The 288,358-nt window shown below is 41.9% G+C and overlaps 1 protein-coding gene across 1 annotated transcript; it reads left to right on the forward strand.

Moving 5' to 3' along the window:
- Positions 1 to 84,412: 84,412 nt before the first annotated feature.
- Positions 84,413 to 242,191, forward strand: LOC126088317 (V-set and transmembrane domain-containing protein 2B-like; the record flags this gene model as incomplete). The annotated part of the gene is made up of 7 exons (XM_049906447.1): positions 84,413 to 84,422; positions 100,344 to 100,454; positions 129,401 to 129,681; positions 163,659 to 163,872; positions 171,510 to 171,672; positions 220,692 to 220,828; positions 242,112 to 242,191. Coding segments are annotated over exons 1-7 (996 nt in total), but the record flags the coding sequence as incomplete, so codon positions are not given.
- Between the last annotated feature and the right edge of the window lie 46,167 nt (positions 242,192 to 288,358).

Below are 288,358 nucleotides of genomic sequence, written 5' to 3' on the forward strand. Positions count from 1 at the left end.
ACGGCCAGAGGTGGTTGTTCTGGGTACTGATTTCTCAGGATCTATGCACCCAAATTGCGTGAAAATGTAATCAGATGTCACTTGTAGTATAATATATGTGTCCAATGATTACTCGTTCATCATGTGCATTTCATCTTGGTGTAGCAATTTTAATGGCCAGTAGTATAGATCACGGGTTCACCTAGGTGCAATGGCGAACTGTCACATATAAATTAGGATTTCATAGAGCGGAGTAAATGCGATTTGGAAGTTAAATTGTCCAATAATTCCAAGAAGCGACTTATATGCATACCCAGTCAGTAGCGTAGCAAAAATGGTTCAAATGGCTCTGAGCACTATGGAACTTAACATCTTAAATAATTAGTCCCCTAGAACTTATAACTACTTAAACCTAACCAACCTAAGGACATCACACACATCCATGACCGAGGCAGGATTCGAACCTGCGACCGTTACAGTCCCGCGGTTCCGGACTACAGCGCCTAGAACCGCACGGCCACCGCAGTAGCGTAGCAGTCACTCAATAATAACAGTTCTTGATAAGTAAAATATTAATTTTTAAAACGCACCTTAATTTCATACATGTATTGAGTAATCATAATTTCATTTCAATTTAAATTCAAAGATGTAAGGTCTCTTATGTGCCTAAGATTGCGCAAGCCAATTAAGAAGAAATTCTTCATAGTTGAACACGTATACCTTAATGTACCATTAAAGGCAGTGTCGCTACTTCTAAGTCTTACTGCACTTAACTATATACAAATACTAAGAAGCGTCTGTACTGCACCGAGAGGCGTTTGCGTTAGTATGTCGACTCATGCACATTTGGTTACATCTTTCACATTCAAGTGTTCACGGGTGCATTAATGCGGCCCCACACGTAACTGCTTACTTGACAAGCATACTCGGGCTAGCATACTTGCCTTAGCACGCTTGAGAGTGTGTAATATAAATATGCACAAACATCATAACTATACTAGCAGCATGATGCATGTCAGAATTTCGGTTATGCATGCTTGTGCAAGCATTCAAGAATGTATATGCTCGAACTAGTGTGACAAGAATAGGCTTGTGCAAGTATTTGTCAGTGATATCGTTTGATTTAATTTCTATTTGGTCCTTTTACATTACGAATATTGTACTGTACTGCAGGTCAAGTGAAAGAAGATAGTAATACATGGAGAAAGAGAGAAGAAAAATTATCGGCACTACGAGATACTTTCCATAACGAGTAGTTAATAAGGGAATGACTACTCCAGGTATGAAGTTTAATTTTTTTTTTCGTAACGCAAGTAATAAGATTGCCAAAGCCAGCGCATCATTGTCAGAGATCGACATTTTGTGGTAAACAAACTAATGTTTCTACGACCACGTGTAGAAGTCATGGATTTGTGCATGATTGCGCAAGCGTGCTTATCAAGCATGTAGTCACGTGTGTAGCTGCCTTTAGACAAGAGCACGAAATGCACTACTGAGCACCGACAGATCGCACCTCATTACAGCATTATTTGGATTTGTTATGAGTTCAGACATGAAATGCACACTGTACGTGACCAAGCGTCTTTGCGTTGGAGTAAGATTTCCTCTGCATTCTTGTCAAATTGAACGTGTCGCAAAGAGTTCTCGAGTTGTTCCGGAATCATTGCCCAAAACATTATGCTTCCAGCACAGGGAGCTATCTTGAACTAGTTCTCTTTCCGTGACTGTTGGTGGTGCCACTTCAGTGACGGCAGTCCCGTTTCAGCTGCGAGTTGTGCACCAAGCATTGGCCGCCTCTAGGAATCCGTGACAGAAAGGCGTCTACATTGGTCTCGAGCTCCACGAACAGTCAAGATAAAATGGCGTTCGATTGAATCTTGTAGCCGGGTAAGATCTTTGGTGGTACCTAAATTGAGCACATCTTTTAATACACTCCTGGAAATTGAAATAAGAACACCGTGAATTCATTGTCCCAGGAAGGGGAAACTTTATTGACACATTCCTGGGGTCAGATACATCACATGATCACACTGACAGAACCACAGGCACATAGACACAGGCAACAGAGCATGCACAATGTCGGCACTAGTACAGTGTATATCCACCTTTCGCAGCAATGCAGGCTGCTATTCTCCCATGGAGACGATCGTAGAGATGCTGGATGTAGTCCTGTGGAACGGCTTGCCATGCCATTTCCACCTGGCGCCTCAGTTGGACCAGCGTTCGTGCTGGACGTGCAGACCGCGTGAGACGACGCTTCATCCAGTCCCAAACATGCTCAATGGTGGACAGATCCGGAGATCTTGCTGGCCAGGGTAGTTGACTTACACCTTCTAGAGCACGTTGGGTGGCACGGGATACATGCGGACGTGCATTGTCCTGTTGGAACAGCAAGTTCCCTTGCCGGTCTAGGAATGGTAGAACGATGGGTTCGATGACGGTTTGGATGTACCGTGCACTATTCAGTGTCCCCTCGACGATCACCAGTGATGTACGGCCAGTGTAGGAGATCGCTCCCCACACCATGATGCCGGGTGTTGGCCCTGTGTGCCTCGGTCGTATGCAGTCCTGATTGTGGCGCTCACCTGCACGGCGCCAAACACGCATACGACCATCATTGGCACCAAGGCAGAAGCGACTCTCATCGCTGAAGACGACACGTCTCCATTCGTCCCTCCATTCACGCCTGTCGCGACACCACTGGAGGCTGGCTGCACGATGTTGGGGCGTGAGCGGAAGACGGCTTAACGGTGTGCGGGACCGTAGCCCAGCTTCATGGAGACGGTAGCGAATGGTTCTCGCCGATACCCCAGGAGCAACAGTGTCCCTAATTTGCTGGGAAGTGGCGGTGCGGTCCCCTACGGCACTGCGTAGGATCCTACGGTCTTGGCGTGCATCCGTGCGTCGCTGCGGTCCGGTCCCAGGTCGACGGGCACGTGCACCTTCCGCCGACCACTGGCGACAACATCGATGTACTGTGGAGACCTCACGCCCCACGTGTTGAGCAATTCGGCGGTACGTCCACCCGGCCTCCCGCATGCCCACTATACGCCCTCGCTCAAAGTCCGTCAACTGCACATACGGTTCACGTCCACGCTGTCGCGGCATGCTACCAGTGTTAAAGACTGCGATGGAGCTCCGTATGCCACGGCAAACTGGCTGACACTGACGGCGGCGGTGCACAAATGCTGCGCAGCTAGCGCCATTCGACGGCCAACACCGCGGTTCCTGGTGTGTCCGCTGTGCCGTGCGTGTGATCATTGCTTGTACAGCCCTCTCGCAGTGTCCGGAGCAAGTATGGTGGGTCTGACACACCGGTGTCAATGTGTTCTTTTTTCCATTTCCAGGAGTGTATGAGTCTCTGGCATTACACATGCGCGTCCTACGCTCACAGAAGCTGTAGTGTCACTTGTCGAGTTGTGATGCGCCAGTCTGCACGAATAATGGCATGTGTGCTATTCAAAATGTCAGGAGCAATGGCCGTGGCAGGACGTTGCTAACATGGCTGATCATGGAGCTCATCTTTTGCACTTATGATGCTTTAAATGCCTTTACCCATCGTCCAGTGCCACTCCTATCAACTGCACCACTATCATGCGTTGCACACAAATATTTATTGATTTTCATCACGGTTTGTTTTTCTGATGCTATGAATTCACTTACAGTACTTTGGATGTAAGGAATGGTTTCGTGGACGCCGTTTTCATGGTCCACTAGCGCTCTGCTGGATGTTGGAATAGTTCTTCAGAACAAACATCAGAGGTAAAGCTTATAAAAGGAAGTTTTCCTAGAAATATTAATTCCCACAAAAAACTGCACGAACATCGTGATATGTTATCGTCTGATAGGCATGAAACTCTACCTGAAATACAACAAGAAAATCAAGTGACAGGAATATTGCTAAAAATGTAAGAATCTTCCAATACACCGACGAAAAAATTAAACAACAAAAATTGCTCTGTCGATAGGAACAGGGCCTAATTTACAAAAGTATAGTAGTTCCAATGTAGCTTTAATTGCTCTGAAATATGGAATGTTAATAAAGCTGCAAAAACAAACTTCGGACAGCAGGAATGAAATTTTTGTGATCTGATACTAAAATAGACAAGTGTCTTACTATAAGGCACGTCCCTTTAGAGGTCAGAAACAAAATTTCGTGATTTTTGTGAATGAACAAGCAACAAACACCGATAGTTGATGGTTGGAGAGACAGAACTGCAGTTACAGGTGATCTGCCAAAACCAGATTTAGATGTTGACATCGGATACATCGTGTATACAGGCTGTGCTAGCACTCTCAGCATCAGTTAAGGCTTGAAGATGGTGCATTGGAGCACTGAAACTGGTGACTATACAGTAAATGAAAAGAACGGCCGTAGGGGTTCCATGTCCTCACATAGTTGAGCTTAGGTTCAACTTTGTCTCAACTCAATGCATGGCTCTCTTTTCCTAACCAGTGTTAAAAATCGTTCAGTCACCACCAGTACTTTCCAAGCTATTACCTATGCTGTTTTACTTTAAAAATATCAAATGGTTCAAATGGCTCTAAGCACTATGGGACTTAACATTTGAGGTCATCAGTCCCCTAGACTTAGAACCGCCTAAACCTAACTGACCTAAGGACATCACACACATCCACACTTGAGGCAGGATTCGAACCTGCGACCGCAGCAGCAGCTCGGTTCACACATGAAATTATTCATCTTGTGATTTAATGGCTATTTTTGGTCCTTTTTAATTTATTGTAACCAACCACGAGTCTCCTGTCTCTTTCAGTAACCAATCCAGCATGCAACATGCATCTGTTGTAATGACAGCTGTAGCACGTAGAGCTATACCATACATTGCAATGCAACACAGCACAGTTGTAACATAGTACATAAATTTGTACTTGAAGTAGAAGAAACATCAAAATAATGAGATGATATTAGCAAAAGGGTCTTTAGAGTCTTCATCTTTAACATCAGTTGTCTCTTCATTTTCTACAAAGAAAGTAAATTCATTTGCCTGCATTGGTAACTCTTCCTTCCAATTCTGCTTGACTTCAGAAATTATTCTTAATTCGTCTTCTTAGCCTCTTCAGTTTTTCTTCTGTTCTCCGGTAGATCTGGTAGCCCAGTTTGATTCCGTCCAGCACATCCAGCTTTTTCTCCTTGTCCTTTAATAAACACCGGTCCTTTGATAAGGATATTCATAACCTTTGAACAACGGCAGAAGATGTGCACTACATGTTTACAGTCAGTACTACCGGGACATGGACCCTCAGGTTCAGATCATAGCTTAATCTCACACTTGCAATTGAGTATGTCAAGGAGCTTGTCCAACGTTCGCTATGAAAGCCTGTTTCACTTCCAGATTTACTCAACAAAGTGATATGTTGTTGGCCTTTTCGGAGTTTTCTTCTATCTTCTTCAGGACTCTCGAATTTAAAACTGGCACCACAAAACAACTGTTTGCTAGCCCCAATTTTCAAGCAGGTTTGGGGTGGAAGCTCATGTCTTACATCACACAGAGTTCAGCGGGTAGCGTTTCTCAACCAGTTCGAATTAAGCTACTCATGTGAATGGCACTTACCAGTCTCATCTTCCTTTAACCAGCCATGGTTCCTAAATTTCAGACTTTGCAAGTCGAAAAAACTGTATGGCTGGGAAAAGAAAAATAAGAAAATTTTACCATGTGTATGATATTAATAAAAATACAGTATGCTGCAAATGAGTATTGAGAGTTACAAAACTTTTGCAAGCGGCTTAAAATGTTTACATCTTTTATAGTATGTTCTTATTCTTACACCTAAACTTCCAGATTTCAGACACTCAGATTGGTACCAAATGTTGTGTGTCGATAGAGTATCAACCTCTAACATGTGAGAGGTTGGTTCTGATCTATATTTCTATCACAGTTGCACAAGGACGCTATGTGAGTGTTTCAGGAATTTGGTGTTGAACCTGCTCCCTTCAAGGCAGGAAGATACCATCTCAGGCATGCAGAGTTCAGAAGAGAGCAGCAGTACGTACAGTGATGTAATCAGACAGTGATCTCAATGTTTGTTACACTACACTCCCTGCAAGGGAAACGCTATCGCTAACAGAAATTAGTGTACAGTATGAGGCGTAACTACATGTTAGCAAAAAATGAAAATCTTAGATTTTCGAAATTCAGATTTATATTTTCTCTAAGTATGACTTCATAATATCATAATTATAATACGCGGAGAATGACAAAATATTGATAGTGGGTGTTCACAACTGTGCAGCAAAATTCCTAACTATTCTAAGGTGCTTTAGTAGTAAGATGGTTGATGACCATGTCTGGGGGTCGATAAAATACAAACAGATTAAATACAGTAGCGGCCAGAGATATCAATTACGCTAAAATACACACTGCAAATCCCCAAAACTGAATACGGTTCGGTAAAGAGCAATCAGAAAGAAGTACACAATTAAAACAATTCATAACTTAATAGTATGAAAAAATCTACATTGGCTGATCAATTTCTTATATGGGATATCTCGTGTTTCTGCTTCAATTAAGCCCGACAATCGTGAATATGTTTATCTTAAGATCATGGCCGAAAGCACGAAAAAATAGGAGAGACGGAGACAACTACAGTTCTGAGTGTCAACTGAATATCACTTGCTGGCATAGCACGAGCCCGTGTGTTTACCTTTCGTTGACGGCGGCGGTGGCAGCTGTCGGCTCGAGCTGTGAACTTGACAATCTGTTCTAAATCTCTCTCCACTGTTAAACCTCAGTCTGATAAATTTCCTATGTCTACGGTGAAGCCGAGACTCCTAGTTGTTTCCAAGCTAAGTTAATTCGTATGGTACACGCTATTTGACTTGAATAGCAAATACGTTGTTGCCCTTAAATCGCTCGCAAGCGTTATCTGTCAGTGCTCGATGCAATTCTCTCTATTAGGAGAATTTGCAGTTTAACTTCTTAGCAGTTAAGACTAGTCTTTGAACGAGTGTTCTCTTACATTTACCTATATTGAAGCTGGTGGCCACGCATTTTCTTTCCGGCCAATCAGAGTGTTTGTACTTGTTATAACTCCCGTCACTAAAGTTTTTGTAGCCTATCACAGGCGTCGTTTCTTTCGTAGGGCAGAGTTTAACTTCTGCAACCTAATACTGAGATAAAGAGATTTTTCTGTCATGTGAGTTTTAACACAGGTGGCTACAGTTAGTCACTAATGTTTTGAGTTGGGTTTCTCCAGACGTTAATCTGCCATCTCCGTCCTGTAAAAAGGCTTTCCTAAGGGCCATCATAAAAAGCAGAGACCAGGGCAGCTTTTGCCACCGAAAGTCCGTGCAATGACTCAGGCATCTAATAGTGTCTTCAATGAATTACAAGTTCGTCGCGCCCTCCAACGGTAATGCTGAAATTCAATATGGTGTTGGCCCAGCCTTAGCCTTGATGACAGCTTCCACTCTCGCAGGCATACGTTCAATTAGGTGGTATAAAGTTTCTTGGGGAATTGCATCCCACTTTTACGGAGTGTTGCACTGAGGCGAGGTATCGATAACGGTCGGCCTTCCAAGACATCCCGAAGGTGTCCTATAGGGATCAGGATAGGACTCCATGCAGGCCAGTCCATTAACAGGGATGTTATTGTCGTGTAGCAACTCCGCCATAGGCCATGAATTATGAACAGGTGCTCGATCGTGTTGAAAGATGCAATCGATATAGACTTTTATTTACACTTCCAACAATGTATTGTTGAAAGTGTAAATAAAGGTCAATATACGTTCAAGGAAAAAAAAAGGCTCAAAACCCACCGACGGCAATTTTTTTAACAGCTTACACGTAAAATTGTTGTATGGGAGAATATTTTCCCGACTTGTAAAAGGACGCTTCGGAATTTGTAGCAATATTCTTTTGGCAGTCTCCTTTCGATTCGTTATTTGAAAGTAACTAACCTATAGAGTACATTTGTATATGTAGGTGAGGTGTTATCTACACAAACATACGCTATATGTTTGCTTCTTTCAGCTAACGAAACGAAAGCGCACTGCCAAACGAACATTGCTACAAACTCCGAAACGTCCATATCACAAAAATTATCTCCCAGACCACACTTCCAGGCGTAAGTGACAAAAAAGTCCCCATCAAGGGGGTATTGAACTCTGGGCTTTCAGAATGACGAACTGACGCTCTACCGACTTACCTACAGAGATGTGCGAAGTCATATTTCACAAATAGGCTTTTCCTACACTCCACAGTTCTGGTGTTACTTTTGATTACCATTTACACATATTCCACTGGGTGACAGCACACAGCATGAGCTAAATCTGTATTTTGTTGATTATCTACTCACAACGATGTTGTTACGATCTGAGTATCCGACATCTGGAGATTTGGGTGTTTGAAAAGAAGTGAAGACAGAAATATTGATAAGAAGGCCCTTCTTGAAAGAAAATTGTTTGCTACGAATTTAGCATGAAACATCAAAACATCATGAAATTGTAGTAGCTGTTTACCAAGCAAAACAGTGTAGTTACTATTTCTTGTAAATATAACTGTGGGATTGCTAACCAAAACAAATCATTAAGACCACCTCATTTTTTAAAAAACGAAGTCAAAATATTTGGCATACCCTAACGACACGACTGTAAGAAGTACAAATGATGGAGGAAACCTGCCTACAGTAATAACAACATACCGACCTGTAGGCAGCCCTACAATTGACAGGATCGTCCACAAAAGCGGAGCGTCCTGGAAGCCTAGTAATGGACGTGATAGCGATCGATAGTATTTTACGACCACATCCCATCATTTTATCACATCCTGGTCAGAATGAACATTGTTGCTCCTTTGTCCACACTATAGAATAACCATTTGCCTCCAGCTTAATAATGCTAACTTAACCACTCACAAAACGTTCCCCTGGTTCTGTAATGATTCAAATTTCGGAACTGTAAGTTGTGATGCTTTATTTGATAGGGATATTTGATGATTAGGCTTTTACATTAGTGTTCGGAGGCCAGTAAATTTCTTACATGATAAGTCATATATACTAGAACAAGTACCACACTCATGAAACCCTTGTTAAAAAATGACCCAAAGGGTAAAAAAAAAGCTATGGTGCTTCTTCATAATGCACTTCTCCTGATGTACAAGGAGAAAACCACTGTAGTTAACATTTGGTGATGCAGATAAGTGCATCTCAGCCTCAGATGCGGCAGTTGCCACAAGCCACAGATGGCCGATCGCTCTATATTGAAAGGAAAAAGCAAATGGATCAGAAATTTCCCGGTAAGACCCTAGCAATAAGCTATGGAAGCTGGCTTATTTCGTTCCTGGGCTTCATTTCACTACCACCATGTATTACAGCCTTAAGGGAAAACGGGAACCTCAGTATAGCATTAAATAAAACTGCTAAAAAAACTGCTCTACAACAGTGTACGGTGCAGATGTAATAGCATTGAAAAACATTTTAAATGTCTGCTGCTATAAAATTCCATAGAAATGTTCTATACTTAATAATTTTAATATAAAGCTTCATTGCTAGAGTTTTCCTCGGGAGAGAAATAAAATAAGTAGCAAATTCTGGTATAAACTCCAAAGTTTTTCTGTGTGCCTCGAGACTTAATTTCCATAATCTGCAGCTGAGACTCCTTGATGAATTGTATTATGCAGATATTCAAGCCTTTCTGCCTTTGTTCCAACGGAGTTCGTGTGAAAGATTTAATATTCTCCAAAAATTGCATTTGCTGCCCTCTCTTCACTGCAAAGTGAAGACAGTTGACGGTTAACGAAACTTGCAGATTATCCTATATAAGGTGTATTATAGATGGTATTAGATTAGTTAGGACAACCAATAACTCAAGTTCGGATATAGAAATATGTAGCCTCAAGTAATGAACAATGACACATAAAAACACAGATGAGATATTTCATCATGAGTCAGCCTCATGTAATAATACATATTCCTCACATTAACTGTGTAAAAAGTGTAAGTGTCCACTTAAAATTTTTCGCAGTAATGTAAGATGTTATTACGGTAATGCGATTGAGGAAGTGCTCCGGAAAGGCGAGATTATGTTTATGATTCAGTTCCACAGCAATCCTTTGAGACTGGTCAAATGACTCCGTTTGCTTCCATCGTCTTAACATGGGAACGGTGTCTGGTTCCCTGTCAATTTCGCATTCCCGCAATTGCACAGAGCCGTCAGAGCAAGGAAGAGCAATCGTAGCTTGTTTATTTACCCGTATAAAACTCAGTTTGTACCTGATTTTCGTCTGTGTGTAGATGAACGTATGCATGAGGATTTTTTGGAATTGCCTTCGAATGGTCAGAATTTGTAAGATCGAAGAGTTGCATTGTCATCTAACTGTATGGCAGGAAGTCGTAGAAATCAGAGAGTTTATTGAGCAATGATAATACCGTATTAAGGATGGTAAGGCGTGGTATTTTTGGTATTTCCTTATTTTTGCCATCCCAGTGATACCCCTCAAGTAGGGTTAGCATTGCTTTAAGGAAAACACCTGCGGAGTGGAGCTACATATTTCGTGTAATACACTTTATTATTTAACAAAAATATTGTCATTACTATTTAAGAACTTATTAAAAGTGTCATAATTCCCACAGTCAAAACTTGAACAGCCTCAGTCCATTAAAAACCATTTTAATAATAGTACAATTAAGAGCAGGGCATGAAATCGGAAGTACATTGTTCCAAGAAACAAGAAAAGGTCACACCATCTGGGCTTGGCTGCAAGCAGATTTAACATACAAATTTATAAACCAAATGATTTAAAATGATGTCCCTTAAATGAACGGACAATTGGAAAGCTTAAGTAACCGTTACATAACTGGATAACATTGATACAATTACAGGAAGGATCACAAGTCACGCCACTGACTGTAGCTTTTCTAGACTAATTAGTAATATATAACTCTTAATAAAGAAATCCCTTAAGCAATAAAATACACAGTCCCTCAAACAGGCAAACTGGGAAGATACAAAATTTAAATACAAATCCCAACCTGTACATTCAAACCAAAAATTAAAAACGACCTTTAATAAATATACAATTGCCAAAAATTTACTTTAAGCTGAGAGCTACAGCAGACGGCTGTCACAGCCAACAAGGAATGAACAGCCAAATTTCACAACACGTGGAGTTAGCTACTGATTCTCGACCAAGGTAAGATTCGACAGTTTATATTGATAATCACAGGTCTTAACCTTAAAGCGCTGAGAAGTAGTAATAAGAGTGCAAGATTTCAACGAAGAGCTACAGAGGTCTAATAAGAAGGAACCTAGGTTTTGGCAAACACGCATTAACCTTCTGAGCTCATTTAATTCACCAAATAGAGCAAACTGCTGGTTCCCGCATAAACGGCGACACGCCTCCGTGGCACGCAAATAATCAACAAGAGCCACCATGATGCGACTCATAAGTGCGGCCGACTGCCGGTCAAGCCTGACGCCATGCGACGTCGGAAGTGACGCCGCGGCAAAAAGTAAACACGCCTTTGCACCGGGCCCAGGGAACAGGAACACGATATTTGCTGCCAAAACTACGCTGCAGACACACATCAAAAGGGAATAGTAATCTGTGAAACTAAGGCTTCACATAAGAAACTAAGGCTTCACATAAGAATGTCCAAGGAGTACGAAAAGTGAACTAATACCACAAGTGGCTACTGATACGTGTTAAATCTAACACTCCTTAAAATTCAGAACCGAAAATATCAGTGACTGTTGACGCAATAACTCAAGCATACACGTGTATCAAGATGGCTTTGCCTCCCATACAGATCATGTTACAATTGATAACAGTTAACACCCTTACACTTGTACGACGCAAGACCTAAAACACATACTGCAATTACTAACAGTGACAATAATGCTCTCAATCATTCGTAAGGGTTTTAATACAAAAGATCGATTTCCATATAACACAAACATGGCCTTACCATATGACGTACTCAAAAATAAGAAAACAACACTTAACTCCACTCAGGCGTGCAGGCGTGAAGAGCCGTGACTTGCAGGATTTCAGCCAGGGTATTATTTTCCCCGTTCCACGCAGATGATCATCGAGGTACTGTGAAATGTAAGAAGCTTGCAGAGTAAGCCGGGAAATTACCGACCAGGTTGCACGCGATGTCCGTAGCTCTTTGGGCAGTCCGCCGCTAATAATCCTTCAGCGAGCCAGCAAGGTGTGTCACCCCCCCCCCCCCCCCCCCCGACCGATTTAGCCGCTCGCGGCATTTCGAAACCTGTGCAAGACAGCCGGAGTCTCCCAAAAGCAACAACTTGCCTGCCACGTGCCCTACAACCAACATCCACTCCAGGGCCCGCCAAACCAACACATTCACGCACTTCGACCAGAGACCGTAGCTCAAGACACACCATCAAATCGATATCTGCAATCTAAGTAGTTAGCGGCGCCAGTGGAGTTCCATGTTGCCAAGATTACAAAAAACGGTTCAAATACCTCTAAGCACTATGGGAGTGAACATCTGAGGTCATCAGTCCCCTAGACTTGGAACTACTTAAACCTAAGTAACCTAAAGCCACCACACACATCCATGCCCGAGGCACGATTTGAACCTGCCAAGATTACAGCCGCCGCGGCTAACCCTGATCATGCATTGTCGATTCCCTGAACTCCAGTTATGAATTTGAGAATCGTAATTTTTGTATACATTTGACGAGATATTTTTACAGATTGTTGCGCCATTTAAAAATGTATTCAGAAGTTGTTTGCTACAGTACAGCTATGTCGTTCAGAGTAAAATACCACAACGAGACAGAAATCCAAGTCAGTCTCCTATTATTCCATTTTCTACAGCTAGTGTAGACTGGAGTTCTGTCTGTCGCATTTCCCTCAATACGTTGGACAAAATAAATATTGTAATGTTCAGAGTCAGATGAGCACCTTGTCAGAATCAGACTAAATTTGGTCTTATGCCCATTATGACACCCCAGTACAATGAAAGAGACAAATCATCTTGTTCAAAGTGTAGATCTCAGAGCGGTCAATTAAATGACTACCTACATGCATGGTGGATTTCACGTGATTTCCACATTTTAATTTTATTTCAAATAGTCCACTTTTCGACCACAATTAACTTCTCGATTCTATTATCATTCAATCAGGTTAACGGGCATTATTGCCTATACTAATGGGAAAACTCTCTCTGTAGCAGATTTAGATATTTTTGTTTCAGTGTGGGTGTTTATTGTGGAGCTAATATAGCAAGCGCATGTTCCTGGTACTGTGGCATTCTCTCTGACCTCTGGACCACAATAAATAACAAAGCAGTTACTGCAAATTCTCAGGAAGAAATATGTGAGTTGATCGAATTATGCAGCCTCCTTATCGTACGCTCCCGAAATTAAAAATCTCAGGATGTCTTAATTTATATGTTTACAATTACCTCTTCAATTTATATTAGGAGGGTCCATGATCGGAACTGTTCATGAACAGTATGATTTTAAAGTACCAATGCTCAAGAAAAGTAAGTGCTATCACGCTCAAAAGTAGGTCCTCTAAACTACTTGCGGTACAGACGTTTGACTATTCGTAATGGTCACCACAAGAGGCCTCTAGTGAACACTGCTCTTTATGGCAGTCGTTACGCAAGTAAATTAATACCACGATACTGCATATATTATGAAATACACTACTACAGAAGAGACAGTCCATAATGCTTCTAAACTCAACAGTGTTATCATGAATAACGTTTAGAAAGAATTACCACATTCACTAGGATCTGAGACAAGTAAAATCTGTAATTCTGTCACATAAATCATTCAGCAGTCATTAGTCAAAACTAAACACTTTTTATAATAAGAAATTTTGAATGAACACACCAACTCCTAAATTTATATGACAATTCACAGAATTTTTAATGTCTAAAGTATTCTCCAACCACACACTATTCATTCATGTGTTGAGTGGTTTTACATAAACCGATTAATGAAATAAAAATAAAAAATAACGCCATTAACAGTGTCAAGCTTTCTATGGAATCCTAGATATCGGAACTGAATCACTAGTAAATTCACTGTTCTCATGATGGCATGTTGTTCTAAGTGCAGCAGCATGCGGCAATTTCTTTTGCCATATTTTGAAAAAGAATCTTTGAAGCCTGTAACCTAAAACCTTGACTAAAATATATCAGAAAATGTAATTAAATAATATACTTATCAAAATTTTCTTATGACAAAATTTATTTGTAATGTAAGAATTTGCAAAACTGAATCTTTCGAAAGCAGTTGGAAATGATTCAAGTGGTCCTGAACATTTCTGGTGACTAGAGAGCAACCTCACATCTGTATTAGTAAGCTTCAATAGAATCAGTCTCATTTGTTGCCGTGATGGCTGCAATGACAATAAAATAGATGAGAGCAATATAACTAACCTATAAAGAGAAAGAACTGCAAAATCAACTTAATCAAAAGTCAGCAGGCAATATATATACTATTTAAGTTTGATATGTGAGGTTAGGTGTCATATGCAGGTAGGCCTGAGGGCTCCAGTCATACTATGAGAACATGTGTATTCACATGGAAACTATATCTCTTCTGATGTTAATAGGTTTTTGAAGGCTTATTACCTTGTAATCGAGTTAGCTGACCACCACGCTTTACACCAGATAATATTTACCCTTCATTTTCCCCAGTTGCTAACTTGGGGAGCGTGGGCCAGTACCAAGACCACATATTCTCTCTGCCTCATTCAATATGGATTTCTTTCTATAGTGGACGAACTGTGCACGAAACACTGATGGACAATGTAGAAGCGCTGGTTACCGCTTGGTTGAAGCTGCAGCCATTATTTGTAAACACCTAATTGTTCTGAGAGCGTCAGATAATCATTAGCAGGAAGCTGCCTGCTGAATATTGTTGTACACAGGAGGCATTTTCTACAGAATCTCTAAAACGGTATCCATCACATTACAGTTGGAACACCTTATATGCATTCTGTATCATATAGGCGAAATACCCTCAGACTTTTACAAGTATGTAACAATTCTGGTACCAAAGAAGATAGGTTCTGACAGAACAATTTTATCGTCAGGTACTTACACTAACGTTTCTTCGACATCAACTGCCATACGATGGATAGAGTGCAAAGAAAACCAAGTAAACAAAATTTTAGACTCTGTAGTGGAGAACAAGATGATTAATGCAGAATCAGATACCATCATCTGTCATTAACTAACACAAGGAAAAAAACTTTTTTTTATGTAATGGTATCTTCTCTTGTGTAATGGTAAAAGTGTAGCTTTTAAACCTTATGCATAAGGCTGAGAAATTACGCTTCCCCTGTTTTTACGGTACATATCATGCCATCACGTGTAAGTCAGCGAGTGTAAAATAATAAAAAATTATCCTATTTTACGTACGAAATTCTCTTGTGCGCCTTGCAATAACTGTCAGGAACTTTATTTGCAAATCAACAACTATTACTTGCCTTTTACTTTTAAGCGTTTTACGAAAATATTCATAAATACAATATACTAATCATTATTTGGTGTATTAGCTGTACAAGTAACATAAATTAAAAAACTGTCTCCGCAATAGGACTCGAATCGAAGACCATATGATTATCGTATTTGACTCTTCCCACTGCGCTAACCGTTGGCTGGAATCGGCGCCAACATAAATGGCTCATGTCTCGGCCCACCCCCTACAAAAATGCTATCATTTTTCTCTTTGCTTTGCCATCTGGGTCTCTCCTTCTGTCACCTTAATTTCTGGACAAGCCCTTTATATACCAAAAATTATGACGAAATTGCCGATAATGCGTAGACTCTGTTATCTTGCATTTCCACAGCTAAATGTCTGTGATAGGAACTGTTGAACACCATGTACACTATACTTAATTTTACATTCTGAAATCTTGAAATCACTAGGTATTTGACTAAATTGCACACTTTATACATTTCTGCTCCCTCTACTACTTTTGGAAATTTGTGGTAAGATCCTATGGGATAAAACTGCTGAAGTCATCGGTCTCACAAACCTCTTAATCTAACTTAAACTAACTTACGCTAAGGACAACACACACACACACACCCATGCCCGAGGATGGTGTCGAACCTACCACTATTCCCTGAATATGGGACTATATATGCAGGAACCCTGTACCGCTCATGCGGAGAGGTTTGGAATGCAACCCAGGATACGGAGCAAATACTGCTGATGAGAAACTTTATACCGCTACACCTCCTCCCAGGCAGTAAAAATTTATCCACCACAAGGATTCGAACTGGCTTACCTCCAAGACGGGCGCCACCACACGGGCGTGAGTTAGCGATTTATCATAATGGATACAGTAAGGGTACCACATGCAGCAGATTGTGGGTTTCTAATCTCGTCAGAGGCATTAAGAGATTTTGAAGAAATTACTGCAGAATAAATTGAGCGTTAACATCCAGACTTTTTATCAATAAATAATATTCTTCTAACAATCAGTAAGTAAATGTCTGTTTTATTAATGTTCACATTTTACAAACTGCAGAGGCGGATCCCTGATTGGAAATGGAGGAAAAAAGTCCCATGAACATGGCTCTAGAAGGTGATAGTGTGCGTGCAGTAACAACAAATCGTCCCGAAATACAGTGCAGAGCTGCATCGCCAACACGTCACAGCAGATGTTCATAGTGGCCTCCATGGGACGCTATGCACGCGGTTGTCCTGCAAGGATACGCATAATCGTACTTCGGCTTACACCATGTTGGTGGGAAACTTGTCTCGAGCTTGTACTAGGGGTAATCTCAGTATCCTGAAGAACCTGGTCATCCAGATCTGGTGTATGCACAGTCTGCCGCCTCCGTGCACGTTCGTGAATCTGAAAGGACTCCTGATTACACAAACGCCCAAGAAGTGCTTGGAATCCTGTGTGAAGCGGTTGGTGTCTGTGAAGGTGCTTGTTTTGGTATAGCCGTGCTGCCTCTCACCGTTTCCATCTGCTTGGGCATACACGAATACAATCTCGGCTTGGCCCTGACATGAATTCTGCTGCTTACAGTACGCTGAGTCAATAACATAGCCTTCAACACAAATGGAACTAGGATTCATTAGTGGCATTCACCATATCAACGATCCATTTCCCGACACAAGTTCATTGGACCCTTTTCTCCTCCAGTTCCAGCCAGGAATCCGTCCCTGCGGTCTGTCAGTTTGACACATTTTTAACGTTCACTATCACGTCTTGCTTTTTCTATAAGCATTATAGTATTAGTATTCCTGTGGTTACAAGGTTTAGCCACTGTTTGTTAGAGGATAGAAAGACTAATCTGAAGCAGCCAAATTGAAGATAACTATTTTTCTACACAATATTTCGGCCGTCCACCCGACCAGCACCTTCAGATGATCGTCCTACGTACATTGGTAAAATGAGCTCATGCTATTTCAGATGCAGATAGTTTGATACAAGAACTAGATCATCTAAAATCTGTGGTAAAGCAGAATTGTTGTACTGACAATCAGATCCATCGTGCTCTACAGATTGGACCTTCGCGGGAACCGGCGGAAGATACAAACAAATCGTTGGAATTCCTACCTTTTGCGGGGAGTATATCTTCAAAAATAGGATGAATACTAAAGAAATTTGATATTAAAAGTGTATTCCGTCCGCCAGCTAAGACCAGAGCTCTGCTGGGCTCAATGAAGGATGGTTTGGTCTTGAGAAATCCCGGGGTCTACAAGATCCGCTGCCATTGAGGGAAAGCCTATATTTTAGAAACGATTCGTACGGCCCAGGATTGTTGCGTGGAGCATCATCGCCACAAGCGTTTATTTCAGACAGCAAAGTCTGCAGTGCCGGAACACTGTCTTACGGAAGGACATAAACTGTTGTACGCTGAGACAAGTGGTTGCCCCTGCGTCGCTGCATTGGGTCTGTGTAGTGAAAGAAACGGTTGAAATTCGGCTATCTGACAATTTTATAAACAGAGATAAGTGGTAACCTTTAAGGAAGAGTCGGAAACCTGTTCCGTTTGACATTAGGAAGCAACGGTCCTTGTTTCGGTCATCGAAAGCTGTCAATAGTGTTTGATATCGATTTATCGCAAGCTTTCACCATCTGCGCGCTGATGTGCCTTGCATTAGACGGCAGTTACGTTCGCGCATACACGGTGGACCCACGGTCGGTGTATAAAGGAGCTTGTTTTATTTCAGTTCCGGGGACTTAGTGGTATATAGATATGTTCTAGGCTAAAGTAGGTCGTGATGGTACACACAGTCCATCACAAACCATGTCATTCGCAGCCGTACAGGAACAGGGAAGTAACTGCATGGTGGCTGTCGGAGACCTAGGCACATATGCAGCATTTTGCTACACGAAAGCGCTGTCAGACCGCGCTGGCTGGAGATCCAACATGAATATAAGTTTAATTATTTATTGATAAAACATTTTCAAATTATCTTCAATAAATGGTTCAAATGGCTCTGAGCACTATGGGACTTAACTTCTGAGGTTATCAGTCCCCTAGAACTTAGAACTACTTAAATCTAACTAATCTAAAGACATCACACACATCCATGCCCGAGGTAGGATTCGAAACTGCGACCGTAGCGGTCGCGCGATTCCCGACTGTAGCGCTAGAACCACTCGGCCACTCCGGCCGGCACAAAATATCTTAAGAGATCTGTCTTAAATTTGTGGTTTCTACTTCGAATCTGAAATATTTGTTGTGTAGGGTGAACAAACAAATTTATGGTTTTCTATGAAATTAGTGCATTGGTGATGTGCACGAATTTCCATGTAGAAAGGTGAAATTTAGCTCTCCCTTGGAAAAGTGGGATTACTGTTAAAGTACGTTCAATTTACTATAGGTTTTATACTCAGCTTGTAAAGTAGTTTAAGATGAGTTAATCATCCATTATTTAGCTACTTTCTAATCCCAGAACTTGTACAATCGGTCAGTTATGATAAAAACTGCTACTCTCCTTGCGGATCTTACGCAGGTGTCACGTATACACTCCTGGAAATTGAAATAAGAACACCGTGAATTCATTGTCCCAGGAAGGGGAAACTTTATTGACACATTCCTGGGGTCAGATACATCACATGATCACACTGACAGAACCACAGGCACATAGACACAGGAAACAGAGCATGCACAATGTCGGCACTAGTACAGTGTATATACACCTTTCGCAGCAATGCAGGCTGCTATTCTCCCATGGAGACGATCGTAGAGATGCTGGATGTAGTCCTGTGGAACGGCTTGCCATGCCATTTCCACCTGGCGCCTCAGTTGGACCAGCGTTCGTGCTGGACGTGCAGACCGCGTGAGACGACGCTTCATCCAGTCCCAAACATGCTCAATGGGGGACAGATCCGGAGATCTTGCTGGCCAGGGTAGTTGACTTACACCTTCTAGAGCACGTTGGGTGGCACGGGATACATGCGGACGTGCATTGTCCTGTTGGAACAGCAAGTTCCCTTGCCTGTCTAGGAATGGTAGAACGATGGGTTCGATGACGGTTTGGATGTACCGTGCACTATTCAGTGTCCCCTCGACGATCACCAGTGGTGTACGGCCAGTGTAGGAGATCGCTCCCCACACCATGATGCCGGGTGTTGGCCCTGTGTGCCTCGGTCGTATGCAGTCCTGATTGTGGCGCTCACCTGCACGGCGCCAAACACGCATACGACCATCATTGGCACCAAGGCAGAAGCGACTCTCATCGCTGAAGACGACACGTTTCCATTCGTCCCTCCATTCACGCCTGTCGCGACACCACTGGAGGCGGGCTGCACGATGTTGGGGCGTGAGCGGTAGACGGCCTAACGGTGTGCGGTACCGTAGCCCAGCTTCATGGAGACGGTTGCGAATGGTTCTCGCCGATACCCCAGGAGCAACAGTGTCCCTAATTTGCTGGGAAGTGGCGGTGCGGTCCCCTACGGCACTGCGTAGGATCCTACGGTCTTGGCGTGCATCCGTGCGTCGCTGCGGTCCGGTCCCAGGTCGACGGGCACGTGCACCTTCCGCCGACCACTGGCGACAACATCGATGTACTGTGGACACCACACGCTCCACGTGTTGAGCAATTCGGCGGTACGTCCACCCGGCCTCCCGCATGCCCACTATACGCCCTCGCTCAAAGTCCGTCAACTGCACATACGGTTCACGTCCACGCTGTCGCGGCATGCTACCAGTGTTAAAGACTGCGATGGAGCTCCGTATGCCACGGCAAACTGGCTGACACTGACGGCGGCGGTGCACAAATGCTGCGCAGCTATCGCCATTCGACGGCCAACACCGCGGTTCCTGGTGTGTCCGCTGTGCCGTGCGTGTGATCATTGCTTGTACAGCCCTCTCGCAGTGTCCGGAGCAAGTAAGGTGGGTCTGACACAACGGTGTCAATGTGTTCTTTTTTCCATTTCCAGGAGTGTATATATATATATATATATATATATATATATATATATATATATATATATGTGTGTGTGTGTGTGTGTGTGTGTGTGTGTGTGTCTGTGTGTGTGTGTGAGTGTGTGTGTGTGGTAGGAGGGTGGGTAGGGACGGAGTTTTGACATGAGATGGAGGCAATGGGATGAGGATTCCTTTCGGGCTATTGGAATGGGCTCGCGACTCAACGGTGAGCCTTCGCCAATGACGCTCTGCAGACGACAGCGTGCGGCTTCGTTTCAGTGACCCGAGCTGGCGGTCACTCGCGGAGGGAAATTAACTTTGGGGCAGTCGGCGGGCCGTGGAGGGGCGAGGTGAGCCGAGGGGACCCTCTTCCAAGCGGAACGCGGCGCTTTCATTGCCAGCACGAATGCCCGGCCCCCTTACTGCTTCACTCGCGCGCCGGACTTTTTTCAATTAGTGGTAACTGGAGAGGAAATTTGTTAATTAAGCGACTGTCTGAGTGGCTAGTGGGAGAAAGTTGCGCAGCTAATACTCACGGCATGGCAAAGCCGCCTAAGACACGCAGGAAAGTCTCCGCGTCGGAGGCTTCAGTCCTCTGCCAAAGACCGAGCGGGGTGGCGCAGTGGTTAGACACTGGACTCGCATTCGGGAGGACGATGGTTCAATCCCGCGTCCGGCCATCCTGATTTAGGTTTTCCGTGATTTCCCTAAATCACTCCAGGCAAATGCCGGGATGGTTCCTCTGAAAGGGCACGGCCGACTTCCTTCCCAATCCTTCCCTAATCCGATGAGACCGATGACCACGCTGTCTGGTCTCCTTCCCCAAACCAACCAACCAACCTCTGCCAAAGACGACTCTTTCTAAACTCATTTTCCGTGTAGGATCAGCTACTTTTCAATGTATTCTTGCAGATACGATTTCAAATATCTTTCGGTAGGTAGGATTTGTAGCGTTGCTCTTGGGGGACGAAAATAAAAAGAATTTTCACTTTTTTTTAATGTCGAAAAAGTAAATATTTTGGTGGGCCACATGGCAACAGAATCAGGGATTGATTACACTATTATAATAACATACGTTTAGCATTAAATACCTGAAAAGAGCAGCATGTTGATATATATTTGAGATCGTTCGGAAGAAACATTATCATTTCTGTGCATTTTTATAGTCGCGATGTAGCCATACCCGCATCAACACTAAGGGACCAGAAGATTTATAGACTTTAAAATAAATGCAACACTACACAAAAAATTGGTTCAGAAATAATAGGAAAACGATAATGTTCCTTCTGTCTCATGCTGCGTTCGGCCCATCAGCGTGATCGTAATTTCTGATGATGAAGTAACACAAAATAATTATCTTTCAGGTAAATAAGGAGATGGAATCATCAAGGTTAATTTACGAAAATAAGCACACTTATCTTTAACACACGTTTTTTTAATGCTACGTACCTTTTTAAATTAAATTACAATAGATGACCATAGTGGTTAAATACTTTATACATAACAGTCAAAATGTCCTCTTGATGCTGTCTGTTCGTAATCAGTTACCAGAAACTACACGCTTTCTGATTGAAAAAAAAAAAACATTTAGCATTTTCACTCAATATTTTCACATAGAATATAAAATACAGTTGCGGAACGCAGCAAGTCCGCGTCCGCCTCTACAAACAGTAAAAGGTGAGGCGCCAAAAGACTCATTTGTCTTGAAACAACAGAATTCTTTTTTACACCATTAATCGATACATGTACATAGAGATTTACTGGCACCGCGCAAGAACGGCAAAGATAAAGAATAATAGATTCTGTCGCTGCTATGCGATGGTTCATTTCTTTTACTTTACAATTGTTCGATAACTTTAGGCCATCAGGCGTTTACTATTGAGCGTATATTAATGTTTGTGAGGCGAAAATTACTAATATTACAGATTGCAGAATTACTGTAAACCTTTGCCTCACAGTAATGATAATATTATTTGAGAACCACAACGCCCCCAACAATGGCGTCTATATTGGAGCCTTATTCCTTAACATCGATACAGTTTCACAATGTATTTTAATGAAGAAAATACGAGCTTATCAGGTAGCGATCCGCAGTTGTCACTACATTAAGGACTTCCTATCACATTTCTTAACGTCATTCTCAGAGGGATGAAATCGTCAGATGGGAAGTTATTTTCGGGAGTGCTCCAAGGAAGTGCTACTGGGCCATTACTGTTTACAACATTCCAAGTTCCACTTTTTCACAAAACCCGTTTTCAGCGATATTGTGTTCTCTGCACTCTGTCGGATGTTCCTAAACTTGACCCAGGTGTCAAATTTCTGGCAAAAGTGTTTCAAGCATGCTTTAGTCGATGACACAGGGTCCATGTGCCAATCAGTACTTCTCTTCGGAGTTCCAAGTACTATTCGTCAAAGTCTCTGGGCTGGGATGGTTTCAGGAGATAACACACAAGTTCTTGGTGAGTAAGCATAGCTTATTTAACCGCGAAAGACGTTTCACAGTTACAGAGAAACGTTAAACGTATCAAACGCCATTTTTTCGTAAGATGTACACAAGAATATTTATTCAGATAAAACTGCGAACCCGTTACATGTAATTCAAATGCAGACAACTGTCTTCTTTGCTTTCAAAGATGCTGGTGCAACATTGTTGTCGACGAAGCTGTACAAAATCTCGAAATGCAGTACGATATCAGTGCCTCATATCCATATCAAACAACTACTGAAAATTCTTACTCTGAAACGAAAGTATGTAAATATGCCAGTGTATTGAAAATAGGGAAGAAATTGGTTGATGGATGCTATGCTATAGTGCAACGTAAATACCAGCCATGTTTATAAGTAGCAAAATTGAAAAACACTGTTGATGATGCTGTCATTTCCTCCTCAACACCATAGGCAGTATTACCGCACACTTTCCAACGTCTTATCGCAAGAATGTTGTGTAGGAAACAGAGCTCAATACTGCGAAAAAAGTTTATTTTATTTTTTAGCTCTCATGTACCAAATTTAAAAGAAACGAGAAATATTTTCTACTGACAACAGTACTACTATTTAAAACAGTAATGCTGTATTTCTATGCGTGTATTGTCGCAAATAATACTCGATGCCACTACATTTATGATATTTCCAACAAAAAGTTTTATATTATGACATAAAACCAGTCTTTTTCCTTGAATAACACTTAGAAGATTATTAATAAATTATTTATTCTCTAATTTGTCTCGTTACTTTTGCAGTAATGAAATAGACAGCAGCAGTACATGGTATCAGTCTACCTCCTCATCTTTGGGATACAAATAATATACATACAGGTTGGTTAAAATTGAACTGACACTGTTGTGGGATTCATACAGTGCAGGGCACTGAAAATCATAGGTATGGCCATTAATCCGTGTGTTTTCGGATTATTCGTATGCTGGAAGAAATAATAGTTCCACTTTCTGTCACCAGCCGAAATCATAACGCTGTAAGCAGTCTAAATGTGGTGTGGGTGCAGGAACAGGAGAGGAATATCAGTCACATGAGATCTGTGGCTCTGGCACGTTAATTAGGATACGGTCACGTCTTACAGTGTGCGTTCGATCTCGTCTTCCAACACAGCAACATGCTCCATCCGTAAGACGGCATGTTCGACAATTGCTTGCAGCATATTCGGTGTCATCAGAGCGATATATCGTCCCAGGCAATCTTGCAACTATCAGCCCAACTAGAAGTCACATGGATTTAGGTTGGATGATTTGGAAGACCACACATCTCTCAATTGCCAAGAGATGATGCAGTCGTTAGGAAATGTTTCTCGAAGGAAACCTTTTACCTTACAAGGAACGTGTGGTGCCGCCCCACCTTGCATGAATGTGGTGATCTGTGCACAATTACGTTCTCGCTAAGATGGGATCCCGTGTTGTGCAAGGAGGTCCTTGTATTGTGTAGATGTCACTGTCAACATAACAGGCCAATGAAGTGTCATCTGCTCGAAGACCAATGGACCAAGAATGAAGGAGCTTGAGAAATCACACCACACGGTCACACAAGCTGCGTGCAATGTATGTTCCTCCACGACATGTGGCGAAGTATAACCCCTTGAGCGACAGTTCTGTACATTCACGGCATCGTGCAGAGTAATACGTGCCTCGTTCGTCCAAAGAATATTCCCCAGCCACACGTTATCAATTTCCACGAGTGCCAAAAAACGAAGGGTTAAGTCATGGCCTTGTAACCAATTTTGGGGCTTAATGTGGCACATGTTCCGAATTTTGTAGCGATAGCAATGTGAAATGCGCTGAAAATTCTTTTGAAGTGTTTAACAGGGGAGAGAAAATTCTGTGAAATTGCTTGAAGACTTGCTGCAGAATCTGAGACATATGCTGTACGGTCGGCCACAACTACAGCAACATCATCAACAATTGCTGCCATTGGGAATGAAGCGCCTCCCTCTCCCTGTTATATCTCCTACTTCACTTATTTCTTCTGATAACTTGAACATATTCTTTAGTCCACTTATTGACAAGCGGTTCTTTGAAACAGTTTCTTTCGGCAAAATTCCTTCATTGTACCACTGCAACTGCTGCCGTCCTGATAAACAGCTTTACCAGCAGCCATTGCGATTCGTACGGAAAACTTCCTCCTCCTTAACGCTCGACACCAGCAGTCAATTCACAAAAGACATCAACACGCATCTCCATGTGACAAACAACATATTGCCGTCAAAACAGAAAACATTCCACATTCTGGTAGCTTACAGTGCCTTATTTTGCCCTTGTAGCTGAAATTGGAACTATTATTTTTTTAAGCATACTCCAACATTGTACCAATTAATGGACGTACCTAAGATGTTTTCAGAGTGAGGTGTTCACTCTGCAGTGAAGCTCCTGGCAGATTAAAACTGTGTGACGGACAGAGACTCGCACTTGGGACCTTTACCTTTCCCGGACAAGTGCTCTACCACTGAGCTACCCAAGCACGACTCACGACTCACCATCACATCCTCAATTCTGCCAGTACAGCGTCTCCTACCTTCCAAACTTCACAGATGCCCTTCAGCGAAATTTGCAGAACTAGCACTCCTGGAAGAAAGGATATTGCAGAGACATGGTTTAGACACAGCCTGGGGGATGTTTCCAGAATGAGATTTTCACTCTGCAGCGGAGTGTGCTCTGATACGAAACTACCTGGCAGATTAAAACTGTGTGCCGGAGAGAGACTCGTAACTGCCGTGCTTGCGTAGCTTAGTAGTAGAGCACTTACCCGGAAAAGGCAAAGGTCCCGAGTTCGAGTCTCGGTCCGGCACACTGTTTTAATCGGCCAGTAAGTTTCATAACTACTACATTTCTGCATCGTGTGATGTATCCAGCCCTCACTATAACACTCGGAAAACTGTCAGTTAAATTGTAAGCACCTGTACACACAGAGGATGTCGCTTCTCGTGACAAATGTGTTATCTGATGCTTAGAAACTATTCTACTTCCACTCTACGAATGTTCTGGTGCATAATGTCAGAAGTTCCGTGAGATTGTTCGCATTCGATGCTCGTGTCCAGTAAAGTCTCACTGCCTGAACACGATAGTGAACTGCAATAATATCCACATGTGGTCTACTATCGGCGTAGACAATTAGAGGTGATACTGAACATAAATTATGAATGTCCTAGCGTAATTAATCGAGGACACTCATTTCTTTTCGAGTACACTGTTGGTGATAACAATAGTAAAACATATAGTCCGGCCGTTTCGGTCGAGCGGTTCTAGGCGCTTCAGTCCGGAACTGGGCTACCGCTACGGTCGCAGGTTCGAATCCTGCGTCGGCCATGGATGTGTGTGATGTCCTTAGGTTAATTAGATTTAAGTGGTTCTAAGTTCTAGGGGACTTATGACCTTAGATATTAAGTCCCATAGTACTCAGAGCCATTTCAACAATTTGAAAACATATAGGAACAATCACCTGAACAGACATAAAATGAGTGGCGAAATAAGACTTTTTGCAGGAAAAGCAGATGTCCAACCATGAATCATTGGAGACACCCTTAGTGAAAACTTTTACGAAAGCCTCGGCATACGAGACATTTTGTGCCGTTACTTGATGTCACACGTCCGTGACAGTATGAAGCGTTGCTAGCGTGAACAACGCTACAACAGCGCCATCCGGAACCAAACGGCGGACTGGTCTCTGCTATAGACAGAGAGTAGAACATGAACCAGCAGAAGGCAGAGCAGGTCTAGCAGCAACCATTGACAGATTACTTGAGTAGCTATTGGCTGGCGAATGCCGGCCGCGGTGGTCTAGCGGTTCTGGCGCTGCAGTCCGGAACCGCGAGACTGCTACGGTCGCAGGTTCGAATCCTGCCTCGGGCATGGGTGTGTGTGATGTCCTTAGGTTAGTTAGGTTTAAGTAGTTCTAAGTTCTAGGGGACTTATGACCTAAGATGTTGACTCCCATAGTGCTTAGAGCCATTTGAACCATTTTTTTGGCTGGCGAATGGCGGCGAACAAGAACGCGTTGTTTGAAGGAAACAAGTACTGCACGTCCAAGGTGGTCTTAGCAAAATGGTCTGTTCTGTGTCGCGATAAACACTAGAGTGTGAATGTGGGATGAAAGTTGCGCTGCTTATGTCTATGTATCTACTCTGCATGCAGCTATCTCCTAGCACCGGCACACCTTCCACGTCCGGCTGTGGCAAAGACGGTGTCGTATTTAAAAGAAATAGGCTGCAGAACACTTTAGTGAATATGTGTAATTGGTCTGAGTGAGTTTTATTATATTAATTTTGCACTGCTGTTAAGTGGTTTCGGGACTGATTGAGAGCATAAGGATTTAGCTGGATGGCAGATTTACGAGGCAGTGGTCAATGAATAACACCGATCATAAATTGTGTGGATAAAAAAATCCTGGGGCAAGATCGCTAAAACTGCTTCATGTATAAATACACTCCTGGAAATGGAAAAAAGAACACATTGACACCGGTGTGTCAGACCCACCATACTTGCTCCGGACACTGCGAGAGGGCTGTACAAGCAATGATCACACTCACGGCACAGCGGACAAACCAGGAACCGCGGTGTTGGCCGTCGAATGGCGCTAGCTGCGCAGCATTTGTGCATCGCCGCCGTCAGTGTTAGCCAGTTTGCCGTGGCATATGGAGCTCCACCGCAGTCTTTAACACTGGTAGCATGCCGCGACAGCGTGGACGTGAACCGTATGTGCAGTTGACGGACTTTGAGCGAGGGCGTATAGTGGGCATGCGGGAGGCCGGGTGGACGTACCGCCGAATTGCTCAACACGTGGAGCGTGTGGTGTCCACAGTACATCGATGTTGTCGCCAGTGGTCGGCGGAAGGTGCACGTGCCCGTCGACCTGGGACCGGACCGCAGCGACGCACGGATGCACGCCAAGACCGTAGGATCCTACGCAGTGCCGTATGGGACCGCACCGCCACTTCCCAGCAAATTAGAGACACTGTTGCTCCTGGGATATCGCCGAGGACCATTCGCAACCGTCTCCATGAAGCTGGGCTACGGTCCCGCACACCGTTAGGCCGTCTTCCGCTCACGCCCCAACATCGTGCAGCCCGCCTCCAGTGGTGTCGCGACAGGCGTGAATGGAGGGACGAATGGAGACGTGTCGTCTTCAGCTATGAGAGTCGCTTCTGCCTTGGTGCCAATGATGGTCGTATGCGTGTTTGGCGCCGTGCAGGTGAGCGCCACAATCAGGACTGCATACGACCGAGGCACACAGGGCCAACACCCGGCATCATGGTGTGGGGAGCGATCTCCTACACTGGCCGTACACCAATGGTGATCGTCGAGGGGACACTGAATAGTGCACGGTACATCCAAACCGTCATCGAACCCATCGTTCTACCATTCCTAGACCGGCAAGGGAACTTGCTGTTCCAACAGGACAATGCACGTCCGCATGTATCCCGTGCCACCCAACGTGCTCTAGAAGGTGTAAGTCAACTACCCTGGCCAGCAAGATCTCCGGATCTGTCCCCCATTGAGCATGTTTGGGACTGGATGAAGCGTCGTCTCACGCGGTCTGCACGTCCAGCACGAACGCTGGTCCAACTGAGGCGCCAGGTTGAAATGGCATGGCAAGCCGTTCCACAGGACTACATCCAGCATCTCTACGATCGTCTCCATGGGAGAATAGCAGCCTGCATTGCTGCGAAAGGTGGATATACACTGTACTAGTGCCGACATTGTGCATGCTCTGTTGCCTGTGTCTATGTGCCTGTGGTTCTGTCAGTGTGATCATGTGATGTATCTGACCCCAGGAATGTGTCAATAAAGTTTCCCCTTCCTGGGACAATGAATTCACGGTGTTCTTATTTCAATTTCCAGGAGTGTAATTTCAGCTCATGGACGAACCATCTGCAGATCTAAAACACAGAAAAATACATAACAGAAATGAACAATAGTGTAATGCATTTGTATGTAAACCTCCACTCTATGATACACAGCAAGAAAAAGTTTATTACTTCTACCCTTGTGTACCAGCCACCAGGCATTACACGGTATCATAATCTATTCAGCTGAATCGGTCTTATTGTCATGTACAAACTGAAAAATGTTATATTGAACGTGACAATTAAAGACATACAACGTGCATCTATTAAGTGGTATATAGATATGTTCTTGGCTAAAGTAGGTCGTGATGGTACACACAGTCCATCACCAACCATGTCATTCGCAGTCCTACAGGGACAGGGAAGTAACTGCATGGTGGCTGTCAGAGACCTAGGCACATATGCAGCATTATTGCTACACGAAAGCGCTGTCAGACCGCGCTAATAGCCAAAGATGTTTTATGCAGCTGTGACTCTACATTAATATACAGAATGGCAACGAAACGAACTTTCTACTAGAGTTACCTTGTTTAAATTGTAACGAGATATGTTCCATTTCTACAACCTGTATTAACCACATACTGAACACAGGCTATCGTTAAGTAGTAACAAACAAGGAAATATTAAAAAGAAGGAAATAAAATGGTCGCACCTGAAAGCAGTCTAATATTTACGATACAAGGAAGTACATACAGTCAGTGATCAAAACCATAATACAGAATAATAAGCGTTTAATACTGTAACTCGAAGTTTTAATTACACCACTAAGTGGATAGGTAACCCCAGTGGTATAGTTGAACCATTATATTTGAAATATTTACGAGGAATGACATACATAAATATAATCATAGTTTCTTATACCTAGATATTTGGTATGGAGTGTGTCATCAAACAACACCATATAAAAGACATGTCAAAGTAGACGTAACTGATGAACTCCTTCACTCATGTTTATGAAGTCAATCAAACTTCAACCGTCATCCAAAGGACACAAAGATCTGCACAACCCAATCGAAGCCCAAGGTCCAAGTGTTAAATACACAATACTTACGCACCGAGTCAAATTTCTCAGGTGCGGTATCTGCTATAAAAGAAGCTAAAAACCGAAGTTCTCAATTGCGTTGTTTGATATAAAAGAAGCGAAAAACCGAAATCACATAACGTTTGCAAGCTAGGTGTAGGAGGCAAGCACAATCACCATTATATGCGGTTGTAATTACGAGATCAGACACTACAGGAAAGTGGCACATCGGATCTGTTTGACGTTATATGCAAACGTAAACAGCCTTAAGCTTATGTATGTACCGCTTCATCGAGTTTGTAAAACTACAGGTTTAATGAAAACATGTTCAAAGCCAAGCAGCGAAGATGTAAGGTGTAGAGACGAGATAAAGACGAAATGTAGCTAAAGGTCCACGTGCTGGGTACGCAATAATACAGTCAGTGGAATAGATCACAGGCAATAGATGCATATGTTGAGATTCAGTATAAATTATACCCATAAAAGTGTAAAAACTAGCAGCCATACAACAAAAGTAACAGGAAAATCAAATGGTATTACAAAGTCCATGTCTATAAAATAACGAATAGATACACGAGAATACATACAATGAAGCACTCACTGGTAAGTGCTTCATATAAGAGAAGCAATTATTGAGACTAGATATCAATTATATTAAATGAATATCAAATAATAAAACAAAGAGCATACAAAGTATGAATGACCGGAATATCAACCGCTATCAGAATGTCCATGTGTAGCCATGAATGAGCTTGTAGCCATAAGCCGAAATCGAAAGTGAAAAAAAAATTGAACATGGATTAATATGAACTCAGAGACCAACGTAATCAAAAGTAGCCTCAGACCTACATATTACACGATGAAAAACAAACTTTCGACCATGAATTAAAATAGACAAAGAGTTGAAAGTTCTAGAAAGTTGTGACCTAAAGTCTAGGTACCATATAAAAGAATTTATGATGCTATCCGTACATGTTGTTTCGCGATAAATATTGGGAAGGTGCTTTTGAATTTTTTTTAAATTATAGCTCAGTCCAAATATATAATAGTGTTGGCATGTTCAATTTGTAAGGTGCATTGGTTTTTAAGGTGACAGTTATTGAGTGAGTCACTGAACTACTGTAAATTTCCTTCACTGCCTTGAATACACATGTCATCGACATATCTCTTCCAATAAACCTTTTTTTAATTGTATTTATTTAATTTTTGTTCCAAGGTCTTGCGTTCCGAAAAGATTTTCTGGGATATTAACAACAATATCGGTATGCGTTTGCACTGGTCTATTGCTCATTTCCAGATCTTCTTTCTGATGATGTACATTACTGAAATAATTGCTCGACAATGAGAGTTCAAGTAGCTCAATTCAGTCAATGACTTCACCTAAACCAAGGTTTCATATTTTATTAAATTGTCTTGGATGATATGAAGCGTTCACAAATAGATACGTTAGTGTTTAAGTTTGTTGTGTCAAATGGAAGTGGTAATGAGTTATCAGGCTGTGCAGGTTATTAGCTAACTCAACGCCGTTCTTAACATCAATTACACTTTGAAATACAAAAGCTTCCTTCAGAAATTTATTTGGTTCATAGCTTTGCGATGTCATGTTGTTCACAACCAGACAAATAGCTTTGTGAATTTGTTGAGAAATGACATAGGTATGTGCATTTATCACTTGGTCTAAATTTTGGATCCTAGTGTTCTCCTTTTCTCTTTCTCCTCTAATAGTACTTCTTGCAATGTATAATTGATGCTTTCTGTTCTGAGTTTATTCACGGGTCGTACATAGGTCACATCCTTGTCATTTAATTATCTCTGCTGGTTGTCATGGCAATCATTTCTTCTCTGTCAATAATCTGTAACCCCATTATTATTGTAGCCAGTGTAACCATTCCTTCATTGGCTATCCGAATTATTCCATGTCCCATAGTTCTGCCAATAAGCTGAACTGTCTGCTGTCATTAGGATATGAACGAATATTTTTTTCTTTAACGGTGTAGCCGCTGTGGTCTGGTAAATTATGTCCCTGACCAGATGACTGAGTTGACTGGCGATCAACATGATGCAAAACATCATTTTCCTGCAGAATACCCTTAAATTCGTCTATGACATTAGTACAATGTCGAATCGGAATGTGTTAGTAATACTTGGAAAACGAAAATAAAATCTACGTATCTCCTATTAACTGTATGGTAAATCCAAGAATTGTGTCTCTCTCATTATCTCTTTGAAGAATTGTACCAGACTTCACAGTCTTCATCGGTCAGCGGTCACTCTTAACTTTGACTTCCTTCTGTTTAAATCGTTAGTCGGACAAAAACTCCTCCATGAACTCGTGATATGCCTTGCATTTCAGTGCTATCAGCCACATCTTCACAGTGACTCTCTCCCTCTCTCTCTCTCTCTCTCTCTCTCTCTCTCTCTCTATCTCTCTCTGTTTCTCTCTCTGATAAACTGCAAATGTATCTGAGTTTGGGCATCAGTGTATTTGTCAGTGGATTTAAATCATCAAACTATTTAATACAGATCTTGGGGTGCATCATTTTCCCCTTCGTGTTGAGCACATGTTGCTTACACTCCAACATTGAATGCTTGTAATCAAATGGTCCAAGCACAAATCCCTCTAACCTTCCCCAAAAACTGTGCTCTGCTCTTCACCCCGTGTGACTCTGATCCAGTTGATGTTTCTGCACTTTCTCCTCCTCTGTCTTGGATGTCGTAAGTGGCATATAATTATTGCTACCATCTGTACTATTGCTTGCATGAATTGCATCCATCTCTCATTTGTTACATCATGCCTTCCAATTTATCACTCTCAATCTGTATGTCTTCTAGTACAGTGTTTGTGCTTCCTTTACAGAAATAATCTGGGGCCTTTCACAGATGCACCTCAGTATTCTCTTCAATATTGCCTATTCAGTCACCTACTGTGCCTTACCACACCCACTCGTCATATTCTCTTGCTACTACTCCTTTGAATACGTGGTCTATGGGTAGCGTCTTTGATTCCTAATCAAAACGTCTTCGGTCCCGGGTTCGATCCCCGCCACTGCCTAAATTTTGATAAATAATCAGCATTGGCTGCCAAAGACTTCCGGCATAACAAGTCAGCCTCATTCTGCCAACTGCCTTGTCAAAGAGGGCGGAGGAGCGGATAGGGGTTCAGGGCACTCTCTTGTACTAGGGGTGGGAAATTGCCCCTAAAGGCGGAAGAATGAGCAATGATCAACAACATGATGATGCAGAAGGCAATGGAGACCACTGCATTAAAGACACATAACGTGTATCCACAGGTCATGTGGCCTGTAATTGAAGAAGTGTCATGATGATCTCTCCATTGGCAAAAGATTCCGGAATAGTCCCCCATTCGGATCTCCGGGACAGGACTGCCAAGGGGGAGGTTACCATGAGAAAAAGATTGAATAATATACGAAAGGTTAACGTTCTACGAGTCGGAGCGTGGAATGTCAGAAGTTTGAACGTGGTAGGGAAACTGGAAAATCTGAAAAGGGAAATGCAAAGTCTCAATCTAGATACAATAGGGGTCAGTGAAGTGAAGTGGGAGGAAGACAAGGATTTCTGGTCAGATGAGTATCGGGTAATTTCAACAGCAGCAGAAAATGCTATAACAGGTGTAGGATTCGTTATGAATAGGAAGGTAGGGCAGAGGGTGTGTTACTGTGAACAGTTCAGTGACCGGGTTGTTCTAATCAGAATCGACAGCAGACCAACACCGATAACGATAGGTCAGGTACACATACCGACGTCGCAAGCTGAAGATGAACAGATAGAGAAAGTGTATGAGGATATTGAAAGGGTAATGCAGTATGTAAAGGGGGACGAAAATGTAATAGTCATGGGCGACTGGAATCCAGTTGTAGGGGAAGGAGTAGAAGAAAAGGTTACAGGAGAATATGGGCTAGGGACAAGGAATGAAAGAGGAGAAAGACTAATTGAGTTCTGTAACAAGTTTCAGCTAGTAATAGCGAATACCCTGTTCAAGAATCACAAGAGGAGGAGGTATACCTGGAAAAGGCCGGGAGATATGGGAAGATTTCAATTAGGTTACATCATGGTCAGACAGAGATTCTGAAATCAGATACTGGATTGTATGGTGTACCCAGTAGCAGATATAGACTCAGATCACAATATAGGAGTGATGAAGAGTAGGCTGAAGTTCAAGACATTAGTCAGGAAGAATCAATACGCAATGAAGTGGGATACTGAAGTACTAAGGAATGACGAGATACGTTTGAAGTTCTCTAACGCTATAGATACAGCAATAAGGAATAGCGCAGTAGGCAGTACAGTTGAAGAGGAATGGACATCTCTATGTACTGTTGAACTTGGTGGCTCATTGTGTAAGTAAGGAGTAATGAATAGTGGTTAGGGACTCTGACTTGTGAAAAAGGATGTTGGAAACCGAGAATCGTACTTTAAGAGTTATGAAATGTGTGTAAATGCGTGAATGTATCACAATGCAGGCGAAAATTTTTTGCACACTGTTATATTCATAGGATTTTGTTTCTACGCATTTGTAACGTAAATTTTCGACCTGTGAAATTTTCATATGAGACTGTCACTGTAGCAGAAACTGGTGTCGTAAATATTTCCATAAGAAAGTTAAGTGACCACCTGCACGTAATGCGTCGTGGGCACCCAGCTGTGTCAGACGCCTGGAGAACAAGCAATTAGGGTGTGCCTTTTCAGAGGCACAGGTAGAAAAAAAAGGGAGGCCATTTTCCTCGCTATTGACATTCCTTTGTAGAAAGCACCGCAAATACGACACACTCATTACTTGGAAAGATACTTACATCTGCACACCTGATTATGACAAGCTTCTTTCTCGAGAATTGAGAGAATTTTTACTGCCTTATGAAATGCCATATGGCTAATGAATGATGTTTCATGCCGTCCTTTGTGCATATTTGCTCATTTTCTTTAATATCTAGTTTCTAGCTTCACTGCAGCATTGGTTAAAATAAAATTTTATGAATGTACTAATATAGATATTTTATGCCTACAGATCCAGTAAACAATAACTTAAAAAAAAAAAAAACGAAGGAGCACAAAAAGACATTTCCCTTCACAGGACTCGCATACATAATTTTCTTTTCAACTACTTGGTAATATTTACGTAGAATAAGTTGTGGTGCACCACTTTAATTACATAGACATTAAGATGTGAATGTACATTTCCCTTGTCTGCATTATTGTCTTTAGTGTAATGTTTTTTTCTGCTTGAGCTATGTCATGTTACATATAAGTTATTTCACTCACTGCTGCTGTTTGCCAGGCATAGTCCTACTAAATTTCACTTTGTATTCCTCTGTTAAGCTAGTTTCACTACTGATTTATTTTTCTTGTTGCTGCACATTGGCTCATATTACTTGTAATGTTGCATTGCTTGGTAATTTAGATTTACTGTAGCTTGCTTTGCAATTTTCCATTTTTTTTGTCATTGCTGTTTGCGTTAATTGTTTTGTGCTGCTGCATTGCCTCGTCCCTTAGTTTAGCATCTGAGCTCAGTAGATTTAAGTTAGCTTGAGAGGGGTAGACTATATAAGAAACTGACTATGGAGAATAGGTACAGAATGCATTGCGAAGTTATATGAAAAAGATTTGGGCCAAAATGAGTATTTTACAATGAGAAATAATTATTTTGAAAGATATATGAATAGAATACAGGAAGGAGGTATAGATAGGACTTTTTTGGAATAATGATGAATGAAAGGAGATCTCCAAGAAGCAAAGAAAGTTTTGTTTGCAAAATACTGCAATAAAACAAAACCTGTTCTTTCCTTGTGTTATCCCACTATGTGTTTATGTACCCTCGTTTATTTGTCTTTTTCCTGTCTTTATGTGTTTAACTGATATGAGTTATGTTGTGGAATTTTCCTAATAACATGTTCTTTTCTTTGTAAAGATGTTTAGACATTATTTATTCTGTTCTGTTTTAATGCTCATGTGTGAAGTTGTTGTTTCCAAAGCTATTCTGATCTTTCATGTATTTACTTATGTCATATTTCCTGTAACACTGATGGATAAGTTTATTTCTATTCTTTTGTAAAGCCTGTGTTACTACAAATGTTATCTGTACTGTTATGTTCTTTAATGATGTATTTTGTACCTTTCTAATTGTATTCACATGTTATAAAATCGTAATTGACACCGGTTCATCATATTAGTAACTTGTAAGTTACATTTCACTGCACATGTTTCTGTTGGTCATAGTATATGGACAATATGTGAGAAGTAGGGACTGTTAGTGTTTGCACGAGTGTTAATAATTCAGCAAGGGGCTGGATAACAGCATTGCTGGTTCTATGGACAATTCCAAAAACTTTGTGAGTGCACAAGTGGTGGTTATGAACTTGCTCTATTATCCGCAAGACTCTTCGATGGTGATTGTGCACCTGCACAGTCGCAACAGATGGCTGCTGGCCATCTCTACAAGGACTAAAATGGGTCTACACCTTTGCTGACCCACCAATACCATTATTTCTACAAGGACTGCAGTGGGTCTGCACCTCTGGTGGCCCACAAATACCATAATCTCTACCAGGACTACAGTGGGTCTACTCTGTGATGACCTACCTACCAATATTTTTCAAAACTTCGACTGACTCTGCTGTGGGTTTTCTCTGTTGTGGCCCATTACCTGTCTGCATGTCAAGAGTCAGCACTGTCTTTCCGATGGAAGGACAACACTACTTCTTCAAGACTGCTTGGAAATCCACTACTTCTGTGTGCAATTTCTTTTGCTAATGAGACTTTGTGAAAAAAAACTAATTATTATTATGATGAATGATCAGGACTATCTTTATGAACTGTGAGAAAATTTTAGCTTTTGACCAACATTTTATCAATAAGTGTGTGCATTCGATTTCTTTGTTGTTGTAATTATGATTATCAAAAATTTTAACAAATATGTATTGCCCAGTTCCCAAAACAATTTGTAAAATTTTTTGTGGGGAGCATGGGGGCTATGTAAGTAGGCTGTTTTGGTTCTTATATTGGTAACGCCGCCGCCACGTAGCGCTCTCTGTATGAAAATCACTGGCTGTGCTTTGTGCAGTCTGTGGCTAGTTTGCATTATTGTCTGCCATTGTAGCGTTGGGCAGCTGGACGTGAACAGCGCGTAGCGTTGCGCAGTTGGAGGTAAGCCGCCAGCAGTGGTGCATGTGGGAAACGAGATGGCGGATTTTTGAGTACAGAATGGATGTCATGAACTGCTATATATATTATGACTATTAAGGTAAATACATTGTTTGTTCTCTATTAAAATCTTTCATTTGGTAACTATGCCTACTAGTAGTTAGTGCCTTCCGTAGTTTGAATGTTTTATTTAGCTGGCAGTAGTGGCGCTCGCCGTATTGCAGTAGTTCGAGTAAACAAGATTTTTGTGAGGTAAGCGATTTGTGAAACGCATAGGTTAATGTTAGTCAGGGCCATTCTTTTGTAGGGATTTCTGAAAGTCAGATTGCGTCCCTTTGAACAATTATACAAGACTGTGTTTAAACTGACACAAAATATTTTTTAGCGCAACGCAATCTGACTTTCAGAAATCCCTACAAAGGAATGGCCCTGACTAACATTAACCTGTACCTTTCACAAATCACTTACCTCACAAAAATCTTCATTACTCGAACTACTGCAATACAGCGAGCGCCACTACTGCCAGCTAAATGAAAGATTCAAACTACTGAAGGCACTAACTACTGATAGGCATAGTTAGCAAATTAAAGATTTTAATAGAGAACAAACAATGTATTTACCTTAATAATCATAATATATATGCCATCCAGTCTTACAAATTTCAAGTCTCCGCCATTTCTCTCCCCACATCCACCACTGCTGGCGGCTCACCTCCAACTGCGCAACGCTACGCGCTGTTGACATCCAGCTGCCCAACACTACAATGGCAGACAACAATGCAAACTAGTCACAGTTACATATAAGGCAACACTTGTAAGTGTTGCGATATCGCAAGTAAACCGTCAACACACCTGCTTTATGTGAAAAAGTGTGAGATTTAAAGGAAATGATTCAAAAGTGTTCGAAACCTTGTTACGGTAACGCACGGATTTATTTAATCAAACTGGTACGTTACCGGCAATACCAGTTACACAGCACAGGATGCCAACAGGGAATAATCTTTAAGTGTGTATGAAAGCATAAAGTATGTCACAATGAATGCAACCAAAAATTGAAGAATTAATCGACCAACAGGTAGTGGACGGTGTTATTAAATGTAGTGGAAATTAGGAAATTTGTGGTAAGGACTTATGGGACCAAACTGCTGAGAACATCGGTCCGTAAGCTTACGCGCTACTTAATCTACCTTAAACTAACTTACGCTAAAGACAACACACACACCTATGCCTGAGGGAGGACTCGAGCCTCTGACGGGGGGAGCCCCGCGGGCCGTGACAAGGTGCCTAGACCGCGCGGCTGCGCCGTGCGGTAAATATAGTGACAGGTTGCAGGGAGCACTTGTGATACAGCTTCGCAAGAATTCACCAAAAGGCAATAGAAAATACAGCTTTTCCTGTGACTACCAGTAACTTAATGCGCAAACCATCTCCGATGCATATCGCATACTGAACCTATCTGAGGCTCTGGACAACTTGGATCATGTAAATATTTCTCCAGCATGGATTTAAGGAGCGGGGTGTCATCAACTGGAGGTAGCTCTGGAAGATCGGCTGAAGACAGCTACTACAGCCCCCTGGTGCCATTTTTAGTACAATTGAATGCCATTCCATCTCAAGAATGCACCAGCCACTTTTCAGAGGCTATTACATAGGGAATCGATAGAGGTAAATTATCTTGGACACTTGGTTAGTCAGGAAAGTGTGACAAAAAAAACGTATGTAATACCAGTCAACTGTTCGGAACTGTTCACCATCACAGATAGCTAAGCAACCGCAATTTATCCGGGTCTCTGTATTTATTATTGTTAATTTACAAAGCGCTTCGTTGAAAATGCCAAACTTTTTAACCATTTGTTACATAAAGGAGCATTGCTCCATTGGTCTACTGCGTGCAAGCAGTGTTCGATACCTTCAAACATGCTGACATCAGATCCAATTTTTACATTTACAGACTCTGAAAATGAATTCATTTTGTCTTATGACGCAGTCAGTTACGTCCTTATTCATAGTATATATAGTACAGAACATCCGCCTGCAAATACAATGCGACAGCTGAAGAAATGGTTGGCAGTTATATACAGTAGTTCCTACTTCCACTTTTAATTATAATGCTAAAAGTTTACGGTAGTGACAGATCATACCACTATAAAGTGGGTACTATGACTGAAGGACCCTTGCAGCAGAGATAGGATGAGCCCTATATTTGGCGATTTGATTATGTAATAGTGCACTAGTCAAGGAAAAGGCATGCCAAGGCAGATTGTTTGAATTGGGAAATTATATTACTACAAGCGCTCAGAAGGAACATCGCTAATTGGCATAAAGCTCAGGCAGCCGACGCTGACAGATATTCAAGTCACAATCAACCATTGTCACACATGGTCACTTACTGTGCAGAATGACAAAAAGCAAGCTATGATTGGTGGTACCTACAGCATTCCCGGACAAAGTTTTGAAACAAGCACATGACCATCTGTTGGCAGGCCATGTCGGGCAGAAAACAACTGATACACGGATTAGTGGAGGACCAGAAAACGAGATGTCGAACAATACATCAGGAACTGCACACTGCGTGCACAACAGGTTGATTTTAGCCATTGACTGATTCCATTACGAAGTCTGCTGGGAGTGTTTCAATCATTTCAAACCATTGGATTGGATACTTTATGCCCATTTAATAGGGCACCAACAGGAAATATGTACACATTGACTTTAATAGAACATGCGTCACGTCTTACGCAGTGATATCAATCCGTGACCAACAAGTGTATACAGATGCCCAACAAATTGCGAAGATTTGGTTGCTGACATATGGCATTCCAGGCCCTCTAATGGAAGGTAAGGACATTAATTTTATTTTGGCTTTGACGAAGCAATTTTGTTGACTACTCTGCATTTCCTAGCTGTAGGCTAGCCCCTCTCAAGCTCAAGCCAATGGGAGACCAGAGTGAGTTCAGTGCCCGATTTGGAAGATGTTGAGCTATTATATCAGTAGTAATCACGACAACTGTGATGTATACCTGAATTACGTGAACTCTGTACGCAGCTGCAAAATACGCATGATTTCTGGTCTGTCACTGTACAAGTTAATATGTGAAAGAAAAACGCCTTCGCCTTTCTGTGTGATCAGACTGAAACTTAGAACTGAGCTGAATCGGTGTAAAAATTTGAGAAAATGTTGCGAGAAAAGTGGCGACAAATAGGAAGCACAAATACGAAAACTTTAGACGGTCAGGAGAAGAAAGAGCAATGTGTGGGGAATTTTATGCAGTGGGTACTGGTAGCAAATCCGTACACACCCGAGGGAAAGACATTAATTCTTGACTTGATACGAGAGATTTTACCATGCGGTAGAATTGACAACCTGACAGTGATAAGACAGAGATGCTGGTAAACACTATTATTATTCGCATAGGACACATTAAGACATTGAAGTGAGTTATGGATGTCTTGCTGTAAGTACCACCACAATCTGTAGTGCGGAATACGCAGTCTGGGAAAGTGAACAAAGAACCGTCTTGTCAATGGAGTACATCCAACGTGCCATACGCACTTTGCGCACATCAACAGAATTGAGATTACTGATTCATTGCAGTTTACTGTATTTATTTTTATGCATGTTATTAGTGAGTATTGACATTTATTTGTTCTATTCATCTTCTGTTTTCAGCTGTTTGTATATTTTTAAATCTTTGTTCATAACTTATGTTAAGGGATAGACTCAATATTACTTTTGTATGTGATGGTTATATAGTTCTGTCGGAGTGCCTTCATCTTTCGAGTCATGGAGGGGGGGAGTTTCAAAGGTTGCTTTCTCTCAGCTGGCGTAATGGAGTGGGGCTACCGGAGGAATGTAATTCTGATGATCCTGCGCGTGACCAGAATCACAGTGGCAACTGTGTCAAGAGACGCAGCCTCTAGAGTTTGGAGTACTATTCTCCAGGCAATCGAATTTCCTACTGACAGACCATCGGCGGGTAATTAGATTGACTTTCAGTACATGGGAAGTTAGGAAGGGAGGGCGTTGATTGCAGGACGAGTTTGTGGAGTAGCATTAAGAGGCACAGAACGGAGCAGTATAAACCAACGTACAAGTGTGATACCAAGGTATGCAATTTTTATGTGGAAATCTAAGGAAACAGCTGACGAGAATGATGGACTTGGTATGAAGACGTGTAGTACGTACGAAGAGGGATTTCCTAGATGCTGGTGGGAAGCTACTGAAAACAACGTTTGAAACAACCAACAACGAGACAACTGGAATTTGAATGTAGCGGGTATAAATTTTAGTGGATGCTATCAAGTCCACGGAAGAATGGCGTTCCACACAATTGTCAAAATTGCAGCAGAATTTGCTGAATAATACCAGGATATTGCGAGAATTAACTGGTTCAAATGGCTCTGAGCACTATGGGACTTAACATCTTAGGTCATCAGTCCCCTAGAACTTAGAACTACTTAAACCTAACTAACCTAAGGACATCACACACATCCATGCCCGAGGCAGGATTCGAACCTGCGACCGTAGCGGCCGCGCGGTCCCAGACTGTAGCGCCTTTATCCGCTTGGCCACCACGGCCGGCGAGAGAATTAACTACCGAACCAACAAAAAGCACGCGACACACTGCACAAGTTTAAACAGTGAATTAGAAAAAGTGCATAATCGACTGATCGCACTGGGTGTACACTGACCTTTGTGGCCGAGCGGTTCTAGGCGCTTCAGTCCGGAACCGCGCTGCTGCTATGGTCGCAGATTCGAATCCTGCCTCGGGCATGGATGTGTGTGATGTCCTTAGGTGTCAGTTAGATTTAAGTAGTTCTAAGTCTAGAGGACTGATGACCTCATGTGTTAAGTCCCATAGAGCTTAAAGCCATTTGGACCATTTGAGCACTGGGTGTACGCATGGCTGTGGCTACGTCGATGCGAGTGTTACCAGAGAGTATTAATCAGACCGGCACGAGAGTTACTACTTTACAATAGGCAGATATCCACGCCATCCACGAAGAACTAAGTTCTACAGTATTGCTACCACAGCAGTTCGTAACCCGACTACACAAAACATATACTAGAGCCAACCGATGGAAATTTGGCGCTGTTCATCCACGTGTCCACTGTTGAAATGAGTGCCGACAAAGTCAGGTTACATGTGTTTATTCGATTTGTAATAACGAACGTGAATGTGAGGTATCAGTGCTTTACAATACCCCAACAGAGTACGGTGGGAAACTGCTCGAAATGGAGCAAAGAGAGAGGTATGATGTGACGTCGTTGCAAGACCTAAGGTGATGTTAGTGCTAAAATATGAAGATCTGCCCGAGTTGGTGATACACACGTCGAAGGGAAGTGCTAACGCTACATCCTAATTTGCAGAGAATAGGGACCGTCTGGGTTTACTCAGATTTTTCACCGGAAGTAATAATTTTAATTTTTTATGAACACAGGAAGTCGAAGGGAATGACAAGACCAGAATTGTCGAACAGCGGGATTCTAAAATAATTATACGGACAGTGACATACTTGGCACGACATTTAACCTACCAGCTATGGTTAGTCGTACAGCGGCATTCAGATGGACAGAACGTATGTTGTACTGGTCTGAGAAAACGATAGAGGCGGAAACTTCATACACCTTCCTAAGTTATATCCCAAATCCGGACATCCTATGCACACTCTGTAAACTGTCAGCAACACAGGTAGGGAGAATTAAAGCAGAGCAAATGCTCTGGCATGTACAGGAACACACAGATTGGCAACATCACGGCATCACAACCATAAACGTGACATCTTTCGGTGCTGTAGAAGTTCGAATAGTGATTTGTGTAATCTATTTCTGTTTGAATCGAAAGTCAGTACATCACCAAAATTTACCTGTGCACCAAACAAGCGTTTATTCGTTTCAAAATAAAGCTAATGAATATTAAAAAAAAACGATGTGTAAGCTATTAGATGAACTAATAATTACATGGTGAATTTGTATTATCAAGTAAGAAATAGCATCATTAAAGGCAAGGTGATTTACTCTACGTGTTGCGCATGGAATATAACGGTTTAGAAGAAAGGGTTTTGCAAGGGTCCATGTGATTCTGTTCTATGAGAATGGAAGGTAATTAGACAGAACAGTGTAGAAATGTGTATAGTGAGAGTGTTACAGAAATACTCCACGCTAAAAATCTTAAGGTCAATTTTTTGAAGGGGATGGGTATGTGTAGATGTGGTATCCTAGAATGGTATACTAGGCGAACATTAAATATTTTTTAAAGTTCTTCACTGGCGACGCCTAACTCAAAGCCACCTGAATCAATGATCAGCAAATTGCCAGCTATGGGGAAATGCTGAGCAGGTCGAAGTGAACATGGAAGCGATTGCGACGTACAAGTCATGAACTAAGCTCAATGGCATAATAGCAATTGAAAGATCTTGTCATACTGATGACACATCAGTGTGTCATCAGAAGGCCCAGATACAAAGCAACAGTAAGTATTCAGTCTCGGGTGCATCAGAAAAAGAGTCTCTGGAAGACGAAGTTAAGAAATTGGAAGCCACTAGGGCGACCAGATCAAATGGGACAACCAGTACACATGATGTTGTTGCTACCCCAACGCCGCAGAGCACATGGGATTCAACATCGTAAATGCTACGCCTTTCATAATCATTGATCTCAGTTGCAGCTGTTCTGTGAAGGCGGGATATGTGTTAGTCAACCCTCTGACATCTAGTCGTCTATGATCATACATGTGGTCGCTAGTCTCACTGTAGAGAATATGCCCCTGTACCCTGCAGTCCCAAATTCCAGGTCACCATTGATGAGATGCGGAGACCGCCATCAAATTGCTGGCCTACCAAAAACTTAACCTGCAGGATTAAGCTGTTCGCCATCCACCGTTGTCGATATGAGTCACCGTTGCTGCTCACCAAATTCCTTCAGCCACCACGATGACGACGATCTCTGAATCCTAACTGGAGGCTATAGGTCGAACTCTGCGAGTCTCGTGTGCGCACGTTATCAGTCTCAACGAGCGCATTTCGGAGACGAGCTCTCACAGCTACTGACCTTCGTTGTCCACGTGAGCCGCCCTGGTTGGTACATCTGTGGTGGAGGGGAGGGGTTGGTGCATCGACAAGCTATGATCTAACAGCTGTCATACAAGCTATCCACTACGCTGCAAGTTGACGCGTGACTTTTACTGCTGACCGGTTCTGGAAACCACAGGCCAAACTGAGCTGCCAGAGCCCTGAGAAGACAATTCTGTATTTCTGGACAGAAACATGTCACTGTGAATAATATTCGCTTGACCGTTTCGAGTGTCAACAAATCCTCGTCAGGGTATCCTCCTCGCCACAATCCTGACGTCAGTAGACATATTGCGCTGGACACCTGTAGTAGAGAGAAAGTATTCTAGAATGCGATGTAGTGATATTAATTCGTTTGGGTAGTGATATCAATGAGTTCGGGTATTGTGATGATGAACAGTGGAATTGTAACATGTAGTTTAACGATCAATATGGAAAGCTACAAAACGATATTTATTTTCATAATTTAATAACTTTACTGTGTTACATAAATAGGACTTCACAACAGAGTACAGAAATCTGAACGGCCTTGTAGACATCCCTCAAGAGTGACCAGAATGTTAGATTACGACCAGTGTGATCAGATCAGTGTTCTAGTTACTAGTAGAAATGTGTTATTTACGATTGCGAGACTGATATGAGTGCTTCTCTCCTATCAGTAATATAGATAGTAGACAAGTATAGGTTTTGGTGAAAAATAGACTGCAATTATCTGGAAGAATTTACGTAGCTGCTGGTGAATATTTCGGGGGATAAGGCCGTGGTCCACGAAACTCCTCTGTTCCTAACGTTTCGTCCAGAACTCCTCCATTGAGTAGCGCCGTTGACCACGATCTCATACTCCGAAAGGTATGCTAGCACGCACCAATGTCATACGGTTCTCAGAGCCTTTATTCTATCAATAATTTGTAGAAGATTAGCGACAAGTCACTTTCACGAATAGTTGGACCACATTGATTAATATATTTTCTATGTGTCTTTTATTGAAGATCCTAAAAATACTTCAGTTCTATTCTTTTATTTCTTCTTTGGCAAATTTCATAATAACATTTTTGCTTATCTTACTCAACGCAATGCACATTTTATTTATAATAGTGCATTTGATGAGAACTGTACTTCAGATGTTTCTTTTATTTTTGACTTTGACCATTCCTACTAATTGCTACCATTTTATATCATTTTCCTACAAGTGGTATTGTCTGAAATGTTTTTCTGCCAGTTTGGTAATAATCGTGGTGCATAAAACAATAATATTTTCAATTCCACAACCCTATGAAACTCCAGTTTCTTTGGACTAGGTGTGTAAATGCTATTGTGTTTTCCCCAGATTGGTATAATTTTAGATTTCCATTCCTTAGATGTATCACTTTTTCATTGCGTGTTTACTGCAATAGAAAGTTAAATTTTAATGAGATTGTATTATGTTGATGTCTTCTGGTTTTTACTTTTAAGAATTATACACAATGCGGTGTTTTTATGTGTCCTTTTCCAATCTATTAGGATTTTCCTTTGATTGATGAATGTGTTCTTGATACAAGGGTATGTGATTTCTTATTGCTTAGAATTATTCCAGAGGATATTTCCGCGACATATAAGTGACATGTAGATATGTGATGGTACATGTAAATACAAGCTAACGGTTACTCCAATTTTCCCAAGGGGTTCGGCTCAACAGATTCGTCCTAAAGTTCAGGGACAGTTTAATCTGTCGCCGACAAGAGACTGCATATCTATTCAATGGATACAGCGGCGGGTTCTCGGAGGAGTAATTATTCTTTCCGGATTCCAATCAGGAGAGTAATTTTACGTGCTTTAATTGCAGTGCAGTAGCCCGTTGCAGTAGTGGATAATGGGGCTGAGCTTCAAGGAGATTGCTCCTACGGTGTTCCAAACTGTACGGGGGCTTGGACACTTTGTCGAAAGCCTGCGGAATGAGGTAAACGCCAGCGTAACGCTTCAATCGGAAACACCCTCTCTGCATTTTATGGACCTTCACGTGTATAATTTGAACAGGAGTGTTTGTTGTTATCTATAGGAGTCTGACACAGTGATAGTTCCATTAGACTAAGATTGACCAAGAAGCCCAATGTTTAGCAAACTTTGAATCTAAACTCATGAATTCGTGGAGTAGGTCAGCTCGCCCTGCTGGATGTAGGAAGGGTGTAAATGGACGATGTTGTTTATCTTCTTTTACACAAATCTTACAACATTTCCAGGTTATTTACCATGCTCTGGCAGAATATCCTGATCTTTCTCCTTTCAAGTCTTTGTGGATGATGTCGTGGCTTAGTACTAGCGTACATGACAAACCAGTGGAGACATTCTATTACTTCGATCCGCTTTTTGCTGGCCGTAGCAGTTGTTGACGAAATTACATGAATCATATAATTCTGGAGACATTAGAATGGTTTTTACATGACAACCAACCCGTCTCCCGGTCACACACGGCTAACAGCTTCATGTTCGCTTCTGTTTTAATGGTTTCGCAGATGTAAAGCAGTTGGTTTTTCCTCAACACCAGACAGTCATTGCATAAACTGAAGATATTCTAGTTTAGAAATTAAAATCTGACAGAGCACAACGGAATCAGCTATAATGAAGCACAAAACGGGACAGATATTCGGTGTCTAAGAGCCATATCGATATTCCTGACGTTAATGGACGTGAATCGGTGCGGCGGGGATGGAGAATGACACACCCCAGTCTACTGCCTGTCTCATGAGTCATCCAAGGGATGAGGAAGAAAAGTTTGAACAAAAATTCTCACTTCTCATGGTAGGCGGTTAGGGTGATTGGCCTGCCCACCATCTCCTGTAAAAACGTCAGACCATCGAAGAAACATCAAAGTAACCACAAGAGAGCTTTGGACAGATGAAGATTGAACCATACGTTCCCAAGCCTATGAAAATTATGGTTCATATATAGAGACAGACAGTTAACGAAAGTACGAGCGTATGAAAAGGTTCTCAGATAAGTGAGCAGTTCGAAAGCAGTCTAATTAATACAGCCCATAAAATTGTTATGGACGGCGAGTGCTCATCAAAGTCATGGGTGTTGGCAGCAGACTAAAGGGAAAGTGTGATAGGACCATACCTGTTCTCTATACACATAAATGATCTGACAGAAGTATGCTGAAAACTATGAAAAAGAAATAGGAACAATATAGTTCTTATCGTACACCTATATAATACCAAGAATCAACCAGACGCTCGAAGCAACTAAAACAGCAGGAGCACTAGTGAGGGGCTAACTAAGAAATGTGGTTAAACAACAAATCAACAAACAGTATTGTAAATACACTGAAGAAACATGTATTACACATAGCGTACAGAAACAATCACTCTCCAGTCAGATTTACAAACCCAAATATCAAAATTAGACGAATACAAAGTAGCTGGTTTATGCAAATTAAAAAATAACGTTTGCAGATCAGTGTATCTGTTGATGGTAGCAGTTATTTCGAAAGTTTATATACAGAAAACGTAAGATACTGGAAGAATGGAAATAACCATGCTTCCTTTGCTTAACACCCAATAAAACTAGACATGAACCATGTAACGTGGAAAAGGGTACGAATATCATTGGAATGAACGTCTACAACAGGAAACTCCAAATAAAAGACGAAATCTTGGAAGTGCAAAGAACCCTTGCAATAAAGAAGGAGGTAATAAATGGCCAAATCAAGACAAGTAACGACTCACTGAACGTGTTATCCACTGAAACAATAACAAACTGAGATGTAGAACACAACCAGAATAAATAATACTCGTTCAATCTCAGCACTACACATAGCTCAGGAAACTTCTATTTGCTGTTCCCTCCAGTCCAAATTCCCCATATTCTCCGAGCAGTCACTCCATACAGAAAAACGTACGCACTCCCATAAAAAATAAACCCTATATACAAGTAAACACATACAACCAACACACAGTATAATTTAAATATTGAAATAAAATGTGATAGAAAATTCCAAAATGGCACATCCTGTTGTAGGCAGGACCAGTAACTACGGTGTCAGGACGATACATATGGCATAGTAACACTATGTAAGTGTTAGTTGAACCAAATACATTTTCAACCTTAAGAAACTTGCACTCCAAAAAGTCGTTTTTTACTTAACAGTAAGGAAATAACGAAAGTGTAATAGAGGAACAGGCCTCGAAACATTATGTAAGTGATTATTATATACATAAAACACAGATTTATTACATTCCACAGATGAAGGACCGCAAATAAAAAGAAACGAAACGCATTTGGCACAATATCGACAGCATTTTATTTACTAGCATAGATGGAGCACATTTCCAATAATAATAATGTAGAAGAAATTCAGGAAAGACGGGAAACATAAAAAGTTACTATCTCAAACTTTTAGTTTCCATAAATTGCGAATTTGTTGGTCCCTTATCGCTTACAAACTGCTACTATATCTCACTAACGCCTGAAGTTTGAAACAATAGAAGAATATCACAGAATGCATGTTTCATAATATATTCATCAGTAGTAATGCAAACGGTGTATTCGATTAAGTAGCTGACCACGTTTTAAATCTACTATGTGCCAGAGAGTCTTCGTAGTTCTAGTATCAGGGGTTGAACAAAAATATAGAAACAGCAAAAACACAACACTTTACCATGTGTAATAGGCTGTAGGATACCCTTTATTAATGAAAACAACTTTCAGTCATCCTGTAATGATAAATAGAGGTTCTGTATGGTTTTCAAGGGAATCGTATACCACTCTCCCTGCGAAACAGTGGCAAGATCTGGTAACGACGATGGAGGTGGATAGCGATCACATATTCTTCTCTCAATAACATTGGGATGTAATGACTGTTGTGGCCAGGGGAGATGCAGCAATTGATTCTCGTACTCACAAATCCCGTGCTTGAAGATCTCAGATGGGTGAAAAGGGGTTTTATCGTTCTGGAACTCAGCACCACTGTTAAGGAGTAAACACTGTTCTATGGAATGGACCGGACCAGCCAAAATGGTTACATAATGTTACCTTGCAGTTTAACCATGTGGTCCATGAAATACCACGATACTGCTGCTCAAATCATCACCGAACCCCGGACATGCTTCACACGTGGAACGTAAACTCAACCAGAGGTTGGTGGGAACGAAGACTCATCCGACCAAATAACTTTCATCCGTTGCTCCATCTCGCGCTGCAGTCCCTGCCTTTGGACATCCTTTCGTGTTGTTTTGGTGCTGATAAATTTCACTAGTGCGGCATTCAGCTCTGCAGTGACTTTTGGAGCTGTCGTCCTCATATTTTTTGTCATAGTCACCTCCACAGACCATCAGTCACATCGCTCAACACACACTTTCGCCTGGGTTGTGACTTACCGGATGACATATTTTGCCTTACCTGTATGCGTTATAAATCTCCGGCACGGCGCCTCTTTAACCACAGTACACTTCGACTCTCTTGGTTCGGAGGCACGCACGAAAAGAGCACAAACAATTTGCCCACTTTGGAATTCGCTTAGTATCCTGCATACTTGAAAGAATCGAGGAGGACGCTGCACAGGACATGTTCGTGGTTGAATACAACGACGCTACTTGCAGATTTCACTAGCGTCTGCATGTAATATCCGTATTTCTGTTCAATCCCTGTATGTTTAATAGCCAGACTAAGAAATCGTGCACAACATTCTTCGATTTATCTGCTTTTCAAGTTGTACCGTAGCATCATATATCGAAATTGAACATTTCACAGCATATAGTTTACATTGCTCTCATGTGGATTTCTTTGCGTGCTGTATTGGTAAATTCGAAATAAATAAGTGTGTATTTTTACAAGATAGGATCTTCATAACACTTTCTCACTGTAAACACCCAACGAAAAATGTACTCAAATATCCCCATCAGACTAGCGAGATATATGTCTCCTCCAATTTATATTTACAAATATTTATCTGTATCTTTAACTGTAGCGAAAATCGTGGTATTTATTTCACTAATTTTTGAGACTTTCGTTTCCTGTACTGGAAAACGAGCAAAATGTATTCTGCCCTCTCAGTCGATGTTCAGGAAATGAGTTACAGTCAGGACGCGCGCAATGCGGCAGCCAAGTTCCTTGTAGTGATCTGTCACAAGAGCATGAATTATTCAGCAGCTTCCGCGCGCCTTCGGATTATGCAACACATTAGACACATCGGCTGTTCCTCTCATTCCTCGCTCCTCTTCCGCAGCCAGGGCCGTTGCCAGAAACTTCCGCTATTTGCAGAATCTAGCGCATTTATCGACACAGATGAGAGCAATTTCCTTAGAAATAACCCTCGAATTCCGTATCAGATCTAATGTTGAAGTACCTTCACAATCCAGAACTCTGTCTCAGCACCATTGTTTACTATAACCTCTGCCAAGAACACCAAATTCTGTACCTCTAGCGTTTAGAAATCGACAGGTATGTCATCCGGCCCTCTCCTAAACTAACCTTGCTAAATCAGTGAACAACCATGCTGACGCTGCACCGATGCGACAACACGGCACAAGAAAAATCATAATAAGAAGACCTTGTTGGTTTTTCTTTATAGTGATAATAAACAGAATGGATATATATTTCAGATTTCTGTTGTACTTCTTTTCTCTTCAAAATGTCGTGATGACACTAAGGAAACAAAGATTTACATCGCTCAGAGGTAACATTTTAGTTGCCGCGTGGGATTAGTCGAGCGGTCTAAAGCGCTGCAGTCATGGACTGTGCGGCTGGTCCCGGCGGAGTTCCGAATTAAATGAGGGCTGTACATGCGAGTAAATCAAAACTTAATGAGACTGGAAATTCGCAGTAGCAGAAATTCGTAGACCGGCACTCAAATGTTCGTCTGTGGGACGAGAATAGCATTTATTAATCTGCAATTGAGAAGTGAATAAATCTGCTCTCACAGGTAAGAGCTGCCAAAAATTAGTATTATTCGCTGAGAAAATCTATTCAATCCTTCAAAAGTATATGGCAAACTGCAATTAAATTTAACAACCCACTGATGGCATAAGAAAGAGATTTTTAGAGTGTCGTTAGACTGAAGGTCAATCACATTCTTTTGTAAATTATTCGGTACGTCCTTAATATCACGTGGAAAAGATCTGTAATATTACACAGTTTACTAAAAACCTTTCCGAAGTCACCAAATCTCTTTTTGAACTGATTTTGTGACTGCGTTACAGAGCATTTCATTTTATCATTTTTCCAATACTCATTTATCCCTACTTCCTCAGCAGATTTTTTTACAATCTTAGAAATAGTTCAGCTTTTCCTCGTCAGTGTGTTTTACGAAGAGGTCGTTTTTTCATTTGGATTGCCTTGAAATCTATGTATGTATAAAAATCTATCAAAAATCCTATCTCTATTGGCTATTGAGGATTTATAAGTTCCAGAATTCATTTGGCTTTTTATATAATTTATGTGCTGGTTTCTTTTCTGAGATCACAAAATCTTTTCGGTACTACACCGCCAATTACCTATCTCACTTCATAGTAACGCAAGATATTCGTAATACGTTTCCATATCTCACAGGTACTGTGGAAATTGACATTGTATCCTGAAGTTTACCATTGATACCACAATGTCCATAGCTCATTTCCATGCAAAAAATTTCCAGTGTTACGCTTCTTGTGCGATAATGCACTGGAATAATGCACTTGCCTCTGTCAGTTTGGTTTTAATTCTGCCCTCCTGACCGTTTTTTTGCCCACATATATTTCTGCCTCCGTCATGTGTAATATTTACCCATTTTAGTCTTATTAAGTGAATTGATACACTTGTTCTAAGCGGCGAACTAAATCTTCAAGGGCAGTCATTACTCCCAAGCTGTCTAATTGTAAAAGCACCTCAAAAGCATTGAAGTCGTAACCAGTTCCGCGAAGAGACATCAGTAGCTGCACTGTATCCAAGAAGTCATCACTGTCATTGACAGCTAAAGGGAACCGTTCGAATAATCGCGTCTTTTCCTGAAGTTGCTCTCATAAATTGTTGGACAAGTCTTCAGTATGCTGGGAGTACTTTCTGGCATACAGACAAACACACTAAATTTTTTTGTTGGACGGGCCTGCTCAGCCATAAGGAAAGCATATTATTTTACTACTTCGCTGCCAGTAAATAGTCGGCTAGGCTTCGCAAGCATTTCGGATACCGTTAAACTCGCACGTGCTGTCGACTCGTTACTCTGACCTTGAACTTAAAAACAATTTGTTGATTAATTGTTGATGATCGGAGTGCATTAATTTTATTTCTCCGTGAATTAGCCACAACAAATTCAAATTTTACTTTGTGCTCGCTCTTGTGATGGTGTTTAAGCTGAATATGCTTTCGAACAGGAAAGAATTGTGACGTGTTAATGAAAGAGGTTTCCCTTTGAAATCAATAAAAATTTAGATATCTATCCACACATAGTTAAAAACTGTATCTTATACCAGTAAATTCCTTTTTTAAGCCATCAGTGAAAGTTACTAATCCCACAACACTGAGTGAACGCTGCAACAGCGGTAGTATTATTGAGTTGCACACTAAGGTGTGAAATTAAAAAAAAAAACTCTCAGACTTACGAAATTCAAAACAAAATATATATTAATCTGGTACAGAGCCGTGGACGCCAATAACATGTTTCGCTCCATCGGCCGGCAATAGGGCAACTGTGGTCGCGGTCTGCGTTTCGGACGCTCGTTATTCTTACGAGTATGTAAATTTTGGTGTCAAATTAAAATAATTCAGAGTGACAAGAAATTTATTTGTAAAACAACTGCGAGCCGTAAGATGAGGGCACGTAGGCCGCTTTCGGCTACGGGTCTTGACTTGTCGACTGCCGGCCTACATCAATAGCGCACACTATGTTACCGAATGGTAAACACAAATACCTATTATCAGAAGCTCAGAAACATGCACAAGAAATGAACGGAATAGGCAACCGAAAACATGGGAAGGATTCTAGACGACCTGCATAAAGATCCACATACAGCTCAACAGAAAAAAATGGATATGTTTTATAGAATATACCGCTCTCGTTTACCAAAAAATTATAGACACGTTAGCTGAAGGGAAAATGAACATTATGACTATTAAAACAAAAAGGAGACTCAACCTTCTGCAAAAGAAAAAGTTCTGCTAAAAGGAAATGAAGAAAATTTCTAGTGGTACTGCATGTGGACATTATCATCAAAATAAAATACCGTAGCAGCTGATGGCTCGTGTCCTTTAGCACTAACGGCTCTGTGGGTCGACTACACCCTCACCAGTGGAGATATTACTGGTCTGAAGATGGTATATGTATGACTGAAACCGATTACCGTACCATAAAAAGAACAGCATTTGCAATATGGACTGTGTGTTTTTGTTAAAATTCAGGAATTTATTCAAATATTTTTATTAATCATCGTAGAGGATGCATGAACGCTGCTGTATATAGTGACAAAAATAAATAAAACAGCCTACGCAGCTGTTATGGTGTTACAAGTTTTATTACCGAGCGAGGTGGTGCAGTGGTTAGCAAGGAAACTGGACTCGCATTCGGGAGGATGACGGTTCAAACCCGCGTCCGGCCATCCTGATTTAGGTTTTCCGTGATTTCCCTAAGTCGCTCCAGGCAAATGCCGGGATGGTACCTTGGAAAGGGCAGGACCGACTTCCTTCGTCATCCTTCCGTAATCCGATGAGACCGATGACCTGGCTGTTTGGTCTCCTCCCCCCAATCAGCTCAACCCAGCAAGTTTTATTACGTAATCGAATTCGACGGTTATACGTTTATTTCCCACTTAACACTAGTTGCCAGCCAAAATTCCAGTAGCCACAACCAACCTGTACGTAGGGGATATATCGACTTAAGTCTGAGCTGGGAGGTTAACACGTTCCTATTGATTATTAGTGTCCAAAGATGCATCTGGGAATGAGTCCCGAAATCGATAATGCAATAAAAGTCGTAACAACGTAACTGGTGCCTTAGGCTAATTGAGTTTTTGTTATTAATGAAAGGGTATTTTTTAGTATCATTTCAGGTTTTATATAGTTCAGGAACACAAAAGCTAGTTGGGTTATTTCTTGTGAGTAGCGGAGTAAAGAGTCACTGCAGTCTGTATATAAATTGAGCAAATAATTAAGTTCTTTTATAGCCTTAATTTTCCATTGTTTAATATTCTTTTATACTTCTTTAATGTGCGTGTGCAACATTGGTAGAGTGTGCAGGCAAGAGATAATCAATGTTTCTTGTTTGTAAACAAAGGAACTGCAAGTGGGCATTGATTAAATCAATGGGGAAATTAGAAAATCTGTGCCAGACTGGGCTTCTAAACCGGGTCTCCCGCTTACTATGCGGATGCGCTGGCCATTGCACCATCCGAACACAGTGGTCAGCGTAACTACATCGACTATCCTAGCTACTTATCCACACACTACTACTGTAGGTCCCTTGCCCGTTATCCTCATTACTCGTGGCATTTCGCCGATTCCCGTAAGAGTTCGAGCCTGTTGTGCATTAACACTGAAGAGATCAATGGACACCCTCACCTACATTTTGTGTATTGTGTTTGTAATGAACGTTATGTTTTTTGAAAAGCTGCTTATTTTTCTTGATCATAATTATCAAAAGCAAACTTAAAAAAACTCTGGAGTAGCGTTGTGTCAAGACTATGCGATCATTGAAGGGCACCAAATACACACAACTAAGGCGAGGTCCAATAATAGCAGTTCCACTGCAACTTTTGTGGCGGCTCAAGAAGATTTGCATTTGTTGAAACGGCGCTATGCCATTAAACGAAAATCGTACAGGAAGTTCTTTAACGTATGAAACATCTCTTACACTAAGCCTCGTTCGTCAAGATTATATAAAGCATGATGATTGCGATAATAAGCGCTCATATTCACTTCCAGGGGAACACCACACTCGTTTCTCATCAACTACAAAATCTCATCTGTATCCTGATCGATTCTAATATTTATCAGCAGCTTCTTAATGTCTTTCCACCTTCTGTATCCTTCATTTAGGTCATTAACATCACCTTCACCACTGACTGAACTGCACTAATTTCTACTTTTTCAGGTTATCATGATAATTAATGGGAAATAATATTCTCTTTTCGTTGTATACATGGTGTTCAGAAATTCCCGGTACAAAGTTCTAGCAGTTGTAGAGCAGAGTGGGTACATAACATTTTGAAGAGGAATCCATGTCCATAAACGTACCGTACCCTTTACATTCCACGAAAGTTTCAATTCGGATGTGTAACACGTCCACGTCTCCTGAGGAGATGAGGAATGTCTCAGAGTTGCTTCACCTGTGTGCAGTAGGGTAGACAGGTTGGCGTGTACTGCGTCAGACAGTCACCTAATGTCACTCGACGTCTACCCTGCCACGATAACTATTCAACGCCTGTACTTCTCCTATACCGTAAGCACGGCTCTGTACACGTTTTCGGATTTCACAAACATGCTTACATGATAAGTGGATGTTTCATAGCGTTCCTTTCGAATTGTTACCTAACAATTGTTCTGTGTCACACCTAATTCAATTCCTCAAGCAGAAGTGGATTACTTAAACGTCTAAATTGAAACCGTCGCTGAACAGAAACGATACGTTTCTGAACATGTGTTTCTGCTCAAAACATTATACGCTCACTCCCTTCTAAAAGTCCTCGGGGCTTCTAAGGGGACTCTCCAAACGTCCTCTTTATTCAGTTATGAAGTTGTATGGCTGACGTGCAAGGACCCTTCTTGTCATTTAGTTGCACATACACTCAGTTTTCATTAAAAATGGTAATGCTTTGTGGTCTATGCACACAGTTATGTGACTTCCAAACAAGTAGAACCTGAACTTATTCAAACACCATGCGATGGCCAATGAAGCAGTTCTTTGCTTACGAATGCAACTGTGCAGTGCTCAGCTCTAGCGTTGACCTTGTGCACTTGAAACTGTTTTCGCTACCATCTGAGCCTAGATAAAATGTTGTGTGAAATTCGGTGGTGCAGAATTGGTACTGATAACAAGCCGAACAAATATCTTCACAAAATGTCTGCTGTCCCTCTCCCGAAGTCCGTACCGCATCTTTCCTCAGCATTTTCGATACACGTGTAACGAAAGCCAGTGTACGGCGACAAAGCAACAGTGGTATCCAGCGAATCCCAAGCAATCGTTCAGCTGCCGTGTATACGTCAGTTCAGGGAAGTTCTCAATTGTCTTCAGCTTCTGTGGGTTGGGTTCCAATATTTTCCTGCGTAATTACATGTATGAGAAGTCTTATTTGCCTGTTGTCAATGTCCGACTTTACACTTACGGAGAGTTGCCTATACTAAACCGGGTCATGATTTGTACCACTTTTATAAAATTCGTACCTCTAGTACTAACCAATATTTAGTGAGGTCAGCATGAATTGCGTGCTGTAAGTTCTGTTTGTTGAGGAACAGATCATCTGAGGACAGCATTAATTTGTTGTAGCTTTTACGTAACTTACTGTCGGCGTGGCAAAGAGAGTTAGTGCTATAAAACAATATTTCTTTGATGGGTGAATATGCATGAAATAATCTAAGTTTTCAGACAGTTCTTTACGGTTCGTTAATAGGAAGTTGAAAAGAAGAAAGTGGTGACGTTGCTTACAATGTTCCACTATATGTTTCCGATATTGTACCGCTACAATCTGAGAAAGCTTCACGTATGACGAGCGATAAAAATGTGTCTAGTGCCAAATACTGTTTAGAAATGATATGATGAATTTTCTGATGTATTCTTTATACTAAATGATTAATTAAATAACTAATTTTTATTTTGTTATGGCAGTAGAATGCGTTATGGAAGAGGAGCACAGATGAATTGCATTTAGCTGTAACAGAGCATCTAAAAGGAAACTGTGGATTAAATAATGGCACACTCACATAAAATTCAAGTAAGACATCAATTAAGAAATAGGCTGAAAATCAAAACGAAGATTCATACGGATAAAAATGTTTTTGCTCAGGGTAAAGTGGTTCACAAGAAAGTTGAAGACGAAGTGGAGGATCATATTCGTATATTTGAAGACATGATATTCGGTATAAGCACGTTATTCGGTATAAGCACTTCGGACGTAAGGAAACTTGAGTTCTTGCATTCTACAGTGCAGAAGGTCACGGACTGTTCCATGATTTCAATGTAGAAGAAGCCATGGCCAGCCAGAAAGTGAGCTGGATGTGGCCATCTGAGAAGTATTGCCGAATCCGAGGTAAGTGATGAAAGCTCATAGACAGGGATCCTGTGTACTGCGGAACAAGTCATGCCTTAAAATTATCAAAATGTGCAGGGTTAGGGAAAGGGGGGAAGAAGTTACGTTCCAGTGTCTGCAAATACTGATGTAAGAACTAAATCAGGAAAATTTTCCTGAAACTTAGAGTAGTGCATGTCTTTAATTTAAGGGAGATGGTACAGTTCGTGAACAACACTGATACAACTTAAGAAATCAGAATCCTAAATTGTACTATTTTAAGATGTTTAGAAAATTTAACGTACCTAGTTAGTTTTACTTAGATTTTCCAGTCCATAGAGCAGATAGCAAAAATCACATCGTATAGTTGAAGATGACATCGTTTAAATAATTTGTTAACTTAATTTTGTAAGTTACTGTTTGAGCTATAATAAACAAAATCTAAAACGTGGTAAAGTTTAGATAAGATTCTCCAAACTCAAGCTCTCTTAAGACCCCTGAGGACGTATTCCGGAATGAAGAGATGTTCTCCCTCGATAACCAGTTAAAATATCATCCACGTACGAAGTAATGGACTTACTTAGTTCTGGCCGTTACATCTGACTGAGTACTGTCATCAAAGTGGCAGATGATACTTCTAAAACGAATGAGGTCCTCTTACACGTTATTCCATTTTCGAGACACGTGGCGTATTTCCAGGTTTGTGGGTGCAATAAAAGTTGTCAATAACTGTTGATAAGCTTTACACTGATCACATATTTGACACAAACCTTTGTAATAGTTCTTCCACGTTTCCGGTTGAACTGCTTAAGGAAGAATCAACCTGTTGATTGCCCTCACGTTCACTACTATCGTGATATATCTGACTTCGTTATAGTATGCGTGAGATCATAGTACTATCTGATCGCTGGATGATTCGAATATCCAATATTCTATGAACGGAAAGCGTCTTGAATGGTTTAAAGAGTGAGCTGTCATACGAAATGGCTTATGAGGTTTCCATTTTATTTCGCAAGCAGACCCTCCAGTTATTCCGTGTTGGAACTAAAATACACCTGGGTGGCACCGCGATACATCTCTCAACTCTTCCCATTGATGTTCGACGAGTTCTGTTAACATATTTAATTTCGCTTGAATATTTGTACTAGCGTCATTTACGTCATCCCGCGACTTCACTTTCTTATCACCCCCTCCAACCTGCGGAATCCCATCTCCCGATTTTTTCTTTTATGCTAATAAATCGCAGATTCACCCCCGCAAAAACAGGTCTGCTCATAATAATGTACCAAAATTCGAAATTTCAAGAGAACTCGTTCTGTGATTGGCTTACGTCGATTACCTACTGTGGTTTCATTTTTCAGTCCATTTATCGGAAATACAGGCATTTTTACGCGTTTATTGAGTTGTTTAAATAACTTCTGTGTTGTTGCGCTCGCGTCCGAGCCAGAATTCCATAAAATGTCAACATCAGCTCCGCATACTTAGGCTATAAGAATCGGTTTGTACTTCGCTCATCTTCCCTTAATAAGTCTGCCATAAGTTTTCTTCGATGTCGGTATGCATGGCTTGTGTTACTGTAACATACACCATGTCCGTATATTCGATTTCGCGACCGAAACTAAATTTAGTCTTCCTGCGAGTCTTGATGTGGAACCACATCATCAATTCCCCTCTGTTGAAGCGAACTGTCGCAAGCCTCGCGATCGTCGCTCCTCTGGAATACACGACAATATCTCTGCCGTCGTATAGTTGTCTGTGACCGTGGTTTTGTGACCCTCTAACGATCATTCGGTCGATTCGATGCTCGGAAGTTCCATTCATTACAATATTTCTTGCGCGATGCATCATTGTCTCTATATCTCAGGTTGGGATGATTGATGGCATGCCACGTTTTCTCGTTTCCAGCACCGTCGGCTGGTGGTAGCGTCTTCGATTCACAATCAAAACGTCTTCGATCCCGGGTTAGAAACCCGCCACCCCTTAAATGGCTCCGAGCACTATGGGGCTTAACATCTGATGCCATCAGTCCCCTAGAATTTAGAACTACTTAAACCTAACTAACGTACGGACATCACACACATCCATGCCCGAGGCAGGATTCGAACCTGCGACCGTAGCGGTCGCGCGGTTCCGGATGAAACTCCTAGAACCGCTCGACCACGGCATCCGGCTGCCACCGCTTAAATTTTGATTAATAATCAGCATTGGCAGCCGAAGACTTCCGACATAAAAAGTCACCCAAATTCTGCCAACGGCCTGGTCAAAAAGGGCGGAGGGGCGGACAGAAGTTCAGGGTAACGTCTTGCCCTTTGGAAAGGAAACTACCCGTAACGGGGTAAGAATCAGCAATGAGGATGCAGAAGGCAATGGAAACCCCTGCGTTAAAGACACGTAATATTTATCCACAGGACATGGGGCCTGTAATTGAAAATGATTATAGCCCCCATTCGGATCTCCGGAAGGGAACTGCCAAGAGGGAAGTGACCATGAGAAAAAACATGAATAATCAACGACAGGATAACGTTCTACGAGCCGAGGCGTGGAATGTCAGAAGCTTGAATGTGGTAGGGAAGCTAGAAAATCTGAAAAGGCAAATGCAAAGGCTCAGTTTAGATACAGTAGGGGTTAGTGAAGTTAAATGGAAAGAAGACAAGGATTTCTGGTCAGATGAGTATAGAGTGACATAGACAGCAGCAGAGAATGATATAACAGGAGTAGGATTCGTTATGAATAGGAAGGTAGGGCAGAGAGTGTGTTACTCTTAACAGTTCAGGATTATTGTTACCAAAAGCGACATCAAACCAACACCGACAACGATAATACAGATATACATGCCGACGTCACAAGCTGCAGACAAAGATATAGAGAAAGTGTATAAGGATATTGAAATTGTGATGCAATACGTAAATGGAGATGAAAATCTAATAGTCATGGGAGATTGGATTGCAGTTATTGGGGAAGGAGTAGGGGAAAAGGTAACAGGAGAATATGGGTTTGGGACTGAAAGACTAACTCAGTTCTGTAATAAATTTCAAGAGGAAGAGGTAAACTTGAAAAAGGTCGGGTGATACGGCAAAATTTCAGTTAGATTACATCATGGTCATGCAGAGATTCCAAAATCAGATTCTGGATTGTAAGGCGTATCCAGGAACAGATATGGACTCAGATCACAATGTAGTAGTTATGAAGAGTAGGCTGAAGGTTAAGAGATTCGTCAGGACGAATAAATACGCAAAAAGTGGGATACAGAAGTACTAAAGAATGACGAGATACCCTTGAAGTTCTCTAAGGGTGTAGATACAGCAATAAAGAATAGTCCAGCAGGCAGTACAGTTTAAGAGGAATGGGCATCTCTAGAAAGGGCAACCACAGAAGCTGGAAAGGAAAACATAGGTACAAAGAAGATAACTCTAAAGAAACGATGGGTAACAGAAGAAATACTTCAGCTGATCGATGAAAGAAGGAAGTACAAAAATGTTCAGATAAATTCAGGAATACAAAAATACAAGTCGCTGAGGAATGAAATAAACAGGAAATTCAAGGGAGCTAAGATGAAATGGCTGCATGAGAAATGTGTAGAAATACAAAAAGAAATGATAGTGGGAAGAGAGACTCAGTAAATAGGAAGGTCAAAACAAACTTCGGTGAAATTAAAGGCAGGAGTGGTAACATTAAGAATTCAACAGGAATTCCATTGTTAAATGCAGACGACAGAGCAGATAGGTGGAAAGAGTACATTTGAGATCTCTACGAGGGGAAGATTTGAATTATGTGCTGGAAGAGGAAACAGGAGACGATTTACAGTAGATAGATGATCCAATATTAGAATCAGAATTTAAAAGACCTTTGCAAGACTGAAGATCAAATAAGGTAGAAGGGATCGATAACATTCTATCAAAATTTCTAAAATTAGTAGGGGAATGGCAACAAAACGGCTATTCACGTTGGTCTGTAGAATTTACGAGTCTGGCAATATACCATCTGACATTCGTAAAGATATCATCCACACAATTCCGAAGACTTCAAGAGCAGACAAGTGCGAGAACTATCGCATAATCAGCTTAACAACTAATGCTTCCAAGTTGCTGACAAGAATAATATAAAGAAGAATGGAAGAGAAAACTGAGGATGTGTTAGATGACGAGCAGTTTGGCTTTAGGAAAGGCAAGGGCACCAGAGGGGCAATTGTGATGTTTCTGTTGATAATGGAAGTAAGACTTTAAAAAAATCAAGAGACGTTCATAGGATTTGTCGAACTTGAAAAAGCACTCGACAATGTAAAATGGTGCAAGATATTCGAAGTTCTGAGAAAAGTAGGGGGTAAGTTATAGGGAGAGACGAAAAGTATACGATATGTACTAGAACCAAGGAGTGCACGACTAACAACCAAGTGCTCGGATTAAAAAGGGTATAAGACAGGGATTTAGTCTTTCGCCCCTACTGTTCATTCTGTGCATCGAAGAAGCTATGATGGAAATAATAGAAAGGTTCAGGAGTTGAATGAAAATTCAAGGTCAAAGGGTATCAATGATACGATTCGCTGAAGACATTGCTATCCTGAGTGAAAATGAAGGATTACATGATCTGCTGAACGGAATGAACCGTCTAGTACGTACAGAATATGGATTGAGAGAAAACCGAAAAAAGACGAAAGGAATGAGAAGTAGCAGCGAGAAACGTAACATCACGATTGATGGTCACGATGTCGTTGAGGTTAAGGAGTTCTGCTACCTAGGCAGCAAAATAACCCAAGATGGACGGAGTAAGGAGGACATTAAAAGCAGACTAGCACTGGTACACAGGGCATTCCTGGTCAGGAGAAGTCTACTAGCATCAAACATAGGCCTTAATATCAGGAAGAAATTTCTGGGAATATACGTTTGGAGCAGAGCATTGTATAGTAGTGAAACATGGAATGTTAGAAAGCCGGAAGGGAATCAAAGCATTTGAGATGTGGTGCTACAGACGAATGTTTAAAATTAGGTGGACAGATAAGGTATGGAATGAGGCGGTTCTGCGCTGAATCGGGGAGCAAAGAAATATGTGGAAAACACTGAAAACGAGAAGGGACAGTGTGTTAGGACACCTCTTAAGACATCAGGGACTGACTTCCATGCTACTAGAGGGGGCAGTAGAGGGCAAAAACTGCAGCGGAGGACAGAGGTTAGAATACATCCAACAGGTGAGGACGTAGGATGCAAATGCTACTCTTAATTGAAGAGCTGGGCACAGTAGGGGCGGGACGCATCAAACCAATTGGAAGACTGATGACTCAAAAAAAGGACCTTCGGTTCGATCTACCGTCAACGATATATCGTCAACACCTTTGTAAATTACGATAGATAATCTCCCTCTTGCAAATTACACATGCGGAGTTGAGAAACTGATTGGAAATGAACGCACTTCTTACGCTGCAGTGGCAGTTCAAATGGTTCAAATGGCTCTGAGCACTATGGGACTTAACATCTATGGTCATCAGTCCCCTAGAACTTAGAACTACTTAAACCTAACTAACCTAAGGACATCACACAACACCCAGCCATCACGAGGCAGAGAAAATCCCTGACCCCGCCGGGAATCGAACCCGGGAACCCGGGCGCGGGAAGCGAGAACGCTACCGCACGACCATGAGATGCGGGCGCAGTGGCAGTGTAGAGACTTTTATTGTTCCTAGAAAAACGGTTTCAAAAGCCTCTTACTGCCATCATCTGATCTTAAGGGACTGCCATATTACATGTAATTTAACGTATACCATAAAATGCAATTTTATAACAAGTTACATAAGTTTCGTTGATGGCAGCATATCACTACTGAACCCGGTTATCTTGGAACAATAAAAGTGAATATAAGGTGATCACGGAGTAAGAAATGGGTTCATTTCTTATCCCTCTGACATTCAGTGGTAATCGTTGTCTAAAAACCTCTGTAAGTTTTATATATTTGACAGTTTTATCTTAATATACGTTACGGACGGACCAAATACCTCTGCGAAAGAATTGTGGTGTCCGTTTCATCATTTTGACATTAATGCCCACTGTTGTTCAACAGTTCAAAATTTATTGAAGAAGGCCGTGTGAAATTCACAGAAAGAAAAGCGTGTTTGATGTTTTCCACTTAGGTGGCCAGATTTGTACATTGTCTATGTACACCAACTACCGATTTAATGATTGTCTCATTGTTCTGTAAACAGTCCTCCTTTGCTAGCGCGATCCCAGAGCTGTCTAGTTTCCATCCACCCGATCGAGAGTGACTTTATTAGGTACACATTGTTCATAATCACCACTTTCTAACTCTTCAGCCAGTGGTTTGAGCTTGAATTGTTCAGCCTTAACTTCGTTCCGTAACTCAACGAGCTTTCCCGTGAACATAGCAATGAGTTCTTTTCGCGAACATTCTAGTGCTTCTTGCAGTTCGTGATCACTGGTTTTGACCTGGCCTCCCACAGGAATTGGTAATTTGGGGATTAACATCATTATTTTTCTACCTACCATCTACCTACTATCTAGGGTTGCCCACTTTAACTGAAGCCAATTCATAAATATATTATTATTATTATTATTATTCACAACATATTAGAGAACACATACATTATGACAGCTACAACAGGAGGCATGCATTTATTTTACACGATATTTACTGTTATTAAAGTGAATCCAGCAATTTCTGTGCGCCTATTGTACCTTTGCTAGTTATATTTATTTTCTAACATCACAATTTTAACAAATTCTTTCCCGTTGAAAAATGTAGCTTCTTCAGCACAGTTCTTACAGTAGTTAAAATTCACAAATAGTTCAGCCTTCAGCATTTCCATTTTGACTTTGTTTCTTTTTTTGCTCCAGATATTTAGCATCACACTGAAAATCCGCTCTACAGACGCATTGGACTTTGGCACTGGTAGCACACGTTGAACAACTTTCAACAAATTATGTGCTTTGATCTCTTAAAAATGTCGCCCATTTGCTTGAAATATTTGATAAGACCTTAATAAATGGCAAGACGTCATTCAATGCACATATTTCAGAAAACGGTACGTCACCAATTATGTTTACTTTTAAATAATTTTAAAGATTCATTGTGTTCTCCATTTTAAGGGTATCTTCAAGATATGAGTGAGGGCTAAGCTTGAAAATTGAATCTTTACTGTAGTCAAACCATGTTTCTAGATATTCCCGAAACCAGAATCCTATGTAGACGAGCTGAGCTTCTTTGTAAAATTTTGGTTGTTCATATTGCGGAAATTTATACAGCTCTTGTGATATCTTGAATCCGAAGTGATTACTTTTTGTCTATTAATAACTTCTGTACGCAACTTCAGAAACACAGAACATATTTCAGTTATCTGTATACAATCATTTTCCATAGATTTTACGGTTGTATTAAATAAATGCATAACATTGTGGACAAAATAAATGAAATCTCTGGAAGCGTTATTTCATCGTCCACTACAGTTTTGTTTTCATGGGCTACGAATGTCCAAATAAGTTGGCAGTACTGTCTTCACACTGGATTAGAAAACAGGACCAACAATGGCCAGTTCTGGAACAACTTATCTACAGCAGAAGAAAAGTAGAAAAGAGTATAGGAACATTCCGGGATCCTTTATTACCCTCTTGAAAGAAGATCTGCTTATGTAGAGATTAGAAACGGATTGAGCAGTCTATAAGATGCTGCCTATGGAAGGAAAAGTTCAAGAAAGAAACTATACTGGTCTTGAAGATGAATTCTTGCAGGAAAAGGAAGGGAGGAGTAATGGCACAGGTGAATTTTAATAAGTATGCGTCTTGTACAAGCGTTCATCTTTTAATAAAATACATGTTACCGTATATTCTGTTTTCTAAGTTCAAGGGAAATTTTTTTTATTTTAAATATTAACCAGTCTCATACTTTTGCAGAAAGCAGCTTGAGGTAATTGTGAAGTCTGTGGTTTATGTGCTCTGAGGTGGACTGAGGAACTGCGACAGTGCAAAAAATACACTCCTGGAAATTGAAATAAGAACACCGTGAATTCATTGTCCCAGGAAGGGGAAACTTTATTGACACATTCCTGGGGTCAGATACATCACATGATCACACTGACAGAACCACAGGCACATAGACACAGGCAACAGAGCATGCACAATGTCGGCACTAGCACAGTGTATATCCACCTTTCGCAGCAATGCAGGCTGCTATTCTCCCATGGAGACGATCGTAGAGATGCTGGCTGTAGTCCTGTGGAACGGCTTGCCATGCCATTTCCACCTGGCGCCTCAGTTGGACCAGCGTTCGTGCTGGACGTGCAGACCGCGTGAGACGACGCTTCATCCAGTCCCAAACATGCTCAATGGGGGACAGATCCGGAGATCTTGCTGGCCAGGGTAGTTGACTTACACCTTCTAGAGCACGTTGGGTGGCACGGGATACATGCGGACGTGCATTGTCCTGTTGGAACAGCAAGTTCCCTTGCCGGTCTAGGAATGGTAGAACGATGGGTTCGATGACGGTTTGGATGTACCGTGCACTATTCAGTGTCCCCTCGACGATCACCAGTGGTGTACGGCCAGTGTAGGAGATCGCTCCCCACACCATGATGCCGGGTGTTGGCCCTGTGTGCCTCGGTCTTATGCAGTCCTGATTGTGGCGCTCATCTGCACGGCGCCAAACACGCATACGACCATCATTGGCACCAAGGCAGAAGCGACTCTCATCGCTGAAGACGACACGTCTCCATTCGTCCCTCCATTCACGCCTGTCGCGACACCACTGGAGGCGGGCTGCACGATGTTGGGGCGTGAGCGGAAGACGGCCTAACGGTGTGCGGGACCGTAGCCCAGCTTCATGGAGACAGTTGCGAATGGTCCTCGCCGATACCCCAGGAGCAACAGTGTCCCTAATTTGCTGGGAAGTGGCGGTGCGGTCCCCTACGGCACTGCATAGGATCCTACGGTCTTGGGGTGCATCCGTGCGTCGCTGCGGTCCGGTCCCAGGTCGACGGGCACGTGCACCTTCCGCCGACCACTGGCGACAACATCGATGTACTGTGGAGACCTCATGCCCCACGTGTTGAGCAATTCGGCGGTACGTCCACCCGGCCTCCCGCATGCCCACCATACGCCCTCGCTCAAAGTCCGTCAACTGCATATATGGTTCACGTCCACGCTGTCGCAGCATGCTACCAGTGTTAAAGACTGCGATGGAGCTCCGTATGCCACGGCAAACTGGCTGACACTGACGGCGGCGATGCACAAATGCTGCGCAGCTAGCGCCATTCGACGGCCAACACCGCGGTTCCTGGTGTGTCCGCTGTGCCGTGCGTGTGATCATTGCTTGTACAGCCCTCTCGCAGTGTCCGGAGCAAGTATGGTGGGTCTGACTCACCGGTGTCAATGTGTTCTTTTTTCCATTTCCAGGAGTGTACAAACTCTTTATTGCGCTGCAATACGTTAGTTGTACAGGAACTCGTTGGATATGCTTGCGGACAGATACAACCAATAAATCTGTGTACGTCCTGGTCGCCACACTGTCAATCATTGTAGTAAACACCTGTACCTTTACGAAGGATACAGGCGCCTCCACTTGTAGACTGGGTCTCGCAGGCTGTTCTCCACTACGAACTGTAGCTACGAACAGCAACGGTGGAACCAAGTACTAGAACTATCGTTCAGCAATGTCGAAGATGAACCGTCCATTCTGCCTGTGTACGCCCCAATCTCAGCGCTAAAGTCCATCTCTTTGAAGGAGGTTCGGTAAGTGATGCTTTTGGAAGCCCTTATGGTTGGCGACCAACTTCAAAACGCCGCCTGTTGCGTGAGAAGGAAAGTGTCTCAGCGCGCCTGTTCCATTTACGTCCGCTGGTGAGGACATAACAATCTGAATATTTCTGTACAGTAATATCATGGGAAATATAGTTAGGTTTACTATCTCTTTCATGTACCGCTAATAAAAGAAAATGTAAGTTTGAAATTCGAAAGAATAGAAAGTGAATTAATAATATTTTTCAAAAAAATGAATGCGCAGAATCGTCGTACAGTGTCGTTCAGATGTACCTAAAAAATTTGAAACCCGAAATTTGAGGCCAGAGTACCAAATGTTCTCTTTCAAAAATACTGTTAAAATCGTATACAAAGTAAAAACTGAAAAACCAGTGATGTTCTTGTCCTCAAACCATGAGTATTGCTACATCTTTACGTGATAGACATGGTATTTGGAATTCTGTAGAAATTGGCAAAGCAGAAGAAAATTCACGTTTCAGGGTTGAGGTTCCCGTTCACAACAAGGTGAAAGAAAACATTGTCTATTGTAAATTGTAAAATTTATCGTTTATTACTATTATTATTATTTTTTGCTGCTAATTCCCATTTTTCACTGTGAAGTCATTAATAAGCATATCATAGTATGACTATGCACCATGTCGAAGATGGTGAGACACGCAAGACGGTGTATAAGTCCACATGTGAAACCAGTAGCGGCATGTTCTGTATCGAATGCGGACAGACAGATTGTAAAATATGTGGAAGAACCACGCACATGAGGGTTTAAAGAAGCAGTTAACATTGATACTAACGAATGCAGTTGAATAGCACTGCATTTACGTTGTACAATCTGGCTGTACTTTCGTCTACGCCACATCGTGTCCTACTCAATGGAACGAATCTCAATATCCACTCAAGTGATGAGAGACAACCACAAAAAACATTTATCTAGATTGGTGAGTGTACATTTGAATGCCACTCGTCCTCAAAATGTCAGCTGTCTTAAGCTGCAATCCACATTGCTATATCTATTTCGCAATTTCCCGCTGAATTAAAGCTGTTCCAATCCGTTTTAACAATATATTTCTGATGTGGTAATATGCTTTAAGTGTTTCACCTCCGTAGCTAAGTGGTCAAAGCTTTCGACTGCCATGCGGAGGAAATGGGTTCAATTCCCGTCACTGGCATGGACTTCGTCCTTGCTGAGAGTACTGGAAGGGAGTGAACTCAGCCTTGAGAAGCTCACTGAGGAGCTGTTTGAATTGGAAGTAGCGGCTCCAGGGCGTGAGAAATATACAGTTGGAAGGAGAACAGTGTGATGACCACTTGGCTTGTCATACTGCATGTGAATGATACCACTGCAGAGCATTCTACAGTAACTGGTAGTTGCTGAATGGTTTTAAATTGTAAGGCATTTCCAGGGGCACATGTGGACTCTGTCCACAATTTATTCGTTATGAACTGTAGATTAAAACTGAAGAAACTGGAAAAAAGTGGGAATTTAAGGAGATGGGATCTGGATAAACTGACTAATCCAGGGGCTGCACAGAGTTTCATGGAGAGCATAAGAGAAAAATTGACAGAAAAGGGGGAAAGAAATACAGTAGAAGAAACTTGGGTAGCTCTGAGGGATGACGTAGTGAGGCAGCAGAGGATCAAGTAGGTAAAAAGACGAGGGCTAGTAGAAATCCTTGGGTAACAGAAGAAATATTGAATTTAATTGATGAAAGGAGAATATATGAAAACGCCGGAAATGAAGCTGGAAAAAAGGAATACAAATGTCTCAAAAGTGAGATTGACAGGAAGTGCAAAATGGCTAAGCGAGGATGGCTAGAGGACAAATGCAAGGATGTACAGGCTTAACTCACTAGGTGTTAGAAAGATACTGCCTACAGGAAAATTAAAGAGACATTTGGAGAAAAGAGAACCACTTGTATGAACATGAACATGAACATGAATGGAAACCCAGTTCTAAGCAAAGAAGGGAAAGCAGAAATGTGGAAGGAGTATATAGAGGGTCTATAAAAGGGCAATGTACTTGTGGATAATATTATGTATATGGAAGAGGATGTAGATGCAGATGAAATGGGAGATACGATACTGCGTGAAGGGTTTGACGGAGCACTGAAAGAGATCAGTCGAAACAAGGCCCTGAGAGTAGACAACATTCCATTGGAACCACTGACGGCCTTGGAAGAGCCATTCCTGACAAAACTCTACCATCTGGTGAGCAAGATGTATGAGACAGGTGAAATTCCCTCATACTTCGAGAAGAATATAATAATCCCAATCCGAAAGAAAGCAGGTGTTGACAGATGTGAAAATTACCGAAATATCAGTTTAATAAGTCACAGCTGCAAAATACAAACGCGAATTCTTTACAGACGAATGGGAAAACTGGTAGAAGCCAACTCGGGGAAGATCAGTTTGGATTCCACAGAAATGTTGGAACACTCGAGGCAATACTGACCCTACGACTTATCTTAAAATATAGATTAAGGAAAGGCAAACCTACGTTTCTAGCATTTGTAGACTTAGAGAAAGCTTTTGACAATGGTGACTGGAATACTATCTTTCAAATTCTAATGGTTGCAGGGGTAAAATACAGGGAGCGAAAAGATATTTACAATTTGTACAGAAACCAGATGGCAGTTATAAGAGTCGAGGGATATGAAAGGGAAGCAGTGGTTGGGAAGGGAGTGAGACAGGGTTGTAGCCTATCCCCGACGTTATTCAATCTGTATATTGAGCAAGCAGTAAAGGAAACAACAGAAAAATTCGGCATGGGAATTAAAATCCATGGAGAAGAAATAAAAAGATTGAGGTTCGCCGATGACATTGTAATTCTGTCAGAGACAGCAAAGGACTTGGAAGAGCAGTTGAACGGAATGGACAGTGTCTTGAAAGGAGGGTATAAGATGAACATCAACAAAAGCAAACCAAGGATAATGGAATGTAGTCGAATTAAGTCGGGTGAAGTTGAAGGAATTAGATTAGGAAATAAGACACTTAAAGTAGCAAAGGAGTTTTGCTATTTGGGGAGCAAAATAAATGATGATAGTCAAAGTAGAGAGGATATAAAATGTAGATTGGAAATGGCAAGGAAAGCGTTTCTGAAGAAGAGGAATTTGTTAATATCGAGATTTTAAGTGTCAGGAAGTCGTTTTTGAAAGTATTTGTATGGAGTGTAGACATGTATGGAAGTCAAACATGGACGAAAAATAGTTTGGACAAGAAGAGAATAGAACCTTTCGAAATGTGGTGCTACAGAAGAATGCTGAAGAATAGATGGGTAGATCGCATAACTCATGAGGAGGTAGTGAATAGAATGGGGGGGGGGAAGAGGAATTTGTGGCACAAGTGGACAAGAAGAAGGGACCGGTTGGTAGGACATGTTCTGGGGCATCAAGGGTTCACAATTTTAGCATTTGAGGGCAGCGTGTAGGGTAAAAATCGTAGAGGGAGACCAAGAGATGAATTCACTAAGCAGATTCAGAAGGATGTAGATTGCAGTAAGTACTGGGAGATGAAGAAGCTTGCACAGGATAGAGTCGCTTGGAGAGCTGCATCAAACCAGTCTCAGTACTGAAGGCCACAACAACAACAGTATTCAAAAAAGACAAGAGCTGTTAACCACAACTCAGGCACTTGATAGCTATCATTCATGTGAACATCACTGCATCATGCAAACATCACTGTATCATGCAATTATCACTGTATCATGCAAACATTACTGCATAATGTAAACATTACTTTATCAAGTAAACATTATTTTCTGGTTTCGTCTAGAATTTTCTAAGCCTTTTCGGAAACAATTGTCTGGAACAGCTAGTCGACAAACGTCATCCATTGTTAGTAAAATGTGAAGACAGGAAGATCACCAGGAAATATATTTTTTTAAAGAAATTATGATCCGTTGAAGCTAAAAACATTTTCATTACTTTTCTGCTGCCGTCCACTTTATACAGTGAAGTAATTTTCAAGTACTTAACATGGCATGTTGAATGGAAATACTATGTGCTTCATAATGATTTCACTTCCAAAACTGGCCAATAGCAGGAAGTAAACAGAAAGTTTCAGAGTCTACAACGGACAAGCTATGGATCCTTGCACAAACTAGATTGTCATTTAGCATACATGTGAATACATAGCAAATCGAGCACTACAAAGTGCTTGATTTTTGTCAGATTTATGGCAGTTTTTCACTGTTTCGTAAACAACTATGCCTTGGTCTTCTCCTGAAGGTATTGGGATTACAAGGACAACCAGATCTTGCAACTTCTATTGAGAAGTTGCCGTTATTATGTCTGTCAACTTCCTGAACAACTGAGAACGTTGAAGTACCTTTCCATCGCAATGCAAGACAAATTAAGCCAGTTTCTAGTGCAATGACCTTGCCATTTCCTGTGGCAGCTTCTATTGGATAGATCTTTACCGAACATTCTCTCATGTGTTTTAGTTTTCCATTCACACCAATGAAAGCGGCTAAGTTTCGTTTCTGGTTTGGAAACATTAGAGAATTCTTATCCTCTTCTTTGCTTCATACCTACCAAAGCATCAGAATAGCTGTATCAGTAAGATGGATTAACATCTGCTTAAAAAGGTCTCTTTCTTTCGCATTATTCTTGTATGCAGTTGTATGGAACCTTTTTCATTAATTATACCGTCATCACAGAGCTTAAAAAATCATCAGTGGCATGGTTTTTTCTTTTAATACAATTTCCTGTTTTTCAGCAGAAAACGGATATGTTTTGAATCACCAATGTTTTCATTTAATGGAAGTATTGTGACTTTTATATCCCAGACATAAAACGTGGTACTCTGTCGGATTTTGGCTCCAATGATTCTATATTAAATCTAGCCAACAAGAGAATGGTAAATATGTTACTAAATATCAGTGGTCAACTAGCAGAGTGAGGTGATGCCATTTTACTGCTTCAGGAACACCTATCACAGAAGTTTCATCCCATCAGCAGTCAAATTCTTTTGAAACAAGAATTCAAAAGGCGAATGTGTTAGATAACTTAGCCATTGTTTTAAACGGAACACATAAACATATAAAAAACAGACATTATATAAGTAATTTAGCAGATTATAATGGGAGTGTAAGGTAATGTAATAATATTCAAATAACATAACGTAATGTATTTCTCATTTCGACATTTTTTGCTTTCTTATATTGCCTTAACATTGGAAAATTAACTGCTACTAAAGAAATGATCATATTATTTTAATAAAATATATGAAGACTCAAATTGATACATATTACTACACTCTACAACTGATGTAAAATCAGAACTGAGGTTTCAGCTGAGAATATTTCATGGCTTTTTGATCTTTGGAGGTCAGCTACGTTTGTTTGAGCTAAAATTTATTTTTTTGTTTCTGTACCTCATTCACTAAAACCAGAACTCTTATAGGATTAATATGTTGTCTGTCCATCTGTTAAAAATCTCCTTTTAACAGCGATGGGTGGATGTGTCAAGTTGAAATTTATACTTAGGTCTAAGGTTCCTTGGCTGTGTAAAGAAATGGCAATTTATCTCACATAGTTTGATACTTGCAAACTCACTAATCAGAACGTATAGTGTACTTCCAGTTGGTCTAGAATTATGAAATTTGTAAAGAAGCAGTTATTCACCGCAGAAGTAATGCAAATGTCAGGAAGTTGTTAATTTTTAATTAAAAACTTGAAAATAAGATTTTATTGAAAGATTTGAAATGCCTGGAACCGATATCTTGCAAGTATCAACGTTGATAACAGCCAAAAACGATGAGACTAGTTTCCCAGAGTAGACGAATTGTTTATAGACATAATTAATTCTGCACTGGTCCCTCAGTGCGCGAGTTCTACTGGTAGCTCCCCACATTTTTTTGGACTTATTACTGGGATGGTAGCTGAACGTTTAAATGACTGAGGAATATGAACCATTGTGATGCTTTTCACAAATAATTCTCGCAAGTAAACAAATGAAATGTATGTAGGTATTTGCATATTTTAGTAACATATCTAAATAATAGTTAATAATAAAACGAATATTTGAAGAAATGGTAGGAAGTATTAGATTCAGTTGAGTTAGTGCAGCTGAATGAAAGAGATGTGTACAACTTTGATGTTGTGGAAGTAGCTGCGCCTTTATACGTATGTACTGGGTGATCAGAAAGGCAGGACAAATTTGAAAACTGAAAAAATCACGGAATGATGTAGATAGAGAGGTACAAATTGACACACATGCTTGGAATGACATGGGGTTTGTTAGAACCAAAAAAAAATACAAAAGATCAAAAAATGTCCCACAGATGGCGCTTCATCTGATCGGAATAGCAGTAATTAGCAGAACAAAGTAAGACAAAGCAAAGGTGATGTTCTTTACAGGAGATGCTCAATACGTCCACCATCATTCCTCAACAATAGCTGTAGTCGAGAAATAATGTTGAAACAGCACTGTAAAGCAAGTACGGAGTTATGGTTAGGCATTGGCGTCGGAGTTTGTCTTTCAGCATCCCTAGAAATGTCGGTCGATCATGATACACTAGCGACTTCCGGTAACCCCAAAGCCAATAATCTTACGGACTGAGGTCTGGGGACCTGGGAGGCCAAGCATGACAAAAGTGGCGGCTGAGCATACGATCATCACCAAACGACGCGCGCAAGAGGTCTTTCACGCGTCTAGCAATATGGGGTGGAGTGCCATCCTGCATAAACATCGTACGTTCCAGCAGGTGTTTATCAACCTTGCTGGGGATGATGTGATTCTGTAACATATCGGCGTACCTCTCACCTGTCACGGGAGCTGTTACAAAATCAGAATCACGTATTTTCTCGACTTAAAAAGGCCTGATAACGGTAGATGTGGTAAATCCAACCCATAACGTGACTTTCTCGTCGTCCAATGGAGCTTCCACGACAGTTCTAGGATTTTCGGTAGCCCAGATTCTGCAGTTGTGGGCGTTGACCGACCCTCGGAGCGTGAAATGAGCTTCGTCGGTCCACAACACGTTACTCAAACAATCGTCTTCTTCCGCCATTTTTAGAAACGCCTACACCGCAAATACCCTCCGCTTCACTAAATAGCCAGGTAACAGTTCATGATGCCGATAGATTTTGTACGGATAGCATCGGAGGGTACGCCTAAGTGCCAACCAAACAGTACTGTATGGAATGCCGGTGCGACGTGCGACTGCACGAGCGCTGACTTCCCCTGCATAGACGAACCCGCTACAGTCTCCATTTCTTCCTGAACTGTCTCAGCAGGATTACGCCTTGTGCTCGGTCGGCCACTACGGTGTCTATCGTCCAAACAACTCGTAGCTTCGAACTTCGAAATAATTCTTGCCACAGCTGCATTTGTCAACGGACCTTTACCCGTTCGAATTCCCTTCGTATGGCGATAGGATCGTAACGCTGAACTAGCACCTTCCCCATTCTGATAATACAGCTTCACTAAAAGCACCTTTTGAGGTAACGTCAACATTGTGCGACTGCTGGCGCATATGATTCTCTCCCTCATTACGATTCCTTTTATATACGATTGTCATGCGCAGTCACTGACGTTTTGCTGTCCAGTGCCATCTGTCGAACATTTTGTGAACTTTGTTTTTATTTTTTGGCTCTAATAAAACCCCATCTCATTCCAAGCATGTGTGTCAATTTTTACCTCTCTATCTACATTATTCCGTGGTTTATTAACTTTTCAAATTTATACTGACGTTTTGATCACCCGGTACATCATCACAAATCTTGTATCTCTACTTGCAGAGTATAGTCAGGGTTTTTGATAAGAAATGAAGGATACACGTTCTACTCTGTTGGAGAGAAGAAAGGATACCTTCGATGTAGGGGCCGTAGTCTGGAAAGAGAAACGAACGAAGCCCCAACAAGAAGGAAAAGGTGGAAACACTCGCTCAAAAAGGCCATAAAATGGCACGTGAAATGACCCGCACCGCTCAGAATGTCTGCCGGAATCCGGTCTGTTTTCCGGCGCTGCGTCACAGGGGAAGTTGATTGAAACTGCTTGAAGGTGCCTTTACCGGGAGTTACCTCGCTTTCCGGCTGATGAGGCACTTACAGGGCATGCGCAGCGGCCTCCTGGGAAATACTCGAGGGGCCGGCCCGCCACGCCCTGTCCACGGCCAATCCCGCCTCGGCGCCTGCAGGTCCTGCCGACGCTGCCCGCTACACAGCCCGCTGCCCTGCTCACGACGCGCTCTCTAGAGGCGCCCAGTGGAGTGGGTAGCACAGCACAAACTCTGCCGATGCCATAACCACAGCCGTTATTATTTTGAACTGCGGTAATTTTCACGTGCGCTCCTTAAACATTTATGTAAATGCTCTTTCTTTATCGTCCCTGTCCGCTAAAACTCGTGCTGCCTGCGAAAAACTTAGCAAATATATCGTCGTCATATTCATTTTATAACATCAAAAGCCTTTTCCTTGCTGCGTTATGACATACATTTCTGTTACAGTATAGTCTCCTATTTTATATTAAAGGCATTTTCACGGTCCCCTTTCTGTAATAAAAAAGTTTAACACATACAGGGTTCCCAGGAGGAATCGTCAATATTCATAGATATGACACCGACGATTATCCGAAACAAAAATATCCTACAAACATTTGCTATAAAATGATTACCTGAAGAGCTATGATCGTTTATCTAATAGAAGAGATTTGTTTCACAGTATCTAACATGGATAAGTGATCCGAGCTCTTATGCATGTATTTTAGATCTCACATTTACTAGGTTTTTCTGTTTCGAATGATAATTCCTGTCGTATCCCTGAATACTGACCAGTACTCCTAGGAGATCCTGTAGATTCGAAACGGTTCACACCATCATTTACACACGAATAAAATATCTCTCACAGTTACTTGCCTGACAGTCCAAAATCTGCGTTTCCTCACATATGACCTTTAACTTAAGAGAGGAAACACAGATTATGGCCTTACAGATAAGTAGTGGTAAGTAACACTGATGTGTCGGCAGAAGTGCCAACACTGTTTTGTTTGAGGAGACCGATTTGCACGCTAAGCTCACGCAGGCTGGCGTGAGGTGTGAAACAGGATACGTAATGAATGCTATAAAGAAAAGTACGTAGCTTCTGGAATACTTAACTTTAATCCACATTTGTAGAACATCGCTCTTGATGATACATTTAGAATCTCAATATCTATACTGGTATTGGCGCCTTGCTAGGTCGTAGCAAATGTAGCTGAAGGCTATGCTAACTATCGTCTCGGCAAATGAGAGCGTAATTCTCAGTGAACCATGGCTAGTAACGTCGGCTGTACAACTGGGCTGAGTGCTAGTCAGTGTCTCTAGACCTGCCGTGTGGTGGCACTCGGTCTGCAATTACTGACAGTGGCGACACGCGGGTCCGTCGTATACTAGCGGACCGCGGCCGATTTAAAAGCTACCACCTAGCAAGTGTGGTGTCTGGCGGTGACACCACAAACATTTTTACATGTGTCAGTTAATGTGTGAAGGTTCCAATCAATGAGTTAAAAGATGCGGTATTTCGGAAAAAAGATACATTAAAGATGCCTTCATCAGAAAATATGGAAATAGTCTGGAATGTAAACAGATATTATGCTGCAACAAAAAAAGGATACTGAAATCACAAAAACTGTATTTACATACTTGATCCACAAAATGGGCACACCACCAGTCTTGGCAGTTCATCCTTAGTTTAATTGTTCAGAGAATTATCGTAAGGTGTTTTGAATCCAAATTCATGACTACTGGTCGAGCATATCGTCCACGACGAAACGAAACATGACAAACTTGATTATAGAGTTAATTTTTTGTATTTGTGTACACATTTTTTACGTTGATGTTGACACCAAAAATCAATTTCCATTTCGTTAAAATTATAGTATTTAGTCGTGATCCAGCAATTGTTTCTCCACAGATAATGTCGAGAATCGAGCTCGATCCTCGAAAGTAAGAATTTTAGACACTAATGACAAAATCACAGAGCAGGATACTTATTGCAGTGTTTGTTTGGAGGTAAATTAGTTGTAACAACATGATTGGCATCGCAAATAATCCAAAGAAGTCAAGATTATCTTATAACTGCATGACATACTGGACGTAGTGAACCAGTTGTTCGCAGTTGTGTTTGGCTCTCCAGTCTCTGTAAACTCATACCTGAGATTCACGCTGAAGATCGAATTTACTCGGTATACACATAAACGAATAACTTTCACCTCCACTAGTATTTCATATTTCTTCTCCGTGATATCGGCCTGGAATTTAATTAACAAGAGTTCTCATCCCCCGATTCTTAATAAGGATGTCACGTGGTTTCCCGTGCCTCCAAAGCAAATGTCGGAGCACAAAATCCTGTCCCAAATACCATAAGCTCACCCGTTTTTGACTGGAAAGTTCGTGACACTACCGTGAGTCATATCTCAAAATGGCTGCTCTACTTAGAGAATGAAGAGCGCAAAAAGAAAAGCATCGTGTTGAGTCTGCGTATATGAATTATGACCATTAAGGAAGACGAAAGTGGTTCCGTAATCCGACCTGGGTCATCTTGTTAGCGTCACGCAACTGCAGCTCCTACTGGCGGCGGAAATTTCAACTGTGGATCAGAATGCCTATAGATAGTTCAACATCGGAAGTTTCTAATTTTTAATAAGGGACACGTGGTTTCTATTGCCTCTTAACGTGAAATTACCGTTTATTGTGTTACTCCAGTTAACGTTGTGTCTGTAGAAATATCTTTACAGCCTTGTATCAGTAAACATACCCATAATTCTGTGAACCACTGCACAACTATTACTGCCGGACAAAGTGAATCCTAAACCTAATGCAAGTTCAAGGACGAAGAATGAAGTAGGCTTTTCTGTTAACCGCAGAAAGTACCGCGAATGAAAGGAAAATGTTTTGTCTCTAGACGAGGCGCACCGCGAATACCGTCGATATTTGCACTGTTGCGCAGATGTTGTCAGTGCAATGCAAATAGTAAGTCAAAGAGATGAGAGGGATTGTGCAGGAAATCAAAGAAAATGCAATTCCGTAACATGGCGCCGGAGACAGCGTGACTCTTACGTCAAAATAGAAATATAACCCAGAAGAGCTTTCGGAAGTTTGTCGGCGCGTTACTGCTATACTCTGTGAAAATATTTCATTCGCGTTTAGGATAAATAAAAAAAAATAGTTTCCTTTACAAACTTAAAAATGGGAATAGTCTTTTCTTCCTCGCAAAAAAGTAAAAAAAAAATTGCTGCCCTTTTGCCCTTTGGTTTTTAACATATTAGAGTTATTGATGGGTATTAAAACTGTTTTATTTTTCACCTTATTATGCAAAAATCTGGTAAAAGTTCCGTTACCACTGGGATGTACGTAACCGATGTCATAAATAAATCAGTTTTAATAGTAGAACCTTAAAACGAGAAAGCCGTACCAACATCTGCGAATTTTAGTTACTAAAACCACAACAAAACAGATTTAGCGTAATTCAAGATTTCACTGAAAAGCTACAGTTTCGATCTAAATTTCAGAACACAAGGAATTGTGTTTTGAACTATCCGAGTGACAGAAATTAGCTAAAGGGCTGTTAATTTTCATTATGCTATTTTCCCAGTAGCCTCAGGCAATACAGTGATTCATGGAGACTATTGTAGTTTGAAACAAGCACGGTATCAGTAATTTACATCAGTGGTAAAAGTCAAAGTCCCTTTTTCCTGTCGTACTGAAGGTATTTCACAGGATCCGTAAGGAGATTTATACTGAAGTCATTTTACCGAACCGTGTGTCAGACTGTATTAGAATATTGCAGCCCTGCTTTCAAACTTCATTTCGTTCAACGATATGATCACTTTGTGATGGCTCTCAGCACTATGGGACTCAACTGCTGAGGTTATTAGTCCCCTAGAACTTAGAACTAGGTAAACCTAACTAACCTAAGGACATCACAAACATCCATGCCCGAGGCAGGATTCGAACCTGCGACCGTAGCGGTCTTGCGGTTCCAGACTGCAGCGCCTTTAACCGCACGGCCACTTCGGCCGGCCACATTGTGATCATCTATCTCTTGGTCTCTAACATTCCCCCCCCCCCCCTTTTCGATTTCTCGTCTTGTCTCAGAAAGAAGGGCATACGTTTTGTTTGTAACAGGCAACCTTATTTCACAACACTACCTAATGCAATACAAGTAGTTTATGATTCCATCAGAAAACGGCCACGATTCCGTTTCTTTTCCTTTTCTGTCAACGTCTAGTGTGTCGTATCGTTAGTCTGCATCATACTGACGGGGACCCTAGCGCAATTTCGTAGATTAGAGGGAAGATGTTCTCATCGAGAAAAAAGCGAAGTATGACGCGGTAGTGAGCACGATGGCGTGAAATCGAAATTCTCTTGATAAATGAACTGTCTCCACTAACTGTGCCACTGTTCTTTTCCTCATCAAGGAGGAAATGAGAAATGTTCGCACAACGCGCTTCTTGTTGCGATAGAACCATCTATTGTATGATGTCTGCAGCTAAACTAATATTACCGAAAGCCTGGGGCTGCGTTGAAGCATGTATGTTTGTGAGCACATTTCTAAAGTACATTGCCATTTTAAGATCATCTGAGGCAATAAGGTGTAACATTCAAGACGAAATATGTCAGTTGTTGATTCTTTGTACATACTCGTGGAAGGACATGTAGTAACTCTTTGAAAAACTGCTCTATGAGACTGAACGTCGACCATCTCTGCGGGGAGCAGAATAAGTAAATGCGGCCGTTGCGCCGTGTAGGAATAATAACTGATTCTTTTAAGCAATGCCAGAGTTCGATGAATAACTTTCAATCGCTATTAGAAATGCACGCAGCATTAAACGATGTTTTTCCCCACTCATAAATTCCTCATCAAATCATTAGAGCGGCCCTATGCCAGGTTACTAGTGTCACTTTGCAGCGCCACGTATATATATATATATATATATATATATATATATATATATATATATATATATATAATTTGTATATAACCTACTAATATATAGGCTTTTGGACGAATAGAAGCCATTAACGCAGGTATACACTGAGTACCTGATCTATATGTTCATTCGAACACAACGGGTCGTGGTGAAAGTAAATCTTTGTTTGTTTTACCATCTAAGGCAAGACCTAATTCCCTAGCTTGCCTGTTTCTGTATTTAATAGTTCTAAATTTTGACAGTCCTAATATTTTACAGTAAAGTTTATCACTCTTCAAATTATTTGATCACTATACGGTCTCCAAGACTGTAATAATTCCTATTTCAAAGAAGTCATGAGCAGATCTGGAAGCCTATTACCAAACCATAAGTCATAGTTACAAATTTCTGACACAAACCATTTACAGAAGAGGAAGAATAGAGGATAAGTAATAGAAACCAGTCTCAGAGAACATCAGTTTATGGCCCAGAGAAATGTAAGAACACACCAGATAGTACTGACCGTAACTCAGAAGGTAGGATAAGGAAAACCGACTGAATTGTAGATTAAGAGAAAGCTTCTGATAATGTTGATTCGAACTAACTCTTTGAAATTCTAAGAGTAGCATATACAAAATGCAGGGAACGACTAGTCATCTAGAGACTGTGCAGAAACTAGACTGTAATGAGAAGAAACAGAGGACAGCAGAGTGAAGCAACTGTTGTTGAGGGAGTAAGACAGTATACGAGCGTCTGCCCTGTGTTATTTTTACTGTACATTGAACAAGAAGTACAGTAAACCAAAGAGAAATTGGGAAAGGGGACTATATTTGAAGAAGAAGACATTGAAAACTGAGGTTTGTCGGCGACATTGTAATTCTGTCAGAGATAGCTGAATACAGTGGATTATTTATTGGAAAGAGGTGGTAAGATAAACAATTAAAGTAAGGCAATGGTAATACAGTCAGTTAAATAGAGCGATGCTGACAGAATTACATTAGGAGACGAAGACAGTAAAAAAGTAAGATTTTGCTGTTTGAGCAGCAAAATATCTGACGATGGTCTATGTCTAGAAGATATAAAACGGTGACGAGTAACAGAAGGGAAAGCATTTCTAAAGAAGTTCAGTTTGTAAAATTTTGGGTATAAATTTAAATGTTTCTAATTATTTTCTGAAGATATCAGCATGCAGCGCAGACTTCTGCAGAAACAAAACTATGTTGATTTGAAGAGAAATATTTCTAGTGTTGAATCAAGGAAAATGATAAAGATCAGTTGGGCAGATCGTATAACTAATAAGGACGTACTGAATCGAATTGCGGAAAAGTTATATTTATTGCACTACAAGAAAGGATCAGTTAATAAGACACATCATGAGGCATAAAGTAGTAGTCTGTTTGATGATGGAAAAGAGTGTGGGGTGGTGAAGTTGCAGACAGAGCATGTTTTTAATTCAGTTACAACGATCAGGCTTGTGTAGAGAGCTGCATCAAACGACTCTTCAAAATCAAGACCAAAACTACAACAACTAGAATGGAATCAGCCTACTGGATCATAACGTTATAGACTCGCAAGTCACTGAAAATTTATCATGCTAGTTTAGAACCGATTACACAACGGACTCTATCTACGTTCACTATTCTAATCTGACAGATGAGTTTTTGCTAGTAGCGCAACTCTGATATACATTACGTAATCGAGACACATAACTCATTCTCAGAGAGCTCATGACGATAAATTAAAGAATAACTGTTTACGCTTTGCTGTCGACAAGTTGACATTGCTCCCGTGCACAGAAGGCACTATTGACCCAGAAAACGCTGGAAAACGGTTCTTAAGAGAATGAGTCCTGTGTACAGACAGCATAATCGAAAACAGTAATATTGAAAGTAAATGATTAATTTATTACTGATCTGTGTACAGTTCAGGTTATAAGAAACAAACGTCGTCAACAAGCGGGATTATTATTAATCCATCTTATTTAGAGATACTATTTCCCAATTAGTTACAATTAAGACCTTGGTGAACACAACCCATAATTGCACTCTATTAGTAAATAAGAGCCTAGAAAGTAATTAAAATTTTCTTACTGCCGTACTAGAAATAAAAATATTAATTCTCTTTCATCCTCATGTTATGAGGCAATACGTTTTAACAATGGAGAAGATAGTGACTGGCATGTGAAATGTGTAATGATAGTGACACACCAAAATCACAATAGTAATCTGTTGTAGTTGGTACATATTTTATTAGAATCAAAAGAATTATAAAACCACAATCACAATAATACAGGAGACTGCCTTACAAGGGCAGATCACTTGGACAAATAACAAATAAATTTCTTTAGCTGGAACAAGACCCATGAAACTTGAAATTTGAATATGACTAGGTAAATATACTCAGGTAAAGTTTTACTTAATAAGAACAAATGTCCATACAATTCCCATCAGAACTCTCATTACTTCCAATCAGCTGAGGAACAGATGAAGGGTAAGAACAGAGATCTTTTAAGGTTTGGCTAGTCAACTTTCCTAAACAAAAATATACACAAATGACTAAAAAAATTAAGGAGGTGCTTTAATTTTGACCAAACCAATCTTCAAATTAACTTACTCAGTTGATTAGCCAACAATATTCTTAGGATGATTCAGTTGGAACATGACCATCCGACAATACTCCTAAAATGAGGTCGCTACAATATTGCGTGTGAATTAGTGATAGATGCGAGCAGACCAAGGATTGAAATCAATACGAGAGATCCACGAGACAGAAAATGACATAGAAATGTACTCAACTTTGCACTGCAATCGAACTTCAGATGCTATAATTCTCCACCGGAAAGATGGACAAACGCAACAGTGACAACATAACCCAAGATGTAAAGGAGGTGCAGGGCCTTAAATATCTCCCTGCCCTCGTTGTGCTCTGGTCCCAGTATGCTCGCATCCACCGCTGCCAATTATCTGTAACACAACACACATCAACGGCAGACAATATTCTGAGACATAAACTACACAATCTTATCTGGAGAACAGGTGATCAACACAACTGAATAGAAACAAATTAGCCTCCGTGAGTTACTTGGCCAGAGACAGCCCTTAAACTTTGATTAATAAGTTCGCTAAAATGCATGCCCTAAAGTTAAGATGACAATTATCTCGGCGCACATTTACACGCCAAACTACCAAATGAACTACAATGTTGAATAGATGACGTATCTCGGCGTATCTTGAAGCACCAGAGCCGGACTTACTCACTACCCGTTGCACTTCTAGGTACGTCTTTAACCACGCTTCACGTCGGTTGGTTTGGGCGTAGCCACACTTCCTCAACTGGCGTCAAGATAGTTAGTCATGGCACCGAGGTAAGTGATAAACAACTAAAACAATTCCAAAAGATTTTTAGTACACTGGCATATTCAATTAAGCCATGCACTACCCACGGAAGCAACTAGGTGACTCAAATTCAATCGGCCGGGGCAGGTTATATCAGACTCGAAGGAGCTTGTCCTTCCGGCCTATAGAAAAACCAAATCACCATGGGCGGTGGATCTGCACTCACGACTCAACACGCCGTAGCCGCTGGCCTCGCTCCTTCGTTGTCCTACTCGTCCTCTTGCCGTCCTGCCTACGTAAAGAGTCCCACGTGACTGTCGCTCACCGCCGATCCCGACACACCTCTCCAGCAGAGCGGACGCGCTGCCGTTAAATCCGCGCCGCCAAAAGATCACCCGAAGACAAACATCGAAGTCGACTCAAAGATCAAAATGAGGATGGAAACTGGAGCCAGAAACGCACCAGCTCAGCATGTTACAGACGTATTCGCATTCATTTCTGTATTTTATGAACGAAAACACACAGTCTTCCTGTGCAATATAGAGCTAGGAAGATCTTTGTGTGAGAGAATCGAAATAAATATCGCAAATTAATTTGCCTATATCTGACAATAAAATCTATTTTAAAAGGGGTTCATCTCTAAATAGTTTCTGAGGTAGAGGATACGATAGAATTAGAAGGAAAACGTGTAACTTAGACACAACGAATGAATTGAAAGACTAGTTGTCTGTAGCTTCCCCTATTTAAAGTTGTAACATGAGGGGTGCAGTCATCCTTTCACTCACCGGTGTTGACCTCCTTGTACTTAACTACAGTTCAGTTTTGTCTTTGTCTCTGCATGACAAACGCTACTCTCTAATTAATAAGGCTTATAATTTCTATCCCTGAAATCAATACGTAAGAAGTCGGAACTGAAGAGAAACTTACCTATTCTAAAAAAAGAAATGCATTTGCGAGCTATATGTACTATACTACGAACGTAACGTCTTGTGGTTAGTGGTTAGCGTTGCCTTTATATAACAGGGTCCCAGATTCTATTTACCACTGTGCCTGAGTTTTTTCCTCACGAGGAACCTGTGTCTGTGTTGCCCTAACTATTCAGCTCATCTTCAATGTAGCGCTTATCGTGACGCGCATATCGTGACGGGCATATCGCCGACATGGCAACTATTAGATATGTACGCAGCATTAAACGATGTTTTTTACAAGTATAAATTCCTCAAAAACTTATCTGTAACACCGATATCGGAGTCATCCAAACATTAGAGCGACCCTATGCAATGTTACTAATGTCACCTTGCAGCGCCACATATTTGTCGTCTTCTGATGTCACATTTTGGGTATGCTGGTAAGCATGGAAGCAGGTAGGTGGTAGCGTGTTACTTAGTGAGTATATGAGCAGGTACCTGCAAAAGCAGGTAAGTGCAAGTGGATAATAGGATGGTTGCGTAACTGTGTAGGTAAGCAGGTAATTGGGTAAGTGAATAAGTGATCAAATAGGTAAACGATAAATGGTTAAATAGTAAATTAGCTAGTTGTGACAATATCTTGCATCTTGCCAGGAACCTTTACTCTGCCATTGTTCAAATTGCTACTGTGCCATACTCATTACCTGTTTGGTTGGTTGGTTTGGGGAAGGAGACCAGACAGCGTTGTCATCGGTCTCATCGGATTGGGGAAGGATTGGGAAGGAAGTCGGCCGTGCCCTTGCAGAGGAACCATCCCGGCATTTGCCTGGAGTGATTTAGGGAAATCACGGAAAACCTAAATCAGGATGGCCGGACGCGGGATTGAACCGTCGTCCTCCCGAATGCGAGTCCAGTGTCTAACCACTGCGCCACCCCGCTCGGTCATTTCCTGTTTCTCGTTACCTGTTAGCCATTACGTTACCTGTCTCCTGTTATCAACTGTCTGTTATCTGTGCCCATTACCTGTTAACTATTAATTACAAGTGATAAATTTATCTTTACCTCTTAACTACTATCTGTTGCCCATTACCAGTCAATCGATTACAATCGACAATGGCCGCAAGTAGCTGATGTCCCAATAACTGACACCCTACACAAAGTGCAAAGTACCCAAGACAACTCTTATGAACGAAATTTATGGTAGTTTCCAATACACAAAAGCATAATTAACATTATCAGCAAAAGATAACATACGTTTTGCTCTGCAGATAAAGTTAATGGTGTAATGTACTACCATTTTATGAGAAACGTTTTGCTCTGCATGATAAAGTTAATGGTGTAATGCACTACCATTTTATGGGAAAACTGTGAGAATACGTCGTGAAGAATTGCAGCAACCACTGGTAATTGATGATCGCAAGGTATTTTCATTTGGATTAGAGCAACAAATCTATTAATTATTGCGAAATGGGTTATGCAAACGTCGTGAAATCTACCAGCGTAGTAGTAATGTACGGTTCCTGCAGTACAGGCTCCCGCAGGTTTCAATGGTGTAGCTGAGAATACGCCTAGAAGCGGCGCATTGGCATGTTTAATGTACTGTACGCCAATAAAAATAGCTGACACTGGAAGCTATTTTATTCAAACCCCAGCAGCTCTACCAAGACGTGGGTGCTGCCCTAAATGAGAAGACCAAATGGAGCCACCAGCAGCAGTCATGAGTTCAGGTCTCCATCGTGATACCAGCTTCCTCCACCAAGTCCACCTTCTGGACTTACTGCTATGGCGCTCCAGGCCATCCCAGGCTCACTCCATGAGCAAATTGCATTTCTGCCCAGGGTTAAGTGGTCATATCGCATGCACAAAAGCTGTCTTCTGCTATAGGGATGATTGTGCCATTATGCAGTACACCAGCAGACACATGGATCCAGTCGTCCATTGCAGGACTGATGGCGCACAAGTATCCCTGACTGCCTTAATGTGCCACCGACATGAGGTGTTTGTGTTATGACACACACAGTAGCGTTGCAAGCACCGAACTGAGCATAGGAATCGCCTAAGCTGACTGCACATATGTAATTTGATAGTAATTTTCAGACTGTGAATTGTGGCGTTATTCTGCTGGGTGTATTTTGTGTAAATATGAGACAGAAGTGGCGGAGTAAGAGATGGAAGGCGTTTGCAGCCAGAGGCTCTACTTTTGTTGATGGAGAAGGTAGCACAGCTGTCGTCAGGAAACACATAGTTATAGGAGCAAATTACAGTTAAGGAAGAGCAAATAGTATAGCTCCAAGTGGCAGACCATGTGATAGATCAAAATGGCGCTAGCCTAACCAATCCCTTTTCTTGAATATGTGGTATCGTTTGTTGAGGATCTGACGACGTTTGCGGATATAGATGGTTGGCCCGATAGTCAGTTATTATAGGTGGCAGAACTACGGCTAGGATAAGACGTGGAAAGCTTTTTAAGGCGTATAGAGGTGCTGAGGAATATGGTGATGATCGAGCGACTGAGGCGTGGGTTTCTGCAACAGTATACGAAACAGAACAGTGAAAGATTCTTTCAGGAGTCATTGAGAAATGTTACGAAGAGGCATATGGAAGCCTTGGAGGATTTGGCCTATAGGATAAGAAAGGTAAATGTGCATACGTATGATATGGGGGATGATGAAGCAAATTAAAAAATGGGTACAGGCAACTGAGCAAAGAGCGCTCGACACATTCTTAAAAGGCCTAACACCATTTTATATGTCACAAAGGGTCTACACAAGTGTTCCAAGGGATTTCATTCCGCTTCCGTTAGCTATGGTACATGTCAATATTGTAACAGGTGCACATGACGGAAGTGGAGTGTTTGCAGAGGCAGTGCCTCCAGCCTCAGTGCATAGAGCTGATATGTGTCGGCAACGGAATTTTGGTAATGTTAATTGGAACATTTTTACTTAACGCCTGCTTGGTTTAACCTTTAAAGCTAAAGGGAGTGGAAGGGCTGACCTAATAAGGTAAACATTTCAATTCCAATGTGTTTATTAAGTACCATAAAAAAATCTGACATGAAAATTGACAGACGCCACTCAGGCAAGATTATTTGCAAAGCACTCACAAGATAAAGTCATAGGCACGTTAATAAACAGTTAGCCAACGGTCTCCCATAAACATTGATAAACGCCACTCGGGCAAAATATTTAAGAAACTCTCTCATTGCATAAAATCATTAATAAACTAATAAACCATTGACAACAATCTGATATAAAACCTGATAGGAGTCATTAAGAACGAATTTGACCATAACTTCAATAAAACAACTCTAGTTAAGACACGTTACTTAAGACCCTTTCAATTCAATATTTTAACATTACATGTAAAATAGCAGTTTACACACCGCCTCAATTTTAATACGAGTCCTTAGAACATATTTATTAAAACGTAATTAGGGGAATATTGCAAATTACTAGGCTAGAGAACCTTGCAGAGCGAACCCCAAAATTATTCAAATGGCCGTTGGCTTTTAAGATAGGCTTTTAGGCCATAGAAAGTTACAACTATGTATAATAATTAATGTGTAATAACAGAAGTAAGGTCCAAGATTTTAAGGCCGAAGTATAGCTACGAATGGTGGGACGACTGAACCAAGACGTGGCTCCGTTTACAACTCCACGTCGAGTAGGCAACCGAAATGTGAACCCAGCAAATGCTACCGAGGGGGAACACACGATCTCAGGCGAAGTACACCGCCCGTAAGCCAAACTTGTAATCTAAAGGGAAGCTCTCCGCTTCGGTTGCTCGTTGCCTCAGCTCACTGAAACACAGCTCACACCCGACAACTGGTGGCCAAAATACTTTTCTTAACATTAACATTCAACATTGACCAGTAAATTAACACTATAAAAGCAAGGCTCTGCAAAAACTAATTCCACTCGCAAGTCCTTTGCTTAAGTGAAACAGTGTCTTATAACAAACGCTTAAGTGAAAGACATACATATTGGCCACCTTAAGTGGGCCTGCAAAGCTCATGACGCTAACCGCTAGAAACAAAAACTCAGATAGCCCGCAGAGGACATACTGACATGGATTAACCGATATCGTAAGCAAATTAAATGCCTACTAACAATAGGTAATGAACTAAAATTTTCCAAATACATCAATATTATTCGAAGCAGAGCACACGCTTAGTAAGAGGCATCAAATGAAATCAAACACACACAACATCAGAGGTCCCGCAACGTCTTACTGTACCACGAGCGACCACAATCACAGTTAACTAAGCGCTCTTAGCAATTAGAGTACTTAACTGGGGTCCGCCGCTCGTAGTCTCGCGGTAGCGTTCACGCTTCCCGAGCACGGGGTCCCGGGTTCGATTCCCGGTGGGGTCAGGGATTTTCACCTGCCTCGAGATGACTGGGTGTTTGTGTTGTCCTCATCATTTCATCATCATCCAGGTAATTGGCGAAATTGGACTGAGCAAAGGTTGGGAAATTGTACGGGCGCTGATAACCACGCAGTTGAGCGCCCCACAAACCAAACATCATCATCATCATCACTTAACTGGGAGTCTTGTGCTGGGGCGGTTTGCGAAGATGTCAGACCACCACTTCGCAAGACCTTAACAGCGTGTCCCTCCAAGGAAGCGAGCACATCCACAGCTCACGAGGTTGCTGCAGAGTGAACAGTGCCGGTCAACTCCTGCCGCCTCCAGTGTAACCACGTGATAACCGCCGACTGGCCCCAGGGACGCCGTCTTCGCTTCTGCCAGCCAGCCAATCGCCGACTCGCACACCGCCACCTTTCGTTCTCAAAGCGTTCTTCCCCTTAATCGCGATCGACACTCGCTTATATTCCGAGCCGGCCGAAGCCCCAAGACAAACCTCTTTACTAGGAAATCGATCGTACTCATGTCAGAGGTACTACCGGCGCCGGTCCCACCACGGCTCAGTAATAACAGCACACAGGGTAGAAATTAGGACCCGATAAAAGCAAGAGGGAAACCGAAGTCTGCTGGAAAGTGCTCCTGTTAGACTCAAATACAGTGAGTAGTTATGCAGAGGCGGAATGTGCAGTAATAAGTGTTGAAGGGGGCAAAAAGTAAAAGTTTCTCTTGGTCATAGAGCACATTTTTCAGTAGTCAGTAAAGAGGTAGCGGGTCTGAGGTGATGGAACCAACCAGGCTACAGATTGTGTGGAGTGAGAGATAATGATAGAAGACCATAGTAGTCAGTGGAGATAGGTTTTCAGCTGGAGGCAGTCCAGTTCAACCAGTATCTCATGTAAGCGAAGACAAGAGCACGATGCTGTTGTTGGACATTTTGTTTAAGTATGATGTCAAAATTGACATTCGGTGGAGTGTGGTGGATGTTAGTTGGAAAACATTCCAGATAGTGGAAGCTACTACAGAACACAAATAAAGCATAAATTATGTTGTTAGTTAAAATTAAAATAACCGTCGGAAAATCTCTCAAGAAGATGCAAATGGGTAAGTAAAATTAGATGAATAATGAGACAATGAGTGTTCAACGTTTCGACTGGTTTATTACTCCACACTATTAGTTGCAAAGTGCAAATGTGACAGAGAAAAATATATCTGTATAAATGTGAATAGAATCGTATCATTAAAAATATTAATTAATTTATCTTGCTCACAAACTAAAATGACCAATTCGTTGGCGAAATGCAGATTACAATAAGACAACTAAATGTGCAAAACTTGTATAGTCCTACATCTAATCTCTTTTGCTATTGATGAAAAAATGTTAGTTTCTCCTTAATCATTCTAAATTTATAGAACTGACATTGGAGCGAGGGGAAGAAGAATGTGAATGAAACTGAAAACACGCATGCGAAGAGTAGGCCCTACTATCGCAAGCTTCCGAGATTTACGAGTAATACAAGTGACATTTTGTGGTGAGAGATATATGCGAAGATCTAGAGAAAACAAAGCACCTGACCACGAGGACAATATCTGGAAACATAAGGTTGAAGGGAGCAATACTTGTGTGACATCTGATCAGAGCGAGTAGGAAGAGTATGGGAGACAACGGGGAGGACAAAAGGAAAGACGGTGACCTCAGGTAGGACAGATAGGAATTGGGGACAGTGGGGGAAGGATAGGAAAATTCAAGAAAAAAGTACAGATCACAAGCATACCATCGACAGAGAACGATACAGGGAAACAGCAAAGAACCACTACTGGAGCAGAAAAGAAAAAAATATACTAAAGGTTTCTGACGAAGAGTGAGAGAGAAGAAAAGAAAGGAAGAAGAGGTTACTGGAAAAGAAAAAGAAAATACAGCACATGAATAGGCCACCTAGGGTCCTACAAAGGGCGTAATGTAAGAAGGAACAAGGAAAGTAGGAGGGGAAAAGGAGAGAGCTTGCAAATCATTCGTGAGTTCGATGTTGGAATACTGCTCATGTGAGTGCAACGTACTTCGCAGTAGCTGTGCGGTCAGCGCTGGAATGTGAACGACTCTGGGTTCGATTTCCGGCCGGGTCGGTCGTTATCTCCACTCACGGACTGAGTACTGTGTCGTCCTTACTTTCGTATCATCATACTTGACGCTACTATTGAAATGGAAGCCGCGCTGAGTAGCCGTGCGATCTGAGGCGTCTTGTTATGGATTGAGCGGCTCCTGTCGTCGGAGGTTCGAGCCCTCCCTCGGGCATGAGTGTGTGTTGTCCTTAGAGTAAGTTAGTTTAAGTTAGATTAAGTAGTGCGTTAACCTTGGGACCGATGACCTTAGCAGTTTTGTCCCATTGTACTTACCATTAATTTCCAATTTCCACTGAAATGGATCAATGGCCACGGTCCGAAAGCGAGTGAATTTTTTTAAAAAAGTGCGTACAGCCCATACTAGATATGACTAACAGGGGATATTAATCGTAAGCAAGTAAGACCGGCATGAGTGGTCATCCATTGGTTTAATTCACAGGAAAATGTGCCGCAAACATTTAAAACTCGAACCGGCAAAAGCTTGAAGAGTCATACCACTTATCCCCGCGGGAGCCTTCTTACAAACTTTCAATAACCAGTTTCAAGTCAAAACTCAAAGGTTTCTTAGCCGCCCCCACCCTTTCCAACTATTTTTCACTCCTTTAAGGACGGGGAATACGAAGACAAGGTTCGACTAACTGCAGCACGCTCAACATTCAAGGAATCGTTCCTCCTTCTCTCCATACAAAGTTGGAGCGGCAATAAACAATAACATGTGGTACCGTGATAAGCATTACATACCATATACATTACAGTGGTTTACTGAGTATGACTGTAGACATAAATGCAGCAGGCATTTTACCTTTTTACTGATGAGCAACTAGCGTATTAATGCCGCCGATCTACGTAACTTCATGAATTATACACGGTGTTCCAGGAAGAATGGCGTACGTTGAGAGATACGACTTGAAGGATCTTGTTTAACACAGAGTCTAGTAAACATGATCTGTACAACACATAGCCTAAAAAGTACTAGCGCTTGTACATCTAAGCTACTGTGAAACACATCTCTTCTGTTGAAGATGTGCTCATAGATCTTAACATACGAATTTTAGGGATCATGACAGGTTCATTTGTTGTTTTGTTTATCATTCAGCTCTTGCCAAAATATGGACAGCAAAGAGTTTGCAGTAGAATAGATTTGTTTCACTGTATTGAAGAAGAAAAAGTGATCATAGCTCTTAAGGCATGCATTTCAGGGCTAACGTTTGCTGCACTTTTTTTGCTTCGAATGATTGTTCCCGTTACATCTCGGAATATTAACCTTTCCTCCTGGACACCCTGGACACCCTGTATATACAGCGCTCAAACCATGCAATGACAAGGGACAGTACCAAGTGTTAAGAAACAACCTTGATGAAAGTTGGTGGATATGTAGACGGATAGAAATAATGGATCATGTGTTTTTTCGCTTTGTTCACTTTTACTTTTACTTTTAGTGCTTAAAATACGCCCTGAAAACTAGTTTGGCGATTGGGTGCATACTATTATTTTCAAACCCATGAAACACAAAAAAATAAAAGTCGAAATATGGTTGACGTATTTGAATAACTCTGTAACCTGATTTTGTAGTATTTTGAAATTATGCGAAATAGCCAACCACAACTGATTAATTTTGAAAAACGAAAAGTTTGCTTAGTATAAAAATTAAAGACGCTTTCAGGCCACATTCATCCATCGCTAATAAAGCTGATTTCTAAGCCACCATTTTTCTGTAAACCTATACACATTATGCTGTCAAAGTATTTTCAACATCGTATTCTATTTTCTATCATCAGTCCTCTGTCTGGATTGATCCGCCACTAATTCTTCTCCTGTTCCAACCTCTTCATTTCGGAGTAGCACTTGCAACCTACGTCCTCATTTATTTGCTGCCTGTGTACCAATTTCTGTCCTCGTCTACAGCTTTTGCCCTCGACAGCTTCATCTAGTACCATGGAAGTAATTCCCTCATGTCTTAACGCTGTCCTAGCTTCCTATCTCTTTTTCTGTTCAGTATTCTCCATATATTTCTTCACTCTCCGATTAGACACGGAACCTCCTCTTTCCTTACCTGATCAATCCACCTCATTTTTAACATTCTTCTATAGCACCACATCTCGAAAGATTCTGCTCTCCTCTTTTCCAGTTTTCCCACATCTCATGTTTCCCCACCATACAGTGTTGTGCTCCAAACGTACATCCTCAGAAATTTCTTCCACAGTTGAGACCTATGTTTGATACTAGCAGACGTTTCTTAGCCAGGGATGGCCTTCCTGCCAGCGCTAGTTTGCTATTTATGTCGTCCTTGCTCTGTCCGTCACTGGTTACATTGCTGATTAGGTAGCAGAATTCCTTAATTTCATTTGCTCCCTGACCATCAATGCTGTCCGCAGCTCGTGGTCGTGCGGTAGCGTTCTCGCTTCCCACGCCCGGGTTCCCGGGTTCGATTCCCGGCGGGGTCAGGGATTTTCTCTGCCTCGTGATGACTGGGTGTTGTGTGCTGTCCTTAGGTTAGTTAGGTTTAAGTAGTTCTAAGTTCTAGGGGACTGATGACCATAGATGTTAAGTCCCATAGTGCTCAGAGCCATTTGAACCACTGACCATCAATCCTTCTCAGTTCGGCTTCCTCTTCTTGCTTTCGTCTTTCTTCGATTCACTCTCAGTCCATAGTTTTTACTCATTAGACTGTTTATTCCACTCAGCAGAACCTGTAATTCTTGTTCACTATCACTCAGGGTAGCAATGTCATCAACGAATCTTATCATTGATACCCTTTGAACTTAATTCTACTCTTCAACTGTTGTTACATTTTCCATCATTGCTTCTTCGATGTATAGATTTACCAGGAGTGGCGAAAGACTACAACCCTGCCTTACATTATTTTTAATGCGAGCTCTTCGTTGTTGATCTACCAATCTTATTATTTCCTGTTGGATCTTGTTAAATATTACCCGTCTCTCCCTATAGTTTACCCTTATTTTCTTCATAATTTCGAAAATCTAGGAGTATCCTACATTATCAAACGCTTTTCCAATTCGACAAGTCTAATGGACGTGTCTTAATTTTTCTTTAGTCTCGCTTCCGTTATCAACCGCAACGTCTAACTGCTGCAGACCCTACATTTCCTAAAGCCAAACTGTTCGTCATGTAACACACCCTCAGTTTTATTTTCCGTTCTTCTGAATATTGTTCTCGTCAGCATCTTGGATGCATGACCTGACTGCGCGATAGATCTCGCACTTTTCAGCTCTTGCAGTCTTCGTCATTGCGTGGATGATATTTTTCCGAAAGTCTGACGGTATATTGCTACTCTCATACATTGTACCACGTAAATAGTCGTTTTTATTGCCTTTTACCCCCATGATTTTAGAAATTCAGAAGGAATGTTCTCCATCTGTTTTGCCCTATTTGATTTTAAGTCTTCCAAACTTCTTTTAAATTCTGATTCTACAACTGGATCGCCTATCTTTCTATATCATCTCTTATTTCTTCTTCTAACACATCAAACAAATGTTCTCCCTCACATAGGCATTCAGTATACTCTTTCCACTTGTTCGCTTGGTCCTCTGTATTTAACAGTGGAATTTCCATTTCGCTCTTAACGTTACCAACCTTGATTTTAATTTCACCGAAGGTTTGTTTGACTTTTCTTGATGCTGGGTCAGTCTTTCCCACAATCATTTGTTTTTGCCGATTTCTTCATATGTTTTTTGCAGACATTTCGTCTCAGCTTTCCTGCACTTCTTATTTATTCTTTTCCTCAGCAGCTTGTATTTCTGTATTATTGAATTTCCCTGAACATTTTAGTATTTTCATCGATCGACTGAAGCATTTCTTCTGTTACCCACAGTTTATTAGCAGTTACCGTATTTGTACCTATGTTTTTCTTTCCAACTTCTGTGATTACCATGTTCTAATGTGTCAATTCCTCTTCGAATGAACTGCCCACTGACCTATTTATTACTTAATTTATTAAACTGATCAATTAATTACGCTCTCCGCGTCTTGGAAAATCCCCCAGCTTCTCCTCGCATACATACCCCTCACCACTCAAGAAAACGCTAGCAGGAAAAGCACTCTCTTAGGAGAGTTGTTGGTATGGAAGTTGGAGGTATTACCCTGTCAGGCAGCTACATGTCACTCTCCCCTCTGAGAAACGCCCACTTACCGACCACTTAGAGAACCTCAAGCGTATCTTTTCATTCCTTAGTATTTCCGTAACCTGCTTCTTTGCTTATTGATCCTTCCTGACCAACCTCTTAAATTTAGCCTATTTTCATCACTCATAAATTGTGATCTGGGTCTATATCCTCTCCTAGATACGTCTTACTTTCCAGTACGTGATTTCGGAATACCTGTCTGGCCATGATGTAATCTAACTGAAATCTTCCCGTATCACTCGGCCGTCTCCAAGTATACTTTTGTAACTTTTGAGCAAAGTATTCGAAATTACTGGCTGAAATTTATTGAAGCACTCAAATGGTCTTTCTTCCCTCTCGTACCTATCACCAAGCCAAATTCTCCCCTAACCCTTACTTCTGCTCCCCTTGCGACCTCATTCTATTCCACCATGCCTGTTAAATTTTTAGCTCGTTTTGCGTACTGAATTACCCGGTCAATACCTTGATATAAATTCTCTATTTCTTCATCTTCAGCGTGCGACGTCGGCATGAATACCTGGACTATCATTGTCGATGTTAGTTTTCTGTGAATTCTGATGGGAACAAACCTATTACTGAACTATTCACAGTAACTCACTCGCTGCACTATCTTTCGGTTCATAACGAATCCTACTCCTGATATACATTATCTCCTGCCGTTGATATTAGTCTGTAATTATCTGACCAGAAATTCTCGTCATCTTTTCATTTCATATCACTGATCCCCACTTTATTTAGATTGAGACTTTTCATTTCCTGTTTCAGATTTTCTAGCTTCCCTACAAAGTTGAAACTTCTGGCATCCTACGTCCCGGCTCTTAGAACATTATCCTTCAATTGGTTATTCAATCTTTTTTCATGTGGTCAACTCCCCACTGGCAGTCGCCTCGCAGAGATTCCTATGGTGGACTTTTCCGGAATCTTTTACCAATGGAGAGATCATCACAACACTTTTGCGGTTACATGCGAAATATCCTGTGGATACGCATTATATGTCTTTAACTCAGCATCCTCATGCCGTTGATCATAGCTGATTCTTCGTTCTTCAGGGGCAGTTTCCCACAACTGTGGCTAGAGTACCGAGAACTTCCGTCCACTCTTCCGCCTTCTTTGACAAGGCCGTTGCCAGAATGAGGGTAACTTCTTATGCCAGAAGTCTCCGGCTGCCAATGGTTATGATTTGTATCCAAAATTAAGTGGTGGCGGTTTTCGTACCCAGGGCCGAGGGCATTTTGGTTACCAATAAAAGAGGCTCCTTCTAGAACACAAAGGCAACCTATTTTGGTTCAACATACCTAATTAAAACATCTAATCGTTCATTGTTACTATAATTATTTTTTGTTAATTATTTTAGTTTTACATTTTAAATTGCTGTTTTACGTTTGAAATTATAGATTTTTAATCGTCTTTTATTTCACCAGTCAACATACACGTAATTTGTTAACTGAAATGTGTAAGTAACTCATTGTTAAGATACAAAATCATTACAACAATGGTAATCTGTATGGAAATGCTTAAAACCTAATTTCATTTACACCACTTCTGTCTCTAAGCTGGTCGTAGGCTGCGTTCCAAAAATGAACAACATAGAGACAGAAGTCATGACACTTTCTGCAGGAAGTGACCATCATTTTGTAGGAGAATGCTCAAGCACGTACAGTGCAATCTATTACGGATTTGTTTGACTGATGGGGCTGCTAAGTGCTACCTATTGCACTCCCCTGACTTAAGCCCTCGTAAGTTCAACTCGATATCTAAAGGAAATACTTCACGGAATTCGCTTCAGAACGCTTCAGAACTGCTACAAATTCGTCGGGCAATAGACCGCGCCGCTAGAACTGTCAACACAACTGGCACAGCTAAAACTTTGAACACGTATCTAGGGGTAACCGTGGTCTAGGAGTAGCGTCTTTGATACTTAATCAAAACGTCTTCGGTCCCGGATTCGATCCCCGCCACTGCCTAAATTTTGATAAATAATCAGCATTGGCGGCCGGCATAAGAAGTCAGCCTCATTCTGCCAACGGCCTTGTCAAAGAGGGCGGAGGAGCGGATAGGGATTCATGGCACTCTCTTGTCCTAGGGGTGGGAAATTGCCCCTGAAGGCGGAAGAATCAGCAATGATCAACGAGATGAGGATGCAGAAGGCAATGGAAACCACTGCATTAAAGACACGTAACGTGTATCCACAGGACATGTGGCCTGTAATTGAATAAGTGTCATGATGATCTCTCCATTGGCAAAAGATTCCGGAATAGTCCCCCATTCGGATCTCCGGGAGGGGACTGCCAAGGGGGAGGTTACCATTAGAAAAAGATTGAATAATCTACGAAAGGATAACGTTCTGTGAGTCGGGGCCTGGAATGTCAGAAGCTTGAACGTGGTAGGGAATCTGAAAAGGGAAATGCAAAGGCTCAATCTAGATATAGTAGGGGTCAGTGAAGTGAAGTGGGAGGAAGACAAGGATTTCTGGTCAGATGAGTATCGGCTAATTTCAACAGCAGCAGAAAATGCTATCACAGGTGTAGGATTCGTTATGAATAGGAAGGTAGGGCAGAGGGTGTGTTACTGTGAACAGTTCAGTGACCGGGTTGTTCTAATCAGAATCGACAGCAGACCAACACCGACAACGATAGGTCAGGTACACATACCGACGTCGCAAGCTGAAGATGAACAGATAGAGAAAGTGTATGAGGATATTGAAAGGGTAATGCAGTATGTAAAGGGGGACGAAAATCTTATAGTCATGGGCGACTGGAATGCAGTTGTAGGGGAAGGAGTAGAAGAAAAGGTTACAGGAGAATATGGGCTTGGGACAAGGAATGAAAGAGGAGAAAGACTAATTGAGTTCTGTAACAAGTTTCAGCTAGTAATAGCGAATACCCTGTTCAAGAATCACAAGAGGAGGAGGTATACTTGGAAAAGGCCGGGAAATACGGGAAGATTTCAATTACATTACATCATGGTCAGACAGAGATTCCGAAATCAGATACTGTATTGTAAGGCGTACCCAGGAGCAGATATAGACTCAGATCACAAAATAGTAGTGATGAAGAGTAGGCTGAAGTTCAAGACATTAGTCAGGAAGAATCAATACGCAAAGAAGTGGGATACGGAAGTACTAAGGAATGACGAGATACGTTTGAAGTTCTCTAACGCTATAGATACAGCAATAAGGAATATCGCAGTAGGCAGTACAGTTGAACAGGAATGGACATCTCTAAAAAGGGCCATCACAAAAGTTGGGAAGGAAAACATAAGTACAAAGAAGGTAGCTGCGAAGAAACCATGGGTAACAGAAGAAATACTTCAGTTGATTGATGAAAGGAGGAAGTACAAACATGTTCCGGCAAAATCAGGAATACAGAAATACAAGTCGCTGAGGAATGAAATAAATAGGAAGTGCAGGGAAGCTAAGACGAAATGGCTGCAGGAAAAATGTGAAGACATCGAAAAAGATATGATTGTCGGAAAGACAGACTCAGCATACAGGAAAGTCAAAACAACCTTTGCTGGCATTAAAAGCAACGGTGGTAACATTAAGAGTGCAACGGGAATTCCACTGTTAAATACAGAGGAGAGAGCAGATAGGTGGAAAGAATACATTGAAAGCCTCTATGAGGGTGAAGATTTGTCTGATGTGATAGAAGAAGAAACAGGAGTCGATTTAGAAGAGATAGGGGATCCAGTATTAGAATCGGAATTTGAAAGAGCTTTGGAGGACTTACGGTCAAATAAGGCAGAAAGGATAGATAACATTCCATCAGAATTTCTAAAATCATTGGGGGAAGTGGCAACAAAACGACTATTCACGTTGGTGTGTAGTATATATGAGTCTGGCGATGTACCATCTGACTTTCGGAAAAGCATCATCCACACAATTCCGAAGACGGCAAGAGCCGACAAGTGCGAGAATTATCGCACAATCAGCGCAACAGCTCATGCATCGAAGCTGCTTACAAGAATAATATACAGAAGAATGGAAAAGAAAATTGAGAATGCGCTAGGTGACGATCAGTTTGGCTTTAGGAAAAGTAAAGGGATGAGAGAGGCAATTATGACGTTACGGCTAATAATGGATGCAAGGCTAAAGAAAAATCAAGACACTTTCATACGATTCGTCGACCTGGAAAAAGCGTTCGGCAATATAAAATGGCGCAAGCTGTTCGAGATTCTGAAAAAAGTAGGGGTAAGCTATAGGGAGAGACGGGTCATATACAATATGTACAACAACCAAGAGGGAATAATAAGAGTGGACGATCAAGAACCAAGTGCTCGTATTAAGAAGGGTGTAAGACAAGGCTGTAGCCTTTCGCCCCTACTCTTCAATCTGTACATCGAGGAAGCAATGATGGAAATAAAAGAAAGGTTCTGGAGTGGAATTAAAATACAAGGTGAAAGGATATCAATGATATGATTCGCTGATGACATTGCTATCCTGTGTGAATGTGAAGAAGAATTAAATGATCTGCTGAACGGAATGAGCACACAGTATGGTTTGAGAGTAAATCGGAGAAAGACGAAGGTAATGAGAAGTAGTAGAAATGAGAACAGCGAGAAACTTAACATCAGGATTGATGGTCAAGAAGTCAATGAAGTTAAGGAATTCTGCTACCTAGGCAGTAAAATAACCAATGATGGATGGAGCAAGGAGGACATCAAAAGCAGACTCGCTATGGCAAAAAAGGCATTTCTGGCCAAGAGAAGTCTACTAATATCATATACCGGTCTTAATTTGAGGAAGAAATTTCTGAGGATATACGTCTGGAGTACAGCATTGTATGGTAGTGAAACATGGACTGTGGGAAAACCGGAACAGAAGAGAATCGAAGCATTTGAGATGTGGTGCTATAGACGAATGTTGAAAATTAGGTTGACTGATAAGGTAAGGAATGAGGAGGTTATACGCAGAATCGGAGAGGAAAGGAATATGTGGAAAACACTGATAAGGAAAGGGACAGGATGATAGGACATCTGCTAAGACATAAGGGAATGACTTCCATGGTACTAGAGGGAGCTGCAGAGGGCGAAAACTGTAGAGGAAGACAGAGATTGGAATACGTCAAGCAAATAATTGAGGACGTAGGTTGCAAGTGCTACTCTGAGATGAAGAGGTTAGCACAGGAAAGGAATTCGTGGCGGGCCGCATCAAACCAGTCAGTAGACTGATGACCAAAAAAAAATCTATCTTTTATGAGCTCTAAATAAATTGTTGCTACTATTAAAGTTACAACCCTCGTATATATCGTGGTGTCTAACCTATTTCTTCAAAACTTAGTATGGAAAATTACCATTCGGGGTGTGTTTTACCTCTTAAAAGTGAAACTAAGTAAGTGGAGTAGCGCAGTGGGTAGCACACTGGACTCTCATAAGGGGGGACGACGGTTCAAACCCACGTCAGACCAGCCTGACGGTTTTCCGTGATTTCCCTAAATCGCTTAAGGCAAATTTCAGGATGTTTCCTTCGAAAGGGCACGGCCAATTTCTTCTCTATCCTTCCCTAATACGAGCTTGTGACCTATCTGTAACGACTTTAGTATCGATCTGAAGTTAGACATTAATCTCTTCCTCTTGTTAAAACCTAAACTGGGCGAACACGAGAAAGTACATGTTTCATTACTTTGACCACCTACATGCTACGTTTCATCAAGATCCTCTGCTGACACTCTGGGATGTCCGCTTGTAAGTGCAGCTGCAGGGGAAAGCAGAGGCCTGTCAGTGACGGTTCGCGTTGTCTTGTGTTGACAGAGAATGGGACGCCCACCACTGGGACGCAGCCCTCGACGCGCATCGCCGTGGACGCGGCCGAGCAGCGCCAACCCACGTGGACGTCGCCAGCAGTTACTGCAACGACGCCAGGTTCGTATAAAACCACGATTTCACTCGCCGGTCCGTTAATAACCGTCACTGTATATTCAAGCATTTTTAAAAAGATGTACTACTGCGAAGTATCTACACTGCGCAACAAAAAAAGTGAAGCATCAGAAGATAGTAATATATGTCAAAATAACTGTACGTATGCCAAAGCATCAGCGGGTATGTTAATAGTGTGACAATTCCCTGTGGCAGGTAGGTCGACTGCCAGAGTGCTTTAGTTCTGTTCGGGTTTAGCGTTGTCTTGGTCATCTATATCTATATCATACACCGCAAGCAACCTATTGGTGTGTGGCGGAGGGTACTTTTTGTACCGTTAATTAATCCCTCCTACCCTGCTTCATTCGCGTACAGGACGTAGGAAGAATGATTGTTGGTAAGCCCCTTCATTGACTAATTTCTCGAATTTTCTGCTCATGGTGATTACGTGAGACGTACGTAGGCTAAGTAATACGTTGCCCGACTCTTGCCGGAAAGTGCTCGCTCGAAAATTTAGTAGCAAATTTCTCCGGGCTGCACAACGCCTCTCATGTAACGTCTACCAATGGGTTTCTTCAGAATCTCCGTAACGCTCTCGTGCCGGCTGAACCACCGCGTGACGAAACGTGCTGCTCTTCATTGGATCTCTTATATCAGACCTATCTGGTAGGGAGCCAAAGGATATGAATAATGTTCAAGAATGGGTCGAACAAGCGCCTTATAAACTGCTTCCTTCATTTATGAGTTACATTTCCTTAAGATTCTTCCTCCAAATCTCAGTCTGGCATCACCTTTACCCACTATTTGCTTTATGTGGTCATTCCACTTAAGATCGCGCCAGATAGTCACTCCAAAATATCTTACGACAGATACTCCTTCCATCGGTTTATCGTCAATAGTGTTGTTACACATCAGTGGATTTCTTTTCCTATGTATGCGCAGTGTATTAAATTAATTTACGTTCAGGGTAAACTGCCAGAGCCTGCACCATTCACCAATTCTCTGCAGGTCATCCGCATCGGCTGCGAACAACTTTATAGAACATCCGACGGTTTCTACTAGATCATTTATATACAGGGTGATCCACTGATCGTGACCGGGCCAAATATTTCACGAAATAAGCGTCAAACGAAAAAACTGCAAAGAACGAAACTTGTCTATCTTGAAGGAGGAAACCAGATGGCGCTATGGTTGGCTCGCTAGATGGCGCTGCCATAGGTCAAACGGATATCATCTTCGTTTTTTTAAATACGAACCCACATTTTTATTACATATTCGTGTAGTACGTAAAGAAATATGAATGTTTTAGTTGGACCATGTTTTTCGTTTTTTGATAGATTGCACTGTAATAGCCACAGACACATGGCCCACAACTTTAGACGAACAGCTGGTAACAGGTAGCTATTTTAAATTAAAATTCAGAACGTAGGTACGTTTGAACATTTTATTTCGATTGTTCCAATGTGATTCATGTACCTTTGTGAACTTATCATTTATGAGAACGCATGCTGTTGCAGCGTGATTATCTGTAAGTACCACATTAATGCAGTAAATGTTCGAAATGATGTCCGTCAACCTCATTCCATTTCGGAATACGTGTAACGACATTCCTCTCAACAGCGAGTAGTTCGCCTTCCGTAATGTTCGCACATGCACTGCCATGCGCAGACGCATGTTGTCAGGCGTTGTCGGTGGATCACTGTAGCAAATATCCTTCAACTTTCCCCACAGAAAGAAATCCGGGGACGTCAGATCCGGTGAACGTGTGGGCCATGGTATGGTGCTTCGACGACCAATCCACCTGTCATGCAATATGCTATTCAATACCGCTTCAACCGCTCCCGAGCTATGTGGTGGACATCCATCATGTTGGAAGTACATCGCCATTCTGTCATGCAGTGAAACATCTTGTAGAACATTACGTAGGACATCAGCGTACATTGCGCCATTTAGATTGCCAGCGATAAAATGGGGGCCAATTATCCTTCCTCCCATAATGCCGCACTATACATTAACTCGCCAAGGTCGCTGATGTTCGACTTGTCGCAACCATCGTGGATTTTCCGTTGACCAGTAGTGTATATTATGCCGTTTTACGTTGCCGCTGGTGGTGAATGACACTTCGTCGCTGAATAGAACGTGTGCAAAAAATCAATCATCGTCCCGTAATTTCTCCTGTGGCCATTGACAGAATTGTACACGACGTTCAAAGTCGTCGCCATGCAATTCCTGGTGCATAGAAATATGATACGGTTGCAGTCGATGTTAATGTAGCATTCTCAATATTGACGTTTTTTTAGATTCCCGATTCTCGGGCAATTTGTCTGTTACTGATGAGCGGATTAGCCACAACAGTAGTTAAAACACATACTTGGGCATCATCATTTGTTGCAGGTCGTGGTTGACGTTTCGCATAGAGCTGAACACTTCCTGTTTCCTTAAATAATGGAACTATCCGGCGAACGGTCCAGACACTTGGATGATGTCGTCCAGGATACCAAGCAGCATACATAGCACACCCCCGTTGGGCATTTTGATCACAATAGCCATATATCAACACGATATTGACCTTTTCCGCAATTGGTAAACTGTCCATTTTAACACTGGTAATGTATCACGAAGCAAATAACGTCTGCACTGTCGGAATGTTACGCGATACCATGTACTTATACGTTTGTGACTATTACAGCGCCATCAATCACAAAGCGAAAAAAGTGGTCCAACTGAAACATTGATATTTCTTTACGTACTACACGAATATGTAATAAAAAATGGAGGTTCCTATTTTAAAAAAAGCATATGATAAGCGTTTGACCTATGACAACGCCATCTTTCGGGCCAACCAGAGCGCCATCTGGTTTCACCCTTCAAGCTAGACGAGTTTTGTTCTTTGTACTTTTTTCGTTTGACACTTAATTAGTGAGGTATTTGGCCAGGCCACTATCATTGGACCATCCTGTATATTGTAAACAATAACAGTCCTATCACGCTTTCTTTGGGTTGTTGTTGCTGTTGTTGTTGTCCTCAGTCCTGAGACTGGTTTGATGCAGCTCTCCACGCCACTATCCTGTGCAAGCCTCTTCATCTCCCATTACTTACTGCAACCTACATTCTTCTGAATCTGCTTAGTGTATTCATCTCTTGGTCTCCCTCTACGATTTTTAGCCTACACGCTGCCCTCCAATGCTAAATTTGTGATCCCTTGATGTCTCAGAACATGTCCTACCAACCGGTCCCTTCTTCTTGTCCAGTTGTGCCACAAACTCCTCTTCTCCCCAATTCTATTCAATACCTCCTCATTAGGTTCAAAAATGGTTCAAATGGGTCTGAGCACTATGGGACTTAACATCTATGGTCATCAGTCCCCTAGAACTTAGAACTACTTAAACCTAACTAACCTAAGGACAGCACACAACACCCAGCCATCACGAGGCAGAGAAAATCCCTAACCCCACCGGGAATCGAACCCGGGAACCCGGGCGTGGGAAGCGAGAACGCTACCGCACGACCACGAGATGCGGGCCTTCCTCATTAGTTATGTGATCAACCCATCTAATCTTCAGCATTCTTCTGTAGCACCACATTTCGAAAGCTTCTATTCTCTTCTTGTCCAAACTATTTATCGTCCACGTTTCACTTCCATACATGGCTACACTCCATACAAATACTTTCAGAAACGACTTCCTGGCACTTAAATCTATACTCGATGTTAACAAATTTCTCTTCATCAGAAACGCTTTCCTTGCCATTGCCAGTCTACATTTTATATCCTCCTTATTTCGACCATAATCAGTTATTTTGCTCCCCAAGTAGCAAAACTCCTTTACTACTATAAGTGTCTCATTTCTTAAACCAGTTTCCTCAGCATCACCCGACTTAATTCGACTACATTCCACTATCCTCGTTTTGCTTTTCTTGATGTTCATCTTATATCCTCCTTTCAAGACAAGGTCCATTCCGTTCAACTGCTCTTCCAAGTCCCTTGCAGTATCTGACAGAATTACAATGTCATCGGCGAACCTCAACGTTTTTATTTCTTCTCCATGGACTTTAATACCTACTCCGAATTTTTCTTTTGTTTCCTTCAGTGCTTGCTCAATATATAGATTGAATAACATCGGGGACAGGCTACAACCCTGTCTCACTCCCTTCCCAACCGCTGCTCCCTTTCTTGCCACTCGACTCTTATAACTGCCATTTGGTTTCTGTACAAATTGTAAATAGCCTTTCGCTCCCTGTATTTTACCCCTGCCACCTTTAGAATTTGAAAGAGCGTATTTCAGTCAAGATTGTCTAAAGCTTTCTCTAAGTCTACAAATGCTAGAAATGTAGGTTTGCCTTTCCTTAATCTATTTTCTAAGGTAAGTCGTAGGGTCAGTATTGCCACGAGTGTTCCAGCATTTCTGCGGAATCCAACTGATCTTCCCCGAGGTCGGCTTCTACCAGTTTTTCCATTCGTCTGTAAAGAATTCGCGTTAGTATTTTGCAGCTGTGATTTATTAAACTGATAGTTCGGTAATTTTCAAATTTGTCAATACCTGCTTTCTTTGGGATTGGAATTATTATATTTATCTTGAAGTATTTCGCCTGTCTCATACATCTTGCTCACCAGATGGTAGAGTTTTGTCAGGACTGGCTCTCCCAAGGAAGTCCGTAGTTCCAATGGAATGTTGTCTACTCCCGGGGCCTTGTATCGACACAGGTCTTTCAGTGCTCTGTCAAACTCTTCACGCAGTATCGTATCTCCCATTTCATCTTCATCTCCATCCTCTTCCATTTCCATAATATTGTCCTCAAGTACATCGCCCTTGTATAGACCCTCTTATACTCCTTCCACCTTTCTGCTTTCCCTTCTTTGCTTAGAACTGGGTTTACATCTCAGCTCGTGATATTCATACAAGTGGCTCTCCTTTCTCCAAAGGTCTCTTTAATTTTCCTCTAGACAGTATCTATCTTACCCCTAGTGAGATAAGCCTCTACATCCTTACATGTGTCCTCTAGCCATCCCTGCTTAGCCATTTTGCACTTCCTGTCGATCTCATTTTTGAGATGTTTGTATTCCCTTTTGCCTGCTTCATTTAATGCGTTTTTATATTTTCTCCTTTCATCAATAAAATTGAATTTTTGTTCTGTTACCCAAGGATTTCTACCAGCCCTCGTCTTTTTACCTACTTGATCCTCTGCTGACTTCACTACTTCATCCCTCAGAGCTACCCATTCTTCTTCTACTGTATTTATTTCCACCATTGCTGTCAATTGTTCCCTTATGCTCTCCCTGAAACTCTGTACATCCTCTGCTTTAGTCAGTTTATCCAGGTCCCATCTCCTTAAATTCCCACCTTTTAGCAGTTTCTTCAGTTTTAATCTACAGTTCATAACCAATAAAGTGTGGTCAGAGTCCACATCTGCCCCTGGAAATGCCTTACAATTTAAAACCTGGTTCCTAAATCTCTGTCTTACCATTATATAATCTATCTGATACCTTCTAGTATCTGCAGGATTCTTCCATGTATACAACCTTCTTTTATGATTTTTGAATCAAGTGTTAGTTATGATTAAGTTATGCTCTGTGCAAAATTCTACCAGGTGGCTTCCTCTTTCATTTCTCTCCCCCAATCCATATTCACCCACTATGTTTCCTTCTCTTCCTTTTCCTACTCTAGAATTCCAGTCACCCATGACATATTAAATTTTCGTCTCCCTTCCTACCTCAATAATCTCTTTTATCTCATCATACATTTCATCAATTTCTTCATTATCAGCAGAGCCAGTTGGAATATAAACTACTACTTTAGTAGGCATGGGCTTCGTATCTATCTTGGCCACAATAATGCGTTCACTATGCTGTTGGTAGTAGCTTACCCGCACTCCTATTTTTTTATTCATTATTAAACCTACTCCTGCATTACCCCTATTTGATTTTGTATTTATAACCTTGTATTCACCTGACCAAAAGTCTTGTTCCTCCTGCCAATGAACTTCAATAATTCCCACTATATCTAACTTCAACCTATCCATTTCCCTTTTTAAATTTTTTAACCTATCTGGCCGATTAAGGTTTCAGACATTCCACGCTCCGATCCGTAGAACGCCAGTTTTCTTTCTCCTGATAACGACGTCCTCTTGAGTAGTCCCCGCCCGGAGATCCGAATGGGGGCTATTTTACCTCCGGAATATTTTACCCAAGAGGACGCCATCATCATTTAACCATACAGTAAAGCTGCATGCCATCGGGAAAAATTACGGCTGTCGTTTCCCCTTGCTTTCAGCCGTTCGCAGTACCAGCACAGCAAGGCCGTTTTGGTTAGTGTTGCAAGGCCCGATCAGTCAATCATTCAGACTGTTGCCCCTGCAACTATTAAAATGGCTGCTGCCCCTCTTCAGGAACCACACATTTGTCTGGCCTCTCAACAGATAAACCTCACTTGTGGTTGCACCTACGGTACGGTCATCTGTATCGCTGAGTTACGAAAGCCTTCCCACCAACGGCTAGGTCCATGGTTCATGGGGCTAGCAAGGTCCATGGTTCTTGAGGTATTCTGGATATTACCTTTACATCTGTCGAATTTTTTCCGCTAAGAGTGACATGTTGAGTTCAGTCTCCATGCGAGTCTTGAATCCAATCGCAAATCTGCTGTGATTCTTGATAAGCTCGTATTTTTTCACAAAACCCCTTTGTTGTACGGTGTCAAATGCCTTCCTAAAGTTAAGGAACACGGCATCAACCTAAGAGCCATTGTCTACGGCACTGTGGATCTACTGGAGGAATAGAGCGAACTGTTTGCAGAATCCATGTTATTTTTTAGAGGATATTTTCGTTCTCCAAGAACGTCCAAATTCATGAGCATAAAACATGTGTCATAATTCTACAACAGGTAGATGTCAACGATATAGATCTAGCTCTTCTTGAAACCGGGAATGACCTGCGCTTTCTTTCAGACGCTAAGTACCTTTCGTTGCTCAAGAGATCTACAATAAATTACTGCTAGAAGGGGAGCAAGTTCCTTGGCAAAATCTTTGGAGAATTTTATGGGTATCTCATCTGGTCGTGACTTCTTTCCACCACTAGCGATTGTAGTTGTTTTTCTATTTCGCGATAGGCTGTCTCAGTATGTGCCTTTACGACGTTCGTACGATAATAGAAAGGAGGGACCGGGTTTCGATGTTCCGCATTGTAGCAATTTCGGAAGACTGAATTCAGTATTTCGGTTTTCTCTCTGTTATCCTCCGTTTCGGTGCCAGTATCGTCACCAAGCGAGTGAATTGATGATTTAGACCTATTTACTGATTTTACATAGACCAAAACCTCTTAGGTGTTTTACTCAAATTGGCTGACAAAGTTTTACTTTAAAATGCATTGAATGCTTCTCTCATTTCTCTCTTTACGCTCATTTTCGCTTCGTTCAGCTTTTGTATGTCAGCTACATTTTTACTTTTCTTAATCTTCGACGAAATTTTCTTTGTTTACATAGCCGTTTTCTAACACGGTTATTAAACCGCGGTGAGTCTTCCCATCCTTTGAACGTTTTCCGCTTATTTTCCACAGCATAGCCTGCATCCCACGTAGGATGCTAGTTGCCTTAAAAATCATTCATCCGCCGAAAGGAGCCGAGGATGGTCTCAGAACCTAAGCGGCAGTCGTCAGTCGTGCCGACATGTGCCACTACATGCAGCCGGTCGCAACTAGCGCGCTCATTAGCCGTCGGCAGAGCCTCCTCCACTTCACGGACGAAACTCGCGGTAAACATACCCAGGGCACACTGTCATTTCTTTGCGCCTTGCCTGCTATTTCCTTGGCGGTTTCCATTACCCGCCTACCACTGGAGCTCCAAATGAAAAGCATACCTACAATCTGTAATTGGCCGGACTGGGCCGGAAAATCGGCCGCTGGTCTAACAGGAGAGGTATTCGCTGCTGGCTCGGAGTTATCTATCACCAACGCTGGGTAGCACCTCGTCTCTGTTGCTAAGATGTAGGGAGCCAACCACTCTACCTGCTCCCTTTCTCGACTTCCGCCCAGTGACACGCAAACCCATCACTGTCTGCCACCCACTCTCGAGGGAGGACGAACCGGTCAGATGTTGCGTATCAGAAGATGCTGCGACACCCTGGTCGCCAGGGGATTTAAACAGCACCAAAGATGTCGCAGGTTTTGTCCCCAGCACTGAAGGTCGCCGAAACTTTATCATTAGCCAGCAGCATGTCGACGGTAGCCAATGCTACTTCCAGCTGTTTACGGACAGCATAAATTCTTCTTGTATCCACTCACAACAAGCACAGTCCCTAGCCACATCGTAGTGTGTACAAATAGACATAAGATCCCAAATGACGCTACTGAGTTTGGAATGTACGCAAAATGAAACTCGGTGAATGAAGAAACACAAAAAAGTGTTCTGCAGATATCTCACTATGCTCTGAGACGGCAAGCTGTTAAACGGAAATAAATTTCTCTAGTGAAGTGGTTGTATCTATAGTTACTGTTTCCTAGGAACTCTGCTTATCTGAAAGCTACTGCACGAAATATGTATGCAGATTAGAACGCACTGACCTAAACTGTATGCTGTGTACAAGCACGAGATTTAAGCTTAGCGGCGTGACGTGGCGATCTGACGGTGGAAACATTACCCTAGGAATCTGCCTTACACAAGGACATGCACCAAGATTTACGCAAAAACAGAAGCTTACAGTAGTTGGCCAACCACTAGTCCACACAATAAAATACAACGTTGTAGTTAACTTTTTTGCAGAAGCACTTGAGGAAAAAAAAACTAAATTACTATTTATCACATAATTGCTGATCTGCTACTGCTGCTGGTGCGTCTGCTTGGCTCGGCGTCTGCCGGTTGGACATATAAGAGGCATGAACAACGTCAGATGTTGAGTGATCACATGGAGCAAAGAGGGAATCCACTTATTCGTATGAAATAGTATTATCAGAAACTGACAGAATTTGACACAGGCTTCGCTATAGATTTCCAGTTGACTGTCTGGCCGAATCTTGCAGTATCTAGAAGTCTGGGGCACTGGTGTATTGCAGTGACCAGGTCTTTGACTGCATGTGACTGCGACGGCACGCAGTTACCAAGCATACTGTAACGTCTTCACATATGCATCTACCACCCGAGAATAAATAATGGACACGCTGTGACGTTTTGTGTCATGTCGCACCATTGGTCGGAGACTGGCAGCACCTGGACTAGGAAATTACCGTCGCCTGTGTAAGACGCCATTGACGCCGTAACAGAAACGGCTGTGTTTGGAGTGCCGCTGTGGCCGGGAAGTAAAGCCTGCTGATTAATGACATCGTATTGTGTTAAGCAATGAACCGCGACTTGACGCTACTCAGGATGATCGTCAGCGAATGTTACGCCGATATGTGGAGAGGTACCCTACTTTTAATGTCTTAGAGTGTTACATATGTTTAATATTAGCATGAGGAGCCATCAGTTATGACTTCAGCTCAATTTTGGTAATTATTCGGGTAACACTGACGGCGTAACAGTACAACGACACCTTGCGCCGTCTTGTGTTACTTATGAGACAGTATCATGACGCCGTTTACCAACACGATAAGTAGTGAGGTAGCGTTCTCGCTACCCGCGCATGGGTTCCCGGGTTCGATTCCCGGTGGGGTCAGGGATTTTCTCTGCCTCGTGATGACTGGGTGTTGTGTGATGTCCTTAGGTTAGTTAGGTTTAAGTAGTTCTAAGTTCTAGGGGACTGATGACCATAGATGTTAAGTCCCATAGTGCTCAGAGCCATTTGAACCAACCAACACGATAATCCTCGTCCACATATGGCACATGTCTATGAACTGCATACGTAATGCTGAGGTACTCCCATGCCAGAAAGATCCCCAGAACATCGTAGAACATGTGTGGGAGCAGCTCTGATGTCAACCCTGTCCGATTGTCACTGTCCAGGATTTCAAAGACCACTTGCCACAGTTGTGCGTCAGTATGGATACATGACAGAGAAGGCGAAACATCATACTGAAATGTGGATTCACCTTGCCCATTTCTTTACGAATCTGACTGTTTTGTAATCACTGATGTAACATCGTATATACTCTCTTGATGTTTCATTTTGTTCCATCCTCCCCTATTGGTTGCTTCACTTTTTTGTGTGACGTGGATTTCATTCCTTAGTTTATATTGTCATTTCTTCATAACGACGCTACACGATGTTGCCTGCTCGATCAGTATCCTTTATAAACGGTTCGCGAAGGCGCAACGATAAACTCACTTGGGTCACATACCGGAACAATGACGGTCTTATGCCTGTTCGTCATCACTAATTTAGGTTGTTCGGGTTTCCGTAACAGATTAGCGGGAATGCCATTAAGGTTACCTTATCTGATGAGAACACGTTGGTCTTTAGTCTTCCCTCCTTCCTGTCAATGTTTTTTTTTTTTTTGGGAAAGGGGGGGGGGGTATTCTGATCTAAACACGGCGGGCAGAAATTTAGTCATCAGAAGAGACATCACGGTAATATCAACCAACACCACATCTAGCCTTGGTGTACTGGCGAGGAAAACTTCACATGTTTCTTTATGTCTGTCCACCATATTTATCGCAAGTCAATCATTCATAATTGGATGCCGTAGTGCTAAGAAATTACTGGGTTCTTGATGACTACTTTTCAGCCACTGTTGCAAATAGCTCCCATGTTTTCTGTGTGGTTAAGATTTAACATGCCATTCGAGGTTCGACATGGTGCCTGAGTGTTCGTCAAGCTAGGAACCTAATTTCGTAGTCCTTTCAGCACAGCAGCTGTCATCTTGGGAGACGAGGACACCCAGTGGCCACTTTCTGAGTGGTTTCATGCATTCCGTGTTGTCTTTCTCTGCGGTTCTTACTCTCAACATCTCGCTCTAGCACCATGGTCAACATTCTTCTACAGCACCACATTCAAAGGCTTCGAATCCCTTCTTTTTCGGTTTTCCCACAGACCATGGCTCACTACCATGCAATGCTGTGCGCCAAAGGTATATTCTGAAAAATGTCTTCCTCAGATTAAGACCTATGTTTCATTAAGGCAGACTTCTCATGGCGAGGAATGACATTTCGACAGTGATAGTCTCCTTTTTAAATGCTCCTTGCTGCGTCCGTTATAGGTTATTTTGCTGCCTGGGTAGGAGTATGCTTTAACTTCGCCTACTTCGTGATCCCCAAATCTGCGGGCCGGCCGGTGTGGCCGAGCGGTTCTAGGCGCGTCAGTCTGGAACCGCGCGACCGCTACGGTCGCAGGTTCGTCCTGCCTCGGGCATGGATGTGTGTGATGTCCTTAGGTTAGTTAGGTTTAAATACTTCTAAGTTCTAGGTGACTGATGACCTCAGAAGTAAAGTCGCATAGTGCTCAGAGCCATTTTGAACCCAAATCTGCTGCCAAGCCTCTCGCTTTCCTCATTTCCGCTGCTCCTCATTACTTTCGTCGATCTTCGATTTACTCCAAACCTACATTGTGTAATCATTACACTGTTCATTTGATACAATAAATCGTGTAATTCTTCTTCACTTTCACTGAGGATAGTAAAGTCATCAGCAAATTTTATCATTGATATCTTTCACCTTGAATTTTAATCCCATTCTTGCATCTCTCTTTTTCCTTCGCACGTTGCTTCTTCGACAAATAAATTGGCCAGTATGGTCGAAAGACTACATCCCTGCTGTACACTCTTTTTAATCAGAGCCTTGTTGTCGGTTTTACGCTCTCATTGTTCCCTTTTAGTTCATCTACATGTTTTATATTACCCGTGAGGATGATGATGTTTGGTTTGTGGGGCGCTCAACTCCATGTTACCCTTGCTTCCCTGCTTCTTACCCCTACTTTACTCAGAATCCCAAACATCTTGCACTGCTTGACATTTCCGAACACTTCTCCTAGCTCGACAAATATAAACAACGTGTCTCGATTCTCTTCAGTGTTGCTTCCATTACCAACCGCAATTTCAGAACTACCTCTCTAGTGCCTTCACCTTTCCTAAACTCTAAATGATCATCGTCCAACAAAACGTGAATTTCCTTTTCCATTCTTCTGTGTATTATTCTTATCAGCAAATTTGGATGCATAAGATGATACGCTGACTATGCTTTAAATCTCGCAGTTGTCGGCTCTTGCAACCTTCAGAATTGTGTGGATGATGTTTCTGCGAAAGTCGTATGGAATGGGGCCATGCACACACATTATCCACGCTGATGATACGCTGACTATGCGTTAAATCTCGCAGTTGTCGGCTCTTGCAACCTTCGGAATTGTGTGGGTGATGTTTTTCCGAAAGTAGTATGGTATATGGCCAGACTCACACATTCTCCACACGAACGTGAATAGTCGTTTTGATGCCATTTCCCCCAATGATTTTACAAATTCCGATGGAATATCGTCTATCCCTTCTGCATTATCTGATCTTAAGTCTTCCAAAGTACTCTTGAATGCTGGATCTCATCAGACAACTTCTTCTCACAGACGCCTCTGTCTCCCCTACATTTAACAGTTGATTATCATTGCACTCTTAATGTTTCCTCCCTTGCTTTTCATATCACCGAAGGTTGTTTGACATTTCTATACGCTTACCCCGTACTTACGACAGTTATTTCCTTGTTGACTTTTCATTCTTCATGGAGTCATTTTGCCTCAACATTTCTGCATTTCCTATTTATTTTCTTCGTAACTAACTTCTGTTTCTGTATTCCTGAATTCCCATGAACATTTTTGTACTCCCTTCTTGCGTCGATTTCATCTGTTATACGTAGCTTCTTTGCAGTTGCCTTTGTTGTATATCCGGTTTTCCTTACTACTTCTGTTATTGCCCATTTTAGAGATACACCAGATGAATTCACATTTGCCAATAATGACTACCAGTAGCTGTAGAAAAGAATGACGACAGTGAAAAATTGTGCCGGTCCGGGACTCGAACCCGGATTTCTGTACGGGAATACACATAATGGATGTGGGAGTACAGATCGTAGACGCATGGGCGAAGTCATATGATGGTTTTGATCTGACCGTCAGTCGTGCACGGATAGCGAAATGGCAAGGCGATAAGAGGAAAATCTGGGTTCGAGTCCCAGTCCGGCACAAATTTTCATTGTCATTCCATTCTACAGCTGATGGTAGTCATTATTCGTAACGGCTGTGGTCACCGAGTGCATCGTCATCAGTATAAGACAGGCATTGCAATATCGCATTATAGAAATTTCCATTCCTCTTCATCTGAACTACCTACTGACACATAAATTATTGCAGTACGGCATCAGATATCTTCAAGCATGTCTCTTCAGTTATTAGTACTTCTGTGCTACTTATTTGCTTATTGGTTACTACTGACCAATATCTGAAACTCCATCCTACTCTTCATCACTACTACATTGTGACCTGAGTCCTATATTTGCTCCGGGTTACGCCTTACAATTCAATAAATGAATTCAGCATCTCTGCCTGACCATGATGTTATCTAACTGGAATCTTCCCTTCCCTTCCCTTCCCTTGTATACTTCTTCTTCTTGTGATTCTTGAACAGTGTACTCGCTACTAATACCTAATATTTATGGCAGAACTTAGTTTCTCTCTTCTTTTCTTCCTACTACCACACCCACATTCTCGTGTAACCCTTTGTTTCACTTTCTCCCCTACAACCGCATTCCAGTCCCCCGACGTCGGCACGTATACCTGAACTACTGTTGTCTGTTTGCTGTTGATTTTGATGAGAAAAGCCCTATCGCTGAACTGTTCACAGAAACTCACTCTCTGCTCTACCTTCCTTTACGAAACAAATCCTACTCCCGTTATACCAATTTCTACTACTGTTGATATTACCCGATAATCGTCTCTCCAGAAATCCTTGTCTTCTTTCCACTTCACTTCACTGATCCCAAGGGAAGGAGTCACGGAGAAAGAGACAGCCACTGAGCACTATCGGGAAAAATAGGAGGAATATTGAAGAAACACCTAGTAGGAACTGTCTTTTGCCCACCAAATAAAAGGCGAGCATTATTGGGAAATGTCAAAGACGATCTCGATTTGCGGAAGGCCGGCGTACACCAGATTCCGTGCCAGTGTGGGAAGACTTATATTGGACAGGCAGTGCGCACCATCGAAGATAGTTGCCGAGAACATCAGAAACACACTTGACTTGGGTACCCCAACAAGACGGCGGTCGTAGAACACTGTTTGTCCCAAAATCAAGAAATGGACTATCAACATACCAGGGTTCTGGCGCAGACATCTAAATACTGGGACAGCGTCGTTAAAGAGCCTATCGAAATTCTTACCAGGGACGGATTCATCAACGGAGATCAAGGCTACAACCTCAGCAGGGCATGGGAATCAGCATTGAGTCTAATTAGAAACACGCTCAGCAAAAGAAACGAACGGGTGACTAGGGCGGACGAGGCAATTACACCAACGCCACCACGGACGCCGACACCAGCGTCTCACTGTTCGCTGACGAGCGGGCGCTGACCGCGGAGAGAACGCCTCGCAAGGGGAAGGGATTTAAGACGACTGCCCGCTCTTAGAAGCTCAATTCGTCACTGCACCTGACGATGGCGATGTGTCTGATCGCCGAAATATTGTTCCCTCTGAACACTACGGACCGGCAGTACGCCCGTGGACTGTTCGAGCAAGAAATACACAGAGAGAAACCGGAGAATCACAACGATATCCTTGTTCAGGTTCGTGACAGCCTGAAACATAGGTCGAAGACGTGCTGCAGGAAACAACCCGAAAACACCAGAGAACCAACTTCGGCCTAAATTGTACTGTCAAACACCTCATTAGGCTTTTGGTGTACTCGTAACTCCATGCGAACAGGCTTCGGAAGGTCCAGCGGTACCGACCCACCGTCTTGTCATCGTCAGGCGAGAGGCTTAACTGGATGCGGATATGGAGGGTCGCGTTTTCAGCACAACGCTTTTCCGGCCGTTGTCGGTTTTCGTGATCAGAGCTGCTACTTCACAGTCAAGTAGCTCTTCAATTGATCTCAACAGGGCAGAGGGAATCCCACTTGCCAACAGCAGTCTGCAGGCCGAGACGGTCACCTATCCACGTGCTTGACAAGCCCGACAGCGCTTAACTTCGGGGATTTGACGGGAACCGGTGTTACTACTGAGGCAAGCTCAATGGTGCTTTGATGCTTTCGAAGCCTTTCAGAAATCGAAAAGAGGCAAAACTGCAGTCTGTTGGTCTTGACATTATGGCTCTTGTCAAGTACTTCCACGTTTCAGTGTTGTACCCACCGAAGACATGCAGTTTTACTAGTTATTTTGGGCAATGATATATTATGCGGCAGTGACTCCAAATGTCCTCTACATGTGATTCCCATTACAGTGCTCGCATGAAAACTGACCCAGCAGTTTCTGTCGCGTTTGAAACTGACTGTCACTGTGAGGCCGTAAACTTTGTTTCCAGTCCCTGTCCGTTAGGGTCAACTTTGGACTACTGCTTTTGATCCTTGTTAAGTGGTTCACCAGTGGTGTACTGTTTCCAGTACAGACGCTTGAAAGTCAGCATTGACACGCCAACATATTGAGAAACTTCTTTTAGAATGTGGTCAGTGGCCCGTTCTGACACGATAGCTCTTTCCGACATTCTGTTAAGTCTCCATGTCGACCTCTGTTATTTGCTGATGCTATGCAATCAACTCACTCATACGTACCACATCGCTGCCAAAGGATCATAGTGTAATCGTAAAGTACCAGTTTTCCCCTATCTATAGCAGTTCAAAGTTACCTGTATGTTCTTTTCTACGGGATAATTAATATTTGGGGACTAGTGTTCCTTCAGATTATGCCTTCCCAAACTAACTTTTACCTCCAAGTTGCTTCCAGCACCGATTTTAAGAATAGCTAAGAGCTTAAGTTTTTGTTGTAGTAACTTGGCTACCTCTGTAATAAGGTCTAACGGTAGGCTCAATTCCTCAGTCACTGCTCCTTGTGTCTCTACCTTTTGTAGGTTATTCGTCTATTCTGTGAAAACATTTAGCACGCACATTACCAGTTTCGCTGTATTTCAGTATTTAATATGAGTAAAATGCCTTCGTTGATCTAGATACTTTTTCCTAGCTCTGACAGTTGCTAACGTTTCGCCTGCATAAAATATGTGCTTAATCTTGATTTCCACGTACATGATTCTCATTCAGATGGTTCCAAATTAATCGTACCGTCTCCTGTCGAATAGTTTCAACAGAAATGATCGAGTCTTCCGTCAAACTGTGATTGCTTAGTTACATCACTGATTTTAGCCATGTCCATCCCATTCTTTTCATACTGCTGGACATGTATGTGCCATCGACGTACTCCTAAAATCAGACGTTTATTAACTGTTTGACAGAGGCTGTTCTTTAAATGTCACAGATGTGTGTGGAAAACAAAAAATAAGTGATGCTCGAAGCGCGTATGATGTGGCGGTGTAGAAAGACGTCGAACAATATATGGACCAATTAGAAATGAGAATGCTTTCCGCACAATCGTCTAGGAGTAAATTATGTGGTACGTAAGGGACCATCTGACAGTGCAAACTATAAGGGAAAACCGAGATTACAATATGTCCAACATATGGACGTTAGGAGCAAGTGCTACTCTAAGATGAAGTGATTGGCTTCGAAGAGGAATCATTTGTTTAACTGTCTCAACCATCGGTTTTCAGTTTCCAATAATCTTACAATTTAGTCATTTGACCGTATTTCAGCTGAGGTACATTGTTCAGATGGAGTAGTTTATTAAAATCTGTAAAAATAATATCAGTGTACACCGTTGGGTACCAACAGATAATCCAAATTGAAAAATAATTGTAGCTTTGATAGTTTTGCTTGAAATGGTCTATTTGTAACAGGATACTTCTGAAAATAGAACCGACGTTGGATAGGTAAATCACATCTTTTTATATCCGGTTACACGTGCTTGCAATAAAGATGTTCGTACATTGCAAAGAGATGCAAACGAAAATATGCTTCCAGGAATCTTAGCCATTTATTTACAGCGAGCCAGCAACAATATTGACACATTCAATTGTCTTCCTTACTTCGATAAAACGTACGTTGGCGATAGTTTATCCGTGTCCACTGTCAACATGTCGCTGATCAAATGGAAACGCTATTACTTCAAAATTACACTCCAAGGCAAGTATATGAACCAGTCTGTGATTATTTTTTGACAGTCGAGTGATGATATCCGCTTTTATCTCAGGTTAGTTATGTAGACACACTCACCGGGTAGTTTTGTTAATACGGGGAGCGAATCAGCCTATATGACTTTCTCAATTTTCGTTATTCCCCAGCAAAGTTCGCCCTCTTTATTCACATCTGTGTATGGGAACCTACCTCCGTACGCTATTTATAAAATGTTATTTGAATCTGTCGGCATAATGAAGTATCAGATTATTTTACCTTGCCGTAATTTACCTATTAAACAAACTTTACACTGCCTAATAAGACACTGCGTCTCCCTCACCTTCTAATAACCTCTTCGAAACTTTCGGGGATTGATCAGCAAGGTAGCAGAGGCAAATACATAGAATGTAAGGCTATTTAAAACTTTTGCAGAATTGAGATGGCAGTTATAGGAGTCGAGGGCCATGAAAGGGAAGCAGTGGTTGAGAAGTCAGTGAGACAGGGTTGCAACCTATCCCCGATGTTATTCAGTCTGTACACTGAACAAGCAGTAAAGGAAAAAAAGAAAATATAGGAGTAGCAATTAAAACTCTAGGAGGAGAAATAAAAACTGAGGTTTCTCGACGACGCTGTAATTCTGTCAGAGACAACAAAGAACTTGGAAGAGAAGTTTAACGGAATGAACAGTGTCTTGAAAGTAGGGTACAAAGTGAATATCAAAAATGGTTCAAATGGCTCTGAGCACTATGGGACTCAACATCTTAGGTCGTAAGTCCCCTAGAACTTAGAACTACTTAAACCTAACTAACCTAAGGACATCACACACACCCAAGCCCGAGGCAGGATTCGAACCTGCGACCGTAGCAGTCCCGCGTTTCCGGACTGTAGCGCCAGAACCGCTAGACCACCGCGGCCGGCAAAATGAATATCAACTGAAGCAAAATAAATATAATGGAATGTAGTCAAATTAACTCAAATGATTCTGAGGGAACTAGGATAGGAAATGAGACACTTCAAGTTGTAAATGAGTGTTGTTATTTTGGTAGCAAAATAACTGACGATGACTGAAGTATGGAGGATGTCAACTGTAGACTGGCAACGGCGAGGAAAGCGTTTCTGAAGAAGATATACATGCTAACATCGAAAATAGATTTAGGTTATAGGCAATATTTTCTGAAGGTACTTGTATGGAGTGTAGCCGTCCACGGAAGTGAAATATGGGCGCTAAATTGTTTATGCAGTTTTATGCAACAGTGAAATAGAAGGCTTTGAAATATGGTGCTACAGAAGAATGCTGAAGTCTAGATGGGTAGATTGCATAACTAACGAGGAGAAACTGAATGGAACTATGGGTGGGTGGGTGGGGAGTGTTGAAGGAAAGAAATTTATGATACAAACTGACTAGAAGAAACGATTGACAGTACATATTCGAAGCCCTCAAGGGAGGTACTGGGGATTAAATGTTGTAGAGGGAGACGAAGGGGTGAATACAGTTAGCAGATTCATAAGGACGTAAGTTGCAGTAGTTATTCAGAGATGAAAATTATAACTTAAGACAGCGCAGCATGAAGAACTGCAGCATACAGGTCATAGGACTGAAGGCCACAGGAATAACCACATCAACAACATAGACCTCATTCGATTCCGACGATGTTGTGCACTGTACAGTCACATTAATGGGACCTTGTCAAAAGCGTGAATAACAACCTTTTTCAGCGCGGACCGCTGCTAGACGTGTAGGAAGAGAGTGAATGATATTCTGGAAAGTACCGACAGGGATGTGGAGCCATGCCGACACCAGTGCGATGGACAGCTGCGCTGGTTGGCCTGGTTGAGGATCCATAGCGCGGACAGTCCGATCGAGATGGTCCCAAAGATTCTCGACTGGGTTTAAATCTGGGAGGTTTTTTGACCATGGGAGTACGGTAAACTCACACTGGTGCTCTTCGAATCACGCATGTATGCTGCGAGCTGTGTGCAACGTTGCATTGTTCTGCAGGTAGACGTCACCATGCCGAGGAAAAACGAACTGCATTTCGGGGTAGACAGGGTCCCCGAGAGTGTCTGCATAATTTTGTTGATCCATTGTGCCCAAAAGAATGACGAGATTATCCAGGGAATTCCTTGAAAACATTTCGCACACCATTATGCTCCCTTCTCCAGCCAGGTTTCCTTTCAGTCCGACTGATCATAAAGCGGGGTTCATCTGAAAAGACCACCTGTCGCTACGATATGGACGTCGAGTTGCGGTATTTCCGTGCAAATTCCAGACTTCGTCGCCGATGAGCAGCACTCAGGAGGGGGTGAATGAACAGACCCCTGCTGCGTAGACATACAAGCTGCAGCGTTCGATGAACAGTCGTTGAGGAGGCACTGCTGGTAAATCCTTGGTCTATCTGGGCAGCCAGTTATTTGCTCAACGGTTTCACGTCTATTCGCCAGTACACAACTCCGCAGCCGTAGTTCACCTCTGCCATCTACGGTCAGTGGTGCACCCAGTTGCCTGGACGCGGGTTTTTCATAGCGTCATGACGCCATGCACGGTACACTGTAACTACGGTGGCACGCGAACCGTTTACGAACATAGCCGTTACCGAAATGCTTCCACCCTAGGCCTGAAAGTCATTGCACTTCAGATAAATCGCTACGTTTTCGCAATACCTCAACGGCTGCGCTGTTTTCCACTTCCCAGACGGAGTTTCTACACCCTTCACTGGTACTGCTGCCACCTGTAGTCTGAACGGTTATTGCACGTTCGTATCGAACATAGGAGGTGGTCACATTAATTCGACTGCACCGTGTATGACAGACCACTAGTTGGCAATAAAGACATTACGAGGCACGTGCAGAATTTTACGACTGTTGGTTTGTGGTCCTTTAATAATTGGCGACATGGAATAACGCTTCATGATTTACTATGTCGCACATGCTCTCTAATGAAAAATTCGCAATATCGAGCTACGGCTACAATAATTTAATTCTTCTAAAAATAATTAATGTAGCCGTATTTGTGTTCCATAACGTGAAATGAGTTAATTAAAGTGAGAAATATTTGTCGTTCTGGACTATGGTAGGAGTGTAACGAGGCAGTTAAAAAGATAAATGAGTTGTTTACTCTTAACTGAATAATGTAGTTCTCTAATTTAGAGTACACATATTTATTCGTTCCATCATTTTTCGAAATACGAACGTGTTTGCGGGATTCTAGAATTTTGGTTAAATAGTGTGATGACGTCATTACGAAAAATAGTAAAAATTGGGTTGGTAAATGACAAGTATAGACTCAACGTTTCATTCTGTTTGTTTTAAGTACCACCTCAAACAATGCAATGAAATATATTTAAGGTTGATTAATTACTCATTCAACTTCTATGTTCTCTATAGAAATTTTTTTTGGAGAGAATGCTTAGATACTTGGTGAAGTATTTCCTATCTGGCAAACTATGTAATTAATGTTTACTGTACAACAGTTTGGCCTCACAGTTTATCTCTTAGTCTGGTGCATTCCACTACACAAGCTAAGAGCGTGAAAGAATTGACTACAGTACTGGACTCTCCTTATGGTGGGACGAAAGTAAACTGTTCGTCGTACCATCAAGATTCTAATGTCCTCTTCTTTCTTTGTGGAATTACGGCGACTACTAATTTCCAGTCCATATCTTCTTCAAAACAGGCTTCTTTTCCGTCGATAGGGACGCTGTTTTCTGGTAGATGTAGAACTCCAATACTTTTCTTTAGCACTATAAAATGTTCTAAACATTCTCTGCAGTATCCTTTCAAGATTACATGAGTAAATCTGGCAAAGGGATTATTACTTCAGTAGTTAGATGGACTGAAATAATCATAAACTATACTGCTCGGCGTATAAATATGGTTTGTAAATATTCTCTGTTAGTTCGGTATAACGATTCCACACGCATGTACATAAAACCTGTTGCCTGAAATGAAACATTAAAAGGAAATAAATCTGCCTGTATAATAACAGGAAATACAACGGTAGATGTGAGAGGCCGTTGCTCTGAGATATACTCAACTGCTGAATGAATCAATGTTAACAAGATCTGTTCTGCTACTCCTCAGTCGTGTTGTTGCTATGTAAAGCAAATATATTCTGCTCGATTAATGTTGTTAAATATTTCGTTACATGCGACAAACTTCAGGTATCACAGGCATTCCTCAGAGGATGCATCCGAAAAGGAGCAATTACAGAGCTACTTGTTGTACTTCCAAGCAACGTCAAAAAAAGGCTCACACCATATAATAAGTATATTAACTGATAAGTAGCTCGTCATATCTCCATAAAACATATGTGATTGTAGTGATAGTCTAATATTGCAGAATGAATTGTATTTATGTTTATAGCTGTTAAAGCAAAAGTAGCTGTCAGTCAAACGTCAGCAACCAAGGTGAGAACTGCTATTAAGTACAGATGACGGCTACACAACATTGTTATGGGGGCTTAACAATACCTTCAAGAGCACATATAGCCAGTGGTGTACTAAAAAAATGGCCCTTAAACACTATGCACTAAGCTAGCTGTTTCGTTTACTTTCTATCACTCTCGTAGTATCATCATCAGTATTCTGAAATGCATATATGGTCCTTCTACGGATAATGTAGTCTGATTGCTGCACCTCTTCCACAAATGTGTTCCTTTTGTGCGGATTGCTGTTGCAAGAACAGATTGAAGTCTTGCACCGTTTTCTTGAAATTTTCCTGTTTGATTTTTCGCTCATTGATCAAACTGTTGTTGTGTGAGCGTAATACATTCTGGCGGGTTGTGAATGTACATGCAGATTTTTGCGAATACACTGTGTGCTCATCATATTTGTCGTAACTGTTAATATTGTTACCGAGTTGTAACCTTAATCAAATAATGCTTCCCAGGGTCAGTTCTATTGACCAGGGTACGGCTTACCACCAGAAAACTGAAATTTCTTGCGGTCCACACAAAACAGTAAGAAAAGGAATCTTTTCATTACTATGTATTTCTTCTTCCTGTTAGAACGTCAGCAAGTTTAGCAACAATCAAAACATCTTATCTGCTCGCTGCAGTTGGCCAACTCGCTCCTCTATCCACAATCTATCAGGCACAGATAACTCCGTGTAGCCACGGCGTTACTAGCGCGTCTGCAATGTGTTCTAAACTGTCTATTCAATGTGGCAGCTGTGATTTATTAATGACCCCGCCTGCTTATTCACGGTGGAACGTATTCGTTCATACGGTACCAGCAGAAACGTTTTGCTGAGTACAGAGCCTTTACACTGTGCAAGCTGTGACACGATTCCCGTGTGTAAATCTTGGCACGTTTACACCTCCAACTGAGCTGAGTGTTCTTGACTGCGGTGCTGTACCCATGAATTACGCAAACGTGATGCACTGCAGGAAGGTAAAGGCGGCACATGCTAGCTTAAATTGTGTGTCATTGCTTGTGGTTATCAACAATGAATAGAAGACAGAAATCTACTCAATTGATGGATATTTTTTCTATGAACTAGAAAAGAAACATTATCAAAATCCATTTCTTGTCATCAAACGCTACGTTTCAAAACGATTGGGTGTAACCTGGTATGAAATGTCTGTCACTGCTACAAATGTTTCATTACGTATTTCTGACGAAGAGGTAACTTTCAACTTAAATAAGGAGCTTCTTCGACGCATTCGTGTTCATTTTATGTCCTCTTTACCCGTTTGACAGATTTCAGTGTGCTACATGGACTTTGTGGGATCTGAATAAATGTTCCTCGGATTCCTTGCCACATTAGATCCGTTTGTAAAGTGAATTTCCCACAGCTACCTCTGCCATCAATGTTGTACTAGTAGGCCGCATGATATTTTCTGCTGTGAGCGAAATTAGCCTCTTAAACAAACATGCGACTGTCTTTGATAAAATGAAAATCTTGTCCCACGCATCTACCTACTGTCGTTCTATCATCAAAGAAGTAATTGAAAACATGTCCAACATCATCAAGATCAGAATCAGCGGTTACATGATAGTGGTGTGTGGAAAAGGGAGAACCGTGTTGAAACGCAACAGAGAGGTATGCTAAGTTATCCACAGTCTAACGGAACCCAAATCGATGCTAATGTTCCTCCATCACAGACGTCGTCGTAATTTCTGGTAGCGGATGAGAGTTCAATGACGTCAAGACATATGCATGACATAATTCGACCAACTACATACAAATGTACCATATGATCTTCTAGTACGAAACGTGACTCCTGACCGTGATGACAAAGCAAAACTCGTTGAAGGATGCCTGAGAACTGGAACAGAAAAAATAATTACATTTATTTATAAGAATCGATCAAAAAAATTCCGCTTGAGGGTTTTGCTGAAGCTTAGATACAACCCAGTGCCACCCAGTAATGGCCCTTTCAGAACTGCAACGCCATTAATGCTGCATTCGAGAAAATTCAAATTTTCATAAAAGAAGATACATGCTTGGGTATACAAATGACTAGCGTTTCAGCTCTAGCACACAAAGTAAGTCTGGGAAACGGCATTCTCTATGGGAAGAACAGGTAGCGAATCCCTCTGTGTTTCGTGAGTGTAGCTTCTCCACAAGAGGATTGTGTTATGCATCGTGCAAGAAAAAGAAATATCTACCAGCAAGAGTCAGAATTCGACACCAAAGAAATGTAGCGTATCGCAATGGCAGTTTGTCGCTCCGCGATATTAGTGCACGCATTGGTCAGGATCCCGTAATTGTCGTATGACTAAGCAATCGAAGGTTCAGGAGACCAAAACAACACAGTGAAGGATCTGAATGACCCCCGTGATTAGCGCTCTAGATGACAGACATACTGTTCACTCAGAAACGCAGTGTCGTACAACCACGGATACGTACCTAGAGTCAGGAAATGTGCTTGTCTGCAGTAGGACAAGTATGCAAACGGACTGTGAGACAATGTCTGGAGAACCACGGAGTGTCAGCGTTTACACCATATGCTGGAGGGCCTCATGACGTTTCTCAACAAGACACCATAAGACCCATGCTATCCTGAACGACATCGGTAGGGAGAGTTATAGACTAATGCCCTCGCAAGCATGTTCTCTAGATCTCTGACGCATTGCAAAGATCCGCTTATGGGGTGTGACGGACTGACTCGCCACCACACTCAATCAGTACGGCTGAGATACTGTGTAATTGAGCTGAAGAGCATGGTATCAAGTATAAATACGTGTCATCCAAGTTCTGTTCGATTCTATGCCCTGCTGCCACCGTCCCGCACTGTCGTTTAGTGAAAGAAAATACCAGCTTGTCGAGTATCGGACCGGATTTGCGGATCGATTGAAGGCTACTTTGCAGACAAGACTCAACACGTCGCGCTTAACGGAACCAAATCGACAGATGCAAAAATACACTCCTGGAAATAGAAATAAGAACACCGTGAATTCATTGTCCCAAGAAGGGGAAACTTTATTGACACATTCCTGGGGTCAGATACATCACATGATCACACTGACAGAACCACAGGCACATAGACACAGGCAACAGAGCATGCACAATGTCGGCACTAGTACAGTGTATATCCACCTTTCGCAGCAATGCAGGCTGCTATTCTCCCATGGAGACGATCGTAGAGATGCTGGATGTAGTCCTGTGGAACGGCTTGCCATGCCATTTCCACCTGGCGCCTCAGTTGGACCAGCGTTCGTGCTGGACGTGCAGACCGCGTGAGACGACGCTTCATCCAGTCCCAAACATGCTCAATGGGGGACAGATCCGGAGATCTTGCTGGCCAGGGTAGTTGACTTACACCTTCTAGAGCACGTTGGGTGGCACGGGATACATGCGGACGTGCATTGTCCTGTTGGAACAGCAAGTTCCCTTGCCGGTCTAGGAATGGTAGAACGATGGGTTCGATGACGGTTTGGATGTACCGTGCACTATTCAGTGTCCCCTCGACGATCACCAGTGGTGTACGGCCAGTGTAGGAGATCGCTCCCCACACCATGATGCCGGGTGTTGGCCCTGTGTGCCTCGGTCGTATGCAGTCCTGATTGTGGCGCTCACCTGCACGGCGCCAAACACGCATACGACCATCATTGGCACCAAGGCAGAAGCGACTCTCATCGCTGAAGACGACACGTCTCCATTCGTCCCTCCATTCACGCCTGTCGCGACACCACTGGAGGCGGGCTGCACGATGTTGGGGCGTGAGCGGAAGACGGCCTAACGGTGTGCGGGACCGTAGCCCAGCTTCATGGAGACGGTTGCGAATGGTCCTCGCCGATACCCCAGGAGCAACAGTGTCCCTAATTTGCTGGGAAGTGGCGGTGCGGTCCCCTACGGCACTGCGTAGGATCCTACGGTCTTGGCGCGCATCCGTGCGTCGCTGCGGTCCGGTCCCAGGTCGACGGGCACGTGCACCTTTCGCCGACCACTGGCGACAACATCGATGTACTGTGGAGACCTCACGCCCCACGTGTTGAGCAATTCGGCGGTACGTCCACCCGGCCTCCCGCATGCCCACTATACGCCCTCGTTCAAAGTCCGTCAACTGCACATACGGTTCACGTCCACGCTGTCGCGGCATGCTACCAGTGTTAAAGACTGCGATGGAGCTCCGTATGCCACGGCAAACTGGCTGACACTGACGGCGGCGGTGCACAAATGCTGTGCAGCTAGCGCCGTTCGACGGCCAACACCGCGGTTCCTGGTGTGTCCGCTGTGCCGTGCGTGTGATCATTGCTTGTACAGCCCTCTCGCAGTGTCCGGAGCAAGTATGGTGGGTCTGACACACCGGTGTCAATGTGTTCATTTTTCCATTTCCAGGAGTGTAATTTCGAGAGTATCCAAGGAAGCGCGATAGAACGCAAACTGCTTACAGTGAATGTAAGTGACGTAGTAGAAACCGTTGGAAGCTCGTTAAGACATTTCGCAGATGATGTGATAGTCTATAAGAAACAAAGAATAAATTTTGTAAATTTGTGGTAAGCTCTTACGGGATCAAACTCCTTAGGTCATCGGTTCCTAAGCTTACAAACTACTTAATCTAACTCAAACTAACTTACGCTAAGGACGACATACACAGCCGAGCCCGAGGGAGGACTCGAACGTTCGAAATCCGACGGGGAAGCCGCGCGGACCGTGACAATACGGCTGAGACCGCGCGGCTTACCCGCGCGGCAAAGTAACAATACCTGAATAAAGTATCGATTCGCAGAGCATTGATGAACTGTGCAGGCTCGGGCAGTTGACCCTGAACGCAAATGGAAGTAACATATCGGGCATACAAAAGGAAAGAAATCCACTACTGTACAACTACAGCGTTCATAAGAATTTGCTGGAAACGGTATCCGTCCTAAACTATCTAGGAGTAACTATCTAGAGCGACTTTTAGTAGGATGATGACATAAAACAATATATGTAAATCAGATATCAGACAGTGTCATAAGAAGAACCTTAACGAAATGTAACACATCCACGAGAGGAGTAGCTTACAAGAGGCGTGTTTGACAGGTTCTTGACTTGCCAGGTAGGGCTCATAGATGAGATAGAGACGATCCGACGATAAGCGGTGTGTTTTGTAGTAGGATCATTTACTCGCGGTAGACATTGCAAGAGAGGTGTTGTGCATCACAGAGGGCACTGCTATTGAAATTTGGTGAGAGGAAAAGTCGGAAAAAATATTATTTCCTTCCACAAAAATCTAGCCAAATGAGCATGACTAGAAAATTCGAGAAATTTGAGACAATGCAAAGGCTTATCTACAATCATTCTTCCACGCGCCATTCGGGAATGGGGTAGAGTAGGGGGATGAGTTACCGGTATGAAAAGTATCGTCCGCCACACGCCGTTAGGTGGCTTGTGGAGTACCATTTAAATGAGAGGGTTATTGGTCATTGTTGTTGCCAGGGTTGTCAGCTCTGTGTATTAAATTTCACACACCAGAAATTTGGTAATATAGTCATTCTACTATATTGTATTGGGTGTTAATAAACAGCTTCAGCTGTATTTAGTCCTTTCTTTTTAGATCACTACCGGTTTCGTGACGCTAAGGCCATATCTTCACGTGAAAATCTGTATAACAATAAATCCAAAAGGAATAACAAACCTGAGACACCCACAGATAGGATAACTTTCCTAAAACTAATTTAATGTTTTAAAATTTCTTAGGAAATTATTAATATCTTGTACATGAGAACATCAAAACACTTGTACTCTAATGACTGAACAACTAGAGCAAATAGTTCGGAACCTTGTACCCAACATTTGTTCTCCGTCAGAACAAAACACCGGTAAAAGGCGGTATGTCATGGAATAAAACAGCCGGTTTCGAATATGGTGGATGGTCTTAAACAAATTATACCACACAGTGATTAACTGGTAAGGTGAAAATAAATGAAAAACTACTTAGACCTCATTTGCAGATGGCATTAAATGCCATGAAGCGGTTGGCAGAAAGTAGTGAGATGTTCTTCCTAGACCAAACCCGTCAAGCAGATAGCTATCGACGGAAAACAGAACTGAAAACCGCAGTTACCACTTCTCCGGTCTATACGCGATGCGAACAGGGGACAAGGCCGCGTGTTGCGTCATATAACGGCAAGAAAGTAAAAAGCTTCCCTATAGACGGCTTGCGCATGCGCCGATGATACTCGGGTTCGACTGAATGAGACGTGGTGGAATACTGGAATAAAAAGTACAAAAAATGTCTGTGTAAAACAATCTGCAGAGTATAATAGTGACAGCTGACATATACTTTCGTGAATAACGCCCGTAAATTATGCTAACCTAAAGGAACTCTTTAATGGTGTGAATCAGATGCATACATTACGGCAACGCCACATATCTTTCGGAAGTGTCCATTGAGTGAACAATAAACTTTAAAAAACAAGGACTTTAAAATTATGAAAATTATGTTTTTGCATTTTTTTTAAATTCTTCATTTTTTTATTTTCACAGTTAAAAGGTTCCAAGGCTGTAGTGAATTTCAATATAAGTATAGATAAAACTTAATGAAACATTACAAAAGTTTTTAAAACATTCGTGAAAGGAAGATGTGCAAAATCTAAGACAATTAGAGGGCTGCATAGGAGGTGGTGACGTGAGATGGGGAGGTGGAGAAGGAGGAAGACCTTAAAATAATTTTGGAAAACTCTGTCATGTCTGTGGCTATGTCAGGGTTGTTATTCCTTTTGGTGTGTGTGAAATACTATGGGACTTAACTGCTAAGGCCATCAGTCCACACACCCATGCCCGAGGGAGGACTCGAACCTCCGCCAGGACCAGCCGCACAGCCCATGACTGCAGCGCCTTAGACAACTCGGCTAATCCCACGCAGCATTCCTTTTGGATTTAGTGTTGTACAGATGTTCATCTGAAGACGTGGGTTCTAGTGCCACCAAACCGGTAGTGACCAATAAACGGAGCACTAAATACAGCTGAAGTGGTTTATTAATAACCTAGAATATTACTCGTAACCGTGGTTGCCCTATCTGCAAGATTGTCTGCACTCTTATGTTGTCTACTTAGAATGAGTAAAGTTTCCTAATTTTTATGCTTCCTGATGTTGCAATTTTAGTGGCTGTCAGTGTTATTAACATGCTTGGGGAACGTGTTAAAAAATGTTCAAATGTGTGAAATCTTATAGTCATCAGTCCCTAAGCTTACACACTACTTAACCTGAATTATCCTAAGGACAAACACACACACCCATGCCCGAGGGAGGACGCGAACCTCCGCTGGGACCAGCCGCACAGTCCATGACTGCAGCGCCCCAGACCGCTCGGCTAATCCCGCGCGGCGGAACGTGTTACCCGAGTAGAAGTGAACGTTGTAACCTACTGCTTGTAATTAATAGTTTTCGCTTCTGTGCTGTGTTCTTCGGCAGGTGCGTCGCCTCCGCAGCCGAGCTCGCCTGACGCTGCGCCCGCCACGACGGCCGCCGCCCCGGCGCTCGCCTCCGGCAGCAGCGCCGCGACGCCGGGGGCAGGCAGCACGCGCGCCGCCTACCGCGGGCCGCCGCACCCCCACTACCACCTGCACTCGGCGGGCGACGAGCGCCGCCACGGCCCCTACTTCGAGGACGGGCCGGGCCCGCACAACGTGACGGCGCGCGTCGGACACACCGTGCTGCTCGACTGCCGCATCGGGCTGCTGCAGGGCAAGACGGTGAGCGCCTTCCTGCACTGCGGGGCTCCTTCTGCTGCTGCTGGTGCTAATCTCGAACTGACGCTACTATTATTATTGCATATGCAGACTATGACGATTCCCCTTCGGCGTAGTACAGTAGTGATAATCAGTATAATGGAATGGATATTTATATGAAAAATAATATTCTCGGTTGGAATAGTTGTACACAGTGTGCATACAGTAGTATGGCATCCACTATACCGTCAAACGCAATCAAATTGTTTCGCATTAGATGTAAGTAGTACACTCTAACACAAGATATCAATGATTCAGCTGGTAGTCGATGGAACTCAATATAAAGGCACTTGGCTATGTACAATGTTGGTGTGTTCGAACATGCCTTTACCGCACATTGAAACAGGCACGATTGGGAGCAGTGCATGTTGCGTACTTAAACCACGACCATGACAATGTCACGTGGAAGGTAATGATGTGATGAAAGAAGCCGGCCGCTGGGACCGAGCGGTTCTAGGTGCTTCCGGCTGGAAACATGCGGCTGCCACGGTTGCAGGTTCGAATCCTGCCTCAGACACGGATCTGTGTGGTGCCTTTATGTTAGTTAGGTTCTTATAGGTCTAGGGGACTGATGACCTCAGATGTTAAGTCCTAAAGTGCTTGGAGCCATTTGATTTGTGATGAAAGAGCAAAAAATTTCGCCTACGGTGATGTTTGTACACTCTACTGGCGGAGGGCCTCATGGGAGCGGAGGGGTTGAGCAAAGTAAGGACTGAACGTACAAAGATTTTTATTAACCCTCATTAGGAAACCTAACTTTACCAATTACGTCAACAAGACCTTGACATATTAGGACAAACCATGCAATCAAGTCCGACAATTTCAGAACAGTTGCTGATAATCGATAAAACAGTGTCTTCAAAGGCTCTTAAAGTGTACGTACAAAGCTCAAGAACGCCCCAAACAACTATGTTCTGCAACGAGTATAACATGAGAGAAAAATATTAGTCAAAACAGGCAGGCAGTAAACATGTTTAGTATGCATTTTACTAAAATATAGCAAATAATTCAGGTTTACCTAAAAGGGAAATCATGGAAAGGAAAGAAAAGTAATTAAAGCTGCTTGATATGAAATCACTATGCGTTGGTCAATGTGGTCCGGACAAACAACCCCGAAATTACTTAGGACAGGCCAGATACGCTGCTAACCACACAACTTTTCTAAGCACCAGTGAGAATACACCCCAATGCACAAATATACAGTTTTAATCTGATGAATAAAGAAGTAATTTTTAGGTAAATGAAAAATACCTAACATAATCTGACAGCGTAGACAAAACAGTTGTGACAGTTCTGACTGTGTATCCCATCTACAACAAGTTTGTTCAGTCATTAAAAATAATCAGGTAACTGGCTAAGACAATCTCCCCCCCTCCCCCCTTCATACACTTGATTGTACAAACAGAGATTCAGCTTCAAATCACACCGCGAGGCGGGAATGGTAAATAATTAACCGTCGTGCGGGATGTAAAACACTAGTTATTTGGAAGGAAGACGTGAACAGCTTGCTGATGAATGTCACCTACCTCGGTTTGGAAGTATATCCCACCAAAATACATGCAACAAGATTTACCCCCGTAAGACGCACAAGCTTACGGGCTTCTAGTAAGTAAAGAAAGCGACTTGGCTGTTTAGTGCATAAAGTACAATCACAAACAAAAATTTGAACGTCTCAAATAATGACACATTAAAACTTAACCTTTTGTTTTACAAAACCCCAAAAATTTTAAACATACAATCAAATTACGCCTCTTTGCTAGTTTCTAAATTGAACGTATTATGTTTTTGTATAATAGACACGCTCCTTAAATCACCTGGACTGACACAGGAACAGGGAACAAGAACAACAGGAGGCTGAACCGAGTCCGATATAGAAGCAGCAGGACACAAACAAGAGCAGGAAGCGAGCCTGTCACAATTATCACGTTTACAGCGGGGAGCATGATCAACCATTCAGAATGCTGCTTAGTCTAGGCAACGAAGTAACGAACAAAAAGTGGCACACAGAGCGTTCAAAGGCGCTGTGCCGTGACAAACAGTGGAAAAACTTGGAGTTGTCGGGAGTTGTGTGGGTGACGACGAACCGCCGCTCTCCGCCAGACCTTGTCCGCCAAAGAATTATGTGTCCACTACCGTTTTCCGGCGCACTTCCCTCGTGTCCAGAAGATGCTCAGCCAGGTAAACTTGCAAGTCACACAGGCGGTGTAGCTAACAGCCAGCCCTTTGCCCCGCAAACCTGCATTGTCCGTGCTGCTTCACTGACTACCTCTACCGGAAAACGGTCTCAACGCCACTCACGGCAAACGTTCCACATCCCGTTCACGCCAAATATCATGTTCCAGAAGACGTAGCGCGAGCTGTCGATGGTGCAACGGTCCAGAAACAGCTCTGTCTCTAATCTTCAAATCACCAAAAAGTTGTACCGTTAAGATGCAGTTACTGATAATTCCGTTAGACAGGGCGCATAGTATGGACAGAACGGAAAATATGGGCAAAGTAGAAATTATCTTAGGCACCGAAACAGTTACTTTTGTACAAAGCAAGTTCCACAAACCATTATTATTCTCAGCTTGTTGCTGATTTTTAGTTGCGAGTAATTTTATTTACCTGATGTGTTCCACAAATTTTGTCAGATGACAAACATCTTCCATTCAAGAAATGACTGCAGTCACCTCCTCTAACACCCAAATATAAACGGGCTGGACGTGAATTTGCTGAAAAAAATTTGTCACGACTTCAGATTCGGGTAAAGTGGTCTTCAACGATGAGAAGAAGTTTAATTAAGATGAGCAGGATGGATTTCTATGTCATTGGCATGATCTGAGAATAGAGCAGCAGTTAGGAATGAGCAGAAAATTTGTAGGTGGAGATGTTTGGGCAGCCTTCTGCCTAAACATAAATCACGATTGCTTTTCTGAACACTAGAACGAACTCTAACATACACACTGAGATGCTAGTGACAGAAATAATTAGAATGCATGAGGACCTATGGGTCGAACGTCTTATGTTTCAACAAGATAATGCATGTTTCTGCTACAACCAAAAGGTGGTTTGAAGGTAAAGAAATCTATGTCTAGACGTACCTTTCACGTAACCGGTATTTTAACCCCATGGATAAATTTTTGGAAATACGTGGAAGGCCTGTTTATCGCAATCGAAGGTAATGTGAGGCCATATGTCAGATGAAAAGAACGGTACGAAAAGAATCGGCGACAACTGCATTCAAGAAAAAGAAACCCTAACAATGTCAATGCTAAAGAGAATTTTTGAAGAAATTAGGAAAAAAAGGATGTTGGACAAAGTGCAATCAGTGCAATAGAACAAATAGACATTGAGTGTGTCTGTATCAATTTCCTTCCACAAAATACAAACGCCTTAATTTGTTTCTCGTATTATGAAAGAAACTATATAATTCCATCATGTTTATGTGTTACATGTATCAGTATCAGCTACTTTCGTAATAAATTAGATTAATGTATGCTTTAGACATTGTAATATTTCTTTCGTAGAACCCTGTCTTTATACTGATTCCACCACTGTTGATGGCTAGTCATAATGTTGCATTTGTGACCTCGAAAGAATCCAGCTGAGTCCAAGACACCAGGTGATTGTTTTGTCCCTCTCTATTTCCTGCACCGTACTTATGGAAAGGGCTTCTAAACAGCAGCCTCCCTTCATTACTTCTAGCACTGCATTACAGCTCAACTCCACAGATTTGCTGTGTAGTACTCTGATTTTACCGCTATCATCTCACTGGCTTTCTTTAGTGGTCTTACTGTTTTACAGACACCCCGAAATTTTGCTGTATCGTTCTTTACACTTTGGTCATGATCAAAACAAATATCCAAAGCCAGGCAGTCAAAATAACCTACTAACTTGATTATTTTGTTTTCCGCCACTATTTCTTTCGCATCTTTTGATTTTCACGAAAGTCCAGAATGACTGTCCTTTCTACATGCACTTATAAATCGCAATTATGACCAAATTGATTCATACCACATTAATCTGTTCTCATCGTTAATGCCGACTGCAGTTATGACATGAATGAGTGCACTACCAAGAACAGTTTTCATAGACTGGCGATGTAATTTCTATTACGATGTACAACAGTGTCTAATTCATGGTTTTATCATATGAGGTTTATAATTTTATATTTCATCTAATATGATGATGTGAGTATTTCTGTGAATCTGATGACGCTTAGTCGACCGAAAATGGTTATGTAAATAAAGAATTTTTCAGGAGTTCATGATGGTGACATAATATTTTTCAAGAAATCACAGAGGTTCCACGAATAAACACTGCTACAGAGAACGTAAATGCAAAGAAACATCGAGCAACACAACAAGTACTTCAATGTATCGACGAAAGGCAGAAAATAACAGCGATATGGAAAAACGACGAAAAACAGCAAATTAAGTCACTTTGGAATGAAATAAAGGGTTTCTCCAGGTATCCACTGCTAATGACTGCAGGAAAATGTGAAGAAATCGAGAAAGGAATGGTCGTCAGAACGATGGCTTCACCATACATAAAAGTCAAAATAACCTTCACAGAAAACAAAGGAAGATATGTCAAGATTAAGAATGCAAGAGGAATTCCATTTCTGAAAGCAGAAGGCAGAGCTGATAAACTGAAAGAGTACACTGAAAACCTTTTACAAGTGGAGGAACTGTATGAGAACGTAGCAGAAGAAATGAGAGTTGATATGTAACACATAGAGGATCTACTATTGAGCTCTGGAGTACATGCGATCAAGTAAGACAGAAAACATAAATAATATTCCTTCGCTGTTTCTAAAATCATTGGGGAAAGTGGCAACGAAACAATCATATAGGCTGGTGTGTGGAATCTATGAAATAGCAAAATGGCCACCAGACTTTCGGGAAAACGTCAAAATCTCGAGGATAGCTAGGGGAGATGAGAACAAAAACTGTCGTACGATCAGCTTAACAGCTTATGCATCAAAGTCGCTAGCAAGAATAATATAGAGAAGACCGACAAAATAGAGAAGACTGGAGAAATGGAGAAACATTTATATGAGGATCAGTTTGGCTTTCGGAAATGTAAATGCACCAGAGAGGTAGTTCCGACTTTAGGCTTGGTAATGGTACCAACTTAAGAAATAACGTAAGATTTGTTGACTAGTAAAATGGCACAGCATGTTCGAAAGTCTCGGAAAGATTGATGTAAGCTACACGGAGAGATGGATAATGTACAATATGTACAGAAACAAAGGGGTACAACGAAAAAGGAAGGGCAAGAACGAAGTGCTCGAAGTGAGAATGATGAGAAACAATGATGCAGTCAGTCGATTCTCCTGTTCAATCTATACATGGAAAAAGCAATGATGTGAAAAGAAGAAAGGTTCAACAGAGGGATTAAGATTTCAGGATGAAGAGATACCATTCATAAGGTTCGCTAATCCTCACTGATCATGGATAAGACCTGTTGAATGCAATGAAAAGTCTGAGCACAGACTGCTTACTAGTGGTAATACAAATGAAAGTAATGAGGCGTAGAAAATGAGTTTAGTGACAAACTTAACATCAAACCTATGAAATATGAAGTAGGTGAAACGAAGGAATACTGCTACGTAGCAAGCGAAGTAACAAATGATGGGCGTAGCAAGGAAAACATAAGGAATAAACTACAAATGTATAAGAGGGCATTCCTGGGCAAAGGAAGTATACTAGCATCAATCATTGGCCTTCATTTGCAAACGACATTTCTGTGAATGTACATCTGAAGCACAGTGACGAATCTTGGACTGTTGGAAACTCGGGAAAGAAGAGAATCGAAGCAGTTGAGATATGGTGCTGCAGAAGGATAGACAACAGATAGGAAATGAAGAGGTTCTCCACAGAATGGGCGTGGACAGGAACATGAGGAAAGCATTTAAATCAAGGGACGGCATGACAGGACATGTATTAAGACATCAGGGAATATCTTCCACAGTAAAAGAATGAGATGTAGCGGGCGATACATGTAGCAGAATCTCAGTACACGCAATAATTAACTGTTGACGTCGTGTGAAGTGACACCCTGAGATGAAGAGATTAGCACAATAGAGGAATTCGTAACAGGTCGCATCAAACCAGTCAGAATACTAATGACTCAAAGGAAAAAAAAAAGAACAAGAGAGAGATAGAGTAGGAAAGTAACTTCCATAAATCCAGTTTCATCCGTGTCCGTTGATGGTACAAAACACGAGTTCGGCGCCTCTGAATTGGGACTATTACCTCTGACTAAACATTGTAGTTCTGGAGGTTCTGTATTACTCTAAAATTTTGGCTTGCGCCGGGAGCTTTCAGAACGAGCCCTATGAACAGCCTCCTCGTGGAAGCAGGCGTTCTTCCATTGCGGCTCAGGCGTCAACTGCTACTGGCGCGTTATACTGCCCTCATCCATAGCTCACCTCACAATCAAAACTACCGTCTTCTTTTCCCACAACGGTGGCCCAGAACGGGGATTCCAACTGGAGTCCGTGTCCGGTCGCTTATTGCTGAACTCGACACTTTTCCTCTACATCCTTTCCTGCGGATCCTCTGACGTACATCTCTATGATCCATGCCTCGGCCACGGATCTATCGCAAGTCCCAAAAGGCTTAGTTCCACCTACGGAAGCCCGCCGGCGCTTTTGCAAGTTCCAGGACTCATAAATAGCCTACACTGATGGCCCTATGGTCGATTGTTATGTTGGTTTTGCTTACGATCGCTCTGGCCATATTGAACAACGCTCCTTCCGGATGGCTGCAGTGTTTTCACTGCTGAGTTGGTAGCCATCTCTCGCGCTCTTAAGCATGTCCGTTTCTGCTCAGGTGAGTCCTTAATCAACCTACAAGCTCTCGACCAGTGCTTCACTCGCCATCCATTGGTAATCAGTATCAAGGGGTCACTTTGTGACCTTGGAAGCAGTAGACGACCAGTCATCATTTGGACTCCATGACATGTCGGGATCCCGGGCAATGAACTTTCTGACAGGCTGGCCAAACATGCTACCGGTAGACCAACTCTGGAGACCGGCCTGCCGGAGACTAATCTCCGATCGATCTTCCACTGTAAAATTTTCGCGATATGAGATGCTGAAAGGTGAACCGTCAGCACACCGTGTTACCAACGAGACAAAATGTGTGGCGGTCATCCATGAGAACCACTCGCAGGGACTCCATTGTCGTTTGCCGGCTACGCATAGGCCATACTTGGCTGACCCGTGGTCACATCCCCCATGGCGGAAACCCGCCTCGGTATTTCTGTGGTTCCCCCTTGACTGTCGTCCACATATTGTTGGACCGCCCAATTTTAACGGCTCAGCAGTGGACTTTTAACATTATATAAAAATATCTCATTACAGTGTATCAGTGTTGCCAGCAGTGTGAAGACACAAATTATTCACAGAAACTCGTTTAAATTACCACTCAAAGACTGATACAAGTATCAGCGAACCTGAAGTGTAATACACTAGTGTAGGTCACATAAAGGCGTAACGCTGACCAACAAGTTTTATAAATCATAATTTTAGTAGACAATCAGTAATCAGGAGCATGTATGGAAAAAAATACACACATAAAAAATGTTTTGCGTCACCCCAGTTCCCAGAACTCCTGAAGATAGACGTTGACTGTGGATATCGTATCACAGACATAGTCCCTTTGATTGTTCCGAGATGTCACTAAACCCGCCCAAAGATGTAAACAACCATGCATGAGCAGCGCCTATTAGACGGAGGAGGTTCAAAATATGGCTCTGAGCACTATGGGACTCAACGTCTTAGGTCATAAGTCCCCTAGAGCTTAGAACTACTTAAACCTAACTAACCTAAGGACATCACACACACCCATGCCCGAGGCAGGATTCGAACCTGCGACCATAGCAGTCCCGTGGTTCCGGACTGCAGCGCCAGAACCGCTAGACCACCGCGGCCGGCAGACGGAGGAGGTCCGACAGCCGATCAGTTCCAGTCATTCCAGGAAGGAGGGACACGGCTCGTGTTGTCTGTAGTTCAACAATGCCTAAACGGTCAATAACGCGGTTCCATCGCGTCCGCATAGTTACTTTGTGGCAGGAAGGGCTCTCTTTGTGTAAAGTCCTAGACCTCATACAATGGCCATAAGGATTGTGGATGTCACACAAGTTAGTCGTTGACTTAATGAATATCTAGAACCTTAGTTATCAGGGGGAGTCAGAAAATCAATCAGTTGAGTTGTAATGTCTCTGAGGATCTCTTTTCTCTCTTAAAATAACGGCGAGGTGTTGCTTGAAATTACAAAACATTCTCATTTTTTCCCATAGATTCATACCTACACCTCTATTAATTGTGTGGATTAAATTCATACTGTTTTTATATTACCTATTTTTTTCCCATGAGATTTCATGTACACCTAAGGCTAGAACGATTGAAATGTTCCTGAAATCTAGTCTTTAACTTCCTATGTGATAGCTGATGAGGAATTTATCACATTATTGACAAGTAATTCCGTGTGAATCTGACTGATCATAAGCTGACTACCGTTCTAAGTTATTTTTAAGTGTTGTTTACATCTCATTCTCTGTCTGAAATACCGACGTGGCGTTACTATTTCAGAGAACCTGATTAATTCTGTCAGAAGTTTTATTTACGTAATGGAAGCTTAAATATTTATTCTCTTTATAACTCTCTGAAAAACTGAAATTTGGTCAGAAATTTTAGCTACTTAGGGGAAGGTTATCCTGACAAAACTGATAAAAACTTCAAAATGGTTCTCCTATTTGTGTAATTCATATTCTCTTATTAATTGAACCAGTGTACATCGTCGTGCATATGAGCCATTCTTTCCTCTTAACGAATATTAGGTTACTGATGTTTGTAATTTCACTAACTTGTAGTGAGCTATAGGTTATATCTGTTAGAGTCTGTGTCTAGGTTGTATGATTAAACAACACAATATTGTCATTATTTTTCAACATAACAGGGTGGTCCATTGATAGTGACCGGGCCAAATATCTCACGAAATAAGCATCAAACGAAAAAACTAGAAAGAACGAACCTTTTTCAGCTTGAAGGTGGAAACCAGATGGATCTATGGTTGGCCCGCTAGATGGCGCTGCCATAGGTCAAACGGATATCAACTGCGTTTTTTTTAAAAATAGGAACCCCCATTTTTTGTTACAGATTCGTGTAGTACGTATAGAAATATGAGTGTTTTAGTTGGACCACTTTTTTCGCTTTGTGATAGATGGCGATGTAGTAGTCATCAACGTATAAGCACTTGGTATCACGTAACATTCCGCCAGTGCGGACGGTATTTGCATCGTGGTACATTACCAGTGTTAAAATGGACCGTTTACCAATTGTGGAAAAGGTCGATATCGTGTTGATGTATGGCTATTGTGATCAAAATGCCCAACGGGCATGTGCTATGTATGCTGATTCACATCTTACTTAGGCGTTTAAATGTGCAGTCCAGTCCACTAACGTCTGTAATCTATTCTGGATCTTTTAATTTTGGTTCCTGTTATCATTTCTGATTACAGTTTTAGCATTATGCAACGTATCGACTCAAAACAGAAAAATTCCACCAACTATTTGATACAGATTCTACATCCACTGCCTTGCAAACCAGATTTCTTAACGTTAATGTGAAGTGATCGTTATATAATCGTCGTCACATTAAAGATAAAACTCAAGCTCTCGGCAGATATAGTTCCTGTCCTCAACGATAGGCGTTATCACGTGACTGCGATTCTCTACCCCGTGGCCCTGGTATCGCTGCCAGGTGGTCCGCAATAACAATTGTTCGAGGCTGTTGCACAACAGAGAATAGATTCCTGTATTACTGCTGTATGCTAGAATGGCAGTTGTTTCTGTAGATTATATATACATCTGCATCTACAGATACAGGTGCGTCAACACATCTTACAGCATCTGATGGATGGTAGCTCTGGTTGTTGTTGTGGTCTTCAGTCCTGAGAATGGTTTGATACAGCTCTCCATGCTAATCTATCCTGTGCAAGCTTCTTCAACTCCCAGTGCGTACTGCAGGCTACATCCTTCTGAATCTGCTTAGTGTATTCATGTCTTGGTCTCCATCTACGATTTTTACCCTCCACGCTGCCCTCCTAAACTGGTGATCCCTTGATGTCTCAGAATATATCCTACAAACCGATCCCTTCTTCTAGTCAAGTTGTGCCACAAACTCCTCTTCTCCCCAATTCTGTTCAATACCACCTCATTAGTTATGTGATCTACCCATCTAATCTTCAGCATTCTTCTGTAGCACCACATTTCAAAATCTTCTGTTATCTTCTTGTCCAAACTATTTATCGTCCATGTTTCACTTCCGTACATGGCTACACTCCATACAAATACTTTCACAAACGACTTTCTGACACTTAAATCTACACTCGATGTTAACAAATTCCTCTTCTTCATAAACGCTTTCCTTGCCATTGCCAGTCTACATTTTATATCCTCTCTACTTCGACCATCATCAGTTATTCTGCTCCCCAAATAGCAAAACTCCTTTAGTACTTTAAGTGTCTCATTTCCCAATCTAATTTCCTCAGCATCACCCGACTCAATTCGATTACATTCCATGATCCTTGTTTTGCTTTTTTTGATATTCATATTATATCGTCCTTTCAAGACACTGTCCATTCCGTTCAACTGCTCTTCCAAGTCCTTTGCTGTCTCTGACAGAATTACAATGTCATCGGCGAACCTTAAAGTTTTTATTTCTTCTCCATGGATTTTAATACCTACTCCGAATTTTTCTTTTGTTACCTGTACTGCTTGTTCAATATACAGATTGGACAACATCGGGGAGAGGCTACAACCCTGTCTCTCTCCCTTCCCAACCACTGCTTCCCTTTCATGTCCCTCGACTCTTATAACTGCCATCTGGTTTCTGTACAAATTGTAAATATCATTTCGCTCCCTGTATTTTACCCCTGCCACCTTCAGATACCTCTGGTATCACCCTCATTTTCTCTCTTCTGTGTTCCCTTCGCGAATGATGCGTTTCGGGAACGACTGTCGATAAATTTCCGTAATAGCTCCAGATTCTCTCATATTTTTCGTCACGGTCATTTCGCCTGACGTAAAACGGAGGAAGAAACGTGTTGTCCAGCTCTTCTTAAAGCTGTAGGTTTGTCAACAGTAATCTTCCCAGTGATACAGAACACCTCCCTTTTGGCGTGTTTCGCAAGCCACTTCTTTCGTGGATAAATAACATTCCCTTCACGTTCTTCTAAAGACTCTCAGCCTGGTATCTGCTCTTCCTGCAATTTGTTTTATGTTGTCGCTCCCTTTAAGTCGGTCATGAGGGTTACTCCTGGGTAATGTACTGTTTCCATTGATTTTTCACCACTAATTTAATGAAACAGTACTCACGCGCAAAATGTTACTTTTATTTGTGTTCAGAATCAACTGCCATCGATCCTTTACAAGTTCTTCTGCATTTCCCTTCGGTCTTCTGGCGTTCCAACCTTGCTACACACAAGCCTCATAGAGCTTCTGACACTGTCCAATACGTCTGCACTGTAAAAAGTGATGACCCTGGACACTCCCTTAAGGTAATCCGGAAATAAATTTCATCTGTCAGTTTTGTCCCGTTAAGATAATCGTATTCAGTAGTGTCTCACAGAATGTGCTTAATGAACCTCAAATTACGTCCGATACTCGGTAAGCTTGTATTTCGTTCGCTAAATGACAGTGTGGGACTGTATCGAATGCCTTTCTGAGGTCAAGAAACACGGCATTGACCTGGGCGCCTTTACCTAAGGCTCTGCTGATTTCACGCAAGATATCTGTTTAGTAATCCATATTCGTTTGAACACAGAAGATTCTCGTTCTGCAGAAGCATCGTAATGCGTGATCACGGAACTAATTCCATATTTCTGTAACAGATTGTTCAGCGATATCGGCCTATAATCACTGATCATCACTACGACGACAGTTGTTGAAAACGGGAATGACCAGTGCTCTTTTCCGGTCGCTTGGTACCCTTCATTATTTCAGCGACCCACGATATGTCACAGAAAGAAGCTAATCGAATATTTTCCCAACATCTATGTAGAGCCTGACAGGTATCTCACCCAGTCAAAATGTCTTTCCAAAATTAGGAGGTTTTACTTAACTTCTATTCCACTACATTTTATCTCAATATCTGTAATTCAAGCGTTCGCGAGATGATTGAAAACAGTAACCGTGTAACGATCTGCTGCAGTGAAACAGTTTCGATATACAGAATTCAGTATTTCGGTCTTTCCTATGTCATCTTCCGTTTCGATGCCACTATGATCACCGAGTGACTGAATAAATTATTTCGACACGCTTATTAACTTTGCATGACACCAAAATTTCGTTGAATTTTTATTCAGATAGTTTGGCAAAATTTTCCTTTAAATTAATAGAAAGCTTCTCACAATGCTCTTCTTATGTTCATTTTGGTTTCGTTCAGATTTTTATTATGAACTTTACTTTGACTTCCCTTAAGGGGAGACTCTACCAAGAAACCTCAATTTTTTTCAAAAAAGGTACCGAGACGATTTTGGTGTATTCGAATTACAAATACGTCTATGAAATGTCATTTATGTTGACTGGGTGACGGGGCCATTGCACACTGACAACTGCCAAAGTGATCAAGTTAGCACCTGTCTTTCGGACAGTAGCATCTTAAGTACTACTGGCTAGACGCAATGATGGCAAGACACACAATGCAAATGAGAAACTGTGTCATTTGATGCAAGTGCCACAAACACAACAAAAGAAAATGGAAAAAAATCATTTAGGCCTTTGAAAGTTGTTTCTCAGATCAGTACGGCATGTTAGAAGACTGAAAAAACCAGAAATCCCAGGACGCCTTCATCGCCCTCCCAGAAGAAGATCTACTTATCTTGAGATCAACGTCGGACCAAGCAGTCTACAAGATGCTGCCTGGAAAAAATCAAGAAAATAGCTGCTCGGGTTTTGAAATTACAACAACGAGAAGCCTTATAGGATCAGGAGAGGAAAACGTATGGCGCTAGTGAATTTTAATGTGTATGTATCTTATACTAGCATCCAGTTTTAAACTCCTTTTCTCGTAAGTTTATTTACCTAAGTCCAGTGCCAAACTTTTTATCCTAAATATTAACAATCTCAATCAAATGTTTACAGGAAGTAATCTTGAGGTATATGCTTACTTCTATGGATTAATATTATCGAAAGTGTATGTTGTATATTTTATTATCATTTGTTGTAGTTGTTTTGGTCTTCAGTCTTGAGGTTGGTTTGATGCAGCTCTCCATGCTACTTCATCCTGCGCAAGCTGCTTCATCTCCCAGTACGTACTGCAGCCTACATCATTCTGAATCTGCTAAGTGTATTCATGTCTTGGTCTCCCTCTACGATTTTTACCGTCCACGCTGCCCTCCATTACTGATATCTCTTTGTCTATATCTGTTCAAGTCTGCAGCGCCATTCAGTGTTATGTACCAATGAATGCAGTTTACCGCAACGAAATGCCAGTTGAGTCTTTCGGCTCTAAGCGTAACTACAATACCGATTTTAGCGATATAGCAAACAACGTAAACTATAACGTGGTCAGGATATAAATATATCACATTCCTTTATTGAAAACTTGATCCAGATCATAATTTTGAGGCAATTTGTGCTTTAGAAATATTTCGTTTTCTACCTATCAGATCAAGTAGGATAGCTTGCGAAAGATAATTTTAATACCAAACTACAGTAGAAAAATGGGACATGAAAGCGCCGTTTAATCTACTCAGTAAATTTTCATCGCTGTTTGTTTCCGTGGCCTTTCTGGTCAACCTCTGTGTGATATGTAATTTCACGGAAATGTCACCAAATGGAAACAGCAACAGGTATATAATTCAAAGTAAATTTGCGTCCTGGTTAAAACAACAAGAGGCAGCACACTCAATTGTTGGCTGTCATGCTTTAAAGGTTCATAAGGCAATTACGTCGTTCCAACGAGACTATACAATGCGAACAAATTCAGAGATGCCATCTGCTGTTCACCACCGCAGCAGCTCCAGAAACTCATTGTTACACGCCGGCGCTGCTGGCAGTTCCCGCGCTAGAGAGCACTACTACACCACTGCTGCTTCGTGTACTATCAGACACGGCGTTTCAGCACTCGCTGTACTCGCTACTTGTACTAGATAAAGTCTCTGTTTTATCTTCTCTTTTTGTATCTCTGCCACTAACAGCGCACACCGAATAACAGTGAACTCCCCGATGACTGTCCGCGTTTGCTGTAATTTACTCTCCGCTCGTCCGGAAAAGCAATTCCAGGCACAATATCAGAGAAAATTTGCACCGAGTTCCGTTGCATTCCCTTCTACCGGTCGGCGGCGACGAACAAAATGGTTTCGTAAAAAGCCGCGTCGGACACGCGTGTTTCGGTCGTATTTTGGCTGCAGGTGCTCGAATGTTAACGGGAGAGCTGGAGTGGTTCGCAAGCACGGGGGAGGGGGCGTTTGGGACGCAGCAGTGGGATTCCAGGCGAGCTGGCAGGTGACAAGTGTGCGCGCGCTGCCTGCTCTCGATTGGACGTCGCTTCGAATGGTGCTCGCTCTCTGGTTGACATGGCGGTTAGTACTGCTGACAGGATGCGCGAAGAAATACGTACGTGGTGTGGCGTGTATGATGTCGGTGCTGGGAGCGGCAAAGCGGAATGTAATTTGATAGCGCTACTGTTTGCAATTTACTGAACTTATCACGTTTCGACCGTACGGACAAATTTAATAGCGAATGTCCACCATTATTTCTATTCCAAAGCTGTCTGAAACATCTGACAGAAAATCCACATTAGAGAGGTGAGAGGCACTTACAAAACACGTTCACTTACATTTCGTTTTCATTTATTGTAATCTTTTACGAAAGAGGCTTTTTGAGATTATCGTTCGATTCGTATGGAAAAAATGCATACTCTGGGGTCCGAATTGGGATAGGATTGGTGTATGTTTTCACAAAAGGACAATAAGAGTAGGAAACCACACTTCTTATCGTACGTTGTACGCAGAGTCGTGTGTATGTCATTGTTAATTATTTTTATGTCTAATTTTCGAATTTTATCTGAACAGCATATCAGATAATCCCGCGAATCGGGATTTGTTCCAGTCAGATTTCAGGGACTTATATAGGTACGGCATGTATCCACTCGCCTTTCTGAATTTCATTCGACTTATTGCACCATAACTACTTTTCGGCCCACTGCACGCTCATCATGAGATGGAGGTAATTTTCTGTACGGCATGTAGCTAGACGCCAGAGTCGTGGTGATTCAGCTGCATCTTGGTATCCACGACAAATCAATTTTTGTAATGTTCATTTTAGGTAGGTTACATACAGAATATTTAGGTGCACTTGGTTTTACACTAAAAGTACAAAGTTTACTGCAAAAAATCAGTTATACTTTACTAACCTGTCTGTATAATCGTGTCTTTGCGTGTGTACAAGATGTCTAAAATGAACTTAATCAAAATGAATTTTTCATTGATGCTGAAATGCACTCATTGCGACAATATCGTATGGCTGCAAATGATACAGAAAATAATGGTCCTGTAATGCGTCCATCTGTTGAGTCTGAAATGGCTAAAAAATTAGTTAATCATAGAATAAACTGCATCACATTCGTTACGTTGCATATTATATATACAAAAACTACCGATGTAAATCACAATTTCAGTTCGTCATCCACAACGGATATAATTAAGATTTCAGCGAACCGCGAACAGGAGATGAATACAGGACTCTGAATATTTTAGAGGACACAGTCACATAGACGATACAAGTTTACTATGGAATAGCATTACAGCACCACGCACAAAGGATTAAATGATTTTTTTACGATTAAACAAAAGTAAGATATGGCGATCAACAGACGATTTATACGGGATTTATTGTTTTCTACACTTTATATTTGCAGGCATGGATCACATGAACAAGTTTACGGAGCGAGTAGTACGTCTCCTGCAATCGCAAGCTCATTACCGTCAGTTTAAACAGTTGCTCACGGAATTGGAGGAAGAGTATGCAGGCGTTATATATTACAGCGAAGTAAGTTGGTTAAGTCGAGAAGCACGCCTGGAATGACATTCCGATTTAAGACCCACTATAGTTCAGTTTCTGAAGGAAAAGTGATAACGGGACCCAAAATTAAAAGATCCAGAATAGATTAGAGGCCTTAGTGGACTGGATTGCACATTTGAACGCCTCAGTAAGATTGTAAAAGGTGAGAAGCAAATTATTTCAGACTTGATGAGGAAAGAGAATGCAGTGGAAAAGGTAACAGCATTTTGGAAGGGACCACGGCTGACAAAGAAGACCATAAGTTTCTCTAAGATAAGCGAATTTTGAATAGTTCATTGCGGCATTGAAAGAATTACAGGAACAGTTTTCTAAACATGTAAAGGCCACTGTCAGTCCCTAATCCGTTATTTAATTGTTGAAGAGACAGTTCACCGTTTCAGTTGAAAGTGCTCCCGTTCATGTGTCATGCAGCTAATCGACCTGCGACGTAACTTCAGTTTAAAAGAAAAACTCTTTCACGTTGAAAATGTCCAAGACTTTTACGAAGTTTTCGTTGAGAAGTTTTTCCACTACTCCATAAAGAGGCTGAAATCGTGATATCGATGTTTCGATCAACATATGTGTGTAGATGATCTTATTTCGATTATGAAGCTACATAAGCCATTGCCACGTGGAAACCTGAGTGACTAATATGTGCCAAACTGTTTGCTTCTGTAAGTGTGCCTTCAGTTTTTGCCTGCTATAAATTTCATTATGTCTTCAGCAAACAAAAAAAGAATAAAATAACACCGAACATTGATTTCAGTTGCGATCTTTTTGAGGAAACACGAAACCAAGCCACAAGCCAGCTTTCAGTGTTCCTTGAGCGATTGCATTGCCATCTAATGCGAAGCATTAGTAATTTCCCCATCTTCTCAGTCAGACGGAGTGACGTGGTAGTGGGGAAAGTGTGCACGCAGACGAGAGTGATGTGCCTGCAGGCAAGAGGTCAGCATGTATGCAAAATACTTGGCCGTCCCTGGCCTACATATTCCTTACGTTTTCTTCTATTTTCCTTTATTTTTTTCCTTCGAATTATTTCTTTTCATATATCCTCAGTTATTTAACGATCTTCTCTTGTGGATCCTTCCACTCATCCTTGGTAACTAATTTAGTAAACCTGTGTGTTGGCATCTTATTGCCGCCCACGCTTACTTCCATAAGTAAATGTTGGTGTTTCTGTGTGATATAAAGCTTGAGACAGACTTCTTTCCTGCCCTTATATTGTTAATTTCTTTATGATCGTTCCACATGTGAAATGAAAATTATTTAATTTTTTGTCGCAAAATTTTGTACATGCCTGGAGCAGCAACTGCAGGATGAAATCTTCTTGCAGAAGTAATAAACAATCTTTCAACTGCAAAATGTAAGGATTACTTAAACACACTTTACCCCAGATTCAACGTTTATAACAACGTCTTCGTCAGAAGTAAATTGTGACACATGCTGTGGCGGAGGTATGTTACAATATAGCCGAAAGGCGTCAGGTCAGTCAAATATAATATTTCACCTACATAATAATTAAAAAACGCACAGCATGCTGGTCATCGTTTAGTCATATAGTATTAGGTCTGAGTGTCATCTTTATCTACATTTTAACGTATCTCTGCCATAGCCCAGTAGTCAGCATTTCCTATTCGGGAAGACGTTTTTATAAGCGTAAAAACGTGGAAAAAGAGGTTTAAGCAAACATTACATTATACAACTGATTGACTGTTCATTGGTATTACAAGAATAATTTTTGTCCTGTCATTGCTGTACTAATATGTGTTGTCGCTTTATAGATGTTTAAAATGTTTATGGAGTACCATTTAATTTCATATTTCCAATTCTTTGTTGTTTGTTTCCTAAAGGTACATGTGGCCCTTACCACAGTTGTTTTGGCGAAAAATATTGGAAGTATTTTTTTTCATGTCGTCGACTTTGTACACTCACTGAGAAGGCCTTGTGGTGATTCATTACGTGTGTTTATGAAATAGGTGTTCTTTTAATAATGATGGGTTTTCGAAGGTGCCCGTTTGGGAAGATAATCTCTCAGTAACTAACCTGACAATTTCCAAGTTAATGTAAAACTGAAAACAAGCAGTAGTTCACCGAAACAGTAACAATCTGTCAATAGCTGTGTGAAGCAAAAGCTGAAGTAATAGCAGTCCACTAGCTTCCTCTCAAATCAAACGTCATAAACGTTAAAGTCTTATTGACTGAAGATGAAACATACTTCAAAATATCTTGTTCGTCGTGGACTCTAAAGTAGGCTGCATTTGTTTGTTTAACAATAGATATGTTTAAGTATATACAGCCCAGACTGCAAAAAATATCACAGTATTTTTACTGTTAAAAGGTAACTACACGCTGGCTCACCAAATGCCAACAGCTCCTAACACAGAATTGGCGAACTAACGTACACATTCGGAAATATTTACGGTGACATTAATGAATGTAGTCATGCGTTTATGACAGGCTTTTAATACAGTTGTCTTTTAACATATTTAAAATATACCCACTGAATATGGTACAATGTGAAAACTGCATCGTCTTAGAAGTACGAGAAGGAACAACAAAAATGGAGACCGCTGAATCTTGTATAAAGTGAGCTTAAACTCTGCTATCTAGCTATAATGCAGTCCCCCTGAGTCTCTACTCCACCTGGGTTAATACGGAGTTTAAAGAGTTAGTGAAACGTCCCCTTTGAAAAATTGTACAGGACTGAGCTTAAACTGACACACAATATTTTTAGCGCAACGCAATCTGACTTTCAAAAATCCCTACAAAAGAATGGCCCTGACTAACATTAACCTATACCTTTCACAAATCACTTACCTCACAAAAATCTTCGTTACTCAAGCTACAGCAATACACCGAGCGCCACTACTGCCAGCTAAATAACAGATTCAAGCTACGGAAGGCACTAACTACTAGTAGGCATAGTTAGCACATGAAAGATTTTAATAGAGAACAAACAATGTATTTACCTTAATAGTCATCAAAAGTCATAATATATACAGCAGTTCATGACATCCATTTTTACAAATTTCAAAACTCTGCCATTTCTTTCCCCACATCCACCACTGCTGGCGGCTCACCTCCAACTGCGCAACGCTACGCGCTGTTCACATCCAGCTGCCCAACACTACAATGGCAGACAACAATGCAAACTAGCCACAGACTGCACACAACACAGCCAGTGATTTTCATACAGAGCGCTACGTGGCGTTACCAATAAGAAAACCTAAACAGCCTACTTACATTAGAAACGGCTTTCTAACACTGCTCTTATCTCTTATACCACAATTCTGAAACTAGAACTCGCATTACAGTTTTCACACTTGCTGCCGTTTCGTAAAAATAAATAGAAAATAAATTACTGCCAACACTGTACTGATTCGCTTCAATGCCTCACGCCTTCATTTGTTAACAAATCCAATATAAATTCTCACTCACTTCCTCACTTTTTCATACACCATATCTAAAATGAATGCAGAATTATACAATACGGTAATGTTAAATGTGTGTGAAATCTTATGGGACTTAACTGCTAAGGTCATCAGTCCATAAGCTTAAACAATACGTAACCTAAATTATCCTGAGGACAAACACACACACGCATGCCCGAGGGAGGACTCGAACCTCCGCCGGGACCAGCTGCACAGTCCATGACTGCAACGCCCTAGACCGCACGGCTAATGCCGCTCGGCGGTAATGTTTAGTACTCGAGTAAGTGAAGTGAGCTGCGTTTCACTTCAAACAAAGGCACTAAGTGTTAGTGTTGCTGATAGTAATGAACCTACAAATGCTTCATCTACCATGAATCTACTAAACTTTACAAAACAAACTCAACATATTTAATAGTATTTGGGCTCAAATTATATGTGAAATAACCACAGAGTTTCACCAACGAATACGTACTTTAAGAATGTTTCTATGGCCTGACAGGGGGCTTTCTAGGGTAGTCCGCGCTGATACTGTGACCACTCTGACCAGATGACACAATGGTCAACGCCTCAGCCTAGTAAACAGCAGATCCGGATTCGACTCTCGGTCCAGCACAAATTTTCAACTTTTCCCGAATCTTTCCTTTTTTTTAAATCGATGCCCCCTGGTAGAGAGTTTGTGTAATTCCTTTGCGCCGCAAAAATCAGTAAGACGTGAGTAATATGAAACCAGTATTAAAATAATTATCCATGACTGAAAAGATACTATACAAATTTATAATACACAAAAACTAGAAGTTCAGAGGCAGCATTAATAATGACGCATTTCATGAGAGTTCCACCACTAATACCATGATTGCACTATTGTCGTTTGTTCTAATCATCGCAATTTGTTGTTCCGTCACTCTGTGTCACTTTTATACATAAATGACGGACTCAAGGTGACGGGGTTTTATGGAACATCCAGTGAGCCACAGGCAAACTGTTCAACACACCACTGATTTGTAGCAAAGTAATGGCTGGTCATCTGAACACGACTTCAAACAGTACACTGGTAATTAATCGGTTTAAGAGAAATAGTAAACTGTAAGAGAGGGTGTGAAGACTCTAATCTGGTCAGGTTAAGTAATCAATAAATAAACAAATAAGGAAATAAAACGTAGGACGATGAAGTACCAGACATGTAAGAAGCTGCTTTTTGAGACGTCTCTTATCATTAGTTGGGCTATGAACCATTATTTCTTCATTCTTGGTCGTCTCCCTTAACTCCCACTAAGGTTCGCTAAGCAGTTCTACGGTGACAACAGCCATTTCGACTCACGACACTTTCAGCTACTCCCTTAACGCTGCGAAACGTCACTTTACGTGTTAAGCACCTCATTTAGGTGCCAGTGCACTCGATGACGTACATCATTTTTTAAGAGGCAAACCTCATAATAATTGGACCACACCAAACGAATATCAGCTGCTAACAAGTATCTGTGTTGTTTGACCTGTAGCGTGTTCGGCAGTAGCTATTGGATTTCAAACCGATTCTCATTGACAAGGTGTAACACTAATCTGTGGTCCATAGTGGATAACATCGTTCAACTGTACAAGTCAGTGAAGGGTGTGGAAGTACAGTTGTTGTAATGAAAGTCCACATAATAATTCAGAAAAACTCAGGAAACTACCCAGCCTGGTCCCCGGTTGATGTCATAGGCCATTACTTGTACCATGTGAAGAGGGAATGCCTCCTGGGAACGATGCTATAGATTCCTCTCCTGCCTTCCACAACCGGAGCGCCAGCCACTGCTTCTTCCCCAGTGTCCTCGTAGCGCGACGGCCGCCCCAGCTGAAGACGGATGCGGAAGCCGGGCTGTTGCCTTCCCGTCGCAGCTGACGGTCCGGTGCAAAAAGACGTCTCCTTTTCCCGCTCACGGCAAGAAAGCGTGTTCGTTAAAAAGTCGTTACCGCCTTCCCGCGACATGGCGAGCTGCTCAAACGAAACCCGGATCCACATCTGCGCCGGTCGCTCTGCGAGACTTAGAGGGACGCTTATCTCTGGAACAGGTGCTGGAGTCACACAAAACCACCGGCCTAAAAGTTTCCTGTTATGACTAGATGAGACAACTGTGGCATTCAAAGAGCCTTGTGCATTTGTCACAGGTACGTTCTGTTACCTGTCATTCTACTATGGATGTCTGAGATATATTGACCGCAAGCGGAATCCTCTTAGTCAACAAATCATTATTCAGTTTACTTTCTTCTAGAACTCTGTGTGTCTAACATACGCTGAAAACGTCGGTGAAGCGTGTTGTGAACTGGTTTCATATCGTGAACAGCAATACATTAGTTTTAGCTCTTGAACAGTCGCAGTTTGGCAACGTCAGGAGGGTAAAATTACACAAATCGAACAGCTTCTTGGAATATTATTTATTATAATCTAAACAGTAAGTTACGATGTTTAAACAGTGCCACCCCCCCCTGTAGTATCTATCTCTTGTTATCTGAGTTAAAGAATCGAAATCCTGAGAGAAACACACACACACACACACACACACACACACACACACACACGCACACGCACTCACATACACAGACTCACACTACACTTAATTTACTAACCTTCTGTAACTGCTACAAATTAAGACTGTTTTCTCAGTTAGTAGAAATCAGTGTATAAATTGTACCAACTTTTCAAAGTACATCCTTGAGCTTGATTATATGCATTAATGTAAGTTTAAGAAAATCTTCCCCATTTTAATTCTTACATCAGACATTCCGCTGGAATTTTTTCACTCCTTTGCGTGAATCCGCATTTTGCATTCCATGCATACGATTATTTCATCCATTCGATCATCGTCGCACAATCCAGTATACTATTTCTCTTTCGCAGAGTCTCCACAACACTATCATTTCACAGGTGGAGCAGTAATTCTAAGTTTATTCCCCTATACATCGCTTAGCTTTTATTCCCGGGGCTGTTCGCCAGCTCACAAGATTCTTGACTAGGCCTTGACTTTTTGCTTGAAGTTTTCATAATTTCCTTCGGATTTGGCGGTATATCTTGGATGGACTCCGTTAGCCCAATTTTGACTGACACTGAGTGGAATTGATTGTGCAATTTATTCGTTCACAATGTCGAGCACCAGTTTTCGACTCCGGCATGCTTGAACCGAATATCATACCTTCAAATGCAAGAATATGCTCCTCCGAATCATTTTCAAGTTCGTTGGAAAACTCTTTACTCTGGCTCAACACTTTTGTATCTCCATTCGCATTTTCGTTTTTATTTTCAGCATTCCTCTTCATTGTTAGTCAACGGCCTTGCCGCAGTGCTAACGATGGCTCCCGTAATATCACCGAAGTTAAGCGCTGTCAGTCTGGGCTAGCACGTGGATGGTTGACCATCGTGTCTGCCGAATGCTTTTGGCTAGTTGGATGTACTTGGTCCATGTGAGGCGGATTTGAGGAGCTCCTTGACTGAGGAGTAGCGGCTCTGACCACGAAAGCTGACAACGGTCAGGAGAGTGGTGTGCTGACCACATGCTCCTTTACATAGTGTGCTGACCACAGCCTCCTCTACATACGTATCCACTGACGTCTAACGGCTGAGGATGACAAGTCCCGTTGATGTACCACTGAGCCTTCCGAGGCCTGTTCGGATGAGAGAGTGAGAGAGGGGGGGGGAAGGGGGGCGCAAGGAAGAGATAGAGAGAGAGACAGAGATAGTATTCACTGTTAGCTGAGACATATTTTATATGTAACAATATTCATTTAATAGATGATTCCCATTTACATATACAGTTACAGCTAAATGCAACTGATCTGAGTGCCACTTTGCACAACGCCTTTCTGTTGCCATACTGTAATACACAATAATTATTTAAGTAATAACTCAGTACACAGAAAGCGTAGACAATTATCATCATTTCTGTACATTATGCTGCACTAATAATTCAAAAGCCATTTTAAAGCAGACTATACGAGCATGGTTCTTAAACTGTATCTGTGGAATACGAGGCACATTATGGACATTGGAGGCGTGATAATACCATCGACAAGTGCTATAGAATGACAGTACAACAGATAACACAGACATAATAGAAAGCCTACGGTTGAGGGAACGTCACTAAGGAATCTCGTCGTTCAGCGCCCCCAACCCACAAACACACACACACACGCACACACACACAGACACACACACACACACACACACACACACACACACACACACACACACGCACACACAGATACTTAGGTCAGTCCATTTCAGAAATAAATGACGGAAATCGACTTTGGAAAGGCCATTTTGTAATGCGGTTTTATCTCAGACGTAAACTAAGAACGACAACTGTTGTGGTCAGCTATGTATGAAAGATAGGAGTGGTCTTAGATAAGGGGTATTATAAGAGCTGAAGAAACGTTATCTAGTAAATCACTCGTGAAAGCGTTGTGGAACAAAAACAAAAAATTAACTGCCAACTAATGTATGACAGCTCCCAGCTGTAGTGAACAATTATCGTATGTTGGTACCACATTATGAAGGACAACAGCGTCCACGGAATCAGCAGCAACACTATAGGACGCTGGTTCTATGGAAATGTGTAGGCAGATCTCGCGAGAAATTTTAATAATGGGCAATCCGACTGTACGGTACTTACGGATAAATGTTGAAGCCATGAATTTCTCTTACCACCAACGTATACTTCAGAAACTGTAAACAGCCTTCAAAAAACTGAACAGGGGCACAGCACGTCTGCTACGTCCCCTCAAAGGGTACAGAGGCCTACGATCAGATCGCGTGGATCCCTTTGGCCACCTGTAGCTATCCAAGCTGATTCTAATGGTAGAAACGTGACTGCACTACCATAAAGAGTTTAAAATAATTTGATTTGTTGGATGGGCTCTTAATCTAAGACATTCTAAATATTAATCCGGCCTTCTTAGGTACTCTGCGGACCAGTACTCCAAACTTCCAGATGACTGTCCAGTAGTTATCGACCTTTGTGACTCCGGCCTCCTACTAATTCAGTGTATTTTGCATTCCACGTCTATGAATCGCTGGTGCTGCCGTGATTGTGGGAAAACACACAAATCGATCATTATTGGGTGGTCTGGTCCTTTTAATCCCACAAAACAACCAACTATTGGGTCCACAATGCAAAGACATAAAGGACACACTTTGTTTTGAGGCAAAGAAGAAACTAAAATAATGTTATACTCTGGAAAAATGTTTAACTATTCCGCCTACAGATTGCTCAAATTGAAATTTCATTAAGATAGACATGAAGTTTAATGACAATCACTAACTGTAAATCAACAAGCGACGCAACTAACATATTGTTACCATAAACCAGTTCGAAAGACAGTGTGCCCGTCGCTTGTAGAGATAATGCACCCACCACTATTCTTCAAGAACAATCCAAACCAATAAGGATTTGACTGAGAGCTTCTATGGTTAATACGATCTGGATATTGTGGTTTCTGCACGAACCGGTATAGTAAACTTGATCGCGCTGCGCCGCAATGACGGTCTCCAAGAATGGTTATCCACTATATGGCCCAACATATCATCTTGCGTCATCCTCGTGCTTCATGAAATCCAGCAATGAGTGCCTCATTAAGCACGAAGATGCAGACACGTACTATATCGCCTTTCACGCAGACATTCAGCCCATAAGGTAGCGACCTATGATAATAACGTTAATTTTACATCACTATGCCTGCCGAGTTTCGTGTCATACATAAGAGAAGAAGAGAGTAACGGAGTCTATAGTCCGGTGTAAAAATGAAATGAGAGAACATAATATTTGGTGCGCAATCAGCAGAGTGAAATTGTTGCTTGGCTACATTACAAAATACACATTTCTTGGGCTGCATAGCCTTAGAAAAAGTAGATACAACAAGATGACTGCAAACGTGGAAATATCAACTGAAGAAAAGAATTTTTGATTAGTATAGTGCGGGAACATCGACGACAGTGAGGCGCGAGCCGTAACAGAATCAGAGAGGTGTGTGACTGGCCTGAGAAGTGGTTTTCAAATCGGGGCCTTGAAAGTAACCGGCAACACTCCACAGCTTCGCACGAGCAGCGCTAAGTACCTACGGCGGACGACTTGTGTTAGGCAGCACACAAAACCTTTCTCGTGAATCAGTCTGTCCATTAGTCAAAGCCGCAACAAGATTTCTACATTGGTTCCTGAAATTACCCTTCATATATAACGAGAAAAATATGTGCAATTAATTACTGTAATTAGTGTAAATATGAAACAGTAGTTTCAGATTAAATAAACCGACACTACATAAGATCAACCGTGTGCAATACTGTTGTAATATAAGTGTACGGTAGTTCTTCAAGAATAGCGAGCGTGCTCTGTAGGAAGAAATTCGTCATTCGGCACGTATAAAGGAACCTCGTCTATATACCACTACTGCATCACACTAATCAGACTTGCGCCTTGGTTGCTAGCCTGACCAGGCTTCGGAAATGCAGCTAAACAATACGTAGAAGCGGAAATGTGTAGAAGAAATCGTAGAGCCTGGCTATACTTTTAACATTAGACATCAGTCCTTAATCTGTTGGCATAACACCTGCCACACGTCCGTTTGGCTTAAAATTCTATCATCATTGATCTGGTTGTTGCTTTCCGCTCATTTTTTTACTACAGTAAAGAATGAGAAACTTGAGTTTAGTGGAAAAGTAACTTCACGACCGATTTGATACGAAAATTTTCTGTGTGCCTGAGAACGCATTGCATTACTTTACCGCACCTCGTTAGTATTCAGCCCACTGTGCGGTGGAATTGCGGACCCAAGGAGCTAACAACAACGGCACCATTTGCAGTTTAAACAAACACAGCACTTTACTTGACGAAACATGCAGAAAAATGTGACAAGGTATCAAACCACTGCAGCATAGTGAGTCAGTGAGGTGACACTGACGAATTATTGCAAGAAAATCTTACTGGAATTGTCTGGATCAATAAATGGTAGAATCCTCTGCTTCATGATCAAAACTATGTATAGCTGTGAAGGCAATAAATTTAGCAAATGAAAAACAAAGAAAATTGAGACCTTTGGTTTAAGTAAGTTGCCCTTTATTGTTTTAAAAAAAGAAGAAGAAAAACTAAGTTATGTGGTTGGTAGATATATCCGCGAGTAAAGTTAACAACAACAAATAAGGTGCAACAATAACGGAATGTTTAAGCAACTTGCTTAGTTGGCCAAGGCTCAGTAGGATGCCGCAGTGGCGTTGCAGTCAGGTAGACTGTCGACGCTAATACCCGGGAAACGACGGCCGGGTCCACGGGGCAAAGCAAATTAACAACCGGCCAGACCGGACGGAGCGCCGCTGGAATTTCTATAAAGAACTAACAGCTAAGTTAGATTATGCAATTACAGGTCTATTAACACGCAATGCAATACATTGTTCGGAGAGTCAGAAGAGGCGTGTTAGTAAGATGGCCACATTCGGCTGACAAAGTCTAATTCTACAATAGGCATTTTGAGATTTCTCAGTAGCCACAATAGCATTAATAATTAATAACGAAAATTGAAGAGATCATTTCATAACACGCCAGAGAGTGATGGGTTTAAACAAATGGCATAAATGTTTCACCAACGAGAACCAAAATTATAATTACAGATTGGGAGCATTTTCAAGGAACACCTATTACAAGTAAGCAATTACAATGATTCGGCCTACAAGAAAGGATAAACAGTGGAGCCCCAGAACTCCAGCTTAATAACATCTTCACACTCAGTTCGTGAACCCACGATACAACAAACTTAAGCAAGATGCTCATTTAAAGCTGTTTATACAATTAAGTAGGGACGACTTCTAAATTTTAAGACTCTAAAAATATAACCCACGACAAGGAGGCAGCTACGGCTGTCCGCAACACCAATTAAACCAGCAGAATAGTAATTTAAACTTACGAAATAATTCGGAAATAGTAGAATTTAGAATAAGTACAGCCTTTGACATAATCTGCTAAAACGCCTGCGACCCAACACACAAAACCTGCGAACACTAACCGATCTTGAGAGCTGGATTCTCAGGATGGGGTAGGATAAGGTTATGATTATGGACGGGGCCGTAATCAGTTACTCTGGTTGCACAACAAATACGTAAAATTTATTTAAAGAAATTAAATTCCAATGAGTCTACTGATTGGTTTGATGCGGCCCGCCACGAATTCCTTTCCTGTGCTAACCTCTTCATCTCAGAGTAGCACTTGCAACCTACGTCCTCAATTATTTGCTTGACGTATTCCAATCTCTGTCTTCCTCTACAGTTTTTGCTCTCTACGGCTCCCTCTAGTACCATGGAAGTCATTCCCTCATGTCTTAGCAGATGTCCTATCATCCTGTCTCTTTTCCTTATCAGTGTTTTCCACATATTCCTTTCCTCTCCGATTCTGCGTAGAACCTCCTCATTCCTTACCTTATCAGTCCACCTAATTTTCAACATTCGTCTATAGCACCACATCTCAAATGCTTCGATTCTCTTCTGTTCCGGTTTTCCCACAGTCCATGTTCCACTACCATACAATGCTGTACTCCAGACGTACATCCTCAGAAATTTCTTCCTCAAATTAAGGCCGGTATTTGATATTAGTAGACTTCTCTTGGCCAGAAACGCCTTTTTTGCCATAGCGAGTCTGCTTTTGCTGTCCTCCTTGCTCCGTCCGTCATTGGTTATTTTACTGCCTAGGTAGCAGAATTCCTTAACTTCATTGACTTAGTGACCATCAATCCTGATGTTAAGTTTCTCGCTGTTCTCATTTCTACTACTTCTGTTTACCTTCGTCTTGCTCCGATTTACTCTCAAACCACACTGTGTACTCATTAGACTGTTCATTCCGGTCAGCCGATCATTTAATTCTTCTTCAATTTCACTCAGGATAGCAATGTCATCAGCGATTCGTATCATTGATATCGTTTCACCTTGTATTTTAATTCCACTCCTGAACCTTTCTTTTATTTCCATCATTGCTTCCTCGATGTACAGATTGAAGAGTAGGGGCGAAAGGCTACAGCCTTGTCTTACACCCTTCTTAATACGAGCACTTGGTTCTTGATCGTCCACTCTTATTATTCCCTCTTGGTTGTTGTACATATTGTATATGACCCGTCTCTCCCTATAGCTTACCCCTACTTTTTTCAGAATCTCGAACAGCTTGCACCATTTTATATTGTCGAACGCTTTTTCCAGGTCGACAAATCCTATGAAAGTGTCTTGAATTTTCTTTAGCCTTGCTTCCATTATTAGCCGTAACGTCAGAATTGCCTCTCTCGTCCCTTTACTTTCCCTAAAGCCAAACTGTTCGTCACCTAGCGCATTCTCAATTTTCTTTTCCATTCTTCTGTATATTATTCTTGTAAGCAGCTTCGATGCATGAGCTGTTAAGCTGATTGTGCGATAATTCTCGCACTTGTCAGCTCTTGCCGTCTTCGGAATTGTGTGGATGATGCTTTTCCGAAAGTCAGATGGTATATCGCCAGACTCATATATTCTACACACCAACGTGAATAGTCGTTTTGTTGCCACTTCCCCCAATGATTTTAGAAATTCTGATGGAATGTTATATGTCTTCTTCTTCTGCCTTATTTGACCGTAAGTCCTCCAAAGCTCTTTTAAATTCCGATTCTAATACTGAATCCCCTATCTCTTCTAAATCGCCTCCCGTTTCTTCTTCTATCACATCAGACAAATCTTCACCCTCATAGAGGCTTTCAATGTATTCTTTCCACATATATGCTCTCTCCTCTGCATATAACAGTGGAATTCCCGTTGCACTCTTAATGTTACCACCGTTGCTTTTAATGTCACCAAAGGTTGTTTTGACTCTCCTGTATGCTGAGTCTGTCTTTCCGACAATCATATCTTTTTCGATGTCTTCACATTTTTCCTGCAGCCATTTCGTCTTACTTTCCCTGCACTTGCTATTTATTTCATTCCTCAGCGACTTGTATTTCTGTATTCCTGATTTTCCCGGAACATGTTTGTACTTCCTCCTTTCATCAATCAACTGAAGTATTTCTTCTGTTACCCATGGTTTCTTCGCAGCTACCTTCTTTGTACCTGTGTTTTCCTTCCCAACTTCTGTGATGGCCCTTTTTAGAGATGTCCATTTCTCTTCAACTGTTCTGCTTACTGCGCTATTTCTTATTGCTGTATCTATAGCGTTAGAAAACTTCAAACGTATCTCGTCATTCCTTAGGACTTCCGTACCCCACTTCTTTGCGTATTGATTCCTCCTGACTAATGTCTTGAACTTCAGCCTACTCTTCATCACTACTATATTGTGATCTGAGTCTATATCTGCTCCTGGGTACGTCTTACAATACAGTATCTGATTTCGGAATCTCAGTCTGACCATGATGTAATCTAATTGAAATCTTCTCGTATCTCCCGGCCTTTTCCAAGTATACCTCCTCCTCTTGTGATTCTTGAGCAGGGTTTTCGCTATTACTAGCTGAAACTTGTTACAGAACTCAATTAGTCTTTCTCCTATTTCATTCCTTGTCCCAAGCCCATATTCTCCTGTACCCTTTTCTTCTACTCCTTCCCCTAGAACTGCATTCCAGTCGCCCATGACTATTAGATTTTCGTCCCCCTTTACATACTGCATTACCCTTTCAATATCCTCATACACTTTCTCTATCTGTTCATCTACAGCTTGCGACGTCGGCATGTATACCTGAACTATCGTTGTCGCCGTTGGTCTGCTGTCGGTTCTGATTAGAACAACCCGGTCACTGAACTGTTCACAGTAACACACCCTCTGCCCTACCTTCCTATTCATAACAAATCCTACACCTGTTATACCATTTTCTGCTGCTGTTGATAGTACCCGATACTCATCTGGCCAGACATCCTTGTCTTCCTTCCACTTCACTTCACTGACCCCTACTATATCTTAAAAAAACACAATTGACTGGATGACGGCTGAAGGCCTTATCACAGGAAAAAAAAAATTCCACAATTTTGGGGCCGCAGGCCACCAACAATAAACTCAAACAAGAAACGGTTTAAGGCCAGAATTACAAGTCAGGAAAACAATTCCAAACAGCACACATCTCAACAAATACCTTGTTTTTAAAACAAGTTTGCTTTTTTAAGAAAATTATTGTAACATGCCTTAAGGCCTTATTATGAAAGAAGTGAAATTATTGCTCTGCTGAAGGGCGCACACAACTTCAAATAACAAACGGCTGAAGGCCTGAATTCAAAGTCAGAAAAACAATTCCAAATAGCACATATTAAGACAAATACTTCGTTTTAAAACAAACTGTAACACAGCTGATGGCCTTATTATAAAAAAGTGAATCATTACTCGCCTAAAGCTATTCACAATGTCAACATTTGGCACACTAAGAAGAAAGGGCGTAGATTGGATGTTCTCGAAGAATTAAAAATTTTAAAACATCTTTCTCGAAATTATGGCCTCATTGTTAATGAGCAGCAGCAATTACGTAATAAAATCTTTTTCAACGGTATAAAGCCGCTACTTGATATTGGATTTCGTGTTCCCTTGTGCAGTTACCGAAGTATTTCTTTTATCTAAGTCGATTCATAGCTGTTTGTTGATTAAATGGTTTATGTTGATTACATTTCATGTTATAGAGTTTTTGTATTCGCTGAATTAATCAGCTTCCTGTGTAACTGTTTAATGGCGTTTATCAGTCTTCTAACTGCACTTCTAAGCTCTTATGTAGACCAATTTCTACCATGTCTGCTGCTGTCAGATAAAATATTGCCTCGTTCTTCATGTATTGCACATTTCACTTGTCTATATTGGCAGTGTTATGTAGCCGGTTTGTATTTGCTGCTACTTGATGGCACTTTTGGTATAACGTTCACCTGAGCGCAACTGCTAACGCGGACGCCTCAGTGTGACGCTACCGCAGCTTGACATGTGGTGCAGCCTTTAGTGGCCTGCCTCTGTCTCCTATTTTAATATTTTGTGACTAAAGCGTTATCGCTTCATATATTCATTTTATACGGGACATGCCAGGTTTAATTGTTTTATTTCTGTTGAAGGCACTTTTAGAAGTTGCCGAAACCTAGGTGAAAACGTCTTCAGTTCACGACCGAGAGCTGCTATTGCTTTAATTTTAACTTTGTGTTATATCGAAATGCTTGTGGCACAAAACGTCACATACGCTAACACCCAACTTTTTTCCTTTTAAGCTGAATGCAGAGTTGCTCAATTACAATTTGAAAACGATTTTAAAAGATTTTTGCTGTCTGTTTGGTATCATTGACCATTTGGTCACTGTCCACCACTACTATATCGTCGTGTTCCTTTATATACTTTCCTATTTTGATTTTAGTACTCTCCATATTGTTTTCATTTACTTTCAAAGTTATTGACTACTGGCGTAAATAGAAGGATTTTGGATTTTATTATGACTTATCTCAATGTAGAAAATACCTTACATAATATGAAATCAGTCGCACACCAATACTTTTCATTACAAAGTTTTGTAATTTTCTCTGTTTGCTACATGACATTAAATGCCTTTTGTTACCCACAGTTCTTTTGAAACATCACTGTGCCATATTTCCTATTTTTAGCTGGGAAAATGCTGTTAAAATTTGAAAGGTATTTACTTAGAAATGAGCCAGTTTTAAAACTCGCATTGTTATCGTGGCTATTCAACAAATGCATAGCTGATTAACTTCTCATGGTCAGGGTTCATATTCATGCAGAACTTTTCGGAGGATGTCATATCCGTTGTTGACAGTACAAATTATTTATTTAACTGTAGCAGTTCAGGCCTTTCGACCATTTTCAATAGTACTGCAAAAGCTTTTCCTTCAGTACACGTCAGACTTTAAAAACCTCCGACATGTATACATGTCATCGTCGAAAATACATCTTTTCACTGTAGAAATATGGTAACAACAGCCGAGAATCACCACATTTAAGAGAGTAAGCGGCAAATTACATGAAATTTATTTTCGGTGAAACTCCGAAATTACTCAATAATTCATTGTATCTCAGAGTGTTTAGCCTGAGAGTAAGATATATTGTAAATTAATTATTTCATATGGACCTCTGAGTGCAGTTTTATGCATACAACACAAATATTCAATGAGTAGCTGGATGAGCTTCAGAGTTTTGTCAGTATGTTCGTTGAAATGGCTCTCAGCACTATGGAACTTAACATCTGTGGTCATCAGTCCCCTAGAACTTAGAACTACTTCAACTTAACTTACCGAAAAACATCACACACATCAATGCAAGAGGCAGGATTCGAACCTGCAACCGTAGCAGTTGCGCGGTTCCGGACTGAAGCGCCCAGAACCGCTCGGCCACCGGGGCCGGCTTCAGTATGTTGTTTATTAATTACACGAAAATTAATTTCGGAACGAGGTTTGGTACAACGTGGGAGAGTAACGGTTTAATTTGATCAAAATATGAAGATGATTGACTACTATGTTATTCGGCCAGTCAGAAATGAGGTCGTGGGATAGGAATTTCGGACGTGATTCGCAAAGAGCCGGTGGTCACCTTTTTTGAGGAGAGGTCACGTAACACGGATCTCTAGGAATTTCCGTTTAAACTGAACAACAGTGGTTCTTTGGAGAACAGGATTTGTGAGTAAAACTGCAATCATTGCAGAATGACATCTATCAGACTTCGCAATTTTTAATGAGAACTGGGACTTTCTTTCGGAGGTACAAATGACGAGGGCCATTCTGTGAAGTTGTAACCACAAACTTTCAGAACCCAAAGGTAATGATCTGGACGGCAAATGAGGGAGCAATCAGAATAATTAAAAACCTGTGTACTTTTAAATATGTTTACTAAACAATGGAGAGTGCGGTTTTTTCATTAACAGGTCTGACTTACAACCCTCAACGAAATACTAGAGACAGTGCTTGCGTTATAAATGTGAAATGTGTGTTTAATTTCGTTCTTTCATTTTTGGAATTGTATGTCAGGACGGATTTGATAGAAAGAAGATGTTTCACTGCAAAGAGTTTTCGTACTTTCGTAGCTAGAAATAGAGCTGCTAAAATGAACTAATATTAACAGTAAAAAACAGTTAATTACACCTATCCACCCTGTTTTTACAGCTCTTAGCTAAGGCCAGGGGTTCAGGGCAGGTCGTGTTTCTGAAGACGTCGCTAAGGTGAATACTATCTGTGTTAGTAGTAAGGCAGTAGTAAGGCGCCACAAGGATTCGGCCATAATAACAAGCGAAATTTTCTCCGATGGGAAGCCAGCACGTAACCTTGACTGTGCACATTGCCTGATGGGCTACCCATTTCAAGGCTTCAGACAACAGAATCAGAAACTTGCTACACTAACACGAACCTACTTCCTAACCATTACATTGTAGCGGATGTATTGAAAGTACGCAAAAGTTCTTCGAAATTTATCATGACTCCCAGCGCAAGCTGATTTCAACAGGTGGTAACGCAGTTTGGTCTGTTCTGCTGGCAGGTGTCGTGGCTGCACCGGCGCCACGACGCGCTGCAGCTGCTGACGGTGGGCCGGCAGGAGTACAGCGCCGACCAGCGCGTCACGCTCAGCTTCCGTTACCCCGGCAACTGGCGGCTGCGCATCGAGTACGTGCGCCTGCGCGACCAGGGGCTCTACGAGTGTCAGGTGGCCACGCACCCGCCGAGGGTGCTGCGGACCTATCTCACCGTCACCGGTAAGCTGCCAGGTCGCGCAACATACACTGTGTTGAGAGTCTAAGCATACGTACCACGCTGTGCTTCTGGTAACCTGGCAACTGTGGGCTGTGCATCGATATCTGCACTTGTGCGAAATGGGCTTCCAGCAGTGCACCGATCGGCCACACACCCGTAACCTCACTATCACTAATGACAGCCAATGAGAGCAAATGGTACAGGTAAGGACTGGACATTCGAAAAAGGTCATATCACAACTCTAAGAAACGGCTAGTAATGGAAGGCAGACTTACACTGATGACAGCCAATAGGGGCAAATGGTACATGTAACGACTGGCTATCCGAAGAAGGTCATATCCACGACACTAAACAAAACGGCCGGTAATGGAAGGCAGACTTCAGATGACTCAGGAACCCTTCCTAGTAGCTGTGGCCTTGAATAATTCATTCACATTGGAACTTTATAAGATCACAATTGTGAGCTGACTGTGGCTAAACTACAGAGATAGTTGACCATTTTACAAATAGTACACGTTCTCGTCTATAGACGCAACATGGCGTGGAGAAGCTATGATGCAGCTCCGCCGACAACCCCAGCATACACATGGACACTGCTTGATTAAACATAACACTGGAGATGTGGCCAAAGTTCATCAGCTAGAAGTTGCATAAAAATTCACAGCCACATAGACTTCGTTTCCTTTCCAGTAAAAATAATTTTGTGGTTTTAATATACAGGGTGTAACTAAATTCCCGTTAGAGACTCTGAGTACAGATTCCTTACTCCACAACAAGAAAAGAACGTCTAGTAAATATAGGCTCTAAAACCGATACCTTAAGAGCTATGAGCGCTTATACATCTACGCTACTATGAAACACATCTGAACAAGTGCTCATAGCTCATAAGATTTACATTTCAGACCGCATGTTAACCAGACATTTATTCTTGCTTTCGTCCATGCTATCTTCTACCAAGATATGGAAAGGAAAGAGCTGGCAGTAGAAGAGTCATGTTTGATAGTGTCCAAGATGGTCAAGCGCACGTAGCTCTGAAGTTATTCATTTTAGAGCCCATGTTTACTATGTTATATTCTTGTTCTGGTGTAAGGAACCTGTCCTCATAGTCTGTAAAGGAAATTTAGTTATTTCCAGTGTAATGTTATTGTTAAGACGACATTTGCTTGATTATAAAAATTCATGGTCAGATCGATGTTATAAAGTGAAATAAACCAAGTGCAAACACTAAATGCAAAATTGATCATATAGATGCAAAATTATGCTTGTATTTTTTAATTACATTACTGACTATTAGATTACGTAATTTCGTGATTTAATATTTTATGTCTGCGTAGACGACACTATTATCAATGTTGGCAGCAATTTTCACCCATTTAAACCATAAAATGTAGCTTTACTTCTAGTATATGACACACCAATTTGGGAAGCAAACGTGTCGATATCGTGTTAGTGTTATGGGATATCTGTACATCTAAGGTCACACTATAAACCACAAGTCTGCTGTCACAGACTAGAGTATTACGTAAATTTCTCTTGCTCTGTTGTACTAACAACATCCTGGGGTATCTCCAGAGTGAAATTTTCACTCTGCAGCGGAGTGTGCGCTGATATGAAACTTCCTGGCCGATTAAAACTGCGTGCCGGACCGAGACCCTGACTCGGGACCTTTGCCGTTCGCGGGTTAGTGCTCTATCCTGGAATATATTGACCATAGAATGGCCTGAGGGTGGTACTGTCTAACGAAACCTGCAACCAGTAGGCAAAATAAAAATGTTGTTACTATATACTAAAACTCATATTATTTATAAAGCTTACTGGTCGCAGTTCCACCCGAGAATATGAAACATTTTACAATTACAAAAGACGTGATAGAGACCAACATATGTGGAATATTGTGACAAAGACAAGTTCATATTGACGAGAATATAAAAATAAGCTATGGTATCATTGAGCCATCCACCTTCTACAAGGAAGAAAGAATGAAGCAATCAAGTTAAATATCGGAAAACGGATATAAACGCAAGGGCGACAGATACCAAGCCTAAGGTTCACGTTTTGGCCTTATGTAAGGGAGATTTCTAAGATCTTTTGAAAGAACCAGGTAACATAACTAGCGCGAAATATTTTACTGATATCGGAAATGAAGAAGAACTTCCTCAAATTAGCACAGATGTACATGAAAGTGAAATGTAGGCCATGCTTAATCTCGAAAAGGACAAACAGAAGCGTCAGAGACGTTACGCTGTCGAATAATGTTAAAATTACATGGAAAGGTAAATTTCTGAATCAAATAGTAGTCAGTACAATTAGTGAAGAAAGAAGACCATAGAGGAGCCTTACCAGAGGGAGCGTTTAGTTACAGGGACGTCTATTACCTCATCCAGATCATCATAACAAAATGAGATCAGCACAGTATAGTAAAAAACAGAGGACAGCATCAAGCCACATGAAAGATTCATGTCTTAAAGGAAAGAAAAAACTACCTACTAATCTATAGCGTCCCCTTATTAAGATGTTAGTTTAAGACTAACGAAACAAGACATCTAGTATTACTGGTATAAAAGTAAACAATATTGTCACATTACTTACATATGAAAGAGATAATAAATTATGCTGAAAGTAATCGTGAATAAAGTGTGTGTTACACTAATTAGAAGTATAGATTAAGAGTTATTCATCAAATACGGAAAAGCACAGAAAAAAGATAACAGAAAGATGCACAGTCCATTTTTTGTGACGATTCTTTGCTGTATCTTGGACTTAACGAGTTTTTCACATGAGGAGACTCTAACGTAATTGTCTTTTCGATCAGATAATGGCCTGTACAGATCGAAAGCAATAGTCGTAAGGAGATGTATTATAACAGCTTAGGGTGTTCCTGAAACAGCCGTCTTTAAATGTGAGGCATCTATCAATCACTATTATTCAGCATATTATTATGATAGCGGCAGTGTTACTTTCAAGGAAACCTGTTGAATAATTTAACAGCCACTTCTTCCCTTGGTACATATGGAAATGAAATCGGACACAAAGTAACTAACATTACTATAAAGTGCACTTCCTCATACAGTGTTCAGTGGTCTACGGAGTGTATATGAAGCTGAACAAGTGCAACATTACTAACTTTGGCCATATCGTCTAAAGTATCTAAGATTTCCTTGTAGTGAGCAGCCGTGGTGGTGCAGTGGTTAGGTCACGGGACTCGCATTCTGGAGATCAACGGTTCAAATCCGAGTCAGAAAATCTGGATTTAGGTTTTCCGTGATAGTCCTAAAGCAATCCAGATCATTTCCGGGATGCTAGCTTTGAAAGGGCAAATCCTTGAATCATTCGGAGGTGGTACTCTGTCAACAGTGATCTCGATGTCAACGGGACGTTAAACCCTAGTTTTCCTTCCACCCCGTAGCGTCTTGTACCGTAGTTGATACAGGATAATCGTTAAGGAGAGATTATGGAAATGACATACAATATATTGTGCTGCCATCACGTGGAAACCTGATAAACTGGAAAGCACTATGAAATATAAAATAAATATAAAATATGTCGTCAGCCCTCCGGATGTGTGTGATGTCTTGGGCCGTAGGATACGTGGTAAGATGATTTTGTCCTTTTCAAATCACATATTTACCACATTGTTTTTATACGGGTTATGACAGACATCCTACAAACAATCAGCACAATCGAGGAATGTGGCTGAGAATAGCTGTGCCAAATACGCTACTTTCAACCTGGAGAAAATTCATGCACCCTTTTAACCGCATTCACCAAAGTTATCTACCCTTCTCCACATGTATTTCTTACCAGCTGATAATGTTCATGCAACTCCTTAAATACCTAATTTCGCCAGCCCAACGTCACTCACGAAATCATTTGCAACACTGTGCGCCTCTGCCACAACGACCTCCCTTCCTTCCCCAGGCTCTTCATATCCTTTCCCAGGATAATTTCAGCAGCCTTCCCCTCCAAGACAAGGCATCCATTCCTATAATCCGATCTTTACCTAATGTGATGAGCCAAACAACTGGGACCACTTCCCACCGCGAGTCTGAATAACACCTATTGGCGCAGGGGGCTGAAGCAATAGTGAGGAAAGTAAGTAAGCGGAGGAGCGATGAATAGGGAGCCAATCTCGCGAAAAAATTCGCCACAGCTGAAGAAATACACAGGAAAAAAAGAATTTGATAAAGGGCACATAGTTATCGCCCGTAACCTAGGGACGACTATCTCGGATACGACCAATATGGTGTGCTCTACTGCCTTGACCATCTGGGAAAGTGGTTGAATGACGGTGAAAGCGCGAGTGGAAGACAAGGTGATGGACATCCAAGCCTATTTACAGGACGTGATGCTCAGAGCATTGTCCGCTGTGTAAAGTACTTGTGATGTGGAACACATTGCTCATAGCAAGTTGCTGAACACGGAGCTCGGTAGCAAACGACCGCTAAGAGCTCCCATGTTGACCCAACGACATCTTCAACTGAGATTGCAGTATCATCGAGATCTATAGCGTGTCGCCTGAGAAGATGAATCACGTTTGTTATTACACCAGATCGATGGGTGTGTCCGAATACACGGACATTCAGGTGAATGTCTACTCGACACATACATATTGGTGGGAGTAGCATTACTCCATGAGATGTATTCTCCAGGGAGTCCATGGGACCAGAGGTAGTAATCGACAGTGATGGGCAACGAGAACATTATTGCGGACCATCTCCTTCAGCAATGCTTCATTTCTTCCTCAACCGTGATAGTTTCTTCGAACATGATAAATGTTCGTGCCACAAGGCTAGAAGCGTCCCACAATGGTTTGGGAAACAGGATACTGAACTCAATGTGTTGGTCATCAGGTTTGCCTGATCTGAATCCTATGGATTACATCTGTTGATGCTATCGGGCGCCAAATCCAACCTCACAGTTTACGAGAACTGCGTGACCTGCACGCTGACATCTCGTGCCGCATACCACCAGACACCTGTCAAGGACTTACCGAATGCATGCCATGCCGAACCGATACTGGATTATGTTCCAAAGGTTGACAATCGCGCTATTAAGCAGATGGTCGTAATGGTTTAGCTCATGAGTGTAGAATCTGTCATATAGAATGATTCCAGTCCCCTATACAGGGTGAATCCATTCCCCTACTGCTGGGATTTACGCAGCCTGCAGTACCTTCAAATACCATAAACAAGGTTTTGATACGCTGTCGCTCCAAATGTGCTAAGTAATAATCATACAGAAAAGGTGAAGAGGACCTTCTTGTAGGAAGTTTAATGTAAAGTTTTGTACTAGGATACGTTTCCTAGCAATGCTACAGTTTTCGAGTTATGGGAAAAAAAACGCGTTTGGAAGTCACTTTTGTAGGTTTTTCTTGAATAACTCGAAAACCACAGCCTCGAGCGAAAATTCATCACTGTACAAAATTTAACTACATTAAATTTCGCACAAAAATGTCCTGGCCATTTTTTCTGTACGATTAATAGTTTGCGCATACTGTGTGAGAGAATATGAAAATCTTGGGTGTGATAACTGAAGCCGTTTCTGGTTGCATAAAACCTAGTGGCAGGGGCAATTGGATACGCTGTATGCCTTCCAGTCGATATGCAACCACCAAAGCCCTCCTTTGCTACATAACTGGAGTCCTATCCATCTCCAGCCACCTGCATCCCATCTCCTGACCATTTTTCCAGTGCCACATCATTTCTAATATTAATTTCGCTCCAACCAGATCGGAAACCAAATCCTTCAATTATTAAGTACTGAGAGAGCATATTATCTTCGTCTTTGCATCTCTAATAATAAACATATCTGCACCTCATCAAACATAGTACAACGAATTTAAACATACGAATGTATTTAATGTTTTCTATAATAACAACCGGGTGGCTATAATTAAAGTGCAGCTCCTCACAGAATTTTAGTATTAGCTGTAATGATCGTATAGCAGCGAAATTTGGCAGATATGCTAATGCTTTGATGCGGAACCGATGTACGCTGGAGAGAAATTAGATCCAGTTTTGGCCATTAGGTGCAGATCTGGCGTGTGTACTGTTTGTATCACGTATGATATCTATGCTCTAAACGTCGGTGAACAGTGTGGCTATCGAGAAGAGAGGGCATACATTCTTAGTGAAAGTGTTTTGCTTAAACGGCAGCAGTTACAATGCTGGATTGAGAGTATCGCAGAATGAATTGTCTGAGGAGAGGCCAGATGTCATTAAATGGTTTAAAGAAAAAGACAGTCAGATTCTAAAACACTGGAGAGTGTGGTATGGCGCCTGGATGAGGAATGCGGTCTCTCACTGTGGAAGTTATTGACGTGGTTGTTGTTGCTGTAAGTGACAATGCTGCACGTGTCACGGGTTATGCTAGTGCTCATGCAGTGTCACGAGAATTGTCCATCCCATGGACAACTGTATGGAAAGTTGCCCGGTCTAATTTTCACCTGTACTTGTACAAGACCCACACAGTGCAGGAAAGGAAACCTCATGATCCGTAACAACGTTCTGAATTTCCTTTACGGTTCCTGGCATGAATGGAAGTTGATAGTATGTGACCAGGCAATGTTCTATGGAGTGGAACGACATATTTTATACCACAGGGTGCTGTGAACACACGGAACTGCCATGTGTTGTGCACGAAGAACCATCACACTCGTGGTATGTGACTGCGTGGTGTGGTTTCACAAGCACCTTTATTCTCCGTCCGTTCTTCTCTGAAGGGCCTGTCAGGTGAATCTTGGTGTCTGCACGTTGTCGTGACCTCTTAGTACAGCACCTGATTTCTGCTTTGGAGAGCGCAACTGAGTGAGAACCACTGTGTTCACCGAAGATGGGGCAACATCTTATATCGCTCAACCAGTGAAATATCTGCTTAACGCAACTTTCGGCGATCATTTATCTCCCGAGGTTTTCCAGACGCATGGTCTGAAAGATCGCCTCATTGGAATCTTTGTTTAGCGCTCTGGGGATTTCTAAAGGAACACCTTTACCCGGCCAGTAGACAGGGACACGTTGCTCAGGTTCTACTGAACTGCTGCGAAAAACAACTGATCTCGTCGTTTTGATGATGGAGCATCTCGTCATCTCCGATGCTCATACTGAACAAATAGTGTAAGCAGCGGTTAATAATAAAATCAGCATTATACCTTTGTCACTTGGGTGACCTTTCCTGCTCGTCTCCCGTTCGTAGTCGATTACACATGGAAATATTTCTATACATTCAGAGCGCCAGATTTGCACCTGGTGGCCAAAATAGGAACTAATTTTTCTCAGGGTGTATCGTCTCCTTATTACCGCATTAGAATTTGTACCAAGTTTCGCTGCCATATGATAATTACAGCACACACTGGAACTCTAAAGAGGAGCTGCACTTTCATTGTAATCACCCGGTAGGTGCGGCGAGATTTCCGCTGCCAGTCCTCTCTTTTTGTCGGATAGATAAATAACTCACCCATAACATATCTGATCACCCGATGCGTAGCACAGTGCATTGTTGAACCGTTGTGTTTCTGTGACAGAGAATGTGTGTGTGTGTGTGTGTATCAAACTCAGAAACGACTAAGGTAACTCTTGTGAATGTATTTCATAATGAGGTTATCACTCCTGGGAAATATTAATGAAACGTATTCCGCACTTAGCACCCGAGGTGAACGTGACGGACGACAAGGGCCACCTGGTGAGCGAGCGCTACTACAAGGCGGGCAGCGCCGTCGAGCTGACGTGCGTCGCGACGCACCTGCAGGGCCCGCAAGAGGCCGTCGTCTGGCGACACGGCGACGCCACACTAACCACCGGCGTCAGGTTGGTAGTACTGTATGAGCGGCTGCCGGCTGGCACTTGCATGTTGCGACTATACCAGTTATCTCAAATTATGTAAAAGCAACAAAAGCAAGAACCATTAATTAAAACTACCAAGTAGAAACCAGTTGAATGAAGTATAGGCCCAAAGTACCACAGTCAAATTAGTGAGGCAAACGTCCATTTGTGTCACCTTTGCATAAAAAAATACTGCATGTTCCAGAACAGCTGGTGTTGCGTGAAACCACATGTGGGGTTCAGTCGAGGAAATGAGATACACTGAACGATGGGTGGAAGAGCATTGATAGCTTACTAGCAACGATATTCGGAAGGTACTCTACGCTTAAGATTCGGCCGTGATTCCTTCAGACAATGTATCAACAATTTCTGACCGTAGCCTTTGATCCAAATAGCATTTTTAAAATCTTAAAAATGTTCAGATGTGTGCGACTTCCTAAGAGACCAAACTGCTGAGGTCATCGGTTACTGGACTTACACACTACGTAAACTGACTTAAGTTAAGAATTACAAACACACGCAGGCCCGAGGGAGGAATCGAACCTCTGGCTGGATGGGTCAGAGTCTTAGAGGAGTGTTGACGATCCACTGAAAGTACGGTGAATTCCTCGAACACCTTACCGTGTTGTGTTTTAAAGCAATACATCCTTTAAAACTGGCTTCCTCTTAGAGGCTTTGACGCTGACCACTTGTATGAGCTGTACAAGCCTCTTACGATGGCAGATGTGATGGAAGAGAACTTTCCATAGTAAAACCCCTCTAGTAAGATATTTTTTTAAATTTTTTTGTTGTAGTTCACATAATTTCTGATGGTACTGCAAGCGACATCCCTACCAGACATGGCCACAACAACTCACTTCCGCAGCTCAAGATCAGTTGGGGCGTTAGCTTTTACAAGTCAGAGCTACGACTGACTTGTGTTTTCGACACTGGGATCGGATTGTAGTTCTTCTCTTGGAGTTAGCTGAGGAGTAGCCGTACTCTGGAAAGCTTGCCTGGACGGGAAGCATACCACGGTTGTTTGCACGTAATCGAAGTACAGTAGAGGTAAAGATAGTTTGTATAAAATTTGTGAACTGTCTTGACAACTCTGTCATCAGGAATTACTAGAAAACAGTACCATTGCGCAAGCACCTAAAGAAACTTGCTAAAGCTGTGAAAGCTTTCTTTATCATGCGACGGTAGGGGTTAAAACATTTCAGTGACAGGGTGTTCTTATCAGAAAAGACAGCAAATCAATGCCAACAAAATTAGTTCAGGTATGTAAGTCGACGTCACAAGCAGCAGATAAAGAGGAAGAGAAAGGATCTGAGAGGATACTAAACGGATAATTCAGTTCTGAGTATCATGGTTCCAGCGCCAACATTGTAAGTCTCCTCACCGGCGATGGGATTGTAGTGTTTCTCAGAAAGTCGGCTTAGGAATAATATTACATTTGAAAGGGCTTGGTAGTTGTGCTACTAAGGTATGTGTACCAAGGTCTACCTAAGGTTTAGGAATTTCGTATTCAGTATTTGTAAGTGGTAGGATTACGAGACTGTACGTGTAACATCTTACAACTATAATCAGTTCGCCTCGTGATGACTGGGTGTTGTGTGATGTCCTGAGGTTAGTTAGGTTTAGGTAGTTCTAAATTCTAGGGGACTGATGACCACAGATGTTAAGTCCCATAGTGCTGAGAGCCATTTGAACCATTATAATCAGTTAAAAAATAAATGAAAATTGAAAGTTCAGTTAATATCATCAATTTAAAGAAAATCAGTAACTCGTGCAAGAGGGCCTTGTTAGGCGACCTTGTTCCTAATACGAACACCTTGTTCATATTAACATTTTGGGGCATGTAAATGGCAGGAAAACTGTTTGAATAAACTGCAAGAGTTGCACCATAATTTTATTTTAGAAATAAGTGGAATGAGATGATACATAGACTTTTATAATTACTTGTATTTACAAACGCTTCATACGTAACTGTTGGTACATACTGCTTATTAATTTTTCAGATTATTAAATTTAATCAGCAATCAAAATTGTTCTGACAGCAGTAAGTATCGTTATCATAATAGGAACAATAATTCTAATCTTTACATTTTCAATGAACACATGATTCATGAAACTAATTTGCTTAAATTAAATCATTTTTTTACAGATGTGCACAGGAAATTTCGCACTTTGCCTTTGGGTGTCAACCCTACACAATCTTCATGCACATATCTTATACATTTTTGCAAAGTCTCATGTCAAATATCCTGTCTTCACAGCACATGTGACAAAACCAGCCAACCTCTTGCAACACTTTCTTAGAGGCAGAGCTGCCGCTTGCTTCAGCGGAGTCTTTGCATTTATTCTTCTGAATATTCTTTACTGACAGTGAAATTTTTTTGCAATGTCAATCTTCCTTAGACCCATTGCTTTCGTTGGTATTTTTTTCTTTTGATTATGCGCGAACAGTGCCTTACATACGACTTGCGCCTTGTAATTTAATGCCTTTGTCCATGATGTCTGGTTTTTTTCTTCAGCTTTGGGGTTTGCTAAATTTCCTTGAAAGGACAATCAAGATCTTCAGCTGCGTCACTGTCTTCAAGGCTGAAGTCACATGAACTATCCTTCACTGGATATGCCTCGCTTTCTGATGAACTGGAAGCAATGGACTGGCGTTTCCTTTTTCGGGAAACCTTTGGGACTGATTGATTCTGTGGTAGTTCCCCTGTTTCAGCGGCAATTGTCATGTTCTCTTCTGGATCAGGACGCTCTGATAGATCAGAGGGAGCAAATGCAGTGTATGGAATAGCTTGTGTGTCAAAAGGATAAATCCCTGTTTCACGGAACCCAGATATGACATTTATTGGGGATGCTGCTTTTGGCCACACCTTGGCCACACATCTCTTAATTGCTCTGTTTTCTTCCGTTTCGTGTGTAGACCAGTGCAACTGTACTTCGACATCGCAGTAAGATTCAAACAGTTTGAATACTGAGTTATCCATAGGTTGCTGCTCGTGTGTTGTGTTGCTAGGCAAGCAGTAAAGTCTAATAATATGCTCTTCAGCAACGTCGCAAATATCAGAGTCCAATTGCGACCATGCTCCATCAAATATCAAAATAACATCTTCTATAGGCTTGTATTTGGCAAAATGATGTATCCATTTCATAAATGTCATTTCCACTGCTGTCCCAGGTGGCAAATAATCTTCCGATTCTGGCTTGCGTCGCTTTGCTTTGAAAAGTGTCATAGAAGGAATAACCTATCAAATTGCATTCCCACATGAGACAATAGTAACATTTTCCCCATGTTCTGGAGTATCAAAGTGCAAGCGTTTCTTACCTTTCTTCTCTAAAACTTCAGGAGACTTGTGGAGTGAGAGGCGACATCCCTTTTCATCCATATTGTACATAAGGTGGGGTTTGTCAGATAACTCCAATTCAGACAAGACCATTTTCAGTTTCTGAAAATGATCACTTACAATAATCTTGTTCAGCTTTGCAGCTCTTCCTGAATACAGGTGTTGAGCCTTCCTTCTTGCAAAATCTGCGTGTCTTTGTAGGTAGAGCTTGAGCCACTTGCGACCAGCCAATCCCTTTGTCTCATTAAAAGGATTCTGCACACTATTCTTTTCACAATATACTTAGACACATTTTCGTAGTACTTTTGCTGTAATTGGATACCCAACCTCAGGGACTCGAAAATTATTTGGCAAAGTTCTATTTCCTGATCCACATAAGTTTTTCGTCCTAAACTTTTGGTTGTTAGTCCGGAAAGTATGGGATTGCGTAACGTACGACAAGGAATCCTGTGTTCTTGAATCGGCTCTGACAGGCACCCCTTCAACAACAGCTTCTATAGCTCGTTTTAAAATATATGCACCCCATGTTGCTCTTTTTTCCTGTGGCTCCATCTAAAAACAAACATTTCCAGTAAGCCTGACGTTCATGAATTAGGGCTGTAAAACTGTGATCAAATATTTCTTTAAAGTACCGTTCCTCAGTTATAGCTACTAAAAATTATGCATCTAAATGCATAATGCCGTTTAACGAAGGTTACCAAGAAGGAATTTAAAAGGTTTTCTTCTGACATGTCCTTCAACGACCAAGTAATTGCTCAGAAAAATGTATAAAATAATTTCGATTTAATTTATAGATAGTAAATGTGTGTTAATGGGTTTTCCTATGATTCACTAAAATTAAATATGCATTGTCGTTATGCACAGCACTGTAAAACAAATAAGGCCTGCCCGGGCCTTGTTTGGTGCGCCACGGATTGGCTTTATTGTGAACAAGCAATTTAAAATGCGTGTGCCTTTATTGTTTGAAAAGAAACTTATTATTATGAAGAAAATGCCACTATCGTAATACAACACAATTTTCTGTTCATAAATACATATTTACTAGTAAAAATGCTTAATAACCGGAACGACTGCATTAAATGAAACGTACCATGAAAATAAGAGGCAACCCACCTTCGTTGAACGCCGTAGCACAACTGAAAGTAAAATGGCCGGCACGAGAGCCGGTGCGGAAATAGTTGTCGCCAAGCCCACTAGATGTCACAAACTGTCACTACTGAAGGCATTTAGAACTGTTTTCAAACTTTCTATGCTAGAATATGAGAATGGGTCTTATTAGGATCCGGGACTTATTTGTTACATGTACCTTACTTTCACCAAATGATGGTACATAGAGAAGGCCTGGAGATACTGGAAGATTTCACATGCAATATGACATGTTCCGTCACTGGAGACGATGCCCTCTCTCCCTCCATTTATCCCACCTATCAACTCTGATCCTCACCTCCCCCTCCCTTCCTATGTCCCTTATTACAGGCTCCCTCTCCCCCCTTCCGTCCTGTTTCCTATTCCCCAACCACCCTCTCTTTGACTCCTTCCTCTCACCTGAGTCCTTTTGCTTTCGCCTCCACTACCTTCCCCACTCTTTCTTGCATCTGTCCTGAACCACCCCTTTTTTTGTGTCCTTTCCCTCCATCAGCTCCCACCCTTTTTGCTTATCCTCTCCTCCCCCTTTTTTCCCTCATCTGTCCTGGTCCAATTCCCCCCCCCCCCCCAATGGATTTTTACTCTATAGTGCAGTTTTCTGTGAGTGTTCAGTATTTTGCTTCCTCCTTTTTAAGTGCTGTGAACAGACAGAAACCAGACTGTCGCCGTGTTTTTGAACTGTGCCTGTCTAATTACTAAGAGTTTTCATCAGCATTGCCCACCTTTTGTTTTTATACACTCCTGGAAATTGAAATAAGAACACCGTGAATTCATTGTCCCAGGAAGGGGAAACTTTATTGACACATTCCTGGGGTCAGATACATCACATGATCACACTGACAGAACCACAGGCACATAGACACAGGCAACAGAGCATGCACAATGTCGGCACTAGTACAGTGTATATCCACCTTTCGCAGCAATGCAGGCTGCTATTCTCCCATGAAGACGATCGTAGAGATGCTGGATGTAGTCCTGTGGAACGGCTTGCCATGCCATTTCCACCTGGCGCCTCAGTTGGACCAGCGTTCGTGCTGGACGTGCAGACCGCGTGAGACGACGCTTCATCCAGTCCCAAACATGCTCAATGGGGCACAGATCCGGAGATCTTGCTGGCCAGGGTAGTTGACTTACACCTTCTAGAGCACGTTGGGTGGCACGGGATACATGCGGACGTGCATTGTCCTGTTGGAACAGCAAGTTCCCTTGCCGGTCTAGGAATGGTAGAACGATGGGTTCGATGACGGTTTGGATGTACCGTGCACTATTCAGTGTCCCCTCGACGATCACCAGTGGTGTACGGCCAGTGTAGGAGATTGCTCCCCACACCATGATGCCGGGTGTTGGCCCTGTGTGCCTCGGTCGTATGCAGACCTGATTGTGGCGCTCACCTGCACGGCGCCAAACACGCATACGACCGTCATTGGCACAAAGGCAGAAGCGACTCTCATCGCTGAAGACGACACGTCTCCATTCGTCCCTCCATTCACGCCTGTCGCGACACCACTGGAGGCGGGCTGCACGATGTTGGGGCGTGAGCGGAAGACGGCCTAACGGTGTGCGGGACCGTAGCCCAGCTTCATGGAGACGGTTGCGAATGGTCCTCGCCGATACCCCAGGAGCAACAGTGTCCCTAATTTGCTGGGAAGTGGCGGTGCGGTCCCCTACGGCACTGCGTAGGATTCTACGGTCTTGGCGTGCATCCGTGCGTCGCTGCGGTCCGGTCCCAGGTCGACGGGCACGTGCACCTTCCGCCGACCACTGGCGACAACATCGATGTACTGTGGAGACCTCACGCCCCACGTGTTGAGCAATTCGGCGGTACGTCCACCCGGCCTCTCGCATGCCCACTATACGCCCTCGCTCAAAGTCCGTCAACTGCACATACGGTTCACGTCCACGCTGTCGCGGCATGCTACCAGTGTTAAAGACAGCGATGGAGCTCCTTATGCCACGGCAAACTGGCTGACATTGACGGCGACGGTGCACAAATGCTGCGCAGCTAGCGCCATTCGACGGCCCACACCGCGGTTCCTGGTGTGTCCGCTGTGCCGTGCGTGTGATCATTGCTTGTACAGCCCTCTCGCAGTGTCCGGAGCAAGTATGGTGGGTCTGACACACCGGTGTCAATGTGTTCTTTTTTCCATTTCCAGGAGTGTATTTTCTTTGCAAATTTTCACGATATTTGTTTCTACAGTCACAGTTTCATCTCCTATTTTTATTGTTATATCTCCTAATTATATTTTTTATCCTATGTGTCAGCTGCAGAGCAGCATATTATGCTGCTTCCAGAAATCCAATAGAGAAAGATAAGACACTGGATTTTAAGGTGCATCCAGGGGCACATAGAGATTGAGCTCACAGTGTGGTAATCATGAAAAGTATACGAATGTTTAAGAGGATCGTCTGGAAGAATCAGTGTGGAAGGAACTGGGATATAGAAGAACTGAGAAATAATTTGATGGCTCTACAGCTGCAGATGATGCAATAATAAATGACAAGCTAAGCATGTCAGTTGAAAGAGACTGGACATCGCTAAAAGGACAATTGCAGAAAAAATACAACGGATAGAGGAAACCAGAGCTTACAAAACCAGAGCTTAGAAGAGAAAGAAACAGGAAGCGGAGACAAAACGACTGCAGGAAAACGGCGAGGAAATCGAGAAGTGAATGGTCGCTGGAAGGAGAGATTCATCGTATAGAACAGTAAAAGAAAGCTTTCTGTGGATTTAAAAAGAAGGGCGTGTAGAATTATTTTCATTGTTAAACGCAGAAGAAACACCGTATAGGTGGAAAGAGTACACTGATTGCCTCTATGGGGTGGAGTACTTGTCTGGTGATGTGAAAGAAGGAAGTTGAAACGGAAGAGTTTAATAGAGTTTTCGAAGGCCTGATATCCAATAAAGCAGAGGGGTTCGATAATATTCTTGCAGAATATCCAAACAACTATTTAAGTTTGACTGTAGAATCTGTGAGACTGAAGACATATCACCAGACTTTCGAACAAACATTGTTCACATTATGCCGAAAATACCAAGGAAAAATAAACGCGATAACTGTCACGTAATTTGCATTACAGCTCTTGCATCCAAACTACAAGCCGGGATAATATACAAAAGAATGGATAAGAAAACTCAAGATCCGCCAGTTCGGCTTTTGGAAAGGTAAAGGCATCAGGGAGGGAGGTCTGCCAATGCGACTGATAATCGAAGCTACACTGAAGAAGAAAACGAGACTTGTTCATACGACTTATCGACCTGTAAAATGAGAGAAACTCTTCGAAAAATAGAAACAAGCCGTAGGAAAGGGCGTGTATTACACACTGAGGTAAAAAAGACATCGGATAATGATTACCACATTTACACATGGTGGTAATACAGCGTAAACAAGGTATTTGTGGGCAGTGCATTGGCGGAGCTGTCGTTTGAACTCAGGTGATTCATGTAAAAAATTTTCGACGTGATTATGGCTACATGACGGGAATTAACAGACTTAGAACGTGGATTGGTAATTGGAGCTAGACGCATGGGCCTTTCCACTTCGTAAATCGTTAGGGAATTTAATATTCCGGGATCCATAGCATCAAAAGTGCCCACAGAATAACCATCGTCAGGCTGTACCTTCCTCCACAGAAAACGCCGTGACTGACGGCCGTCAATTAGCGACCGAGAGCAGAGGCGTTTCGTAGAATTACCGGTGCTAACAGACCACCAACACTGCATGAAATAACAGCAGAAATCAATGTGCGACGTACGACGAAAGTATCCGTTACGACAGTGCGACAAAGTTTGGCAGTAATGGACAACGGCAACAGGCGAGTGGAGATAGTGACTTTGCTAATATCACGACATCGCCTGCACTGCCTCCTCTGCACTCATGACCATATAGTTTGGACCACAGACGAGTGGAACGCCCTGGGCTGGTCAGATGAGTCTCCATGTCAGTTAGTAAGAGTTGATGGTAAGTTTCCGGAGTGGCCCAGACCTCACGCAGCCACGGACCCAGGTTTTCAACAAGTCACTGTGCAAGTTGGTGGTGACTCCATAATGGTGTCGACTGTGTTTACATGGAATTAACTGGGTCCTCTGGTCCAAATTAATCCATCATTGATTAAAAATGGTTACGTTCAGTTACGTGGAAGCTGGAAATGGTTATGTTCAGCTACATGGAGACCATCTGCAGCCATTCATGGACGCCATGTTTCCTAACACCGATGGAATTTTTGTGGATGCGTTCTGTCACTGGACATAAATTTTTGTAAATTGTTTGAAGAACATCCTGGACAATAGAGCAAATGATTTGGTCTCCCAAATCCCTCTACACGAATCCCATAGAAAATATGTAGGACGTAATCGAGACGTCAATTCGTGCACAAAATACTGCACCGCCAACAATTTAGAAAATATGGACTGCTATAAAAGCGGGTAATTCAGTACGTAAAAACAGAGGAAAACCTAATTATCGTAGGGGACAGAAATACGGTTGCAGGAGAAGGAGTAGAGGGAGGGATTACTGGATAATTTGGACGGGGTAATAAGAATAAGAGACGAGAAAGACTAATTGAGTTCTGCAATAAATTTAAACTAGTAATAGTGAATACTCTGTTCAGTAATTACAAGAACAGGAGGTATGCTTGTAAAAGGCCGGGAGATACTTGTTGATTTCAAATAAAATACATCATGCTCAGGCAGAGGCTCCGATATTAGAAACAGGATTGTAAGGTGTACCCAGGAGTAGATATACACACAGGTATTTTAGTAGTGATGAATAGTAGGCCGAAGTTTGAGAGACTAGTCAGGAAAAATCAATACGCAAAGAAGTGGGATACAGAAGTAGTAACGAATGAAGAGATACGCTTGAAGTTCTCTAAGGCTTCAATAAGAAATAGCTCAGCAGGCAGTTCAGTTGAAGAGGAATGGACACCTCCAAAACAGCAGTCGCTGAAGTTGGAAGGAAAAACATAGGTACAAAGATCGTGACTGCTAGGAAATCATTGGTAACAGAAGAATACCTCAGCTAGTCGATGAAAGGTGGGAGTACAAAAATTGCTGCACGAAGAATGTGAAGAAACTGAAAAAGAAATGAATCTGAGACGGACTGACTCAGCATATAGAAAACTCAAACAACTTTCTGTGAAATTAAAATCATGGGTGTATGGGGCGGCGGGTTATATAATTGTTAATGTTCCTATTATTTATTTAATGCTGTTGTTTTCCGTTCTCAACACTGGCTCTCTAACTACAATATTGGCAACCAGAAAGTGATTAACAAAACGTGAAGCCTGTAATTAGAATTCCTAGTGACTACTTCATCTGAGAAATACATTTATAGCTACAGCTTATAGCTCTGAGGAATTACGAGATTGTCTGGCATTCATAATCAAAAACCATTCTCTCTAAAATGTTCACTATATTCTGAAAGTCACAGACCAAAAAGAATTCCACACAATACAACTACCAGAGCAGTTCAGAGTCTAATGCACTGATGCAACTATAACTGTTCAAATTAAATTTGATGATAATGTTCATCAAACGCCACACTAATAATGGTAGAATGTCTGTCCAGCGGCGGCACGTGAAAATACGACATACGCAAACTAGAGATAGATCATTAACGTCATCCCAAAACTAACACTTCACTCGAAAACGATTCCATGGTTACGCGTATCCCGAGTAACTTATTACTGCATCTGAGGCTGTTTATATCAACGATACCGACGCGACGCAACTCCCGGCACAGGTGGTGCGCTACTCAGCGTCTGGAGAGAACTGGGGCCTTCCTTCCTCGCGCAGCGTTCTTACATATAAAGCCGCGGTGCGGACGGCTAAGGAAACGCCTGATCAAATCGGCTCTCCCGACTAGCCGCTGGGCTAGTAATGTACCACTTTAAGTTATCGAATAAATCATTGCTTCCTTTGCTGATGGCCGATGAAGCTTTCAATTTAATTGTGCAAACAGCACACAAGTAAGTAATCATAATAAATGTCTGATGTGGCTAAGTCAAATATTTTGGGCGAGAGAATTAATTTAATTACACTACACGCAGTAGATGAGCTCTGAACTTGCTCTTTGGAGATACACTATAGCTATAGTTTTATAGTTATTCTGTTGAAACTTCTCACATTTTTATGATTATAGCGGATCTCCCTTCTACTTAAATTTAAACATCCTTGCTTTATTTATTCGCCTACATTATCTATCTTGATTCCTTAATTTCTAAGACAAAAACCATAAAATCATGAATTTCAACTAAAATTTTAATTTGTGAGATCCAGAATACTGTTTCTACTAAATTATTATGCGAAAGGAATCTAAATACAAATTTTTAAGTTTCTAGCTCTTTTCTGTTGCGCCAATGATTTTTACAGAAAAACATCCAAATTTCGAAAATGGTTAAAGTTATTGAACTGATATCGATCACATATAGATTTTGTATTACTCCTGACATGCTAGAAACGTTTCAGGTTATTTACTTCATTTTAAAGTATTGCGCAATATTTATGACGTCAGAGCTAGTTACAGCGGACTAGGCTGTCACACACTGGAAAGGCTGATGTGAATTTTATAAGGCGTGAGTATGCTGCTTCCCTACAGGTGGTAACATTAAGAGTGCAATCGGAATTCCAATGTTAAATTCAGAGGTGAGATCGTGTAGGTGGAAAGATTATACTGAATGCCTCTATGAGGAAGAAGACTTGTCTGGTGTGATAGAAAAAGAAATAGGAGTCGATATAGAAGAGTTAAGAGATCCAGTGTTATAATCAGAATTTAAAAGAGTTTTGAAAGACTTGAGATCAAATAAGGCAGAAGGCACAGATAACATTCCATCAGAATTTATAAAATCACTGGGGGAAGTGGCAACAAAAAGATTATGATTTTCGGGAAAATATCATACATATAATTCCGAAGACTGCAAGGGCTGACATGTGCGATAATTATCACACAATTAGGGTAACAGTTCATGCGTCCAAGTTGCTGACAAGGATAATGTACACAAGAATGGAAAAAAACTGAGAATGTATTAGGTGACGATCTGTTTTGGTTTAGGAAAGGTAAAGGCACAAGAGAGGCAATTCTGACTTGCGGCTGATAATGTAAGCAAGATTAAAGAAAAATCAGTACATGTTCATAGGATTGATCGACCTGGAAAAAGAATTCGACAGTGTCAAATGGTGCTAGATGTTTGAAATTATGAGGAAAACAAGTGTGACCTGTAGGAAGAGACGGGTAATATAAACATGTACAAGAGCGGAGAGGAAATAATAAGGGTGGACGAACAAGAACGAAGTAAGTAAGACAGAGACGTAGTCATTCGCCCCAATAGTTCAACCTATACATCGAAGAAGCAATGATGTAAATAAAAGAAAGGTTCAGGAATGGAATTACAATTCAAGGTGAAAGGATATCAACGATAAGATGTGCTGATGACATTGATATCCTCAGTGAAGAGGAGGAGTTACATCCTATGCTGAATGGAATGAACAGTCTAATGTGTACAAAATATGGACTGAGAGAAAATCGGAAAAGACGGAAATAATGAGAAGTAGCAGAGAGCAGAACAGTGTGAAACTTAACATTAGGATTCATGGTCAGAAAGTAGGTGAAGATAAGGAATTTTGATACCTAGGTAGCAAAATAACTCATAATGGACCGAGCAAGGAGCATGTGAAATGCAAACTAGCACTGGCGGAAAGGGCATTCCTGGTCTAGAGAAGTTTACTAGTATGAAACATAGGCCTTGATTTGAGGAAAACTTTCTGGAAAGGTACGTTTGGAACACAGAATTGTATGATAGTGGATCATGGACTGTGGAAAAACCGGAACAGAAGGGAATCTAAGCATTGCAGATGTAGTGCTACAGACGAATATTGAAAATTAGGTGCACTGTTAAGGCAAGGAATGAGAAGGTTCTGCGCAGAATGGGAGAGGAAAAGAATGTAAGGAAAACCCTGACAAGAAGAAGAGACTGTGTGATAGGACATGTGTTAAGACATCAGGGAATAACATCGACGGTACTACAAGGGGCGGTAGATAGTAAAAACAGTAGAGAAAAACTTAAATACGACTACATCGAAGAAAAAGCAGCTTGGTTCAATGTTTCCACGTGGGACTTTGAGCCACGTTTAGTAGTTTCAGCACTACGCCGGGAGAAGGGAAGTCGAACACGCTTTAGGAGAAATCGGGATGAGTACACATATTCTTCGGATCACTTTCATGTAATCCTCCTATAATTTCGGCAGGCTATTGAACATTTCTGTGAACTAAATTGGCAACATTACGTATATGGATCATCGAATGAAGAACAGACGCTGCGAGGACGGCAAAGCAGGTTCCCCCCTTGCGACTAAGCCCGACCTTACAAATAAGTTTGGTTGGTTGTTTCGGGGAAGGAGACCAGACAGCGAGGTCATCGGACTCATCGGATTGTGGAAGGACGGGGAAGGAAGTCGGCCGTTCCCTTTAAAAGGAACCATCCCGGCATTTGCCTGGAGCGATTTAGGGAAATCACGGAAAACCTAAATCAGGATGGCCGGACGCGGGATTGAACCGTCGTCCTCCCGAATGCGAGTCCAGTGTCTAACCACTGCGCCACCTCGCTCGGTACAAATAAGTTTATCATTGGTACATCACGTAGTTCATGACAGTGAAGAAATTTGTTAAAATAACATGGAAAACACTTAGGTTCCTCAGTATGACGCAATATCAATAGCCTTAAACCATTATTCAACATTAATTTGATGGAATATGTAAATAATTTATTGAAACTTACTGGCAGATTAAAACTGTGTGCCCGACCGAGACTCGAACTCGGGACCTTTGCCTATCGCGGGCAAGTGCTCTGCCATCTGAGCTACCTAAGCATGACTCATGCCCGGTCCTCACAGCTTTACTTCTGCCAATATCTCGTCTCCTACCTTCCAAACTTTACAGAAGCTCTCCTGCGAACCTTGCAAACTAGCACTCCTGAAAGAAAGGATATTGCGGAGACATGGCTTAGCCACAGCCTGGGGGATGTTTCCAGAATTAGATTTTCACTCTGCAGCGGAGTGTGCGCTGATATGAAACTTCCATGCAGATTAAAACCCTTTCATATCAGCGCACACTCCGCTGCAGAGTGAAAATCTCATTCTGGAAATAATTTATTGTTCCTGACCACTGCCTGATTTGAATCAAATGTTGATATACAGGTTGCTGAAGTACGTGAATGAGATGAATTCGTGAGCGTGTGTTGCATGCTTCTGGGGCCGTGGTACCAGGGAAGCCGTCCAGTTTGCTTCTCTAAATTTTTTATCCTTCCCACGTACCAAAAATTTAATACTGAATACATCTCTATTATCGCTACTCCTAGAGCAGTGCAATCACAGAATGTTTGTGCTCAAAATATGGAAGTAGGCACCATCTGCACTAGAAAACTGAACAGCATGAGTTCGCATCGTCACGATGTGTTTTAGCATAGAGTACCATCAAGTACTCCATGTGGCTGTAAATTAATGCAGTGGCTGAAACTCTGAGTGTTAAATTCTGTTTCTATTCACGCAATGGATGCAGTGAGGTCATAGGAAGTTATCGGTGATTATTTATCACGTTGTAACTTAATTTTCATGCTATTCACGGGAATGAAAACACAATGAAACGAAATGAGGGTGTGGCATTATTGGCCGAGAGACCCCATCCGGGAAAGTTCGCCCGCAAGTCTTATTTCAGTCGACGCCACAATGGGCGACTTGCATGCCGGTGATGAGGATGATATGGTGATGAGCCCAACACAACACCCAGTCCACGAGCAGGGAAAATCTCCAACTCGGCCAGGAATCGAACCTGGGCCCGCTGCGTAGGGAGCAAGCACGTTACCACCAGCAAAGCAGGCGGACTGCAAAAACAAACCCATATGGTGTGGGCAGTCATCGTAGATCAGAAACTGACGTTCGTACAAATAAGTGTCTTGGAATATGAAAAATTATTTCTAATTGTGCTTCTGAGATTATTAGCGATATAGAACTACCTATCGCAACAAAGAAGCTATTTTTATATTTTTTAATTCCTTTAATGGGTTCCAGATGTTTTTTGAATCACTTACCTCCTTCATATGATCAATCAAACACGGTGATGTCCTTTCCTTCCATTATAATTTTGAATGGGCCTAGATTAATTAAGCAGAAAATTTATGTGCATTTTCAGCACAAGAGATAAATAAGTAAAATTCTAACACACGTTGTCTAGATATAAAGAAATCTGATATTCTTTATTCGAGTTATTACTGTATCCCTTTGTTGTGGAGCTCTCTAGCTGCAAGATAAATGACAATTTTCCTCTGAATACACGTTCCGTTGTTTCCACAAAGAATGACCCTGAATGACAGCCTCACAGCTGATAAATAGACTGGACCATAATGAATAGAATACCCAGAAGGAACTCCTTGAATACGAGGTAGCAAAAGGCCAATGCTGTTTACAGTACTCGACGCACTACATATTGACTACCACGCAACCGCAATATTGGCTGCTATTGGCAACAGGGGGCGAGACTGGAGGTATCCAATGTTGGTCACTGCGTGGGGCTACGAAGCGTAGTTAAACTGCTTAGTCGACATGTAACTCACAATAGTGCTATCGTACTAATGGGGTTGACACAAAGCGGAGCGATGGTAAGAAAACATTGCATTGCATCTACAACAGTAGCCGAAGTTGACATTTCCTCGGAAAGGAATCCGAGGAATTTCTAACAGTGGGAAGAAGAGGATGCAAGATGAGGCAATGGAATGTGTGGTGTCGCTTACACCCGACTGTGCGGACAAGATACATGAGGAGTACAATGATGACGCTACGTGCTTAAAAAGTGAAAGCTATACTGAAACAGGTGTCGAGCCATATAGTTTGCCGGCCCGTGTGGATGAGCGGTTCTAGGCACTTCAGTCTGGATCCGCGCGATCGTTATGGTCGCAGTTTCCAATCCTGCCTCGGGCATGGATGTGTGTGATGTCCTTAGGTTAGTTAGGCTTAAGTAGTTCTAAGTTTTAGGGGTCTGATGACCTCAGATGTAAAGTCCCATAGTGCTCAGAGCCATTTGAATAATATAGTTCCTCATCCTTGTCGGACAGCGAAGCACAAATGCCCTTTCCAGTGAAACGTAGTAAAGAACAGTCGTTGTCCGTGGAGAAATTATTATAAAACATGTTACTGCACAATCTGCAGCTACACCTTAAAGGATAGCTAGTTTCATGATAAGCTCCACGATAGACGCTTCCACGTTCGGTACATGACATTACATTCTATCAGTTTTCATCTCTTCGTCACGCCAAACAGATGCTATATTCATTGTTTAAGAGTGAATAATTAGCTGAACGTCCTAGACGGTTTGTAACTCTGAAGGTGTTCGCCTTCGATCTTGATGGTCCGAATTTTTTTTATAACCGTGCAACGCCTGTTTTCATTCATTATGGTGTAAGTCTGTTTTGAACATTTCTCGAATGTTCACGATGTTCATTTTGTGAAGAATAATACATACACCCCTTAGAAGATTCATCTCTGCTTCTCTCGGCCACTCACTTTCAGTCGCCCTTCTGATGCACATTTTTCCTGTTATTTTTTAACACAACACTTTCAAATGATGTATAAAATGCATGTTTGACAATCTGCTGATTTTTTATTTAAAACCCAAATATCGACCAGTTTCAGTTACAGACCATCTTCGCTGATTCTATCTAAAGATATAAAAAATACGTGTAATATACAGGTAATGTTACAAAATCTTTTCCAAGGAAGTGCAAAATATACATTAATACTTACAGGTTAAAACAGCTTAGGCCATAGCACAAACATCCTGCTTAGCCAAACACACACACACACACACACACACACACACACACACACAAATACAGCAATATTAATTTCATTTGACATAACTTAAATGTACTCACACATTTCAACACAAAAAACCATCAAAATCATAGAAAGAAACCTCCAATACAATGAGACATTCCCACAACAAACATAAGAAATATCAGCCATACTCAGGTTCATCACAGAGCGAAACTGCCACGCATTCATCAACAAATTTTGCTCTCAACAAGATGGACTATCTATGGAATTCCCAATCAGTGGCCTCCTACCTGACGTTTTCACAGTCAGATAGAAAATAAAACCTTCGACAATATAGTAATACCAAAACAGTACACAACAATATATTACTACTGATCTGTAGACGATACAATTTGTCTGATAGCAGAATCACAGTGTCGTGTAAAAGAACTTCTTGAGGACATAAACACCATCCACCACCAAATACAATTCGAAATTGAAACTAAAACAGATGAAAATATAAATTTCCAAGGTCTCACCCACATAAGGAAAAACAAGAGACATGAGTTCTCAATTTACTGGAAACCTCAAATCACCAATACCATTATTCATACCAATACAATCACCCTACAGCTCACAAAGAAACCATGTATTTACTACGCAGACTGAATAAAAACTTATGAACAAACAGATGACACACAAAACTTGAATACAATAAAGCAAATTGCACATGCACAGGAAAATGCATATGATACAAAGAGAGTATTTGAAGTAAACCACAAAATACAAAAACAGGCAAAACTAATCATGAAACACATACACAAACAAACACAACACAACGTGCAACAAATCAGCAGACAGTCAGTAACGTATGGCGCACAATGACTTACCACATAACCACACACCGACTTGGCAGTATACTAGAGAAACAAGAAATCAACATACCATACAGAACCAACAACACGATACAAAATAGACTTACAAAAAACACCACCAACACTGACAGATACAGCCACATTGGTATATACCAACTAACTTGCAATGGCTGTCAGTTTGAATACGTGAGTCAAACATGCAGGATTTTCACAACCAGGTACACGGAACATCTCAGAGCACTGAAATGGAATAGCTCAAACTCAACATTTGCAGATCTGCTGATAGCACAGAATTACCTCAAAACAAACACTGAAACTGACTTAAAGGTTCTTAAAACTAATAACAGCCTATACCAAACATTAACAACAGAAGAAAGCTATCACCTCCAAAAATCAATAGGCCAAGGAAAGAAGTACTAAATTAATACACATCACTGTGCAATAAATCCCTCTTTGCCACACTTGAAGAAATGTACAAATAACATCAAAACATCACATGATCTGCCCTCAGAACTAAATTTCCCACACTGCACAACATTCACTCTCGATGCCTTTGCACAACAATCTCTCTCTTACTCTCTCTCTCTCTCTCTCTATCTCTCTGTCCTGAAAACACACACACACACACATTCATAAACATACCCAAAAACACACTTACACACACACCAGGCACCATAAACGCCCACAACACTTGAAAAGGCAGACACATCAAAGCCGTAAGGAACACGCAAAATAACTCAATGCATACTCATTTTCGTTCTGGTTCAAATGGCTCTGAGCACTATGGGACTTAACTGCGCAGGTCATCATTCCCCTAGAACTTAGAACTACGTAATCCTATTTAACCTAACGACACCACACACATCCATGCCCGAGGCAGGATTTGAACCTGCGACCGTAGCGGTCGCGCTGTTACAGACTGTAGCGTCTAGAACTGCTCGGCCACTCCTGCCGGCCATTTTCATTCTAAAACACATAGTAAACAAAAATAAAATTTACACTTAGCTGTTTGCAGATGACAAGTTGTAGACTGTGCATCAGACTTACAAATACCACTACAAACATTCAATAGCTTCGTGTAAGGTATATAAACTAAAGCATACATCCATCCCTTTCAGAAATAAGCAATATACACAGAACTATAGACACATTGTAATCAATGATATACAGTACAAGTCCATGAACCATGGACCTTGCCGTTGGTGGGGAGGCTTGCGTGCCTCAGCGACACAGATAGCCGTACGGAAGGTGCAACCACAACGGCGGGGTATCTGTTGAGAGGCCAGACAAACGTGTGGTTCCTGAAGAAGCTCAGCAGCCTTTTCAGTAGTTGCAGGGGCCAACAGTCTAGATGATTGACTGAACTGGCCCTCTAACACTAACCAAATCGGCCTTGCTGTTGTGGTACTGCGAACGGCTGAAAGCAAGGGGAAACTACAGCCGTAATTTTTCCCGAGGGCATGCAGCTTTACTGTATGATTAAATCATGATGTCGTCCTCTTGGATAAAACATTCCGGAGGTAAAATAGTCCCCCATTCGGATCTCCGGGCGGGGACTACTCAGGAGGACATTGTTATGAGGAGAAAGAAAACTGGCGTTCTACGGATCGGAGCGTGGAATGTTAGATCCCTTAATCGGGCAGGTAGATTAGAAAATTTAAAAAGGGAAATGGATAGGTTAAAGTTAGATATAGTGAGAATTAGTGAAGTTCGGAGGCAGGAGGAACAAGACTTTTGGTCAGGTGAATACAGGGTTATGAATACAAAATCAAATAGGGGTAATGCAGGAGTAGGTTTAATAATGAATAAAAAAATAGGAGTGCTTGTAAGCTACTACAAACAGCATAGTGGATATAAAATGTAGACTGGCAATGGCAAGGAAAGCGTTTCTGAAGAAGAGAAATTTGTTAACACCGAGTATTGATTTAAGTGTTAGGAAGTCGTTTCTGAAAGTGTTTGTATGGAGTGTAGCCATGTATGGAAGTGAAACATGGACGATAAATAGTTCAGACAAGAAGAGAATAGAAGCTTTCGAAATGTGGCGCTACTGAAGAATGCTGAAAATTAGATGGGTGCATCACATAACTAATGAAGAGGTATTGAATAGAATTTGGGAGAAGAGGAGTTTGTGGCACAACTTGACTAGAAGAAGGGATTTGTTGGTAGGACATGTTCTGAGGCATCAAGAGATCACCAATTCAGTACTGGAGGGCAGCGTGGAGGGTAAATATCGTAGAGGGAGACCAAGAGATGAATACACTAAGCAGATTCAGAAGGATGTAGGCTGTAGTAGGTACTGGGAGATGAAGAAGCTTGCACAGGATAGAGTACCATGGAGAGCCGCATCAAACCAGTCTCAGGACGGAAGAGCTCAACAACAACAACAACAACAACAACAGTGCATCGGCCCGCTAACACATGTCTCACCTATGAACTGTCAGCAAACCATGTGTATCTGACAACACTTCATTCATGAACGTAAATAATTTGTACCACCTATTTTCTCTAAACGTTAATATGCAATAACAATTTTACATAAAGAAGTAAAGTAACCCACTGAAGTTAACACAAAATGTACTGAAACATTTCTTGGTAAAAAATACTCCAATGGTGTCTTGCACAAGGCGGAATCCTTCATGCAACTATTCACCCTAGACATAATTTTTTGTGAGATGAAAGGAACATAACATGAACAGGCATGTGCAGGAGCACGTACATTGTTAGGCATGCGGGATCTCTATATTCTACGTCTACATCTACATGGTTACTCTGTAAATCACACTTAAGTGCCTGGCAGAGGGTTCGTCGACCCCCTTCACAATTCTGTATTCCAATCTCGCATAGCTCGCGCGAAGAATGAACACCTATATCTTTCCGTACGAGCTCTAATATCCCTTATTTTATCGTTATGATCGTTCCTCCCTATGTAGGTCGGTGTCAACAAAATATTTTAGCAATCGGAGGAGAAAGTTGGTGATTGTAATTTTGTGAGAAGATTCCGTCGCAACGAAAGACGCCTTTCTTGTAATGATTTCCAGCGCAACTCTTGTATCATTTCTGTGAGACTCTCTCCCATATTTGGCTATAATACAAAACGTGCTGCCTTTGTTTGAATTTTTTCGATGTACTCCGTCAGTCCTATCTGGTAGGGATCCCACACTGCGCAGCAGTATTCTAAGAGAGGACGGACAACCACAGTGCAGGCAGTCTCCATAGTAGGTCTGTTATATTTTCTAAGTGTCCTGCCAATAAAACGCAGTCTTTGGTTAGCCTTCCCCTCAACATTTTCTATGTGTTCCTTCAAATTTAAGTTGTTTGTAATTGTAATATCCAGGTATTTAGTTGAATTTAAGTCTTATAGATTAGACTGATTTATCGTGTAGCCGAAGTTTAACGAGTTCCTTTTAGCACTCATGTGGACGATCTCACATTTCTCGTTATTTTGGGTCAACTGCCACTTTTCGCACCATTCCGATATTTCCTCTAGACCGTTTTTCAGTTTTGATCTTCTGATGACCTTATTAGTCGATAAACGACAGCGTCAAACAACTGAAGACGGCTGCTCAGATTGTCTCCCAAATCCTGTATGCCGATAAGGAACAGCAAAGGGCCTATAACACTGCCTTGGGGAACGCCAGAATTCACTTCTGTTTTACTCGATGACTTTCCGTCAGTTACTACGAACTGTGACCTCTCTGACAGGAAATCACAGATCCAGTCACATAACTAAAGACGATCTTCCAAAAATGGTTCAAATGGCTATGAGCACTATGGGACTTAACATCTGTGGTCATCAGTCCCCTAGACCTTAGAACTACTTAAACCTAACTAACCTAAGGACATCACACACATCCATGCCCGAGGCAGGATTCGAACCTGCGACCGATATTCCATAAGCACGCATTTTCACTACGAGCCCCTGTCTGTTACTATGTCAAAAGCCTTCTGGAAATCGAGAAATATGGAATGGATCTGAAATCCCTTGTCAATGGGATGGTAGCTCCCCTTTGAAAAGTATTTTGTGCAATAGAGAACAAGCTGGTGGTTGTTCGGTGATAAAGCTTGCAGTTAACATTTGGGGCTTGGAAGCCACATGCAGCTGCTCAGGAGAGGAATATCTCAAATGACTTACTGGGGACAGGATGCTGGTCCCAAGAATTCCTTGCACTGTTTGCAGACAGTGTTTTCAGCTGAAGAGGCGAAAAGCTTCCTACCTGGATCTACGTGTTAGGCGTTTCACACCACTGGAGGGACAGAGGCACAGGAGAGGTAGTGGGTTGTCCGGCCAAGGCGTTTTCGCAGTGTTGTAAACGCCCAGTGCGTAAAGAGCTGGCGCTCATAAAACATCTACGAGTTTCCATGTTTGCCTTGGGATGGAAGCTATAGATGGAGCCATCACGTTATGTCGTCCGTCTACCTACCCAGTTTTGTGCGAAGCCTTAGGCCTTCAGAAGAATTTTTTTGATGGAACACAAGATTTACAGCACCCCTGAAATGAGTATTAATAAGTTAGGTTTGGACTGACTGGGAGGTAGACCAGATAAGCTAGAGGGGAGACGTGGCATTAGTGGAGTCTTGTGATTGGCATAAAATCAATGTGGGGGTGGTTGTTGTTGTGCACTTTAGGAGTTTACTGAGTTTTGATGGAGGGGACGAGTGGAAAAATGGGGCCTCTGATTCAGACTCTGATCTGCAGAGGAAATTCTGGTCTTGACTCTGGTTATGAGTGGGTTGCACTTGGGACGTTCGTCCTGAGCATGACTTCACCCTGGCACTGATCTTGACTGGGGAGCCTTTAGTCAATCCGTAACTGTACTTAGCTCAGTCATCTTGGGCAACTCAGTGTGTCAAGGGCAATCTTATTCCAGTCAAGTCGACCAACTTCACTTTTGATCTCTTTGTGAACACTGTCATACAAATTAATAAAATTGGTTCATGGTGATCAGTGAAATGGAGTGTCACACACTGGAATCTGCCGAGACTTCAGGGCTCCATTAGAGAGTAATTGCGATCTACCGTGCCCACAACTTTGCACGTTTTTTCCCTACGATAGCGAATTACAGGTGCCATACATTGCTGTTCAGGAGACTCTCGTGCCTCGACCGTTATGTCAGACAGCGCCGTGTAATGAGAAAGGGATATAGTACTGATGCTCCAGCTTGTTGGGGCAAACAGAATCACAGTCTTACAGCTTACTCTCAGCTGCACCAACGGAGTGTAGCTTCTGTGTAGAATAGATCCATCAAAGTCTGTCCAGTGTTAAATAATTTCAGACTGCGTTATCGATGTTTTGAACCAGTGCAAATAGACCAAAAACATAAACGTTAGTCTTTGGCAAACAAACGGCACCCAGCGGACAGCTAATTGTTGCTTCTGCTTGTGTAGCCAACACTTCATTATTTGTCATACTCACTTAACTTGTGTTATTTGTCCTATTTTATAATTAATAAACTGTCACAATTTTTTGTAAAAGATTAATCCCATGTTGTTGTATTAATCACCCATCAGAAACTGTCTAAAATAATGAGAGCGCCACCATTTCATAAAATTTCTCAACATTCAAGTTTATTTAAGATTCTGATAAAAGTGATAACCTGTAATGCAGGCTAGAAACAACAACCACTATCAGAGGGAAATGTCAGTTCAACAAACGCAAGGCCTGGTAGACAAGTGGAAGGCTAACAATTAATGTCATTACTGTCATGGTGTCAACTTTCAGTCACATGAAGTCTTTCATATCGAAAGGCAAGACCTGTGTTGTCTTGCATCCTATGTGCTACTTCTCATGGGGTAGTATGCCAATTTTAATTTACGAGACTCCTGGAGTGACTGAGGAAGGTTTGCTGAAACAAGTTCTGACCGCTGCACCCCAAAAACTGAAGAGACACCAGATGGGATGGGAAGTATGTACCAGAACATGCTTCGCAGGTACAATGTCTGTAACAACGTTGGTGATCGCGACATCTAGCCGCTGTTGTATTGTATCAGCACTGTTCTGTATGTACAGTATGTTGGGTTCTTTTTTTTTATTTGTGATATTGTAAACAGGCAATGGTGAAGTGTTAATACAAACAAATGTGCTTAAGTGATACGTGGATGTTTCGTTTTTTCCCCTTTCTAATTGTTACCTAATAATTGTACAGCGTCACATCTAATTCATTTCCTCAAACAGGACTGGTTGAGTGTTTAACTGAAACCGTATCGTTTCCGGATATGGGTTCCTATTTAAAATTTTATATATGCAATCCCCTCTACAACTTCTAGAAGTCTGTAATGGGGAATCCCGAACACCTGTACGGTAGGGACGCCCTTAAAAGTATTTATTTTGATTGAAGAATCGAAGATATGAATGACCAAATAATAAATCAATTTATTACTGAAATTATCTGTTTTAGAGATAGCAACACTGTGTTAAAACATCTATAGAGCGTAAATTTTTTCCACTTTTTGAAGTCCTTTGCCATTGATTAAATGTACATATCGGAGTCCTTTGATGTGGGCTACCGTTTAACGGAATTTGCTGTTGAAAATATGAAACTCTCTATATCGGAAAGAAATGTCGCCGATGAAACCCAATAACCTGTTGACGTGTTCTGTGCGTCACATTTCGCGGTAAGCCACTCCCACACATTGGCGTGAGACCATTAATGTAAGTGGCAGAGTTCCCGCTATCGAATACCTGTTGGCTTTCGCTAGAGAACGATTCCCGATACGTAGCTTTCAGCCAACATTGTTCGTACCAAATAATATGCAGAGTGATTTGATCACGTTACCAATGGAATGCACTTCCGGCATCGTAGAATTCTCAGCATTCACAGCCTAGGTATTTTGTATGTGTGGTTGGAAAAACTGACAGAATGCGCGCGATGCTGGGTAAATCGCGAGCCTGATGCGTCAAGCATACCAAGATTGTGATGCTCCTATTGCTAACACTTTCAATACAATAAAGTATTTGTAATGACCTACATTTGCTGAACACCCACTGCAACGTTCAGAATGCATTAATTGATCAAAGATTTTTTTCTAAAGGATTATGTTTTAAGAAGCATTACCGCTTCGAACCTATGTATGAAGTAAGTCAATGTACAATTATTCCAGTCAAAAGGGCATCGTCCTCGAGTAATCAGTGTGCTGCCTGCCGCCGTTGGATAAGCAGCTGCCAGCAGAAAGTCGTATACTCCTAGCTCACTCATTTGTTAGATAGTTTAATTCTTAATTTCTTTGCGTGTTTTTGGTACTTGCATTGTTTAATTCATAAATTTCGGGCGTATTATAGTATTTGAGAGTTGTAGCATCGCGTTTTAGTACCTGAATAGTGTAAATTCGCGTAGTCTCCTTCCGCCGCCGAGCAGTGTGTCACCAGTGCGCAAGTAGCAGCATTACTGCATTTCCTAGACAATCTTGTATTTTAATAACCGTTTAAATTTTGTGTCGATTTGTTTGTGCTCTCTGTAGATTAGTTCAGACGTTCTTTGCACAACAGTTTTTAGCATGGATAGGGATTGCAACTGCTGTGTTCGCATGCAGGCTGAGTTGGCATCCCTTCGCTCCCAGCTTCAGGCAGTGTTGGCTTCGGTCACACAGCTTGAGGCTGTTGCCAATGGGCATCACTGTGGGGGTCCGGATGGTGGTTTGTTGGGGATGGCCAGCTCGTGCCACGCATCCCCCGATCGGACTAAGATCGTGGCTGCCCGGGATACTGCCCACATTGAGGCTGATCCCTCACCTGTGGTAGAGTGGGAGGTCGTCTCGTGGTGTGACAGGGGCAGAAGACATTCCGGAAGGCTGAATGGAAGGCCTCTTCAGTTTGTCTGACGAACCGGTTTCAGGCTCTATCTCAGGCTGATACTGATCTTCAGTCGGACATGGCTGCTTGGCCTGTTCCAGAGGTTGCCCCTCAGGCTGCAAGATCCGGGCGGTCACAGAGGGTGGGCTTACTGGTAACTGGGAGCTCCAACGTCATGGGCGTAATGGGGCCCCTTAGGGATATGGCAGCAAGAGGGGGGAAGAAAACCAATGTGCACTCCGTGTGCCTACCGGTGGGAGTCATTCCATATGTGGAAAGGGTCCTTCCGGATGCCATGAAGGGTACAGGGTGCACCCATCTGCAGGTGGTCGCTTATGTCGGTACCAATGATGTGTATCGCTATGAATCGGAGGAAATCCTCTCTGGCTTCCGGCGGCTATCTGATTTGGTGAAGACTGCCAGTCTCGCTAGCGGGATGAAAGCAGAGCTCACGATCTGCAGCATCGTCGACAGGACTGACTGCGGACCTTTGATACAGAGCCGAGTGGAGGGTCTGAATCAGAGGCTGAGATGGTTCTGCGACCGTGTGGGCTGCAGATTTCTCGACTTGCGCCATAGGGTGGTGGGGTTTCGGGTTCCGCTGTTAGGTCAGGAGTCCACTACACACAGCAAGCGGCTACACGGGTAGCAGGGGTTGTGTGGCGTGGGCTGGGCGGTTTTTTAGGTTAGATAGCCTCGGGCAAGTACAGAAAGGACAGCAGCCTCGAAGGGTGCGGAGCAAAGTCAGGACAAGCGGGGACAAAGCAGCAATCGGTATTGTAATTGTAAACTGTCGAAGCTGCATTGGTAAAGTACCGGAACTTCAAGCGCTGATAGAAAGCACCGAAGCTGAAATCGTTATAGGTACAGAAAGCTGGCTGAAACCAGAGATAAATTCTGCCGAAATTTTTACAAAGGCAAAGACGGCGTTTAGAAAGGATAGATTCCATGCAACCTGTGGTGGCGTGTTTGTCGCTGTTAGTAGTAGTTTACCCTGTAGTGAAGTAGAAGTGGATAGTTCCTGTGAATTATTATGGGTGGAGGTTACACTCGACAACCGAGCTAGGTTAATAATTTGCTCCTTTTACCGACCTCCCGACTCAGCAGCATTAGTGGCAGAAGAACTGAGAGAAAATTTGGAATACATTTCACATAAATTTTCTCAGCATATTATAGTCTTAGGTGGAGATTTCAATTTACCAGATATTGACTGGGACACTCAGATGTTTAGGACGGGTGACATTATACTGAGTGCACTATCCGAAAATTACCTCGAGCAATTAAACAGAGAACCGACTCGTGGAGATAAAATCTTGGACCTACTGATAACAAACAGACCCGAACTTTTCGACTCTGTAAGTGCAGAACAGGGAATCAGTGATCCTAAGGCCGTTGCAGCATCCCTGAATATGGAAGTAAATAGGAATATAAAAAAAGGGAGGAAGGTTTATCTGTTTAGCTAGAGTAATAGAAGGCAGATTTCAGGAAACCTAACAGATCAAAACGAAAATTGGTGTTCCGACACTGACAATGTTGAGTGTTTATGGAAAAAGTTTAAGGCAATCGTAAAATGCGTTTTAGACAGGTACGTGACGAGTAAAACTGTGAGGGACGGGAAAAACCCACCGTCCTTCAACAACAAAGTTAGGAAACTACTGCGAAAGCAAAGAGAGCTTCACTCAAAGTTTAAACGCAGCCAAAACCTCTCAGACAAACGATGTCAAAGTTAGCATAAGGAGGGCTATGCGTGAAGCGTTCAGTGAATTCGAAAGTAAAATTCTATGTACCGACTTGACAGAAAATCGTTGGAAGTTCTGGTCTTACGTTAAATCAGTAAGTGGCTCGAAACAGCATATCCAGACACTCCGTGATGATGGCATTGAAACAAGGGATGACACGCGTAAAGCTGAAACACTAAACACCTTTCTCCAAAGCTGTTTCACAGAGGAAGACCGCACTGCAGTTCCTTCTCTAAATCCTCGCACAAACGAAAAAATGGCTGACATCGAAATAAGTGTCCAAGGAATAGAAAAGCAACTGGAATCACTCAACAGACGAAAGTCCACTGGACCTGAGGGGATACCAATTCTATTCTATACAGAGTACGCGAAAGAACTTGCCCCCCTTCTAACAGCCGTGTACCGCAAGGCTCTAGAGGAATGGAAGGTTCCAAATGATTGGAAAAGAGCACAGGTAGTCCCAGTCTTAAAGAAGGGTCGTCGAGCAGATGCGCAAAACTATAGACCTATATCTCTGACGTCGATTTGTTGTAGAATTTTAGAACGTGTTTTTTGCTCGAGTATCATGTCGTTTTTGGAAACCCAGAATCTACTCTGTAGGAATCAACATGGATTCCGGAAACAGCGATCGTGTGAGACCCAACTCACTATTTGTTCATGAGACCCAGAAAATATCAGATACAGGCTCCCAGGTAGATGCTATTTTCCTTGACTTCCGGAAGGCGTTCGATACAGTTCCGTACTGTCGCCTGATAAAGTAAGAGCCTACCGAATATCAGACCAGCTGTGTGGCTGGATTGAAGAGTTTTTAGCAAACAGAACACAGCATGTTGTTATCAATGGAGAGACGTCTACAGACGTTAAAGTAACCTCTGGCGTGCCACAGGGGAGTGTTATGGGTTCATTGCTTTTCACAATATAAGTGACCTAGTAGATAGTGTCGGAAGTTCCATGCGGCTTTTCGCGGATGATGCTGTAGTATACACAGAAGTTGCAGCATTAGAAAATTGTAGCGAAATGCAGGAAGATCTACAGCGGACAGATGCTTGGTGCAGGGAGTGGCAACTGACCTTAACATAGAGAAATGTAATGTATTGCGAATACATAGAAAGAAGGATCTTTTATTGTAGGATGATATGATAGCGGAACAAACACTGGTAGCAGTTCTGAAAAATATCTTGGAGTATGCGTGCGGAACGATTTGAAGTGGAATGATCATATAAAATTAATTGTTGGTAAGGCGGGTACCAGGTTGAGATTCATTGGGAGAGCCCTTAGAAAATGTAGTCCATCAACAAAGGAGGTGGCTTACAAAACACTCGTTCGACCTATACTTGAGTATTGCTCATCAGTGTGGGATCCGTACCAGATCGGGTTGACGGGGGAGATAGAGAAGATCCGAAAAAGAGCGGCTCGTTTCGTCACAGGGTTATTTGGCAACCGTGATAGCGTTACGGAGATGTTTAGCAAACTCAAGTGGCAGACTCTGGAAGAGAGGCGCTCTGCATCGCGGTGTAGCTTGCTCGCCAGGTTTCGAGAGGGTGCGTTTCTGGATGAGGTATCGAATATATTGCTTCCCCCTACTTATACCTCCAGAGGAGATCACCAATGTAAAATTAGAGAGATTCGAGCGCGCACGGAGGCTTTCAGACAGTTGTTCTTCCCGCGAACATGTTTTAGATGATATTGCGTGTACACGCGTATTTGGCACTGAATACTAAACGTTTTTAACCGAAAGTTAAGTTTGATCACAGTCTAGCAGTTAGTAAGTTGAACATTTAGTTACATTAAATAGTTATTGCTTTGGCGATGGAAACTAAATCGTTATGTCAGTGGCTATACAAATCAGCTGCTCCTCCATCATAATTTCCGAAGATCTCTCACAACCAATATATACTTCAACACAGCAACGTGAATGGCGACGTGTGAGGTTCCACACACCTTTTTCATACTGTTAAAAACAACTCAGTTTCAGAATCTATGTCGTTGGAACAACGAAACAGGGTAAAAGCACCAGTAATTCTAGTTTTGAAGAAAGTTCGTAGAATAGATGCTCATAATTATAGGTGTATGTCGCATACATTAATCTCTTACAGAATTTTAGAACGTTTTTTATAGTCAAGTATTGTGAAGTTTGTGGAGCATGAATATCTTTTGTAAAACTCTACATTTACTCCGCAAGTAGATATGTTGCGAAATTCGGCTCGCTTTGCTTGTCCGGGAGATCTTATTAATGTAGACATAGGCGCCAAGTTTGATACCATGTATGCTTTATAAATCTTCGATGAGGTGCCTCTTGAAACATGAGACACTTCCGTTTCCTTGGTTGCCAACAACTTACCGACGTTGGAATTCGCTTAGGCCCGACATAATACATTCGAAACTACATGTAGCAGTGTTCTGACCACGGCTGACACTTGCAGCGTATTGAGGACATTGCCGTACATGGCCAAATTCTACAGTGCAACCTTCACGCGTGGAGCATCGGAATTTATGTGAATCGTGAATTTCTCGCAGGTTTCCATAAGACAGTGGCTGTCGCCTGGAGACATCGCGATTTGGACGTATCCGCCGCATTGTGAGTCGCTAGCGGTAGAACCGATTTAAGTAAGGCGTCACCTACTTTGCGAGCAAGAGAAAGCCAAATTCTTTTCTGTGTCTGGTACAGCATGTATTGAAAAATCTGTATTCTTTACTTGTAATTACGGTTTTTAATTGACTGCTTTCATCCTCACCGGTTGTTATCAAAAAATTGCCAAACAAAAACAGTTATGGGTACTGTTGTTTTGTATCAGGTTAAGATGCAAAATAAATGAAAGAGCCGACTGGAACAGCAGGTACCAAATGTTAACAGACGAGATGACACAAAATTAGCGTGAATATTTCAAGCAGATTACTTTTGTTCGTGTAGGTACCACAGCCGTAGAAATTTTCTGATGTGGCCACGTATGTCTGCTTGGACTGTAATTCCTATACGTTTTTTACTACTGATCAATTTCGTCTATTATGCCATTTTCGATCGGGTATTGACGTACTAGAACCAAGACATAAAGCTGATCCCCCAGCAGCGTATGCCGATGAAACACAAAACGTGGGACGTATGCAAGTGAACAATTGGTATAAAAACACTTTAGAATTAGCTGCTGCAACTAGAACACTGCTTAGTGCAAATCAAGAGAAAAAAAATTATATTAGCCGCTTAAGGTAAAAAAAGAACACCAGTAGCTAAGTGCATGTTGGCGCATTGATCTCTTTCGTGTCATCATAAAAAGTGATCCTACAAGTGCACTCAGATGCTGATTTAATCATGTATGACAGTTTGCTTATTACATTGAATTGCACGGGACACTCTTCTCGTTTCAGCAACTGCTTTTAAAATTTATCTCGTTTCAGGAACTAGTTTTAAAGTGTTTTGTTGGTTTTCTTTTCATGTATACTTGCACCTTTTTTGCATACCGGCCTTATTCTGGTTCCTGGATTATTTGATGATGTATACTCAGGTACGACAGACATTTAAAAATGTACGAGCTGGTTGTGTGCAAACAGAAGCTTGTACTTTTGTTTCAGATTTAAAAACAATCCGGCTTTCAGAGTTATTTGTTTCAATGACGTGTTTCATCCTTTTAGGAAATTTTAAGATTGTGTACAAGTAACTAAAGGTAAAACTCATCCGTCATCGAGTTATGCAGGGTTTGAGATGAACCTTAGGCACATCAGCAAACTTCGCGCTTAGCAGTACTACGCTTAAGGAAGGCCCTTTTAGCCGGCGCTGTTGTGCCACGCACAACTCATATCGCGTTTATACGAGATATCAGAAACTGTTTCGTGTTGCATACTTCACAAATCAAGCCACCACTATTACATCAGTGCTAACGGACTTCTTCGTTCCCGCTGTAATTCGACGACTATGAAGAGGGGCGCTGCAGTCTCTTCATATTCGTCGACTCTTACTGAAGTACGAAGAAGTGCAAGAGTAGTCGTGATTTATTGTTAGCACGGAGGATGATTACACAAGATGAAATGACCGATTGTCGCAATCAGTTGGCTTTAGCGACGCTGTGTTTTGGGAGACTGTGGAAGGTGTAAGACGAAAATTAATTGTTACGAAGTACAGAATTGCAAATGTGTGCCATTTAAGGAAGTGTGATGTCTGGAATAAGTTTCACGCTATACTTAAACTTCGGACGGTAAAGACACAGATTTCGTCCAGTGCCAAGCAAAAGGTTGTGTCTTGTTTATTTCACGTCCACGATGCTCCATAAAACGAAATCTGGGCACTGAGCAACGTCACTGTTATGTCACTGCGACAAAAGGCGCTATTTTTCTGTTAATACGGTCATAGAAACTGGTGTTTATGGGCTAATAGCGAGTTGTATAGCTTATCATTTATTTTTGTAATTTATTTTAATAATTAATGGGCACTTAATGTTTGTATTTCATCCACATATCATGATTTCTGGTACTGACGTTACAGACTCAGTAATTACTCGGAAGAATACATATGTCAAAGTAATTTTTACACATTCTCTGAATATATATATATACAATGTATTTAATATTAAAGTAAACTGCCAGCTATATTCCAACAAATTTACAAACTACGGCGTGCACACGCTTTATTCAACATGTAATAGTCACTACAGACATTCAGTTTTAGGTCATTACATGTGCGATATGCCTGCCATCTTTGGCGATGATATGGCGCAGATAAATAGCGAAATTCTGCATGACCCGCTGAAGTGTCGGAACATCGATGCTGTCGTTGACCTCGTGAATGGCTGTTTTCAGCTCAGCATTGGTTTGGGATTATTGCTATTATCTTTCCCTTAATACTTCCCCACAAAAAGGAGTTGCGTTTGTTCGGATCCGGAGAATATGGTGGACAATCGAAGCCCATGCCAGTGGCCTCTGGGTATCCCAGAGCCTGAATGCGGGCCCCAAAGTGCTCCAAGACATGCAACACTCTCTTACTTTGAGGAAGTCGAGCTCCGTCTTGGATGAACCATATCCTGTTGAAATCAGGGTCGCTTTGAATATTGGGAAAGAAATCATCTTCCAAAACCTTCACCTACCGATCGGTAGTCACCGTGACATCAAGGAATATCTCACCGATTATTCCGTGACTGGAACTTGCTCACCACACAGTCACCTGCTGAGGGTGAAGACTCTTCTCGATAGCGAAATTCGGATTCTCAGTCCCCAAAATGTGACAGTTTGGCTTACTGACGAACCCAGCCAAATGTAAGTCGGCTTCGTCGCTAAAGAAAACCATACATGCGCATGCTAATTTTAATCATGTCCCGCGGTCAACCATGCTGTTTGAAAATCCTAACGCAAATCGTTCAGAAGTTATGACGATTTTATTTCATATAGATCAATAATTATCTACCTTTACATAAATGGTATGTATAAGCAGAACAGCAGTCACTGCTATGGATCAATCGTTATATTGTTGTATAACTGGTTTTGTCATTTAAACAGGTCACAAATTTTGTGACATTTCAACTTGTACTTGAGAAATGTTATAAAGCCGAAATCATGATTGTGTGAAATGAATGAATAGTAGGAATGAATAGTATTTCTTTCAGAAGGATTGCATACGTAATGGGAAAGCCACGAGTCCGCGTTTGTAATTGAGTTCTCGTGTACTCGTTCTCGTTTCTGAGTGAGTAGCGTCCAGTTTTGTAGCCGACAACATGACGCAGGTGACCAGTCTGCAGCGGCGGAGAATCACGAGTGGACTCTACGGGCACACGGAAACTGCGAGTTTGTAGACAATGTCAGAAGATTCGTTTGCGACTTCAAAGCGAGTATACAAAACTCATTCCTGACACTCGTTCATCCTCCTGTAAGGAAGGCCTTATGATGTGCTGCTATGGCGAAGTTTGCTGATGTGACGAAGGTCCACTTCTCATTCTGCATGACTTCTTGACTGATGAGTCTTATATCCACTTACTTTTGCAAAATTGATGATGTCCCAAAAGGGTGAAAAGCGCTATTGAAATAAATAACTTTGAAACCCAGACTGTTTTTCAGTCTGAAATTATTCCAAGCGGTTGCTGAACTAGCCGGCCATAATTGAATGGAGTAAATTGTACATGTGTTTCAAAAGTATTGGAACACAGTTCAGGCACTGCGGCAAAGGCAGTGAATGACCTTTCCGCAAAATACCTAGGGCCGTATTATGAATCCGTTCCGGAAGTAGTGCTTCTCGTCCTCGCTCAAAGTGAATCGTTTGTCTCGCAAAGCCTTCTATAGATCACCAAATGTGGCATAATCTCAGGGAGACATTTTGGAAATGTCACTGGAGTGACTAAGGTTCAGACATTGGATTGCATCAGTTCCTTGATGAATTTGCTTTAGGAGGTCTTGCATTGTCGTGGAGCAGAATGAACCATCGGGTGATCAGCACTGATCGTTTCAATTAGATCCCCTTCGTAGGATCTTCAACATTTTTAAGTATCGCTGCGCGTTCACTGTTCTCCTGTGCTGCAGAGAGAAGAAGGAGGGCATAACCTTTCCTGCGCTTGTGTCGACGCCATTTTTTTTGGTTGGGGGGGGGGGGGGAGCGATGGCGACCCTGCGTGCTTCCCCTGGACTGTTTATCATTTTCGTTCCGATGGAAGTGATATCCCCAGGGACCTCTCATGTCAGGAACTGAATTTTCAAGAGAGATAGTCCCATCTGACAAACTTCCGGGTGATCTACATCTACATCTACATGACTACTCTGCAATTCACATTTAAGTGCTTGGCAGAGGGTTCATCGAAGCACAATCGTACTATCTCTCTACCATTCCACTCCCGAACAGCGCGCGGGAAAAACGAACACTTAAACATTTCTGTTCGAGCTCTGATTTCTCTTATTTTATTTTAATGATCATTCCTACCTGCGTAGGTTGGGCTCAACAAAATATTTTCGCATTCGGAAGAGAAAGTTGTTGACTGAAATTTCGTAAATAGATCTCGCCGCGACGAAAAACCGTCTTTGCTGTAATGACTTCCATCCCAACTCGCCACACTCTTTCCCCTATTACGTGATAATACAAAACGAGCTACCCTTGTTTGGACCCTTTCGCTGTCCTCGGTCAATCTCACCTGGTAAGAATTTCACAACGCGCAGCAATATTCTAACAGAGGACGAACGAGTGTAGTGTAAGCTGTCTCTTTAGTGGACTTGTTGCATCTTCTAAGTGTCCTGCCAATGAAACGCAACCTTTGGCTCGCCTTCCCCACAATATTATCTATGTGGTCTTTCCAACTGGAGTTGTTCGTAATTTTAACACCCAGGTACTTAGTTGAATTGACAACCTTGAGAATTTTACTATTTATCGAGTAATCGAATTCCAACGGATTTCTTTTGGAACTCATGTGGATCACCTCACACTTTTCGTTATTTAGCGTCAACTGCCACCTGCCACACCATACAGCAATCTTTTCTAAATCGCTTTGCAACTGATACTGGTCTTCGGATGACCTTACTAGACGGTTAATTACAGCATCATCTGCGAACAACCGAAGAGAACTGCTCAGATTGTCACCCAGGTAATTTTTATGGACTAGGAACAGCAGAGGTCCCAGGACGCTTCCCTGGGGATCACCTGATATCACTTCAGTTTTACTCATTGATTTGCCGTCTATTACTACGAACTGCGACCTTCCTGACAGGAAATCACGAATCTAGTCGCACAACTGAGACGATACCCCATAAGCCCGCAGCTTGATTAGAAGTCGCTTGTGAGGAACAGTGTCAAAAGCTTTCCGGAAATCTAGAAATACGGAATCAACTTGAGATCCCCTGTCGATAGCGGGCATTACTTCGTGCGAATAAAGAGCTAGCTGCGTTGCACAAGAACGATGTTTTTTGAAACCATGCTGATTACGTATCAATAGATCGTTCCCTTCGAGGTGATTCATTATGTTTGAATACAGTATATGCTCCAAGACTCTACTACAAACAGACGTTAATGATATATGTCTGTAGTTCGATGGATTACTCCTACTACCCTTCTTAAACACTGGTGCGACCTGCGCAATTTTCCAGTCTGTAGGTACAGACCTTGCCGTTGGTGGGGAGGCTTGCGTGCCTCAGCGATACAGATAGCCGTACCATAGGTACAACCACAACGGAGGGGTATCTGTTGAGAGCCCAGACAAACGTGTTGTTCCTGAAGAGGGGCAGCAGCCTTTTCAGTAGTTGCAAGGGCAGCAGTCTGGATGATTGACTGATCTGGCCTTGTAACAATAACCAAAACGGCCTTGCTGTGCTGGTACTGCGAACGGCTGAAAGCAAGGGGAAACTACGGCCGTAATTTTTCCCGAGGGCATTCAGCTTTACTGTATGATTAAATGATGATGGCGTCCTCTTGGGTAAAATATTCCGGAGGTAAAATAGTCCCCCATTCGGATCTCCGGGCGGGGACTACTCAAGAGGTTGTCGTTATCAGGAGAAAGAAAACTGGCGTTCTACGGATCGGAGCATGGAATGTCAGATCCCTTAATCGGGCAGGTAGGTTAGAAAATTTGAAAAGGGAAATGGATAGGTTAAAGTTAGATATAGTGGGAATTAGTGAAGTTCGGTGGCAGGAGGAACAAGACTTCTGGTCAGGTGACTACAGGGTTATAAACACAAAGTCAAATAGGGGTAATGCAGGAGTAGGTTTAATAATGAATAGGAAAATAGGAACGCGGGTAAGCTACTACAAACAGCATAGTGAACGCATTGTTGTGGCCAAGATAGATACGAAGCCCACACCTACTACAGTAGTACAAGTTTATATGCCAACTAGCTCTGCAGATGACGAAGAAATTGAAGAAATGTATGATGAAATAAAAGAAATTATTCAGATAGTGAAGGGAGACGAAAATTTAATAGTCATGGGTGACTGGAATTCGAGTGTAGGAAAAGGGAGAGAAGGAAACGTAGTAGGTGAGTATGGATTGGGGCTAAGAAATGAAAGAGGAAGCCGCCTGATAGAATTTTGCACAGAGCACAACTTAATCATAGCTAACGCTTGGTTTAAGAATCATGATAGAAGGTTGTATACATGGAAGAATCCTGGAGATACTAAAAGGTATCAGATAGATTATAGAATGGTAAGACAGAGATTTAGGAACCAGGTTTTAAATTGTAAGACATTTCCAGGGGCAGATGTGGACTCTGATCACAATCTATTGGTTATGACCTGTAGATTAAAACTGAAGAAACTGCAAAAAGGTGGGAATTTAGGGAGATGGGACCTGGATAAACTGAAAGAACCAGAGGTTGTGCAGAGTTTCAGGGAGAGCATAAAGGAACAATTGACAGGAATGGGGGAAAGAAATACAGTAGAAGAAGAATGGGTAGCTTTAAGGGCTGAAGTAGTGAAGGCAGCAAGGACCAAGTAGGTAAAAAGATGAGGGCTAGTAGAAATCCTTGGGTAACAGAAGAAATATTGAATTTAATTGATGAAAGGAGAAAATATAAAAATGCAGTAAATGAAGCAGGCAAAAAGGAATACAAACGTCTCAAAAATGAGATCGACAGGAAGTGCAAAATGGCTAAGCAGGGATGGCTAGAGGACAAATGTAAGGATGTAGAGGCTTACCTCACTAGGGGTAAGATAGATACTGCCTACAGGAAAATTAAAGAGAACTTTGGAGAAAAGAGAACCACTTGCATGAACATCGAGAGCTCAGATGGAAACCCAGTTCTAAACAAAGAAGGGAAAGCAGAAAGGTGGAAGGAGTATATAGAGGGTCTATACAAGGGCGATGTACTTGAGGACAATATTATGGAAATGGAAGAGGATGTAGAGGAAGATGAAATGGGAGATGCGATACTGGGTGAAGAGTTTGACAGAGCACTGAAAGACCTGAGTCGAAACAAGGCCCCCGGAGTAGACAACATTCCATTGGAACTACTGACGGCCTTGGGAGAGCCAGTCCTGACAAAACTCTACCATCTGGTGAGCAAGATCTATGAAACAGGCGAAATACCCTCAGACTTCAAGAAGAATATAATAATTCCAATTCCAAAGAAAGCAGGTGTTGACAGATGTGAGAATTACCGAGCAATCAGTTTAATAAGCCACAGCTGCAAAATACTAACACTAATTTTTTACAGACGAATGGAAAAACTAGTAGAAGTCGACCTCGGGGAAGATCAGTTTGGATTCCGTAGAAATACTGGAACACGTGAGGCAATACTGACCTTACGACTTATCTTAGAAGAAAGTTTAAGGAAAGGCAAACCTACGTTTCTAGCATTTGTAGACTTAGAGAAAGCTTTTGACAATGTTGACTGGAATACTCTCTTTCAAATTCTAAAGGTGGCAGGGGTAAAATACAGGGAGCGAAAGGCTATTTACAATTTGTACAGAAACCAGATGGCAGTTATAAGAGTCGAGGGACATGAAAGGGAAGCAGTGGTTGGGAAGGGTGTAAGACAGGGTTGTAGCCTCTCCCCGATGTTATTCAATCTGTATATTGAGCAAGCAGTAAAGGAAACAAAAGATAAATTCGGAGTGGGTATTAAAATCCATGGAGAAGAAATAAAAACTTTGAGGTTCGCCGATGACATTGTAATTCTGTCGGAGACAGCAAAGGACTTGGAAGAGCAGTTGAACGGAATGGACAGTGTCTTGAAAGGAGGATATAAGATGAACATTAACAAAAGCAAAACGCGGATAATGGAATGTAGTCGAATTAATTCGGGTGATGCTGAGGGAACTAGATTAGGAAATGAGACACTTAAAGTAGTAAAGGAGTTTTGCTACTTGGGGAGCAAAATAACTGATTATGGTCGAAATAAGGAGGATATAAAATGTAGACTGGCAATGGCAAGGAAAGCGTTTCTAATGAAGAGAAATTTGTTAACATCAAGCATAGATTTAAGTGTCAGGAAGTCATTTCTGAAAGTATTTGTATGGAGTGTAGCTATGTATGGAAGTGAAACATGGACAGTAAATAGTTTGGACAAGAAGAGAATAGAAGCTTTCGAAATGTGGTGGTGCTACAGAAGAATGCTGAAGATTAGATGGGTAGATCACATAACTAATGAGGAGGTACTGAATAGGATTGGGGAGAAGAGGAGTTTGTGGCACAACTTGACCAGAAGAAGGGATCGGTTGGTAGGACATATTCTGAGGCATCAAGGGATCACCAATTTAGTATTGGAGGGCAGCGTGGAGGGTAAAAATCGGAGGGGGAGACCAAGAGATGAATACACTAAGCAGATTCAGAAGGATGTAGGTTGCAGTAGGTACTGGGAGATGAAGAAGCTTGCACAGGATAGAGTAGCATGGAGAGCTGCATCAAACCAGTCTCAGGACTGAAGACCACAACAACAACAACAACAGGTACAGATCTATCGGTGAGCGAGCGATTGTATATGATTGCTAAGTAGGGACTGTGAGGCACACATTGGTTGCACACTTTGCGAAATTTGAATCTATTCCTAATTACGGCGTCAACACTTCCGACGCTCAGTTCGACTCCTGAGGCAATGGCTGATACCATATGTCGCCGTTCTTGAACAATAGCTTCCGTAATACGATGTGGGGTTCCAGACCATCAACCAACGACATCCATCCTTCCCACAATCACGTGTGCCATGCTTTGTCCACTGTAACAGCCATGCAGTCGCCTCCGAACCGCCGGCCGGAGTGGCCGTGTGGTTCTAGGCGCTACAGTCTGGAACCGAGCGACGGCTACGCTCACAGGTTCGAATCCTGCCTCGGGCATGGTTGTGTGTGAAGTCTTTAGGTTAGTTAGGGTTAATTAGTTCTAAGTTCTAGGCAACTGATGACCTCAGAAGTTGAGTCGCATAGTGCACAGTGGCATTTGAACCTCTCCGAACCCTTCTGCTATTTTTCGATGTTTTTCTTTACCTTGTTCACCTTCCGCTGTCAGTAAACACGTGCCAGTCAGGATACTGACGATCTTGTGGATCTGAGATCTGCTAACTTCCCTGTAACGGAGTGCCCAAGAGAAAGTCTGCTAGAATATTTTGCAGAGGTGTTGTTGTAACGGAGGGTAGAAATGTGGTAGGAAGTGAATTATGATTCAAAGGCTGGAAAATAGAATTTAAGAAGGCTTTAGTTTTCAATAATTCAGTCTCACTCGCAGAGGTGTCTTACAGCGGAGTTTTATCCTCTTGTGATAACACTCTACCACTCTTGCAACCCCCAGTTTCTGACTACTATATTGTACTATCAGGGACGAGTGCTTTGCCATCGAATCGGTCTGATGATAGCACCAAACAATCGAATCAAAATGATAGACAAACGAGAGACAGTGCTCGTTGCTTCCTACACACAGAAATGTATCATTTATTCCTCGGTGCAACTCTCGCAATTAAACTCTAGGAGACAAGTGTAGGGGGGGGGGGGGGGGGTTTGTTCCAGTATACATTCTGACATACGCAAGTACAAATACTATTTGTTACTTCTTCTAGAGAATACCTCAACGGAAATTTTTATCTTATTTATTTATTCTTTATTTTAGGTCATCATTGTTCTGACTGGTTTGATGCCACCTGCTACAAATTTCTCTCCTTTGCCAAACTGTCGGTATCTGAGTAGCAACTGCAGCTTACGTCATCAGTTATTTGGTGGATGTATTTCAGTGTGTTTCACTCTACAGTTTTTCCCCTCTAAGGCTCCCTCTATGACTATGGAAGTTTTTCATTTATGTCTTAACAGATGTCCTATCATTCTGTCCCTTCTTCTTTCCAGTATTTCCCATATATTCCTTTCCTTACTGATTCTGCCCACAACCACCTTATTCCGGACCTTACCAGTCCACCAAATTTCCAACATTCGTTCGTAGCACCACATAAAAATTCTTAGATTCTCTTCCGTTCCGGTTTTCCCACAGTCCATGTTTTACTACCATGCAATACTGTGATGCAAACGTACATTCTCAGAAACTTCTTCCTCAGATTAAGGCATATGATTGAGACAAGTAGACCTGTGGGGCAGGAATGGCCTTTTTGTAAGTGTCAGTTGGCTTTTTATGTGCTCCTTGCTCCCCCTACCCCCTATATTATTCTGCTGCCTAGGTAACAGAATTCTTTGACTTTATTTACTTCGTGACCATCAATTCTCATGTTAAGTTTCTCGCTGTTCTCATTTCTACTACCACTCATTACTTTCGTCTTCCTTCGATTTAATTTCAGTCGATATTCTGTCCTGCTAGAGTGTTTATTCAATTCAACAGATCCTGCAATTCTTCTCCACTTCCAGCAACTTCATCAGCGAATCTTGTCACTGATAAACTTTCATCGTGAATTTGAATCCCACTCTTGTTATCCTTTGCTAGACGTTATAAAACTCATTGTAAGAAGTGTACCTGGATACTTCTCTGAACATCAGTGCCTCCCTCGAACATGTAAAGTCTTATCATAGTTGACGGTAGCATCATCGAAATGTCATTTAATAGTGACGGTTGCCGACCACTCAGATGCTACATGGTGATGACAGCGGCTCTGACTGTCTCTCACTCCTTAACTCATCTGATAGTCTACTGCTACTCTGACTGCCGTTTATATATTGCTTTTTAAAAGTCATGGAAGAGTTTCCCCTGGCTGTGTTGACTTCTCCATACTTCCCCTGAGGTCCTTTTAGTGACCAAAATCTTTCCAGACGCTTTTAGCACCTACTCGAACAGTCTAGACACTGGTCTAACACTTCACTGTTTTGGCCTTGGTTAGTTGTCCGTGGCTATTTCCATTGCTTAAAATCCGTTTTCAGTCCTGAAGTGTCCGTGACTGCGGTGGCGTACCAATTTCGCATGGGGTGTGCTAACCGTTTTGCTCGCTTGCTCTGCTCCCTACTGACAAACTGTCATTTCCAGCGCAATACTTATGCCTTACTACTTAATACAGTTTCCATTTCTTTCATAGTGTCAACGTCAGTTACTATCTCTGTAACACTGGACCACTCATAATAATAAATCTTGACAGCTCTAACACTTTTGAGGTCTCCATTTCCTCGTATTCAGGGCGACTGAGTGTAGTCTTGACGTAAGTGTGCGCCCGTCTCTCTCTGGTGGTGAGTATGGAACTTAAGCGCTGTGATGGGGCGCGGACTTTCTTCCTTTTAGTGGTGTCCATTTTCTAGTCTCTGGCTCGCTTCTTTTTGCAAGGACTTCACGCCTCAACTGCCGCTTTAAAATGGTGTAAGAACTGAAAGTGCCCAAGGTTGGAAAAAAATTACAATTGCGGTTGATTGACATTTCAGTGAATATTTTAGGTTGTGTGTGCTTGAAAATGACCAATGGGATTAGAATAAGCTAACTGAAAAGGGTAATTAGTAATAAAGCAAACGACCCATGCAAAAAATTGTTTCGTTTCAGCAAATACGTATCAGTTATTTTAAAATTACTGGAAATATAGGGACTGTGTTACCGATTCAAAGTAACTGATAACACTTGCAGAATTTGCTTCGATCAAAACACTGACTGCGGTCCCCGCGGGAATGTGACTGAGTTTCACATCAGTCGCTCAAAACTGTGAGCGCAGGAGAAGCCATTAAGGAAGGAGGAGATAGGGCCGCCGCTGGCCGTATTCACGGAGGGAGAGGGGGAGGGGTTGCATTTTCATGGCACGCATTTCGGTGATGAATGGTCCGAGCAGTCGGCGCGGCGTATCGCGAAATAAAAGCTGGATCTCCGGCAAACCGTGGCCGAGAAATGGGGCTCTCTGGAGCGACACCCCGCTGCTGCTGCTGCCCTCTGGCGGGAGCGCTAGATAGATGTGTTGTTCTCGCCCTATATGTGTGACTTATAACTTCAAACCGTCTGCGTGTCTAGCAAACAGTTTTCTAAAAGTGTTTGCGACGGAAGCTAGATCTTCAGCTCGGCCTCGCAGCTGACTCAGAGAGCAACATCTCCTGTTAGCAGATGTACATTATACTCCAATCAGAATTCGGATATGTAATCGTCATACTTTCAGTGGTACTCTGATGGACATTTGCAAGGACATTTGCAATTTAGGTTGGAGTATAATGTAAACATGTGAAATAAATCGGTAAATAAGTTTTTGAATTTTTTACTGCCGAGAAGCTGTATGTGATTTCAGCAGTTTGATTCGTCAAGAAATTGGTTAGTGACCGGATGCGAAAATTTTAACATTATTACTGTCATTTGTTATTATTATTAGTAGCGAAACGGGCAGTATTTCGCAGTTGTTAAATAGGTACGAGTACTGAAAATATGTCCTATTCTGCTTCTCTGTCCACTCTCTGTCCATATCCTTCTTCTCACCTCTTCGTTCATTTCTCCATCCTCCCTCATCTCTGCCCATAATCCAGTCTACGCTCTCTGTAAATCTCTTTCTCATCCTCTCTGTCCAACTCTCCCTTCTCCTTGTGCATCGCCATTTGCTCTTCTACTTCTGTGTCCATCCTTTCCTTCTTTCTGGTCCCGAGCTGTGTTTATTGTTATCGCAAATTCAGATTTCATAGTAGCGTTCTAATCGTAAGATGAAAATCCATACATATAACATTTCTGTTTCTTGTGAAAATCGACTGCGAGAAAAAAACAACAGGTCACAGTGGTGTACACAGTTTTTGTTTAAAAAATATATTTGGTGTGAAAGATTACGTATCGGAACAACAAATTTTAATGGTTTACATGCATTACTATCTTAATTTAAACTGACCGCGAGAAATAAAAAAGGAAAAAAGATAGCGTCACATATTCACATCGGAGAAAAGCATAGAATTTTCAATGTCGCAGTCTGTTTAACAGAAAACCTGTACACTGTTGTTCCAAAAAATTATAGCCTATGTCATATGAGTGCTTATTAGAGAGTTCTGTAAAAATTTGAAGTGTAATCGTCAAGAGCTTTTCGAGTTTTATAGTAACAAAGATTCTCTATTGTGTATCACATATACCTTTATTTACTACATATATTTAAAAGTATCCTAGTATATATTTAATAGTAGCTTACGTCCATCCGAACCTTAGTTACAGATACGCATAAGAATATGAAATAAGTCGGTCAAGAACTTTTCTATATTTTTGGTAGCAACGTTTCCCCTTTATACATTACAATCATATTTAAATTATGAATACGTAAAAAAGTATCTAAACTATGTTCTTGCAAATGTTCATCAGAATACTAATAAAAGTATGACAAATAAATATCCGAATTTCGATTGGAGTATAATGCAAACATGTGAAGTAAATCGGTCAATAATTTTTTGAATTTCTTACTGTATGCTGTTTATACATTATAAGATGACGCTCCAGTAGTTACACAAAAACAATCCAGAATTCGAATGCAGTTTTGTATCAAAATGTCAAAGCAGTTGGTGAAGAACTTCCGGAGATTTTGATGAAACGAACATTACCATTTCATTTTATATAGGTTATAATTATTGTCATCCTGGTATGACATTGCAGATCACGTATAGATACACAATGTATTTACTCGTTAATAGTAAATTTGTCAACCAGGTCGCAGCCCTCAGTGTCACTTGAAAGTCTTTCAGTGCTGTAAAATCATCAACTGGTCAGCTCTCCACACAATGTACTATTTGTCTGTTCCCCCGCACCGCTTTCACACGCAGTGCTTTTAAGATAATGCCACCTCTTCAACATGTGCCATCTCCATTGTCTCGCTTGGATGCGATTCAGTTTCACCATTCACTACGGGGAAAGACACACCCTACTATCTTAACCGTTAGGTTTTCAGTTACATTGACGTTCTTTAGTGAATGTTCATTCCAACACTCTTTCCACTTTTCCACCTCTGACACTGAGAGCGTTTGTGAATCGATGATAGATCTGCGTTTGCTCGCCCCCACTCACGTATAGGCGGTGAATTGTAAAAGTTATTTAATTCACAAGGAATTCTGTCTTATTAAGAATTTACAGCCGTGCAGTTTTTTCTTCAGAAATCCAGAGGACCATAGAACAGGCATTGGTTGGGAGAAAATATGGTTGCGCCATTATTTGTTACAAGGTCTCCCTCAGACGTACATCCGTCCTAGTTGGAAGTGCGGGCCGGCCTGTGTGGCCGAGCGGTTCTAGGCGCTACAGTCTGGATCCGCGCGACCGCTACGCTCGCTGGTTCGAATCCTGCCTCGGGCATGGGTGTGTGTGATGTCCTAAGGTTAGTTAGGTTTAAGTAGTTCTAACTTCTATGGGACTGATCACGCCAGATGTTACGTCCTATAGTGCTCAGAGCCATTTGAACACTTTTTGCAAGTGCGTTTTTTCCTCATGCGGTGGCAAAGGGTTTAGTAGATAGGTAAACAAAGAAATTGCAGCATTGTATCTGCATTGTATCTGCATTTGCTCCTCAGCTGTGTCTAACTATTTTGTAGAACAGTTTCATTCATCATACAAGCTTCTTTGACAGGTGCGTGCAATGCACATTACATAAATATTTAAGGAGATAAAATGGTTTACAAAACCGAAGTACAGAAGTAACTTTCGCTTGATGTATCACTGTCAAGTAACATAGCTAGTTGAAAATTGAACCAAGCGTAAAAAGAACTACAACCGTATAATACGGAACAAAAGTGAAAGACATAATCACGCGAACGGAAATGACACTTTGTTCTGAGACAATATTTACTCTGACGACATCGCGATTTATCACGGGCTCCTGGACATTAAAAAATGAAACACGTGGTTTTTAATAGGGTTTGTGATCACCTCGGACAGCAATGTACACACTGCAACGTACTCCCATGACGATCACAAAGTTTATAAGGAATGATTGTGGCAGGTCGTTCCGCCCCTCCACCAGCAAGGTTGGCAACTCTGGATGGTCGTTGCTGAATGTGAACGTGCTGCAGTACGTCCAGCACGAGCTCGATGGGATTTTAGTGGTGGGGAACCGGCAGGCCAGTCCATTCGCTGAATATTCTCCCGTTCCAAGAGTTTCTGCGTATTTAGATGCGCTTTGTCATCCCTAAAAGTCAAATTAGAGCCAAATGCAACCCAGAAAAGGCGCACAAGTCAAAGGAGTACAACGCCACAATAACGTTGACCCATCAGTGGAGCGTGTTCAAAGACTTCTACGAGTACGCACATGTAACATTTGCCTCCGCACGCTCTAATACCTGGGTCACTAAAACGATCACGTTCAACAATGTTCCTTGGTGCTCTCACCTCCCGCCATGTGGAATGGAACGCCCTACCGCAAGAACTCTGTATCAAACTTGTGTCCATCGTGAGAGCACGTTGCAGAGCATGCACTACCGTTCATGGTGATCATAATCCCTATTAATAACCATGCCCTGTCTTCTGTAATGCAAACAGGACCATCACAAATCGCGGTGACTTCAGTGTAATTTTTGTTTTTTAATAAAAGTATGATTTCTGTTTTTCTTCAGTTACTTCCTGTGCTAATTGTAGCAGTTTCATCGACCTATGTTTAATTGCCATGACTCATCTAGCGTATGTTTTGTACACCAGTGTAGTTACTGCAATCATCGGCTCTATCGGACAACACGTGTAACTTCCAGTCACTTTTTTTCAATTATAAACATGGAATGCTGCGAACTCTGGTTTACTTGGATTTCAAGAATGTTCCTTTTTGCCATAGTACTCAAACTATAAAGGCACTAAATATCCAGATATACTGAGATCTGGCATACGGAAAATAGATAAGTGATTTCTGTATGACGTCCTTATCAAAGTCCAGCAACGTAAGTATGACACAAAGAAAAGTTGGCTAGACAGTCCCACATAGTCAACTCATATCTCATGCAATATGCACGAAAATTTCACTTATCACTTCCACTGTAAACTAGCGAAAAAAGGAAGTCAAAGATGGAATCGCGAATAATGTTTTTTATTCTATACATTGGTAACATCAGAGAAAAAAAGTAATTTTTACGAGGATGCACACACAATATGCATGGGACACCGATAACGTATTAAGGCACTACGACGGCAGGATTTGCAGTAAGAACATTAAACTTTGAATTGAACGAATTGATATATCTGTAACCATTACCTGTCCATGATCGAGGATACCTACAAACACATGATGAAATTAGGCAGTTTGAAACATAGCATTAATTCCAAGTGAGCTGTATCAGTCATATATATAATGCCGGAGTAGTTCGTGCCTTCTTAGCTGTAATGACGTACACCAGCTCACGCAGGTGGTAGCAAAACCCCCGTATTTTAGGTAACATTTGTTATGTTTTTGTTTAATAGATATAGTATTAAAATAGATGATAGAGAATGGTTGACATTATATTTCCTTTGTATTCTAGTTTTTAAAAGGAAAAGGTCTCATCCGGCGGTAACCAGTAATAAAAATTTGGAAAATATCATATGCTCATAAAATTAAAAATAATTGAATATCTGATTCGGTGCAGTGTGTGGCTGAACAATGGTTCAGGCACAAGTGTTTTCAGACAAGAATTTTGAAGGTTGCCTTAATATTTTCCTAAACGTGTTACATTTTGGCTGGAACTAACTCATTCCTAAACCCTATGCAACTGAACTAAAACTATGTCGTGTTACGATTAGAGCATTACATTTTCATCACCATCTCTTCCTTGTGCTATTCTTGAAGCTGTTTATGCTTTCTGTATCCGAAGTTTATAATGGGGGAAACACCTCACTGTTCCACGTCTCTGCCTGGGGGCTGTTAATTATGGACGAGGCTCGAAGTATGTAGTGCCACTGGGTTCGCTGGTATCCAATCGGAGCAGTTTTATATCAAGAGTGACTAGCCGCTCGGAGTAAATTCCTAGACGAAATAAACACTTTTCGCTGAACACTGACATTCATTCTACTCACACCAGAATCAGTCAATGCGAGTGCTCCAGATTACTCATCAAACGGACATTCGAGGGAATTTAAGCATCAGTGCACCAGTGTTACTTTCATTAAAAAACTCTCGTGGCAGGAAATTTCATTCAATCATCGAAGTGAAGTTTCATTCATTCATGGAAGAAGTAGACACGTATGAGGTAATGAACCTCTTTCTGACAGCATGTGAGATAAAGGACTGTTGGAGCTCAATTCACCGCCGACAACCAGACCACTGGAGAGGTACGTAGGTTTCGAATGAACAAGAATGGGGAAATCTGACATATCATTTTCAAAGGAAACAGCTCGACATTTTCCTTAGGTTATTTACGACAGATACGCAAGACTGTAAATGTGATGTTTGGGATGCCCATTTTGATAACGTCCCTCCCGAATGTGTGCAAAATACTTGAAGCATTGTGCCTTCTAGTTATGATTTTTTACAATTAGTCATAGCTTCGTAAGGTGCCGTATCCTTGTCGGTTATTCACGCAGAAGTGCTCTCTATCTTCGTGTCGATAGGAAATAATTTTGCAACTGAAACTTCCTGGCAGATTAAAACTGTGTGCCCGACCGAGACTCGAACTCGGGACCTTTGCCTTTCGCGGGCTCAGTTGGTAGAGCACTTGCCCGCGAAAGGCAAAGGTCCCGAGTTCGAGTCTCGGTCGGGCACACAGTTTTAATCTGCCAGGAAGTTTCATATCAGCGCACACTCCGCTGCAGAGTGAAAATCTCATTCTGGAAACATCCCCCAGGCTGTGGCTAAGCCATGTCTCCGCAATATCCTTTCTTTCAGGAGTGCTAGTTCTACAAGGTTCGCAGGAGAGCTTCTGTAAAGTTTGGAAGGTAGGAGACTAGGTACTGGCAGAAGTAAAGCTGTGAGTACCGGACGTGAGTCGTGCTTCGGTAGCTCAGTTGGTAGAGCACTTGCCCGTGAAAGGCAACGGTCCCGAGTTCGAGTCTCGGTCGTGCACACAGTTTTAATCTGCCAGGATGTTTCATATCAGCGCACACTCCGCTGCAGAGTGAAAATCTCATTCTGGAAACATCCCCCAGGCTGTGCCTTAGCCATGTCTCCGCAATATCCTTTCTTTCAGGAGTGCTAGTTCTGCAAGGTTCGCAGGAGAGCTTCTGTAAAGTTTGGAAGGTAGGAGACGAGGTACTGGCCGAAGTAAAGCTGTGAGTACCGGACGTGAGTCGTGCTTCGGTAGCTCAGTTGGTAGAGCACTTGCCCGCGAAAGGCAAAGGTCCCGAGTTCGAGTCTCGGTCGGGCACACAGTTTTAATCTGCCAGGAAGTTTCATATCAGCGCACACTCCGCTGCAGAGTGAAAATCTCATTCTGGAAACATCCCCCAGGCTGTGGCTAAGCCATGTCTCCGCAATATCCTTTCTTTCAGGAGTGCTAGTTCTGCAAGGTTCGCAGGAGAGCTTCTGTAAAGTTTGGAAGGTAGGAGACGAGGTACTGGCAGAAGTAAAGCTGTGAGTACCGGACGTGAGTCGTGCTTCGGTAGCTCAGTTGGTAGAGCACTTGCCCGTGAAAGGCAACGGTCCCGAGTTCGAGTCTCGGTCGGGCACACAGTTTTAATCTGCCAGGAAGTTTCATATCAGCGCACACTCCGCTGCAGAGTGAAAATCTCATTCTGGAATTTTGCAACTCATTGAATTCGCTGTATTTTGTTTTCTCATGAAACTATAACATATTTCCGGCTGAAACGTCGCAAAACGTAGTCTCCTGTGTGCTTTATCGGCCAAAATATTAATGGACATGTAGCACCTGTTCCATAGAGTATTTACACTTGTACTGAAAGGTATTTTTCAATGTTGATGACATGGCAGTGAGGTTAATATGTTGGCGAGTGCTTATCAAAATATTCGAAATCCTGCAGGCTAAATGCAGGACACAAGTCGTTTACGTTTAGTAGTCGTCGGTACAAAACCGGAAACAGGAGAAAAAATTACCAAATTTAATCATAAATTGAAGTAACCACCAGTGGTGATATTTCTTTTCATCCCTCACAGCATCCCATACATACACAAACGAAGTGATCGCTTCAAAAAAATGGCATATAAGCGGTATACTCCTTCGACCTGAAGTAAACACTTCTTAGATCGGTTCACTAGGAACGAAAGGAGTGTTTCGAGAGAGGTGTTTAGTTCACGTACTAAGGTGACAGTAGATGAAAGACGGCTTTCAGCATGCGCAGCTTGAGATTTACGAATCTAGTACGCTGTTACAGTAGGCGTGTCACCTGCAAGTGAGAGAACTCCGAGTAATCTCCCTCGAGTTGGTCGCACTGCTAGACTGTCAGCGCAACTACGGACCCGGGCGATCCATTCACAACTGTAGCGTCAATCCCTGAGCTTCTATAAGCGGACCAACTTGGAGCGAGCATTCCTTGTAACGACTGCCGGGACGGCCGCTCAGGCGCAGTGGGGGCGTTAAGTCCCTTACCTCCCTCTCACTTCACCTCTCCCATCTACCATTTCCACCCGTGGTACCGAGTTTCACAGTCCACGAAGCCTGAAGCCGTGATCACACTCCGGTGTCTGTTGCAGTACAAACGTGAGCGACGAGCAGGACTCCATGGTGTCGACGCTGACCATCGAGCGCGCGCAGAAGAGGCACTCTGGCAACTACACGTGTGCCGCCGGCGGCGCTGCCTCCACCACCGTCGCCGTGCACGTGCTCAACGGTGAGATTCCTATAACTTCTTTCTTCTCATTTTCACCTTACGATCATTTGATTTGCGGACGTGTACGAAAGCGAGAGCGTTATGGCAAATCAAATTGCTGCTAACTCTATGGCTGCTCCTCCGTCTACATCTATATTTCGCAACTATCTTACGGTGTGAGGCGAGGTTACATTGTGTATCAGTCTCACTTCATCCTTTCCCTGGTCCAGTAGCGTATGTTACGCACTGGTAAGCTGGTAAGCCTCCGACTGTGCTCTAATCTCTCTAACTTCATCGTCTTTCCACAAGATGTACGTACGAGGAGGCTATATACTGCGTGACTCTTCTAGGAGTGGATGCTCTCGGACTTTTAACACTAGACCATAACGTGATGCAGAACGTCTCTTTTGCAGCATTTGCCACTAGAGTTGAAATCTATGTTACGCTTTGCGTTTACTAAATGAACACGTAACGAAACGTGGTGATGTTCTTTGGATCTTCTCTATTTTCTCTATCAATCGTACATGGTACTGATCGCATACTGGTAAGCAATATTGCAGTATTGGCCGAACCAGTAGTTTGTAAGCTGCTTCATTTGCTGATGAACTACATATCTTGAGCATTCTTCCACTTCATCTTAGTCCCGCATCTACATCACTCGCGATTGATTTTATGTCGTCGTTCCAATTCAGATCACTTAGTAGGCATCTTCCTACATATTTTATGAAAGTAAATGCTCTCATTGACTGCTCTGATATTTTTAACCATACAAAAACGATCTTTCTGTTTATGTCTTCACAGTGCGTTGTAGTTGTTAATATTCAGTGTCAATCGCCACTCTGTGCACAAAGCGTAGGTCCATAGCACGTCTTCTTGTATTACGATAAAGTTTTATATTCTGTATACATTATCATCATCTGCTAAAAGTGTTATGGAACTTCAGACGTTCACTTCTTGGTTATTTAAATACATTACGAAAAGTAATGTTCCTATAACACTCCTCAAGGTTATGCCCGAAGTTTCTTTTACCTCTGAAAACATCCGTGTGCGTTCTCTTTGCTTCTGTTTGCTAGAATTCAATCCAGTGTGTATCACGTCAGAAGGCCGAGCATTCAAGAACATATTCCTCTTACGACTGCTGCGATTATTTTTTTTTTTTTTTGAGTCACCAACATTCTGATTGGTTTGATGCGGCCGAGGTAATTCCTCTCCTGTGCCAGCCTCAACGTCTCAGAGCAGATTACGTCCTCGACTATTTGCTGGATGTATTCCTGTCTCTATCATCCTCTACAGTTTTTGCTCTCTACAGCTCTCTCTAATACCATGGAAGTCATTTCCCGATGTCTTAACAGATGTCCTTTCCACCTACTCATTTCCTCTGCGCTTCTGTGCGGAACATTTTCATTCCATACCGTATCAGTCCACCTAATTTTCAACGTTCGTCTGTAGCACCACATCTCAAATGGTTCGTCTCTCTTCTGTTCCATTTATCCCTCAAACCATGTTTCGCTACCGTACAATGTTGTTTTACCAATGTACATTCTCACATACTTCTTCCTCAAATTAACGCCTTTGTTTGATACTAGTAGACCTCTCTTGGTCAGGAATGCCCATTTTGGTAACAATAGTCTGCTTTTGGAGTTCTCCTTGCTCTGCCCGTCATTGGTTATTTTGCTGCCTATGTAGTAGAATTCCCTAGCTTCATTTACTTTGTGACCATTAGTCCTGATGATAAGTCTCTCGCTATTCTCACTTCTGCTGCTTGTCATACTTTCGTCTTTCTTCAATTTACTCTAAATCCACATTTTGCACACATTGAACTTTTTATTCCATTCAGGAGATCATGTCATTCTTTTTCACTTACATTCATCACCGAATCGTAGAACTGATAACTTACCACCTTGAATTTTGATTCCACTCCTGAAACTTTCTTTTATTTCCATCACTGCTTCTTACATGTACATGTTGAACAATAGGGATGGAAACATCACCTCTACTACAACTTTTTTAATATGAGCAGTTCGTTCTTGGTCGCCCAATCTTATTACTTCTTGGCTCTTGTACATATTGTATATTACCCGTCTCTCCCTATAGCTAATCCCCATTTTTCTCTGTATTTCGAGCAACTTACACCATTTCACATCGTCGAACGCTTTTTCAAGGTCGACAAATCCTATGAACGCGTCTTGATTTTTCTTTAGTCTTGCTTCCATTATCAACCACAAGGGAAGAACTGCTTTTCTGGTGCCTTTACCTTTTCTAAAGTCAAATTGATCGTCATCTAACACGTCCTGAATTTTCTTTTCCGTTTTTGTGTATATTATTCTTGTAAGCAACTTGGATGCATGAGCTGTTAAGCAGATGAGATAATTCTTGCACTCGTCACCTCTTGCAGTCTTCCAAATTGTTTGGATGATATTTTCCGAAAGTCAGATGGTATGTCGCCAGACTCATACACTCTGCACACCAACGTGAATTGTCATTTTGTTGTCACTTCCTCCAATCATTTCAAAAGTTCTGATGGAATGTTATCTATCCCTTGTGTCTTATTTGTTCTTAAGTCGTCCCAAGCTTTCTTAAATTCTGATTCTAATACTGTATCCTCTTTTTCACCTAAATCGCCCTCTGTTTCTTCTACTAAAACATCAGATAAATCTTCTCCCTCATAGATGCCTTAAATGTACTCCATTCATCTATCCGGTCTCTGCTCTGCATTTAGCTGTGGAATTCCCGTTGTACTCTCAATGTTACCACCCGTGCTTTTAATTTCACCGAAAGTAGTTTTGGCTTTTTTTCCGACAGCCATTTTTTCGATTTCTTCACATTTTCATGCAAGCATTTCGTCTTACCTTCCCTGTACTTATTTCATTCTCAGCTACTCGTATTTATGCATTCCTGAATTTTCCTGACCATTTTTGTACTTTCTTCTTTCATCACTCATCTGATGTACTGTTCCCCATAGTTTCTTCGCTGTTACCTCCTTTGTACCTATCTTTTCCTTCCCAACTTCTATGAGTGCCCTTTTTAGAGATGTCCATTCCTCTTCAACTGTACTGCCTACTGAGCTATTGCTTGTTGCTGTATCTATAACCTTAGAGGACATTAAAGCGTATCTCGTGATTCCTTAGTACCTCCGTATCCCACTTCTGAATAGTACTGCCTAGCAATTACTGCTCTACACCAGAGACAGCAATATTTCACTGGCAATACAACTGCTTTCATTATTAATCGTAGAACTGTCAGGGGCTGTCGCTTCTCTACAGGACGCGAGGACAAACGCGATAGCGTAGAGGCCTCTCTCTCTCTCTCTCTCGCTCTCTCTCTCTCTGTTCCTCTATCTCTCTCTATACCAACAAATTACTTTCAATAATTTAATAATGTGTACACTGCCTGAGAAACTGAAGTAAAACTGTAGGGAAGGGTACATGATGTTATTTAAGTGATTGCAAAATCGAGTCAAATTTATCAAAAACTTCTCATCTATTCTGGTGTGGATGAGTGCACTGTCTAACAACTCTACCACAACAAAGGTCAAAATTTTAATATCGATTGTGGTGTTGCTCACGCTGCTAAATACTGCATTATCGGCCAACATCAGTCATTATGTGGCAGGTGTCATTAGAGCACAGTTAATAGTCATTTCATGTAATAATGAAAAAACTAGGCACTCATCTTTTTGTGTTTCCCACGCAGGTCTCGTCATAAAATCATGACTCAATCGTTGAAAATCTAGGTGTTTATGATTCCAAGCTCGGATGCAAAGCGGCCTAGGTTTTATCCTGCTATATTCAAAAGTTTTGTAGATGCGCTTCACAAACCATCCTTGAAGATTACACTTTTGCTGGACAATGGTGATGTAAAAAAATAATCAGCACTCCGAAATTAAGTTACACTTCCTTTTAATTGCTTTTATTGCAATATCACGTAAACACAAAACATCACTTCACAATACAAAACAATCTTGAAAACATCTCTTTCACAGTCACTGTCAAAGTTCACATTTTATATGCGGACTACGTTATGCGTCTTTCCAACATGACGTCCAACACTTGGCTTTCTCAAGGTCCGACTCTAACAACTCAACAACTAACTAACTAACTAATAATCTCTTACGCGCCCAAAAATCTGAGTTACAAGTACGTCAAAGATCATAGTGACAAAAGAAAGAATACACATAAGAATAATATCATTGCAATATAAACATATCGATGTATCAAAAGTGAAATAAAATCTGAATATTGTCTCAGAAATATGTTAAGTAGTTAACAGAAATACAGTAGAATATTACTGGTATCGAGAGGTTCGGGTGAGGTACCATAATGGTTACGTAATTCAAGTACCATTACAACTGGTTTGGTTGTGAATGGTGTCATAAAGTCGTTGTATCCACTCTTAAGGGATGCTGGCTCACAACTGTTGTAAATTATCCTCGATAATCTGAATAGCAGGTTATTATTATTATTCTCGTGCCAGAAACACACGTACATGTACATACATTATATACAGTTATGATTAGATTACTTTTAACCAAAAGTTGGCAATTTCCAGTGCATTTTCTGTTGCTTGTTGAAGATCATATTCTGTACAGGAGACTGGGCCCTATCGACACCGAAGCATGTGCCAAACAGTCTGTACTCCTCCGCAGTCACACCGAATATCATTTAGATCAGTGTACCCGATCTTGCCAAATTAACTTTTGATCTTCCAACTCCGGATCTCAGTCTATTAGGAACTTCCAAATTGTCCATTCCCCGTCATGTCCTGGAGATAAGGCTTCAACAACTCTTTTCCAAACAGGGGGAAGGTAGGTCGTAGTTCTCAATTGTGGCAACAAAGCTTTTTGAGCAGTGGTTGTAAGTTCCTTTGATGTCCTAAGGAAAGTCTTCCTTCATTTCAGTCATTATGGATGCGGTTCATGCCCATACAGAGGATAGGTAATTTCCTGTTCCACTGCATTTTTTTTTTCTCATTCGCAGCTATCTCTCTTCGAACAGGTGGTGTTGCTGCGAGGTCGTAAAACCATTCGACTGGAGTGGATTTCAAGGAAATTGTTATAATTCTGAAGTTTCGTTGAGGGCTACAGCCACCTGATTGGCAGGAGATACGTTATACCAAACAGGACAGCCATACTCTGCCGCAGAATAACATAGTGCCACTGCAGGTGTTCGGATTGTTTCAAGTTGAATAATAGATACGGACGTCCATGCTGGTTCCATACATGTTATAACTGGGTCAGAACTGACAGTGGGAGTACTTGACCGTCATGCACAAGGTTCATTGAGTCATCCTCAACTTCGAAGATTGCAATAGAAATCACTAGCTCGCTTCGTATGACAACGAAACTATCCGTACGTTGTAGGTAAAACATAAATCGGCATTTGTTTCTTGATGTAAATTACGATAACAAAGCTTCAATGACAATTAGGAAGCTCCTGGAAATCATTATATCGGAAATGGAATTTATTTATTTCCCCTTCGATGTACCCCATAAATTGAATTAATATACATATAATATTGAAAATGTCTTAATTTCTCGCATATATGTCGATACTCCCCTTTCCTTTCATATCGCGAAGGCACCACTACTCTCACGGCTAGTTACGGTTCTCCACCCAAGTAGCATACTCGTAACATGATATTGCATTGCAAGTGTCGATGGCTGCATTATGATCGTGGTATCGCCTTCTTACTCACTGCTAAGGTAATTTTTACCACTGCTTAACAGAGCGAGTTATTCATCTTAATTGAAGCGTGCGGATACAACATTGAAAACAGCAAATAAGTGGTGTCCGAGTAAAGAGAAACCTCACGAGTCGAGATATGCACACCGTGAAGCCGGGAGTAACACCGCTGTGCCTCTTCAGTCGAAGCCTGAAGCCTTACCGACCGACGATGATTATCTGGGGCAGTGCGGACCGCGTTTTATTACCGAACACAACGCGACGCCATTCATCGGCAGTCCATGCCTCATGGTCACTGCAGCACTTCAGTCGCAGCCGTTTGTATTGTGGTTCTAACGGCAAACTGCTCGTGGTAGGGCCGCTACCTTGTCCATCTGCCACCAGTCTCAAAGGAGTGGTGCGGTGTGAGTAGAATGCTGCAGGGAGTCCGTTATGAAGGGGTTGCAATTGCTTGGCGCACAGTACGTTCCTACGAAATCCAATATCGGACCAATGCCACATCCAAGCATCCCATATATCTTGATATTGTTCGACTCAGCTGACATCGAAAGCGGCCTCTTTGAAACTCTCTCAGGGATAATGCTGACCCACCTGAGTTCGAGGTGTAACTGAAGTCGTTCTCAACTATTATATACCCTAGCAGGCCTGGTAACAGCACCAAACAAGAACAAAACTAATGCACGCTCCGAGCCTTTCTGCCTGTCGCCGAGAATTGCAACTCCAGTCGTTTACATGGTGCGTCCATGAACGAAGCTCCATTGTCATCCGACCTTGTCTCTAGGGTACTTCACATTTTTCTTAGGCAATGTATAAACGAGCTAGTGTACAACGTCGGAAGTTCCATGAGGCATTTTGCTCAATGCGCCTGTGGCACTTCCCACAAGTTTTATTTTGGTGGGCTACTGTATTAATTTTTAAAAGCTACCGCTTCAAACTGTTGCGTACAGGGCAAGCGAACAAAACCTGGCTGCGTTAGCCATCGGAAAGCAGGTGACGGCCCAGCGAGCAAGCAGAGGGTCGGACGCAGCTTTCACCGTGGACCATCGACACAATGTTTCTTCGAGTGGTTTTGTTTCATTCACGTTTTTTATTTGGTCGATGTCCTTTGAATATCACTCGAATGCAGAACAGTCACTGGAAGCGGTCATATGCATTAAATATCTCAGAATCTGTAATAAGCGACGTAAATTTCAACTACCATGTAAAACTAATCACAATTAAAGCAGGTGACAGACAGTTTCACTGGAAGAATTGTTATGAAATGTAGTCATTCACGAACGAAGTAGCTTGTTTCACCACTACAATCTGAGATCCGTAGGAGATAGAGGAAACAGAGAAGATCTAAATAAGAGCAGTACCTTACGTGATATGTTTATTTACTAAATGCGAAAGCACCATGATGATGCTCATCCGACTCTTGGTGGAGGTGCTACATTACATGCGTTGTGAATCAAGATGTGATTCACTGCTAAAATTCCGACAGCCATCGTTCCTAGAAGCATCAACCGATGCTTGGTTTACATGAAATTAAAATTGGAGGCACACGGAGGTTTACCAACAATATTTCTTCTTCCGTAATCTTCGCGGCTGATCATGAAAGGGGGAGTGTGATAGCAATATAAAGTACCCTGTAACTAACACCACCAAGTGATACACAGAGTGTTGTTGTAGATATAGAGACGCCTTCCGATTTGACACGCGCTGTCTTATGTGTATAATACAGATTTAACAAATCAATTAAAAACCAGAACTCCTTGTACACAGTGTAATCAGCTGGTAATCGGACTTTCCACACAGTGAAAGTCCAGTGCCCAGTTCATGTCTTACATCTGTTACATGTAGTATTAAAATCCACGAACTGTAACTAAAAGCCCTCGGTGTGGATGACCATTATCTAAGAAGTGGAAAGAGAACGGACACAAACACGTTAGAAAATCGGTTCCATAATTGCCACTCTCCTCCAGACAAAGAAAAAACATGAAGTGTAAAACTGACGGGTTTTCAAAGTAAAAAAAGCCACAGTGTAGTTGTCCTGGTTCTGTGTTTGTTGTACAAATTTTGCGCTACGAATCGTCAGCCTACATCTTCCTCTACATGATTACACTGCTTTTCACACTTAAATGTTTGGCAGAGGTTTCGTAGCAAGCATAAATTTATCTCTGGAGTATATCGATCAGGTACTACAACAAAAATAAATTATTATTTCAGTTTCTTACAATTTTAACAATATTAAATTCTTAGCTTCTAAACAATCCATGTTCACAAGAATATCACTATGTACTTGTGACTGTCACTAACACTTTAACTGTTATTAATTAATGTTGTCTGCAAGGTCAGTACTGTATAACATGAACAGAAATTGCCCCAAGAAAATTTCTTTGTGCACACTTGATGTTACATCTAGATCTGTCAATGACTGAGCATTGTAGATATCACCCTGCATCCTCTCTCAAGGATATCTCCATTACGGCCACAAATTTCGCTTGATTCCTCATGCGATTGTTCTTTCGGCAATAATCACACTTGTGGTACAGGTTCAAATGCTTCTCGGAAGTGATAAAATACTACATCTGTCTGACTGCAACGATCCATGCCTTTCGGAATGCCATGTGAGGATAGTGCGAATTTTGTTTCACAGGAAGAGTATTCTTGGATTCCGTGCTGCTTGGCATCACGGATGTAGTAAAGTTCGCGATACTTCATTACTACAATAAATGCATGTCAAGGGCAGTGGACGGTTGTTTTGTGGTTCTCTTCTGCTACGATTCTTGCAGACTGGTTTGATCTGTTCTTCCTGCCAACCAATGGTCAAAGGTTTCTGTTCCAGGGATCTATGGTGTGTAATATTAAAAGAGGAACTGACTAAGGTGATTAGTCTGTGGAGAACCTGGTAGAGAACCAGACAGGGCTTCGATCGGGCCCTGAAACTCGTTTAGTTTTAGCGATTGCAGCAGTTTCTCGACATCACTAGCACAAATATCTATACCATTCATTTCTACAGTCATGCGAAAATTCAACTGGGCACAAGTCCTGCATTTTCATTTATAATGAGGCATTTGGATACGGAGTTCGAAAATTCTGGTTTTGTTTTCCAGTCCTCAGTTTCATTTCTTGTCTTGCATATGATAATCTTGAGACAAACTTTGATACCACTACCCGGCCTTACATATGAACTGAAGTGCTTTAAGTCTTTTGAGAATTCGTCCGGTAACATTGTGTTACCGTATTCGTGGAAGTCTTCATGTATTGCCTTCCCCTCTAAATTATTTCCATGAACGCTTACATATAAACAATTGATATCTTCAAAAACTAATGGTTCGATATTAACTCCAAAGCAAGTGTTCCCTCTATACCGCTACAGTAATTCTATATTCAGCAAGCGACTGTATGTTTCATGGAGGATGATAGCTTACTTAACACCAATCCGACATGTCGAAACCCACCTCGAGACTTTTTATGCACGAAGAACTTTAAGAAAGAAAGGAACTCACGACTTTTTAGCTGTTAAGTCGTAGTGCAAGTTTTTTTTTTTTTTTTAATTTTTGAGGTTACCCGTTGCTGTCGCTCAAGAAACAACTTATGACAGCGGTCTGTACAGCCCTTCCTGTCTAAAGCGGTGTCGGCCGTGGCAAGAGAGCGTAGCATCGCATACGTGTAGTGTATGGAGTGTCACGAGCGAATCTGAAACACGTAAGCCATACAAATAACGTCACGTATCGTTAATGTTTTGAATAAGAGGCAGTTCGTATTGACAACTAAACTCTTGGGTATGTAATTCTTACAATGACGACTAACGCAGGAAAATAAATCAAGACAGTAATTGGCGTTACATTACAGACGAATTCCTTCAATTGTGACTTTAAATTATGGAAATTAAATGTTTCTTTGGCGTACATTATTTTATAAAAATTACCACAGCACTGTTCTTACGATAATGTTTGAATAATGTATGTTTTAATAAAAATGACTCGGTTCCTCTTTTATTACCCAAATTCATCACAATAAAGAGAAGTGTCGTTTGAATGCGAGAAACAAATGTATTCCTCACACCAAGATCACCTGACGTAAGGAAGATTAATGCTTTCAGGCACGTCACAATAACAACGATTTTTATTTAGGCGCAATTGCAGAGAAGTATTATTTGATCCTCGCAGTTGCTTTGCTTACTGTGCTGCGGACTGAAGCAATTTGTACATTGTGCCAATGCAAACTGATAAATCACAAATGACTGAAATTTAAGAATCCTGTTCTTTTCATAAACCTCAAATGACACGGACCGATCGGAGCTCATATTGTCCGACAGTTTAGTCGAAGCTAGATTCCACAATCGAAAAATTTCTGTATCAAAGGAAGCGTTGACTGTCCTGGGTGGAGTTCGACCTATAGCAATAGTCTTACATTCGTCCCCCTGAAAGACAGAGATATCGTTGTGTCCAGGTCACACTGATCAGAAAACGTTTCAAATGAAATGATTAGAATTATTCTTTCCGGTGTTTCCGGGTTTTGATAGGTCGATTACTATGTTTTCGCCACTGAACAGTAATTTTTCTATTTATGATCGTAATATGCCTTCACGTCCTTGAAGACACATATAAAGATGCGGAAGTAATATGATTATAACTGTCATTTTTTCATACGAATACATAATATTAATAATCGATTGCACATCAGACTGTCTTTTTCCCCCCTCGAAATGATAAAGTGCGATTTGCTCGCAGTTTAACGAAACCTGACTGGCATTGAACACAGCAGATGTGGGGATAACAGCAAGCTCTGTCTTCACATCAGCTACTGATTAATGACATCTCCTTTACACTCTTCCTTGAAGTAAACTTCGTTCTTTTTGTGACTTCCTATACGTATGATTTCTTGAATCTGCTTAACCAGGTCGAAGAAGCCTTGAAATTAGCAACGTCCATCTCAATTGCAATCTGAGGGGCCCAGTCTCATATGTTTCCATTGATAATCTTCCACTGCTTCTCATGTTGCAAGAATGCTCCACTAACGAACTGTTATTCATGTTATTTTTTCGATTAACAGAATCTTCCGTCGGTTTTTGGTAGAACAACATTATAATAAATGGAAAGCACCAGTTTGCTTCTGTTCTACAATATTACTTTTATTGTTAACCGGTTTTCGGCTCACAAGGCCATCTTCATACAGCAAATGTCTGAAGATGGCCTTGTAAGCCGAAAACCCGTTTACAATAAAAGTAATATTGTAGAACAAAAGCAAACTGGTGCTTTTCATTTATTATTTATTATTTATTCGAGCTTAGAGGTTGATGTTGATTATTAACGGGAAGAAACGCAACTTTCTGGCCACCCTGCAAGTAAGTCTTTTAAATAGTTTTTCCTTTCACGGATTTGCGCATTTCACTTTTGGTTCACACTTATTATTTTATGCAAGTGTTTCTTCCATTTCTACAGATCACGATCGGATTTTACGATGCAAGACGGGGTTTGCATATTGCTTGACATTAAGCTTTAAACACAATGAATAATAATTGAGTTTTACCTCCATTGCTAACGACGACACTACTGCAACAGCAACTGATAATTATGAAGTATATTAAATAAGTTGCAGATTTGAGTGAACAGTAGCTGCAGACAGTTGTTTCAGAGTAACTAATAATGAAAACTGAAATTCGCTTTATAAATTACGATCGCGCCAATTACTGTTACCTATTTAACGTTTCACCGCCGACGCAACGTATGTGCCCGTCATGTCGCACCTGCACAGTCTACTACAGCTCTAATAGGAATGTGCTATTGTCCACCTGGTGGGCTACGAATTTGGCAATATTCCTCATTTTTAAATAATTGCAGCGTGTCTTAGCAGCTTAATTTTAAAAGGTCCTTTCGTTCGATGTATTCTTCCTGTATAAAAAATTACAGGGCATGTTTCTACATGTCAGATTGGACCATTACTTTGATGGTACACTCCATATACGAGGTACTAGTGGGAGATAAAATACTTTCGCTTAGTTTTGCACACTACTAAAGGTAAATATTTACGGAATTTCACTTCACCGTAACATGGTGAGAAAAATTCCAAATGCAGGAACTGCAAAGTCCAAGGACAGCCATTGAAATGCTACATTGTGCAACGTGGTTCCACCAACTTTTATGGCATCGAGCCACATATGAATGATGGTGCTATCTGGTGGCTCTACAACAACAGACACATAGAACTCAAGAACTAAAGTAAGAAGTACCCATATCCTTACTGTACGTGTCTGAAAAGTACGATAGGCAATATCATCACTTCGATTAAAACTCTCTGGACTAATGATCAATGATGCTTTCAATAGAACCGAAACGAACAGTAGCCACAGTAATCCAACTACAGCCATGTGAAGCAGCATAATTCGTTGTAAAGGTTAAGTTCAATATTCCACTCACAAAAACTGGAGGACCATCCAAAACATTCTGCAATCCATAAGGCTGTAATTTATCGCTTATGTAAATAGCCATAAAAGAGTTTATAACTTTTTTGATGGCGCAACAGTCCGAGACTAGTGTTACATTATCCTTCAGTCACTACTGTGATATTAAAAATGCACCATGTCTTGATTGTTGTACAGAATTTCAGGAGAACTGACAATTGTTAGCAGCTTGCTGCCCCACATTTCGAGCAAATTTTCTGGCCATGTAGAACAGAAGACGGCCACGAAACAACTACTCTGAGTCATCGTAGAAGGGTGATGTCTGCAGCCTATAGTGCACCCAAAATCTCATATAAGAATTTTATTTCTCTTCTTAAGGTGTACTTGGTGAAATCAGATCATGGTTCATTTGAACTGAGTGATGATTCAAAGAATCATTGATTCTGAAATTAGTAGTCAAGTTGATTGGACTATAACGTTTAATAAACAGTTTTTTTCATAGTTCGGTCTAGGAAGCAACACGCAATTGGAAGCCACGAAATTCGATAGACGGTCCAATCAGAACATTTAGTGGGTTTTCCGCATTTGGTGATACAATTAAAGGATCACTTTTTTGAATTGCCCTAATTGCCTAATGTTAAGACATCGAAGTTTGAAATATGGCTCAAACTTGCCTGCCACCTTCCTCTGTAATAGTGCAATAATGTGGCTCTCTCCGACGTCATCCTCAGCCTCGTCGATGTTTCAAATAGGAATGTGTCGCCACGTGCCAAAAAGAGGCCAGAGCTGAGAAGTTCATGTGGGCTGAAAGGTGAGTTCATGGTGTCACACTCTCACCAGATTTCACCACAATCCTAGCTAAAGCCAACATGGATTTGTCACACAATAGAGAAGTTGTCAGACCCGTCTTACCCAAATTTCAACCCTTATTTGACGCCTCTTTTATGGAGGTCAGAACCGTGACATCCATCGTTGGAATCACGTGGTTTTCCTTTAGGTAGCTGAGGAAAACATTGCAGACACTGCCGCTCAAAATCGACATCAAAAGGCTTTGTGGTATGGCACAGACTGTGTCAGTAGAACACTTCTTTCCTTGCAGAATTGATTCCCAAACATTTCGCGGTTGAGACCGACAGTTCGAAGAGTGATGAGCAACAGGTCGACGTTCTTGGCAAACTGTGACGTAGCTGACACCTCTTGGACGATTTATACTTTCTCTCAGGACACTAAATATGGTCGCACTCATTTGGAATCTAGTGAGTCCGCAGTTCGTGTTCTGATATACCAGGTGGGACCACCAGGTACCGTTGAAATTACTGGACGAAATTTGAAATACCACCAGGGACCGTTAAAATTACTGGACGAAATTTGAAACTGATACAAAACAGCCCAGGGTGATTGCACTTTTTCAGCTCCCTTTTTTTGTGGCCTACTGTGGCGTGAGCGCAGGGGGATGTCACATTGACACATATGTGAATAAAACAGCAAAGGATCCCTCTAAGCCCTTCCAGTTCAGGAACACCTTCGGTGACACCCTTCGCCTTTGTTGAGCAGTTGAAAAATGTACCGCTACAGAGAGAAGCTGTGATGGGAGATTTGGGTGCCTGTCGGCTGGCAACCGCTTGACACCTTTCCTATTCTGCATGCCTACTATTAGGCGCAGGAGTAGCTGCTTAATCTTCACACCAGCGCCTAGAACTATCGTCACAGTTTCTCCCTGTACATTTTCTGTTTTATTCACGCACAGGAGGTGCTAAATAGGAGGGCTGAAAAGCATAAGCACCCTTTGCGGTTACGGATCGTGTCCAAATTTTGTGTAATCGTCCGCAGTGGCTCCACCTCGTACACAGAGCGAAACCTGCGGTGACACTGTACTACGAGGGGAAGCCATCAGGCTTTGTGGCGTTGGTGGCCCGAGATGCCCTTCGAGTAGGGTTTAATAGTCCGGGAGGTATTAGGAGCGATTAGGAGCGTCGATTCTGAGCGGTGGTGTGTGTGAAATGATTTCCTCGGGTCTAATAAAAAAGTAGGCACCGCTGTTCTGAACTTTGCAAAAACAGACATAATGTCTTATGGGATAACAGCAATCAGTGATTTCATAATGTTGCTTAAAATCCGTCTAGATTGCAAAAAAAATTTTTTTTTTTTTTAATTCATATGACCGGTTTCGTTTCATTCAGAACCATCTTCAGATCTGTAAAAATAATTATACTAATTTACCATTTCACAGAAGCTAATGTTTTTATCCTATCTAATCAACATCAAATGTACCAGAACGTACCTGATATTTCAGTTAGAGGAGTAACCCGTCCAAATCCAGCAACTTTCACATGCTACGTCACATAAAATTGGTTGGCAGAGTGCACGTCATTTATATTAATTATAGCACTATTACCGACAGGTGGCGTCTGGTACATTTGTTACATTCCATTTGTACATACTGTATTCAGTAGGTCTTTTATATATTAAAAATATTTGGCTAAAATATGTAGATGTCAAAGTTAAAATCTGTACTTGTCAGGATTAAAAAACAGTAAAATTATCATTTTTATACGATCTAAAAGCATAGGGCGATTTATATATCTATGGTGCTGGTGTGAACTTGTTTTCCTCTACGGTCTGCTTCCGTGGTTCCCGCCATTTTGGTGTTGTACCGCGGTGCGCTCAGTCGTCTGATGTCGATCGCCGCGGGCAAGAGGGCCGCACAGGAGGGCCCCGTCAACGACGCCAGGCGCTGCACGCGTCTTCCGGCTTCTCCACCATGCACTATCTCTCGTCCCTCGGCCTGGATCTCCACACGCAACAGTTGTCATCTTAGTAGGTCGTCATAAATGTTAAAATAGGCGTTATGATTGAATTCGTTTTGCTCATTGACGATTGAATCCGGATCTTTATTTTTGTGGGTGTATATTTCGAAACCGGTCATATGAATTAAAAAAAAAATTTTTTTTGCAATCTAGACGGATTTTAAGCAACGTTCTGAACTTTGTCGTATAGATATCGAAAGACGGTGTGAAATGTGGGTATGATGGATGTGACGACCTTCCTATCGTGTGACACATCCACCGTGGCGTTGGGCAGAATTGTGGTAGAATGTGGTGATAATGTGACATTATTTAGCCACCTAATACCCCACATGATCGCCACTGTCGTCTGAAGCGTCACAGAGGCCGAGAGTGACGTCACATGACGGCACGCTTTTGCACCGTTACAAAGAAATGTTGTAAGTACCTTGGAGCGAAATTTAAAACTGCTGCGTCTGAAAGAGAGACAATTATGCTGCTTCGAAGAAGCGAACCTTTAATTGTGTTAAGCACTGTAGTAAGACGGTCCCTTTCGATAGAAAATTACGTTATAGTGCACAGTGATCTTTGTAAGTAAATTCCTTAATATAGATTTAAGCTTTCCTGCTGATTCCACAACACTGCATCGCTAGCAGCAGATCTAAGATTAATCTACGCTTGTGAAAGCTTCCTGATAGTACGTCCAATGCAGGGAATTATTAATCACTTTGCTCTTCATTGCGAAAACTCCTTGTTCTTCACGTGTGCACAAGTGCCGACAAATGGTGAAACGTCCTTGGCTAGAATTTATTATATTAGTACTTGACGTGATTACCAGTATCGAATCAAACCTCCTGTATTAAGTAATAACGTTCCCTAACGCTCGAACCATTACTGGTGCAATCTTGAAAGACAGTACTTTACATGATTGTTGTATGACAATCTATATGATATCCGTGTACTAGTGGCGAAATAACGTGGGGCATGTACTGGAAGAAATCGTCGAAAAGGGACATCACATTGTTGTGCAGAATGTAATGTTTCTCTGTCTCTCATTTTCAAAAATATTTCAAACAAGAACGTGATGCAACTGTCTAAAAATAAAATTTATTCTCTTCCTTGATACTTTCTTTTCGGTCAAATTCAACTGCAATTTTGATCTATAGACTAAAATAAAAAATCGATTGTTTTAATGGGTGAACAAGAAGCGTGGCATTACTTCGCCAGCCAGTTCTGAGTAGGGTTATTCGCTGAAGCACAGGAGCTCGCCTGAAAAATATCCACTTATGGAGTTGGTTGTCGGTTGGTTTGGGTGAAGGGACCAATTTAGGTTTGAATAAGTATTTTTCCTGCAATACTCTAGAAGCCATGTGATTAAATTTTCGTTTTGACGTGGAAACGTCTGTTCGCTCGTTGGTCTAAGCTACTTGTGTCACAAAATACCGTCTTATTTCAGTCACTGATTTCTACGACTCTAATAATGTGTAAACAACGTCTGAGCTCACAACGGATAGATGACATCTTTAAATGTCTGTCTTGGCCTCCGGTGCCATCGTACCAATGTCGTCAAATGGCCATGATTGTTATAAATTATACTTCTGAAAAAATTATTAACTGGTGTAGGATGGAAACGTGTTTAGCTAGGGCATTGATTCGCAAGTCATTGTGGAGAGATTGTGGAGCACTACTAGGACCGACAGTGAAACAATAAAAATATTCGCCGATATATAAGTGAAAATTGCAATTAAAATGGAGGATACCGAATAAGGAAAGACGTCATTTCATATGACTTGTACATATGGTTGCGATTATGAAAACCACAAATGAGACGAGAGTGCGCATGGAACAGAATCCAACGAGCCGAAAAGTCCAGTCTTCAGCGAATGTGATGGAGCTACTGTATCACTGAAAATAAATTTAAAAATTTTGCAAAGCTCTTACGTAACTAATCAAACGGGCATAGTGCGACTAACAACAGTCCAAACTTGTGCTTTATCTATTCTGTAACCGGTACACTGTTCTGTACAACTATCGCATTAAAGAGATAGACAATTAACTTACACATTAGTGTTAAGAGTAAATCGAAGAAAGACGAAAGTAATGAGGAGTAGCAGAAATGAGAACAGCGAGAAACTTAAAATCAGAATTGATGGTCACGAAATAGATGACGTTATGCTGCTACATATGCAGCAAAATACCCAGTGACGGACGGAGCGAGGACGACATCAAAAGCAGACCAGCAATGGCAAAAAAGGTTATTCCTGGCCAAGAGAAGTCTACTGGTATCAACATAGGCCTTAATTTCAGGAAGAAATTTCTGAGAGTGTACGGTAGGAGCGCAGCATTGTGTGGTAGTGAAACGTGGACTGTGGGAAAACCGGAACCGAAGGAATCGAAGTACACTACTGACCATTAAAATTACTACACCAAGAAGATGAAGTGCTCCAGACGCGAAATTTAACCGACAGGAAGAAGATGCTGTGATATGCAAAAGATTAGCTTTTCAGAACGTTCACACAATTTTGGCGCCGGTGGCGAAACCTATAACGTGCTGACACGAGGAAATCGATTTCTCATACACAAACAGCAGTTGACCGGCGTTACCTGGTGAAACGTTGTTGTGATGCCTCGTGTAAGGAGGAGAAATGCGTACCTTCACGTTTCCGACTTTGATAAAGGTCGGATTGTAGCCTATCGCGATTGCGGTTTATCGTATAGCGACATTGCTGCTCGCATTGGTCGAGATCCAATGACTGTTAGCACAATATGGAATCGGTGTACGCAGGAGGGTAATACGGAACGCCTTGCTGGATCCCAACGGCATCGTATTGAAAGTATCTAACCAAAATTTTATCCCTTTATTCTGTGAAAGTATCATTGATAAGATTGTTCTAAATTAATTATTCAGCAAAACTGCATCTGACTGCGTCTGTGAACTTATTTCTTGCACTCCTCCATTTTGCCAGAAATGCAACATGTATTTGACTCAGCAATAAAATTTAAGAGAATAATGCCGTTTGTGCAAGGGCATTAAGATGGTACTGGAAAATTAACTTTTGGCCCTGATGTTTACTTGGTACTTTCGTTGGTGGGTAACTGTACTCTACTACTCATTTTCATATTCAATTTAAGCAAACGATTTGGATAATGATTCGGGCTGTTAGAAACACAATGTTGATCTCAATATACACTCCTGTAAATTGAAATAAGAACACCGTGAATTCATTGTCCCAGGAAGGGGAAACTTTATTGACACATTCCTGGGGTCAGATACATCACATGATCACACTGACAGAACCACAGGCACATAGACACAGGCAACAGAGCATGCACAATGTCGGCACTAGTACAGTGTATATCCACCTTTCGCAGCAATGCAGGCTGCTATTCTCCCATGGAGACGATCGTAGAGATGCTGGATGTAGTCCTGTGGAACGGCTTGCCATGCCATTTCCACCTGGCGCCTCAGTTGGACCAGCGTTCGTGCTGGACGTGCAGACCGCGTGAGACGACGCTTCATCCAGTCCCAAACATGCTCAATGGGGGACAGATCCGGAGATCTTGCTGGCCAGGGTAGTTGACTTACACCTTCTAGAGCACGTTGGGTGGCACGGGATACATGCGGACGTGCATTGTCCTGTTGGAACAGCAAGTTCCCTTGCCGGTCTAGGAATGGTAGAACGATGGGTTCGATGACGGTTTGGATGTACCGTGCACTATTCAGTGTCCCCTCGACGATCACCAGTGGTGTACGGCCAGTGTAGGAGATCGCTCCATACACCATGATGCCGGGTGTTGGCCCTGTGTGCCTCGGTCGTATGCAGTCCTGATTGTGGCGCTCACCTGCACGGCGCCAAACACGCATACGACCATCATTGGCACCAAGGCAGAAGCGACTCTCATCGCTGAAGACGACACGTCTCCATTCGTCCCTCCATTCACGCCTGTCGCGACACCACTGGAGGCGGGCTGCACGATGCTGGGGCGTGAGCGGAAGACGGCCTAACGGTGTGCGGGACCGTAGCCCAGCTTCATGGAGACGGTTGCGAATGGTTCTCGCCGATACCCCAGGAGCAACAGTGTCCCTAATTTGCTGGGAAGTGGCGGTGCGGTCCCCTACGGCACTGCGTAGGATCCTACGGTCTTGGCGTGCATCCGTGCGTCGCTGCGGTCCGGTCCCAGGTCGACGGGCACGTGCACCTTCCGCCGACCACTGGCGACAACATCGATGTACTGTGGAGACCTCACGCCCCACGTGTTGAGCAATTCGGCGGTACGTCCACCCGGCCTCCCGCATGCCCACTATACGCCCTCGCTCAAAGTCCGTCAACTGCACATACGGTTCACGTCCACGCTGTCGCGGCATGCTACCAGTGTTAAAGACTGCGATGGAGCTCCGTATGCCACGGCAAACTGGCTGACACTGACGGCGGCGGTGCACAAATGCTGCGCAGCTAGCGCCATTCGACGGCCAACACCGCGGTTCCTGGTGTGTCCGCTGTGCCGTGCGTGTGATCATTGCTTGTACAGCCCTCTCGCAGTGTCCGGAGCAAGTATGGTGGGTCTGACACACCGGTGTCAATGTGTTCTTTTTTCCATTTCCAGGAGTGTATATATTGTTAAAATTTTAAGTTATGCACAAAACCTTCCAAAGCACGAAACATTCTTACAAAAAATTTTACCAAACGCTTACTGTGTCAAACCTTGGACATACAAATCCTCACTCTGAACATTATCTAACAAAACCAATTTGAAATCATTATATATCTTCTCTCATCTACGTTCTAAGGTTTGGTCAGGGGCAACGAGCGCGACCTACCTTACAGCTGTCACCACACGTCTGCTTCCTCCGGGCACCTAGCTGCGACTCTTGCCTTAAAGCTGTCTGCGCCCGGCTCTCTTGACCATCAAAGAACCTCTTACTCAAAGATATTATACTCGTTCCACCTTGCGGTTGGAAACTGCCGACTATTTTCTGGAGGTACCCTGATCAGATTTTAGCAGATACCTTCCAGTATCACTAGCAGTCGAGTCGACAGGCATCTTATCCTCATGGCTGTAACGGATCGTGCAGCCACGTATCGATCCCTGAGTCAACAGACGGGGACGTTTGCAAGACATCAACCATCTGCACGAACAGTTCGACGACGTTTGCAGCAGCATTGACTATCACTTCGGACACCATGGCTGCTGTCACCCTTGACGCTACATCACAGACAGGAGCGCCTGCAATGGTGTACTCAACGACAAACCTGGGTGCACGAATGGCAAAACGTCATTTTTTCGGATGAATCCAGGTTCTGTTTAGGGCATCATGATGGTCGCAACCGTGTTTGGCGACATCGCGGTGAACGCACATTGGATGCGTGTATTCGTCATCGCCATATTGGCGTATGACCCAGCGTGATGGTATAGGGTGCCATTGGTTACAGGTCTCAGTCACCTCTTGTTCGCATCGACGGCACTTTGAACAATCGACGTAACATCTCAAATGTCTTACGACCCGTGGCTCTACCCTTCATTCGATCCCTGCGAAACCCTACATTTCAGCAGGATAATGCACGTGCTGCACGGGCCTTTCTGGATACAGAAAATGTTCGACTGCTTCCCTGGTCAGCACATTCTCCAGATCTCTCACCAACTGAAAACGTCCGGTCAATGGTGGCCGAGCAACAATACGCCAGTCACTGTTCTTGATGAACTGTGATATCGTGTGGAAGCTGTATGGGGAACTATGCCTATAAACGCCATCCAAGCTCTGTTTGAGTCAATGCCCAGGCGTATCAAGGCCCGTTATTACGGCCAGAGGTTGCTGTTCTGGGTACAGATTTCTGAGGATCTATGCACCCAAATTGCGTGAAATTGTAATCACATGTCAGTTCTAGTACAGTATATTTTTCCAGTGTATATCAGCTGTATTTCTTCTTGGTGTAGCAATTTTTATGGCTAATATGGTGTATTTGAGATGTGGTGCACGGACGAATGTTAAAACTAAGGCGGATTGATAAGGTAAGTAATAGGAGGTTCTGCACAGAATCGGGGTGGAAAGGAAGATGCGGAAAAAACTTACGACAGGATGAAAGGAAGTCAGGGAGTGACTTCCTTGGTACTAGAGGGTGCTGTAGAGGGCAAAAGTGTAGAGGAAGACAGAGACTGGAATACATCCAGCAAATAATTGAGGACGTAGGTTGCAAGTGCTACTCTGATATGAAGAGGTTGGCATAGGAGAGGAATTTGTGACAGACTGCATCAAACCAATCAGAAGACTAATGACTCAAAAGAAGAAAAAAAATTAACACTAAATACTTGTTATTATTTTACGAAAAAGTCTATGGCGCGAACACGAATTGCGCACATACAGTATTTCGCTTCTGGTGTTACAGTCTTTAGTGCCAGTTGTGTATTCCGCCTCGACAGCAGTGTATAAACTGCTGGACGTGTGGTGTGTGCAGGGCAGCTGCCGGCGGCGGTGCAGCACAACGGCTCGGGGTCTCGGCCGGCCAGCGGCGCAGCTGCCTACCTGCTGCTGCTGCTGCTTCTGCCGGTGGTGATGGCGCTGCCCACGACCTCGCCAGGCCGGTGACGCTAGCTGACGGGCCGGCGACGCCCCTCTGCTGCAGCTGTCCACAGGTACGAGGCGTTCTCGCCGTACACCGACACACTGCCTCCAGATGAGGCAAGATTTTCTAAATTATCGGCAAATCGACAATTTGATAAACCACGTGTTAAATCTCGACATGTCCGATTTATATGGTTATATGGTATTGAAACCTTCCCGTCTCCTCTATATCTGTTTTGTTACGCAACCTTCCCTTCTACAATAACATATGAAACCTTCCCTTAGTATTTCTATCTATTGCTTAACAAATACAAATGAAATCTTCCCTTCGAAATTTATTCTCTTTCTCAATCTTCGCATACAAATTTAAATGCTGCTTATTAAAAGTGATTTTCTGGTTATTTCGACGAAACATAGAATGTGTCGTCGTCGTGGCCCTCAGTCGTTACCTGCAATAACCCAAAACTGTTCCTTACCTTTTTTTACTGTTACTGGATCGCCATCTGACTGCTACATCGAACTGCAACATGAATATACTTACTCTGTTTTACTATACTCCATTAGCTGCTGGTGGGCTGTCATATTAAGTGGCTGTATTTATTACCAAAGCTGACGTTATTCTTTAATAGCAAAGCTGACGTTATTCTTTAATTAATTTGACTGACGTTACGTAATTCATCGTTAAACTTTTCCTTGACAACAATAAAATTTTGCAAAGTTTTACCACGATGGTTTTTGGCATGGATTATAATCAATAATGCGATATTGCTGGCAATAATTAATTATATTCTGAATGAAATGATTTTACAAACGTTCAAGTGGGACTTACTTTTTACAATAATCTTACAACTAGCATTGCGCAAACAAACCTTCAGTAGTCTTGAGATTCTCAAAGAAGCAATTCAATGATATTAGTTCCTCTTATGATAATTGTTAGCTGAGGACTCTGTACATCCATTTATAATCTCTTGTAAATCATAGATGATAGCTGGCAGGCACACCGCTCCTCTCAACCTCTCGCTTCAGACCTGCTACTGACTCACTTCACATATCGCTTACTACTGACTTCCTACGAACTTCTCCCGCCAACAATGCTTTCTGGTGAAGACAATCCCTGCTACCGTTATAAAATGTAACAATGCGCGGTCTTTCTCGCTATCTTCTTAAAATGTATCCACACGTGATCTCTCCCTCCCTTTTTAAAATTATATAAATGTGCGGTCTCTCCTGCCAACAATACTTTGGTGCTGGCATTTCCTGCTACCACAATTATATCCAGCATGACAAATATAAACTATTCGTACTTAATCCTGTTAATAAAATATAAACATCTTTCATAAATCGTGGTTTGACAATAGACAATAGAAATATGCACGTCTTACAACATGTCAGATTTATATTGTTTCCGTTGCAACGAAACGAGTGATTTTTATTTATATGTTTGGTTCTCACCCGGGAAATGTTACTCTCCTAATTAAATCAGTTACACCATCCTGGCTCAGAGACCAAGGTCAATGTGTAAAACTGATCTCTGACGTTTCGTACCCATCTGCAGAAGGTATCTTCATAGATAAACGCACAGCTCTCAGATGAAGGGACAAAGACATACAGTGGGAACAATTTCCTAGGCTGTAGCTAAGCCTTTTCTCCGCAGTATGTTTTCTTCCTGGCGTGCTAGCCCAACAGTGTGATTAGGAGAATGTCCATATGTTGGAGGGTACGCGGTAGGTGATGGCAGATGTAAAGCTACCAAGGATGATCGTTAGCAGTGCTCGATAGCTTCGGCAGCGATAGATTAATCGGCTGGGAAGGGATTATATGGGAAGCACTGACAAGAAGAAGGGAGATAATTGTATCAAGAAATCAGAGAATAACTTCCATGGCACTAGAGGGAGCTGTAGAGGGTAAAAACTGTAGGGCAAGAGACTGACTGGAATACGTCCAACAAATTACTGAGGCCTTAGGTTCCTAGTGCTACTCTGACACGGAATGGTTTGCACTGGCGAGGAATTTATGACGGGCCGCATCAAATTAGTCAGGACATCGACGGGGGCAGGCAAATGTTCAGGATTCGAGCCTCGGTGCGGAACACAGTTTCAGTCTGCAAGGAAGTTTCAAAACACCGTCCGTTTCGTTTGGGATTGAAAGATTTATTTTCGTAACAGATTTATGTACCAACCACGACCTCTGGCCTTGGAAATTTTAACCGAAGTAATTGCATCCTTATTACATTGATTTACAAATGAAGTGTGGCACGCAGAAGGTGATGAGGAAAGAAAATCAGAGTTACGGAAAGAGAGGAAATGTGTTGTTACTTTATTAATTATTGACTCGAGCCAGATTTACAAAGGAGTTGGCAGCATCAGCTCACTGATCAGGATGAGGTTGCATCCCTTCTCGCATAGATATATCCACTACTTCGGTTGGGAATTGTGCAGGAAAAATGTTGTATAGTAAAAATGTTGTATCGACTCCTGATAGGTCAGCCGTTATAGTTATCCTGGATAACGGTAGTGGACTGGAGTTGATGTTCGAGCTAGTGCCACATGTCTTCCATCGGGGACGGATCTGGGGATCTTGCTTGTCAAGAAAGTACTTCAGCACCATGCAGACTGTTCATAGAGACCGTTCCCAAGCGCTGTCCCGCTGGAAAATGGCGCCATTATATTGTCGCATAATCTCACGAGGACGCAGAATGTCCGTGACGTAGCGTTGTGCAGTTCTCTCAGTTACCACCAGCCCTGACCTGAAGTCACCCCTGGTAGAACCATCACGACTAGAGTAAGGCCTCTCGAAAACATTCCAAGAACGCGACCCTGCCCAGGTCGATGTCATGCTAGCCACTGTTGGTCATCTGGGGAGGAGCAGATCTGTAACTCATGTCTGAACATTATGTGAGGTCATTCATTAACAGTCCATGCTTCCTGTTTACGATATTACTCCAGCCGCAGCCGTTTTCGTAGCCTGCACATGGGATGACAATTCCCTGGTCCAAGTGCTGCTAGTCTCCGACCACTGGTGCGGTACGACACAGAACGTTGCAGGGAGCCCGTTACTAGTATTCTTAGGGCATGCACAGATGCGAAGGAGCTCCGATGTGCTTGGCGCGCAGTAAAGCGATCCATCCTGTGCTGGTCAGATGTGCTCGTCGGTAACCTTGACAAAGAGCATCCCAGGTTGCCCTCAGGTTCCCATTCAGTCCTACATTGGGCTTCTGTGTGATCCACGTGTCCCACAAATCTGCATATTACACGATTCGACCAGCCCGCCAGATGGAGACCAACAATGAGGCACTTTAACTATGTCAGGTGCTAATAATGATGTCTCGTACGAGACTAACTCAAAATCTAATGCTGTTCACGCCTGTTATATACCCTACCGGGCCAAGTAACAATTTAACACGATCAGCAATACAGCATTCTGGTGGCCATTTTATCTCTCAAAGAGAACTGCAACGACCGTGCCGACATCTGACCATGTCCACTATGTGCTTCACTTTTTTGTCAGAGGGTTGCATCTAAGTTTGTTTTATGAGTGGTCTGTCACTATTAACTTAAGAAAAATATTTCTCAAGAGCATGCTTGACTTCTCTAACAAATATTAAGTGGTTGTTTACTTTAAATTAAAATTTAAAGAAAGTTATTGGTGATGTTTTATTATGCAAAAGGATATTAATAAAGATGTCAGAGGAATCGGTTATGCAATTTTACTTAAAGAAGATTTAGAGTGCCACATTTCCTGGGTTTGGTAGTGGCGAGAAAAGTGAGACAAAACTAGAAGAGAGAGACCAATACTTAAACAGAGCTTTATTTTTCATCACTCTGGTGACTATCATTCCTTCTTCTGTTCCAAATTCTTCATTTCTCATTAAGCCACCTTGCTACTGTTTTCCATGTATTCCTTCCCTTGCTGTCTCTGCAGAGAATCTCTGGTTTTTTTCTTTTTATCAAACCACCTAATTTTCAGCATCTTTCTACACTGTGCTCCAAAGTGCTTCCTCAGAAGTCTTTTCCTCCATTTAAGGTCTATGGTTGATGTTAGTAGACTTCTTTGAATGAGCAATGTCCTCTTTGCCATAGCCTAGACTGTGTAGTATGTCCACTTCGCTTCGTTCGTCACGCGTAAATTTGGTTCCAAGATAGCACAATTCCTTAATTTCATCTACTTCTTAGTCTAAAAATCTAATTATAAGTTTATCCCTTATTTCTTTTCTGCTACTCCTCATTACTTTCGTATTTCTTTCGATTAATCTATTTGTACTGTGTGCTCATTACGCTCCCCATCCCTTTAATACATCCGGCAACTGTTCCTCTCTTTCATTTCAATGCCATTATCGAATCTTATCGTTCTTCTCCTTTCACTGTCAATCTTATACTTACTCCTGAACATTCATTTTATTTTTGACATTGTTTCTTCTATGTACAATTTGAACACTAGGGGTGAAAGACTACATCTTTGTCTCATACTCCTTAAAATCGCAGTTCTATTCTATTTAATTTCCATTCATGCGTTTCTCTCTGTGTTCTTGCACGTACTGTGTCTTACTCACCATTCCCTATAACTAATATCTAATTTTTGAGACTTTGAAACCCCTTACAATAGTTTTCATTTTAGAACACTTATTCTACTTTAGCAGATATTTTGAAACTGTCTTGTTGTTTCGATATTCCTTAAGCCTTGCTTCCACTATAAAGTGCAACATCAGAACCACAACTATCTCTTTGGTGCGTCTACTGTTACAGAAGCCAAACTGATCGCCATCGAACTATTTCACAGTTCTATTTTCAATTCAGCCGTAAATTATTACTGTCAGCAACTTTCATGTATGAGCAGTTAAGCTTATTCAGTGATCGTTTTTGCGTTTTTCTACCGTTGTTCTTTTGGGGTTGCTTGGATGATATTTTTACGGACGTCTAGTGGTATGCCTGCGGTAATCTGGTTTAAACAGTTGTAAGTACCTTTGGCTATGCAGCTGCTCAGGATACGGTCATATGACCAGTGTGTTCTGTATGCTTTAAATTAATTCCAGTGAATACCATTGGACAAATGTCGTCATATAACTTAGTTTTTTCGATCCTTGTGTTAATTTGCTACATTTGCCACTATCTACAATACTGAGTATTTACGCGCTTGCAAAACCAATATCCCAAACGGGCGGCCGGACATATTGTTAGATTAATCACTTTGTTACATTGCGTTAGGATCAACATTTCACTCGTTATCTCGTTTTTCGACTCGTTCTCCCTATTAATAATGAATTTAGGGTGAAACTTGCTGAAATTTCGACGTTCATCAGCCAATTTGATAGAAACTATTTACCAGTAACAACAGTATCTTCGCAGATCTAAATTCACTTCCGCATTTCGTCTTAGTCAACGGCAATATTCCTCATTACTACTAACAATACTACAGGTGTCTGGCACTTTCCCGAGTCAATAATTCATCTATTTAAGATCAATAGTTACTTTAAATACTGAGACTGTATTTCCATTTGCGACACTTCATCTCAACGAATTAAGAATTGCTTTCCTTGTGTTATGCGTTAGCGATTTATTAAAACTTCATTTAACGACACAATGCCTAGATACTTATTAATCACGAATTTTTAATTAATAAAATGTTGTGTTACACTTAATTTACTCTGGCGGCCCCTAGGTTAAAGAACTATTGCTTACGTTTATTCTAACATGTCAAGAACTTTCCTTTCGTTAATCCAGGATATTCAACACCAAAAATGTGATGCAGTACACTATAAAACAATCTTTTCATTATTTGTTACAGGTTTGTCATCGGAATTTAAGACGCGCAAATGGATCTGGTGCGGAAATGAAGACAGATGAAACTGGAGAAAGAATGTATAGCAAGAGACCTTGCGGAGAGAGAAAACGTTATTCTCCAAGATTTAATATGAGCCATTACTGAAGAGAGAAAAGATTATATGGAGAGAACTGATTACTTCAAGACCAAGCTCCGCCTTTGTTAAGTGGGACATAGGGGGCGTTTTCTTTGTACAAGATGTCTTTGCATATCTCGAGGGACACTGAACTGTCAGAGCTACTGATTTGCCAGGCTGATGACCTCGTTCACTTCGCTGAGCTTGTTCACGTCACCGGCAAAAGTACCTCAGTAGAACATGTGGTTTATAGAGAAAACTCTGAAGTGATTCTTGACCTTCCACGTGATATAAATATATTATTTCTATTAAAACGTGTTATGTACTAGATCTATTTACAGTGCCTGTTCCCCGATTAAAGACTATGATATTGAAATAAGCAGGTAATAATTTATTTCACGGCGTAAAGGGGATTTCACAGAGAAATCTGTAGATGACAGGTAAGTTACAAAAAAGACATTTGATTCAACAAAAACAGTACAAAGAAACCGAAGAAAGGGCCTCCGAAATGATTAACTCTGAGATCAAGTTCAGTAACAAGGACAATAACGTATGGATTCGTCTATTCTCTTTCTCTGTTCATGTATTGGTGACCAACAGACAAGATCATGTACGTTATTGGTGAAGTGATGTAAAGTACGCTAGTGCTATGGCAATCTCTGGAACTCACTTCGAATATTATCATACAGATATAGGAACATAATCAGCAGTTTCCATTGACGAGTAGTAGTTCCATACTCCATGTGAAATTATGTTCATAAATGTAAGAGACTTGATTTAAATACTATTTATTCTACTGAGATTCATCTTCACCTGGAAGAACAGCAGTAGACGAATAAGTACTTATATACAAAGACATTTAAACGTGTGAATTTAAGCAGCCATTCATTTTAATACATATATATTTTGTCACAGAGTGTTTTGGAAAATAATGAACTTTACTTGAATTGAGGGGCTTGGCGCTAGATGATGTTAAACCACGTAAAATAAACTTTAAGGAGAGACATGCGAGGTTCAGAAAATGTCATAAATCAGGCAATGGAAATAAGAGGTATATTTACTGCATCACTAGGTACTGCATGCAAGAAGATATATTTGAAACATGAAACAAGACTTTTTAAACAGCATTTAATATTAGGAATTCTTACATTTTTATGGCTTGTTACTGTATAACACCAAAGTTTCAGTAGGAACAATTGGCTTCACTGATTACAATTTAAATTGGTCACAGTGTAATCTTAGATACTGCCATCAATTACTTGACCTTCATCAACCTGTTCTGTGGCTTCGTATTCAATTGTAATTAACCGGCCCTAAGCACTATGGGACTTACTATCTGAGGTCATCAGTACCTTAGACTTAGAACAACTTGAACCTAAATAACCAAAGGACATCACACATATCCACGCCCAAGGCTGGATTCGAACCTGCGACCGTAGAAGCAGTGCAGTTCCGGACTGAAGCGCTTAGAACCGCTCGGCTGTAGCTGCCGACGCTTATTATTGACTCAGGGATAAATAATATCTATGACGTACCGCAGGTGTGCATAGGGAAGCAGACGCATGACGTTAGGCAGTCTCTTATGCCGTACAAGAACGAGACTACATTATTTTGTTGTTTAAGGTCGTATTCAGTGTTGACTGTATAGGGTGGCCACACTTATTGACATTAATTCCACGGAAGTGAATAGTGAATTTCAGGAAATCTGAATCAGGATTTGAGGGCTAAGATATCTGAAAAGTTAACACGGCATCCATCCTGTTAATTTGCTATGTTAGGAGTTAAGTGCTTCTCCTTCCGGAAAAAGTGTAGAAATGACTAATACCATAAAAATACGTAAGTATACTCAACAGCTTGACAATTTAACAGCTTTATAATAGGCAGCCAGTAATGCCAATCACAGATATCACAATCGTCTACGGTTAATGGGGTCCCGATAAATATCTTAGAAATTTTTCCAAAGCTCATGGCTCCATTAAGTATTATTAAGAATACTACATGTACCACTCAGTCATCATAAGTCGCATGGTCTCTGATGATGATGCAGCATCACTTGAATTTTGGCTGACTAAACAAACTTGCAATTTATCATCGTACAGATAATGACTCTCAAAACATTCTACTTCTGTATCGGTTCTACAATGCACCTTTTTTCATCTGAACAACTTGCACAATTCCCTCAGAAAGATGCCACCTTGGTGTGGCGTGCTACACTACTGGCCACTACAATTGCTACACCACGAAGATGACGTGCTACAGACGTGAAATTTAACCGACAGGAAGAAGATGCTGTGATATGCAAATGATATGCTTTTCAGAACATTCACACAAGGTTGGCGCCGGTGGCGACACCTACAACATGCTAACATGAGGAAAATTTCCAACCGATTTCTCATACACAAACAGCAGTTTACCGGCATTGCCTGGTGAAACGTTGTTGTGATGCCTCGTGTAAGGAGGAGAAATGCGTACCATCACGTTTCCGACTTTGATAAAGGTCAGATTGTAGCCTATCTCGATTGCGGTTTATCGTATCGCGACAATGCTTCACGCGTTGGTCGAGATCCAGTGACTGTTAGCAGAATATGGAATCGGTGTGTACAGGAGGGTAATACGGAACGCCGTGCTGGATCCCAACGGCCTCGTATCACTTGCAGTCGAGATGACAGGCGTCTTATCCGCATGTCCGTAACGGATCGTGCAGCCACGTCTCGATCCCTGCGTCAACAGATGGGTACGTTTGCAAGACAACAACCATGTGCACGAGCAGTTCGATGACGTTTGCAGCAGCATGGACTATCAGCTCGGAGACCATGGCTGCGGTTACCCTAGACGCTGCATCAGAGAAAGGAGCGCCTGCAATGGTGTACTCAACGACGAATCTGGATGCACGAATGGCAAAACGTAATTTTTTCGGATGAATACAGGTTCTGTTTACAGCATCATGATGGTCGCATCCGTGTTTGGCGACATCGCGGTGAACGCACATTGGAAGCGTGTCTTCGTCATCGCCATGCTGGCGTATCACCCGACGTGATGGAAAGGGATGCCATTGGTTACACATCTCGGTCACCTCTTGTTCGCATTGACGGCAGTTTGAACAGTGGACGTTACATTTCAGGTGTTTTACGACTCGTGGCTCTGATAAACGACATGAAGATGCAGAAGGCAATGGAAACCACTGCACTGTGGCCTGTAATTGAAGAAGTGTCATGATGATCGCTCCATGTGCAAAAGATTCCGGAATAGTCCCCCATTCGGATCTCCGGGAGGGGACTGCCAAGGGGGAGGTTACCATGAGAAAAAGATTGAATAATCAACGAAAGGATAACGTTCTACGAGTCGGGGCGTGGAATGTCAGAAGCTTGAACGTGGTAGGAAAACTAGAAAATCTGAAAAGGGAAATGCAAAGGCTCAATCTAGATATAGTAGGGGTCAGTGAAGTGAAGTGGAAGGAAGACAAGGATTTCTGGTCAGATGATTATCGGGTAATATCAACAGCAGCAGAAAATGGTATAACAGGTGTAGGATTCGTTATGAATAGGAAGGTAAGGCAGAGGGTGTGTTACTGTGAATAGTTCAGTGACCGGGTTGTTCTAATCAGAATCGATAGCAGACTAACATCGACAACGATAGTTCAGGTATACATGCCGACGTCGCAAGCTGAAGATGAACAGATAGAGAAAGTGTATGAGGATATTGGAAGGGTAATGCAGTATGTAAAGGAGGACGGAAATCTAATAGTCTTGGGTGACTGGAATGCAGTTGTAGACGAAGGAGTAGAAGAAAAGGTTACAGGAGAATATGGGCTTGGGACAAGGAATGAAAGAGGAGAAAGACTAATTGAGTTCTGTAATAAGTTTCAGCTATTAATAGCGAATACCCTGTTCAAGAATCACAAGAGGAGGAGGTATACTTGGAAAAGGCCGGGAGATACGGGAAGATTTCAATTAGATTACATTCAGGTATACATGCCGACGTCGCAAGCTGAAGATGAACAGATAGAGAAAGTGTATGAGGATATTGGAAGGGTAATGCAGTATGTAAAGGAGGACGGAAATCTAATAGTCATGGGCGACTGGAATGCAGTTGTAGACGAAGGAGTAGAAGAAAAGGTTACAGGAGAATATGGGCTTGGGACAAGGAATGAAAGAGGAGAAAGACTAATTGAGTTCTGTAACAAGTTTCAGCTATTAATAGCGAATACCCTGTTCAAGAATCACAAGAGGAGGAGGTATACTTGGAAAAGGCCGGGAGATACGGGAAGATTTCAATTAGATTACATCATGGTCAGACAGAGATTCCGAAATCAGATACTGGATTGTAAGGCGTACCCAGGAGCAGATATAGACTCAGATCACAATATAGTAGTCATGAAGAGTAGACTGAAGTTCAAGAGATTAGTCAGGAAGAATCAATACGCAAAGAAGTGGGATACGGAAGTACTTAGGAATGACGAGATACGTTTGAAGTTCTCTAAGGCTATAGATACAGCAATAAGGAGTAGCGCAGTAGGCAGTACAGTTGACGAGGAATGGACATCTGTAAAAAGGGCTGGGAAGGAAAACATAGGTACAAAGAAGGAAGCTGCGAAGAAACCATCGGTAACAGAAGAAATACTTTGTGGGGCGGCGGGTGGAACAAATTGGTTTATATTTAAAATGTTAAATGTTTTGTCTTTCCCGGCCGATTACACCATATGTGGGCGGCGGGTGGAATTATTGTTATTTAAAATAATGTTTTGTTTGTTTTTCCCGGCAGATTAGCAACATATGTGGGGCGGCAGGTGGATATTAATTGAGAATAATAATGTAGAGTGTAATGTAAAAAGGATTCGTTTCCCGGCCGATTCACCATATATGGGGTGGCGGGTGGCATTATATATGTTGTTATTTAAATGTTCCTATCATTTATGCAGTCTTTTTCCGTTCTCAACACTGGCTCACTAACTACAATATTGGCAACCAGAAAGTGATTAGCAACACGTGAAGCCTGTGATTAGAATTCCCAGTGCCCACTTGATCTGAGAAATACACTTATAGCTACAGCTTATAGCTCTGAGGAATTAGGAGATTGTCTGGGATTCATAATCAAAAACGATTCTCTAAAAATGTTCACTATATTCTGAAAGTCACAGACCAAAAGGAATCCTCACAATCCAACTAACAGAGCAGTTCAGAGTCTAATGCGCTGATGCCACTATAAATGTTCAAATTAAATTTTTAAGTGAATGCTCGCCATAATTTGATGATAATGTTCATCAAACGCCACGCTAAATAATGGTAGAATGTCTGTCCAGCGATGGCACGTGAAAATACGACATACGCAAACTGATGATAGATCATTAAAGTCATCCCAGAATTAACACTTCACTTGAAAACGATTTCATGGTTACGCTTATCCCGAGTAACTTATTGTGGCATCCGAGGCTGTTTATAGCAATGATACCGACGCGACGTGACTCCCGGCACAGGTGGTGTGCTATTCAGCGTCTGGAGAGAACTGGGGCCTTTTTCTCTCGCGCAGCGTTCTTATATATAAAGCCGCGGTGCGGACGGCTCACGGAACGCCTGATCAAAATTGCTGTCCCGACTAGCCGCTGGGCTAATAATTCACCACTTTAAGTTATCGAATAAATCATCGCTTCTTTGCTGATGGCCGATGAAGCTCTCAATTTAAATGTGCAACCAGCACACAGGTAAGTAATCATAAGAAAAGTCTGACGTGGCTAAGTCATATATTTTGAGCGAGAGAATTAATTTAATTACAATACACGCAGTAGACGAGCTCTGAACTTGCCCTTTGGAGATACGCTATCACTATAGTTTTATAGTTATTCAATTGAAACTTCTCACATCTTTATGATTATAGCGGATCTCCCTTCTACTTAAATTTAAACATCCTAGCCTTATTTATTCGCCTACTTAATCTATCTTGCTTCCTTAATTTTTTAGACAAAAACCATAAAATCATGAATTTCAACTAAAATTTTAATTTGTGAGATCCAGAATACTGTTTCTACTAAATTATTATGCAAAAGGAATCTAAATACAAATTTTTAAGTTTCTAGCTCTTTTCTGTTGCGCAAATTATTTTTACAGAAAAACGTCTAAATTTCGAAAATGGTTAAAGTTATTGGACTGATATTCAACACATATTGATTTAGTATTACTCCTGACATGCTAGAAACGTTTCAGGTTATTTACTTGATTTTTAAAGTATTGCCCAACATTTATGACGTCAGAGCTAGTTACAGCGGACTAGGCTGGCACACAATGGAAAGACTGATGTGAATTTTATACGGAGTGAGTAGGCTGCTTCCCTACAACTTCAACTGATTGATGAAAGGAGGAAGTACAAACATGTTCTGGGAAAATCAGGAATACAGGAGTACAAGTCGCTGAGGAATGAAATAAATAGCAAGTGCAGGGAAAGTAAGACGAAATGGCTGCAGGAAAAATGTGAAGACATCGAAAAAGATATGATTGTCGGAAGGACAGACTCAGCATACAGGAACGTCAAAACAACCTTTGCTGACATTAAAAGCAACGGTGGTAACATAAGAGTGCTACGGGAATTCCACTGATAAATGCAGAGGAGAGAGCAGATAGGTGGAAAGAATACATTGAAAGCCTCTATGAAGGTTAAGATTTGTCTGATGTGATAGAAGAAGAAAAATGAGTCGATTTAGAAGAGATAGGGGATCCAGTATTAGAATCGGAATTTAAAAGAGCTTTGGATGACTTACGGTCAAATAAGGAGAAGGGATAGATAACATTCCATCAGAATTTCTAAAATCATTGGGGGAAGTGGCAACAAAACGACTATTGACGTTGGTGTGTAGAATATATGAGTCTGGCGATATACCATCTGACTTTCGGAAAAGCATCATCCACACAATTCCGAAGACGGCAAGAGCTGACAAGTGCGAGAATTATCGCACAATCAGCCTACAAGCTCATGCATCGAAGCTGCTTACAAGATTAATATACAGAAGAATGGAAAAGAAAGTTGAGAATGTGCTAGGTGACGATCAATTTGGCTTTAGGAAAAGTAAAGGGACGAGAGAGGCAATTCTGACGTTACAGCTAATAATGGAAGCAAGTCTAAAGAAAAATCGAGACACTTTCATAGGATTTGTCGACCTGTAAAAAGCGTTCGACAATATAAAATGGTGCAAGCTGTTCGATATTCTGAAAAGAGTAGGGGTAAGCTATATACATTTTGTATATGACCAACAACCAAGAGGGAATAATAAGAGGGGACGATCAAGAACGAAGTGCTCGTATTAAGAAGGGTGTAAGACAAGGCTGTAGCCTTTCGCCGCTACTCTTCAATCTGTACATCGAGGAAGCAATGATGGAAATAAAAGAAAGGTTCAGGAGTGGAATTAAAATACAAGGTGAAAGGATATCAATGATACGATTCGCTGATGACATTGCTATCCTGAGTGAAAGTGAAGAAGAATTAAATCATCTACTGAACGGAATGAACAGTCTAATGAGTACACACTATGGTTTGAGAGTAAATCTTAGAAAGACGAAGGTAATGAGAAGTAGTAGAAATGAGAACAGCGAGAAACTTAACATCAGGATTGATGGTCACGAAGTCAATGAAGTTAAGGAATTCTGCTCCCTAGGCAGTAAAATAACCAATGACGGACGGAGCAAGGAGGACATCAAAAGCAGACTCGCTATGGCAAAAAAGGCATTTCCTGCCAAGAGAAGGCTACTAATATCAAATAACGGCCTTAATTTGAGGAAGAAATTTCTGAGGATGTACGTGTGGAGTACAGCATTGTATGGTAGTGAAACATGGACTGTGGGAAAACCGGAACAGAAGAGAATCGAAGCATTTGAGATGTGGTGCTATAGACGAATGTTGAAAATTAGGTGGACTGATAAGGTAAGGAATGAGGAGGTTCTACGCAGTCTCTACCCTCTATTCGATCCCTGCGAAACCCTACATTTCAGCAGAATAATGCACGACCGCATGTTGCAGGTCCTGTACGCACCTTTCTGGACACGGAAAATGTTCCACTGCTGCCCTGGCCAGCACATTCTCCAGATCTCTCACCACCTAAAAACGTCTGGTTAATGGTGGCCGAGAAACTGGCTCGTCACAATACGTCAGTCACTACTCTTGATGAACTATGTATCGTGTTGAAGCTGCATGGGCAGCTGTACCTGTACACGCCATCCAAGCTCTTTTTGACTCAATGTCCAAGTGTATCAAGGCCGTTATTACGGCCAGAGGTGGTTGTTCTGGGTACTGGTGTCTCAGGAACTATGCACCCAGATTGCGTGAAAATCTAATCGCATGTCAGTTCTAGTGTAATATATTTGTCCAATGAATACGCATTTATCATCTGCAGTTCTTGGTGTAGCTGTTTTAATGGCCAGTAGTATACACTAAAGCATAAAAATGACGTGCTGTGCCCTGCTGCAATACATAATAACAGAGTGTGTGCTACAATCTATTGGTATTTTCAAGCACTACGCCACCAGTGGCTTACCAGCTTCTAGCAGATGCGAAAAATGTACACACCTTGATATACCTCAGTGTGTCGTTCTAGTCCCGAGCGCCTCAGTAGTACGTAGTATGGCTAGGTAAGAATGAAGAAAAAAATTAAAACCTCTTACCCAAATTGGCTTCTTAGTCGACCCTAAAACTATCCGTTTGTTTTACCTTGATCAATTGCCTGTTTAACATATCTAAAAATTTATTTATTCTGAGATTTTTTGAATATTAATTGTAGGATGGATTAGCAGTTTGCTACGGTCGCAGGTTCGAATCCTGCCTCGGGCATGGATGTGTGTGATGTCCTTAGGTTTCTTAGGTTTAAGTAGTTCTAAGTTTTAGGGAACTGATGACCACAGCTGTTAAGTCCCATAGTGCTCCGAGCCATTTGAACCATTTTTGATTAGCAGTTGCTGAAACGGCTAACAACATGTTTACAAATACGTGGAGGGGCCATGTTCTCTAACTTTATAAGACAGTTGCCTCAGTAACATATAATCTAAAATTCAACAATTCAAACTGTGTTGCGCTATACTTAATTCGTCATAATTGGCCGGCTTACTCAGTAAAAGAGCATTCCTACAAGTTACGAGATTCTCTTTAAATTCCCTTGATGATTATAACGCAATGGGAATGCAAGTCTGACTTTTTTCTGCAGACGTGTAATGTTAATTTGTTGGCGTGTTGCAATAACACCTTTAATAACACCTCTCAATACTAATCACATAAACTCATGAGTCTGCCAGGCCCGACTATGTACAAAAATGGTTCAAATGGCTCTAAGCACTATGGGACTTAACATCTGAGGTCATCAGTCCCCTAGACATAGAACTAATGAAACCTAACTAACCTAAGGTCATTACACACATCCATGCGCGAGGCAGGATTCGAACCTACGACCGGAGCAGCAGCGCGGTTCCGGACTGAAGCGCCTAGAATCGCTCAGCCACAGAGGCCGGTGACTACGTACCCTTTAAAGGTTAGGCAAATAGTCTGACAAGGGTAAAATTTGTGTACACAAACAAGATAGTGAAAATTCGATCCTATTGTAGCACTTTCGTCTTTTTTTCCTTCAATTTTTGTAATACTGCACACCGTAATCATCCCAGAAGGAAACTTTACATTTTAATATCTAACCCATATATCTCTGGATGGTTCAAATGGTTCAAATGGGTCTGAGCACTATGGGACTTAACATCTATGGTCATCAGTCCCCTAGAACTTAGAACTACTTAAACCTAACTAACCTAAGGACATCACACAACACCCAGTCATCACGAGGCTGAGAAAATCCCCGACCCCGCCGGGAACCGAACCCGGGAACCCGGGCGCGATAAGCGAGAACGTTACCGCACGACCACGAGCTGCGGACGTATCTCTGGACACCGCCCTGCTATTATCATTAAAATTAATTCTCTCTCTGCTTGGAAGACGTGCTTGTATATTTTCTTTTCCTGTGGTGGTTCTCTGAGTGCGTTGAGTGACGAACAATCGTCTGTTCAAGATTTCTCAACTGTTTTGCCTAACGACATAGACTGATGCACTTGCAGTAACCGCATTCGGAAGCTACCGTAGTGATGGAGCGTTATGAATTTGACATGGCTTCGAATAATGGAAGATTTCTGTTAGATTCTATTTCAAGCCGAGAGTGCTGTGCCGCAGATGCGGACATGTGTAACCATATCAGTATTTGCTCATACCAGGGTGATGCCCCCTAAAACATCACTCATGCTGCCTTCACTAAAAGCTGAACACTTGTTAATGCGAGGTGCTTATTCATTTCCAGATAAACACACCTCCGTATATCGCAAGCGAGTCCGCTTTCCGTGAACCTATAAGAGAGGGTCTCAGGTAAGCCATAACCACTTGTAATTTGTTTGATGCATTGTCACCTCTGAGCACTGGTGTCTCTCAGTTGGCAAATGGTATGTCCGATGGATGTGGAAGGGGACGAAAGTGAATCTGGTACATTCATTTCCTAAACCATCCTAGTGACAGAGAAATTAGCGTACAGACAGTACACTTGTAAATTCCCATTAACGGTCAATTTTTTATCGATCGCTGTTATAATAAAACCCAGTATGTAATCATCGTGGTGTTAATTGCTATTACAATTTCTAGTAACTCTGGTCTTTAGTTCTCACTCTTGGAACATAAATTACGAAGTCTGAGTTCTCATTTAATACAGATAGCTTCACAATGATTTTACATAAAATCTTTAGAAGAGTTAAACGTGATAGTGTATCCTACATCAACGAACAACTACTCACCTTGAAAATGATATTACATTACGAGAGCTGGCGTCTATAACACGTTTATATATTTGCAATTGCGCAGAACGTGTCAGTTTTTACTGTTTTGGACTGTTTCCCATTTATTTATGATTTACATTGCTATGAACATTGCTCATACATGTCAGAATTCGTGTTATAATAAAAAAGATCATAAAAACCAAAGATGCAGACGTAATAAACAGCAAAAATGGCTGGTTATGTAATCAACTAAAAACCAATGTTATCTCAAATTCTGACAGCAAGTGTTAGGATCCATTTGAAATTAATTAAAGGGAAACATGTATGTTGATGACTTTACAGATACAGCCTGTGAAGTCGTTCCAGTCTGAGTGACATCAAAAACTTCATATTGGTTATCTCGTTAACAAAACTCAAGTCTTTTGGGAAGGGTGGGAGGGGGAGGGCAACACGCAAAGGAAGAAGAATTATGTGTGTGTGTGCTACTTTTCATAGAGAGAAAATTACACATTTCTACTGTAGTTATATTGTGTAAGACTTAGTTCTTTTCGCATTGAAACCAAAACAGGATAAACTACTATTGTGACAAACATACTGCTCTGTTTATATATCTTGCAAACGATGGATGCCAGAAAAAATTTAAATTAAACTTCCTGGCAGATTAAAACTGTGTGCCGGACCGACACCCGAACTCGGGATCTTTGCCTTTCGCAGGCAAGTGTTATACCATCTGAGCCACCCAAGCACGACTCACGACCGCTCCTCACAACTTCAGTTCTGCCAGTACCTCATCTCCTACCTCCAAAATTTCACAGAAGCTCTTCTGCGAAGCTTGCAGAACTGGCACCCCTGGAAGAAAGGATTTTTCGGAGACATGGCTTAGCCACAGCCCAGGAGATGTTTCCAGAATGAGATTTTCACTCTGCAGTGCAGTGTGCGTTGATATGAAACTTCCTGGCAGATTAAAACTGTGTACCGGCCCGACCTTCGCCTTTCACGGACAATATCCGCAAAATCCTTTTTTCCAGGAGTGCTAGTTCTGCGAGGTTCCTAGAAGAGCTTCTGTGGAGTTTGGAAGGTAGGAGACGAGGTACTGTACTGGCAGAATTGAAGCTGTGGGGACGGCTCGTGAATCGTTCTTCGGTAGCTGAGATGGTAGAGCACTTGTCCACGAAAGGCAAAGACTCCGAGTTCGTGTGTCGGTCCGGCGCACAGTTTTTGTCTGCCAGGAAATTTCATATCAGCGCACACCTGCTGCAGAGTGAAAATCTCACTCTGGGAACATTTAAATATCGCATTTTTATTTTTTATGAAACGTGTTGGAGTATGTCACGTTGCCATCTACTTACCATCACTTTATGCTGCATATCGTCGTAAATATATGATCTGCTTGATGAAAATTTAGCTAGTAGAGGTAAATGCTCAAATGTGGAAATCCCTATTTACATTATGCTTGCTTCAAGCAAATGTTATAGAACCTCGGAAGTTTTCACTATACTGTATGTTAGAGATATGAGTGCTAATGTTTCCATTATTGAAAACACCATACCGAACAACATTGCATCAGTATTAATTCCTTTCTAATGTAATAACGGTAACTAGTATGACTAGTCTGTTTTTAGACTGCTATGTGGTCATCAGTCCCCTAGAACTTAGAACTACTTAAACCTAACTAACCTAAGGACAGCACACAACACCCAGCCATCACGAGGCAGAGAAAATCCCTGACTCCGCCGGGAATCGAACCCGGGAACCCGGGCGTGGGAAGGGAGAACGCTACCGCACGACCACGAGATGCGGGCGTTTTTAGACTGGTTAGTAGCTCTAAATATGTGTGGCACCAGCTAGACAGTAATGTTTATTTTTTCCCTGGGCAGCACATCAGATAATGAAATAGGGCCACGTGGGCGCGAAACGAGTAGTCTGATCTGATAGGCGTAGTCCACTTCTTGGGACATATGCGGCTGTGAAAGGAACATCAGGTAATAAACAAGTAACACACGGAAGTGGGTACATATTAATGTAACGATTGTGACAATTTCTGTACCTATATGCCTTATACTCCGTGTATAAACTGTTATCAGATACAATAAGCTTTACTACAAGATTGTTTACAGACGATGTTGTTGTATACAGGGAAGTATCGACCGCAACGAAACGCGAAAGGTTCAAATGGCTCTGAGCACTATGGGACTCAACATCTTAGGTCATAAGTCCCCTAGAAGTTAGAACTACTTAAACCTAACTAACCTAAGGACATCACACACAGCCATGCCCGAGGCAGGATTCGAACCTGCGACCGTAGCAGTCCCGCGGTTCCGGACTGCAGCGCCAGAACCGCACGGCCACCGCGGCCGGCGAAGCGCGAAAGGACTTGGACAACATTTCCGCTTGGTGCAAAAGATAAAAGATCTCTTTCGTGTGGAAAGATGTAATAAAGTGCTATAAGAAAGAGTATCCGATTACAAGATAAATGGAAAACATGATGAGTAATCCCACTGAAGAAGTTTTTCAGTTATACTGAGAAACGATATGAAATTGAAAAATCACGTAAAAGCAGTGTTAATGAAGGCGAATGAAGACTAATATTTGTCGTAAGTGTTCTCAGAAAGTGAAATGTAGCCTTACAGAACTAGGTTTAGAACACTGTTTTAGTGTTGGATCAACAAATCCAGAAACACGCTGCTATATTCGATGTGAACCATGCAAAATTATAATACAAATACTTGGAGAAATTAAATGCAAATCGCTGGAAGAAAGTTGTCGTGATTCTCCCAAAACCATGTTGGGTCAATCTGGAGAATCTGTGTTCTAAGAAGACTAAGAAGACTTTGTCCGTTATTCATTGTATTTCGCGTGGATATCATAAGATTAAGAACAAATCTTACACTTACAGATGAACACGGAAGTCAGTTTTTCCTTTCTCAACTAGCTGCTTTAATGGAATAGGACCAAAAATGGATCGATGATACTACTAGTACCTTGCTCTATGAACTATAGGGTTGAGGGGTATATACACTGTCAGTCACATTAATGTGTGATCACCTGTCAGGAACTTGAATAACTACCATACGCAGAGAGACACGTGTCAGAAGATAGTCAGTGACGTTCTCGAAGGTAACGAAAGAAATATGCAGCTATGCCGACTGCAATGCTGTGGCCAGCTGCGATAACTTTCTCGGCTGCAGATCCATGACACGAACAGTCCTCTCGAGCTGATCTCATAGATTCTCGATTGGGCTTATATTCAGGGAGTTTGGAGGACAGGGTAGCACGGTAAATTCGTCCTCGTTCTCTTCAAACCACGCACGTAACTGCAATCTGTGTCACAGATTGCACTGTCCAGTTGTCATTGTGTCGAGGAAAAACAAACTGCATGTAGAGGCTGATCTGATTCCCAAGGATAGATGCGTATTTGTGTCGATACATTGTGCTCCAGAGTGACGAGGTCAACAGAGGAACGCCACCAAAATATTCCCCAAACCATAACGTTCCCTCCTCCAGTCTGAACGCCTCTCACTGTTGTTGCAGGGTGTTTGCTTTAGGATGCTTCACACCGTACACGCCAACGACCATCTGTCCGATGGAACATAAAACGTAATTCGTCTGAAAAGACCACCTGACTTCACTCAGTGGATGCCCAGTTGCGTTGCTTTTGTGCTGTCTGCATCTACTGCTCGTGGTGAACCACAGTTGCCGCGGCGCATGCTTTGGTGGGAACCGGTAGTCAAGGTAGGCAGGATTCGGTTACCATTGAGGACGGGGCCATAATCAGTAGCTATTGGTTCCCTTTTGCAATTAATCACATTTATTCTTTCAAACGGTAATTCCAGACAAGCAACAAATAAAGATATCACACGTTATTAATGAATAAACAACTGTGTAATTAATAGTGCTTTGTGTGTTACAAATTACCAAATGGGCATAAAACACAGACATGGCAAATAATATTGTAAAAACAAACCAATTAGAATTTTACGGCAATTAACCACAGTCACGGCTGAAGGCATTTAACGCAAAACGGCAATTATAAAAAGAAATTTAACAAATATGCTGTAAAACAGCAATGCAATAGCAAGCGTTAATTTAAAAAGACAGGCAACTGATCACCAAACGGGTGAGACAAAATGATGGTAAACTTGGTGGCTTTGAACCTGCTGTAAGGCGAAGCATGGCAATTATTTAAAAACATTAGAAACATACAATAAAACAGCAAATACAACAATAAAACACAAGAGCCAGTCACAGACGGTGCACTAGGAATCGACTTCTGAGCTGGTCTGGCTAAAAACACTTTCGTGAGCGATGAGATAGGCAGCGAAGAGTTGCATTCACTTCACAAGATGGTAACTCACACTAGTGTCAGTCTAACGAATGACTAATGGTAATCTTGCTGAAGCTACCTTACATCCAATAAACCAAATGCAAGAATGGAACAACACGCCAAAGCCGGAAATGGCAGACTGCACTACGCCCCTAGAATACTGAGCTTAGAGCGCCCGGAACGGGAAAGGAATCACTACCACCAGAGTAGAAGAATCGCCAGCCAACCTACAATAAAGAAAGCTGTCAAAACTAGACGCTCACCCGACAGCAGCGCCAAAGCGAGGAAACTTACACTAACCCCCAGGACAGGTAACTGGGGCGTTAGCGGCCACGAGGCAGTAAATATACGGCTCGCTGAACTTAACAAATAGTAAAAACTGAACGCAATAAATAGTAATTAGAAGTCCAGGAAAGACAATCAGATCCGCCTTCTCCAAGCACTCCACTCGCTGCTCTTCAGCAACATTATGAGCAACAACACGAACACAAATCACTGGAGAATCGCAAGTTCTTACAATAATGGTGGTTTATTTACTTGAATCCAATTGTACTCAACTTAAAGCTTGCAGGATCCGGTTTACGACAAGGTCGTGCACCCTCGTGGCCACAGGCCTTGTATCAGGCATTCCATGCACGCCGCCAGCGTCCTGCACATCGCGGACCTGGCTCCTGAGTCCCCAACCAAACTGCCACCCTCACACGATTCGGAAAAAACAACGACGTCGACCCAAAGATAGGGCAACTATTACTGCATATACATAACCGCCACTGCTGCCACTAGTGGACAGGCAACACTAGCGAAACGAGTGGCGCCAGTCAAGACGAGAAGAAGACAAACAGCCACAACCATGCCAACTAAACCATATGGTCTGGCCTCCAACAGAGAGCGGAAACCTACAAACAGCACCAATGAGCGGCGCAGCACAGCTCATTTGGATAGCGCCATTTTGCCATGCACAGTATACCTTAACCGTAGGGCCAAGCAGACATGTTACGAACTTACCAGTTACAGAAATGCTTCCACCATTAGCCCAAAAGCCAATGATCATGCTAATTTATCTGTCATATAAATCTTTCATCTGTCATATAAATGTCTCATTACGAAAATGACTGCACGTTATTCCGCGTCCCCTCTACCCACATTATACACACTCTGATGTTAGTGGTCTTACCTGCCGTCTGTGAGTGGTTATTACACGTTGACGTCAATCCCAGGCGGTAGTCACATCAAAGTGACTCTAAAGTTTGTGTAGACATGGAAGTAGCCAAACGGTTTGCATACAGAACACATATTTGAGAGGAAACCTTATGCAGTTTTGTTTACCTTATTTTTATTCCTTTTACGATAGTACCTAATGCTTACTGCTAGTGTAGTTCTTTCAAACAATACTCCTCACGAGCAGAGACCAGCTGTGGTTACACGTACTTTAAGGACTTGGCCTTTGGGCGGCTCTTAGAAAGAATACATCTTTGGAGTCTTAGGGACTTTCATGACCTGCAGCTGTGATCCTGCAATCAAATAGCCTATGTACTGGCTAGAATTTCGAGTTAATGAAATACATAGAAATACAAAATAATTGTTAAATGAATAATTTATTAACAAGGGTTGTATTCCAACATCTGTAACTGATGTAGACGAGAGAGAAATATGTTGAATAATGTTTTTTCAAGAATGGACGCGTCATATAAATGAGAAGTAATCCTGCGGTATTAAGTTGTAATACAGACAGTAAATATCCCTATCAAATGCTGTACAGTACGTTAAGTGCATTGCGAGAACAGTAGCAAAATTTCCAAACTACATTGTAATCAAAGATATGCGAAAACGTAGTCCATTTCGTAATCTCTTTACACGAAATATTCACTTGCTCACAACAGTTCGGAGTTCAACATGATGATGTACAAATTATCACATATTACACAAAACGTAGTAACTCATACTTTGTCTATCTTCAGCTCTGTAGTACAAACAGAAAATGTTAAGAGTCCTATTACAGATCACATTCAGACCTTTCGAAATACAATAACCTTTCAGAAGTTTAAGTATCGTAGCGACCGTTCACGATCCAGAATCAAATAGCTCCGTGATTGAATACCACTCGTTACCACAGGCATGTCTTCCACCTTCTGGAACTTGCTTAAATGTGTCCAGCATCGCTCCCTCAAGCACTTCATCCGAAAAATTTGCGTTCTCGACTTGATATCCGCAGTGATCGGCTGCTGTTTGTTTTTCCATTGGCTGAATGCTGTCCCCACCAGAAATACATCATTTTTAAGCTCTAAACACATGACTCGACTCATCTTGACAACTTCCTCAACTAAACTGATATATTTAGGCAATATTTAAATACAGAAATATTGTCAACGTTTGGTGACATTGATGCTTTTCACAGGTTTGTCTATACTTAAATAAGCCAGTATTATTGCACAAGTTTGCTCATGATAAATTGCAACAGATTGTCTTTAAATGTTGTTTAAACAATTATTTAGGCCTGCTCGTCGGAAGCGTCTGTTGGCATTCTTTTACAAAGGCGGTGCTAGGTAACACATGCAACTGAACATTTAATTCAACGTGAGTTTGTGTTATCATTTGTAATTAATTTTTAAAGACAGTCAGATGAAATTCGTTAAGTAAACACACAAGTTAAAAACAATGTGAGGTATATGCTGAATTCATTTTCTGTGTAATTGTGGAGGATACGATGTTCTGGCAAACGTATGGATAAAAGTTTAATAAATGATGAAATGAAGCAGATACAGACATGTCGCAGTCGTAGCTGTCAGCTATAGTGCAATGCTATCGTCTGAAATATCGTATGTTGGTTGGTTGGTTGGGTGGTTTGGGGAAGGAGACCAGACAGCGTGGTCATCGGTCTCATCGGATTAGGGAAGGATGGGGAAGGAAGTCGGCCGTGCCCTTTCATAGGAACCATCCCGGCATTTGCCTGGAGTGATTTAGGGAAATCACGGAAAACCTAAATCAGGATGGCCGGACGCGGGATTGAACCGTCGTCCTTCCGAATGCGAGTCCAGTGTCTTACCACTGCGCCACCTCGCTCGGTTATCGTATGTTGAAATCGTACGAAGCGTTTAAGAGTTGTTCATTGAGAGGTTCATTGTGACAGTACATTACTGGCCATTACAATTGCTACACCAAGAAGAAATGCAGATGATAAACGGGTATTAATTAGACAAATATATATTACTAGAACTGACATGTGATTACATTTTCACGCTGTTTGTGTGCATAGATCCTGAGAAATCAGTGCCCATAACAACCACCTCTGGCCGTAATAAAGGCCTTGATACGCCTGGGTATTGAGTCAAACAGATCTTGGATGGCGTTTAAAGGTACAACTGCCCATGTAGCTTCAACACGATACCATAATTCATCAAGAGTAGTGACTGGCGTCTTGTGACGAGCCAGTTGCTCGGCCACAATTGACCAGACGTTTTCAGTTGGTGAGAGATCTGGAAAATGAGCTGGCCAGGGCAGCAGTCGAACATTTTCTGTATCCATAAAGGCCCATACAGGACCTGCAACATGCGGTTGTGAAATATCCCGCTGAAATGTAGGGTTTCGCAGGGATCGAATGGAGGGTAGAGTAACGAGTCTTAACACATCTGAAATGTAACGTCCACTGTTCAAAGTGCTGTCAGTCCGAACTAGAGGTGACCAGACGTGTAACCAATGGGACACCATACCATCACGCTGGGTGGTACGCCAGTATGGCGATGACGAATACACGCTTCTAATGTGCGTTCACAGCGATGTCGCCAAACACTGATGCGACCATCACGATGCTATAAACAGAACCTGGATTCATCGGAGAAATAGATGCTATAAACAGAACCTGGATTCATCCGACAAACGACGTTTTGCCATTCGTGCACCCAGGTTCGTCGTTGAGTACACCATAGCAGCCGCTCCTGTCTGTAATGCAGCGTCTAGGGTAACCGCAGCGATGGTCTCCGACCTGATAGTCCATGCATCTGCAAACGACGTCAAACTGTTCGTGCAGATGGTTGTTGTCTTGCAAACGTCCCAATATATTGACTCAGGGATCGAGACGTGGCTGCACGACCCGTTACAGCCATTCGGATAAGATGCCAGTCATCTCGACTGCAAGTGATATGACGCCGTTGGGATCCAGCACGGCGTTCCGTATTACCCTCCTGAACCCACCGATTCCATATTCTGCTAATAGTAATTTGATCTCGACCAACGCGAGCAGCAATGTCGCGATACGATAAACCGCAATCGAGATAGGCTACAATCCGACCTTTATCATATTCGGAAACGTGATGGTACGCATTTCCCCTTCTTACACGTGCCATCACAACAACGTTTCACCAGGCAACTCCGGTCAAGTGCTGTTGTGAATGAGAAATCGGTTGGAAACATTCCTCATGTCAGCATGTTGTAGGTGTCGCCACCGGCGCCAACTTTGTGCGTATCCTGTGAAAAGCTATTCATTAGGCATACCACAGCATCTTCTTCCTGTCGGTTACATTTCGCGTCTGTAGCACGTCATCTTCGTGGTGCAGCAATTTTAATGGCCAGTAGTGTATTTATTCACTGTCAAATATTAACTCTTGCACTTTTAAAGATACCGAATACTGTATCACTAGATGCTCCTCATTTTTCCGAGATCACAAATGTGTTCAGATGTGCATTAATACTTTGAATTGTTATACGTTCTCAGAGAACTGTAGGACGCCATCCTTCGATCTGACTGAGACTAGGCCATTGCTTGGAGCGTAGCCAGCTCTGTTAAGCCGTCAACGCGTTGTGCAAATTCCCATACCGTGATTTTTCCCACATCCGGCCCTTATTTGACGCCCCTGCATCTGGCTCTCCTGGACCGGTTGCTTGGCCAGCTGCAGCACTTTGGCCGGGGCGGCCATGCCGCACCCTACGCCCCAGATGCCCATACGCAAATTCACTTTATTTCCTTATCAACTCAAGGTGGCAGTATCACTCGCTCAGGCATCCGAAACGTTAAAATTAACTGGAATGGTTCTTCAGACTGCATTCCATTTCCCTGCTTCCTGTCTCCTTTGCCAATGTCTAAATATTTTATCAATCGTTCTTTCCGAATTACTTGCCTATGCTTGGGCGACGTAAACTTTCCTATTTTCTTGTGTAGAATTAATTAGTGGGATAGTGGAATGAGGTATTTGAGTACTAAGTTACTTGCACTGTCTTACGATACATATCTGAACATCCATGTGTAATGCGGTAACGCAGATATCACGAGATTCAGTCCGACCAGCGTAAAAAAAGGAGAGAAATATTGTGTTGTTAGTATCGAACATTATGTATCACAACGATGATGTACTTTTAGAAACAGATCAATTGTGTATGTTTGCAGGTGGAGGTATTTAGCCGCCAATGAACGAGGTTAGCTGATGCCAGACGGTCGCCTAGAGCTTCTTTTATGCGATGCGGGTTTATCTGTCTTCCTAAGTAGTCGCTCCTCTTCCCTGCATGTGCAAGTGAGCAGGACGCAGTAAACGGCGGGAATATTGTCAGTAGAAAAGCAGCAACACCATAGTGCGTCAGTCAGTGACTTCGAACGTGACGTATTCGTTGCGTGCTACCGGAACAACAATACATCATGGACATTTGAAACCTTCTAATGCTGATGAAGTGGAATCTTGGTGATGTTGCTGTGCAATGAAAAAGCGAAGGGGAAGCCACAACTGAAATAAGACCAGGCAGACGTTATATACTGACGGACAGCGACTGTTGAGTATTGTGGTAGCTGGCTGCAAAGAACTGCATAAGCAGTCCAGCTACCACAGTGAATGCGTGGATACAGTAGTTATGAGTTGAGTGCGGTATAATCGTCGAGCAGCTCGTCGTGAGCTATATATTCATGTATTCAGTGCTAATCGACAACTAAAGTGATGCAAAGAATGACGTCACTATGTAATGAAGCCTGAAAATGAGAGATTTGCAGTGATGAATCACGGTCTATCTTGTGCCAAACCGATGGATAGGGTAGGGTTTGGCGAATGCCGGGGAGCGTTACCTGCCGTTGTGTTAAGTAGGGAGAAGATAACGTTACACTCTGGTCTTTTTTCGCATTTAAGATGTGGTCCCCTTATTGCTCTTAAGAAAACTCTGAATTCACAAAGGTATGAACGACTTTAACATAGAGCAACTGTTCTGAGATGATGCTTGTTTGTAGGAACCTGATAATGCACCTTGACATAAAGTAGCATCTGTGAAGCAATTGTAGGCAATAACATTCCTGAAACGGAACACCTTTGGAATGATTTAGAACGTCGACTTGTTCCTGACCCCTGCGTACAACGCTACTGCCTTCTCTGCTTTCGTCTTTTGAGGATCAAGGGGCTGCTATTTCTCCACAGACAAATGGTTATGGCTCTGAGCACTATGGGACTCAATATCTGAACTCATCAGTCCCCTAGAACTTAGAACTACTTAATCCTAAAAAACCTAAGGACATCACACACATCCACGCCTGAGGCAGGATTCGAACCTGCGACCGTAGCGGCCGCGCGGTTCCAGACTGAAGCGCCTACAACCACTAGGCCACACCGGCCGGCTCTCCACAGACATTCATACAGCTCACTGAAGGTGTCCCCAGTAGTGTTCAAGCTAGGCTAGACATATTAATGTCCATTAACAGACGTCTGGATACCTTTGAACATTTAGTGTGTATAGAGTGTATTTCGACTGTTAGAACTCTTTAGTTCGCTGTATACCGCCGCGCCGTTATCATATTTCGTACCATACATCAACAGTTATTAAAACGTACCTGTTCCAAGTAAAAATAAGTGGTTTATTTTACGCTGCTGCCGAGAATAATGTCAGGTTAAAGCAGAAAATCGTCGCGCCAAATACCGCAGACCCTTCTCGCCGCTTATTTTTTATTCGCCTCTGGACGTCGCCCGAGCTTCGTATTTGGTTTTTAAATTTCATGCTCGACCCGGTCCGCGCGTTCCGCTCGCGTTACACGGCGGTGCGTTGAGTGGCGCCTCATAAATTCATGGCGTCCGCCAGCAGGCGCCGTCTGTCCCCGCATGCGGAGATTGTGCACGCTTCGGCCGCTACGTATTGCAATCTGCTGCCGACGAAACGACACTGCCGGGGGAAAATTGTCGCTCCGTTGTTATTACATTCTTATTACGTCCTCGGAAAATCCGCGCGGAACTGAAGACGCCATCTTCCACACATAATGCGGTAGCGGTTCTGGCATTGTCCAGGGACGGCAAAAAATTGCCTGTCACATACATAGTGTGCAACATCTCTAGCCTAAGAGTCTTGCCGCAAACGTTATGTTCGAGAAACGTATTATCTTAGAAAAGTTAGAAGAGAGATTTTGCTCTCTCAAGTGTGAGGATGTGTAATCTTAAATGAACAGTATTTGCTCTTGATGGACGCAATTATATAAGCCGTTTGTCCAAAAGATTCCGAAACTGATTTTATTATTGGCCTGCACGTAATATCAGTGCAGTAACTGCGGTGATAGATTGAACTAACAACTATAAACAAAAGACATGTTTTGAACCATCCAGTTGTTAACAGGCAATGTTAAGTAGTGTACATGGTGACCGCAGAGAATGAACGTCGCTGTATCACGAATCGCAGTGGAGGATCATCACTAAATCACACTAAATCAAGTGTTCAAGACATTCTCCAAGAAGACTTGATTGAAATGAAAACACAAAAAATTCATTTCTGGAAAAAACTGTCACTGTTGACGAGACTTGATGTTTTATACATACAGCAGTCAGTTTTCTTACTGTCACATTCTGGCCGCCACGAACCCCTCTTTATCTGAGAGTACGATTTGCACCCTATTTCCTCTGTCATTTGTTGGATATATTCCAATCTCTATCTCCCTATGCACTTTTTACCCTCTAGAGCTCTCTCCAACGACAAGGAGTTTATTCCCTGGTGTCTCATCTTATGTCCCTTCTTCTTGTCAGTGTGTGTTTTCGATATATTCCTTTCGTTTTCGATTAATCTATTGCTGACGAGGCTATCGAGGCACTCCTAACGCCCACCCTTGACGGCTTTACTTCTGCCACCGCCTCCCTTCTACCTCCCAACATACAGACATTCTCCTAATTGCATTGCTGGACTAGTACTCGAGGAATAAAACAAACTGCGAAGACATGGCTTAAACACAGCCTAGGAAATCGTTCCCATTATATATGTTTGTCTCTGCTTCTCTCTGGTGTCTTTACCTTTCCTAAAGCAAAACTTATCGACCTGTAACAGTTCCTCAATTGACTTCTTCATTCATTTATATTTTTCTTGTCAAAACTTGCACGCATGAACTATTGAGTTGGTAACGCGATAGTTATCGTACTTATCAGGTCGTGCTGTTTTCGAAACTAAACGGATGTTATTTTTCCGAATGTCTGATACTGGTAGATTTCTCTTGAGCAGGTATTCCCTCTTTCAACGTGCTAATCTGCTTTTCATGTCTTCTTTGCTTCGACCAGCATGTAATATTCGCTTCCGAAGTAGAGGAATTTGTTAACTTTACCTACTTGGTGGTCACCAATTTTGCAGCTAATTTCACTTGTACTACTCATTTTTTTCGTCTTTCTATAGTTTTCTCCAAGTCTATATTTTGTACTCGTTAGACGGTTCATTCCATACAGCTTGTCCTGGAACTCTTCTTCTCTTTCACTGATGATATCAATGACATCAGCTGATCTTATCGTTAACATTTAGTGACTCGAAGTTTTAATGCCACTCGACAAACTTCCTTTTGTTTCCGTCATTTCTCCTTAGATGTACAGACTGAACAATACGAGGAAAGACTACATCACAGTTTACACCTTCCATAATCAGAGCGCTTAGTTCTTTTTCTCCCATTTTTAATATCCACCTTGCTTCTTGTACGTATTGGATATTAGGAATTGTATATTACACGTATTTCCCTGTAGATTAGTTCTATCTTGCTAAAAATATGAAACACCTTGTACCGTTTTACAATGTCGAAGGCTTTTCCCAGATCGACCAATCTGACTGATGTGTCTTGATTTTTATTAGTCTTTCTTGCTTTAACAACAGCGTCAAAACTTGCTTCTCTGGTGCTATTACCTTTCCGAAAGTCAAACTGTTAGCCATGTAACAGATCCTCAGTCTTCTTTTCCGGTTATGAATTTCTTGAAATGAAACAGTCTCGGAAACAGTCTCGGTTGCAGAATATTTTTTATTTACAAGGAAAGACGCATTTCGCCCTTTTGACTTAAAATTTAATTGACGAAATTTGGTTTTCCAGATTAATTTTTACGTCAGTCTAAGATGCCCCAAGAGGACGAAAGCGTAATTTCCTGTAAATAAAAAAGATTCTGCAAGAGAGACGGTTTCATTTCAAGTTCTTTTCAGATCCTCTGCATATTGTTCCTGTCAACTACTGGGATGCATGAAGCGTTAATATGACAATGCGGTATTTCTAGCGCATAGCTGCCCTCGCTATCCTAAAGATCGTGTAGATAACATTTTTCCGAAACTCTGACTCGAGTTCAAATGGCTCTGAGCACTATGGGACTTAACTGCTGCGATCATCAATCCCCTCGAACTTAAACCAAACTAACCAAAATACATTACACACATCCATGACCCATGCAGGATTCGAACCTGCGACCGTAGCGGTCGCTCGGTTCCAGACTGTAGCGCCTAGAACCGCTCGGCCAACCCGGCCGGCTCTGATGCTAAGTCTCCACATTCATAGTTTCTACACGCCAACTTGAATAGCCGCTTGATTGACACTGCCGCTAACGTCTTCAGAAATTCCGAAGGAATATTATCTATTTTCCCTTATTTTATCCTCAACCTTCTAAAATTCTGTTAAACTTACTAACCCTGGTTTTTCTTCTATATCGACTCCCATTTCTTCTTTAGTCACTTCAGGCAAGTCCTCCCCCTCTTAGATGCCTTTTTTATATTTCCACCTATACGCTCTCTGTTCTGGGATTATCAGTGTAATTTCTATTGCACTCTTATTGTTAACACCCGAGCTATTAATTTCACCGAATTTGTTTTGACTTTATTATATCGAAATCAGACTTTCGGAGAGCATTTCTTTTTTCAATAGGGACTACTTTTAACTGTGCCGCGTTTCATTTCTGTAAACGGAATTGCATTAACATCTGCGTACTGCCTTGCTTCGTCTGTCAATACATTTTTTCGACTATCCAAGGTTTCTTCGCAGTTACCTTCCTTGTCCTTGTGCTTTTCTGCCCAACTTCTGTGATTCTTCTTTTTAGAGATGTTCATTATTCTTTATCTGAACTGCCTTCTATGAAATTCATTATCGTTGTACTTAATCCAGTGCGAGACGCTGTGTTGACGATCAACAGCAGATATCTGCAAATTGTGACTGTATGTACGCATCAGCGGTAGAATGTTTCACCACGAATGAAAAAGTGTGCCAGGTCGGGACCCGAAACCGGATTTCCCGCTTGTCGCGAGTTGTCAACATGATCAGTTTTTTCCTCGGCGAGCCTCCATCCTCCTTTCTGCCCTGTCCTTAAACTTGCAAAAATGTTCTCGTTCGCTTGGTATCTCTGCCATTGAAAATTTGCTCCAGAACTTAATTTACTCAGTAGAGCTCATTATTTTGGTTTTTCTTACTGCAAAATAATGACTTCTTTTTTTAAAGAAAAGTATAATTTTTTTAAATAATTCTTTTTCTTGACACTAAAGGGAAATTGACGTTCTGACTTTGTAGCTGAAAGCGTGATGTTACACAAATGAACTAAACGAGAAGTGAGTCATCTTATTTTAAGGAAAATTTAAAATATAGCTTACACACACAGTTTAAAATGTTCAAAATGTCCTGATGAAATGTCCGCCTGTTATACGAAAATGCTTCTTCTTTCGAACGAGAACACAAAACATTTGTTCTTATAAAATGTGTAAGGGAATAAAAGGAAAGAAACACATCGAATCTTAAATTTCATGAAGAATTCAGGTAATATTAAAATCTACGAAGTTCTTATTAATCTTTTGCTACTTAAAATGTCCTGGAACATTTCACATGATGACTCTACGCAAGAAAAACGTATATTTCTTTTGTAGTATTTTGTGCTACGGAGGTTATGATGTTGAGTAGTGAGATACATGCAGTAATCCTTTTTGCTCTTATTTGCTACTTTGAAGATGTAATGCACTGTGCGTCCTTTTATTCGGTTTACAGCATTTAGTTTCTTTCTTTCCTTTTTTTTACCCGGGGTAGCGTACTGCGTCTGGATACAGTAAATTTGTGGATGTGAAGGCGTTGGACAGCGTTCTGTTTATAGTTGGTAATTTCTCTTTGTCCATCTGAGAAATATTTTCTACGCTTGCGCACACAAATCTATGCCCGTAACTTCAAGTTGACATCGGTGTCGTTCAGCCCTCCATCTGTTGTAGGGAGTGTTAGGGTGTCGAACTTCATTTTGAAACGTTACCTTGGCTCACAAAGCTCCATATTCTCTTGTCTGTTTCTGAAGATGTAGATGAAGCTTGTGCAACCCAGTTAAGTTTCTAAGTTAAGAATAGATTGACAAGTGTGGCTTTTTGAATCTCACCAAGTTGCCTCAGGGTGTTTGGTTGGTACAGATTGCCCCACTCCTTAACGGCGGTTCGTCGTAGAGCCCTCAGAATGGTTGGTGGGTCACGTCGTCCGTAAACAGCCCTTTTCACTCTGCTCCAGGCATGTTCGATAGGGTTCATGTCTGGATAACATGCTGGTCACTCTAGCGATGTCGCTATCCTGAAGGAAGTCATTCACAAGATGTGCACGATGGGGAAGCGAATATTCGTCCATCAAGATGAATACCTAGCCAATATGGTTGCCGATATGGTTGCACTATCCGTCGGAGGGTGGCATTCATGTATCGTACTGCCGTACGGCGCCTTCCATGTCCGCCAGCGGCGTACGTCGGCCCCACCTATTGCCCACCCCAAACCACCACCTTGCTGCACTCGCTGGACAGCTTCTCTAAGGTGTTCAGCCTGAACGAGTTGCCTCCAGTCACGCGTCCGACGATTGTCCGGTTGAAGGCATATGCGACACTCATCGGTGAACAGAATGTGATGCCAAACCTGAGTGGTCCGTCCGGCATGTTGTTGGGCTCACCTGTACCGCGCTGCATGGTGTCGTGGAGCAAAGATGGACCTCGTAATGGACGTCGAGAGTGAAGTTGGTCATCATGCAGCCTCTTGCGCACTGTTTGAGTCGTAATACGACGTCCTGCAGCTGCACTAAAAGCATTGTTCAACATGGCCCCTTCCGACCCATAATCCGTAGGTAGCGAACATCCACTACAGTAGTAGCCCTTGGGGGGCCGGAGCGAGGTATGTCATCGAGAATTCCTGTCTCTCTGTATCTCCTCCATACCCGAAAAACATCGCTTTGATTCACTCTGAGACGCCTGGGCACTTCCCTTGTTGAGAGGCCTTCCTGGCACAAAGTAGCAATGCGGACGCGATCGACGGTATCTATCGTCTAGGCACGGTTGAACTACAGACAATACGAGCCGTATACCTCCTTCCTGGTGGAATGACTGGATCGGGTGTCGTAACCCCCCCCCCCCCTTCCCGTCTAATAGGCGCTGCGGATGCTTGGTTGTTTAAATCATTGGCCAGGTTTAGTGACATCTCTGAACAGTCTTAGGGACTGTGTCTGTGATACAATATCCACATTCAATGTCTATCTTCAGGAGTTCTGGGAACCAGGGTGATGCAAAACTGTTTTTGATGTGCGTAATCGTGATCTTTGAAGTGAATCGATATAACACGTGAAAAGTCAGTGTGTTCCTTTTCATTCACCTTAAAAGCTTTATCTACATTACATTTATGTCTAAATGAAACTACGAGACCATGATCCTTATTTATTAGTGTGGAATGAATCAAATATAGTAGAATCATATTTCCCGTGATTACGCCATTTTGCGGCATAATCTAATTTTCCCTGCATCAAGCCAGAGGTTCTATTATGGACAAACTCGGTAAGCTTTGATTCCCTTCGGTCTTATGCAACATACAATGTGGAACTTGCGTTACGGTAAGTGGGCGTGTAGAACTAACACGCCAGTATCTAACAGAGCAGTTGAAATAAAAGTATGGTATCAAACTTTTGTTGTTGTTCTTGTGGTCTTCAGTCATGAGATTGGTTTGATGCAGTTTTCCATGCTACTCTTTCCTGTGCAAGCCTCTTCATCTCCCACTACCTACTGCTGCCTACAACCTTCTGAATCTGCTTAGTGTATCCATCTCTTGGTCTCCCTCTACGATTTTTACCCTCCATGCTGCCCTCCAGTACTAAATTGGTGATCCCTTGACACCTCAGAACATGTCCTACCAACCGATCCCTTCTTCTAGTCAAGTTGTGCCACAAACTCCTCTTCTCCCCAATTCTATTCAATCCCTTCTCATTACTTATGAGATCTAGCCATCAAATCTTCAGCATTCTTCTGTAGCACCACATTTCGAAAGCGTCAATTCACTTCTTATCCAAGCTATTTATCGTCCACGTTTCACTTCCATACATGGCTACAATTCATACAAATACTTTCCGAAACGACTTCCTGACACTTAAATCTATACTCGATGTTAGCAAAATTCTCTTCTTCATAAACGCTTTCCTTGCCATTGCCAGTCTACATTTTATATCCTCTCTACTTCGACTATCATCAGTTATTTTGCTCCCCAAATAGCAAAACTCCTTTACTACTTTAAGTGTCTCATTTCCTAATCTAATTCCCTCAGCATCACCCGATTTAATTCGACTACATTCCATTATCCTCGTTTTGATTTTGTTGATGTTCATCTTATATCTTCCTTTCAAGAAACTGCCCATTCCGTTCAACTGCTCTTCCAAGTCCTTTGCCGTCTCACAGAATTACCATGTCATCGGCGAACCTCAAAGTTTTTATTTCTTCTCCATGAATTTTACTACCTACTCCGAACTTTTGTTTTTTTTCCTTTATTGCTTGCTCAATATACAGATTGAATAGCATCGAGGAGAGGCTACAACCCTGTCTCACTCCCTTCCCAACCACTGCTTCCCTTTCATGTCCACAACTCTTATAACTGCCATCTGGTTTCTGTACAAATTGTAAATAGCCTTTCGCTCCCTGTATTTTATCACTGCCATCTTCACAATTTGAAAGAGAGTATTCCAGTCAGTATTGTCAAAAGCTTTCTCTCTAAGTCTACAAATGCTAGAAACGTAGGTTTGCCTTTCCTTAATCTTTCTTTTAAGATAAGTTGTAGGGTCAGTATTGCCTCACGTGTTCCAACATTTCTACGGAATCCAAACTGATCTTTCCTAAGGTCAGCTTCTACCAATTTTTCCATTCATATGTAAAGAATTCGCGTTAGTATTTTGCAGCTCTGACTTATTAAACTGATAGTTCGGTAATTTTCACATCTCTCAACACCTGCTTTCTTTGGGATTGGAATTATTATATTCTTCTTGAAGTCTGAGGGAATTTCGCCTGTCTCATACATTTTACTCACGAGATGGTAGAGTTTTGTCAGGACTGGCTCTCCCAAGACTGCCAGTAGTTCTAATGGAATGTTGTCTACTCCCGGGGCCTTGTTTCGACTTAGGTCTTTCAGTGCTCTGTCAAACTTTTCAAGCAGTATCATATCTCCCATTTCATCTTCATATACCTCCTCTTCCATTTCCATAATATTGTCCTCAAGATCATCGTCCCTGTATAGACCCTCTATATACTCCTTCCACCTTTCTGCTTTCCCTTCTTTGCTTAGAACTGGGTTTCCATTCGAGCTCTTGATGTTCATACAAGTGGTTCTCTTTTCTCCAAAGGTCTTTTTAATTTTCCTGTAGGCAGTATCTATCGTACCCCTGATGAGATAAGCCTCTACATCCTTACATTTGTCCTCTAGCCATCCCTGCTTAGCCATTTTGCACTCCCTGTCGATTTCATTTTTGAGACGTTTGTATTCCTTTTTGCCTGCTTCACTTTCTGCATTTTTGTATTTTCTCCTTTCATCAATTAAATTCAGTATCTCTTCTGTTAGCCAAGGATTTCCACTAGCCCTTGTCTTTTTACCAACTTGATCCTCCGCTGCTTTCACTACTTCATTCCTCAAAGCTACTCATTCTTCTTCTACTGTATTTCTTTCCCCCATTCCTGTCAGTTGTGGTCAGAGTCCGCATCTGCCCTTCGAAATGTGTTACAGTTTAAAACCTGGTTCCTAAATCTCTGTCTTACCATTATATAATCTATCTGATACCTTTTAGTATCTCCAGGGTTCTTCCATGTATTCAACCTTCATTCATGATTCTTGAACCAAGTGTTAGCTATGATTAAGTTATGCTCTGTGCAAAATTCTACCAAGTGGCTTCCTCTTCCATTTCTTGGCCCCAATCCATATTCACCTACTACGTTTCCTTCTATTCCTTTTTCTACTATCGAATTCCAGTCACCTATGACTATTATTAGATTTTCGTCTCCTTTCACTAACTGAATAATTTCTTTTATCTCATCATACATTTCATCAATTTCTTCATGATCTGCAGAGACAGTTGGCATATAAACTTGTGCTACAGTAGTAGGCGTGGGCATCGTGTCTATCTTGGCCACAATAATGTGTTCACTATGCTGTTTGTAGTAGCTTACCCGCATTCCTATTTTTTTTATTCGTTATTAAACCTACTTCTGCATTACCCCTATTTGATTTTGTATTTATAACCCTGTATTCACTTGGCCAAAAGTCTTGTTCCTTCTGCCACCGAACTTCACTCATTCCCACTATATCTAACTTTAACCTATCCATTTCCCTTTTTAAATTTTCTAACCTACCTGCCAGATTAAGGGATCTGACATTCCACGCTCCGATCCGTAGAACGCCAGTTTTCTTTCTCCTCACAACAATGTCAAATGGTTCAAATCGCTCTGAGCACTATGGGACGCGACATCTTAGGTCATAAGTCCCCTAGAACTTAGAACTACTTAAACCTAACTAACCTAAGGACATCACACACACCCATGCCCGAGGCAGGATTCGAACCTGCGACCGTAGCAGTCCCGCGGTTCCGGACTGCAGCGCCAGAGCCGCACCGCCACCGTGGCCGGCCACAACAATGTCCTCCTGAGTAGTCCCCACCCGGAGATCCGAATGGGGGACTATTTTACCTCCGGAATATTTTACCCAATAGGACGCCATCATCATTTAATCATACAGTAATGCTGCATGCCCTGGGGAAAAATTACGGCTGTAGTTTCCCCTTGCTTTCAGCCGTTCGCAGTACCAAAACAGCAAGGCCGTTTTGGTTAGTGTTACAGGGCCAGATCAGTCAGTCATCCAGACTGTTGCCCCTGCAACTACTGAAAAGGCTGCTGCCCCTCTTCTGGAACCACACGTTTGTCTGGCCTCTCAACAGATACCCCTCCGTTGTGAGTGCACCTACGGTACGCCTATCTGTATCGTTGAGGCACGTAAGCCTCCCCACCAACGGCATGGTCCATGGTTCATGGGGGGGGGGGGGGGGGGGATCAAACATTTATAACATTGAAATTCAATGCTGAAATCATTCAACAACGCTTCAGTGTAAAATAGACGGTAATTAAAGACTTTCAAACTAGTATATGTAGAGGTTAGTTGGTACAATTCAGTGTTTACTGACGACAGACTTTTGCTATGCTTCTATACGAGAAAACGTTAGACAAGTTCAAGCTGGTTGTGACATTATTCCAAATTTTGGCCCTGTGACAGCACTTTTATCGGACGGTGAAACATGATCTCATGTATTTGAGTTTATATTTACGGCAGTATTGGAAAGTAACAGAAGAAACAAACCGACATATTAAAAAAGAAACACTGAAACACGTATGTAACATAGCAGCGATGGTGAGGCACGTTAAAATCTTTGACCAGAGAGCCTATAATCGTAGTTAGTCTGCGCTTGACCGCGCGAGTGTTGCGAGCAGTTCAGTAGTGGTCTGGTCCTGTCACGGTCGCGAGCGGGACGCAGTCGGGGAGCGTCGACATGGCATTCTGGTCAAGAGGCTAAATGAGGTATATTGTTAATTAAGGTAATCATCAGATAATGTAAAGTTTATTTATTGTAATTAATTTCCAACAAGTGCCCCAATAATAATTTTGATTTCAAAAGCAATTTTACAAAAAAAAAATTATTTAATTGAATTAACGATTTCATTCCACTTCCCTTAAAGACAAGTTTCAGTTAAATTAAAAAAAAAGGAATATTATTATTTGCAATGCAGTTTCTCCAAGCTGTGCGCAACAATAAGAGCAGAAATTTCACTAGCAGTTACAATGAGGTAAGAATTTAATTCTGATTTTTTGCACAGGGCCAAAGACCGATATTTCGGTTTAATTGAATTTTCATTGTCACTGAAGTTTCATTAGCACTGAATTGTTTTTCATTTTTTTGTGAGGAGCTTATACTTGGGTCAGATTGCTAATTTTTGTCTAATTGTCATTGTCAGTAAATTTATTTGCTGGGAGATTACGTTAGGTTGTATTCTTGTTAATATTCAAATTATTGTCCGGTCAACATTTTTGTGGCAAGGTTTCTCTTGGCTCCATTTTTATTAAATATTGTCTTTCCTTTAAAATTTCATTGCGGGAGGTTACACTTGGCTCCATTTTTATTAAATATTGTCTTTTCTTTTAAATTTTTGTGGGGAGGTTACAACACATTAACCTAGATATTATCGATTTAGGAGTTTATCATACGATTTAGCTTAAACCAGTAGCATCCCACAGCTTTGGTCTTTAAAAATGCGAACTCAGTTTTATAAACAACTTCAAACTGGATGAGAATAGTGTGCGCAATTTGTGCTCTGTTTTAAGAAAAACCAGTATTTTACGCATCTTAATGTTTCTGATGCCTTATCTCCTGAACAGTATGTCGTACAATATTATAATGTTGGATGTACTTTCAGCTATATGTCGATACTGTGTGAATATTTTGTTACAAATATAGTTACTACTAAAGAATAAACGGAAGAAACATGTTGCCTGATGCTGAGGTTTTTTCTGCATGAAGAGCGAAAATGAAATGAGGAATAATCTTTTTTATTTTCCGTATTTTCTGGGGTGCCTCAGCCAGAAAAAGTTTTAAATCATGCGTAAAATTTGTTGGAAATGGCTAATTGCTCTTATTCCCAGATACTGGATGAATATAGTGTGGGTAATTGCCGGCTGTGAGTTACATATACACAATTTCTAACTGTAATATCTGACTTTCTGTGCACTGCGTTGCGTACTTGGGGTTGGTTTCACTCTTCAAAAATCCAGAGCTGATAGAGAGCATCATGACTGATACAGGGATTAGTGGTCACAAGGTCGTTGTAGCTAGGCTCAATACCGTTTCTTCCAAATCCACCAGAAACAAACGCAAAATAATTTTATTTAAAAAAGTGGATAAAGTGTCACTAGAAGCCTTCCTAAGAGACAATCTCCATTCCTTCTGAACTGACTATGCAAATGTAGACGAGATGTGGCTTAAATTCAAAGATATAGTGGCAACAGAAATTGAGAGATTCATACCTAATAAATTGGAAAGAGATGGAACTGATCCCCCGTGGTACACAAAACAGGTCCGAACACTGTTGCAGAGGCAACGGAAATAGCATGCGAAGTTCAGAAGAACGCGAAATCCCGAAGATTGGCTAAAATTTACAGATGTGCGAAATTTGGCACGGACTTCAATGCGAGATACCTTTAATAGGTTCCACAACGAAACACTGTCTCGAAATTTTGTAGAAAATCAGAAGAAATTCTGGTCGTATGTAAACTACACAAGCAGCAAGACGCAGTCAATACCTTCGCTGCGCACTGCCGATGGTACTGTTACCGACGACTGTGCCGCTAAAGCGGAGTTATTGAACGCAGTTTTCCGAAATTCCTTCACCAGGGAAGACGAATGGAATATTCCAAAATTTGAAACACGAACAGCTGCTAGCATGAGTTTCTTAGAAGTAGATACCTTAGGGGTTGCGAAGCACCTCAAATCGCTTGATACGGGCAAGTCTTCAGGTCCAGATTGTATACCGATTAGGTTCCTTTCAGATTACGCTGATACAATAGCTCTCTACTTAGCAATCATATACAACCGCTCGCTCACCGATAGATCTGTACCTACAGATTGGAAAATTGCGCAGATCGCACCAGTGTTTAAGAAGGGTAGTAGGAGTAATCCATCGAACTACAGACCTATATCATTAACGTCTGTTTGTAGTAGGGTCTTGGAGCATATACTGTATTCAAACATTATGAATCACCTCGAAGGGAACGATCTATTGATACGTAATCAGCATGGTTTCAGAAAACATCGTTCTTCTGCAACGCAGCTAGCTCTTTATTCGCTCGAAGTAATGGCCGCTATCGACAGGGGATCTCAAGTTGATTCCGTATTTCTAGATTTCCGGAAAGCTTTTGACACTGTTCCTCACAAGCGACTTCTAATCAAGCTGCGGGCCTATGGGATATCGTCTCAGTTGTGCGACTAGATTCGTGATTTCCTGTCAGGAAGGTCGCAGTTCGTAGTAATAGACGGCAAATCATTGAGTAAAACTGAAGTGATATCAGGTGTTCCCCAGGGAAGCGTCCTGGGATCTCTGCTGTTCCTGATCTGTATTAATGACCTGGGTGACAATCTGAGCAGTTCTCTTAGGTTGTTCGCAGATGATGCTGTAATTTACCGTCTAGTAAGGTCATCCGAAGACCAGTAACAGTTTCAAAGCGATTTAGAAGAGATTGCTGTATGGTGTGGCAGGTGCCAGTTGACGCAAAATAACGAAAAGTGTGAGGTGATCCACATGAGTTCCAAAAGAAATCCGTTGGAATTCGATTACTTGATAAATAGTACAGTTCTCAAGGCTGTCAATTCAACTAGGTACTTGGGTGTTAAAATTATGAACAACTTCAGTTGGAAAGACCACATTGATAACATTGCGGGGAAGGCGAGCCAAAGGTTGCGTTTCATTGGCAGGACACTTAGAAGACGCAACAAGTCCACTAAAGATACAGCTTACACTACACTCGTTCGTCCTCTGTTAGAATATTGCTGCGCGGTGTGAAATCCTTACCAGGTGGTATTGACGGAGGACATCGAAAGGGTGCAAACAAGGGTAGCTCGTTTTGTATTATCACGTAATAGGGAGAGAGTGTGGCGAGTTGGGATGGAAGTCATTACAGCAAAGACGTTTTTCGTCGCGGCGAGATCTATTTACGAAATTTCAGTCACCAATTTTCTCTTCCGAATGCGAAAATATTTTGTTGAGCCCAACCTACATAGGTAGGAATGATCATCAAAATAAAATAAGAGAAATCAGAGCTCGAACAGAAAGGTTTAGGTGTTCGTTTTTCCCGCGCGCTGTTCGGGAGTGGAATGGTAGAGAGATAGTATGATTGTGATTCGATGAACCCTCTGCCAAGCACTTAAATGTGAATTGCAGAGTAGTCATGTAGATGTAGATGTAGATACAAATCGCGGACCATGTTACGCTATGTGCTAAATTACCGACGTTGCTCGTAAACACAACGTCACTTTTAAACCATTTGTTGCACTAATTAATTGCGAAGAATTGGCCACTATTTCGCTATCTGTCTTACACGTATATATATTTCAATCTTAGATATTATCTTTGAAACAAAATACGACACCTCCACAGGTGGTTATACGGTGGTTAGCTCCTAAGTGCTGTTCATTTGTGGATACAGTTTAATCTTTCTCTACAAATTTATGATACAAATAATAATATTGTAAACGTTCGACTGCTATCTCAGTGAGCTGCGAATGATATTGGACCAGTTAATGTATGCAGAATGAGTCACGTAAGACGTTAACAAACATCTTAATGCGTGAGCGGTTCCAGATATTGAAACGACGTTTTCGGCCAATGGTAGTATCCATTGGTATTTGATAAAGAGTCTTAACTCCTGTGTATATCGAGACACTGATCACTTTCTCCAACTGTCGCACATGCTCTTCCACACCCTTTGCAAACATTACTATGTGTTCCAGATAGATAATACATTTTTTTGGCCTCAGTCCCCTACGTACACCATCCAGTAAGGTCTGAAAGGCGACAGATGGAATGTTGAGTGCGAATGGCATTCGACGATATTGGAAATGACTTCCCGGGATGGAAAAAGCTGTCTTTGAGCTATCCTCTGGCGCTACTTCTATTTGATGATATGATTATTTAAATGCATTGTGAAGAAGTAGTTACTCTTACCCAAGTTGTAAAAATGTTTGGTGCCAGATGTATATTGGTGATCGTTCGTGCATGAATCGGAAATCAAGTCAAAATTTGTGTGTTTTAGTGTCATCTGGAGAACATTATTGTTACCAAAATTACAGTTGTCCTCCATGGACTATCACTATACTCAATTAATACAGTCAGCCAGCTGCTGGTCGATGACTTCTTCCAGTATTGGTTGCGTACAAATCGGAGCTCGATATGGGTTCTTGTACTCTGTAGCATTATTTCCTGTTGGTATTGGCTGTTATGTGAATGGCGTTAATGGTCACGGCATAATCCAGCTAAGCAAATCTATGAACTGCATTAACAAAGGTTCCATTGCCTTCTCTGTCGTTCCCCTGCAAATGTTCCACTTTCTCGCGTAATGCAGATCCATTGACGTTTGCTTGATGGAGGGATCCTCACTTGATCTTCCTCGAACATCCAAATTAGCAATTAGTAAACCCTTTGGTATACTCACTTCGTCAATGCTAAAATCTCCGTCTACGTCACTGACGCGTACCATACTTGTCCGTACAAAACAGTGTGGCTTATCCCATTCTTCTCACCCAGTTCAACTCCCTGTTCATTGCTGTATCGCATTACGCGAATTGAACTTTAGTGCCTGTGTCCGCGGTTTATTGGGTAGAACCTTCACGATAGGTGGACCTTACGACAGTGTAACACTTGTAGCTGTTGCCTCTAGCGGAAACAGGTCCACCAAGTTCAATTGCACACCACAAAAATTCCGTTATTGGGTGACGTTTAGCAAGAAAGCCGAGTTCCAGGATCGCTTAATACCAACACATAGCATCTACATGTTCTCTAAAACACTTTTTCCCACGATAAAACTGAACACCGTTTTCCCAGCGACTTCACGTTTATATCCCTTACTTTGCATAACCTATATCGTGGTGACCCCAGTCTCTTTCTGCCCGTGATCAGACTGATTACTGTCATGTAAGCCCCTGTGTCAAACAGAAACTTGTGTTCCGTACCATTTACTTTGCCTAGCAAACAACACTCCGTTTCTGTTTACGTTTGTCCTGTCTCCTGTTCTACTGGGAATACCGTCCGACGTACGGGGCACCCCCGTTTCGGTTAAACGACCGACTGTTAGGAAGTTGCTTGTCCGATGTTGTCTTGGAAAGTCACGCGCTTTATGGACAGCCTCCACGCATTCATAGCGTTTGGTCTGATGTCATTGTTTCCTGGTGTTTCCTGATGTGGTGCTTGCCCCACATCTAAAACGTTTTCGTATCAGAAAAAAAAAATCACCGCGCCCACTCTGTGTTCGTGTAGCAACGATTGTGTAACAATCCTAATGGAAGCAGTTACAATACCTAGGGGCTCCACTCTGACCCTCCTTGACGTATCAGCAGAAATATCTCTTACAAATACATGCAGAGCCCTACCATCTGCCGCACGCAGAATCACTCTACCAGCCATCGCATTACGGATTAGTTCATACGTCTGCGGGTAAAGTTTCTTAAGCCTGTCAGAGAAGGATTCCACAGATTCGCCGTACTTCTGCGATGGTCTATCGACTTTCTACTAAAGAACCTCGCGTTGATTTGCTTGCGATAGCGCTGTGCAAATAGTTCGTCAAACGTTTGGGCCCTACTGAGAGTACACAAATTACATTCTCGCGTCACACACTGACCTTTAATTAGCCATAATAAGAAAGTTTCTCCCGACTGCCTTCACAATTTGGTGGTAGCCTGTACATCGCTAACAAAAATAGGTATATCCTCGATTGTTTTTCCACTACACGGTGCTACGACATTTTCAGGTGCGGAAACGATGGAATGGGTGGGTTTTATTTTCTCCTGAATCAAGGAGCCCTTTGCCCCCACCGGCTTTCGTTTGCTCTGTTCTCCTACGCAGTGCTTCATTGTCTTGCCCCTGGTTGCGTTCCAGTTTGTAACAAAGCAGATATTTTCTCTTCAAGTCACCTACCGTCGCTTCTCCACCTGCCCTTATGTAAGAAAAGAAGGAAACTTCATCTTCTTCGGCACTAGTCCTTGGTGGGCCTTGGCCTCCTCAACAATCTTCCTCCATATCTCTGTTCTCAGCTTTCTTCCATGCACGGATCCCCATCTTGGCGAGGTCAGCCAACACATTGTCCACCTATCTAGCTCTTGGTCCGCGCTTCCTTCTGGTGCAATACAGTCTGGCATTCATTACTCGTTTGGGCATCCTGTCTTCCGTCATCCTCTCCATATGTCCTAATCAACGTATTGTTTGAGATTTGAGAAGTTTCACTATATCTTTCCCTTGTATAAGCTCTTGTATTTCCTGGTTGTATCTCACTCTCCAACCTTCTGCCTCCCTCACAAGCCCATAGATTTTTCGTAAGATTTTTCTTTCAGATACCCTTAGGTTGTTACTGTCTAATTCTGTCATTGTCCACTTTTTTCATCCATATGTGGCAACAGGTTGCACAAGGGAATAGTATAATCTCAATTTAGTTATTCTTGTAATTAGAGAGTTCTTGAGTATCTGTAGGTTTGCATACTAGGCTCTGTTTCCTGCTTGTATCCTTTCTCTAATACATTGTCGCATACTATTATAATTGTTTAGGAGGACACCTAAATAATGAAGCATCTAACAGATTTAAAGTTTTTATCTGAGATCGTCAGGTGCTGTGGTGTTCTTGTAGCTTCAGAATTGTACATAACCATACATTTTGTCTTGCTTTCCTTTACAATAAGTCCAGTTCTTGTTCTTTCTGCTTCCATTTATCCATGCATTTCCTTAAGCCACGTTACATCCATTGTCACGATGGCAATGTCATCTGCATTTGCTCATATCTGCCTGGACTTCTTCAATATTGTTCCTCTTTCATCGCCGGCCGTGCTGGCCAAGCGGTTCTAGGCGCTACAGTCTGGAACCGCGAGACCGCCACGGTCGCAGGTTCGAATCCTGCCTCGGGCATGGATGTATGTGATGTCCTTAGGTTAGTTAGGTTTAAGTAGTTCTAAGTTCTAGGAGACTGATGACCTCAGAAGTTAAGTCCTATACTGCTGAGAGCCATTTGAACCATTTGAACCTCTTTCATCAACTTTTTGTATGATACTATGTAGTGCTAAGTTAAACAAGACTGCTGAGAGGCCATCACCTTGTTTCACTCCATCCTCGAAGTTAAACTGCCTGGTCATTCTGTTATACACTTTTACTTTTGCTTTTGTGTCCTTCATTATTAGCTCGATGAACCTTCTTAGTTTACCGCAGATGCCCAATTCCTTCAGCCATTTATACAATGCTGGTCTATTAATAATATCGAAAGCTGGTTTAAAGTCAACGAACAGGAAGTGGAGATCTATATCATATCCATTAAATTTTTCCATTATTTGTCTAACAACAAGCAACTGGTGTATTCTACGACTATGTTTTCGGCGCACTTCTTTCTTCTTTCGTTCAGCACTCCAGAGAAAATCTTATATCCTGTATTCAGTAGGATTATTCCTCTATAGTTTTCGCAATTGAGCATTTCTCCTTTCTTACATATTGGGCACATTATTCCAGTATTCCACTCCTCCGGAATGCTTTCGTTGACCCATATGTTCTTTGTTAGTTTAAATATTTCACGTCTTAGAGGTGGCCCCCCTGATTTTATTAGTTCTGACACGATCCCATCTTCACCGGGTGCACTGTTATTTTTTAGTTTATTTATCACTGTTTACACTTCCTGCATTATTGGGTTTTGTGCCTCATCCGTTTCAATTTATCTTGCCTGGGTGTTCTCTTGCTCTTCCTGTGTACCTCTTGGGACCTGACCTGAGATGCCGGTTATGTTTTGCCATGCCTTATGTTTGGGTTGCAATTTTTTTCCTATCTTTCCTACGGCATCATAGAATTTCTTCGTTTCGTTCTGTTGCTTTAACTCTTCTATCTCTTTAGATTTTGATTTTAGCC

This window comes from Schistocerca cancellata, chromosome 6 (genome assembly GCF_023864275.1).
Source record: "Schistocerca cancellata isolate TAMUIC-IGC-003103 chromosome 6, iqSchCanc2.1, whole genome shotgun sequence".
Classification (NCBI taxonomy): domain Eukaryota; kingdom Metazoa; phylum Arthropoda; class Insecta; order Orthoptera; family Acrididae; genus Schistocerca; species Schistocerca cancellata.